This window comes from Hetaerina americana, unplaced genomic scaffold, assembly GCF_022747635.1.
Source record: "Hetaerina americana unplaced genomic scaffold, ioHetAmer1.1.p SCAF_10, whole genome shotgun sequence".
Lineage (NCBI taxonomy): Eukaryota > Metazoa > Arthropoda > Insecta > Odonata > Calopterygidae > Hetaerina > Hetaerina americana.
The window spans coordinates 40,688,187-40,976,544 of record NW_027286070.1 but is presented as its reverse complement, the minus strand read 5'-3'; the positions used below and the strand labels follow the sequence as shown (position 1 = coordinate 40,976,544).

The 288,358-nt window shown below is 36.3% G+C and overlaps 1 long non-coding RNA gene across 1 annotated transcript; it reads right to left on the bottom strand.

Annotated features, from left to right (window-relative positions):
- Positions 1–107,904: 107,904 nt before the first annotated feature.
- Positions 107,905–235,531, bottom strand: LOC139698684 (uncharacterized). The gene is made up of 3 exons (XR_011703006.1): positions 235,177–235,531; positions 214,082–214,139; positions 107,905–107,991 (listed from the first exon to the last, which is right to left on the bottom strand). It is a non-coding gene; the product is annotated as an uncharacterized lncRNA (long non-coding RNA).
- Between the last annotated feature and the right edge of the window lie 52,827 nt (positions 235,532–288,358).

Below are 288,358 nucleotides of genomic sequence, written 5' to 3'. Positions count from 1 at the left end.
CACTCCACCAAATTTTTTTTCCACCCTTTGTGTTTATTTGTTGAAAATGATCATAGGCAGTAAAAACGGTTGAGGGACAAAACTGGATAAAAATGGGAGATGATCGGATTACAAATGTTAAGCCTCTGTGCGGAAACATAAGAATGGAGTCAACAGGAAAATAATATGTATTGAACTGCGTATTTTAGAAAGCATCGTTTTTATGAATGGAACATATGCAAAGTAAAAGTACAAATTCTAATTACTTCATGTGGTGCGATGGGTCACAAATTAGTCTTAACAATGCAATTGAAAATTTTCGGAGATACGACTGAGTTCTTACCAAGAATACTTAACAGTAGAGGGATCGTTCTACTTGACATTCATAGGATAACTAGGTTAAAAACGTACGAGAAATTCAAAATTTTGCTACATCAGCTCTACTGTAAACAAAATTTGAATTATTAAATTACAAGCTAAGAAATTAAGGTGATCTCGAATCTACAGATTTTAATTTTCATTGGAAATTATTAACGCACAATGAAATCAAAACAATTATATATTTCCTTAGATTTAACTCCTAGCTTAAAAAATCTGGTAAATACCTCCTCATAAAGTTGGATTTTTAGGGACATCAGCACTAAAGTTAAGAACCATTAGCCAACTACATAAATGAGGTTACTAAATTTAGTTTCAGTTTAGCCTTCAGTGTACCCTTTGGAATAGTTTATTCCTTTTAATATGAATAATGAATTATACTGTATATTTATAATGAATACATAGTAAACAAATGAGAAGGGCAGTGAATTATAAGTAGGGGAGCATTGAACTTATATATATATACATATATATATATATATATATATATATATATATATGTATGTATGTATATATATATATATATATATATATATATATATATGTATGTATGTATATATATATATATATATATATATATATATATATATAATCAGATCCCAAATACTTTTGTGTTAATTCAGGTGCGCATTCGCTCAACGATGAAGGATTAATGATGAGAGAAAAACAATAAAGCTTTACAGCAGATATCTTTAATAATAGCTAAAACCTAATTTAAACACCATCTTTTACATTAGTTGCACTTGTAAAACATAAAGATAAACAGGATAATACTAGTTGAATTAAATTATACTCGAAAATTATTTAGAAATTTCTTCCATTCATTATTCCTCGCAACTTTTCGGGGATCCAAAGGTATCGATTTAACCTAAGTTCTGAATTGAAATGCTCCATTATAATGGGTTAAAATAAGCCAAATATTTCTGAAGTATATTGGTGAGTCTTGATTTGAGAAAAATAAAATTATAATGGAGATTTTTTGGAATATTGAAGCGAGCTAAATAGTTTCCAGAAAGGTGGGAAGAGTAAACAGACGAACAAATGCTCAAGAGGTCAGGTTGGCTACTATAAAACTGAAAGGGAATGTAAATCGGACGAGAAAACCTTGAGTCAAGGCAAATAAGGTGACTATATAGGAAAAACTCTACGGGGAATGAAGGCAAATTAGGTAGGATAATAAGGTTCACACATCAAGATTATAAATCTGTTTATGAAAAAAGAAGAGAGATATTTTGAATCCGCAAGTAAAACTCATTGGGCATAAATCTGACTAGAAGAATTAATTTGTCAATTTTGATTTCCATACCGTTAGAGCGCAACGTGACATTGTGTGATAAGCACATGGCAAAAACAGTAATTTGAGAGTCACAAATAGAAATACTATATATGTAAAATTCTATCAAATTAACGATGAATTTTTTTTCATAAAGATGATGGGAACATTTGATAACAGCAGTAGTATTTGGAAAAGAAAGGAATATAGAGCACAATCAAGATGTTTCTGTGTGCTTTAGGAGTTTTTAAAGCCATTGTATAGATTACAATTGGCAATGTTTTCGCAATTGTTGAAGAAAATAGTAGAAGACTGGAGGGTTAAGCAACTTGTTATTATGTGAAGCTGGTGGTTTAAGTTCGGGTAACAGAGAAATAATTGAGATGGTTGTGGTAGGCGTGAATGTGAGATTGTTTTGGTCGTATTCACCAGGGCATGTTGACTTATGTGATCTCAGGAATATTGATGAAGGCATGGGGATGCCTTGAATGATCAGTAGAGTGAGTAGCAACGTGGTTAAATCATGTTTGAAAATAATCAAGCAGCAGTCAGATAGCAGTTATTGTTGACTGCTTTGCTGGCGGAATGCAAGAAATGTTACATGAATATGGCCGACGAAATGAAATGCTCAAATGTATGTATATAAATATATATATATATATATATATATATATATATATATATATATATATATATATATGCATACATATAAATAAGGAAAAGGGATAGGAACACACATAAAGGACGAACACAGGATAGGTGAGGAAGGCGGAATCAAGCAGATCAAGAGAGTAAAAATATTTTTACTCTCGTGATCTGCTTGATTCCGCCTTCCCCATCTCTTCTGTGTTCGTCCTTTATGTGTGATCCTATCCCTTTTCCTTATATATGTTTCTATATAAATGAGTATTTGCTCGCCGTTTGGCGGGGTTTCGGGTTTGAATGTACATACTATATATATAAACCATAAACACAGTAATCAACCCGAAGGTCGGTTTAGTAGGTGATGGTGGAGTTCACCCAGTACTAAGCCCTATACGGCGTATGAAAATTCACACATTCAGGTAGGGGGGCCAGTTCCTCTCCCTGTGCCGGTTATGGTTTCCCAGGAAGACCTGGTACCCGAAAAATCACTATATATATAGTAATTACCTTTTATTAGTAGATTATCTATTAGATGATTAATTCTTATAATTGACATTACAATTCAACTCTTTATATTAACCTGGATCAGATATCCAGAATTCGCCGGTTTAGCATTCGAACTGGTTTATTTTGTCATTTCCCTCCTTATTTATACTTCATTTCAATAATAAATTATATTTGAGACTCAGATTTTCCTGCTCACATGTTAATCTGCGGAGCTTGAAATTTCATCCTCATAGATATTTTCACAATATTTTTCAGAAAGATCGTTTTCATCTTTACGTTTCGTATATTCGCATTCGTACTTCCAGCTATTATATTTCAATTCTATTACTACTCTTCTCACTTCTAATTCTCCTTCGAAACTTTCATTTAAAAATCATGTTGCAAGGGAAACACTTGGTTTTTCCACATAAAATATTTATTCACGACCTAGGTTTCGACGCTCAGCGTCATCTTCACGAAAACCTGAAGATGACGCTGAGCGTCGAAACCTAGGTCGTGAATAAATATTTTATGTGGAAAAACCAAGTGTTTCCTTTGCAATATGTATCGTTTCCACAAAGTGACGCCTGAAGCTATCTCCTTTAAAAATCATGGTTTCTGTAACTACTAATATTCCAAACAGTAATGTACATCCATTCATATTTTTTATATGCATGCGCCAGTTCCATTATGTGAATGTCTTTTACTTGGGAGTCCGAAGGGAGGGGCACTACAGAGGTGTATATTTTTATGAATTATATGTTTAGAAGTTTTTTGACGTGACAAGATAGCACCCTAAAGAGTAACTAGCTAACATGTAATAGTATTTTCAAATTATAAAAACTACATTGGCAAATTAATGACTCTTACGCTCGCTCTCTTTACCGTCATTTTCCTTGATGTAAGTCAAGAACATAGTTAATCCTGAGCATCACGTGCTCACATTTAAAAACGAGAAAAGGATTGAAAAAGCATTTGGCGTTTTGATCACGTGAGCTAGTAAAAATTAAATTGAGCTTTAAAGAATAATAACAAATTCTGTCCACGCCCAATTTCTTTTTTCTAGCCAAGCCTTCTTATGTTCCGTGATAAACAATAAGGAAAACAGTCTTCTTCTCCGACATGCAATACGTTATTTGCGGTTCATTTTGATAAAAATGCTGAAATTCATATGAAACCGCTCTTAGGAAAACCACATAATTCTTCTACCACATAATTTAATTTAAGTAATATAATTTAGCCCGATACAAACAGGTTTCCGTAATTTTCTATTGTATTTATCGGTATTATATAATCTCATGATAAGTTGCAAAGATAAAGTTTATGAATACCTCTTTCATAATTACACTTTAGAAATTTAAAAAGTTAATTTAAAAAATTCTCATTAGACGATTGGATAACACTTCTGCGTTTATCCGCCTACAAGAGTGTGCGTGAACCCTTTAAATAAGGTGGTAAAAGTGCATGTAATTATTGATTTTCTGTGAGTCTGCGCTGGATAATTCAGTATTTTAGAGGCATAGAAGTAACGGCGTTAGAAAGAAATTGCCTTAACGAACGGGATATATGTAAAAAATGAGAATCAACGACGCTTGGCTAAGACGCAAAAAATGTAAGCAAAGACATTTTTGAAAGTAACTTTTTTGAAAGTTTTTAAAATGTGATGCCTGGTCTTACGAGGCTAGAAAATGAGCATATAATGGTAACATGCTAAGTTTTTCAGAATAACACGTATGTTTCAGAATTAAAAAAATAATTTTGATATGGAAAAAGACAAAATCTGAGGTTAAATATAACCTGGGTTAAGAGAGGACGCTGAGAGGGGAAGCAGCAAAAAAGATAAAAATCTTGTGAAATTGAAAGATAGGGTAATTTTGATTACTTGAAGCGATAGATAAAGAGTATTTAACAGTAAAGAGAGCCAGAAAAAAATGGCAACGATGATGAGCAAAAATCGTTGAAGCGTTATAAACACAGAGCAGGCGAAACTAAAATTATAAATATTGGAAGTGAAACCTGAATCAAGGAATATGGTCATTTTTTTTAGGTCTATATGCCTCCAAGCCTCCAATCATTGGGAGGAATAATTCCTTAGGGGATGCAATTAATTAGAAGACATAATAGAGGGTGTTCTCGGAAGGAAATATTTAATATTGATGACAGATTGGGAAGTGACGGAAAACGAGAGAAGAGATGGCAATGGGATAGGGAACTACGGTTTGGGAATTAAAAATAAGGAGAAAGCAAGCGAATTCTGTAGGTGAAGGGTTGATGATAAGGAACACTTGGTTTTTATATATCAATAAGCGTAAATATAAATAGATAATGGTCAGATATTTGGTTTAGTTTTTAGATTTTTATGTTTGTATTGGTAGGATAAATGATGTCGTAGAGTAAATTAGAGTGAATTGGGGGAACACGAGAAGACATCCGTAATCTGTACATGCCTCAGACGTCTCTAGTGTGGATGTTGAATGGGGATTCAGAATGGTTTTCATTACCACCCACACTTTTCGATGCTCATTTAGAGGCACTGCTTAAACAAATATGAGAGGATCAAGCGAAGGAAATGAAAATCGGTGAGGGATCCGAAAAGTCAGATAGGGAAATGATCAAGCTTTTGTTTGCCAGTCAGGCAAGGGTTTGCAAACATTTCCAAGCGTATTCGAAAGACAGTGCGATAGGTATGGGATGAAAATATATGCAAACAAAACAAGGGTAATTCGGTTTTCGAGGGACAGGAAGACAAATTTAAATATTAAAATAGGGTCCATGAAGTACAACAGATGGACCAGTTTACCTATCTTGGAAGTGTTTCTAGACCATTCAGTCAATACAGTAGAGACATAAGGAGGAAAGGAATTACAATAGATAAACAAGTCTTCCCGAGGAGGAATTATTGATGACAGGGACTTTGATTAAGCATATAAAGAAAAGGCTCGTCAAAACTCGGATATGGAACGTAGTTATGCACGGCGCGGAAACACGGCCATTGAAGTGGGACAATTGGAGTACATTGGACACTCTTGTAAATTGGGTATGAAGAATGATGTAAAAGGTGAACTGAAAATAAAGGAAAGCAATCGAAGAAGTGATAAACATGATGGGGAAGCAGTAGAGGTGGATACTGATCATTATGATCGGTAGCTGAGTGTTGATGACTGCGATAGAGGGGATAAGGTTAGGAAAACGAGGTTGGGAAAGGAGTATATTGAACGAAAAGAAGGGAGGAAGAAAGCATATGGAATTGATGAGGCTTTTTATAGCGCCTGATTTCAGGTTGTGTTTTGTTAGGAGACGTGAGAAAACTAACAGTTTTACTATTTTATAGCCTAGGTCCATCGATAGCCTACCATAATCACTAAAATACCAGAAATAATAATGAGTGGGATGTTGAGGACCGAGATAGAATGGGAAATGAAGGGTAATTGGAACAGACGAAGGGAAGAATAAGGTTTTAAGAAGGTTTTAAGAAAGCATGAAGGTATGTAGAAGTTTTGACGGAATGAAGGAAACATTATAAAGAACAAAGAATAGAAATACTCGCAATATTTTGAAGTAAATTGTCAAATACATTGAATACATTGTATTAATTAAAAGGAAAGCAGATACTAGGAAAAACTAATGTGTACGCAATTATCATTTAGGATATAGGAAGAGGAAGGAAACTAGTTGAGACATTACCGTGAGAAGGAAGTGAAAAGTAATAAATGTAGAAGATGTGTAATACCATGAAATCTTTATGTGATGGTAGATTTATCTCACGAGAGAACGAGAAGAAAAAGAAGTAATTACAAAGTATGAGCGCGAAAAGCAATTTATGTAATTCATAATTTAAACTAAAGACAAATAAATTTATTTTTGATACTTGATCACACAGGACAAGGGTACAATACTCCTTAGGTAACGTCCAAAGCATACGCTATAACAGGTAGAATACCTTAACGGAATCAAATGTAGTTCACTAGGTTGATTTTATTTGAAAAACATTCACGCCTTTATCGAATTGATAATTTCATTATTATATCAAACCTAAATTATAATTATGCATATTTTGTCACAAATAAGGAGGATGTACCACGTAAATAGCAGCCCTTGGAAAAGTAGTTTAATTCATTTAATCAATTCAGGACATTGATTCTAAAATTCAGGACGCAACTTTTGAGCAAGAGCAGTTGAAGAAAACTGTCGGAGGTATATTTAAATATCGCCTTGGAAAACGATAAAAGAAACCACCACAATGTTTCCACAAAGAACTCGTTCAATGTTACTCCAATTGTAATTTAATTATCTGAAGAAAATTGGTATTCTCGCTGGCAAATTCGTGCGAAAATAAACCGACTCCATTCATATATTTATGCGGAGACTTTTCGAAAAAATGTGTCATCCTAATATGATAGAAAATTAAGGATTAAAATCTGATATATAAAAACGGGTCCTCGGAGCTTGAGAAATACTGGAAGTAGAAATGGGAAAATAAATGAAGAATAATTATCAAAACAAGAACCTCGGAGTAGCTCTTGTGCTACTGGATCTGTAAATGGAAATATATGATGAGGAAATGCTCTAAACAGCGCCTTGCTACAATGAAAGGTTACCTACAGGATGTATAGATATTTTAAAAAGATAAAATAAGAAAATTCTATTCCATTGACAGTTCTACTGTTGCCATTGTTTCGGACATAATTCGGTGAAGAAAATTCGATGATACTATTGTTGACGAAACAAAAATATTACAAAAAAGCTGATATTCGTAATGAAAAAAACAAGAAATTTCCAAAGATTTATTGAATAGCGGTGTAACACAACGTCATATTTTGCATAATAGTGCCAACCATGATTTATAAAGCCAAAGAAGGAAGCGAGAGCCGGTGTGGGAACGCCAGGCTGTTTATTTCATTAGAAAATCTAATATCTCCACAATGTTGGAATTCAATCTTCCGAAAAGGCAAAGGGAAAAAAGCAGCTAAAAATATCAATTGGGAAAAAGAAAAAGAAGCAGGTGAAAGGCTAATGGGATTCAGGAAACGTTTTAAGTAAATAGATGATGCAAATGTTTTGAATACGGTGAGGTATATGCCAAACATTTTGAGGACAGTAAATGTTGACTTGATTAAACTATAGTGGAACAAAAATGTAATAGTCAGTTAGTTGAAGTAATGTCCAACGTCTTAGACTTATTTATGACGAAGTGGATTCCAATCAGAGGAACAATGGAAAAATATTATAAATGTCTCTTTGAAACTTCATTCATATGTACTACAACATCAACGTGAATTAAAAACTTGAATACTCCGATGGCCCTTTTTCTTTGCTAGCAAGAACAAGAGTGACATTGCAGTAGATTCACCTCTGTCACATAGATCGAAGGGAGAAACGAAACGAATGATAATCCACGCAGCTTCTATTCCAGAGTGAGGCTGCTAAAAATTCAGGTGGTATCGCAGGCGGCGTTAAATTCCGTGGGGAATGTGCTTGAAGGGTCAAAACATTATTGGATAAGGCAACAGGAAACTACTTCAATTATCTTCCTCCAGATGTCACAACGGACACAAATAAGATGGTATTAAAAGCTGGAAATTCTCGGACTCAGCCCCTTGGAAAGGGGATCGTGTCCCTTGAGGCATGGGCTTATACCTACACGTCTTCATCCCACTTTTCTCTGGCACCTCCAATTTGAAAAAAAAACGGAAACGTCCAAGAAGAGTATTGAAATTTCTACATTAACAATTTGCAATAACAACACAATGTTGGGAACCCGTAAGTTAGAAAACATCAAGAGAAGAATGAAGAAAAGAACTATAGAAATACGTATACATAATTTAGGTATGCATAAAGATACGTATGAAGAGGAATCAAGGATCATCGTAAGGACAATGAAATGTTAACTTGAATCGGAAACGACAAGATACAGCATGAATTAGCAGTAGTGATATAGTAAAGAAGGTTAAAATGGTAGTAGCCAGGGTCGTCCTGAACAATTGGGAGGCTGGAGGCAGGCCCTGTGCTTCCAGCCTCGTATTCTTCAATTCATTTTTTAAACACTACTGTCAAGAAACTGTAAAAAAAACATTTAATTTAATATTATTCTTTAAGTGATCGTTGTATATTTTTAGTCTTTAATTCATAAAAAGTAACTCATCTCGCGCTTAGAGGAAAAGTTTACAGATCGGAACTTATATGTCCATATCAATAGCCATTTCTTTTAAGAGCTAGTTAAAGCTATTTTCTCGGTATTCAGTCAAATTTTGTTAAACCCTAAAATAATTTTATTGCAGCATTCAAGATTGCATCTTAACCTTTGAGGTTCCCGAGATAGGTATTGTGGCCCACCTGCTCCAGTTTTTACCATCTTTTTTTAACGTTTAAAGTAGTCTTTGCCTTTCTCAAAAACCACCTATTGCACTGATCCTCCAATTCACTCAGCAAATTTTGCAGCATCTTTTCTGAGCGGCCAGCTAAAGGTTAAGCATCAGCAAAACTAAATGATTTTTCTCGAGTAATAAATGTATCATCATATATTATTAAATAGCCTCCTCTAACGATCTTTTAATATTTATATGATTAATCACCTCTATCTTAATGCTGTGCTAAACTCGCGTCCGTCAACTTTTCCTCTTCACTAGCCCGCCAAACTCGTGCACGTTTGATATCAGATAGGTGAAACATATCTTAATATTTTTCAAGAAATTGTAACTATTGTCTCTACAGTCACAAACCCTCCCCTATAATTTTAAGAACGTTTATGTTTTCTGAATTTTTAAATTTTATTAAATTTTCCTATCTTCGCTGAGCTCAAATTCACTGGGCTAAAACAATTCATTTTTCCAATTTCAGTGAATCCCGGACGACAATTTGAAGATTAATGTAATTGGTTAAAAAAATGAAGTTTCCGTACAAAAATGAGCTGCTTTGCAAGTAAATATTTTATATTTCCTGGTTTGGGAACATTTCAACTTCAAAAGTTTGGTCAAAATTGTTAAACTTTTGCATATTTATCAGCAAACTTACTCATTGAAAACCAACCCAAAAATTACCAATGGCAAAGTTGTATATAAAATTTATAATACGACTCAACACCGAAAATGTAGACGAGACATACTTTCTAAAGTCAAGTCAAGCTTATCTAACTCACCATTGGTACTAGTACGGTCAAGAATATTTCAAACGTACCATTCCACTGCTGTGTAACCAGTCAGTACTGCAGTTCATCTCTTCCTTACCTTTTGCGTAGCAGCTTCATACTTTCTAATTTCAGTCTAGATTACAACTTCTCCTTTTTAAAAGCAAATTATGAGTGTAGATATAAAAACACTAAATTCCAGGGTGCTGGTATATATTTCGTATAATCCAATCAATACGAGATGAAATTAAGAAAAAGTTGTGTTTTCATATTAAGGTGTAAAAATTAGATTAAGGACTGTTAAAAGGGAGACCTTGTCTACGAAAAGCGAGAGGTAGAAGAATCTACCAATATATAAATCACTCGCATTTTTCTAACACTATGTAAACAACAACTAAAAGTATATCCGAAAACAGGAGGTAAAAGAAGATCGTGCGATGAGTGTTGTAAAAGGTATTAAAAATATATTCAAGAGCAAAATATTCAAAGCTCATGCGGACTCACTGCCAACAGGCACTGCAGGGACTATAAAATGTTGAGCGAGAAAAATTACGTTATTAAGGGGTCAAGCTTATGTCTCGGACCGGAGAAAAGAAATACAATTCTTCCCTACAAAAACTAATTGACGTTCGACCTGGCGGTTTCCCAGGTCTTTAGAAACAACGGTGACACGGGAACGGTTCACACTTTTTATTTCTTTCCGGTCAACAGTCCCCCCTAAGCGTGAGGTGTTCTGCTCTAAGGCTGCTCATGACATATCGAATAAGTAGGCCATATGAGGTATAATTTGGGGCGTGTATGGACAGAAACACGAAGTGGGAGGATAGAATATGTATTGGAAGTTGGGAGGGAAATCTGTTTTGAAGGAGAAAGAGTCGAATAGTAGCCAAGTCATATCTACAACATCATTTTTAGTATTAGAAAACAGAAAACGTTTGTAAAAGTATGTAATTTCCTCTTGATTACCTATTGGTTAAAAATAGGTGAAGAAAGCATGTCATTAAATCAATACTTCCCAGCAGATGACGAATATTCGGATTTTAAATTAATTTTTGAACGGCAATTTAAAATTCAAAGGACCACGGGGGTGTAGGCCGGTGTTCAATAGAATGCAGTAGGCAAGAGGAAATAAAAACAATACCAACATCAAATAATAACAACGTAACACCCGATACGGGTATCGTAACTTTAGAAGTAGGCTGAGTAGACGTTAGAAAATATATTGCAAACAGGTGAAGAACAGAAGAATGAGAAAATTATTGATCATAGAACAGAAGATTAGATGGATAGAAGAGAGCAAGAATTCTGATTAAGATAACATGGAATAAAAATAATATTTTAAACAGAACTATAAAAATTCATCATCTAATTAATTCCACGGCTTATTCATGCTATTTACCAAACCTATATTCAAAATATTCAATTTCTTCCTCCCTTTAACATTAATCGGGAAACATTAGTAATAGAAAAAAGTAACGGACAGTTGAAAGCGAGGATATGGAGAAATTTTAGTGACATGGAGAAACGAAAGAACTGCAAAAGAACGTAACAATTATTTTCAGGAGTTAATAAAGTAAATTTAAAAAAAACCAAGAGAAGGGAGAGAAATCATTATTGGCAATAAAAAGGAGTCACGGTAGGTAATTTGGTAAAATTCGTAAAAGTGTCCTAAAAAAATTAGCGGTACAGGTGAATAAGCAAAAAAATATATATTTTACTCATGACCAAAAGATATACATGGTGAAGATATTGGCTAACACGTATTGTACGTTGAACAGGAAGGAAAGAAGTATCCAGGTTGGTTCTATGAATACTAAACATTGGGATAGAAAGGCGCCACTTTTGAAGGTGAGGAAGGCTATTGCAGTGTCCCTCTCCCGCATACAGACAACCTACCAATCTCAGAAACATTCTGAGACACACCAACCCTTTGGTGCCCGACATCCCAGAAAATTTCCTCACCACTCCCTCCTCCTTATGAAAGCCTCTTTCTCAAGTGCAATTCTTCTCCTTATGTCCCTATTACTCTTACCATTTTGGTCCAAAAACCTTCAGAGATACGTAAACAGTTCCACCTGCTCTAGCTCTCACCCTTTTTTATTGTTTAACTTTACCCATCTCTTTCTTGAAAACCGTATTACCTTAACTTATTTTATATTGATACTCATCCCCTATCCATTTCACTGAATTTCCAATTCACTCAGCAAAACTTGCAACCCCTTGGCTGACTGACGAAACAGAGCTTGGTCATCAGCATATCTAACTGATTTTACGAATTCCTCTCCGACTTTCATTCCTACCTCCAGTTCTTCCCATGCCTCTTTAATCATTTCCTCTACATACAGGTTAAAAAGCAACGCTGATAATGGGCAACCCTGCCTAACACCTCTTCCTAAAACTGCCCATCCGGTCTCCCCGTTTCCCATTCACACCAGAGCATATATGAGAAATGTACAGATCGCGAGTTAGCCTCTTGCCCCTCCAATCTAGTCTTATTTTCTGCAATATACTCATCAGTTTTTCCCAATTCACTTTATCAAAAGCCTCTCCCTACCTCTACTAGCCCCCGTCCCTAAACTCAAACTGAGCATCCCCTAAGTAATCATTTGCCCTACTCTTTATCCTTTTCTCAATGATCCTAAAAAGTACTTCAGCTGCGTGGGATATGAAACTTATTGTTCTGTAGTCCTTACATGATGTAGCCTTTAGCTTTATCGGAATGGGAACTAACACTTATCTCACAAAGTCTTCCGGCCAGATTCCTTCCTCATAGATACTACGAACCAGTCCATATAGCCTCTTCCTCTCACATTTACCTAAACATTTCAGTAGTTTCGCTGGAATGTTATCCACCCCCACGGCCTTACTTGATTTTATCTCCCTTAATGCCCTTTCTATCTCATCGTCGAATATACGAGGACTTTCTACGATCTTCCTCTACTTCATGTTCCTTTTCTATGTTAAACCTTATTGGCCTAAGTTCTTTGCCATAGAGTGCTTCTATGTATTCCATCATCTTTCTTGGATCTTTTTTGTGTCAACTATTATCTTACCTGCCTTATTTCTAACTGTTAGCATAGATTTTCCCTTCTTACTTTCCGATAGTGATTTAACCTCACAGTATGGCGCACCAATGTCACCCTTCCTCTGAAAACTTTCTATATCATCGCACTGCGTTTTCCAACATGGTTCTTTGACTTTGTTTATTACCCGTATCAATTTATTATTTAACTCTTTGTACTTCAGTTTGCCTAACTCTTTTTTTATATTCTACCATTTTCTTCTTTCAACCATCAGCGCAATTGTCTCACCCGTGATCCACGGTTTCCTTCTCCTTTTCGCGTTAAGGGTTCCAATAGTGCCTTTTGCGGCTTTCGATATACCTTTCTTGATGGATTCCCATTTTTCTTCGATAGTACTCAGGTCTTTACCATCCTCTATTATTTTCTCTACGGCATGCTGGTACTCCTTCCTTGTCAATCCATTAAATGCTTCTACATTCCATTTCCTAAGCCGCCGCCCCTGCCTTATCTTTTTAAAACGGACGCTACATTTCATAACAACTAAATCTTGGTCCGAGTCCGCATCCGCACCCGGAAATCTGTGCGAATTTATCACATTATTTCTAAATCTCTGCCTACCTAGAATGTAATCTGATACCTTTTTGAGTCACCTGGCATTTTCCATGCATACCTACGCCTTTTTTAGTGTCTAAACGAGGTATTGATGACTAACCCCTGTCTCAAGCAGATTTCAACTGCTTTCTCCCTGCGATCATTCCTCGTACCCAAACTGTAGTCCCCCACCTCATCACCATCTCTTCCTTCGTCCACCTTCGAATTCCAATCTGTCATCACCATCAAATATTCGTTGGCTTTCGTTCCGTTCGATATTATTCTATAATTATTACTCCAGTAATCCCCGCTATCCTTACATCCTTTCTGTCGCTTTTCCTTTGCAAGAGTTTCGTGAGACGAAGGATGCGGAAGCCTTGCCTCTCCCGCTGCCGGGCACGACACACGGCCGATTGGGTCGAGTGCCGTAGATGTCAGGACTCATATTGTCTATACTGACAATCATTATATTCTTGGGAATGATAATTGTGGTGGTTTCCCGTTTCTTTCCTCAATAATGTTTTTAACGTGATACCATCACTCAAAGGCCGCCCTACTGGTGTCAGACGCCTTTGCAACCGCCTCACTGAGGAACAGACGCTGCGCGGACTACTTTTGGTCTGGCTCCTAACCTTCGACCTATCTCGCATGAGTTAGTTTGACCTACCACGAGCAATGATCATTGCTCTCGCCAGCGCAGCTCATGGGTCATCGAAATACTCAATCCTTTCCGCTACGTCAAGGTTGTAGTCCATGGGGAATGACGCATTGGAGTTAAAAAGGCCAACTAATTTGGGAAACTCTTTGGAGGATAATGGAAGGCTTTATCGGCCATTCGAAGAAAAACCAAAAAACAAAATTTGAATTTTACAAGGTGATAATAGCCAGGCTAACTAAAGACGCAAAGAAAATACTGGATATTAATATTTAATGTAACGATCTATTGCTCAGAAATTTGGAATTTTAGACAAGAGAAGAAATTGACCTTTGCTAATAATATTTTCTAGGGAAAGTCCATATGCATAACGTTTATTATGCACAGTCAAAAGTCACATTCAATGGATGCATTGTCAAATATGCCAAAATATGAACTTCCAAATAAGCAGTTTTCCATATACGTGGTGTGAGGATCTTTGCATTCTAATGACGCCGGTAGTGCACTGGTGAGAGAATTCATAATCAATCTTCATTACGTGACCCTTGTCGCTGGCTACGATCCATATGAAAGGTTCATATTTAGGTAACTACAAAGAGATCAGACCCCAGCAAGGAGGGTATTCCAGTGATGGTGTCATATTGAAGGCTATAGAGAAAGGACATTTGGAAATCACCTCAATTATTCATTCCACGACCTTAGAATGGATGCAGTTCTTGCCATTAGGGACTCGGGCCGATGGGCCGTTTTTCAAGCCCATCAGCGTAACAAACTGGGCTTCAATGGTTGTCACCTCATAAATTCTTTACATAGTAAAATTGACAAAATCGGCAGAAAAAAAACAATTACGGGGACCTAAACAGTTAAAATAGGGACTCGGAATGTTTGGGCGATGATGATGAAAGGAAAATTAGATAATCTTAAGCGGGAGATGGTGAGAGTGAACACAGATATTTTAGAAATGTAGGAAGGGAGATGGATAGTGAGGGGCGGAAGAAATATAAATAAGAACTCGTGTATAAATTAAATATTAACGATGAACTAGCTTAAATAATTATTTGCATACTATTGCCTGTTTCACAGCAAATGGTTGCATTTAAAACTTTTAAATCAATAAGTTTTAACATATTTATCTCCGTCTATAAGGTCGCCATAGAGTAAATAAAACTAACAACTTCACAAACTGACTGACACGATTAGATATCCTAGAAGAGCCTCTTCTCGCAGTCAAATGATAAATCGAGTTTTGAGTTGGGGTAGAGAGTTGGATTATTTGGGTTTTGGGGGTAGAAGGGCAATATGCTTTATAGTGGGAGAGAGAAATAACGAGCTGGAGGATGTGTCCGTTTTTATTTTATGCTCTGATTTTGTTTTTCACTTTTTATATCCGAAATGTTTAATGTTCAGAGATTAATAGAGTCGTTGTTGATTATTTAGTCTTTGGTAAGGAATATATAACTCTGCTAGAATCTAATTGAAGATTTCCAATTCGTTTCAGCGATATAAAAATTTTGTGGAATAGTATATTAACGCGGTTTAAAATTACATTGAAAGATAATTCAAATGGCTTTAAATACGATCTATTTTGTGACGAGAGACAAATATAGAGGAGTTAACGTCATGAATAATATGCATGAAAAGTGTCGCAGGTGCCAGTGGTAAATTCGCACAAACATCGTAGAGAAGGACTCCTTCAATGACAATTCAATATATAAGACTTGAATACGTATGTGAATGACTCCATCTAAGGACGCAAATCCTTTCGAATACATTGAAATACTAAAAGTAAGTAATATTAAACACGTCTTCTAGAACTCTACCCAAGTTAGAAGAAGTAATGTAACATACCGAAGTACCAACCCAACGCCAAAACAGTCATTTGCGTATATATTCTACGAATATTTGTTAAATAATAATAAAATCAAATAATAGAGAAATATTGTGCAGCTGAATGCATTGAAGCAAATAACTAAAAATAAAGTCAATCCGTCAAAAGTTTAAGTACAACTAGAAGCTTCAATGGGAATAGTAATGAAACTTAGATTGTCCTGAAAGTTCCAAACATAATTGGTCCTATGAATATCATTAACATCAAGGAAGATTTTAATTAAAACTGAATTATGGTACATGCTTCAGTTAAAATTAAATAAAACCATTTTATTTTAGACAAATTTTTCTTAAAAGAAAAACAACGGAACAGAACACAGTACAACAGATAACCATACCATACCATAACAGATACCAAACCTAAAATTTCAGTCAGTTGAAAGTATTAATATTTAATAGCGTATTGGTCTTAATTTTGCTCAAAATTTTATTCTTTAAATGAAACTATGATTTAAAAATTGTTGTTTAGTGTTTTCTTCTGACAGTTGAAGATTAGCCTCTTTTTTATCCCATAAATTAGTCTTTAGTCTCCAAACGTGCTAATGCCGTTAGCACCTATTTTTATGCTTCGTAATCTTCATTCTTCTCCTACTTTCCTCCAAAAAACAATTATTAGTTCACCCAAAATATTAATTGATTTTTTCTTAAATAAACTAAATATTTTTTTCAAAAGAGTAACTATCCAACAATTCTAATCATTTTATCGTATAATTTTAAACAATGTCCATGGCTCATAGCCGTATAATAGTTTGTGTGCATGTTAAATAAATTTTTCGTAGATTTGTAACTCAAACATATTTTTAGAAAAAAAATGAAACATGCATATTCTTTTTAAAAATACTTTATAATTATAACAAAGCTTAGTGAGTCGAGTGATTTTCACTTATTTCACCGCTATTTTCAGAGACATTGTTTCTACATCTTGAGTAATTTTGATTTCCTCACCCTTCATTTAATCCCCTGAAGGGTCGATTTATAGTATACGGGTGGCTTTAATTTGGTTGAGCGAAACGCAGTGCCGCTTGTGGAGTCTGGGGGATGAGCAGAAGGCATTACTTGCGGATCTAATAACAGGGAAACTTAATTAAGAGATCGTACCAACGCCCCTAACGTTTCCTTCTGAAGCGCTATTCTTTCGCTCAGATCCTTGCTTGTTTAAAGAAAAGGCAAAGAAAGAAACTTCCTTATTGGCACTTAAACATCCTTTCAACTCCATAGTTTTCTCAGAGAAGATGCGGCAAGATTGCTAATTAGGAGTGGGAAAAATTCTTTGTCTCATACTGGGATGGTTTTAATTAAAGCCACACTGTCATTAAAGGCGGTCATTAAAATGAGATTGCAGGACAGAAACTGAGGTACAAGATTCCCGAGGAAAGGTAATGTTTTCAAACTGCAGTTTTTCAAATTTTGACTGGAATGTGCCCTAGAAAGAATTGTATTTTCAATTAGGTTCTAAGATAAATAAAATTCTATTCACAGTTAAAAACGCAACCTTACACTTAATGTGCTCAATAAAGTGGGAGAGGTTGTACAAAGCAACTAGAATTCAACACTTCCCCCTATTTGCATGATGCGAAACGCGAAGCTATGAATAGGGAGAGGCTTTTTGTTTCATGAGATCTAAATCTCCCATACATATCACAAGTATATCTTTTAATTTTTGCACCAATATGAGATTCTTTTAATCGTTTCCTAAAAACTTCATTCAAATTTGTAGTTTGTAACGAAGGACATTAAATGAGTTGTAGAGAGACGAACTAGTGTTAAAATAAGAATTTTTAACTTCCTTTTAAAATTGATGAGTCACAGTTAGATATATCAGGTAACATAAGAGTTTACATTTCTGATTTAACCATGAATAAACAAATATCTTTTTTATCTTATTCATTTATATCACCAGTTAACTTCAGAGATTTCCGCAGCCTCTCCCTTTCCAATTTTTTTCTATACTTTTTAACAACTTCCAAATTTCTTTCACAAGTTATTTTGCCATTGACAAAATAATATGAGCAATGACAAAATGTCGCTATGAACATTTAAAGCCTACGGTTCTGATTATCAAAGAAAATACAAACATATCGACGAATACGATCGTCGTGTGTAATAGAATTGTATATTTAAAAATTACTAATTTTAGAAATTTCAATTTTTGCTGGCAGAGGGTGAGTCTATATCTGGTAGAATATCAATTATGCCGGTGGCAGCTGTTAGTCATGCCTCTCAATGAGATAACACGAAACGGCAATGAGCCTCCGGAGGAAACAAAAATATGGTATAAGTAACTTTTGGTAGGCGTCCTTCCCCTCAAGTCTTCAAGTCCGACGATTGGAGAGTAAGACAAGAATTACACAAGTTGTGTAAATAAGGCGATCTAAGTATTTTAGGGTATGAATGTACAAATTATTATTAAGGGTACAAATGTCTGAATACCGTACTCAGAATTAAACTATATATGGCACAGAATTTATTATGTTAATTCCTTGTACCTTGGACTAAGTCAGTCCAAGATGTAAAATATACATTAAACATGGCATATGTGACACTTTTTGACGAAAAAAGAAGACAGTTTTGGCCTACGCTTTCCTGTACTCAAACCTTTATAATCCGTCGCCCTGACATTAGAAGTAGATACAGATTATCATCATAACTCTAGCCTGTTTGCTTAATATATTCTCATAACCAACGTTATACCTCATCCGTCAACGTATCTTCTTCAATGTTATTCCACCTAGTGAATATTTTTTGACATTGTTTTTTTCTAATACTTTTCCTATTTAACTTATTGTACTTCCTTTATATCTTGCATTCTATAAGGTAAGTAAAAGTGAAATTAATCAATCACACCTCGTGGGTAAAGCAACATGGATCATCATGTATATTAACTTTGGTCCCCATAAAATAATACGTTACCCTATACTAATAATAAAAACTTTCCTCTATCTACGGTGACCTAACATTCTACCAAATAGAATCATAGGGACTTGTAAGGAAATGTGTATACTATATAAATACAGACATTAGAAAACAAATGCAATTTAGACTTTTTTGGTTGATTTCAGGGTGTCACTGAATAATAAAACCATACATTCCACACTTTTCATTAACCTTGAACTGTTTTGAGGATTTCATACCATCAATAAGTAAAAAAAACTTGGAATAAAGATAAATATTGAAATCAGGAAAGGAAAATCCTTTTCTGCCAATAAAATTGAATACCCGATTATATGATGTGTGGTCCTCTCATGAGGCTTGTTGAATTCTAAAATTTTTCGTTCAATCTGGTGATCAATTCCATTGCAATCATGCCATTCATACATGCGGTGGAAAAAATCAACTATAGTAGGCCAGCAACTTATAGATTGTTGCAAATTTGATTGATCCTCAAATCTGACGTTTTAAAAATTACGCATTAGTAGCGCATTAAAATAAAATATTTATTCTCAATCTAGCGTGAGTTCTGGTTTAATTAATATAATGTGACGCGTTAAGCTCAAGAATGCAAACAGCGCAGTAAACTCTCAAAATAAAATAAGATAGGGAAACCAGGACTCTTTGATTTAAGTGCTCGTGTTAATGATGCGTCACAAAACCATAAGTCTATTACTCCTACTTTCTCATTTTAAAAGAATATTTTTAAGAAATATAACATAATATTCGAACAAATTCATCACGGTATAATGTAACTATGCATTAAGGTAATGAGTGTTTTTGTAAGTTTACATACGCTTCTATATTTATGTATCATTGAATATTTAAATTCTTCCTGCAAGCTGATCCAATATATTTCCAGGGGACTACGAGTAAAAGAAAGGATCTCGTATTATATATTTATTCGTTATTATGTAGACATAAAAAATATACTTTTAGCTTTCAATTCGTATATTTAGTATTTTTTTAATACATAAAATATTTCACAAAGGTAAATCCCATTAAATTTCATTTCAGGGCAAGTCAGTGAAATAAATGAATAAAGAATTGTTTGCTGACTTTTTATTTATTTTATTTTATTTTTAAATGCGAGGCTTTTAGCTGTGATTCGCCTACATACCTTGTGAGTGTAGTATATCAATATTGATAAAATTGCTGAGCTATTTTTTACTTTATCGGTATTATAATGGTAATTTATATAAGATAATAGGAGGACGATTGCAGCCTGAGGAACTCTTTACTCAATATCAACGTTATGCGGCAAAGGAAAATTCATTAAAGGATAAAATCGGTACGAGGAATGTCCAAAAATTAAAGACAGCGTTGTGAAATCGAACTTGGCGACTTTTAGGAAGGGGCCGTGGCACCGACTTGTTACGGCATCTGAGGCGCCATTCGTTCCACTTTGGTCACAATCCCGCCTCCCCCTCCATTTCACCCACACACTAATTAAATTACAATCGGGGAGATTGTACTTTTTGGAGCAGCACTCAAAGCCCTTAAAGTGCCATTTTTTAAGATTTCGTTTATTTTTTTAGCCCTTCGCGGTCTACCAATACGCGGGAAATTTTGGGACGTCAACGTAGAATCATGCCACACGGCAACCATTTAAATGACACCGGAAAATAAAATACTTGTTTCTTCCAAACGTACTTTATCATGCACGACCTAGGATTTAACTTCAAAAGTCATCATTCTATATATCCAAATGTATGAGGAAGAACGAAGTATTTTCTTTTCCGATTTACATCGCTTCCACTAAGAGACGCCTCAAACCATTCTATTCATTTGAATGATATTCAAAATATTCTTTTCATTGGTAGCAAGCCTTTAATGAGGGCTAGCTTTATGGCTAACTTAACAAATAATATTCGTTTATTTCTTTTATTTAATAACCGTCTTGTATACGCGTAACGGTATAAGTATTCATTATTATCTTAAAAATAAACTACGATACGTATCGTGTCTTTCTCACATTATCACGTTAATTGGTCCACTCATCTAAGTAACTTGAGATAAACTGTCGATAAAACTTTCTGCAGGCATTCTTGAGTCCAAAATCCATGGTGTAAACCATGGTGGAGATGCTATCTGTAGATTTAAACTGTCAAACTGATTTGAACATCCTAAACTTTCTCTACACTATGACGGAATTCAAAAAGCATAGATGAATATGCAAAAAACAAAAATTTGTTATCATGAGATCCATAAATTTTAATTTTAAATTCAAAATCTAAATTTTTAAAGTTATCAGTTTTACACACCTCGAATTTCGGTCCCAATTTTGAACGCAAGCTGGTTCTTGAATCATTCGACCCCAAATATCTGCATTTCATTTGCCTCACCCCTCCCAAGTTCCGAACACCACCTCCACCACCACTCCACTGATCTTTCCCCTTCCCCTCCTCTTTTCATCTCGTCTCTCAGAGAGACTACCCCTCTAAAACCCCGTTACACTCCACATTGGATTCACTATTGAAACCTTCCACACCGTGTCTGTAGTAACGCGTATCAACGCACACACACACGCGTCCACGCACACACTCACACGTAAACAAACAACCAGCCAAACGGATACCTCAGCCACGTTCAATTCGGAGCACGCCCGACCTCGCACATATAGAAGCAGAAAACAAACAAAACAGAAGGAAAAAGAAAAGAGGAGCAAATATAACGCCTGCACGATTGAGCTCACCGGGCTATCGGGAGTGCGTGTCCTCGGTACTAAAACCCTGAGAATCCTCCTCCGCCTCATCTCTTGCTGCTCTTTTCACTACCGTCTCTTACCTCCCCCGTCCCAGGAGCGCTCTTATATTTCCACCTCCTCCACCCTCCATTCCTCTCTTACTCCCCCCCTTTGGGTCTAAAGAGCACCATGAAGAGGAAAGGGGAGCGAACAGAAGAACGGATAGGCGAGAGGGGAGGGGCCGAATGGAGAAAAGTGAAAATGGGTGTGGCATCTGGAAGGGGAAGGAGCCCAAGGAAGCAAACAAACAGACCATTACGGGGCGGATAAGAGCAGATAAGATGGTTCGCTGAAAAGCGTGGCCTCTGTCATCAATAAGTGGGAAAGATATTCAGGTGATATAATAATTATACCTTTGGGTGATTACCGAAATAGTTTTTCCGTTAAATTTAGGCTCATTTTTACATGAATACTCGAAAAGTTATACTGAAATATTTTTTCTGGGTAATAATATGCAGGACCTATGAGGGAACCCCATTTTCCAAGGGATGAAAAACAATGACTTCAGCAAGAAAAAAAAGAAACTTTACTCCCGACGTACGGTTCAGCGTTAGTTGGACTAGGAGCTAAAGTTCATGTTTTCAGAAGAAATAAAACGAAAATAATTTATTACCATCTCTCCACAGATATTTAAGTATTTAGTAAATAAATATATCATCAAAGAAATGTAACATAGAGAAACTAATACTTAATGATGTTACGAAAACAGTCACATTAATAGGAATCCATAATCTCCGTTGAAGTACGGGTTTAGAAATTAAAATTAAGTTTCATTCTCAATAAATTGTTTTCCTCAACGAAGTAAACTATTGGATTTTTTCTCATATGTAACTTCAAATTCCTTTATGAATATTTCTAATATTGAGGCATTGGGTTGTCGTTCATTATACAATCCAGCCATAAAAGCCAGAACCCATGAAAGAAAGAACTGATGACGAATAGAGGTAAAACTGGAAGAGATGGAAAAATGACTGGAGCGATATGAAGCAATGAGATACGACTACAGCCCATACCTCTACCCCGATTTTCAAAGGCTGACTGGCCCTGCCTACAACAGAGTAAACGTCTTTTTTTGCCACTACTGTAAAAGGAGGAAATATGAGAATTAAAGGACGAATCCCAATGAACGCTGCTGTGCCATTTTACCCTGAAGCTGATATAACCCGTGAGCTTATTCTCGAAAGCCGGGCGTCAAATAAAGGAATCATGACAAATTTAAGAACTCGTGCTATTGTGCGAACTCGGTACCGAAAACCGGTATCGTATTACGGATCTGTTATCATGTAATTCCAAAAGGAAATGGGACCAGCTGCAAAGTTATCCCGTTTTATTAACTCGTAATTGGGTTTTGATTTAACCCCACTAGTGAGTGCATAAATAAAAAGCTTAATTAGGTAGAATAAAACATTGTGATGATAACTCTGCGAAACAATTGGAAATAATATCTTGAAAAAAAGGTCAAGTTGACGATTTAGTTTCTGAGTAGTCACATGAGTATGAGCGTTTTCTGCAGTTTTTTGCAGTTACTATGTCACATTTAGAGATGAATAAAAGGTATTGTCATGAATTAAGACCCAGAATGACCGTGTTATCAACGAAAGACTATTTATCAACACTAAATTCAAAATCTAATTATTTAAACTGAAATTCAAAACTAACTTATTATTATATTAATGACAATATAATCATTCTACAAGGTATACGGTACTCGAATTAAGAATCCAAATCCTTAGTGTAGAAGTTGATTATATTTAGCTGCTTTCAATCTATGCAAATTAGATAGCGACCGTTAGTTATAAAGGTAAATGAATGGGATGAAAGATACAGTGTCATCGGTGTGAAGTAGATTACTTGAGACGAGAAAGATGGATTTAAGAGAAACTAATTTGATGTTTTTATCCAACCATCACATGAAGACAAACATCTGTCTTCAAACATATATGTAGTCTCACGGTCGTGAATAATAACGAATATGAAGTTAGCACTAGTGGGCAAAGACAAAAGCACAGAAACACTCACAAGGTTTCGATTTTTCGGTGGTCCTAGCCACCTTTCTCAAGGAAGAGAAGGACAAAACTCAGAGTTCTGTCCTTCCTCTACCCAGAGAGTTATGACCGGGAATCGGACCTCAGCCCTCCAACTATAGTCCAACGCTCTATCCATGAGCTATTACGTGCCCCCAAAAATATGAATTTATAGATATGTATAAACGTATATAGTTACGCAATCTGCGTAGAAAATACACTCCATAACATCATGCATTAGCTAAAATACACCAACCACAAGAGTAAAAACGAATTTTTTTCATTTTTTTCAATAAAATATGTAATCAGAAAACATTGTGTATAAATCACAAGTTTTATCCCAAATCAAATGTTTAAACCTCGTTTTTTCCATGATATAATAGAGTGAGGGAGAGATAATAGAGTGAAGGGAAAAGACTTCATGCCACAGAAGTCACACCATAGCACCACCAGGTATGATAGGTGCTTCAAGCGACCGATGAATACGTTCTGCCCTAAATTCCGTAGATTTTGGATCGACGGCAGCCAAATTGCCGAAAGCCATGGCAGCGAAGTTTTGAACGATTGGCTAGAAGCCGCGCGCACGGTGAATTCTCATTCTCTACATTCCATGCGGCGCGAAGCGTAATGACTCCTTGAAATAAAAATCGGATCAACGTTTGCAAATTGCAAAAATACATTACCTGTTCAAATTGAAGTTGATTCATATAACTTGAATTTCCAAAGGGATTTTTCAACTATTTAGAAGAACGTCATGGCCGAAACTTTACCCAGCGCAATATATATTGAACTTGTACAGCATACTTACATATAATTATATATATATATACATATACGAGGGTCATCCGGAAAGTAGTACCCGTTCGTGCCGCATGAAGTGCTGACGACGCGAGTAGCCGCTGGACGAGGTCAGATAGCTTCAGTGGCTTGTCTGCCTTCTCTGAGCCAAGTTGCGTGACGCTAGCATTGCCTGTGTTGTTTCTGTGATTGTTTACAATGTTTAAAAACATTGAGAACGCCGCCAGTTGTGAAGTGAGGGCAGTGATTAAATTCCTCAATGCAAGAAACGTTCGCCCATGTGGTATTCATCGCCAATTAAAGGAGGTGTATGGAGACAATGTAATGGACGAGTCGTCTGTTCGGCGGTGGTGTCGCAACTTCAACATGGGGAGGGGGAACACACACGACGATGAGCGTTCGGAGAGACCGTCTGTCATTACAGACCAACTGGTGAGCTCAGTTGACGAATTCGTGAGGAACGATCGGCGCGTCACAATTGATGACATCTGTGAGCATTTTCCCAATGTTTCTCGAACAATTGTTCATGAAATTGTTAAACACCATCTGCATTATGCAAAAATTTGTGCAAGATGGGTCCCTCGCGTATCTCAATGAGCTGGCGGCGAAGGACTATGCAGCAGGAATACAGAAACTTGTCACACGTTATGACAAATGCCTTAATTTGCTTGGAGATTATGTTGAGAAGTAGTTTAAAGTATCCTCTTTCAAATAAATTTTTTTATGTTTGTTAATATTTACTTTTGTGTCTTTATTTCACGAACGGGTACTACTTTCCGGATGACCCTCGTACATACATATACATATAATGTTTGTTATATACACATTTTATACAAATATATATATATATATTTATATTTATTTATTTATTTATTAACGAAAACAATATATTATATATTAACATTTTTAGGGGAGGTGACCGGCAGCTAAGGGTGCAATTTGCATCATTAGGGATGGGTGGGAAAGGAAGAGTGTAGAAAAACCTGGTGTCGGAATTAGCCTTCTCTTGTCGAAAGGCATCAAGGGTTCCGCAGTTTAACGTCCCATCCGACGGAAGTCGTACTAACTCAAAGCACTCTCCACAAAGCACCTCAAATAGGGATCGGGATACCACAGAAAAAATATCGGTCACCTTCGGAATTAGAATCCGGGTCCGCACGGTGGGATGCCTCCGCGTTAGCCAGCGCACCACCCCGATTCCCTATATATTAACGGTTTTCAGATATTAATGTGATAAAATGTTATGGTTACCAAAATAAATTTCTTTCTCATATCATCATGACCTCCGGAGGCCCGAAATTTTTATATTAGTTAGGCATTATGAAAATAAGTTGTGTCAAAGCACATTGTTTTGGATAGCTTTTGCCGTTTGAAGAAATTTTATTTCAATGCATCAGGAGTTCAACTCAGTTTGTTGATAGCATTCTTTGAGTTTTCTTTGTTTCACAGAGGTATACATTTTTTCTTTGGATATGAGGTATATTTTATTTAGCTTTTAATTATCACTTTGTTTTATCTTTCCAACTCTTGAAATGGAGTTATCAGTTTGTCATTTTGTTCTCATTTTTTGATATTTTGAGTGTGTCAAACTGAAGATATAATTGGTTGGTCGAGATAAAAAGGTTATTCTCAGCTTTAAAGAGGAAAAAAGGTTTCCGATTTATTACAGTTGGTTAAAATTTGTTTTTACACATGAGCAATGTTATAAATCAAATTCCTACATGTCATATACATATACACACCGTTCAGATGTACAAGTTTTACAGGACGATTCCATTAAAGGCACACAACGTCAAAATTAATTTATGTTTAGGTGTTGGATAGTAATAAAAAGGATGTATACTAACGCAATGAAAACTATTGTAAAAAAGCTTTCACGCAATACGGTCTCTAATTGTAAAATAATTGTCTATAGATACGAGATTGGCTGAATTTAAATAAACAAAAAAATATTCAACCTGAGGAAAAACATTTAACGAGAATAGTTAAAATATTAAAAGGCAGAAGTACAGGTTACATAATTTTACTTCTGATAACGTAATCTCAAAATTGGTGGAAGTGTAACCCTGATAAAATATTCATTTTAAACTCCCTTACCCTTTGAAACACTCTCTCTCTCTCTCTCTCTCTCTCTTTTTTTAACTACAACGACTTTACAAGTTTTGGGATCAGCGAATCAATTTTTAAAACAAAATATTTAAAATATCACATTAATGTCACTCTATATTCCTGATGAATTTTAAACTCATAAAATTGGTATTGGCATCATTGAAACATTGATGTCACTTGCCTCACAGCGATGCAAAATATTTGTCTATAAGTTGATATATCCAAAACCCTCTCCTGATATTACGTGACGCTTCGGAAAAATATAGTAAATGTGCCCATCACTTGGTAAAATTAAAACATTTTGTTGCATTTGGGAGTTCACAAATTACTTAAGATTCTTGATGATACCTTCTAATGTCCTTCGACTAGATTGATCCTACACTTCTTGACCACATTGATGCAAAAAACTTCCAATACGGGTTATCTATAATATATAATTGCTCATATTTAATGTTAAATGACCACCTGAAGTCTGTAGTACTTAGGCGATTTTCGGATAAGTTTAAAACTTTTTCAGGATCTTTTAACGTAAATATAGGCATAATAAAAATAACTAAACCCATAGAAATGGGATTTTGATAACAACAGAAAATTATCCAACATATCCGAAAACCTTAAAGTGTTTTTACTATGAAATACAACTTTTAAACGAAGCTAATTGAAGACAAATCATATATTAAAAGGTTATCATAAACTCTGCGATAAAAGTTTTTATATTTCTTATGCTCAAAAATATTTACATTGTAGAATATTATATTCATAAAATTCAGTATATTAAGGATGTGGTGCGTTCCTCGTGGTTTTCCAAGTTTTCCCACCCATTTAGTCGAGGCCGCTCGGTCTTTATGCAGGTACTTCACCGCCTAGCATCTTGCGAAAACGTGCGGCAAGTAAACGAAAGCGGCTCGATGCGCCTGCTTGCCCCACCAGCTAATAGGTGGAATATCAGGGCAGGTGCGTCTCGCTCAACGTGAAACTCGTTACCATAAAATTCATGTTATCACCAGTCGCCTCCATAAAATATGTCTGCGGACGCGATCAAGTTTCTGATTTACCATGAACTCGAAAAAGATTCGCCGTCACCTACATTTAAAATAGCTACACGTAGAGCTCTCAAGCACAAATGACCACATATTTTTTATAATACTAGTAATTACCACTTTATGGAACTGAGAGGATTTCTTCATCAATAGGAAGAGTGGAATATAGCGTATTGCCGATAGGAATGGCGGTGAAAATAAAACCAAGATCAGAATATGCTTCATGCTTGGAGTAACTGGGTATATATTTTACCTCCAAAGTTAGGAGTATTTCAACATAAGCAATATCAAAGTCACAGAACGCAGAAATACCAATGCCACACATAAATATAAATACCGAGTCAAGAGCCCTGATAAATATAAAAAGAGAGTCAAGAGGGAGAGAGAGAAGAAATTAGAATGAAAAGCTACACAATTAGGTGATTCTCCATAGAGAACCGGAAACAGGCAGGTTGTTTTATTTATTTGGTAATAGAATATTCCTTTTTGTCAGTATTTAATTCGAAACCCTAACTTACATTTTTATTCAATGCTTTTAACAATGGTTTTCATTCATTACTCCCAGCAAATAATTAATTCACCTGAAGTAAGAATCAACTCATCATTTTCAAGCTAAAGAATCTAAAATGAATGTGGCAATTGTAAGTCGTAGTTATATTGTAAGAAAACACCATAAAATAAAAATCATATCCGCAGCAAATCATACCGATCAAATTGATGAATACATGCAATTTTAATTGTTTTTCAAACAAACTATCTCTAATTGAGAGAAACAGGTGTTAGCTTTCAATACCGGATTCCAAGCACTGAATTTGGCACTGATTTTCATAGTTATATTATTTCATTTGTTAATCCCATAAATTATTTTCAATAAAATCTCTAACCTTTTTCTTATTGGAATAGTTTCGGCTTGATACAATGTCTTAATGTCATCAAGCAACATAGAGCAACATTATTATTGTCATTATTTATAAACCACCATGACCGACAAAATTATTCTGAATTTTGATAGAGTTGTATTAATTAATAGAATTATCTCATAATTAAAACGTATTAAATCCTAGATACCACTGCAAGGACTTTCCTGTGATCATTTAAACCACCTTCATTAGCAAAGATTTTTTTGCATAGGGTTTAAAGCCCGGCGCTAACTTATGTATAATCAATAACAATAATACAGATTATCATAAAATTCCAAACATCTCCTACCCTCCTTAAGAACTTTTTGACTTAAACTATGCCATTTACAATTCTTCAATTTCTCAACTCCCAGCCATGCAAAAATCAGACCCAACTTCTTTCATCTTCTTTCCCTCTTATTTGATACCCTTTTTCCCGTACATTTTATCATCAACAAAATAAAATTGTCTTCCATTGAATTTACCTGAAACCTTAAAAATGTATTCTTTCCATTTTTATCAATACCCACTCAAAAAAAGCCAATACCATCGTTATCACACTTCTTTATGATAAGATTAAGGTACCGTTTCACAAGCATTTCCATTACTTTCTTATCATGTTCATTTTTAAAATTTTCGGGTGATTGCTATTACCATCGTTTTTGTGGTTTAAGTGTATATTATAATTTGCGTGTTATAATATTTCACTGATTTATTATGCGTGGCATGATGAAAAGGCCTAAGAAATAAAAAAAATTCAGGTAAAGCAAAAAAATAAACCTTTGTTATTAAAAATCAATTGATCGATTTCGCATGGTTGTTCACCAGAATTTCTTTATTTCTTTCGTAATTATTATTATTTATATTTCCAAAGTTACAGCCACTTGGCACGAGCAGTCGTCATCCGAGTTGCGTTATCACGATGTATAAACACTATCTGGTCTAATATTCTCTCCGAAAGGCCTCTACGGATCTATCTCATCTTCTTTAAAGTGATTTAACAAATTATCTCGCCCATTATAATACATATACAATATTTTATTTGTTTTTGTCCCGACAAAAATTAAGCGAATTTCTAATGATTTCTTTCCTCATTCCTTTTTTTCTCTCCCAAGTTTTCTTATAATTTCAGCGCTCCAACAAATTTTTTCACACCATGCTTGTTTCCCACCTTTTCGTTTTTGACAACCTTTTTAATGTAGAAAAGTGGATTATACGAAATAAAATTCTTTCGTTGAGAGAAATACGGAGATTTGACTTACAGTAACCAGCTCACCGTATTATTTTATTGGATAAATAAATGTAATTAAGTATATAATTATGGCTGAATTAGTTATGCTAATATTTCTTTCCTTTCTCTGGAGAAAGGGCTTGGTTAGTTTGTTCGCTAAGAGAGACTTATTGCCATGACTCATTAAAACAGATTTATTGCCTTGTAAGTCCATCCTTTTACACAAAATTCTTTCAACTCCAACTCCAGCCTGGTCTGGCTTCTTCCCCTGTTTTCTCTACGTCCCCACATGTCCTTCCTTATCATTTATTTTAATCGTGCTTTCTCCTCATCCTTCACCACCATAGTATCCCAAGTAAAAAAAACCTTCTCTTCCTGTGGTTCTGGGCCGTCTATTGATCATTCCTTTAATCGAAACTCTGTCATTATTCCTTTTTTTCCCACATCTTGTGAATAACACGCTAAATCGTCGGCGTAGTTTTCCACTCCGCGCATATTATGCATCACATTGGATTAACTGGTTTCCTTATTTCCGTTCTCACTCCTCAATTCTTTCCTCTTCCATTTCAACATATTATCGTGTTCTTTTTTAAATGGAAATATCCGGTGAGGTTATCAAGTTACTTACTATATATTTAGTTGAGAAAGGCTGAGACAGGAATATCCGATTAACAGGATCTTCTATCTCCAAAAATATTTATTTTGCTATTCTCATAGCTGGGTTGGCAAATGTTTCAAAACGGTAACGTTGTTATGAAATTTCTTGACTCTTGCCTTTAAAAGCTACAAGAAAATTGTTCGTCCTTCCTACCGACAAAATGTTAACCTTCCCAAAAATGAACTCTTCGCTGTGTTCTCAGCTAAACAAGTCCCAGTGTATATTGGAATGATAGTCTTAAGATAAAATTCCGCTCTTCAGTAATAAAATTTACGCCAAGAATAATAATTAGATATTGATTTTTCATTAATGTTTCGATTCTTAGCACTGGGCGTTTCATCTATGCAAGAAAAACTAAAATGAGATATATTTTATACCTGCTGGCATTCTATAATTTAATATCTTCTTTCCAACACAAGACCGAGGTGATTTTTTGATCCAAAATCCACGTGGAGTATTTTTAATGAAATTCAGTTTTTCTTGGAAAGGATCATAAATTGTTGAAGTTGTATCATGAATTTTAATTAATGCCATCACGATTCAATTCCACATCCTATGTCTCAGGATTATCCGCCTCGTCCTAAAAATTACTAAAATATAAAAAATGGCTTATAATCTTTCCTTGAATATCCATTATGATAGTAATTATTTACAGAGATTGTCTTAGGCTTTGAGTAGTTAAATGATTTTGCGTTATCATTATTGTGCGAGCAAGGTAGAATTGCTAATTTATTTCTATTAGTTCTACTTATTTAATCTATCTCCTTTGAGCCAGAAAAGTTTAATACAAGTCTTTAAACCGTCGCATATAGCTAGACAAGCCTTCTTCATTTAGTAACTTTTGTCCCATCGTCAAAGTTAAAAAAATACATCGCTACATCTGTTTTTAAAAAACCTGTACCCGTAATTGAAACTTTGCTACGAGAGACTGATAATTCATTATACATTGTCAATATATGTTAACCGCGAGCGAGTCAAAGCTACTGCTTATGGTAAGGATATGAGGAGAGGGAAGTGGATTAAATAGTTTTACTTTAGGTACTCTAGAATAATAGGCATACATTTAACACCCTGGATGTTTAAACAAATAAAGAAGAAGACAAAAGAGAGAAGTGGGTAGCGATTGAAAAACAAGGGGAGAAAAATTTGGGTGAGCGGGAATGGGACGTGGAGAGGGCGGGAGAAGAGTGGGTCTGGGCGAGGAAAGGGATTTATGCGAACAAAAAGGGGAATATAAAGAACAGCGGAGATGTCTATGTCTGTGGGTAAAAGGAGTGGAGGCGGTGGATTGGAGAGGAAAAGGGGTGCTTCTAGGGTAAGGGGAGAACGGTTTTCACCGTGGAGGTGGTAAAGGGGAGAAGAGAGTAGATGATGGCGAGGAGAGGGATGAGATTGGCGGAGGGCGGTTGAGAGATGTGGCTGAGGCAGTGAGTTAGGAGGCGTGAAACAAATGGATAAAGAGGGGTCGGTTGGCAGGACTCGGGGGGGGGGGGGGGCGATGGGGTTTGGGAGGGGTAGGGGATAAATGAGCGGTGAGATTGGTGGCGGAGTAAGAGAGACTCGGGCGCCGTCCTTGTAGTGTGGGCGGGAGCCGAAAGAGACGTCGCTGCGTGCGGTTTCCTATGATGGCCAACCTTTTCAGAAGTAAATGGTGCGTTGCCTAATTTAAAAGGACGCGCGAAAAATATAGGTGTATTTCCTGAAAATTGTGTGGAGACCGTGTCGATGACTAATTTCCTAGAAGTGTCTTCGGATTCAAACTACATGTCAGACAGGATATTTTGAATCTGTCATTCCTATCCCAAACACCTTCAGTTCTCATTTTTATTCTGCTGTTAAGCTATCGCTTTACACCACCCTAATTTTTCGATGAAGCAGCCAGTAAATAGCGCTGGAATTAAGAAACGAGGGGTGAATTACGTAAGATGAATTGGAAAAACTAAATCTATTTCCCTTAATTGTATTTCTGCTGAAGGGTCATCCAGAAATGTTCACGAGATTCATTTGTGGCCCCATAATACTCAAATAGAGCAGTCCATAACAGTAAGATAAGTGAGATAGATTCCAGAAGAGAGTTTTACAAAAACTCATTCTTTCCTCAGACAATCAGGAATCATTGTAGTAAGAAACCAAAGCCACCATATAAATATCAAAGGCATTTAATTTTCAAGTCAGGACAAGAATAAATGTTGCGTAGACATAATGTATGTGTATGTTAGGTGCATGCGTGTGTTAGTTAGTAGTATATTTATTTGCATTTTTGTGTGTTGTAAATATTTTCGTATTGAAGGAATCGTATTTATACGATTTGTTGTGTGTAGATTGGCATGTATTTGTAGGTTTTGCATGCGGTTTTATTCTTAAATGCGGGCGGTGACCTAATACCCCCCGCCACACGCCCTTGCGGTGGCTTATAGACTGCCATGTAGATGTTGATACAGATGAAATGCGATGCATAAAGAGTAAAGAGAAGCATTTTAATTTTTAAAGGGAGGTTAATATGACATTGGTACATCAAGTGTACTTTGAAATTTGTAACGAAATCTATTGATGTGATACATTTCTGCAACTTTGTTTGCATGGGTGAAATGGCGGTTTTTTTTCTCTAACCCTACTATTCAAAATCTTTTACTGAGCAGCATTTTGAACGTAAGTTTCGTGTGAATCAAAGGCAGTGGACGGGAATGAGCTCCAAAGTTTTGGAATCCTTGAACAAAGCATTTAATTTAAGAATATAGATATACTAAATTTCATGAGTTCATCAGCAGCTCTAAACAAACACCTTAAATGGTTTTAGGAATTATTGAAATATCATGAATATTATCTATGAACTAATTATTTAACTAGCTGTATCTACCCATGAACACAGTTTAAAGACCCAAAGTTGTTAAGAGAGTATGAAGATCATCTGACACTTCAAATGGGGGAGTCTGTGTGCCACCTCTGAGCTTCAACGATATTCTAAAATGCATCCTTACAGAGCCAGCTCTCATGCCAAGGAGACTGTTACTCCAGGTCTTATTTACATAAATTCCCAAAGCTAATGGCAAATTATCATAAAATAATAATGGTTTCCTGTTAGAAGATAAACGACTGGTGCTTTCTCAGTAGATATTTGAACGCAATGAACTTCCAAACAGATATATTTCTGAAACTGTAAATATTTTCGAAGACATCACTCTGTTACTAAAATAATGAATGAAAAATGGTATACTATTGAACTTCGGATTCTCTTATACGCGTTGAGTAATCATTCAGTTTCAGCTAAAAATATCATTTTCAGTAAAACCTAAATTAATGCGTAGCATTGATAGTATCACACGTATTAAATGAGCGTCACGTTTAATTGCAATATTGAGAATATAACCTCACTAAAATTTGGGAATCGATATTTAGCTATTCTTAACTTTAACACTACGACTTGGTTGGTTGATACAATATCGCGTAATCATGCAGTCATAATACATTACAAAATCATTGTATCCTGCATGAAAAGCAGCATTTTTGTTCCTGATGATGGCCTCATTGCGACGAAACTACTCATTGAAAAAAGTATTTCTATAATTACGATAAAAATCTTTGACCAATCTTTGCCTGTCGTCTGATTCCATTCCACTTTTTCATTTCATTTTGCATTTTATTCAGCGCAGGTCTTACATTTTGGGGTACCTTTATCACAACGAGCAAAATAGCGCAAAGGAAGTGATAAGTGCGAACCCTTAAACGTAAGGAATACTTTTTGCATGATTAGCACAAGTATCTAGTCTAAAAAAAAACAATGTCAGATGCATTAAAGTGGACAAAAAATACGGCGCCGTGATAACGGAATTCATGCAAGAGACGCGAAAATCCCGAGAGAAAACCTCGAGCAGTACTAAAAGGTTGGCAGCTTAGGCTTTGGGGTTTTGGTGTCCATGCGTAATATTGGTCGTGAATGGGCATGCCGGAGAGAAAGGTGGGAGAGGAATGGAAAAGTAGGTTTTGCGCGAAAGGATGGAGAGTGAGATAGAGGGAGATCGGAGGGAGTTTTTTGAAAGAGTGGGAGTGAATCAAGGGGAGCAAAAAATAAAGAGATCGAACGTGTTGGCAAGTGAATTATGAAGAGGCAGAAGGGGGATCACGTGATAAAAAACGCGAGGAACGATGGGGAGTAAATTGTGTGGATCAAATGTAAGTCAAAATAAAACTTGATCTATTGCCCTCCGAAAGGAGAATCGGTTGTTCCCTTTGAAATGTTCGTTTCCATAGTCGGGCATTTATATCTTTAAAATATGAACAATTTTAATTTTAAACTTAAAAATAACTTTTCATCCGAACGCTTCACCTCCCGCAGCAGTATGTTTTCAGCAGAAATGAAAAGGTACTCGGATGAAAAGGTTTGAGCGATACGTTTCCCTTTTTTTGGATCCTACCAAAACGTGCGTCTCCCCGTCCTTTCCTCGGAATAAATGGCTCGATAGATTTTGAAACGTCATCTTATTAATGTGCTAAAGCAAGATATGTGGGCGGGTGTGGGAAAATAAATCTGGCCCTGTCCCAATTGGTCTATCGGAATCAATTCGCTGCCTCTGTTTAATCTCACAGGGGAAGAGTTGAAAGGTTAAATATTTCAATCTCTCAGTGATTCTAAGGATTCCAAGGTTTTCAATGCGAGTTTCTGTACATGTCCCTGTTACATCATTGCGTAGCCGCGTGACGGATACTAAACCTTGCAAGACTTTCATAGTAATTGAATCTTAGTTATATACTCCAAATCTGCACAGTTCTATTGTAGTCATTAATGTGTTACAATAACAAATTAAATTTTATGTCACCAATGATACGTGTCTATACATGTGTGTGCATATATATATATATATATATATATATATATATATTATACACACACACACACACACACACACATATATATATATATATATATATATATATATATATATATATATATATATATATATATATATATATGTGTGTGTGTGTGTGTGTGTGTGTGTGTGTGTGTGTGTGTATAATATATATATATATATATATATATATATATATGTATATATTATACACACACATATATATGTATTATATATATCTATATATATATATATATATATATATATATATATAAACATACAAACTGTAATTATTTTCATGGGAATCTTACCACTACTGCGATTATAATCAAGTGAGAAACGTCGCAAAGACATCTAATCTGGTAAAAATAAAACATACCATACTCAATTGTTCCCGGCTCAACTTTGTGGAAGTTCAAGTTCAATAATTGAAGAATACAATTTATTTTTCAAACAATGTATCACTAAAAGGTCAGTGAAAAGATACATTGTATTTTACATTTGATAAACCATACGATTCATACATTTATTTTGGCATATATCCATAACTATGCGGACATTAACGAATTGACAGATATTATCTATTTATAGTTTCATAGGTATTTTCTTAAAATTTCATGGCGTTACTCGTTTATTAATTTTTAAGAAAGAAAAATACAACTATCACCTTAGATAATCCAGTGACTAATATTGAATGATGGTAAAAAGGAGAAATATTGCCTTTTATGAAGATTTTTAGGGTAAAACTAGTCAGTAGTCATTAAAATAACTCCTTCGCCCTTTGATGGCTGCTTGTTTTATAAAGCAAAGAGGAATGGCCTTAAGTTCTTTAAATCGAGATAAATGACCCCGATCGGTCAATTTTTGAGAAAAATGCTTCTGCTTACAGGAGAATAGGCCAAAGCAAGAATCAATCTCCAAATTTAATAATTAAAGGATCATTGAAAAGAATAATTTCGTGGGATAGTCTGTTTAGGTTTTACTTACCACCGGTGTACTCAGCTATGGCTAATTTCATTTCAAGGTGCTGCCAAAAACTCCAAGTGGATGATCAACATTCAATGTCGGAACACCTGCAAAATAGGAAAATAAATATAGTTATTTAAAGTACCACTTTGAAACATATGCCATTCGTCACTAGAAGGTAGCAGTATTGCTCATTCTCACAGTATCGATTAAAATAGATATTCAATCAATCAATAGATAGACAATCTCAATCTCGCCCAATAAAGACGCTAAATATATAAATGAATATCCTCACCAATTTAACTAATTTTCGGGTTCATTACTGTGGAAATTAACCTAGAAGTTAAGATCCTTACTAAGTCAGTTCGATTGCTGAATTAGATATATATAGTGTAGCGAGGAGTAGATACATTTGTAAAACTCTGCTACGATAAATTAAGTAGCATGTGTAGATGATTAGATGAATTAGGTTAACTATAATTCACGGAGCGAAGCTTCAATCCTACCCTTAATTTCTGGCATAAATTCGAAGAACTATTCAGCAATCATGTTGAAAATGCCTCAATTATTAGCCCAAGTGGGACTGTAGGAGATATTTTGAAATTGAAATTTAAGTGATAAATTGTAGAACTAGCGCATGACATTTGAAGAAAGAAATGGGAATGATTTCGAAAGACCACACCAGGGGAAACATAATTGTTTGGATTCTAAGAAACATGTAATATGAAAATTGTTTTTTCTAACACTTATTTGGCTGTTGTTCTTCACTAAAGTATCGTCTTGCATGAGCACAGAAGTATTTTTTACTTAGAAATCTCTGGACATATATTTTTTCGAATATTTTAATTGATTTATTTTGATCTTGCATGCCTGGTGTGGAATCTGCCTTTCAAACACCCTAGTGATGACTTGCATGGTGTCACGTAAATATAGGTGAGTGGCGAGGCGTTTACACATAACTGAGAGCTGACTAGATAAGATTTCATCTGAATTAAATTCTTTCGCGGAGTTTATGACTAATTTATGAGCAATAAATCTTTATTAATGACCATATATTTTTTTATGGATGCGCAAAAGTGTAAAATAATAAAAGTAAGGCTTGAATTTAAGGATACGAGATTACTATTTTCCACCATAATCAACAATCTATATAATAGTATTGCTATCCTTGTCAAATGGTTATAATAATACAAGATAGAGTCGTCAGAGAGATCTGCTCGAGGGTAGTAGTAGTAGTTTTTATGGGAGGCCGACCGACAACCTTAGGTCATTTGCACCATTAGGGATGGATGGGAGACAAAAGGTGGATAGAAACCCAGCGTCGGCATAAACCCACTCTTAACGAAAGGCGCCAAGGGGTCCGCAGGTTAACGTGCATCCGACGGACGTCGCCCCTCCACAATACATCTCAAGTAGGGATCGGGATATCCACAGAAAAATGTCAGTCTCCTCCGGGATTCGAACCTGGGCCCTCACGGTTGGAAGCCAGTCTACCGCACCATTCCGAACCCCCTCTGATCAAGGGAAATGTTCAGATACATAAAGAATAGATAAATTTTACCATCACGAGCAGTAGAGCAAATGCTTTTTCAAGTGGAAATTCTTCATCGCACACATTGTTTCCATTCAAGAATTTTCATTTAAAATCTGAATTAATGAAATTCTAGCTACTGCCGCATTTAAATTATTAACATCACTCATTCACTAAATCAATATGAATTTTGATACAATAAAACACGACTATTTGAAGTGATTGTTTTGGCCGTGTTCAAAGCAAGTTTACACGTGAATTCCTGAATTCTTCTAAGGATTTTGTTTATGTATTTTGCTGGTCAGGAGTTTTGTTGACATCCCAAAACATCCATTCATTTAAAATGTTTTTTCGATAAATTTAGCGATACTTAAAAACCAAATGCATGAATGCATGCGTTCTATTTTTTATCACTAAAATGTGCATTAAGACGATTTTGTCAACCATTATTGGTAAAAAAAATTGCCAGGAAACTTAGCAGTTTTTATTAAACTTGTGAGGAGAAAAACATGTGAAATAAATATTGCCTAAGATATCCTAACTAAATTGGAATTATGACTGCTCAATTTGTTGCTTCAAAATCTAGTTATTTGAAAGCCTGGAAGTATATATTACTTGCTTGGCTTCTATTTAGGCTTACAATTACCAAAATTCTACATTGAATGAATACATGTTTTTTCATCGCCATGAGTTTTTAAACTTTTTCGATTTAACTAAGTTTCTCCACAGAATATGTGCCTCCCTGTTGGTTGAAGAGGTATATTTAAAGATTATAACAGCATGGTTGCAAGTTTACGATATTTACGGTTCATGGTTCACCATGTATATTTCTGAATACACCCATATTGGAAAAAACTCTATGGTGCCTACGCAACATACTTTAGAAGATACCCAAGTAGCAAGGCGTAAGTATCTTCCTATCATAAACGTTAAAAAACATTCAATAAATTATTTTTTTAATATGCTGAAATCGCGACTAAGATCTTATCCCTTATATACCCGTACCGTCTGAGACAGTCAAACACCATTTTAATGATCCATATTATTGAAATTTATTTTAATAAAGATTATTCAGAAGGAAAATAAGTTATACGAAGGCAGTCAAACAAATCATGTAAGTCATTTTAAGAAGGTCATAGAAGAATTTTCTAAAGTAAAAATTTAAAAATGAAATAATTTCTATGAAAAAGCCATTTAAAAGAATAGAGGTATATCCAAATAAATGGTCTTTGGTGCTCAGTTTGTGAAAACTAGATGAGAGCAATAGCATCAAAAAATTAACCCAAGAAAGAGAGAATATTTCGATGGTAGGATTATGATCTCTTCATTTTTGCGCACTAGTAACTTGAGTTACTCACAAATCCCAGAAAACACCCTCACAAGTTAAACTGAGGATATAAGCACCCAAACGCGAAAAAAAAACTTGAGAAAATTCCATGTCCTGCAAGAGACAGGCGGAAGGAAGTATTTCTGTCTTCGCGAAATCCGCATGGCGCCGGAAAGTTTCCTCTCATCCTACTCTTCAAATTGCTTTAAAAATCTACAAAATAGAGACGGCGAAATGAGGGGAAAAACATTTTGTCCACCTTCTGCGACAGTGATGTTAATGAGAATGTCAGCGGCAGATTGTATTACCCAATTCGACATCCATCTATTTTTTTATTTCCCTCTTTATATTCCGAAATGATTCCTTCAAAACTAATCCTTTGCATATCAGCCTACATCTCGTCGACTCCGGTACTCAAATGGGTCACGCTCTATCCGGCTAGCCCAAAGGTCACAAGGGTATCCCACATCGGTTATTGACAAAATATCCCCATGAGATCATTTTCCCTATTACAAAATTAATAAACTTCTTCGGTTGAATTTATTCTTGTTTGCTTGACTTATTAATTGTAAAAAAAACATTTTCCAGAATTCGCTGAGGTGTTATACTAGTTATCCTCTATTAATTATGATCAATAGCATCCTTTGGTAGCCATTATTGGCCATATTGATTATCAATTAAATGTTTATTAGGTTCACCTAAGAACTGGAGAGCAATTACGAATTTAAATCTCAGAGGAAAACTCAAAGAAGTTCCAAAGTGAAACCTAAAGTCAACAGTGAAAAGGATATTTATGTACATAAAACGTATGCAACGGTATTAAAGAATAATCTACGCGAGACAAATATATTGTGCTAATTTATAGTCCCTATGAATACGTTTAAAGCTTTCGAATAAGTATTTATTTTATCAAGAGTCTACCGGTTCAGAATAGGTTTTTGATTGACCCTGGGACTACACATTACATACTATACACCAGAAACCACCGGAGGTACGTGTGGGGAGGGGGATAGGGCACCAGCCATACTTGATTAACTCTAAGTTCATACATGCATTTGAATATACATTAGCCATATAAAAACACTCGTTTACATATAAACATACGAGAAATGTCCGGAAAAAAATCCAGCCATGCAATATTTCAAGAAAAATGGGCAACCTAGATCAATGAGTCCTTAATCTCCTTCAAATTATTCCCCTTGGGAACTCACACACTTATGCCAGCGTCTCATCAACTTTTCAAAACAAGCGGCCAAGTCCTGTACATGAAAATTTCTATCAGCTGCCTCGTTTACCTCGTCAACTTCAAGAATTTCGTGCTGCAGTTGCGGGCGACCTGCTCCAGCTGATGAATATTCCGAAAAAGGACTTTACCGAATGTTTTGAAAAGTAGTCGAGGCGCTGGGATAAGTACGCGAGACCCTGAAGTAATTCGCAGCGGACTAATGCCTCCTTGATCTAGGTAGGCTATTTTTCTCAAAATACTGCATGGGAGAAAGGTTTATGCATATACCTTTTATTCCTGTACAAACTATATTATAATTGAATTAAAAATTTAATTCGATTACAATGTAATTCGATTTAAAATTACAAGAAAACTCGTGTGTTCTGTGCCTTTCTAAAGCTCTTAATTATGAGTTTTCCAGTCGTGAATCAAAAGACTAACCTAATTCTTCCAAAAGACTATGTACCCGGTGCACTCATTTTGTTCTAGCAGCAAATTTTATCAAATCTAACAGATGAACCACTTCCAATTCCTCAATTAAGGTTTCATCACATGGATCCCGGTCCTGCATCACACCCCAACACTCATTTCTAAATCCCTCACAAATATGACACGGAAAATCCTCTAACTCCATTATTCAAATTACATAACTCATTTTTTAGCTCTCCCAGCATTATCACCTCTTTTACACCTTCAGAATCCCATTGCCCCACAATACCTTCCGTAACCCCACGCAGTGGCCTTAAATTTATTCTACCAGCCATCTCTCATCCTCTATAATACCTAGAACTTCGTTAATTTTTACTATATGAATGAGTATTTGATGCACACGTAATAGTTCACTGTAATACAGTAGTATTCGAGAAGTAATGAATAGCAGAAATTTGCTGATTGATAACATGATTAATCTTGGAATTTTTTTAGGGACAATTTAATATATCCTCAATTAGTCAATACAATACAGTTTCTGATTTGTCTTAGTTCCTTTCGGGTTATGTATCTTAATTATCTTCATAACATCAGTGGAACAAAAATTTAAATACAATTTATCTGTGCACGCTGTACCTTATTTCTGTTGGTAGAACGGTCGAATCTGGTTATATTTCGGTCAGGGTTATATTATACCCGTTGTATTACACACGTTGTGTTGCAATCGACTGCTTTAGCGTAGTTCAATATATCCTATAAGTGATAACGCACATAATATTTATCTCTTAATTTATCTACACTTACACGTGAGAGTTAAGCTCACCGAGGAAGAAAAACTGGCATAAACGAAGTCATTTTAGGTAAAACAAAGGCACAAACAAAGGTATTTTGGAGGATTCAACTGCCATCAAGGCTACCATAGAGAGACTGGGCATGCTCAGAAATGAGACTGGGGGAGTTTGAGGGAAAGAACTTAGGGCTTTGAGTTTATCCCAGCATGGTTTTCCAGGATGAGTCAAGGGGTGTAGAAGTGAAGAAACACGATGCACAGAGAGAGCTGCGATGACGTTGTGTGTTTTGCGAGGGCAGGAAGCAGGGCAGTGAGTTGTGAAGCTCATCCCTTCCGATCCTATTTGAGGGATGGAAGGAAGGGATAGCACGGTATAGCAGGGCGCACGATGATTTAGATGAAGATAATGAAAGATGAATGACCAAATTAATTGACGGAGGAGAGAGAATTTAAAATTCAAAGAATCTATAAAGAAAGAAAGGATGGAGGAAAGTGATGATCCGATGCAATAAAACATGGATGAATTAACGTGAAACAATAACCTCATACAGTCAACAAAATTGTTTTATTTTTCATGTCCCATTGCTTAGCGTATTGATGGCTGATTAATCACTTCACTTTATATCTCTCTTTCTATTGTATCAGGCCCTGACCTCACTGCTGATCCACAGTTTGGAGGGCAGAAAATTTATTTAAAGATGTGCCCCAAGATGCGATAATTGAAGTTAATGAAACTTCCTTTAAATCAAATCCATTGTGTCCCGTGAAATATACTCATAGGACTAAAATTCTAAATATAAAAACTCCGAATTCTTCAGAGTAGCAAGACCAGGTGAATGGCTTTCAACCTCAACAAAGACCAATTCAACTAAAGCTAATTCATGATAGAAGTCATTTCATCCAGAAAAATGTTTATATGGATAAGAGTACGATAAAAAAGTCAGATTTTACCTAATGTAATTATTTAAAAAGCACTTAAAGAAGCACCCAGGAGCAGAAAGATTTTATCCCAAGGAAAATATGGGTAACATATACAAAGGTTTCATAATAAAAGAAGAGGTATACGAATTTATGAAAAATTGGCCATTATATTGATGAAGAACCTGGAGCAAAGAATTGAGCTCAGTAAACTCACGATCGTAAACTTAACGTGAAAAATCTAAGCTTAAAGTCAAGGGAGAGGATGTTTAGCAATTATCAACAAAGCATGCAAGCACCATGCTATGCTGAAAACATTGAAATGTCAGCACAGAGGAAAGAAGACCAAAAATAGATGTTTTTTTTATTGCGGTAGAAGATTTATCTGTACAAGACAATTTAATTATAAAGGGAACAATCATAGGACTGTGGTATTAGGAAGACGTGGATGAATCTTGCCAACTTGGAATCAGGATTACAAACGATGGAAGACGAAAGCCATTATGAGGATAGTATAGATCAACATTGCATTAGTTATACAGCTACACAGACCATTGTAATTTTTGCTTAAGATAAGCTAACACTTTATAGATGTGCATAAGTAATGATGTGATAAGGAACTGATATGAACATAAATAGAGTATAAAATATAAGGCAATTTTCTTTCATTATCTTGAATAAAGGGATTTTTGCCACATGTACCCTGAATGAATGATTCCTCCTAATCAAAAATATGAGAGAAGGAATAATATTTATTGGTAATAAAAAGAATAATAAAATACCACTGACTGATTATACTTTGAAACCCGTGCTAAATTGGTAGAAGAAATTTTGTAAAGAAACAATTCAGAGAAAAATGGAACACGGTATGCGTCCAGCAAATTAGAGAGACGAAAAATAAAGTTAAAAAGAGACTGGCATTGAATATAACGGAGTAGGTGGCTGCAATAAAACAATACTTGAAGTGATGCATTCCAAAAATACGCCTTAAATTAGCACAAGTAAATTTTGGGATAATAATGACTGTATTAATTATCTCCTGAGCAAAAGTACACAAAGCAAAATTAATATAGTATGCAACTGATTGAAGATATAGTTATGCATTTCTAAAATACTCATTATACGAGTAAGGAGATATAACAATTATGATTGGGGTTTGACAGCTCAAATATGCCATGTAATGGGACAGCCCTAATAACAACGTTTACCCTATGAGAGGCATGAGACAGGTTTCTAATTAGCAGGCGACGCCTTTGCGCATATAGTAGGTATGACTAATGTTAGGCCTTCCAATGACTTCCGAAAGAGCATTCATCAGGGAGTTCTTGGTCATTTATGGTGATTTACCGACTTCAAAATTACCGGAAAATGACTAGAATTAGGGCTTTGGGGATAGTGGTTAGAGGGATAATTTTAATGAATTCAATCTAGTTTTCCTCTGGGCCCAATTTTCAGCTGGTAGAGCGATGGTAATTAGTTATAGTTATTCAGTCGTTATTTCTTTTTCAGTTGTTGTTTAGAGTTTACTTAGCTCTCATAAAATTATCTGGAATATATTGTAGAAATATGAGAAAGTTACCATATGTATAGTATGTTCGCCCTAAAACAACCCTAGAGCATTGTTAAAAGTGTTAATGAAATCAACAGAACACATAAATATCGTATGTTCTTATTTTACCATGTACGGTTTCCAAAAGTGACGCCATAAGCCATCTTGGTGAATCATCACATTCTCAGATTATAAAAATATCGGCATTTCAGTGTCAAAGTTAAGTCCGATACATTTAGAAAGTAACAATCTCCGAAAGTAAAATAATCAAATTAACTTACTATATTCACGCATGATAGCATTTCCAAGAATGTCGACATATGGTTACACATACCTTTCATTTCCATGTTAACCAGTTCTCAACTTCAACAATCAAACTATAACAAACTCAAACAATTAAATTAAAATAATTTAAATTGAATTAAAAATTTAAAAAATTGTATTATTTAAAATTAACCTTTAATATAATTTTATCGATTTAATTCAGAATAAAATATAACTGAAATAGCTTTTACTCTTCAATCAAGTGCGTTTTACAACTTTTTGCTTTCAATCAGCATGTTTTCCCTATAATTAAGCCTGGAATTTTCTAAATTTAAGGCTTCATGAGATAATATTTTGATATTTAAAAAAGCTCTGAACTAATTCCAAAAAACTTTGAGCTTGAGCTCCATGGAAATGTGACAGCCATTGACATCGTCCGGAGAAACCCTCGTCGGGAATTTTCTGCAAGCGGACCTCGGACGGTTTACCCACGACCCACCCCTTCCCTGTCCGGTTCCTGCTCCGGACTCCCCATTCCACAGGCCGGAACGATAGCGTGGAGTGCAAGCGGGCAATGGAATGCGATGAGGAAAGGGGGCGAAGGGTGAGGGCGAGTGGGAGGGAGTGAGTTTAAGGGTTTACAATGATGATGGTGGTGGGGAGAGGGTGAGGGAGAGATGGCGGAAGGTTCAGGTCGCTATTCCATCGGATGACGTACGGCACCGAGGGCACTGTGGGGCATTTGGAGGTGGGGCAAAGGGCGGGGTGCCACGGGGAGAGGGGAAAGGGTGGAATTAGAACGATGACACACGAGCTTGTACGGACAGATGACCGTCGGTGGCGGACAAGGGTTGTGCAGGTCACGTGGGGAATGACGGAAGGGGGGAGGGGAGAGGCGGAAGAGGGAATCCGAGCAATCTGTGCGAAAATACAGAGCGATATCGCTTGGTGGCGGAGGATGGGATGGACGATATTCGGGTCCCTTGGGGGTGGGGTGGCTGCGGGGAGTCGAGGTGGGGTTGCAGTGATGCGGACGCAGTGATGTCGGAGGAGGACGTGAGAGGGCGTTAGGAGGTGGTGGGAAATGGGATCCTGTGTGGGCGGAGAACTAGGTACACAGCCCCCGAACTGAAGCAAACGACTGCACGAGAAAAAGATCGAGGATTACAATGCCATTGAATTCACGCTGATTCCATGAATTCCCTCCAACAATAATCCTCAGTTGTGGCAATGAAAAACGCCAACGTATTACATAATATTTTGAGAAATTTGGTTTCCCTTGCCTGGTATTTCATGTTCGTACCCCTTGTTTTTTTAGAAAATTAAAGTAGCATTAAAACGACTGCCAAGAATATTCATATGCTCTTCGTCATAGTAACTTTTATACTTTCTTATATTACGGTATTTTTGCTGTTAAATTTTCATTCGGCACCTTGTCTAAAATATCTGCTTTCAAAGTACATACGTAGTATTTTACTAGCATCCGAATGTGAGAATGAGATGGAACATTGTTTGAAAAATGCGCTATTACGCATGGAAAAGGGGTCATTTATCACCAATTAACCGACCAAAATATAATTTTTGATGATAATTTAAGGGGAATTTATAATTTGTTCGCAAAAATAGCTACTCACCCGTAAGTAAAACTAGGGGGGAATAACAGTTGAGGCAATATAGGCAGAAAAATATTCCAATGCATCATAATTAGAATAATTTCTCAAATGTGCTACTTTAAATAAATCATTAGAAGTAATTAGTAAAAAATGTAATAAATTTCAGTACCTCTTTCATCACGAAAATATTTATAAAAAAATAACAAAATTGACGCCGAAAAAACTTATTTTGAGCTATTGTTGATAAACCTCAAATATGACTAATTTTAATCAGCACCCCCCCACACTCACACACACACACACACACACACACACACACATATATATATATATATATATATATATATATATATATATATATATATATATATATATATATATATATATATATATATATAATTACCAAGCCTAATTCTTTTCATACTTTTGAATTTTGGCTAAATTGAAAATGTATGGGTTTCTACGTTTTGCCTCCTACGAGCTGTACCAAAACAACCTCTGGCTCGTCGAAGGAGAGCGTATATCGCAGGAGATAGCTGTTTTTTCTCCTGGCAGCTAATCTCAGTCACAAGGAATGAAACGACACACATGGAGCTCGTTTCATATAACAAGTAACGAGGTCGAGACGTAATGGTGGGCAACATCGTCGTTATTTCCGCCACTGGATCAGGGGTGGTAAACTCAACTCCCTTGAGGGAAACACAGTCCTCGCTAGCAGAGCACCAATTAAATTCTCCTCAAGTCTGCAGAAGATGTTTAACTGTAAGTGTCAGATGCATTGAAAGTTATGCCAAAAGTAGTAGAAAGGTGATTTAATTCTTTTGTAAAAAAAATTGAGATCGTATTTTGTCAACATTTTACAGACTCCCCTACTTAGTTTAAGATATTAGTCATCGTAAGGACAAAGTACTGCGCTACATGAAAAATGAATAATTACCATTTATATATTACACATAAAAACTATAACCGGATTTACCGGAAGGCTTTATGGCACAAATTTCAATATATTCGAGAAAGGTTGATCTTTAGAGGAAGAAAAATAAATTCTCTTCTAATTCTAATCGTCTATTAGTTAACGCCTACGGGATATTTTTCAGCGATTTACAGAAAAATAAGGGCACAATGGTTACGACTCTCTAGTAATTCATACCAGATATCGGATTAAGGTAAAAAATGTGGGTAGGAATTTAATATTAATCAATGTGCAGCAATGAAGTTTTTGAATAAAAGAAAATGTAAGTAAGATGGTAACTTATAAAAGATGTTTTCGAGTTGAGCATTTCAGCACAGCTCAAGTGCTTGGATTTCACACTCGAATGCAATATTCAATAAGAAACACACATCAGAAGGATATGTGGTTCAGTCTTCAAAAAACGCTGTATTCCATTTAGGTTGTTGTAGAAAATTAAATAAAAAAGTATGAAAAGAAGTGTTAATAAGATTCTTTTCGGGATTTGGAAAACGTGAATATTGATGGCATTCATAGTTTAAAACATTATAAAAGGAGAAATTTAGTAGTTTCAGATATGGTGTGGTGGAAATTGAACAAAATAAAGATCGGATAGAACCAATTTTCTAGTAGATAATTATCTAGTGGAAAATTGCTACTATCCGTTCTTAATTATTATTAAAGGACTTGTGAAAGATAATAAGTAAATGTACAGATTTCTTAACCATTGCTACGAGAAGAGAGTGAGCGTGACGGGTATATTGAATGCATTAGAACGTGAGATTTTGATTAACGAAGAAAGCAGGAGTTAGATTTGTGGTAAAGTACAGGACCTTTCCCTAGTTTTCTTATGACATCGAGGGAATTATTATGGAATCAAATTATAAGGGTAAAGTTGACTACTATGATGAAGCAAGAGAGATACGCAAATACTCAAGCAACAAAATCAACCAAAGTGAATAAATAATTAGCTCAAAGAGTAAAGTTTAAACATTAAGCTAGAAATAATAATTCCTGCAAGATCTATATTGGTATGCATGTGTATTTACATGAGTATTTTTTAATATTAGCTAGGATATAATTAAATAAATTTATGAACAAATATTTGCATTATAAAGAACAGATAGTCGAATTCCAGCAGATCACAAGTATCCTACAGTTATACAACCATAAAGCTACTCCATTTAATAATATTTGCGTGCCTGTCTCGCGCTCTGAAATCCCACGCCACACGCCCTCACGGCTGCTTGCGGGGCTTTACGGAGATAAAAATTACGCTGGTCAATCATGAACATGGTATTATATACTTTATATGACCATGTACTATCTTTACAGGCATAAGTACTCAATGAAGTCTTTGTCATCTCTAGGTGTATCAATTTCTCACTTCAACGAAATCTGATGAGCGATGTGAACGAGAGATTTGGTTTACGGTCCATTTCTCGCTTAATATTCTCCAATTTCCCTGTCCTTAACATTGTCCTAACATTCCCTGTTCCTATTCTAACTAATTTGGTCTTCTGCGTCTTCTGTCCTGCAAGTTTTCCCTTGCAAGGGTTTCTTGGGATGACGACCGCGGAAGCCTTGCCTCGCCCGCTGCCGGGTACGACACACGGCCGATTGGGCCGAGCCCCGTAGTTGCCAGGGCTCAAAATCTCGGTAGTGACCATCACATCTATCTTGGGAATGATAATTGAGGTGGTATCCCGTTGCCTTCCTCAATAGTGTTTTTAACGTGACACCATCACTCAATAGCCGCCCCACTGGGGTCAGACGCCTTTGGATCCGCCTCACTGAGGAACAGACGCTGCATATATATATATATATATATATATATATATATATATATATATATATATATATATATATATATATATATATATATATATATATATATATATATATATAACAGTATGTATATATATAAACAGTATGTATATATATATATAACAGTATGTATATATATATATAACAGTATATATATATATATATATAACAGTATATATAACAGTTGTATATATATATATATATACATATATAACAGTGACTCCTCGTACCCATGAAGGTAGCTGAGACCACCAAATTATTGAAATGAGTTATTTTAGTTTTATCTAAAAAAAATAATTTTTCCTTTGATTGCAACTTATTAGAATAAAATTTGTGTGGCAAAGAGAAATTTTTTAGGTTAAAACAATTACACTCACTCCATAACATTACTTCTACGTTTGGTACCTGAATAGAGTAGTCAATATAGGAATACAACTCTTATATTGACTCGTACGACTAAAATAGCATCGTTCTTCTCTCATAGAGTTCCATAGAATAGAGCAATAGGAAAATTAGAACTAAACCAGCGAAACTTGGGACATTTGCTTAATTTTCGTAGATTAAGATCGTCCTAATTCCGACGCAAACAAAAATGTATTCAGGACGCGGATTTGAAGGCCAACCAGACTCCCGGCAAAGCTCGGCTACGAGCGAGGAGCCAATCAAACGCTCTCTCTCTCCCTTCCACCTTGGCGACCCCGTGGTGAGAAAGACACTATTTGATCTGCGTTCGTTTGTAGTGGGATTTTGACCAAGGCGCATGTTGTCGTGAGTTATGCGTTTTTTTGAGGGAATGGTGGCGTGCTCTGATGAGCTGGTCACATGCCGAGGAGCCTGCTGCGCCGTTGTAACGGCGTGGCTATGGCACCCCGCGGGGCGATCGGGTAAAAGGCTAAGGCCAGGCCATATACGAGAATGCCGGTTCAGGGAAACGAGGGGAAGGATTGCGGAAGGAGAGGGAGTGTAAGGTTTAAAAAAGCGGGAAGTGTGATTGACCTCGGGGCCCGTTGAGTCTGAGAAGTTAGATTTTCACAGAGCTGAAGTGCCAATGGAATGTTCTGGGACGAGGAAAATAGAATTGTATTTACCGGAGAAAAGAAATAAAATATAAACCAAACGATAATAGTAAATATTTATTTCTCACGAAGTTGACAACTCATTTTTTCTCCGAATCAATTCTGAGGAAATTTTGTCACATTACTCAATAACCAATATGTTATTATTTTCCTTTTGTATAGTTCTTCAATAAAAAAAATGTAAAATATGGACGTGTGCAATAACCAAGTAACCTCGATTATTGACGCTACATCCTCATAAAGAGAAATTTAATTGTTCGACCCATTTCACTTGAATGGATATATTTTAGGATAAAAACTTATTTTTTTATTTTAACTCGTATTTACCAGTCAATTAATAACGCAATTCCTATGCATAACTTAATTGGCTTAAATAGAATTTATTACATTTTACAAAAATATTTTAATGATTAGGATTGATACTGCTAAAAAATGTATTTTAATAAGACTACGGACAAAATAATGTACGTAAATCGATTGAATTTCCATGAATTAATTTTTTTATAGAATTCATTACCAACATGTCAACCGAATCGCTTGAAAAGTATATAATATTAAATACCAACTAGCGTCTAAAAGTGGTGCCTTGCAATATAACTTGCATAAGCATATGAGGCTGACAATGTCCAGTATTATTCGCCATCTTTTTGAAAATATAACTCTACAACTCCCTGCTTAATATGTCATTTACAAAATGTCTTCCATTTTAAAGTTATTATGGTTTCTATCGTTGTGTCCACCATAGTCGAGAAATTGAATTTCTCGAATCAGTTTAAATGACATCACCTAATAGGTAGGCATTTTAAATGTCAGCATTTCAACTTAACAGATATGGATTACAATTTCTCCCTGAAAACCAAATTTAATCAATAGAATATATCCACCCGTACTTATCTAAGAAGTTGCTTAATTGAAAACAACATAACCTCTATTAAAGTGAAGAGGAAAGAATGTAAATCAAGGGCCTGTACGAAAGAGTGTAGCTTATATTTTTCCAACGATGAAACAGCTCGTACATAAGTATACTTATTCTTAAATTAGGTAATTATTAAAGAATTAGTGCTAATAATGTCTTGGACACACTATTTATACGTGTGGTGAGAATAAATTATGAGTGAAATAGTCGACGAGGAAACAAATTAAGTATAATGGCATTGAACGGCTTAATTCTCCAAGAGTATTTTAAGACTTGATCGTCTCATACAAATGGAACACTTCACCGTTTGTTAAACGTACCAAAACTTTCGTACATACATAGATCGTTATTTTATTATCGCTTTGTGTCTTTGACTAACAATGACACTTTTAATTCATAAGGCCACACGACAAGAGCATTGTTGTATTTTCTATAAAGAAAGATTATTAACAAGATGTACTAATATTTTTATAACTACTCTCTCGTCACCCTAATAAATTTTCCAATTATAACAAATTAGTTTCGCGTACCTCTTTGGAAGCAATAACTTGTTACAAATGAGAAATATTTCTTATCACCTCTGGAAGAGAAACAAATTATTTCCTCAATTTCCTTTAGTGTTTTCTTTTCTTTTAATTCATGCTTTATTCCCTACAAAGAACGCAATGGAAAACACTTTCACTTCTTTGCTCAATATTCACTTATCAAACTTCGATTAAACACATTAAATTCCTTGGCGTTTGACATTGATAATGGATAATAACGGTATTTTCAATCATGTGAATGGTAAAATTAGAGATGGAATTTCATATTTTGAAATGAATCCTTTTGGAAATCCTCGTGGGATTAATCGAAATAAATAGTACCAGAACCGATGCCTGAATTTTTACTAGGGTATGATGCAAGCTACGCTTTGGTTCTGAAAGGAGGAAAGTATTTTCAGTCATCTACTATTTCACCCTCAGGATTGTAGGCTCCAACTAGTCAATATGTAATGATACTACAAAGTTGTTTTGGAAGCTTAATGCTGAATTGAATAAATTAATAATCGAGTACTAAATTTTATGGAATAGTGCACTAAAAATATTGATTGTACAACCATACATATAGTCATAAAATTAAAATAACTAAATTCTCCGTAAATATTTTTATACATTTTTGTGTTTTATGTGCGACACTTCAATACCATTTAGTTGGGCATAGATGCCTTGTAGCTAGTTTTATCCGGATACCGAAAAGGGCAAAATGATACCTAGGTAGCATATCCATAAAAAAATTAGTTTCTTTCAGCAAGTGGGACTATATCATTAAATACTGCGAAGAGAAGAAATTTTTCATTCCTATAAGGGGACGAAAACATATTCAAACATTATTTTTTTTATTTTATTGGATTTCATTATCAAAAGGAAAACTCCGTAGAGAAATTAAGGAGGTAACTAGGCACTGGAAATGGATAGCATTCTAGGAATTAAATTTTTGTTTTTTCAAAGCACTTTTACATATGAGCTTTCAGCTTATCGTTGGCATCTGCATCTGTATATGACGAAATGACAGGATATAATGGCCGTAACAAATCTGTAAATTGTAATAGTGTGATTTTTTAATGGGCAAAAAATATAAAGTCATTCTTCTATTGGCTTCTTATTTTAATATATTAGTGTTATTAAAATATTGGGGTAATTTATGAATGTTGCTTATATTTAACCCTCCTGCTACTGATTCAAGGAGTATTAAGAGGGAAAATATTTCTGGAAGAGAAACGTCCCTGTGATAAATAACGTTAGAAAAAATCCTCTATCGGAATCCTTTCTATAATGAAAGAGAAATGTTTGTCTACATCACCCATGACTAAAGGCTCGCACGTGAAGCAATCTCACATATTAAAATTGAGCTTCGGTTGTCATTCAGAGGAGTAGTAATTTAGTCATAGGGCATACGGATATTGTAATGATGAGATGGGTAACGCACTGACATATCACTCGATGCCTAATATTTCCGAAGTCCCTTTTCTGTAGATACAAATGTCTAATTGGACGTCGCATGAAGTTCATTGAAGTGCTCCAAATCGTCCATTTCATCAAAGTCACTGTTCGTTTCTCATTGGGCTATAAAAGCAATGGGCTTTTAAAAGAGAATGAGGCATCACTGTCAAAATTTTACCCCTTTGAAATAAAATAAATAAAAATAAAATGAACATGTGGTCGTAATTTTGTCAACATCGTCTCCCTTTCCACTCTAAGTGAGTCACCACAAAGATTACTCTGTTGTGGAAAGGGATAGTTAATTAGGAGTCACTGGCAAAATGGAATGCCCCAGAACGGAGTTAGAAAAAGAGAATGCGACGAATGGGGGAAAGGAATTAGGGGTTGAAGGCGAGGGCAGGACGGAGTTCAATTACCGTGAGAAATTCGTGCCCTAATGGGAAACTCCTCACGTTCCTGAGCTCATAAAGTCTTGCTTTGCCGTTTCGCGTCGCCAAACACACTCGCTGTCAGCAATTCCTCCGCAACCCCATGGACCGTCATTTGACGGAAATGATTGCGCCGACAAGCTTCCACCACCCCCTTCCGAAAGCCTCCTCTTCCATCTTTCGACCTTCCTCCACTCCTCCCGTAGTTGTGGATTCCCGGTCTGAGTTTGCCCCGAGGTGAACTCCTCAGGGCAGCTTCTCGGTTCCACTCCGCCCTTGCTCAAAAACCTTTTCTCAGGTTTAATTTGAAATTCATGCGTGTATCCACTACGAAGCTTAAGCGTGCCGTGCGAAATAATGCACGAGTGCGTTTAATTAAAGGCCGAGAGAAAAAATTCTTTGCGTAATTAAGAAGTCGATTCATGAATAACATTCTCAAAAGTCCCAAGCGATATCCACGCATGCTTGTGCGCGTGTTAAGTTCAAGTGTAGCGGAAATGAAATAAGTGATATAATATCATACAAGCATATATTGCCTTACCATCATCTTTTGTAATATAAATATCTCAAGAGAATTTTAAAGGCAACTTCATTAATGTATATTTATTGTGAACTTAGTTTATTCTAATCTATTTGGATTGACATTATCATAGGGCTACGCGAAATTTGGTCATTGGTAATTAGTCGTTGTTCCAAGTGATATGGGTGTTAAAATTACTGATTTTTACACTTACAGAGGAGAACACTTCTTCAATTCTTAAATGAACTTAAGTTATCAACAAGTTTTCCATAATTCACACAAAAATACCCGAAAATTCTCCTTCCAAAATTTGTCATGGGATTTATAGGCAGAAAAAGTGTTTTGTATGATCTCACTATTCGCATATCATGGCCCGTTCCGACTACATATACAAAACAGCAGCTAAATAACAGTTTCTACAGGTAATCCAACATGCTAAATGGTTTTTAATAAAACCACTTTTGTTCTAAAAATGATATTTTATAAAACCGAATGAGGATTTGAGCTATAAGTTTTGTATCAGCCACTGGCTTACGCTCATTTTCACTTTAAAATTATGCATAACAAAGCATAAAACATTTGAAAAAATCCAAAAGGGAAACACTTTTTCCTTTAATGAAATAATGAAACATGTTTATTCAGAGTATTTAAGTTAAATATATGTAAGCGAAGACGAAAATCATTGTTTAATATAATATAATAAACAGAATATTGGGTCCTCAAAGACATCTGAGGAAGATTATCCATATTCTGTAATAGTATTATTTTCCGAGGGGATAAGACATTTGTTCTAATGTTAGTCACTTATGAAGGGACTGAAAGGATAAAGAACTTCTGCATCTGGCGTACTTTATACAAGAACCTACAACAAAATGTGACTTAGGTTTTCATTAACTGGGCTTTTGCCAACGTTCCCTCTTACTATTCTACCAGAAATATAGGCAGTGGATGAAATCATATAATATCATCAATATCTTATGCAATATTATCAATAATCACAATACAATTTCATCAATATCAAACGAAAAAATTCAGCAGATTCCTTTTACAATTTTATAAAGCATAAGGGCAGTAGGACTAACGGTTCTGGATTTTTGACGCAAACAGTCCCAAAATCCTGCACTATGAGTATATGTCCTAGCTATGAATACGTTCTTGATTAGGGGGTTAAAATAAAATGCTATAGCACTAAAATAATCCCGAAACTGTTTCATATTGAAAATTAGCTTAAATTTTTTCGAAGAAATACCTAACTTCTCTTGGGCGAAACACAATATGCTTCTACATTGAGATAAAGTAATGGCCGCGGATGATAAAATTCATTGAATACCAAATGATTTAAAATAAAAATACGTTCGCATCACTGCCAACGACTCTTATTGCTGCAGGAATGGCCTCAGGCACACAGAAGCTGAGCCAACCTTTGCAGCTTCCTGTTACATCAACCTCTAATACACCTTTTATCTGATTGTCTCGCTCTTTGCTTGAAAATGTTAGATGGAAACTTCATACACAAAGGAAAACACCACCACAATCAGATACTTGGTGTAAAAGTGATACGTGGAACGGAATTCTTCAAACGTAGGGTCAGCTGCTGAGTGCTTGGGGTCAAGCTGACAAAAGTAAAAGTCATTTCCACTGATGCGAACGTATTTTCACTTGATCCTGAAGATAAAACTTCACCCAACGTGTTTCAATAAACTAGAAAAGGCAGTAGCTCTGAAAGAGAAAGGTACAGATAAGGTGATAATATATCAATTTTCAATAATATCATCATTTATAACGTAGAACTTCAATCCGGAATTCATGTTTCACATGTGGTTTACCAACAAAGAATATTGGGTGTGTTTTACTTCGAAACTATTTTGTGCTACTCAGACGATTTTTTCAAGTAATTAGCAATACTACTTCGTTGCAACCCAAAGCTAAGATATAAAATAAAATAGGGTATAATGTGCCTATCAATTGATTATTTTACAAGCATGCCTTGAAACTAATAATTTAACCAACTAATTTACAATGTAATCAAGTAAGCATATCAATACTGTTTAAGGATATTTGAAATTTTTGAAAATAGTTAAAATATAACATCCCTAAATAGTCAATCGTGTGGTGATGAATCGCCAAAATGAACTAAGCGCCACAGTTTTACAGCTCTCTATATTTTGTTTTTCATTAAAGATCAAAATTTTAACTACACTAGACTCGTATAGTTCATATTATTAGTTATATTGTCATAGTATTAGTAGTATACATAAAGATCCATATAATACCAGTAAATCTATACACAAAATCAAATAAAATATTCAAGTAATGTATCCAGCAACTACTTGGATCACGAATTAATAAGAGGACTTTTCCTTGTTTAAAATTTTAACTACATTATGATTGAAAGGCAATTTAAATGTCCTTTGACATGGTCATTATCTTTTCTCATATCGTATGCATTGAGAAAACTTACTCCTCTTTTAGTGCAGCCAAAGATGACTCAGCTCTCAGTTCCACAATATATTTATTGATTGTATATTAATATGATTTTTGAGCAAATGAAATTTAAATTTTGTCAACAACTCTTTGCGCATCATTTTTCCTGTTTTCAATCAGAATCATAAAAATGCGTATGTGTACGATTTAGCAGTTTAATCGAGTGGCACTGTACAAAGTTTTAAATGGAGTGGTCTTTCGAACTTTTCTGTCAGAAAAATTTCTAAACTTAAGGCAGTAACAATCTATACTTACCGCGGTTAACGCCCTATGCCCCTTTCGACTGGCGGTTGACCGAGGAAGGTCGAAGGACGGTACACCATGGAAGTGTCTTAATACGTCCCCGGAATCCCTTCCACTCCTCCCCCACCATATTAATTCCCCTACCATTTACAGGGAAACCTTAAACCGCTCATTCCCTCACAACTCCTAACATTCGTCCCCCACCCACAATCCTCTACTCAGACCACCTTTTCCGCCCCGCACCCATCCCTTTCCCTCGTCTCCTGCTCCGTCCGACCGCAGCCATGCGGTTTCGTCAGCTCCTTTGGGTGAGGTGCAGAGAAATTGGGTGCCTGTGTGCGTGTTGGTTCTGTGTGGATGGGTGGACAGCGGGGGAGGGGCGGGATCCCATGTGGGCGGCGGGGTTGGATTTTGAGGGAAAAGAGACCCCTAGGGAGATCTCGCCGGCGTCCACTTCAATCCGCAAGCGTTCTCCTGGGATATAGGGTGGGGAAGGTTGCAGAGAAAGGGTGATAGAGGGGTTCCGTGCAATTTTGGCCGGGGGAGGGGTGAAGTGAAGGGTAAAAGGGATGAGAGAGAGACAACCTACTGCAAATGTGGCGAGAGGAGGAGGTAAAACGGCGATGGACTGTTCGGACGGCATAAAAATTCTACCTTCAGTTATTTGGAAGTGAAGTTTCATGTATTATTATGTATTCGCATATCATGAAAATATGCCATGACAAACTAACGGAAAATGTTGGGTGAGGTGGGAATGAGGGTGTGGTGCAACGTATTTTGGTAGATATTTTAAAGGATTCACATCTTTCCCACCTCCTTTGGATTCCCCGAAATGATCCCCTCTCCTCCCCCTTCATATTTCTTCGTTTGGTTACCCTTTCTGTTGGTTTGGCTAACCGCTCCTCCTTTTGATGTCTTCTTTTATTTGCGTAATCCTGAATTAACTAAAAATGTTAGGGTTATTTTAAAATTCGCCTTCACTTAATGATAACGCTGAATATAGCAGCGTGGCCTCCCTCCTGAAGGTAAACTGTTATTCGCATGCTATTGCAACCTCATTGGTGAATCTTTGTATTAATACATGATTATTAATGATCACTAGCGACTCTCATGTTTTCCTCGCGTTTCATCTGAAATAAATATCATCTTAAACTTCATTGTGTGGTGCATTAAACAGTCATATCAAAACTATCGTTCGCCAATTTAGGCTAGAGAGCAAGCGTCGCATCTAATATTGAAAAAATAATATTTTTAACTTGAAATTCTATCATTTAGAATTCCGTTTCAATAACACCTTTTTTTAACCAGGGTCATCTGGTGACATGAATAGTTTATGTATCATTCTTCGGGAAGCATTGTTATGCATACGTTTATTTAATTTTTAAAATTGAATGACCTCCTCTTTTTTAATATTAATATACACAGTATGCTGTGGCTTCAGAATTTATCAAAATTACGTATTTATAACTCTACTTGTGAAAGGCGCACATTTTGCAATACGTAAAAAAAAGCTGATGAGTGCATTTGAACTGGGAGATAGTATTTATTTCATCAGAGAGGATCAAAAGGGAGAATTTCATTCACATAAAAGTCGCAGACTAAAATTTGCCACAAAAATGTGGATTATTTAGTAAAACAAAAGGTATTTTGTCATTAGTTTTCGGATATGGTAAAGCTCACACTTTCATTAGCAGTCTCGGTGCCAAAGCTGGCGTTGGAAAAGCCATTAGTTTAGAATAACCCCCGTTGATCATTTAATATAATTTAAATGCCTTCACTAGGCACCTGTGGTTTGTTTATATTCTTGGTCGCACACTCAAAAAATACTACCAGTTACATACAGTACTTTCTACACAAGAAAGAAAAAAAAGATTGACTATGAAATGTAAACACCAAATGCTATACATATAGTTACACAGAAAAATAAACTAAATACATTATGGATTAAGTGGACTTCCGCATCTGCTATTTTATTTCTAAGTATGTAAGTAGAACTAAATTTAAGGATGAAGGTATATTATTATACTCATACAATTTAAGTATTTTCTTCGCTCAAGCATTAATTAAACAAAAACTAATTGAAAAACTATCAAATAAAAAATTTACGGCCACCAAGTTTTTATTAATAAACAATATATTTGACACACTATATTCCAATACATCGTACACTTTTCCAAAACGCACTGAGCTTAGTTTTCATTTTAAGTGTAAATTTAATAAATAGGGGTAGTCATTCAAATAACTTTACCGGACTTGATGTCAAGAACAGAGAAAGAGGAAATTTTTTCACGTGATCCTAAAAAAAATAAAATATATACTATTATTGATAGCAATTTTTAAAAATTACTTTTATTTTTTTAATCTTTATTGTACGCCCAGAGAAAGAGAAGTTGAAGGATCGTTTTTTTGGGATATTTCTATATGTATTCATTTATTAAAAACTTCTCCAATTATTACTACTGATATTTTAGTGCAGGTATTAGTGTAAATTATCATTTATACTTGAATTCCTTCACCGAAGTATAGAAAATGATGAAATAATAAAAAGTACATTTTAAAATGCACCCGTGTCACTTTTGATTATCAATGTTGGTAAAATATGACATAATCATTTTACGTTTTTCCGCCTTCCCTGTTGTATTCTTTAGAATCGGAGTTCAACCTTAATTAGTACTAAATTATTTTATGACTCCGCATTCGTTTCCAGGAAAGTGTACGCGTAATCACACTTCCTAAATATGTACCTTTAGTCTAATCGATAACTTTCCCATTCCAAAGCCATTGTTCCTGATTATTAACCCCTGACTTCTGTGAACTCTATTGCTTTCTCCCGCGGTCATTCTTAGTTCTTAAACCGTAGTCTCTGCCTCATACCAACTGTTCTTAAGCTCACCGTCGCGTTTCATTCCACCATCACAATGAAATGCTTCCTTAAAAGAACAGTAGTGATTAGGTTCGCTGACCGATCGCACCCCTGTTGATTTCCTCTCCTCATGATTTCTTGGCGGCATGTTGCCCTATACATTGACCTAGTTTGTTACTTCAGCTTTTACTTATAATATAATATCAGTAGCTTGCTCTATATTACGATAATTCCCACCTTTTCGTGCGAAATCGTTGCCATCCCTTGGCTGATCTCTTCCCCTCCGCTGCATACTGCTCAAAAAATAGCTGGCTCCTGTTATCTCCAATATCCTTCCATATAATTTCTCACAGACTTAACACCTGTATTTCCTCGTTTCAACATTTTTTTGTGCTTTCCAAATTTCCTGCCCCCAAAAACGTCTCAACGTACCAATTTTCTATTTTAAGTTATTCTTTCTTATGCTGTGTCTTGTACGCGGCTTATAGACTTTCGTACCTCCTTTGAATTGAATTTATGCTAACCTTTTTCAATATTAATTTTCGAGAGACCAACGCCGTCATCATTTCATTGTTCTAAGCACTGAGTACAGTAGATATGATCCTCATGAGATTTTCATTGCTTTCCATTCCACAATTTCAGCAACATTAATGAGTACGAGTAGTTTTTGCAGAGTATTCCAGATAAGTTATTATATATATATATATATATATATATATATATATATATATATATATATATATATATATATATATATATATATATATATATATATATACATATATATATATATATATATATATATATATATATATATATATACTTTTTATATATATATAATATATACTATATATATACTTTATTTTTCAATTCAATTTAAAGTATATATATAGTATATTATATATATATATATATATATACTTTATATATATATATATAATATATACTATATATATACTTTATATATATATACATAAGATTATCTAATTTTCTCAGTTGATTGAAGCAACAAACGTTTGTTTAGTTTGAATAATGGGATAAAAATGAGTTTCTTTGCAGTGATAAACACTTATATTTGAAAATCTTACCATCGAAAGAGATCATAGTAGAGTTGGATGAAGATTTTGGATCATCTACTCCTGTGTTTACGAATTTTTTACAATTGGGCAATTTCGTTAAAACGTGGCCGTACCTCCCCCAATCTTGGATCTTGCACGGCACGTCCCCTGGTTGACTTCCTCCGAAATGTTTGAGAAAATTCACGATATGGTTGTCAGTGATCGACCTTTCAAAAATTCGCCGAATATTTTGGGCCACAGGTTTATCATTAAGTTCAGTGTTCTCTATTATGCACGAGTGGGCGGGATGGGCCGCGTTTGCTCTTAGTTTAGAATAAACGCAATCGTGTGGCCAATTTGGCACTTTTTCGTCGCATTCTTGACGAGTTTCTGTATTGATACATAACTTTAAAGGACACATGGATCCACAACTATTATTCAAAGACGAAGGAACAACCATAACAGTGAGTTAATAAAGAAAATCCGGCTTCCAAGAAGGCAAACATGGTGAAATCCGCCGAAAAAGTGACCGCCACAGTTGTTTAAGCTTCACGCGAAATTGTCTACATCGATTAATTGCAAAAAGTGCAAACGATAAATGGGGACTACTAGGCATCTTTAGTACTGCTTAAGCAAAAGATGTTATGAATAGAGTCCTTACCTGGCAAAGAAGACAATTCTCTTCCATTAAAACAGTGTAAAGAGTAAACACATGCTCAGTTTCGATGACAAAAAGAATGGAATTAAATTTCGAATTAATAAAATATCCACCATATTCACCAGATTTGATCCAAAGATATTTTTTCAATTCGGGACCTATCCGAAATTGTTATTTTTCAGATGGATCCAAAACGTTGGAGAAACGCTGAAAAGTGTATTTAATTGAAAGAAGATGAAGTTGAAAACCATAAAACATTCCACCCAAAACAATTTCTTTTTCTAGTTTTTCTAAAGAATCATCGAGTGACCCACGTATTCTATTACATTCTAATAACACCAATTCCTTTTCCGCCTTTTGTTTTCCATGAAAATATTACACTGAAGTTCGTTACCTTTATGTCGCGGTGATCAACTGTTTTTGTGATATATTTTTTCTGTATATTTTGCCAGTAATTTATTATTTGAATATTAATTAGTTAATTTATATGTTAATTAGCGCCCGTGATATATCCAATTTAAAATAACAGTTCAAATTTATGCTATTATTATTTTAGCCTCGCTACTGTAGGAATTTTTAACGGGCTATGTTAAAAATGTAAACGCTGTTATAACCTTAATAGTTTAAAACTGGTCAACTCTACTTAACTGCTATTATCTAAAGCTCAAAATTATGTTTTGAACAATATTGCTAATAAAAAGAAGGTGTGAAATATTTGCTAAGAAAGGTGCCAATCCAATATCCAATCATGAATATTTGAGAAACACTCTATACCAAGTCAACCAGGTGAACATCAATTGGAGTGGGAAATTTCGACAACAGGGAAGAAAACAATAGCGAAGTACTACCTATGGTTAATTCAGTCATTAACTTAACTACAGGCAGTATTTCGTCAGTGTTGTCTTCTCTGTTGTCACAATTTCCAACCCCATTTTAAGGGTACCGGGCCGACCGAAAATTGCGTAATATTAATAAATCCAAAGTATAGCCATAATATAAATTATATTGTCGATAGTTTTGGAAAAGAGAAGAGAGCGCTAGAATACTCAGTTACCTAATAAAAATGAATGGCCAATTGCCTGGGACCAACGGTGAATTGGTCACAGGGAATTGACAATTGTCGTTTATCACTAGAACACGAAGCTGCCATTGCCGTCTTGTCAAAACCAAATTTTGTCTTCTATTTCCACACTCATAAATTACTTAAAATCATTCTAATGTCACCTTACGTCAAGATAGCACAGGTTGTATTTTTTAGGGTTATTTATATTACAAAATAAGGCAAATCATTGGCTTATTGGGAAATAGAAGTCCATTTTCTAAAATAATACCATAGATATCGACCAGAGGGTCGGTTTGATAGGTGAGAGCTTACCAAGTACTAAGCTAAATAGCGTGTGAAACTCACATATTATAGTAAGGTGGGCAGTTCCTTTCTTTTTATTGGTTCCAGGAAGATCTCATACTAGAAATTCACTCAGCTTGGGTGGAGCTATGCATACCCATAGGCGTCCGCGGGAATCTTTCAGACAGTAGTCCGCAGCTCAACCCCCTGGATCTCCTCGTCCCTCATAAACTAGGCATATTTCAAATGAAGCCTAACTATGCGAGGCCTAATGACGTACTGTCACATGTCTGACGCTCTATCCACCGGTCTATCACGCCCCCTCACTTTTCTAAATGAGCATAAAATCCATATGCTCTCAAGACCAATATGTTATATGCATTTGGCATTTTTCCAAAGTACAACGCAATTTATGTAGTTAACTTACGCTACTCATCGCGCAAATAGGTTTGAACTCATGTACGAGGTGAAGGAGGAAGATTGCTGTCTACCTATATTGATAATATTCGTAGTTTCTTCTCCTTTATAAGTGTGGCAAAATTCCCTTTCAACTCGAGCGGAAGTTTTGAGATAAACAGTCGACTAGAGTAGAAGTTTTGTGTGTCAATTATAAGGTTCGGGATGAGATAATGCAAGCGCCAGGAAGCTTTTGATTGATGGGGTCCAAAAGTGTTCCCCACCCCCAAGACCTCACTGGAGCGGATCCGGCAGTTTCGAATTAAATTTACAGCCACGCGAAAAACTTTTGACTCATCCCGCTTTTAGACTTTAAGTTACGGATAATGTAATAAATTTTAACGCGCTGCCAAGTCCTTCGTTTCCACTGTCGTGTAAAGGCATGTGTTAAGCTAAATAAGCAGTGTGATATCGCTCGCCCAGTAACTAATAATATATGTACAAAGTTCCCTTGAATTGAATTATTCTGAATCTATCATAATTTAACGGTTTCTTACATCCATCCTAGGACACGGCCACTTTCATAGACGTAGGACATTAACGTTAGATGTCTCGTAAATTTTAATTAATGGAGTGTAAATAGAAATTTGCGAATCGGAGGCTTACTCTTACTCGAAATACTATATATATAGTACACTGCTGAAAATGACTGGTAAAGTGCTGATTTTTTACAGCAGAATTTTACAGCATTAATATCCTTTCCTGAAAATTGTAAACAATAAGACTAGCAAAATGTTTGCATAAAAATCTAACTTGAAGGTGGTTACTGCTTTCAGAATTATTCATTCCTTTCGTGGTGCGAGCTTTCGCACTCAATGGGTGATTCGATAAGCATGCCACAGGTATATATAGAGACTAAGAGATACGAAAATTGACATTTCATTTTTAATATACTAGGAATTAAATTCACGGAAAAGAACATCATCACGCTCATCCACAGATTCCTTTATAACTCCTTTTCTCGCGAGGCAGGGCGCACAATATTGCCCTCCTGCCTCACCTGCGTTCTCGTGAAAATCTGCAAAGCTATAAGAGACCAAGTGCCGATGGTATTAGGACTGAATGTATAGGATGACAGTATCTAATTTTATTATAGCGGCTAGATATCCTCTCCGCAACAGACGCCGGGCGTAAACAAGTGAGGACTATCCACAGAGATAGCTGAACACCATAAGGCTATCTGAGATATTCAAATGTAAATTATCCAGCTCCGTATACTATTAAAAAGCCATGAATACAGTAATAAACCCGAAGGTCGCCTTGGTTTTTGATGGTAGAGTTCACCCAGTGAGAAACCGACAGAATGAGAAATTTACACATCTTGGAATGGGGGACTGCTTTCTCTGTGCATACTATGGTTTTTCAGGAAGATCTGGTGCCCGAAAACTCTGCGCATCAAGGCAATTTTTGCGAGGCTGGGTTTATTGAAAGATATTTGTAGGGCACGTTGAAATAAGAGCTAATTCTACATTTTAATTTGGCGTTCAACTTTGTAATCATTCTGATCTTGAGGTTTGAGATTGTTCCAAAATCGTTTAAGCCCTTCAAATAATTGTTTATTGATTATTTTTTCTGTCCGTGGTTATATTGTCTCTACAGTATAGATGGAATGAAAATACGTGGATACTTTATAACTTTGCTTATCTGAATAACTGATTGTCAGCATTCAAACCGCGTATCTTTCAGTCTTAGGACGTGTGATTGTTGACTTTAAAAACTCCTTAGGAAAGCCCTCAACCTCAGGAGAACTGGGAAACTTACGAGAGGGAGATAATTACAGGATCTTTGCTCGAGAAAACTATTTCTTCTATCTTACTCCGTTTACGACTGGAGATCATTCTATCATATTTTTCCTAAAACCATTTCCATACAGGTTATTTCATTGTAGCGATTTTTATCCAGCTTTCTATGTTTACACCTTATGGATCTATTTAAATTTTCTATCAAATGTATGCTTTCCCTTAGTGGTTTCACATCTTGACATAAGGACTAGATAAGGGGACTACTAATGAGTAATATCACATTATCTCAGCATTTTTAGTACATTTACCTATTACTAGCCGAAGGAAATCTCTGGAGATCAATTTCAATTGGTCCTATAGCGACAAATGTATGATGAACTGGGTAGGGATATTAATGTGATCACAGACAATAGTGACAAGCCAGCCATTGGTATTAAACAACTCCAATAAAAACACCCTGGAGGTTGAAGTTTGATGGCCCATCTGACGGAGTGTTCTCTGCACTTGAAAAACTCTGACAAAACAAGCAGATACGTTTCCGAATGCTAATGAAACATTCCAGTTGTAAACGCCTTCTCCTGGAACGGAATATCATATGAACAAGCTATCTCAGTAAACATGTGACGCATTTCAGCCTAATGTTTTATGTACCCTTCATATCCAAACCTTATCCCTGTTCTCACCTCCCCTATCTCGTCTCCTATTCCCATACCGCTTGGGGCTGGCTTAATAACGACATCCCAGCAATGCATGCCCTGTAAGCCCTGGTTCGCAAGTCCCCACGAACACCGTGACCCGAAAATAGTAGATATGTCACTAGGACCGCCGTTCGGCAGAATGTTTCCATTTAATTGAAAGCGGACGTCAACTTGGTCACGTCCCAAGGTTGTGCCTCATAGCTGTTGGTAATCACCTGGCGCCAATGATCAAATGTAAGCACCAAAAGCCAATGGCCAGATGCTACAGAAAAAATGAGAATTGCTTGCATCTCTGTGGTGTGTCTCTACTTCACGTATCGTGAAATAACGCTATTTCTTTTGTTGTACACTATTATTCGACGGGAATATAAACTATAAAAAAACATCAAATATTTTTTTTGATTTGACGTTAAGGAAAAACATAACAAAAGAATGTTGTGCTTCGATTTAGTCAAACATTTAACAAAGTAATTAAGTTGATTTCTAAAAATTCTTTTTGCCTATTACAGTTAACCGCGTTTGTTATCCACTTGATGATTTTATTGAGGCCATTCCTTTCACCCACACAATCACCTATGAGTGACTCCCATCTCAAAGATGGAACTCAAAGTTTCATCCATTCATGTTCTTACTTCCCTCATCCATTCCATTCGCTTCTCCTTTTCCATCTCTGTCTTGTCACTGGCTTCCCTAGTGCCCACTCCACTCGTCTTCCAGCCATTCTATCAAATCATTCATTCACCTGAAATTCCATCTCGTCTCTTATAGCATCCAATATTCTTTTCCTTCCGAGCTCAGATCGCGGAAACAAATGGATGTCTTCTTTTCGTCTACGCGTTCACACTTCGAGAAAACCTCTATATATATGTACATATTCCATCCAGCTGAGACTGGGCTGAAAGTGCCTCTCTCAAAATGTCTTCTTTTTTTGTCGTCTGACCTCTGTTATTCTACTACCGATCTCATTTGAGTTCCTGCTACGTTCCTTGCTTTTTCTTTCCTTCCTGCAAATCCCATTTACATAAAACAAGTAAGAAATATGGACTCGTTTTGCTGTTTTTCTCGTCTTATTGACAATATTCAATAGAAACAAGTAAGAAATAAGGACTCATTTTGCTGTTTATCTCCTCTTATTGGCAGTATTCAATAGAAATGCAAGATTCGCTCAGGATTCCGTATACGTGAATAACACAAGGCTTGTTAATGCTTGCAATAAATATGCATTTGCGAGAAATCAAGACTCCCCACCTCATGAACCAACATTTTCATCATGAGAAAAGAATTTAGCCTGTAATGCTGTCAGCCATGCCCATCGAAGTTGCGTATGAGCTAAAGGGTTCTACTTTCCAAGGTGCGGTGCATATAGTCTTTCTTTCTGATAGAGCTGTAAATTGGCATGAAAAAACATCGCTATGGGTATTGCAAACAAGATATAAGTTCTGGTGATCTAATTTCCTAACTGAACGCATTGGACGAGATAATATCATGGTGCAGGAAATGGAAATTGCAGATAAACACAAAAAAACCAAAGAAATACTCTTCACCCACCCAAGATCACCTAAAATATCTTGCGAATGTATCAGGATTTGACAATAACCTATTGAATGGAGTAAAAGCATCAAATATTTAGGAGTGGACACAAATGACAGACTGAACTTCAAAATACATATTAAACAGATACGAGATAAGGCGGCCGCTATTAGGTCGCAATTGGCACCGATTCTTAGACAAAACGCCACCCCTCAAGACATAAAAATACTAATATACTCGACAGTAATAAGACCAGTATTGACCTACGCAGCACCTGCGTGGATGGGACTAGTCAGTAGATCCCTGATGGATAAATTAAATAGTACAGAAAGGAAGACGCTGAGGCTGGCTTTTGGTCTCCCCCCCTGGGAAGAAAACGAGATGGTATACCAAAAAACAAACATAGAAAAACTTTCAGACTTCTTACTGACAAAGTGTAAAATATACTTTGATAAATTAACATAAAACACTAATGGGGCTATGAAATACACCAAACAAAAAATAGGCCCCTATGACAAATATAAGAGACCAAATAATGTTACACTCCTAAAAAATACGAAAAAATAATTAAATAAATAAAAAGAGGGAAATACAACGACGCTGGTGGTGCTCCAGGAAGATATAGGAACTAAATACTGTAACAGAGCAAAAGCCCAACTAGGTGACCTCAGAAAAATAAAGCCGCTTAAAAAACGGCAAGGCATGTCGTCGTCGTCCTAACTCAAACAAATCATCCCACAGTCCGTAGCTATGTAAATTAGCTCAGTTGCAGTAATGTACCTGTCATATCTACGGCTATTAGTATAATGGAAGATTTGGAACCGAGAGGTGCTATTTTTTAGCAAATTTTCAGCCCAATTGACTCATCCCGTTAAAATGACAACCTTTTGTATACATTTTATTTTTACTCACGTTTTGACATTATATTCTGATAAAATGTGAAATACAAAAGACTAAATGGCCTTTTGTAAAACCATGAAAACAGATACATCCGCTGAATTACAAATGAAAAATTTGAAATAGAAATACCATAAAGCCCACTGAATGTTTAATTTAACTTTGAATTGGAAAAAAATCACCTTCACATGTTTTTAAAAGCGGACAAATGAAGGGTGTATCATGTTACCGCAAAAAATATTGAATGGTGGAGTTTTAATAAAAAATTATTGTTAAAGAATTGTTTGTAAAAATTTCTTCAAAAAGATTGTTACTGAAATAATTGAAAGGTTTATACGGTTAAAGACAAAGATTTAAAAAAAATCAGCACTCAGTTTAGATACAGCTGGGTGCTGAAAACATGGTTCTCATATTTAGCGGTGCACAGGTGCGACGCGGCCGAAAGATAAAAGTGTACATTTAGAAGTGTAGACGTCAAAAAAAATCTGAAGCCCTGGAAAAGTCGTTGGCCACCCAGAGCAGCAGATTTCTTCAATGTTTTTGACACATCTTTTCCGCGGACGGAATTTGTAAATAAGCAGAGAGGAACATCCCTTTCCGGGAGCTGAGAAGGTTTTTACAACCACTCCCTCCCCCTCTCTCGCTCTCTCACCCTATCTCTTTCCCTCCCTCTCTTTCTTCCATCCTTTCTTTCTCCATCGTTCTCACGCCCTTAATTTAAGGACGAGAGAGTTAATAGGGCGAAATGAATACACTTCCACGCGGGTTCGTCGCGGACCATATCGTAATTTAGTCTTCTTATATATTTTGCGTTTTGGTTTCTTTCCCACTAAACTAAAAACTGGCATCTCCCTACCTCTTTCCCATATACCCACCCCCTCCTTGCAAAGACTGTGTCGTCCGAGAAATAATGACAGTCCTGCGTGTTGATTGGTCACTCGTGATTGCTTGGAAGTGAGCACGCACAATGTTTGGCACTGACCGAAAAAAATATAAAAGCTACGAGGATTTCCCAGCGGGGTAGAAACGAAGGAGAAGGGGAAGTAGGAAAGGAGCGTTCTCCGATTAACTTGTGTTTCCATTCCGCACTCGAATCCAGCAGTAAGGTTGGAGAGCGCAATTATCAGAAAGAAGAGGAAATGCTTGCCGTTGCGTGGCAACGGGGTGAGACGATGGGATAGGCAGCTGCTCTTCCATGTCGGCCGGGGCTTTGGGTTAATGTGAAAGAAAATGACAGGGAAATTAGAAAATAAATAACTAGGAAAACTCTCTTGAAAGTGTTTTGGCTCTTTTGGTTGCGGTTATTATTTGGATTGCTTATTTCCAATTACTTTCCGTGGCTTAAAAATTATTCCGTGTACTATTGACTTGATATTTGACTTTGTAAAATGGTAAATAAAATGCTAAATACCTTTTAATGCTCTTTTCACCACTGGTATTTCATCTTTGCAAAATTGTTTCACGATGAAATGGAATCATATTTCATTAAAAAAGGAGGCTTTGGGGAATCAACCTCAAAAGGAAAAGAATGCGATACATTTAATGGTGTACATTTAAAGAAATTTTCAGAATTCCACTAACATGACGTCCATTATCTGCGTATTTGGACAGCGCCCAAAAATGTGGAGGGAATATAATTTTCATATAGCCCTCATCTGAAAAATCGAAGATATTATTTAACTTTAATTGAGTTCTATTCTGGCTATATTGAAATAAAATAAATTCATTGTAGCGCACATAAATACATTGAAAACCATGTTTAAAAATATTCGAGCAAATATTGTCGTTTATAATGATCTCACATAACTAAGTTTGTCGTTTTTAACGCCGATGCAGGACAATTTACACATTATTTAAAATACAATTGAATAAAAGAAACAAAAGCGATATGAAGTTACCCTCCTTCTCAATAAATTATCCATAAAATATTTGGTTCCTTGATTACCTACGTTAACGTTCTGTTGCAATACCAGTTTCAATTTACATTCAATTATGCATAAATTCAGTTCAGAGTATCCGTCATCTTCTCGAAGTTCATTTGAATTTAGCAACACTCCCCATTCTGTGAGAGGTTTTCCGGAGTTATCAAAATCATTATTGAGCGCGAATTCAGGGGAGAGGTGTTCTTATACAGACAAAAGTGGAATATACAAACAGCAGCAAGTTGCAAACTACGCAATGATTCAAGAGTTGAAATGCAAGGGGACGCAAATGGTCGGTGGTATCGAATGCCTTTTCCGCGAATTTGAAGCGCTCCTCCAATTTCTCACCACGCCCCCCCCCCTTTTTCCTCCGTGGCCACTACCACCCTATCCTTACCATTCTCTAAAACGCGAATGATATTCAAATTAGCATCGCGGCATTTGTTCGTGGACTTATACTTCTCATGGAACTTCCTTAATTGGGAAAGTTTCTTCCCCGCCGACTACTGTGTGACGGCTTCGACGAAACACTTCAAACTGCCTTCGTTTTCCAAAGCAGCTAATACTACGACTCGCCTCCATCCCTACGTATCCCATTTTCTCGAAGGAGACTGAGCTAGTAAAAGAAAGAATTGAATGAGAGCAGTGCTGCACAGCTTCCTTAGAAGTTTCTAACACACTAAATCGCGTTCCGGCGTGGACAAAAAAGTTTAAATTAAGTACCACAGACAAAATAACCACTCTTGCAACAATAGTTTGAATGGCTTTGATCATTTTCATCATAACATCATTCGGTTTTTAAGGAAAAATACTACACATTTATCATAAACGGTGATCATTGTCAAAAGATGTACTTATTTATACCCCGAACCAAAAATACAATTTTATTTTTTAGTACTAAAGTGATCTTCAAATTTTCAACGAAAATTCACTACAACTTTTAAGATGACTATTATATAAATATTTAATTGACAAAATAATAACCATAATGGTTGAGTAGTATCATTTTCACATTTCAAAAATGGCTAAAATATCAAACCCATTAATGTTATTTAACAGGTTAAAAGGCACTTTATTAATTATTTCTGGAAAAATAGGATTTTTGTCTTCCTAAATCACAAAAATAATTTATTTCTCGATTAATATAAATAGTCAGAAAAATATTTTTTATTAGAAGAATATTTTTAGCATTAGGATGGAAATTTCCATTTCCAATCATTATTTCTCTATCCCCCTGAAAATCGTCCAAGAATGAAAACGTTTTTGGTAAATGAATATTAGGGAAAATATATTAGGGTGATTGAGAATTATAAATTATGAAGGGTGTTAATCATGATGCATTAGGTACATATCCAAAAAATTTCAAACACAAAGTGGGAAATTCCAGAATTTTTATCTTTTAAAGACTGCAAGAGAAAAGTAAAAACCAAATAAAGAAAATATTTCGTAATATGGTTGAGAGAATATTTATAAGGTATTTATTTTGCGTCGTAAATTTACTTACTAGAAAACATTTCAAGACACTACAGATATTTTTACGCTTTGACTAAACCATAAAAATCACCATTATCAGTAACTAAGTGAAAATAAGCAAATGTTGCAACTACTGTTTCTTAAGCAGTACTAATGAGAGCATTGATGAGTAAGTAAATATATTTCTACGTATGTTATGAATAATTTAAAAGTTTGACGAGTGCTCAGAAAATGTGTAATCGAGATTATATTCCGTTTTGGTGATAATGCATGTGCCTGACAAGGATTAATTTCACAATTTTATATCTTTGTAGCAAATACTACAAGAACATAATCGATTTTGTTACCACATCTTCAAAGTTCATTTCATTCCTATATCAGGTTATTAAAGCCTCTCATTTTGTACACAAAATCTATTCAATGAACTTTACTCCATGATTTTCATTCGTTCACTGAGACTTGGATTGACTTTACGCTTTATGCATTCCTATTTTTTCCAATCTCTTGACCATATTCAGAATTGTAAAACTTGATTTTCACATTTGCAGAATAACAAATGGTATATTTTTTCTGCGTTTCCAAAACAGACGGAGAGAGGACAGTTCCTCGCATAAATATTTTTCAGGGGGTATAATATCCGCTTCCATTTCCGGAGCCCACCATATTGCTTCTGAATTATTTTTATTTCTCAATTTCCCACGCCTCGCTGTCTCTCTCTCTCTTTTCCTCATTTACCTCAACCGTGTTACGCTTCACTCTGCCGTTCCATTGCCCACAAAATCCACTCTCCATATTGCTAACTTTTTGAGCATAATTAGGTATAGGAATACTCTCAGCAGGGACGGAGGAGTTATTGCGAAAATTGTACGATGAGTGGCGATTCAAAGTAGGCGTTCTTAGTATTGCTCTTAAAGGACATAGGATGGCCCAAAATTATCAGACTAACTGACAAAATACAGAGGGTCAACTATGCGAAACGTATATTTCTTTATATGATTTTCAAGATAGTTATCACGCCGAATACATACTTCGTTAAATTATAATTTATATGTATTTTCAAATGATAAATAAATAAATAAATAAATAAATATATATATATATATATATATATATATATATATATATATATATATATATATATATATATATATACATGAATACATGAAAACCTGTGTTAATCTAAAACTCTCATGACTTAAACTTAATCTTTAAAAACAGTGAGGTTAATGAACCCTTAATAAACGACTAATGCTCAATTTACACTTCATTTTTTTACTTATCGTTTTTTTTAGTTTCAAGAATAACTCGTTTGGGTACCTTTTACCTTGATATTGTAATATTTACGCCTAAACTATCAAATCTCTCATACTTATGCGGCTAGATATTTTTTTATCAAGCTTGAGGTCCCAAAGAAGTTTTGTTCATTCATTTCAAATCGTTTGTACCTTTGCTTGTAAAGCATGTTAGATTTACTCATGTTTCTCGATTACTCTAATTTACAAGTTTTAAGGAGCTTTTGAGTCATTACCTGCGAGTTTTACAATTTTCAGAATATTTTCAGCGAACAAGTTGAAAGTGGAGTGTATTGCAAAATAACGCAATAAAAAGGAACCGGCAATAGATTTTAAAATAAACATTTTTAATAATAATTAACTTAGGTAATCGACGCAATTTCTATACACCTTTATGAATAAAGGTAAATTATGAGAATATTTGTAAAAAATACGGAACATGTTGAAAATGGAACGAACTAAACTTTAAAAACTTTATTCTATACGGGATTAATGAAGCTACAAGATAAGGTGTTTTTTTTCAAGAAAGTTTGAGGCATGAAAATATTAATGCAATTCTCCCACGACTTTCATTATGATTTTGATAACGCCCATAGAGCTGTTATTTCCTCCAAGACAATACTGCGAGTACTACCTATTGTTATATGTGGTCGTAAGATGTTAATGGGCATGTAAGGGGTCGAGTTATAGCTTAGAAACTGTTTTTATGTACTCTGGATTTTTATTGATATGGGATCCTCATCACCAGATGACATAAGGGAACAAGTAGCATTAGCCGTAACTAAGTTATTGAGACTTTTACGTCAAAATAATGTTCACACATCCATTATAACAAATATTCTACACTTAATTCACAGAGATATGTTATTATTAAATAAAAGCTAATGGCACCAAGACAATTACCACGCATTAATTATTTGCTACCTACGTACCAAAAGGGATCGAGATGGTGCGGGGGCTAACGTACTGGCTTCCCACCAGGAGGGCCCGGGTTCAAATCCCAGCGGAGTTGAATATTTTTCAGAGGTATCTCGATCCTTACCTGGGTTGCTTTGTGGAGGGCACTTTGAGTGAGTACGCCGTCCGTCGAATGGGACGTAAAGCTGCGGACCCTTTGGCGCCTTTCGTAAAGAATAGGCTACTGTCGACGCCGGGTTTCTCTCCACCCTTCATCCTTTCCTATCCATCCCCTATGGTGCAAATGACCTCAGCAGTCGGTCGCCTCCCCGAAATACTACTACTACTTCGAAACAAACCTAATGCTGAACCTTATGATGTTCCGTACTAAATTTGTTAATTTCATTATAAATGGTAACGGAAACCATTTAACGTACTTTCATAATCGAGAATAATATTTAAGCGTTCATTTGGCACCCAATGGCATTTGGAAAAACTAGCGCTCAAACTGTTTACGTTTTATGTTTTGAATACATAAAAAATTTCGGCCTCTATGGTGGAGTCCTATTCTCACCTAAAGAGATATAGGGTTTGATATCTGCCTAGAGTATTCCTAGACCTAGGACTTGGGTATTTAGAATTACTATGCTTTAAAACACAAGAAAATGATCAAATTGAACTTTTTCGGAACCGAAGTTAAGTAAATAAAATATAATTCTTAATGAACGATGCCAAAACTTATTAGCTCCTTTTGTATTTTATAAATGAATATATTAGGCAAAGTCACACAAGTTAAAATTGTCCAACAGTCTAAGATTTTCAACATCTAAGAAGTTACTTGCATTTTAAGAATAAAAGTGAGATATCAAAAGTTTAACTACACAAATGTGTTGCCTTTCGCTTGACAAAATTCATGCTCACCTTCTAATAATGTCGTAAAAATTAAGAGGAGATATGTACGATATGTCTATTTGAACAACTGATTTTTACTCATTTTAACGTATTATAAATATATTGCTATTCATGATGGAGAAGGATTCAATGAGATAACACGTTAAGGATAGTAGAGTAGACGTTGAATGTGGAAAACCTATGGAAAAGCAAGGAGTAAAGATGGCATGATGAATGATGTGATGAAACAATGATGATTATACTAATTGGAGGAGTTAACAAGAATGAAGGAAATAATTAAACAATATATTTATGAAAATTAGAAAAGAGATTAATGCAGGGCGGCAAACATATGGAAGTGGATACCGACTGCGAAGATCAATCAATGAAATATATCCCACAAATATATCCTGAGTGGATCGGCGGAGTGAAAGTGACATTTTCTTGGATCTAAGACAATGAAAACACAACCCTCGTGTGATTCCTGGGCCCTTTTCATGTCGCTGATATTTTAAGTATTTTAATACAGTTTATTTGGCTACTAACATACTGACTCCTCCCGTTCTCTTCTTACCTCAAGGCTTCTTTTTTGTTTTTCAACGCCGTATTAAGCCGTAACATGTTGTGTTTACTTTTAAACGAAATGGAATAGTGCCAGGTTTCGAAGGCTCTCTGGTGACGCTGAGGGGCGCAGATGGCTCTACTGAGGCGAGCAAAGTGGCTTCAAATTACCGTTAGTCAGAAAAGAATGTGAGTGCAATTCCACTTCATTTTCACTTCGCTAAATTGTAGTTTGGACATGACCTTAGAAATAGCGTCTTAAAATGTAGGTTAAAAACGATGAAAACAAATACATTGTATAACTTTCATAATATATTTTAGCAATTATTGTTATGATTTTTATATTAAATAAGCATTCATAATAGTTTGAATAAGTTCACCGCGTGATGAAAGAATGAGAGTTCGAATGACTTCTTATTCCAATTAACGCGGGAAATTCAAACCCTTACCTTGATTTGATTTCCACTCTATCTTCAAATTATGTGGATAAAACCTTTTTTTTACCATATAAATGGCTTTCTGTTAGTTACTAAATCCTCATAGCTAGAGTTTACGGCAAATGATAACCCGAAACTTTAAATAAAGGACGTTTATTGACGGTTTTATTTAAACTTGATGACCATTCGTAGTAATTCTTACCACCATGAACGTATCTGTTTATTTTATTTATTTAGCGTTGATGCGAAAATAGCACTTTTTGGCCTCTACATCGGACTAATAACTATGGTTAATAGGAAATTGTAAAAGTTACATCTATAATAGTAAGAGACTCTCATTATATATTTTACAAAAAATATTTAAATTCAATGACTGCAATTACCATGCGGTGGGTAAAATTCACATTGACTGCCTATTTTTATTCAGCTAATATTATGTGGGAAGCAAATTGGAGAAAGAGTAAATGAATACGGATTCGTTCGTGTATTTAGATTTTCTTCTAAATGATCGGTTTAATAGTGCCATAAACAGGAGTGTCGTAGCATTTCTCCGTCCAAAATGCATTCTGGGGTAGTTAAATCCGTGATAATATAACAGGTGGTAGGTATAATTCCACAGAATCGTAATTCGGCACTCAAAGGGGCAGGAATATTGCGTGCTAAAGCAACGATATGGGTATTTCATTGCGAAGAGGAAAGAAAATACCCCGATGATCACTATCAGAAACATTTTTCGGAAAACAACGTTCACACGTGGGTCTGTTGATTGACTCTTTCGATTTTCATTTGCTAATAATTTCGATATTTATATCCTAAAAAAATCGCTACTCACATTGCAGCTTTCATTTCAACAACGTAAAAGTCGTAAGCGCTCTGTTGATTGACTCTTTTGATTTTCATTTCCAAATAATTTCGATATTTATATCCTAAAAAAATCGCTACTCACATCGCTGCTTTCATTTCAACAACGTAAAAGTCGTAAGCGCTCTGAATCGCCCGAGAATCAGCTTAGCGAAACAAATATGAATGAATGTTGCTAAGCGTATTAAAAACTCAAAGAGTTATTTTGGAAACACATTCTCAGTGTCATATTCATTAAGAAAATATGTCCTGTAAATCCCCAATTATATATCAGTTTACGATTCCGTCCTTACGTGTTAATTGGTAAATTGAAAATAGTCCAGCCAATTTTAAAATAACATGATATCGTTTTTCGATATCAGTTAGATATAAACCTACCATTGTTTTTCACGTTATGGCAAGGACTTGGTTAAACAAATTACATTTGTATTTAGCTTAATTTTTATAAATAATATTGGATATAAATCCAACTCTTACGCAACAGAGGAAAATTATTTAAAAGGACTAGTGAAGAAAATTAATGCGTTTTTGATCTTTTGGTAAAAGAAGATATCAAAAGCATTAGGCATACTTCAAAAGAGAACCCAATTGAATAAAAGAACGTGAAAAGTCTAATCAATGGAAAAATGAGACGACAGCTGACCTAACAATTGAAAATAAATGTAATATTTAAGGAATATAATAGGATTTGAAAAAGTAGCAGAAAGAATTTTCGAGTTAGTAACTCCTTCAAGCTAAGAAATGACGAAGAATAATATGACATCAATTATTTTTAATTTAAAATTTTCAATGCAGGAAATCATGCTAAATAAATTCTGTTGATTAACAACTGTGGATTTTATCACCAGGATCATATCAGTCACTAATATATAGTCTGACTAAGTACTAATAAATCAATTTTAAATAAATATAATTAAACTATACATAAATGTAGTAACTAAATAAAATTCCAAATGAATAAAGTTAAGACGTGACCTCCGGGTCATTCTTCACTCAGGAATACACAATCACCCAAGGACCCGATTGAATCCAATATTTTTAAGTTAGCAACTAATTTTTTCCACCTTGATAAAAGTCTTTACTTTTACAAAAATTGTGGAATATTTATGCTATCGCTACAATCTAATACGATACCATTATGTATGGTATGAATTTTCTTTCTCTCTACCTTTCCTTCGTTTCCGAGTTCCCTTAAGCGAGCTCCCTTTAAGGAGAATTGTGTGTATTTTGGCGAGAAGATCATCCATGTATTGCACTGATTTTTCAGTTAGACCAGGAGAATAGATCAGTTGTGTTATGCTAACATTTTAATTGTTTGGCCTTAGACACGAATTTTGCTAGGTTCTATATGCCGTCGTGAAATTGAACTACTACATGCATTCTTCACTGTGATCGTCTTCAGATAATAATGATAATCATCGCAATGCCAAATTTTGAATTATATCTTCATTTTCCCAAGACACCAAACTAATCATTCGAGAATTATTTGCGTAGGTTCAAGTTCGTCGGCACTAGTGATACTGTGTGGTGTATAGTAATTTCATTTTAAGATGATTTTACTATTTTAGAATGTTCAACAATTTGCCATTTAGGGACAGCCACATTATACCTGTGCATCGATCCGTGCTTCATGCACAAGGTGTAATCAAAAGAAGGCCGGACTGATTTTATTCTGAATTTAACCATTATAGATTGAATTAATGTTAACTTCAGAGCTACTTTAAGCTCAAAAATTACAGTTTCTGTCAAAATTTGCTGTGTATAACGAAATCAAGCTCACAAACATGGGTCACTCTTAGGATTGACATTTTACGATACAGGTAAAGCTCGACATTGCTTGAAAAGGAATTGAATGTGCACCAGAATTACAAAACTCAATGCAATTTCCGGTTAGTAGGCTGATGGTGCGTTGTTTGGAAGGCAATTGTGCATTTAGCCACCAGATTCATTCTTTTCCTGAGAGTGAAAATAATGATTTAGTCATTTACAAGGCCATTTGTTGTGGTTAATTTTAAAAGCAGGGTAACGATATTTTCTTCTTTTGCTCAAAAAATATCAAAAAAATGACTTTCCATCCACAGGGAAAACATATGGGGGCACGCTTATACTGCTGAATTTATTAAAGTGGCCCGAATCTGAATTTTCCATTGCTCGAATCTTCCGCCCTAACAATTCAATCGCATTTTAAATTCTCATCAGTATTTGCTACTCGTGATCCAGCGCACCGGATATCGACGAAGATAAATTTTTCAATTCTTCCATTCAAGATTTCTTCAATAAAAAATGGCACGTGGGGAGTTTAATAAAGTAGGTGTAGACTTATCAATTGCAGCATCAAGACAGATAAAGGAGTCATTGCTTCAATGGAGCGTTTTTGGAAGAGGGTCGTATCCTTGTTTCCATCCCTTCGGCGCCGCTCCCGCATTTTCGAGGTCCCCATATGCAATGGCACTCCCTTCGCTAACCCCTCATCGCTACTTCGACCGCTCCACTCAGCCACTTCTTCCTTCAAACACACCCTCACCTCGTTCCCGCCTTTCTAATGCCGATCAATTTTTCACGATGGGCGAGCCGTGTGCATGCAAGTTCGGGCATGAATAATCTTGGCAGGGGAGAAGCCGTCTTCGGTCGCGTCTACCCAAATTCACCTGATACGTCTCTTACATCGAAGATGCTCTGGCGCGTAGAAAGTGAATCCTGGATATGCTGCAATAGGTAGAATAGAATCCAGGAAAGAGGTCTTCGCCGGGCTAAATCAAGTAAAATAACCCTCAAAATTTTCGCGATTGAAAATTCATAGACTCTTCTGGCATTGTACAACTTTTGTACGAGATATTTTGTCAATAGATATGACTGTTTGCAATACCCAAGGACATTTTAATTAATATTTTTTAAATTTATTTTTTATTTTTATTTTAATAATATTTTTTTTCAAATAAATGGATATGAAAGGTAAAATTGTCGCAAACTTATCATGCGAAGTTGTTGCTCTACGAAATTGATTTTTAATAAATTGAAACATAATTGGTCAACGAGAATAACATAGAATGCAATGGTAAACATGAAACAAGAAACCTGAAGTAGATGTAGTTAAATTTTTGTGTTACAAGCGTTTAATCAAGATTTTGGATTTAATTAATGCAAGACACTATGTAATTATTCTGGTGCATCAATAATCTACCACTGGTTGAAGGGTAATACGGGAAATGAAAAGTACATAGTAATCAGCCATTATCACGGGGTCTATGCCTTTTTGACCATAAAAAATCTCGGATGCCATTATAAAGATTGTCTTGAACAAATGTATAAGAAATATATATATATATATATATATATATATATATATATATATATATATATATATATATATATTTGTGTGTGTGTGTGTGTTAGTGCGTGTAATAATAATATAATTTTATTACTATCACATCGTAGTTATTATTCTTGTTGTAACTTAATGAACTATCGACAAATGTCCAAATGAATAAGTTCCCTAGCCATCTATGGATATAGGAGCCTATAGAGTCCAAGTCCAAGTCGATTGTAGTAATCCTATAACTTCTCCTTCGGAACTGGTTCCACTGGAGGCATGGAGTATAAGGGATAGTGCTAGGAAAAGGGGTTATATTAGGGAAATGTGAGTGTTAGGTATAAAGTGGGTTGTGGTTGTTTTTTTTTTAAATTTTTTATATATTTTTTTTTGAGCCTATAGAGACATTATATCCCTCCGACAACACTCATTATCCACGGAATGGAAAACGCGATCAAGCAGCTCAAACCAACACAAATTGCATTTCATTTATGCAGTTTTCACCAAAATAGAGTAAACATGTGCAAAGGGAAAGTATGCACACCCTTACTGACGTGCGAGGATCGTTATTTCTTTTAAACTAGACATTAAATAGAAATTCCATAGAATAATATATTACCGCGCCATCTGTTGAGTGTATATGCATGAATATAATCCCAGTGAATCAAGATAATCCAATAATCGCTCAGGTGAGCTATATTCCCTCACAAATGTTTGTTGATTTTATCAGCGCGAATGAAGCTTAATTTTTATATCCGTGGGAGATAAGATTTAAAATTTTGAAAGCTATATATATAGTGCATTATTTTTCTCCGGGTGAAGGCGATGGAATTCAATGTAGATCTTTTTAATGCTCTAGTTGTTTAGCCTCCATGTCTTTCCATCTCGACTGTCACACACCTGGTCTAGTTCTTTTCTCCTCGCGAATCCTGTTAAACCCCCTGTCTTTCCTTCTTGCATTTGTTCCTGCATTTTTTTTCAGGACCGTTTTATTCTCCAAACCGCTGATACATGCTTTTGCCCAAAATAAAGATTTTCACCTCCCCCTAAACCCTTCCGCATCGCCCAGATGGAAAATTCCTTACTCCATTCTATAAAAACCCCTTCACTTTGAACTTAGGTATTATTCATGTCACATCCCCCGTACTCATCACCTTCACCTATTTATCCTAGAGGAGGAAGGGAAGAGGATACCAGCTTCTAGCCTTTATCCTCTCTCTTTTTCCGCCCCCTCATCTCAGTCTAACCGCCACCCACAATGGCCTCCCCCGAGAAACTACGTCGTCTGCTTACTGCTGTCCCCCTTAATCTTTCCCTTCTCCTTCACCCTTGCGTCACCTAGCTCGCCCTCTATGGGTGAGTCCATGGCATCGCCCTCCTTACTTTCAGCCCCCCCACTTTCATCATTCTGTCACCTAACCTCACAATCCCACTCCATCCACGCACCATTTTCCTTCCCCTTATCCGTCACATCATCACGCCTACTTATTCAATCTTTCCTTCAGATAGATACTTGTCGCGCTCCATTCATGCTAAAATCTATGATATAAGCATGCGTCGGATGAAGTCCCTGAGGTATATGTAAATAGAATGAACAGTAGACGCTACCTACACAAAACATATTCCTAAGTAATTCACGTAGACTGAAGAGTTTTTATGACTTTTCTGCTTCCGGGGTTAAAATTAATCGCCCTCTGTGATGCACGGTACCCTCGCTAGGATTTTCCAATATATTTCTGAAGTGTATTAAACATGAGCATTGTGGCCTTCGCTTAAAATATTTAACAACTTTTTTATCTTAATAGAAGTCTTATTATCCAATGAAATTTATGCATAGATACATTATTAAAACTTCTCATTTAATGTATTATATTTTGCAGCAAAATTTCATTTTTGCTAAATTTAAATAAATAATACTTTTTACATTCACTTTATAAGGTACGGTACCATTTATATTCACAAACGAAAATTATGAGTAAGAAAATGAATCAGACGCAATGATACTTTGATTGATCTTGAGATATAGCTTATGCTTCTACGTTTCTCTAAAATGGCAATATCCACCTTAAAATAAAAAAAACTTGGTAAAATACTTAACGTTCATAGCTTATCTAATTATTCACCTGCAATTATAAAATTGTCTTTAACATTACTTTTTTTAAGTGAACCCTTGATTTTAATGGATGCAGCTTTATAAACATTATTATTGATGTCTCAAAAATGAACACTAAAAAACAATATCACTTCCTTAAAAAAATTAGCATGAAATCCTAGTGCCTAAGTTAAATAGCATCCGTTAATTTTTGAAAGTGGTTTTGGATTATTCGCAATAGAGAAAGGCAAATTTAATTGCATAATTAAATTATTAGTTTTTTCAGCGTGGTGATTATAACGAGTCTGGCCCTAATTTCTACTGCACCAGTGCTCTGTGACATAGACAGAGAATCTCGTGTAATCTCAGAGTTTATCTGGGAGAAATAAGAGTTCCTGTTATTGCTATGTATAGAGTAGGGTCAAATCGGGAACAAATCAATACAGATTTAATATTGGGGGAACTAACCTAATTCACTCACCTTCACTGATACGAAGAAAAAGGAATGTTGGTAGAAACTGTAACACGATCACCAATTTTTGAATTGACACATGCTCACTATTTGGCTACGAACAGGATTTTTATGAAATGAAATGCCAGAATACGCAGAAGAGGTAGATTGCATGATATTGGTCACACATAGATAAAAATTCACTGTGCACCTTATGATTACTCTGGTAAATCCATCGAAATGATTTAGCCTCTGTGGTTTATCCAGTTTCTCGGTTGATAGGTAACGCAATTAGCTGGAATAGTACGTTCCCAATATTAACCATCTAATAAGGTTTTCATTGTTTACAGATTTACCTAAACCAAGACGTTGACTTGGTGACATTTTGGGTTGAATATTTAAAAAGGGAAGGAAGCCTATTTCATCAGGATGATGGAAGCAACATTTAATCAGAAATTGAATAGGCATGCTTGCTATTATTTGACTAGGGAGGTGAACTTAGTGGCAATAATTAATATACTGATCTTGATTTATGTCTATTTCTATAATAGAATCTCGTCTCAGATTTTCATACCCTTCATTCCTTAATTCTGCAAATTTATTGATGGACGTATCATCCTAAAGGATGTCAGTAATTACTAATATCATCATCTGTTTTACTTTTTTTTCCTCTACATCAGCTAACAAGTATACGTGAGTGGTAAAGAGAGAACATGTTATCAAACAGATGAGCAAATCCTGAAATGTCAGCAGTTGTTCTTTCGGATTGGCAACCGAGCACGTGAAAAATGATTGCGTGACTGTCAATGAATCTGCTCCTGATTTAATAAATATTCTGGTTATGGTTGATTTAAGTCTAAGTGATTTCACTTCATATAACCCAAAATTTGCGTCGCATAAGTTATGGATCTATACCATTTAAGTGTCCGCCATTACGCGTAGATAAAAATGTTTTGAAAGTGTTACTTAAGGCATAAGTTTAAAAGCTAGCTTACGTGTAGTAGTAGATAACTGAATCCATTGATCAAGTATTGTCTTTTTTCGCATGAACTACGTGAGAGCAACAATATGCCAATTAAATTAATTGTTAATATATTGCAGGAATTAAATTCTCTTTAACTTGGAATTATTGATAAATTTATGAAATAATATATATTAATTATACTTAACATCATTAACCCAGTTCTGTCATCAAAGGGTTGAGGAGATACTTTGAGCTCCCTGTAGTTGCTGAAGTGAGGAAAGGGTGGTGTTGGGTACCTTAATGAAATATGATTATTTACATTTTCTGCATATCATTTGTGTGAAGCTATTTGTGAAGTGATATTTTTCATGTTTAAAATTTGGGTTCTATTTCAAATTCATTAAATGCGAAGCCCCAAAGTTCAAAATAACTGAAACTTGCTTCTGAATGACTGCTCTGTTTTGTAAGAAAAAGTCAATCATGGCAATACGAAAATGTCTTCCAAAAATATTAATATTTTTTTGTATCTCACTCTATTCAAATCGAATCCTATGTATTGAACAATAATCTCTTTGACACAGCTCAAAACTTGCTTAGCTTTGACTAATTATGATATACTATTTTTAGGCATTTTTCTCTGTGATTAGAATGAAGATGTGTCTCAATCATTCTAGGTGGGGAGCCAATGTACTATACAGTTCGTCTTACTCATATTTATCAGTTATCTCCGCTTACATATCTAAGTACTTCACCTAGTGCAGAAAGAACTTTGTATAGGTAAACTTCATAATGGACATATAATACCCTAAAATTTAATTCAATGACATAAAAGCATGGACGTCCCAAATGTGGTGCAAAGGATGATGAGGTGATATTAATGAAAGAGCGAAGACAAATATTAATTGTTTAAAGTACTTCTAATCACATTTTGTTAGAAGTCAATAAATAGCATAACCAACGTTAACAAAAACAGACATTTTAGTACAGGGGCAGTCATGTCATCACCATTAAAATACTTCAAATAATGACAAACACTTTAAGATACATAATACTCCGTTTAAATATTGAGGCCATTAATTTACGTCAATTTTATTTATCGTCTTTTGCAAAAAAGGTATGGTGCACGCTTAAATTTCAATTAAATAATTATTTTTTTTCCTTTTCTTTGAGTATCTGTTAAATTAAATTAATATATTAACAATCATAATTATACGTTATATTATTATATGTTATAACCCATGGGGAAATGGACAACAAACAAAACGACTGTTGAGAAAAATGCGAAGAACGAGTTTCACGATACACTGAGCAGGCATGGGATGCCGAAGACGTTAACAGAGAGGAGAATCCTAAGAAAGTGATACTGAGTGGTGAAAATATAAGCATTTTGGAGAAAATTAAGGTCGACACTATACCAAGCTAAATATTGAGTTATTTTTAATTTACATCATGGGATTAAAAGACATTTCTTGTCATGTTGGTTAGGGTATTGGAATTCAGTATCGTGTAATGATAGAAAACATCAAAGTTCTAGCCTAAGCCTGGTCATCAGCTGCTGAAAACATTTTGTTAATAAATACATGTGCAATTTAATTTTGAGTATTGAAAGGAGGCGGACAATAATCGGATAACAAGCTGAACCGACTAATTAATTAATCCTTTCGAAATTTGGTCTTAAATTTTCAAACAACTGGCTTAAATATCATGAATGGGAGTTTTTTTTTAAATAATACGCTGTTCTATTTTCATGATGTTAATTCTCAATTTTGGTCGCAAAAAAAATGGTAAACGTAATTCTCATTTCAATGCATGCATGCTAAACGGTATTGATTTTACTTTCAGATTTTCGTTTAATATGTTCATTAATGTTTTAATTAAAGCCTGCAGTTGGTACGAAATATATTTCAGAGGATGACAAAATGTATATGCTGAATAAGAGTAACCCTGAACCAGAGAAAACAGCACTAATTTTATGGAAATTCATTCTTAAATTGGAAGGCAAATAATTCTTAAAGTCTCGTATAGTTACAGCATTTGTCTACAAATATGATTTTCCTCATATTGATTTATAAAAGCAGTTGATAACTCAAAATTCTCTCATGATTTAAATAAATATTTCCCATACGGAGTGATGATGACAAGACATCATTTGACAAATAATGTTACTACAGTAATCACACTCGCATGTCTAATTGTAGCACAACATCGTGGCCCATGAGTGGCAAAGAGTTTGTCAAGAATCGTTCTGCCAAGTTACCCTGTATTAAAGAAACAGACTCCTATGGTTTTCCCTCTACGAATTTGACATCTACATTTTGAAATTCAATGCGTCTTAGGTTAAAATCCTATAGATTGGAATGATGGTCAGTGGGCTAATGAAACTACCCCACCGAGTTTGCTATGCATATCCCTCAGGGAATTCATATATTACTTTTCCAGAAAGTAACACGCATTAGACGCTAGGGAACACCGACCAGGAATCGTTGCTAGATAGCTTAAAATAATGAGTTTATGTTGAGCACAATTCAAATTCTATTTCCCACAAGTGGTTAGTGGCACAAGCATTAATAATTTTCTTCTTAAAATGTTTAATGCGAATCAATAATAAATCATTTTTTAAATGTACGAAAACGTAAATAAATTGAGGAAATTGATGGAAGTAGAATGGATTTCGGTCCCAATTTTACGCTTCATTACGAGTAATTAAAAGAGGCTCTTGACTGGTTTATTTTTGATGACTCAAAGCCAAAATTAATGGACCTGATGAAACTTCCTTTTCAATTGTATCATTGCTTTTCCTAAAAGTGTGAGTTAAAATCGTTACTTGCGTGTGATGGCTATTAATGAAACACCATCTTTCCCGAAAATAATGAAACCAATCTCGAACACCAATTTCTGAGAGGATTAAGTGATAAAAGAAACCTTTTTCAGAGATGGATGGATGTAGTCAACCAAGATAGTAAAAAAAGGAATGGATCGAACGATACGCTGGCCATTGTGTTAGTCAACAGACCCGGAAATTGGAAGTTAGATTCTCACCAAATGCTGTACATTTTGCACCTTTTGCATCTTTTAGTTGAAATATATTGTCATGTTCCGTCTCGCTGTAATAGTGGGTCCGCCAATCCACTGCATTAACATCAAGTGTAGCCACCAAGTATTTAGCGTTGCTCCGGGGTTGCGTAGGTTATAAATTAATGACTCCCTCACGCAGTAGGAGCAGAAAAACGCGACATCATTGATGCCTTCCGAGTTTCCTCTCTCGTCAGCTCCGTCCTCACTCGCTCTTGTGCTCTTATTACCCGACGGCAACCGTATAAACCCGCCAGGTCTCGTGTCATCCTCCTCCGAAACCCTTTTCCTAAACCCCCCTTCCTTCCCCACATCTCCCCTCTGCACATCTCCCCATGCGCATCCCTCCGAGCTCATCGCCGGGGTAACAGACAGCCTGGATATGCCACACCCCCGACAACATTCCTCCTTCCGTTTTCTCCCCTGCCCATCTCAACTCACTTTCACCTTCCTAGCCTCACGCATCATAATAATGTAAGTGAGCTTGAATAATTCCGGCACTTCGCGACGGCCCGAGCGAAGGAGCGAGCGACGTCTCGGGGGCGAGTGGTAGAAGGGAGGTGAGAGGGCATCCCGACTTCTCCGGTTCTCACCTTGCTCCGATCTCTCCAAATAAACGTCCCGCCTGAGGGGAGATATACCCCTCGAGGTGGACCCCTGCATGCGAAATGTCCAATCTCCAATTTTCCCTCCAGTCAATCGTGGAATTGTAATATTGTTCAATTCCACTCCATCGTCACCATTAAATTTTCCAAGATTTTATTAGATAAGTCTAGTATAGTATTTTGTTGAATGAAAATTAATGGTATTAGTAATTTCTACTCTCTATATGTATCAATAATAGAGACAACTGAAGCAATTTCTGTACTCTCAGATGGTGACCCGTTAAAGCAAATATTGTTTTCAATTACGGGAATTAACTGTTAGTTAATTGCCTGTTTGGACAATATTGTTTGTACTTCCGAACTAGTGTGTTCATGAAAATATTTTTGCTGTATTATTTTATTAACAGTGGATGATATTTTGAATGTTCATTTTGTAATATGATGCCAAAAGTGTATTCATAAATTTGATTTACTTTCAAATCTCTTCTCATATGCAATTTTGTGTATTTTAGTCCTGGCTACAAATTCTGCCGCTGACGATACCATTATTGTTAAAAGGGTATTTAATTAAGTCATCTTGTTTAAAGCGATGAAAAATCAAATATTAGTAGTGAATACTTTATAGTGGAAAATATTACCTATGGCGGAAATAAATCATGTACCTGAGTATTGAGCCCCTGAGCACTTACACTTGGTACCCTCTAAATTATACCGACTTCCTATTTCGAGGTACTGCACATTGAATTCGAAAGACGAACACATACATTTCAACCGTGAAAATTGTCTTTGACAAAACTACTACTGCAAATATATTCCTCCTTACACAGACGCACCATCAGATTAGAAGTAGCAATAAAAATTAGAAGAATTGTGCAAACGTACTCAATAAAAAATTTTGACTTCAAAAATTTGAAGGAAATATTGGGAAAACGGATAAAGTTGACAGAAAAAAATGTTGACAGTAATTATTACTGCTCCTTAGATCATTGGTACATACTATATGACAAAATAGATATTCAGGAACAGATTTGCTCGGCACATCTGAAGGTACAGATAGATTTCACATTATTTTATAAAATTATTTAATAGTAACTTAATTAAAACAGTATTTCTTTTCCGAATCATTATTTCACTTCATTAGAACGCCGTTCAATTAAACAAACGCTGGAGAAAGAGTATACTCCACAATAATCCACTGGGCCACCTTTACAACGAACCACCAGCGAACGCAACCCTTACTTTCAGGCAATTATAATAGCATTGCCCGAATGGCCAGAGGGCAGCTAGCGACAAAAGAGGACACAAAAGGCAGCGTAATGAAATCCATGGTGAGACAAAATGAAATAAAAAAATGACAGTCCAGAACCTCTATATGAACTCGAAAACATCTGCTGCCTCTCCCCCACTCCTTCCTCAGGCAACAACCAATTATTCAGTGGCTAACTCATACCCGTGACGAGAGGGATACCTTTCGCATGATTTTTTTTTCCAAATCTCTCTATGATTCCTAGCTTGATGGTGTTCAGAGAATGTTTAAGCCCGGTTTCCCATCATCTCTCGCTGTTCGTTCCATCACATGGATCATTCCAGGGTTATTATTTCTCAAGCGGTCATCTTTCGCACGCTCATTAATACTGGAGTAAGTCTACTACAGGAAGGTTACTCCTACCAAGAGATTACTCCTTTACTTGGCCGCAGACTTTGTTCTTTCTATTTAAAAATTAATTATGTACAAGAATGGCCGCAGAAGAAATGAAACATATTACCAGTAATTTTTCACCAGGAATGAGGAAAATTGGACGCATGAAGTGACGAATGACGTGGCTATGCAAGATATCGGTAATGAAAGAAGCCATCGAAAAAGTCAGTAAAAATCAGTAAAAAGCACCGAAGGGTAAATAAATTTGATACATTTTGCTGAAAGCGCATTGAAACGACAGTACTGAAAGAAGTTTCAAAATAAGATCACCGACAAGTTCCGTACCCATAACCCTGAATGAAAGACAAACTAATTGAAACCCGAGCTCATAAAGAGGTTTTATAAAAATGATTACTGCATACAAGCAATAAGAGAATTGAAGACTGGCGATGATAATAACATTCACCCTGAGCTTTTCTTCTTTATATATTTTTAACCTTAACAATTTTATGTATCTACGTACTCTGTATATACCCGTTTGCGGAATTTTCATATACACATGTAAGGCATGTCCCGAAAGTAGTATGATTAATATTTTCCCATATAGACGGACGGACGAGTTGTGGTTTCTCTGGCTGGGTTCGAGGGTGGGTAGTCTCAGGAAAGACTGGAGGCCGGTGGCAGTTGGCCACAAATCTTTGGGGAGTGCGAATCGTTTGTTTACAATAACTCTATAACGTGACCTTGTTATGCTTCATCATGAACTGCTTATTGAAACAGCGCTAAGCCATCAAGTTTTGCGTGAAACTGGGCAAAACCGGGGAAGAGACTAATGCTATGCTGAAGGCAGCTTGTGATGATAACTTATTATATCGGGAGTTTCGAGTGGCGCAAATTGTTTCTGGAAAGTAAAGAAAATGCTGAAGATGCCGTACGTTCAAAATGCTCTTCGACCTTTAAAATTGACGAACGTATAATAAGATTGAAGACTTTGTTGGGTAGGGATCGCCGATTATGTGTTCGCATGGTTTTTTATGAACTTGGAATCCCTAAAAGTGATGTGCATTAACTTGTGACTGAGAACATGGGCATGAGAAGGTTGTGTGCATAGTTGGTACTGCGAGTGCTCTCGGACGAACAAAAGGAAACTGGCACGCGGATGTGTCAAGAGCTTCTCTACAATAAAATTGAGGATCAAAATGTGAACCAGACTTGTTCTTCTTCCTCCAACTCAAATCCGTTCTAAAAAGGCGTCACCCTTGGGGACGTCCTTTCAGCACGGATGTTACAACAGGTCGTGACGAAGGAGGTTATCAGCATTCCGCGCGCCACCTTCTAGAAGGCATACGGAAAACCCGCTGGCAGCGGTGTGTAGACGTACAGGGATGCTACTTCTATATATTATTTAAAATTTTGTCATTATCATGAATAAATAAGGCCTTTCTGGATGCAGGTAGGCTCAGATGGTATAAAAATAATTCCAAATCCTGTATTTTATCCGTGAAATGTTTATTGATTGAAGCAATTGCTATTCTGTTAATTCAAACAAAAAGAGATAAAAACTTCTTAATTTTTTGGATGCATTATATATATATATATATATAACTTGTTTTATTTAATAATTTGTCTATTTATTTATTTTAAAGACTTAAAGCTATTCATTTAGGAACATTGTGCAATGCATGGAATGGAACTTATTCACCTTACCTCAGAAGGAAGCATTTTTGCAATCATATGCAGTTATGCCACAGCGGTTTGGAAATGGATCAATAGAGATTGTAAACAAAACCAGAGTTGTCAACCCAGATGGTTAATTTGATAGTTAAAGTTAGAGTTCGCCAAGGACTAACCCAAATGGCGGGTGAAAGTCACTCATCAGGTCACAAGCAAATTAGTCACACAGCAGTAACTATACCTGTGCCACCTATGGTCTTCCAGCATGATCTGAGACCCTAAAAATCACACAGCTTGGGTAAGCCTATGGGTTGCTATAGGTATTATCTTAAATCAAACCCAGGACCGCCAGTAAGTAGGCCAAAGTTGAGGCTGAGCTACCACATAGGCCAGTGATTCTATAAATTTCCAGTTCTACTTGACCTATTTTTGTATGGTGGAGGTCAGTCTCATAAATGCTTGTGGTTCATTTTTATTCTCTTCTTTTTCGTGCAACAAAGACCCATATTCCTGGTTTAAATGTACACTTGTCTTGAATAATGTTTCCCTCCGGTAAGTACATACGAGGATGGTCTTCAGAAATAATACCTTGTATCTTTGTTAGGCTGGAAACTTTTCGGACCGCCCAGGCATATTTGCAAATTGTTTGAGGTTTTTAGTGAATATTTTTACATTTTCCTTTTTTACTCAATATCATCCCTTACCCACCCAACCTTGTGCTTACACTCCCTGCCACACACCCTTCTGGTGGATTACGGGATATTTATGAAGATGTAGAAAAATATAATTTTACGTTCAACTGAAATTTTGATAAAAAAAAGCAAAATTGCAATAGAAAATATTTCATCGCCCCTGATTTCTACCTACGTCATCTATTTCCCTCTCCCAGAGCAAACTCTTGCACGATTGATCGCACATTCAAATCGTCAGGAAAAAAAGGTCCACTCGATGTCTTCGGGATATGTTTTATTGCCTCCTGTGACGCGTCAGCTGGGCACCTGCCCCTTATATATTATATTTCCGCTCTCGAAGAGTTCGACGAGGAAAACAAAAAAGAACCGATGTGCGCGTGGATAAAATGGAGGTGGGGAAGGAAAAATGGAGGTAAACAAGAGCAGCGAAAACAGGGAGAGTGAGGATTCGGGAAAGAGGAGAGCGGCACGAGTTGCAGGGAAACGGGAAATGTTTATTTTGCGACTTTAGAGGAAAGGAGGAATCGGACTGTGACGACCTTCGCGGTGAGAGAGAGCATTAGTTTTTGCGGATTTTTTTTTGCAAACGAAAATCGTTAGCTCATCAAATTGGTAGCGTGGGAGGAATAAATTTGGACGCGTTCCGAAACGAGAATTAAAATTCTTCACCCAATCCAAATCCTCTCCATTCAGCCTCATTCTAGTAATCCAAAGCTTGCAAATATCGCTGATTGTGGCCCGTTTCAAAATCGTGCCAAGTGAAAATGAGCATGGGCAACTTCTCCATGCTGGTTGGAAATCCCCTCCACCGAAAATCCACTGCATCACACATTTTATTAAATTTTGGCGGCACTGTCATCCAAAAGGAATAAAGCGCGCGGCTTAAAATATCATGGATTTCAGGCTGATCTGTTTGGGAAATTCCAAAACGCGGAATGAGGGTGAAAAGTTAAGTGAAATAGCAGGAGAAGAACTAAAGTTTGTAGCAGGAATAGGTGGAAAATGTTCAACCACATCATTTTTGCAAAACTAGTTGAGAAAATACTTTTTTGCACGGATCATTTGATATTTTTTGTTTGTACCAATATGATTTGACAAGGATTCGATGGAGAGAGGTGAAGAGCGCTGATTGGTGTTGATTTGAAATGAAAAAGTGGCACAGTTGTTTCATTTGAATTAATCACCATATCTCCTGTAAATATCACTCAGAGTGATACTCATAAACAAAACTAAATAATTACATATCTCTTTAGGGTGAAAGGCTCTTTCTGGTTCTGCGATAGAAAACCTTTTCCAGCTTAGTTGTCGAAACTCGGTTTACTATTCTCGACAAACTTTAATAACATGGTACTACCCGAACTCTTATACGGATCATTATTATTTCAGTAGCCGGAATATGAGCTAGAAACTCACCTTCAATGTATCAATTAGTTAATACTAAGAGTACATGCTGTGATTACTATAAGATGGTATAAGGCTGACATACGAGTAAGTTATTTAAAGGAAGAGGTAAGGCCAAAATATAAATCCGCATTGGCATAGACTATTACGACTGAAGATACCAAGGGGTAACATAGTTTTACACCTGGTCTGACGGACAGAGTTACGCCCATAAAGTGCTCACTACATGGCATCCAGATTGATATCGGAAATCCAATGATCAAATTCTCCAAATCCGTGGGGATTGGCAAACAGAAACTTGGCTTTGAAAGCCAGTACATATCCACCGCATCAACCCATAAAGAGGATTGAAAGTCGAAATCACAATGGGCCATCCTGATTGATGAGAGACAGGAATAAATGAAACAGAAGACCGAAGTGCCGCATGATGATAGGATCGTCTTGAAACCAACATAGATCCAACCCCTTTTCAATCAGTATCCCTCTTCACGATGCTTTATTCAGATTGTTACCGGATTCCAGAACTCACACTTTAGTTATTTTGTGGCCGCAAAACGGAACTCGACTCGTTCCGCAAAAGTTATTCGAACACGAGACCAAACCTAAATTGTCAGAGATGAATTAAACGCCCACAGAAACACCTCCGCATGCTAGGAGATGGAACGAGTGAGCGAGGAAGACGACCTCTTCGGCTCACTGGGGTGGTGGCTTTCACTCTCCAAAAATCTTGAGTGAGAGAGGGATTCGGAATCCTTTTTTTTTATCTTTTCCGGAGGAGAGAAAGCAGTGAATGAAGGGGCCGGCTTGGGGAAGGGAGCGCGGGGAGAACTTGGAAAACAGAAGAGAGAAACAAAGGACGGACGCTGTGAAGGGTTGATGAGGAGGTGGAGAGGGCGGCGTTTTGTAGGGAATGCCTCCGGGGGCCAAAAGCGTGAGAGGGGAGAGTTTGGAGAGCAGGAGAATGTGGGCGAGGGGTTTGGATGAAACTCTAAGTGGGAGACCGATGTTCAAAAAGGGTGGGAGAAATGGATGGAAACGTTTATGAAAGAAGGCAGAAAAAACATTCTCGCCGAAATTATATCTCGAGTTGAAAAATGACGTCGCTACGCCAACGCGATGAATTACACTTTACGGAGCTGTTTGATATGAATGTCTATTTAGTTTCATGATAGTTTCACGAGGGGCTGCTTCAAAATGCATCTATTAAGCGTTAGAGTGGAATTAAGCTCTAAGATTTTTCAATTGATAAAAGTATATTCATGCCTTAAGCGTGAAATTATTAACTAGGCGGTATATGAGCATTACTTATTAAAGGGAATAAAATTGGCAGCGTTTCTGTAAATCAGTTGCGAGCAGTACAACTTATAGTATTATTCAAAAGACATAGCTCGAGGATGATAGTAGGTAGTTTAAGTAATTAATGCCAAGTAAGACTTAAAAGGCCACGGAGACAACGAATATTATACTGGCTAGACAAAATGAGGAGTATAGGTAAAACTAAATTTCAGTCAAAATACTGACATTCAAAGTATACAATTAGATATTTTCCAAATAAATATATTCCATATATTAGTGTTATAGGAATTGTTGATGTGCTGCAGAAGTATAAACTATCGTCAGACGAACAGCTGGCTCGAAATAGTTTCATTCTGGTTCCTGCGTTGAGTACACTGAGCATTGTGAAGAATGTTCCGATAAAGCGTACTACACACCTGCAACTTCAAATGATATTCGTTCTAATGGAATGGTTTACTGCATACTCTCGGAAGACGTTAACTATGAGAGATATTTAGTGTTTCCAACGGATTTCTTGATTTCATGACAGTTTCTTTTCTCCACCTCTCTTAAAATTATCAACCATTTATCATAAATAAAAAATTGGAGTGAGTGTTTTTTACCTTTTATAATAAGCATAATTTCCCTGGGAACTGCTATGTTCTTACACTCCTAGAATAATTAGTACGGAAACCTAAACAGTAAGCACCAATTAATGCAATAGCACTGTATTTAAATTTTAAAAATATATGCTTAATTATCTTTTATTCCTGTTCAGTGACCTATAGAGATTTTCAAAGTCAAATCACTCCGATTGACACCCATTAATCTTGAAACTTCAAAAGAAACTTTTAGAAAAATGAAGACCACAGCTTCACTCCCCACCATCTTAGGGATCTACTTCCTCCGTGGAATTCGAGGACCGCGAGGTCCACAAACAAGCCAAGTCCGCGATGTAGCCACATGCAGCGAGATTCACACGCTAAGTTTCGTGAGCATACCCGTCCCGTTAGTGCCGACTGGCAGCGTTAAATTCACAAACACTGACACGACCACCTCCCGAGTTTTTCTTTTCTTCTCCTCCCTGCTCGGGATCCCCCAGCCGTGAAAAACGAGCGACTACTGCAAATGAGGTCAAACATCTCGGAAGAAGTGTTGGGGGATCCGTGCGAGGAGCTATTGCGGTGAGGGAGGGAGAGGAAGGAAGCACTGGGATACGGGAGGGGGAGCGTTTTTGTCCCCAACCTCCACACCTCTCTCTCCGCTCGCCGGGGAACTCTTCCTCCATTTGGAGCGGGATGGCTTCCACAACGCCGAGTTTTTCGGCATCTCCTTTTTCCGGAATGTTCCGCCGCGATGTCACCGCACAGAGTCAAATGTCTGTCTCTTCCTTCAACATTACATCTGGCATCTCCTGTCCTTGGAGAAACGAACGTGAGAGCCACAACTTTTACCTTGGAGAGGAGAGGAGTTGACGTATCTGCTGCAAGACAATCCTAGCTAGACTCAATGTGGGACAGGAGAGTAGGAAGAACTCAAAAAAATTTTCATCTTTCCGGGGGTTTATGAGAAAGTGTCATATTTCATTAGCACTGTGAACACCTGGCGAGGCCAAATACCCGGTTTTTCCTAGTGCTCTTTTCACCATTCCCAAAAATAGATATTTCTTATTTCATATTAGTTCCGGTGAAAATTCAACTGACTACAAGACTTTGCTTCAAATATCTGAATAAGTCTGACGACCGCAAATGAAAAATTCATTTTTTTTAAGATAGTTAGGATGTTAATTTGAGTCCATTCTAAATTCCATCATGCATAATGCCATGGTATGATAATTATATAATCGATCCATCATTCTCGCTGGAAGGTGATAAAAATGAAATTAAATTCGCATTCTAACATCGCCTATCTGCGTTTTGAAGCCGTGCAGCTGACCGTATTGATCTTGATACTACTTTACTACTAATTGCAAGTCGCTGAAAAAACTTTCTATTGAAAATAAATAAATATACATTAAAGTAAATTATACGTGGCATGCAATTTTCGGTAATAACGAAATTGCATATGAGTCGTATTTGTGTGCATTAGGTTCCTCGAACCCCACAAACATTGTAAGAGGCATTCTTCATCATCAGAAGTAGCCGAATGCAAACTGAACTTATTTAATTTTTCTGATAACGCAATACTGAAGCAAAACCTGTAACACTAATACCAATTATACTTTCCACATTAGGCTAACAATAAAATCACCACAAGTTTTCAACCCGAAGGCTTGATAGACCGGGTAGAACTAGTACTAAACCCTACAGCATGTGATATCACACATTACGGTAAGAGAGGCAGTCCCTTTTCGTGTGCCACCCATGGTTTCTCAGGAAGATCTGGTGCCCGAAATATTAAACAGCTTGGGTAAAGCTATGGCGCCAAGAGGCGTGTCAGGTTATCTAACCTGTGCCCTCCAGTCAATAGTCTACCCTTTAACATTCTACCCTTGGACTACCATGTCTCTACTAATGATATCGCATTATATTTGGCGTCATAAAGTACGCGAATAAAAAAATCTTATATCCTATCGAGCTACTCTCATTTTATGGTGGGGGGTGGTATTTTTCTGGACACCATCAAACGAACGTAGGCAATAAAAAAACGGCTCCTTTAACCTGACCAAGAGAATTATAAACTCCGCATTAATTTATGTAGAGGTTAGAGCTACCCTACCTATATAAACCTATATATCATCGGTCTGATTGATTCACTTTGAAGAAAGAGAATGTAAAAGGTGGCAATCTCTCACGGAGGTTTTGAAAAATATAATAAAAAAATTAAATGTATTTATTGCCCTCAATTTTTGTTCCAATCTCGTTCTTTATTGCTGTTACATATTTTGAATATTTTAAAAGTTCGAACCTCAAAGTTTCAAGAGACTAATGAGACCCAAGTTTAACGAAACGATGTACGAGGGTAATCCTAGAAGTACCCGACCTAACAAAGAAAAAAACAAAAATTTTGAAAAAAATATATTCTTGAATGTAATCTCCTTTCAGCTCTATACGAGTACACTTTTCCCAGCGATGTTCAATATGTTCGATACCCTTTTTATTATAAGAACTGTCTGGCTCCTCAAAATACCCATTAACTACCAGCATCACTTCTTCGCGATGGGAAAATCTTTGACTACCTATCCATTTTTTCAGGTTTGCGACCAGCAACAAATCCGACGGGGCAAAATGTGGCAAATGGATGCATGAGGTAGCAATTCAAACTTTAATTTATGAATTTTGGCCATTGCAATTACGGATTTGAGAGCTGGTGCATTGTCTTGATAAAACAACTCTTTCTTCTTAGCCAAATGCGACCACTTTTGCTTGATTTCTTCGCTCAAACGTGCAATAAGTTCGCATAATACTCGGAATTGATAGTTTTTCCTCTTAAAAGACAATCAATGAAAATTATCCACGCGCATTTCAAAAAAACCGACGCCATGCCCTTGCCTACAGATGAAACGATCTTCGCCTTTTTCGGAACCTATACTCCTTTTTGAATCCACTGTTTGGATTGTTCTTTTGTCTCGGATGTGAAGTAATGGACCCATGTTTCATTCATGGTTATGAAACGGCGGAAAAATTCTGCTTTGCTGCTGTGAAACTTTGCTAAATACTCAATTGAAACGTCTTCACAACACTGGTTTTGCTTGAGTGTCAGCAAACGGCACCAATACTACACAAAGTTTGATCATGTCCAAATTTACAGTTAATATGCGATGCACCGCACTTTTTGAAATGCCTACTATGACTGCTAGCTTGTGTACCTTCAGTCGACGATCATCCAGTATCACTTTTTTGATTTTCTTCACCGTTTCTGGATTCGTCTACTCTTTTGGTTGACCAATGCAATGCTCGTTTTGTCAGCTCCTACGGCCTCTTTTGAACTTTGCTACCCAATATTTTACTCCTGTAAACAAAGAAGCAGACTCACCCAGAGTAACATCCAGGTCAGCTCTAAATATTGGTTGGGCAGAGGCCTTTCAAGTAAAAATATTGTATCACATAACGATAACCAATTTTCTCCATTTTCACTGAAAACTTTCACTATTGATGGCTGCCAAATAAATACTAAACAACGTAGCGTCTTCAAACTTGAAACATATGCTTTATAGATTACATACTTTCTTATACAGGCCGGGTACTTCTGGGCCTTCCCATGTACATCTAATTGCAAGTATCAGTAGACTCTCATTTTTACCTGTTTGTTTCATTCCTCTTGATTTTTCTCTTCCTCATCTGCTTTCATCTATCCCTTCATTTCCTTATACTTCTTCCACATTATTTCCGCCATTCGATCTTCCCCGCCTTCCCTCTTCACTCCATCCTGGGTGGAGATGAACGCGATCCCCCCCCAAGTTGAGAAGTGACTGGGAAACGGAGGAAATGCGTGCGGAGGGAAAACCCGCAAATAAATAAGGGATCCGGTTATGAATTTCCGGCGAAGGAGGCAAAAAACAACGAAAACTTTGGAAAAAGCTTCGTGAATTTATGTTCTCAGTTTGCATACATGGCTCGGAGATGCGAGTTTAAAAGTATTGGGGCGCACCATGCTGAACCAAAGTTGTAAAATTTGCTTACTTTCATAATTCAAATGGGTGCAAGGAAACTGTAATCAGGATCTGACAGAGGAAGTTACAGCCGCAGGCTATAATTATATTAAGGGGTGGTTTAAAATTATTTATTAGCATCCTCCACGCTTCATAAGCATGTTTTAATTTATAACTTCGAAATAGAAGGAATACTCCAATGGGGATAATGAATATTTATACAGTAATGCTAAATATTACGATATAAAATTGTTAGGGCTTTTCTGTGGCGTTTTTATAGCATTCCCATGCAATAATCTCAACGTACTGGTAATATAGAAGTTATAGTGAACGAGACAGTAAGGAATATTACTTATTAATATTATTTTATGGGTTCACAATGCTAGCCAAAATTGAATGGTTGCGAGAATATATATGATTATAATAGAGGCATACTGATTGGGAAACACTGTGCAATTTGAACCAGGCATGTGAGGCGATAGGGGTGTACAGTAATAACGTGGTAATCCACAGATATACGAAGCTTAGGATGCTAAAATATTACGTGGTGTTTCATTTTGAATTTTTTCGGTTCACCTCATAAATATATATTAATTATTTCCGTTGTTTATAGCGTAAAAAATTCGATTGAAAAATCTTGTTCGAAGTAGTTGAGGACCGGAAAGCACTTCAAGGAGAGATACTGGAATGAGATTGGCCCTGAGCAAAAATAGCTAGATAGTGTCGCAGAAAAATAAAATATACAGCATGAAACCTTAGAATATTCATTCATGAGTAAATCATCTTTTAATCTAATGAACATATGAGCATGAAATAGAAATAATATTGCTAATTGAATCAATGTTTTCCGTGTATTAACACTTAGACTACACTCATGAGAACTCGTGAGCAATAAGTTTATTTTCATTAATTGACAGTTCAATGTCATAACATTAGCTCCTTAAAGTACACCTGACAATGATTTTGATTTCTTATTTACTATATCATATCCAAAATTGTTCACTCTAATCACTGGTATGACATTTCCCGTCGCTGGAATTTTATAGCTTCCTCAGCTGAATAAGACTCGATGAAAAAGACCTTTAAGTGTAGTTGTGAACCATTTAAACAGATCAAATGTTCATTATTACTGAGATCAAACTTCTGAACACTATCCTACTCTATCCTTTAATTTATGGTTTCTATATTTAAAATAATTAGTATTTTTACAATTTTACCTATCAGGTTTTACAAATTAGCAATAATTTGCAATGTTACCACTGAGCATTAATTATACTTCATTTTTCTTGAGTATTTCTAAATATTTAACTAAATCTGCTATCAGATTATTATATCACTCTAATATCTAATGCGAAAAAACACATCACTTCTCTCCTTTGTTTAATTTATTTTTAAATGACAAAAGCGTTTCAATTTTTCCCCACAAAAATTCTCTTTCAATTCCTTTGCAACATGTTAGAGTAATCATATCCTTGCCATTTGATCTTTTGCTTCAATCTATATATAATTATGCATGCTTTTCTATGATGTCTAATAGAGTAATGACCCTATATTTTATTTTTTTTTACTTTCAAATTCCCGTGACAATCATAAATAGCTTTCCATACCCAAAGTTCATTACACTTCCCATTTAAAACTACCTTACCCTCGATCCTTCACATTTTGCGGTGGTTTGGTCGGCCCCAGCCAAATTTAGGCCGTCTCTCTCTTCCTTATATAATGGGAGGCCTGGAATTTTACCCATACGCTCAAGGATCTCACGTTTTCCCGGAGGATTGAATGGAAGAATAGTTCTCGCCCCAACCGTAAGGCTAAGTCTACCTCTCCCTTGAAGGCGATAGCAAAGCTGCGTAAATTTTGGAGAGGCGTAAAAGCAATCCGGTGGAAAAGCTGGACTTTTATCCACATACGCCCCTAACTTATCATTCACCCGCAACCACCTTTTCTTAAAATATTTCCTTCTCCCTCGACTGAAAACCTCAACTTTCTTTCAAGAATATCTATGTAATCACTTAACCTTCTCGTTCCAGCCGATAAATATATAGCATTTGCCCAGCATAGCAAACAACATGCATAACCTATATTTTCTTGTCGCTAAATAAATTCCAATTATGGTTTTGACGTCAAACTGAATCAACAATTCGAAATTCCATTCCATTTTTCGGTTGGTACTCTGGCCGAGAAAAACGCTGCTGCTGATGTTTTACTGAAAACCGTCACAGTAACCAACCACGTTTTACTGGATCTAGCTAAGCACTTCGGTACGTGGTATTCACCTAATTGGGTATTAGTATTTAAAATAATAATTCCTCATAACAATTACAATATTCTACAAAAATCTATTCAAGGAAATAATGCTGCTTATATTTAAGAGAGGAGTATTAAGGCCAACATCTAACGGGCAGGCGTCTGGTTAGCAGTGAAACGATCAACTCATAGACCCTTATGAAAAAATTGCATACACAAAATACCCGGAAACCAACAAAATACATTGCGTCTTAAGTTGTTCCCAACTAACATTTTCAATTTACAGGCAAATATCTTTAATGGTGAGATTTGTACGAATTTTTTATGCCTCTCTATCTTTTAATGTTTCATAAAATTAGAGGGAAATCGAAAACTTAAACACTGTCGGCACAAAAGCTACTCTTTCATCGCAGACGTTGGCAAAATTTTGAAAATATCCTATCAAGTCAGAGATTTATAAATGAACTGTTTTCTCTGGGTCGTAAATGAATTTTAAAATGTGTGAGCCATTGATTCTTTTGGGATATCATGCCGGTTTGTTGGGTAATTTTTGGCGCTATTTTGCAAAATTATTTCATGAATAACCATTCATGAAAGAATAACAAATAATTCTTTCAATATTTAATTCCCATATTTTAATAATTTTTTTGTGGTAATTTACTCGTAGCGTCTATGATCTTTAGACTAACGAATGAGTATCGTTTATGTACACAATTTTTCATCAATTTATTTTTTTTTTATTCTTTTCACGGAGGCTATACAACCATTTGACCGTGTATTTTAAGTATTTGATCGAAATTACTTATGATGAGATAGCGGTCTATAAGTTTCGTACTTTAAACAAGGACCAACTCTCAATCGAACATTTTCAGGTTGCGAGGGTAGGTTGGTGTGTTGGTTTATCACTTAAAGCAGTGACGTGGATGACCTTCTACTTCTACCATGACGCTCTCGACACATTTCTATATGTGGCAGGCAGGATATTACAAGGATCCGAGAATTCAACATTCCTAGGGCTACTAATGCAACTTCATTGCCCCTTGGGTTGGGCATTATGTCAAACTGCCCAGCCTTCAAAGCCAACTTATTCTAAATCACACCTTTTGATAAAAGCATAACGAAAAATTTTTGTTTTTGTTCAAAATTTCAATTAAAGCACAATTCCTCCAGTAAAACTAAAAATAATACATCCAATTAAGGGCAAAGGTTCGAATTTTCCTCATGCTACAATTTTGGATTGAAATTGATGTTAAATTGTATCATTATTTTTTTCCAAAAATATTTTCTCGTAAATAGAAAGTAATCGTTTCCAAAATAATATTAATTTGTCATCATACCTCATTATTATAAGGGAATTGAACATTTAAGAAAAATATATGCACAGTGAATCGAAAATTTAATTGAATTATTTATTTTTGTTTTGATAAAATATTTTCTGAATAAACATTTTTGCAACCATATTTTTCTTGATATGGTAGAGGTAAACAAAAACAAATTAGCAGCTGAAATGAAGAAATGTGGGAAAAAAGAGTGGGATATCACCATTTGAAAATAAGTCAATTTTATACGTTAATAAAACCAGAAGGAAAACATCCACAAGAAGGCTTCAATGTCCATAGTGGTGACGTTTCGAGCAGATAGCCCATAGAATGTGCCAGTTTATTATTAAACCCAAGGACTTGAACAAAACATTTTTAAGAATTTTTCATGTCTAACTCATAAAATCAGGGTAGGGATTTGGTTTTTCCTTTCAAATTTTTTTCCAAATTTCCAATTTCGCTACCATCGTTGAGTATCCTAAATAATTTTCATCTACCACCTATAAGGATAATATTCACATCACTAACTAGTGGGAAATGATTCAATGACTCAGGTGTTTGCCAATATCACTCATTTAAAAGTATTTATAAATGTGATGCTTGAATATCTTTTATTAAAATAATGCTACATCTTTAAAATCAATTTTTGATATATTTAAACAGAACATTCAACATTACAGAAAAAATGGCGTGAGTGAACATTTTCCACTTGTTCGAAAATAAAACGTTTTTATTTATATTCTCGTATTAAGAAATGTTTTTCAAATCGCTGTTGGAAATTGGGCGGATTATGGAAATGAGATATATGTTATTCTTTATCCTACGCCGTTCAAAATTAAGTTCAGTCAACTCTGAATGCTTTTTTATGCCATGAATATTTTTATGTGCCTATTGACTTCATAATTATTTTAAAACTTTCATTTGTTACCTGATTCAAACTCCTAGTTCTTTCGATTCCAATTCTTTTGAGATGCATTTTTTTAAACTGCGTTGTAAATATCTACCAATTAATTCCATGTTGCTATTGCTGTCATAACGGTCGTGTCTTTACCGTCAATCCTCGTGTTTTCTTGCAGATGAGACGAGCTAAACGGAATAGTGAAATATAGATGGATTTACCATTTTCTTTTATCACGGTAGGCGTCTCCTGCATACCCCGAATGATGCACTCGCCCCTTCGAAGGACCGTTCTCAGTTCAACGACAAGACTATGGACCGAAAAATTCAGCGTGCTCCGCTTGCCGAAAATATTTATGCACATCCCCATATCGGAATCCGCATGCATGCCCGGCAACGTGGGTAAATGTTTGAGGAACGGCTCATTGAAATGCCACCAAGGTCAATACCCCCGCCCCCTCCTCTCTCTGCAAATACGGCTCGGTATTTTCGCGACGTAATACAAGTATTCCTGGGGTTTCCTATGGTGGGTTGATGGGATGAGAGTGGGCGTGGGTGGTGAGAGAGCGAAAAAAATGGAGTGGTGTTACAGTTTTGCAGCGCGAAAGGAAACAGAGAATAAAAAAATACGTCAAAAAATATTGCTCCCTGGTATGTGTCGCATAAAATTTTCATTTTCGTCACTCGCGAGCCGCTCCTATCTTGTATATATCCTTTGAAGGCATGCGCCCCGCGGTGTTACAGCGGCACTTGCAATATTGATGCTCATCTTAAGAGAAGAGCGCGCCTTCCGAGAAAATCATCATCTCCTCCACGAGTCATTTCGGGCACGCAAAAAGAAAGAAGATGCTTCGTTTCATGTGAAGCACTCCTTAGAAAGCATTTTCACCAACGGGCTTCATTTAGCCGGATGGGAACGTTATACTAATCGCACATCACGGTATAACGACGCGAATGCCTAGCGCTTAATCTTCCTGTCGTGGAAAAGATATCCGATGACGTCGATGGCCTCAAACGGTTATCCCACCGAGCTAAATCTTCATAAATATTGTAGAGGCAGATTTTTATAACATGAATTCTATGGCGAGAATTATTTGCATTAAAAATGTATATGGATTAAATCAAAACCTCAACAATGTTTTTCATACGGAATCAAAGTTTGACACCATCACAAGTTGATAGTCTGAGAGATGCCATTTAACAATTTACAGTCTTTACATCTGAAATTCAGTAGGAATTAAATGACAGTACTGGCACAGCTAAGATAATTATGCGGGTTCATAAACCTTACCACTTACCACTAACACCATTAATTATATTTTTTATAATGATTCTTTATGCCTTTAAGATGGTTATACATATTTCTTGTAAACTTTTTTCGGTTTTTTTCAAGAATGAGAATCCATGAAACACTTGTATGATAGAAGTTGTGTAATTATTTTACTCGAGAATTAACCCGTGAATATAATCACTGCCTAATTCACAGTTGTGAGAAAGAGCACTAAGGGTGAAAAAAAACCACTAAACCTATTCCTAAATTTAAGTGCGGGAGTTAGAAAAACATTTTATTTTCAGCAGCGAAAATACGAGAAATTTCCGCGAACGAAAAATTAATGCACTTGAATAATCAATTTTGGATGCAGCAGTTTCCCTGTTGACCGCAAACTTGTAATACGGGCTTAAAATCTGATTCAATGTTCCCATTTAGTCCAAAAGTGAATAAGAGTTGTCAAAAATAATACATCCCTTTATAAAATATGGCAAAAACTGATCTTTGATCACATTTTAAAATTTGATTCTCTATATATATCGAGGTTCATTTTTCTAAATCATTGTAAACGAATACTTCCTTTAAGACAAAATTAAGTGACTCTTTCAAGGAATTTAGGTTGCCTTTAAAAAATGAAATATAAGAAAATCAAGCAATAAATCAAATGCGTCTTTACCTGTTGAATCAGTTTACCATCACCAATCTTGTATTTTCTTAAGAGTGCCTTCAAATTGCTTAATAGCAATTTTGCAGAATTTCACTTTGGGCTCGGGGGTACGTCAAAAGCTCTATATAATTTTGGCCATGCTGTGTTAGAATCGATATATATATACAAATGACATCACTTGAGCTAGAACCAACAAACATTTCAACGCCTAAATATCGTTTGACAAAAAGGATATTAAGGTATATAATGCCGCTTAAGGGTCACTGAGACTTCAGTATCATTATAGGGAGGTATAAGAATGGGGAGAGAGGTTTTTAGGGTGAAGTCAAATTACTAATTAGTTTGAAATTCGATTCCCGTGAGTCTATGAAGTGCTGCTTGATAAGTTTCATTCCTGTGAGCCTCGTAAAATTTTAACGAGAGAAAACGTCATCAGCGTATTAAACAGGGAGTCATAGTCGGCGGTAGAATGTAAATGGAACGAAATGAATGGCTGGGTTTGAGAGCGATGGACGTCGGGCGGAAGATAGTACATCATGGAAGTGTGTGTACATGTGCGTATTTGTGTGTGCGCGGGGGTATTTGGTGGAGAGACGGGGCAGGCGTGCCAAGAAAAACGGTTTGGGGAGGAATTGACCGAGGAGAAGGGCGGAGTGTGAACTTGGCTAGAAGACGTTCTATATGGACGTCTGAAGGTGATCTGATCATATTTTCCATTCCCGCTTCGTAAGGCGGCTCACATCTTCTATTACAAGACGCAGAGGGGTCATGCCGAATAGGTCAAACTAGTATTGGTTTTGTTTATTATTGCCGAGGCAACAAGAAGTTCCGCTACAAAATATGAATAGCAAGAAACTCGATGGAGAGACTATCGTTTGGAAACATAAATAAAATTCGGCACCCTCTATTAAGAAGTCGAATCATGCAATTTCAATTGGGATACGACGTCAAAATAACCAAAATTAAACGAAGCGTTAGCAAAAAAATTAATTGATGCTGATAAGAATCGGGAAATCACATGTACTTAATGACATTTTCAACGTTGGTATCTAAAACGTTACCCTGTAAACCAACAATCCTGAAACAGCAACACATTTTGTAATACGAGGGTAGTTTGAAAGGTTCTCGGAATCCCCATCAGATGTCAGCACTAGTGCAACAGGTTTCCCGCGCAGTAATAGGTAATCCTTTATGAGTAAATACATAACGCGTCAATACTCTGGGAAGAGATCTGTGGAGGGGAGCGGAGTGATTGGTGAAGATGGAAAATATTAAGATTTCAGCAGTGATTAAATACTTCGTAAAGAAATCTATGAAGCCAAATGAAATTCGTGTCGGCTTCAAGAACACTCTGGGGTGCTCTGCTCCATATTTACAGGAAACAAGTGGAGAGGCCAGTTTAAACGTGATCGGGGGAGGGTCACAAACGCTTCATAATGGAAATTTCCGAACAATGTTTGACCCGTTTTAAGAGCAACCAACACGTTTTTCCGCACCAGGTTGTGACTAGAGATGAAAATTAGGGCCACTACTATAACCCAGAGACAGAACTGCAGTTATAGCAGCGGAAATATGTTGATTCACCACCACAAAGAAAGCAAAGGCAATACGGTCGGCTGGAAAGGTGATGGCTTCAGTTTTCTGGTATTCTTCTGATAGATTATCTTTTCGTTGGTCATACAATCACTGGACAATAACACGCTAGCCTCTTCTATCAACTACAGCAAAAGGTACACGAAAAAGGCCAGGTTTGGCAAGGAAGAATGCCATCTTCCAGCAAGACAATGCACGCCTACACACAAGTGTCGTAGCCATAGCAAAAATAACTGAACTATGATACGAATCGTTGCCCGTCACCCACCCTATTCACAGAATTTGACTTCATCAGATTTCCATAAGTTAATATAAAAATTAGGTATCGTTTTTAAGGAGGAAGGCTTAATTAAGGCTTAATTTAATTTATTATCAAAGTTAGATGATTTTCCTTCATATAGGCAAATTTGGGACTGCAAATAAAGATAATTAGATCAGTTAAAGATAATTTTCATGCATCACTTCCAAAAATGTATGCATAATCTCCCACGTGCATTAATATATATCAAGTGATAAGAAATTAAAGTTAATTTTTATGCCTCTTTTAAAAATACCACTGTGGTATTGATAATCTCAATTTATTCCCTTCAAAATTATAAATATTCATTAAAACTTTTCAAAAAGTGTGTGATGTTATTTAATAGTTAAATTTAAACGCCTTTGTCACCTTCTAATTCTTTCTAACCAATAGAAGTACACTTTTCAACTTTATGAAACTCGTCCTTAAATGTATTCGTACTATATCCTTATTTTATACTTCTATACCTCTCAATAACTCCTCCTTGTATCTACTTAATTTTAATGTCTTTCATAAACTTTATTTTTCCCTAGAAATTTTGCAAATTTTCTCCGCCATTCATTCAGTATATTTCACTTATTTTTTGTATTCCCATAAATACGAGTGCTAATTCTCAAAAGATTTACATTTATCTATCGTATTTGTCTGAGAAAGCTGGATGTGTTCATAATCTCATGCGTCTTTTCTAAACACCAAAGACATGATATATTGAAAGCCTTTTTGAAAGTCTCTTTAATGTAAATAAATGATAAAAACAGCATAGTATTTTTTAAAGTAAAATGATATTAAATATCAAACTTTAAATATAATTATCTTCATAGTTCAAAGTAAAATTATAAAAAAGTATCCGCATTGTTCATAAAAAGTTCCATTGAGGAAATACTCAGCAAATAATTTATAAAAGAAAATTATCTCACTGATTTGCAGCGTAAGAAAAGAGGTAGAACATGATGCTTTCTCTTATACGAGGGTCATCCGGAAAGTAGTACCCGTTCGTGAAATAAAGACACAAAAGTAAATATTAACAAACATAAAAAATTTTATTTGAAAGAGGATACTTTAAACTACTTCTCAACATAATCTCCAAGCAAATTAAGGCATTTGTCATAACGTGTGACAAGTTTCTGTATTCCTGCTGCATAGTCCTTCGCCGCCAGCTCATTGAGATACGCGAGGGACCCATCTTGCACAAATTTTTGCATAATGCAGATGGTGTTTAACAATTTCATGAACAATTGTTCGAGAAACATTGGGAAAATGCTCACAGATGTCATCAATTGTGACGCGCCGATCGTTCCTTCCGAATTCGTCAACTGAGCTCACCAGTTGGTCTGTAATGACAGACGGTCTCTCCGAACGCTCATCGTCGTGTGTGTTCCCCCTCCCCATGTTGAAGTTGCGACACCACCGCCGAACAGACGACTCGTCCATTACATTTTCTCCATACACCTCCTTTAATTGGCGATGAATATCACATGGGCGAACGTTTCTTGCATTGAGGAATTTAATCACTGCCCTCACTTCACAACTGGCGGCGTTCTCAATTTTTTTAAACATTGTAAACAATCACAGAAACAACACAGGCAATGCTAGCGTCACGCAACTTGGCTCAGAGAAGGCAGACAAGCCACTGAAGCTATCTGACCTCGTCCAGCGGCTACTCGCGTCGTCAGCACTTCATGCGGCACGAACGGGTACTACTTTCCGGATGACCCTCGTATTAACTATTGACTATAGACGCTCCATAATTTGACCATGTCACATGAGATTTACTAGTGCACACTTTTATTATTTTTTTAAATCGATTTGTTTGAAATTGGAACTTTGGTACACTAATTAACTAAAATTTTGACATGAATGTATCTTAAGCCAAAAATTAATCCGCAAAAATGAAAATCAGAAAATATTACATACCTCCAGTGCATAGCCCAGGATAAGTATCAGTGGAGCCCACCACCGTGTCGTGGGGGTTCGGCGGGAATCTTCTAAAACAGCGTACCTTAATGAAAGAAAATGAAATTGGTTTTAGCAAAGCGTATTACGATTAACACGTCATGTATATTTAATAATTCTGTTCAAGAGAAAAACAATTGTTTTTGTGAAAAGTAATTGAATAAAACTAAGAATCTTCAACGATATAATGTCCAATTCAGAGGAGAAAATGTACCAGATAGCTACATTACTTTCGTCGAAGAGGTGAATAGGTATCTTTAGAAAAACGGGCGCCAATACATTTATTTATTATTAGGTAATCTACCGGTTAAGGTAGGTTTTTGGAAGGACAAAATTACTAATTCAACAATTTGTGGCCCCTAGCAAAGCACAACATCCCACCCTACATCAGGTCCCTCTTCAGCTCTGAGTACTTTCTTCCTCCCTTCATCCCGTCCAACATCCCTATCCTGTTCCTTCCCTTTCCTCGTTTGCCTAACATTCTCCCCTCAATCATAGTCTTCAACAACCCACTGCCGGTCAGTACACCCTCCATCCACTTTTCCTGCCTCCATAAAATTTCTCCCAACAAACCCCTCTCTTCGCCCACCATACCAAGGACTTCCTCGTTTTTTTTCTTCTCTGTCCATTTCACCTTCTCCATTCTTCTCCACACCCACATTTCAAAATCCTCCAGTCTGCGTCTATCCTCCTGCTTAAATGACCACGTTTCCGCGCCGTACATAGCTACGCTCCATATCAAAGTATTTACGAGTATTTTCTTAATATCCTTACTCAAAGTCCCTGTCATCAACTCCCTCCTCCTTGTGAAAGCCTCTTTGCCTAGCGCAATTCTTCTCCTTACGTCCCTACTACTTTGACCGTGTTGGTCCAAAACACTACCGAGATGCGTAAACTGTTCTACCTGCTCTAGTTTTTGTCCTCCGATTTTAATGTTAAGCTTAGCCTTTTTCTTTCTACAAAATCGCAATAACTTTGTTTTATTAATATTGATTCTCATCCCATACATGTCGCACTGAATTTCCAATTCAGTAAGCAATGCTTGCAGCCCCTTGGCTGACTGACAAACTAAAGCTTGGTCATGAGCAAACCTAACTGATTTTACGAATTCCCCGGCCACCTTCATTCCTACCTCCAGTTCTTCCCATGCCTCTTTGATCATTTCCTCTGCATACAGGTTGAGCAGCAACGGTGATAATGGGCAACCCTGCCTTACACCTCTTCCTAACACTGCCCAACCGGACTCCCCGTTTCCCACCCGCACCTGAGCAGTCTGAGACATGTACAGGTTGCGGATTAGCCTCTTTTCCCTCCAATATACTCATTAGTTTTTCCCAATTCACCCTATCAAACGCTTTTTCGAAATCTACGAAATAGGCAAATACCTCCTGGTTGTGTTCTATATTCCTCTCGATTAATAATTTCAATACTGCAATGGCATCACGCGTACCTCTCCCCTTCCTAAACCCAAACTGATCACCCCCTAAGTAATCATTTGCCGTACTCTCTATCCTATTGTTTATGTTCCTGAGAACAACTTTAGCTGCGTGGGATATCAAACTTATCGTTCTCTGGTCCTCACATGATGTAGCCTTTACCTTTTTCGGAATAGGAACTAAAACTGATCTCACAAAGTCTTCCGGCTAGATTCCTTCCTCATAAATACTACGAATCAGCCCAAATAGCCTCTTCCTCCCATATTTTCCTAAACATTTCAATAGTTCCGCGGGGATATTATCCACACCCACGGACTTATCAAGTTTCATCTGCCTTAATGCCCTTTCTATCTCATTGTCTAGTATGCGTGGACCTAAGCTGTCTTCCTTTACGTCATATTCTTGTTCAATGTCTAACTTTTCTTGGTCTAAGTTCTTTACTATACAGTTCTTTCCAATATATTTATAGAGAAAAATTGGCATAGCAAAACCCTACGGCTGCGAATACCGCATGATGCGATTGCAATTGAAAATTTATTCTATGATAGATATTTGGATTTAGTAAGGCCATTTAGTGATGCCATCACATGGCGTGGTAGTTTAAGTAAACTATTTCAGATAAAATAGGGAGATACTCATTGAAATTCCAAAATTAATAATTTGGCTTTTCCACCTAGAAAATGTATTTACGACATTGGTTTCGCAATGGTATAAAATGTTTAAAAGTTTAATTGATCAAGGAGATACTCCTTTTATAATTATATTTTACAATGATGTATAATACTCAATATTTCGTCGAATAAATATTTTTCCTCAAAAATTTCAAATAGAATATTCCTCTTAATTTTTTGACCATAATTATTATTAAATAATAATTTTAACGCTAAAGACCTACTACATCAGAGATTTTGTCTGTTTTACAGGATTTGTAAATAATAAGTATTTTGCGTCTCGGCCTCATTTACTTCCTTTGTTTTCATCCCTTAACGCATGTACAAATGAATGCATTTACTCGTTTGAATTTCAATACCAGGATTTCTTTTCACAACGGGATGGTAATATACTCAGCTATGGAAGAGTTTGGCTTAAACATTTGTTGGCAGACCTTTGTCAAATTAATCTCGTCATTTATGGACCCCACAGCAGTAGAACTGTGTCCTAGAAAGGAAAACCATTTGCTCCCGCCCGCTACGGTATAAATTATTTTCTCCACTGGGGTAAATTATTGCATGAGGAGAAAAAGGGGGAATAATAAGTGTTTTTTTACCTCCATCCCATACTGATGGCCGCGGTGGGAAACATTGGAAACATTCCTCCGTCCAAACCCGGGAGCACCCTTTTTTCCTTCTCTCCACATATACGCCCCCGCACATTACCCTTTATCTTTTGAAAACTGCCCCTTTTCCAGTTCTCCCACCCAAACGTGCCGGGGGTCACTGTCCCATTGACCAGGAGGAGGGGAGCCGGGAGGGCATTAGTGACCGATCCCCGCCCACCTGACCGGCCAATTGCGCTTTGATCTGCACTCCATCACAACTCTTTTTTTCCCCTGGCCTCACTCTCCGTCTCTCCCCTTCATCTTCCTCTCTCTCTCTCGCTTTCTCCCGGTCCTTATTATCTCCCCTCCCCTACGGGCCCAACCACAGGAAGGAAAAAAACAGCGGAAATCGGAAAATCTCAAGCATTCCCCATCACTCCGTCTTTCCCTCCCACTAGGCCTCTCCCTCGCACTTGCCCCTCTGTTCACCACGCTCCCCTCTGATGGAAATATCGATCCACAGGTACCACCCTTATCCGCCCTCTATTTTTTATGGGACTCAACTCCTCTCCGGTCACACGCCCTCCGTCTTGTTGCTTTTCCAACAGGTTTTCCAGCATCTCCATTTTTCCGATCCTTTGCCAAGATTTCCGCGGGAGATCGGGATGAGTGTGAGAATGCATGATTGCAAACAATGAACCTCAACCATTTTAACTGATTTAAAAGTGCTTCCACTCAATTATTCTTTTTAGCGGCAGGGCATGCCACCGTAATAGAAATGCGAGTGACTTTTCATTCCTATCTATTCCAGTCAAGTATTTCATATGCAATTTGGTGCAATGTTCATTAAAATCTTCACTCACGGTGTCACTATAATATAGTCTTTACTAAGACTATCGCTTTAACGTGCTACACTAAAATCACAAATTTGTAAGGAATGTTCAAAGCATGAAAATGAGATGGAAAATAATTGGTATTTTTCATCAGCTAGTAAATACTCAATACCCTTTCCCATATTAAAAACTGTATGTATTGGAAAGATAAACACGTCGTCTGAACGTAATTTTTTGATAATGTCCAAGAAATGGTAACAGTCGTTTTCGGGAAGAACTGTTTCGGAGTGAAAAAATCCAAGTTGGTAAATAAATTAGGTCCAACAATTTTAGCTGAAAAAATCATAAATCTTGCTATGAATTTAAAAATTACATCTACATCTACATCTACATAATACCCCGCAAGCCGCCGCAAGGGCGTGTGGCGGGGGGTGTTAGGTCACCAACCGTAAAAAAGAAAAATACCACATGCAAAAAAAAAAACAACACGGAAAATTACCCCCACAGCAGCGCACACACTCATGCAAAAATCCCTTCATCCAATACTCATGCAAACACATATACCGCAAAACAACTAAAAAACTGCACCCCATGATGCAGCACGAAAGACATTCTACAACACGGAAGCCAGGACACAACAAGCAAGAAATTGAAACATCACTACCACATGAAAATGCACCACGAAACACTCTACCCCCAAAGAGTCTCTAATTGGCAGGGAATGCGACCCAACGTTGCAAGTAGCAGGAATTTGCCCCCGCGGAGAGGGACGAGGGATTGAAAGGGAAACTTAAAAACAGATGAACGGAACACGAATGAGGTCATTCGGAAAGAATGGGTTATTATAGCAAAACACATAAGGTTAGTGGAAGAGCATGCATTTAAATACAACTAATTATTTTTTAGACGCTGAGGGTGGCAAGTGGAATTTTTGCTATCTATAACCCTACAGTTGCTATCCCGTATTGTCCGTGGGAAGAAGGAGTCCTTGAGTCGGCTAGTTCTGGCATCTATTTCCCGAATTTTATATGCATGATCCAAGCGACCAATGTATGTAGGAGTACGAATAATTTGCGAGACCTCGGTGCTGAAACATGCGGATCTAAATTTATTTAATAATTTCAATCTTGCATTGAATCGTCTCTCAGCCAATGATTCCCACCCCAAATCCATGAGCATTTCGGTGACGCTTTGCGTTTTATCGTAGGAATTTTTTACAAAACGGGCTGCCCGGCGTTGAACCTTCTCAATTTCCCGAATGAGACCTTTTTCACTCGGATCCCACACGCTGCATGCGTATTCTAAATGAGGCCTTACAAGAGCGTGGTAACAACGTTCCTTGACCTTCGAGTCACTTTTGCCGACTTAAAAAATTAAATTAACAAATTAAAGTTAACCTAATCAAAATCTTTTCTTAAAATGTTAAAAAAACATTCTAATATAAATCAGTATAAGGGCATTTCCAATTCGACATCACTTGAGAGCACTATTTTCAGTTGGTTAGAAAGAGTCATTATACAAGAATATTTTAAACACATCTATTCCGTGTAAGCATAAAAATTTTCAAATGCTCATATTAAAGGCAAAGTACTTTCTCGTTAATTCTTTTAACTAGTAAATTCTCAAAAACCATCGAGGCTTATCTAATATTACAAATTTAACCATACCTACACATTTCACAATAAAAAAAGATATAAATTAACACCGTTCCATATCTAAGTTGAAATTCAGCGACAAACGCAGTAAGCTTAGTTTAATACATGTGCATAATTCCCAAGTTCGTTAAATATGAAATAAATTTAGTTCATTTTTAGGTAAATTTTAATTATTTTTTCCCTTTCAGTAAAATGCGCAAACCATATCAGTAAAACTGGACTATTTTGAAAGCGAATACAAAGAGTAACTTCGTATCCCAATTTGGAAAATTATTTTTATTCATGAACAATGAATTCTATTCCATACATTTTAAGCGAATAATGATTGCCAACGAATCCTATCCCGTATGAACCTCAGTATCAATAAGGTGAATAGCAACTGGATGGGAATTGAGTTACGGCTTTGGATCTCAATACGAATCTATCATAGAAATCACTTAACATCGTTTAAACTTTAGTTCATTTTTATCACATTATTAATACGCAGCAATGATTGGTGAAGTGGTTTTTCATTTCAACCATTTATCGTTTTTCAAATAATTAAGGGCAAAAATATCGACTTTATTTGCTACACAGGCTTAATTGTATTAAAAAATATTTCGCGATGATTTCATACACATACATTACATGCACGTAAATGTATTCATTTTGACTAAAAATGTCCTACGCATCCTTTAAACGCACCTCATCAGCCGATGTAAAAAAACAGGTACCTTTATTACTATTGCTTATTCCCTTTTATGCAAAAGCAAATTTGCCCATATTTATTACCTGTCTAAGTAATTTAGTTTTCTCATTAAGGCCTGTTTGCAAATTTATTAAACGTTTTTATTATTATAGTAAAAATACAGAGTTGATGGTTAAGATGTAAAATTAAGAAATTTCATTGATTATTTTCCTCATTGACACATTTTTTACTAGTTTTTGAGGGAAAATTGACATGATTGATAGCTGTTAGCATGGCGTTTGAATTAATTTCGTTCTCCTACGCCGTGAGATCTATCCGAAGGCGCGCGGTTTCTGAGGACGCCAGGCTGTGGTTATAGCTGCAAGATTGGTAGTGGACTGCGTAACTAGGAAGTGTTGTGGGTGTTTACACCCACCAGCAAAACAACAGACGTGCATGGGGACCGCTCAAGCTTCGATTAAGCCTAATCAAATACCTGTTTTCCTTGTATACGAAACCACCTTACAAGCAGAGATATGCCACCGCGTGGACGTACTTACAAACAATGAATATTTTCTAAATTTAAGAGTAAATTTTTATGAAACTAAATTACCTGAAAGATATATTCATTTCAACAGTAACTTATAAAACAAATGAGAGAATTTTTATCAATATTTTTCACGACTTTTCAATTTCCATGCATCTTTCTAATCGGCTGTTCAAGTGCATATCAGTTATTATAACCATTAAATATAAAGAAATATTGGAATCGAATGAACTTGTTACCTTGTTAGTTGTGTTTTGATTTCTTTATTACAGAGCAAAAAGTTACAAGTATAATCAAAATATTAGTGGGAATGAAGCTGTCTTGCAAATATTATTTCGTAAAATTTTTAATGCATCAAGTTTTCCTCTTATCTTCCTTGTCAACCTATTCCACCACCAGGTTGTCATCTACGACTGTTCCCTTTCAATTATACCTCCAGGGTGGTACTTGACATTTCTTAGCTAAAGCGACGTTATGAAATAAAACGTGTTGCGGAAATAAATAGTGCTATGCGATCCCAATGTTCGTAATTTATACCAAATAGTGGACAGATATGTGGAACTAATTGGGTTGCTCAAGTTGTACAACGGTTGATTTTAGTGCTGGAATATTCTATTTATACTGAAAGGACGGTAGAAAATAGTCAACGAAGACTGAATTAGAAATATGAACGTTAGTGTATACTCTACGCTCTTCACACAATCTTGTCACCTTTGAAAATCTTATCCTGGGTCATGACTACATTGAACGTGTTCGTGGAATTTTCGTTGATTTATATTGTATTATAGCCAACGCATAGTCCAACAAGAGAAGATTAATCACAAAATTGACGTCTGACCCTATTTCACCCACTTAATAATATTCAAATATAATTACAATGAATTGCAGATACTGGAGCATTTTAGGATTATTTTTTAGCAAAAAGTGTCATCTGTAAAATCATAGATCGATAACTCGTCCAAATATCCAGCAAAAACGAGTCACGAAAAAAAGAGCACTTAAAAATAAATGATGAATCTCAGTTGCGATATCAAACTTGGACATTAAACGAAAAACTTTATACTGAAACAAGGGCAATTTACGTTAATAGTTACACCACAAGCTATGTTTTTCGTTAGTTATATTCTGATTATCGCGTATAATTTAAAGTTCCTCCTTCAGGGCAAGAGCAATAGGAAAACTTTAGTATTACCAAGGTGTGTTTTGGAAATGAACGAACGTAAAACTAGCAAGAGAGTACGTCGCCGCCGCGTATTACATTGACGTGGCGACGAGATTTTTACGAGATTCCCGGTTCCGTTGACACCTCGCGGGGATTTAGGGGGTTGAAAACGGTCAAATCAAACGAATAAAATGGAGTTTATGAAAATTACGAGGTATTTTTTTCGCATTCTCATCTCTTGCGAAATACTTGTATCATTTTCAAGGCTGAATAGAGGAAAACATTCAAAATATTTCGGAATTTCTTTCTATATTACAGACCGGCATTGACAATATGGCAAAGAATCACGTGGCAGGTCAATGAATTATAGTTCGGGCCAAAATAAAAAGTGGTTGTTTTGCTTCATTTCTAGACATAGTTTCACCGATAGAAGTTTACAATGTTTATACAAAGTCAAAATATACAAACTCTCATTTTATTGACAGCCAAAATATGAAATCTAAATAATTACGAATGAATATTTGACCACAATTCCAAATGTAACACTAGCAAACCCTTATGTTTTCAAAGTTATTATTCTGCCGTCATATTTAAAACAAGGTATGCAGCGAAATTCACTTAAAGCTTGACTAATCTCTTACATCAACGATCCGGAGACACTCTTACCGAGATAAATGTTATGGCAACATTTTTTAATCCTTTATTCTTATATCTTTATGGGGAGGACAAAAAATATCATAGCTGTCGTCGTCAAAAATAGGCTTAGATTTGGAATCGGACATTTCATTACTGCCCTCTTTCCACCTTCATGCCTTGTCATGTCCTTACTAACCTCTAACTCACAAGGAAGTCACATTTTTTAAGATGCGTCCAAATTCACGCCATATATTTAGATTGGTATTGTCAATACTACAGCTCGCAGAAAACTAAATAAACCAACAGAAATTATGCAAAAACTGATGCTGTTCATTACTCCCTTTTCAATATAACATCTTCATGGTTCAGGTTATTTTCAAGTAAAACATTGGTGATTATTTTCATGGAAACATATTAACTGAATTCACGAAATGCCAAAACCTTCATATAATTTGCTCATATTTGAGCATCACGCTGACTCAAACCTCCGTTTCCCAATTAACGTAGCTCATACACGACCCCTTAAGGCTTGGATATATGATGTAATCATGTATATGAAACCAATCAATTTTATTTCGCATTGCGATATTTTTGACTGCACTTACAAATATTTTACTCCATTTAATTTCGTTATATTATTCAATGACCTTTAATAATAAAGTTATATTATTCAATGACCTTTACAACGGACAGGAACAACTAATAAAATACCTAATATAAAATACATATGTAATATAGATAAATACCTAAAATAACTTAATAGAATAACTTTTACTACGGACATAAATTCGTCTTTACATTGGTGAGGTCATAAAATCGTCATTGCAGATGAAAAACCGTATATACACGACCGTACACGATTTCATTAAAAGGAAAAACATTTTTAAAAACCACCGCAAATATTTTTTTATTTACAAAATCACCAATAAACCTAATTCGACAATGTCAAGCCAATAAATTGACAAATTATACCTCATGCAGCTGACCCTGTTGATATCGACCCATGGTGATAAGAGTGATATCCCTCAGGGGAAAGGATGAGTCAACACGATATCCGTAAGGCATAGCGAACATGTCTGCCACGCCCTCGAACAAGGATCCGAGAATCCTTCGAGGAAAACCATCCTGGGAGCCAAACTACTCTCTACACCAACCCTACATACCTATCTACTTTCCTATACGGAGAACCTGTAACAACACCCTTGGTACCCCTAACTTAGTTTTTTATTCATCTGGTCAAGAATTACGAACTCATTTTCAGCATTTAACCGCCACCTTTTCAAAAGGGTTTCAGCTGAATAATGAAATCTTGTGCAAAGATAATGTGGTGCATATATAAACATATATATATATATATATATATATATATATACTGTATGTATTATGTATATATATTATATATGATTATATATATCAAAGCTCTTCGTCCTAATTTCAATCCCTTACCCCGGATGGTGGTGTTTTAAAACGCAACCTTTCGGTTTAGGGGGTCGCACGATCCTGCAAGCTCCCTGGTCGTTTTTCACTCCTAAGTGCCGTTCTTGCCCCGGGCCGTCGCTCCCTTTCCTTACCTCCCTTATCCATCTTCTTTTCTCCTTTACGTTTCCCGGTGTATCATCCCTTTCCCTTGTGCCGGAAATAAAAAAATCAAATCCCCCGTCCCTTTCCCCAAGACGCATTTCCTTTAACTTTTAACCCCCACCCCATCGCCTTGCCTGTGCTCTCGCACCAACCACCCCGCTCCCAGCCAGCCTCCTGAGTCCCTTAACCCCTCGTCCAACCAGAAGGGGCAGGACCCCATCCATGCCGATGGCAAAGCCCCTTCTCCCAACACCCCTTCCGGTCCCGCAGGGGTTTGCCCCACAACTAAAAGTCTCACCGCCCCACCGTTAAGACTTCGATTTTCTCATCGCTCGCCCTGCATACCTCACCGTTTTTCCTCAAGCACTAGTAATAAGAACTCAACAAGTTCTGATTTTTAGTTGAATTCGCTAATTTTAAATAAAATCCAGTTTTTACATTTTATGAAGCTCTTAAAAATTAAACGCCTTTTCGGGAACGTTGGTTTCAGACTGAAGTGGAATCGTAATAACAAAAATAAACAAACTTTACGGCTATTAATAATAATTAGTGAAAACTTTAGAAAAAATATTGTTTTTAGATCACCGTAAGTTCAAAAGTATTTGATGAGTTTGAAGGTTAACATTTCGGAGTGGCTGATAATAGAAGACAAGGACAATAAACAGTTGGCCATGGTTGAAGATGAAAAACAGAACTGTGACAAAAAGAAAAACTGAAATATTATTAAGGGATAAGAGTTATTTGGCTTTTTTTATAACAAAACCCCAGCATTCCTCCATCAGAGCAACATAATACCTAAATAAAAACCAATTTAATGCATTCATAAAATCCTAATAGAAGAAATGTTTATGCATCACCTCAGTGTAAACCATATGGAACCATATTCAAATAAATCTAAAAGGAATTTTTCTTGAAGGGAGTATGCTTGTTATAAGAACATTGAGTTCAGAGCCCTAGAACTGAGGTCATATCCTCGTTAATTTAAAAAAGTTATCAACATTACTCTCCATACATTTATTTGTTAAGTTCCATTGAGGAAGGTTTTATTGAGTAGATGGGGTGGAATACAATTGGTGCTGAGGCTCTTCAAAGTTTAATATTCACAAATTCTCGAGTGGAGACGGAATTCTTTGCCGCTCGGCGGTATAAACGGAGATCGCCGTCTTACATAGTGCGCAAAGTATCCATATCGAATAATACAGCCGTGTCACTTGACGATATTTTTATGATATGTCATTCCATATTCCTATCGCGTTCCTTTGTCGACAGGGCTATAAAATTTGGGGATATGGATATGAGATGCGACAGTGCCGTCAATAAATATATCTCAATCTCGCAAAGCCTTATTACGCCGACTTCACGGTGTTGTATCAAATAGGTAGTATGTCTGTGAATGCTTTTGAGACTGTTACGACGTGGCCATAAACGTTAAATACATTATATTCAAATGACCTTAAAATCACCAAGTTATGCTGCCGCACCCTGTATGTTGAACCCCTTTTCTGAATTCTTAATGAGAATGAAAGTTCTCGTATTTTCAACGGCCACAATTTCTCCCATCGTCTTGAATGCAAAATTGCTGCAAGCTTTCATTGTTTCCCCACGGCAAAAAACCCTGAAACAAGCTAACGTTTCGGGTACTCGAACGCTCACCTTCTTTTTCCACTATCACACGATTGAAACTTATCTACAGGTACATTTATGGTACCTTTATGTGTAATGCTCTTGACTCATTTGCATATGTGGTGGTCTGAACAAATATACGAAGAAAATAGACAAAATTTGATAAAGAATCATGTTGCCGGTCTCCTCCAAACGGGAAGTGGTGGCCAGATGCATTAAAGTCTGCTTTCCTGGCGAAGGACGAAAATATAATGAAGAGGAATCGCTAAAATTACAGGAGAATCAAGGAGTACATGAGCAAGAGGAAGCTACGTATTGTGGACCTGAGTTTCAATGCAATGGAAGGAATAAAGCGTGGACGAGCTAGTACTTCAAAAAACCATTACCATTGAGAGACCAAAATGAATAATTTGGTAATTTTTCAGTTTATATTGAACACCACAGAAATCATTCCAGGTTCCTTGAAGATCCTTTTGACTCTCATCTAATAATAGTGTAGCGCAGTGTCGCCATATAGAATTGGGATCTATTTATATCTTTATTGAACAAATCTGCCTAAACCCCGTACCTTTCTCTCATGAATTCATCCATCAAACACATTCACGCTACAAACTTCAATTTTTCGATGGAATAATTAAAGAAAAGACATACTTATACCATGCAAGCATATAAGGCTTACAGACACGTGGATTTAAGTGAACTACTTTCTCATCCATCTACTTGGTATGCATTACATACGTCTCGGGACCAGACTATGCTGTGATTTGCACTCGTTCAATACAAACATGGTGGAGTGGCGACTCCGTCACTCTGTTAATGTTTTTCTCAACTGGAAGAATACAAATAACGAGGCTCGTAATTAAGGCATAACGAGTCAAAACAATGAATACTCGTGACCATTAAAACTGCGTCGTAATAAGCAAGCGGAAGTAATTCGGATCTTATTTTACACGATATTCGACTTTGCCCCTTTCCGTTTAATGCCAGACATTATTTTCTGAGACAACGCAGCCTTTTGACGTAAATAGGAGTCAGAGTGGTATTATATTTGCTGTAAAAAGGTGACATGGTGCTACAAAACATTTCTTTTCAGCCACAGATTTTCTTTACAGGTTAAATCACACTACTGCGTGAAAAATAACTCAGGTAGTATAGGAGTGAGCAGTGACATACCATTAGATGCTCATAAGAATGCAATCTACCTAATGCTCAATGTTCAATAAAAATAAAGTCAATATCTCTCAGGAAAAGGTCAGTTTATAATGAATTGGGAAACTACCGACACCTAATCGAATGACCTTTTTAACGTTACTTGCGTTGAAGTACACCTATACAAGAGCCAAATTAGTAGTTACCTATCAATTCGGCATGAATTAAAGTTCGTGACTGCTCTATATGATGATTTAAGCTGCAAAAGGAAAACATCAGAGAGGAAATACCCCCAGGCAATAAGTCGAGTGCTAACAGTTGAAGAGTATATATAGGACCGCTTGGAAATTCAGCTTCCAAATTAGGCACAAATTGATTGAACTTCGGATTAAACGAAATTACGATACGGGCATTCATTGCCAAAATAATGCAAAGAGTAAACCCCCTGGGAATAGCTTGGTCAAAAACCGATTTCTGGGATATTCTTGACTGATTTGTATTTAGTACCGAATCTGTTTCCGTTTTCATGAAAGTTCCATCAATTATTTATCAACGGTTGATGGTAACTAAAGGTTGATATATCTTTAATATGTACCAGGAGTAAATTCCCAAGGATGGAAAACTGCACATTTCTATTTGGAAAACGGAAATTTTCTTCTATCCCCGAAATATCAAGACAAATGATGCCATGCCTTTTTCCAGGCAGTAATTTTAGATAGAATTATTTTAGTTATCCACGACAAATATTTTCAAATAGCAATGTGAATTGTTCAAGCTCATGGGTTCCTGTGAACTTCATGAACATTTAATGCTTGCAGACAATGAGCCCAATGATCCCTCCGAAACGCAGGCATACAAGGAGTCAATTCAAAATACATTTTACGAAAATATCTATATTTTTCAACCCAATTATTAAAATAATTTATTAAGGCCATTAATATAAATCCCTTGATCATAATTAATCAATAGATAAGTATATTTTCTATCGGCAACAACGCTCTACATACGATTTTCATTTGATTTCCATCTTAATTGCAGTGAACTCTTCCGGATTCCCGAGTTAGACATCGAGCGTACCGAGCTTTGAACATACATATACGTACATATGATGAATAGAATATCTGCATATGATAACATAATCCGGAATATTCAATTTAACTGACACAGGTTAATTAATGATGCAATGAAGTAATAGCATAGCCACATCATATTCACCATGAATCAGCTAAATATGAATTGATAACAAGAGATTGAATAACAAATATAGCTCCCAATGATAAAAAAAGCGAAACCGCTGGCATTAATTCAACCTTTGATAGGTTACCTTGGCATGGCGAAGACATGATGATCCACGCTAGAGTAGAAATAAGCAGGAAGTAGAGCAGAATATGTTTGGGTCTAGAGCTGATACGGAAACACCAATTATTACGGCACCTGACCCCAGGATGTGTTTACAGAGAAAGTATAAACTGACAAAATTCAAGGTAAGGGTATTAGGGCTGTCCTTGTAAATAATTAATACTGTTTGATGTGGAAAAGGGGTACATGAATGAGGTTAATAAGATATAATTGTGATGGTTTGTGCATCTCTGTAAATACACTTGACATATTTATTAAAGAAAATTTATTTTAAGAAAGACCTTAGGTGAATAATGACCAGCAGAAATAGAACTAGGCGTGATAATAGCTGAGGTGGGTGACGTGAAAAATACTAACCATCGGATAGCAGAAAAATTTAACGTCTGATTTCGCATCGAGTTTATTTCTACTTCACATACATAATACCCCGCAAGCCGCCGAAAGGACGTGTGGCGGTGGGTGTTAGGTCACCATCCGTAAAAGGGAGCATAACCATATACAAAATCAACACATAAAATATTAGGCACAGTGGCATAAAAACTCATGCAAAAACCTTTTCATTCTACACGCATGCAAATACACATGCTATTATCTATCAAATTATGGTAACTTAGGATGCAGTGAGAAATTTATCGAATAACGTGCAATTAGAAAAATAGGAGGGCGAAATTCAACTACCACATGGAAATACAACATAAAACGGTCTCTTCCCCAAGGACACAGATGGAGAATGTGACCCAACGCTGCAGGTAGCAAAAGGGTTCCCCCACGGAGAGAAACGAGGGATAGAGTGAAAATCTTAAAAAAATATAAAAGCCAGAACAAACAATACTATTCAAAGGACTACATTATTTAAAGGCATTCTAATTGGGTCCAGCGTAAGGGTTTTGACAACTAAGTACACATGGTTACAGAAAGTGCAGCGATTGAGTAGACCTAATTTTTCCCTGGACACTGAGGGTGGCAAGTGGAATTTTTGCTATATAAAACCCTGCAGTTTGCTATCCCGTTTTGTCCGTGGGAATAAGGAGTCCCTGAGTCTGTAATTTCTTGTATTTATTTCCCGAATTTAGTTTACATGATCCAAGCGGTCAATGTATATTGGAGTGCGATTAATTTGCGAGACTCCGGTGCTGAAACATGCGGATCTAAATTTATTTAGTAAGTTAAACCTAGCATTGTCGCACCTAGCATCGTATTTCTTTTAATGATTCCCACCCAAATATTAATACTTCATAACGAGAGTGTTATCGTAATATAAATAAAAACTAATCAAGCAGCAATATAGGATGAATCATTCTCAATTTCAATAATAAAAATGGGAGAAATATAAAATTACCGACCTAAAATTTTTATTAAATAAACACCATTAAATGAAAATTTATGGTGTTTGGCTTTAATGTATTTCACACATTTTGCTACTAATTTCTTTACAATGTTATTTTACATGAAACTATCAATTTGCTAAAAAATGTAACCAATTATATATACTAGTATATATATACTAGTATATATATATATATATATATATATTAAACAAAAAATATTAAAAATACACACACATATATATATATTAACCAAAAAATATTATATATACACATATGGGTCGCGGTAGTCCAGTGGGTAGAGAGTTGGACTGCTGACCGGAGGGTCCCGGGTTCGATTCCCGGGCAGGGCACTCTGGGCACCTGCAGCTCCACCCAAGCTAAAGTGATTTTTCGGGTACCAGGTCTTCCTGGGGAACCATAACCGGCACAGGGAAAGGAACTGGCCCCCCTACCCTGATGTGTGAATTTTCACCCGCCGTATAGGGCTTAGTCCTTAGGGTTCAGAATGGGTCAGAGCGGAGAGGACATGTGCGGGGGAGAGGTGGGGGAAGGAGAGGTAAGGGACCAATAGGAAATGAACAAGGGGGTGGGGGAGGGATATGTAGGCAGCCATATGATGCATTCAGTGGGCTTGTTTCAGCCCGGGTGGTTTAAATGATTGGGCCACCCAGATATGCGCCATCTCGCGGGTTCTCACCTCTATTATACTAGCAGATTTGGGAAGTTGATGAAGGGTGTATTGACCGGCAGTGGGATGTTGAAGACTGTAATTGAGTGGAGAATGTTAGGCAAACGAGGAAAGGGAAGGAACAGGAGGGGGATGTTGGACGGGATGAAGTAAGGAAGAAAGTACTCACAGATGAAGAGGGACTTGATGTACTTGGACTTGAGTAGAACACTGGATTTGTATTTTGTTAGGAACCACAAAATATTTATTTAGTAGCTGTTTCCATACAAAAACCTACCTTAACCGGTAGATTACCTAATAATATATATATATATATATATATATATATATATATATATATATATATATATACACACACACATATTTTTTTATATACACACACAAAATATATCTTAAAAAATATCTTAAAATCTCTATGCATAAATCTAAAAAAATCCATATTTATTCTTTAGATACTCCTAAATAGACGAAAATTGCAGTAGCAGTATTTACATATAAATACTTTTAATTTTATAACCATGATGATCTGAAATACATTTGTTTAATCCAAACTGTTATTCTAAAATCTGATAACTGTTTCTCTAGATTGAGCCAAATTCTTAGTTTTAACATCATAGATTGCTGTGGAAATTGTATTAAAACAATCTTAAACTTCATTTACTTTTTTACTGGAACGTATTTTTGATGTGAAATGTTTACAATGCAAAGAGTAAAGGAGTAAATAGATATATGATTGTATTATTTTGTGAGTTAACAGATAACTATTTTATTATTTAATATATTTCTCGTTTGATACTATCTACATTCCAACAAAATAACCTTGTATAATTTCTCTCACTTCCTCAGCTATAACTGATTATTCTCCTTTAGTTCATATTCATTTAAAAATTTCAGTCTCATGTTTACCTTTATTTACGGTGCCCCCAATTGCGTGGTGGCAAGCCAGACAATGTAGATATTCTAGTAGGACTATTGAAAGATCTTCTCAAAAATTCCGTGCCCATTTTTACATTTTGATTGGAATCCACTACCAAGCCGTAGATATGCTCGTCCTACAATTGTTTACCTATGATCAGAGCGTTTTCATTTCCAGATCGTATTGAGTAATTTCATAAATTAGTAAGAAAAAATTGAGAAAGCTACTTTGTTTAACCAAAATCATGAATGAAGATTATAAATGATGTTCCAAAGAAAAGAAGTACGGGAATAGAAATGAATGACGATAATCCTAAGTTTACTAAAGAAAACTTAGAAGATGTCCTAAGGTTTTGTGCACATCTATAATTATTTAAGTCCGTTAATATCTGTGAAATATATTGTCAAGACCTTATGCCTCTCCTTATTCGATAATGGAGACAGCCTCGGATGTGCGATTTTAACGAGAGTTTCCGAATTTTGTGGGAATTTACATTTTTTTTCTCTACATTTCGACAAAGATACCTGTATAAACAGCAGGAAAAATTATTTTTGAATTTACAGTGCGTTGAAAGCGTTAAAAATGTGATAATTCGTCAATGTAAACGTTGGAACGGTTTTTTTACTGTTTTGATGTTTTATTGGAAATATTGCTTTTCGCCCTTCGTGAGAAAAATTAGCATTTCAAATTGTGGGCAATTATTTGAAATAAAGATGAAAAATATGAGGGTAAATCAATAAATCATCGAGGGCACAGACACTATTTCTTTCTTTAAACAGTTAATTCTTTACATCCGGTGTGAATTTAAAACGCTGATTGATAGTGTTGATAATATTCTTAACTAGAAAATTTCTACACTCAATTGGGAACTGCTGGCCTCCTAGCGGCTTTAGCTTCGAGCAGAAATATTCATTTTATCTTATTTTTGATTAATTTTTGCATTTATGTCGTTACACGGTTAATAATTTGTTCTCCTGAAATTTTGTAAATTAATATTGGCTGTATTATATTTTGTTGAGTTTTCTTAAATATTCAATGATATTTACAATCTGAAATTGTTCCTTATGGACTCTCGAAAATGACGATGAGCATTGTTTTCACCTTTAATTTGCTCATTCTTGCCTTTTTGGTTTTTGGGGACTGGTCGGTGTGCCACTCATAGCTTCGGCGTTTTGTTACTGGGTCGTATTGAAAAACTCAGGTTTCATCGCCAGTGATTACGTTGTCCAAATAATCAGGTTTATTTTAAATACGTTGCAAAAGTTTACTCGAAATTTCCACTCAGTTGTTCTGTCGTGACACGGTCACTTTTTACTTCGATTACAGAAAAGAATGACGTTTAAACTAATTTTAAAGATTCGTTCCAAAAAATAACATGGTAATTATCTATATTATAATATCTGCATTAATTGATCAGTATCCGTTTGCACCTATTTTCAATTGTCAATGTGAAAAATATTGATAGAGAGATAAGTTAAAAATAACAAAAGGATGTCATTTGGATATGAATCTTATATAAGGGAAATTAATATTCGGTAAACCTGACGTATAATAGTGAGCATATTCCCATTTGCGGTACGCGAGTATACATATGAAGATGTACACGTCACTGTGCACGGTGACTGGTATTCGTAGTCTATGCGCAAAAGCTTTTCTGTTAGTGCGTTGTTGTGTGTACACCGACAAAACACTCCACATACTTCTTAAACTGGTTCTTAAATCGCACGATGTCCTTTAAATATTACTTACATCATCCTGCAGTGTATGCGATATGCTATAATGTTATGAAATGTAAAATGCCTAACCTACAGGATGAACACAAATAACGAGGTAAATTGGAAATTCTACCACGGTCGTTTTACGTTGTTAAACAGTAAAATATACGCAGCATTTGTCTTGAAATAAAGTTCTATCAGAAAAATATCTCAATCGTATCTCCTTTATGAAAATCGCTTAGATAGAAAAAACTGTCCTGGAAATACTTCCCTTTAACTGAAAAGCTTATCTGCAGACGGTAAAGTCATATACTGTAGCATGAAACATTCACGTGGCACGAAAGTACACACTCCCGCCGGAAACCTGAATTCCTTGGTTAACAAGCCAAGATGCTACCAAGAATTACTGAGAAGGAAAACCTCACGAAGGGGGTCTTCCACGAGTCTTTTAAAGGCCGTAATTCTGCCGTCATCGCCAACGTCTCATCTTCTTGGGAAGGGCCGCATTTTGCGGTTTTACGTAGGGGATAAACTGTTCTGTTTCACATTTCCCGGGGGAATCCTCTGTACACTCAACTTGACACAAGAGCAACGCAGAGCAGGGAACTTCGCTACGCCAATCAGGAGAAAGTAACCACTTCCTCTGTCCTCGGGTAGGAGGGAGAGGAGTGGGAGGGGGGTAAACAGTGGTATCCAGGTCGTATAACTTTTCGAGGCCGGCTGTGCTAAGGATGTGACTAGCGGTCGATGGCTCCCTGTGGTACATTCTCCATCATGGAAACATTTAAAAATTACTTGGCTAGCCACCAAGTCGGTAGAAGGTAAAAGATTTCATTATGTTATCAAACGTGAAGTAAGGGAAATAAAAATATCATGATAACTGTAGGCTGACAAAAGAATAAATGAAAATAATTCAACTGAAATGTATGGCAATTTTGAGACCTCATTCATTTATCCTCACGTCAATTAAATAATAGGTTCTGCATGATAATTTTCCTAAATGTTAGAAACTAAATGAGGTCCAAATGCAATCACTATTCTGAAAGACTATCAATTGTACACTGAATTTTATTGACTTTACAATGTATTAAACGACTTTTGTTCATATATTTTCTTTTATTTTTATGAATATATGTACATTTAATTAAATAAACCTTTTTTACTCTTCAGTAATTTTTTCTACTTAAAGTGATTTGCCCAAGATTATTCTATCACTTATTTTTAGGCGTTTCTGTGTTTTCGACAACATGCAAATTTTGCATATTATGTTAATATTAAATTTGTTGCAGGCATTCGAAATTCAACTGTTTTTTTCAAATTGTTGATTCAAGTTTCATCCTGCTCTCCGTTCATTCACACTTCTATAATGCCCTCATCTATGCTAAAACATATTTGTCAAAATATATAGTATTCTCTAAACCACAAATTTCTATATAGCATATCATTCAATTTCCCAAGTTCTACTCGCTACAAAAAATTCATAACACATTCCATGACACTAATTTTTGTAGTTACTTCCCTCATCATCTTATTTCTCATTTTAGCTTTTTAAGTTTTACCTCACCTGTATTTACTGTGTGTGGCGTAAAATTAATGTGTTCTTCAAATGCTCGTTTTTAAAATAGGAATGCTTCCACAGGATCACGATGTTCTAGGTAGTTAACTAAAATAGGCATTTACTTCATGTTTCATGCGATTCACTCTAGCTAATATCTGTAGAATAAATATGGTTGAAAATACTATAGAGGAATTTTCCAAAATATTGCAGTAGTCGGTTCAATTTTACTGGAAAAGTGCATATTTATAAGGCCGGCCCCGGTGGCGACGGGGAAATGTCCTCGCCGACCAACCCTGAGGTCGCGGGTTCGATTCGCGCCTAGGTGGATTTTCCTCCATCTAGGGCTCGGTTGTATGTGATTGTCTTCAATGTAATGTCTGTAATGTAAGGGTTAGGTGGAAGAAAGGACTATTAGTCTCAACCTCGCCCAAATAAGTCGATAAATATCTATAGCATACTGAATGCATTAAGATGATTAAATCTTGGCCAAATTTGAAAGAGCAAACATAAATCAGCTCGTATAAGCTTAAGTTAGAGTGAAATGACAGACATTTAGTCAAACTCATCTTCAACTAATAATATAAAAACTCTAAGAATAGTTCCATGTCCTTTATTTCTGTATGTACTATATGTTGTTGTTTATAGATAGTTTTATTTAAAACAACTGACTTTCTTTGATTCACTTACAAACTTGCTGCATTTAAGAGTTCATTTATCATTTAGGTAAACATTTTAAAATAAATAAAAATAAAATATCAGGAAAGTGAAGTTTTAAAAGCTGTGTTTAAATGTTTATCCACTTAAGTACGTCATCATGAAGCTCATCTTAATCAAACTTACGCATGCATTTCAATGAGCTATTTCTTATCCAAGAAACAATTCTTGTTTTTCTTAATTTAGCTATGAGTTGCTTATACTTCGTAAAAATACCCTTCATTGAAATGAGGCCAACTACAAACCACTATGCTATTTTTGAGTTATTTCGTCCATGTGCATGAACTTGCGAGTAAATTTAATCATGATATCAATTTGCCCAACAATTTAATTTTAAGTTTATAGAGAAGCCTATTAAATATTTGTGATCGAAGAGGAAGGTAGAAAAATCAGAGAGTAAAATAAAAACGGAGACTTGTTCACTAAGGATATATTTCGTCTCACTCAACAAGAAATGAAGAAGTCACCCGTGTCTCTCCGACTTGCAGTTACACCTGCCAGTCAAGGAGTCATAAATGTGAGGGAGGCAGTAGAAGACAAAAAAGCAACAAGACCGCCAGCTACATTAGCAAAAAAGGAGCACAAAAGAAACAGGAAAACGTCCTGGTTAGCTCTCGTGAGACAATACGGGCTATAAAGGAAGAAAAGATAAAGCAGCAAGAATGTAAACGTCATTCACTAAAAGGGAATGTATAAAAAACGCCATGTTCTTTGTGGAAATATAGGTTATTTAATATTGTGTTTTTACCCTAAAGTTCAAACCACGCAGAGTAGTAAAACTAGGGAATACTGTTTCTAATATTCAGCGCGTGGTCTATATAGGACTTCAAGTTACGGGATTACGAAACAATGGGGTAAGTTATGCAAATACTTGGACAGATTGATAGAGTAATCCAATGAGTTAATATGGGTTTGTATGCTCCCATGTTTTTAATACAAACGTTCCCTATAAACAATGAATAGAGCACATTTAATAAAATTGATTTTTGTGAGCAAACGTATTTATAAGGTGCCTTCACACAAACTCTATGTATAGAAAGAATAATAAATCACTTATCATACGGCAATTCGACGGTAAGAATAATCCCAAGTGACTGATAACGAATTATACTCTTTATTCTACAAATCAGATTACTTTAAACGCTATTTTTGTAGTATTTAATGCAAATTTATATGATATTTCTAAATCATAATACTTTCCGCTTCATTTCCCTGAACCTTGAAGGATTTGATTACTGCAATGCACAGCCTATTTTCATCTTGGTTAGTACACTGGAATTTCTGGGTAATAATTCAATTCTAATGCTATGAGCAAAACACTTACAGCACACTATACTGTGAGCAACTTGGACGCCACATTATTAACATTTCATGTTAATGATGTGGCACCCGAGGTACTAAGAGGATATTTCCGAAGAAATGTGAGTTCTTCCACGGATATCTGGAACGGCACCTACCCTGGCCCTAAATGAGAGGGATTGAAAAAGTGCGATAAAATATTTGATCCAATACTCAACTTTCGAAGTCTGCTACAGGTATTTGTACGGTCAGCATTTGTGCGAATCGAAATTTACTTCTGGATTTGGTGAGTAGCTGAACCAGTTATATGTCACAAAAATTAACTCGGATGGGTATGATAAAAACCACGTCAGTATAAAAAGGGAAATATAATCACGTGAATCTTTCTTACAATGTAATATCACATAAGACATGACCAGAAAGAAGGGATTACTTGACGCCTTTTGAGGTAATAAAAATTACCAATAAATGCATGTAATTTTTTTCCTAAAACTGATGAATTAATTTTAATAACTCTTTTAAATACTTTGTAATTCGCGTAATAAAGTATGATAAATGTTTAATAAATACGTTAGTTTACCAGGGTAAGTTTAAGTAAATAAGTCCCTATGGCTACAAAGCGCAACCAATCATAATTTAACAATGCTCAACAAAGCTCAAGCGTACGTTGTTGCTTTCTGCATGACACTCATACTAACCTGTGCATTAGATATCATAGGAGTTGTACTTGAACCCTCGACAAGAATGATTTTATAAACTGCAGGAAAATATACGTTTCAAACTCTTTTAAATACTTTTTGCAGTTTCCCAGTTTCACTGTTTCAGTTTCAGATTCACTATGCCAAAGAAATTATTGAAGGATAACTGATGCATGATGAAAGCGAGAAGATTATCAGAGCTAATAAAAGTTTTTGCAATTTTATTTCTAAATCGCGTATAATGTGTGATTTGGCCGTAAGAAATATTGTCGTTCAATCACCCTCTTCAATTTTGATATATATGTTATTTTGGTTAACAGGTTACCACTTAATCAACAGTTTACATATCTCTGTAGGCTTTATTTCATATTAATTGTCGCAGTATCTCTATTCTTGAGATTCAACAATTTAGCGTCGTAAATTAAAACGGGCCATTTAATGGCCAATTCAAGAAATCATTTGTTAAAAATTAACCGAGCTTATTTTAATTACTATGGTACCCCGAAAGAATTATTCAAGGTGATTCAAACATAAAATTCCATCCTTAAGTATATCTTAAACAAGATATACTTAAGATAGTCTAGAAGATATACTCAAGATATTTTAATGGTTCTTATAATCGTAGTTCAGAAAAAATTGTTTGATTTTTATATTATCATTTTTAGGCAAAAAATTAAATACGTTTGATTGAATCAAGTAAAAGTTAAGTTGAACAAATATAGTCATCTGAAAAAATAGTGGTCGATGTCATAAGCGCGTGTAATTGTTCATGATTATGAATTATCTGACTCTTTATGAATGTTTCCGCGGCAATGACGAAGAAAAGTAGAAAGTGAATGAAAGATTCCCCTTGATAATTGAACGATAAGTATGGCATCGGTACTATTATTGTGGCATTGTAGAAAATAGTTCTTGAATGGTTTTGATTTTTTAATGCGTTGTAAAGGGTAAATATTTCTCAATAACTAGTAATAATTTCTGCCTAAAGCTCGTTTGTACAAAGGTATGCTTAAACATTTTCAAAACACTATCCTGTCCACATAATGCTTGTGATTATTACAAATGAGTTTATGCCTGGAAAGAGTTTCATTCCAAAAATAAAAGAATGCGATGAAAAAATTGAAAGGAGGAAGGAAGAAGAGCCCAAAAAAAGAGAGAAGTTACTGGTATCCAATGTGACTGGTCCGTATAAAAACGTTTAAAAATTTTTTCTAGCACTAGGGTTGGAATCTACCACGTATAAAGTTAAAAAGTTCTATCTTAACGTAGGAAAACATTGTCCCTAACCTTGGAAGAGTAGTTTAGGGAAACTAGGGAAGGTAAGTGGGAGAAAAGTGGGGAGGGTTGGCAAGAGAAAGATATGGGGCGAGGGGGGATGGTCGCACTCTGTGAGATATGCAAGCGCAAATGCGTTAAAGGCCAGCGGGAGCAGCGCTGACTGTGGGGCCGTTTGAAAGGAATAAAAACAATGAAGGCAAGCATGAGCCTCGAGATCTTCACCATGCACTACTCTTTGTGCACACGCACAAGTATTTATTCAATAAAAAATATATTCCTTCTATTTTAATAAGCTTGTTACGTCAAGAAAGTATTATGCATTTCAAAAGCACGTTAAGAAATATTTCGAGAAATGGTGGCAATGCGGAATTTTATGATTTACAATTATGAAAATTTTACAACTACTAGCTTAACTGCATGTATAAATATTTAAATTTCATACATTGTGGAAAATTTAAGATAGTTATTTTTAGAGGAAAAAGTCAATAATGAAATATAAGTACTAATTTTACTGCCTACAGTAACTTTGTGTCAATCAAAGTCTTTCTAAGGAACTGAAGATTTTATATTTGTAGGTGGACGAACGTTTGCCCATCTTTAAACCTAAAGGTGAACGTGTCTTCAGCTACTAACGAGGGGTTATAATTAATCTTAACTTTCAAAGTCTTTGAAAACATCAGTCGGGTGAGCTAATCCCTAATTTGGAATTAATTAGCTGGATAAAATTTGTTTCAGTCACTTTTCTTTTCAAAATGCCAGTATTTTTAACCCCCTAAGGTTCATCTCATCTCCATGACCTTAGAGCCTTTTTGTTTCCCACTGACATCGCAGAGACATATTACGGCGACATGCTGAATTAAGCAATTCACTCAAGACATCCTTCCAATGAATAATCCCTAGGAAACTGGCGTTCCTTTGAGGAGGCAGAAATAAATAAAGTGAGATTTAGGAGTACCCACGTCCGAAAACATCGAATGAAGGTAAATTGCATAATCGAACTAGTGAGTTTATTGGAAGGATGGAGGAAGTGTCATCATTGTACAGTAACCAGGATAAAAAAGTCATTAATAAATGATGAATAGGATAGGAGGATACGAAAATACATACAACCATTAAATAAATTTTATCCCCAGACCAACGCATGGAAACCACAGTGAACAGGCACATACACATTGGTACACATCCATACCAGACCGCAAAACCGAGATATTAAAATCAAAGGAATTATTGATGTTTCAAGCACTATCGTCACGTTGGCCTTTGAAGTAACATATATTATTAAAATTGTGAAATTCCAGACGACGTAATTCAATGATAGTTACTTCTCTACTACTTTTAAACTCCACGACCGTTTCTACTTTAAAAATATCCCTTAGGTATGCGCGCAGTCCATAAAAACACTGAATAATTCTGAAGAGGAAGAGTTAGAGACATGGGAGGGAGAATGGCTAGAAAGAAAAAAAATTTGATGGGTGCCAACCGTTGACCAAATCATAACAGCCAGAAACATGAAGATAATATCCATTTTTTTTTAATGTTTGAAAAAAGTGACGCAAATTACGTCGCAAAACTTTCGTTTGAGCAGGAAAAATGGGTCCTCGTAATAAAACACATGATCCTAATTTATTTATAAAATTATCCGTTTCATGTACCAACCAATATTTTACAGCCAAATACCAGTTTCAACAAGAAATTAATCGGCTTTCTATAGAAAAATTATAAAAAAGCTAGGATAACATTTTTATATTTTAAGATAAATCCGATCATCAATAAAAAGATACAACAGTTATCGCCTGGGTCATGGAAAGAGATATTTGTAATAGGCTGAGAGGATTTAAGGATATTTTCTTTCATTCCTTAGTTCTAACGTCATGGGCGCGCATGAATCGACTATTATTTTCATGAAGGTCAAAATTTTCTTGGGAATTTGATTATTATTCAAAAAGAAAACCTTTTATAGCATATGATTTAGTTTTCTCCAAAAAGATTCAAGTTTTATGAGTTGAAACTCCCCAGCGAACTATTTGAGTTCCTACCAATGACAGATATTCATTAAAGGACAATGTAGCCCCATCAAACAATTTTAGGGATGTCTTTTTTATAGTGCTTGGTACTTATTACAATATTGCATTTAACCCGGAGGGTTGCTTATTTCTTTATATGTTTTTTCCAACTGCATTAAAACCTTTTAAAGGAAAATTGAAACAATATTTAAATACGCTTTCAAATACTCTTGAAATTTGACAGTTAACTTATGCGTAAAATTTGAAATTAAATGGTATCTGAACGTGACAAAAAACAATTAAACGAGTGTTTGTGCTACCAATCCCTACCATGCTCTCCGTGGCATACAGTATACTACTACGCGTATAAGACTGTTTGTTAATTGTTTAACGTGGCATTGCTTACCCTGCTTAAATAGTAAATTACGATAAACGAATCTACTCTACACCCCTCCTAAGGCATGGAAAATTAATTTCTCGTAGTTCCTCTAGCCGGATCAGAGATACATGAAGCCTAATGATATGAAATGGCTCAATAGAGTCGAGAAACAACCGGTGACGAGAGTGCAAGAGAGTTTTCAGTGAAAAGATAACAATTTAAAATCTCCCTTGGGAAACGAGACGGGCAAAAGAAAAGAAGGAACGGAAATGCGTTGCAGCACAAGGAAGACGAAAGGGATTCGAGGGCGGATGAGTGCTCAAAACTTTGCGATTTTGAGAGTGGAGTTAAGGGCTACGAGATGCGCGCCCGCACAAACTCACACTGCCATATAAATTTGGAGCGAGAGGACGGGTGGAGGGGGAAGGTAAGCGCAGAAAGAAGATCCCTTTTCAGGGCGACTTAAAACTTAAGGTGAAGTCGGCTTTACGGGGAGAGAAGCGCGTCCTCCTTGAAGGGGAAGAAGAAGAAGTAAGATGGCGGAGGTGTCTAAAGACGTCGTTTCTTTAAGGCCGCTGGCGGACGAGGAAGGGGGAAGTGAGGAGGACACGCATTTTAAGGATACAAGAGGCATTCCTTCCCGCCAGCTCTTCTGCGTCCATTCCTCCCACACCCATTTCCCTCCTTCGACTCAACATTATCGCATATCACTCACTCTTACTCGTTTATTTCACCCACTTTAAAAAAAAGGAGCACCTAAAAAATATTCTTTCTCTTGCTCAAGACAACTCAAAAACGGGAGATGTTCCATGAAAAATATAGAGGAACTAAAAGAATTTATATGTGACTAATTCACGCATATCTTCCAACTAGATTTTTATTGTTGCTATTATAAACAGTTGCACATCAACCATGTGCTCGAATTTCAACACATCACAGATTTAAAAAAGGTTTTGCATTATTAAAATTGAAAGCATTTGAAATTGTTGTCTGAGAAGAATAATCATATAACACTTACCAAGCATGATATAATGGAATTATTGAAATAGTGTGGGGTATAATTTACTGGCTTAATACCTCGTGGTTCCGGGCTAAAATCCCTAAGGTAGAAATATTTTAATTGGTATCCTCATTCTTATTTAGGTACCATATGGGCAGCACTTCAAGTGGATTACGCCATCCGTAAGATGGAATTCCAAACTGTGGAGCTTTTGCCGCCTATGGTTAAGAATAGGCTTATTTCGATGTCGGGTTACCTTAGTCTTTCTTCATTCCCTGTATATCATTTTCCCTATCAAATTAACAACTTATCTCTAATGGCTCATCCTCGGCCTGGCGATCTATCGGATGCCTTCCCTAATAACTGCTCCTACTACATGACGAAATTGAGATTCCGACTTGAAGAAATTATACATTAATTAAAAATGAATTTATGAATAAAAACTTAATTCAACATTCATGTTTAAAATAGTGGACTGGGAGTAGAATAAATAAAAGATCTCACTCACAATTATTTAAGTCAAGATAATACTCTCATTTTTCATTTTTTTTATCTGGCAGCCAATAATTTTGTAATGTACCAACCATATTCCACCAAACGTGCTTTATAATCAAACATAACTTCGCCTCAATGTATCCGGTTAATGAGCTCACTTTCAAGTAAATACTTTCATGTTTAGTTTTAGATTTTTCATTTAATATTTAATTTTAATTGATCCATAATTTATGACGAAATTTATTACAACATACTTCCTTATGAACCTTAGTTAACTGAGAAAATGAGATTCTTACAAATTAATCCTCCAAGTTTGACCTCGGCTAATAATCGTAAGTAAAATAACTTTGGCGCAGGTGAATTAATCATTTGGAATTTCGCAATAAATAAGGTAAACTTAAAAGATGAAGTATAAATCTCCGTGAACGTTAAACAACTTCATGATAACTAATCGATATTTGAAGCAATCGAAACACAACCATATACTTCAACGTTCATGTAAAAGTATTTCAGTTAATAAATTTCTCTTCACATATAATATATATCCATAAATCTCTAAATCTCGACATTTAAGAGCATTGTTCAAGAGACTGCGATCCTTTTCGTTGAAAAAAAAATTTGGGCAATATTTAACATCATATGTCGTAGAAGTAGAAGTTCCACAGAGTATGAAAACAAGCAATAAGATAAAAAGGTATTCGATTCGTCAACATCAAGAAAAAACCTCATTAATTCCAATTATGAAGTGTGATATAGATGCATTAGATAAGTAAACTTACTTAAGTACTCTGTTTATTGGGATAATATATAGTAGGTTTTCGTGTATGAATGTGTGCATAAACGTTTTAATCCAAGTTTATATATATATATATATATATATATATATATATATATATATATATATATATATATATATATACACACACACACGAGTTCTGTTCAAAAAGTAATTATTTATATATTAATATATATCTATTTTGTCTCCTTCAAAGCAATCCTAGAAGAACTTCAAAAAAAAATATTTTTTGTGTTCTTGTTCAGCTCCTCCTTCGATGCAGTCCCTAACTCGTCAATCGTAGCGTAGCGTCGTCGTTCTTTCACGGGCTTCTTCAGTTTCGGAAGCGAAAGAAAGTCACTTGGGGCCAGATGTGAGGAGCACGGCGGCTGCAGCATCACTGGTGTGTTGTTTTTTGCCAAACATTAGCGCACAAGCAACGATGTGCGAGCATGGGCGTTGTCATGGTGCAAAAGCCAATTTTTGTCCTTCCACAATTCCGGGCGTTTATGGCGGATTGCTTCGCGCAAATTGTGCATAAATACCAGGTAATATTCCTTATTAACCATTCTAACCTGTGGCAAGAACTCATGATGCGCCACGCCACTGCAATTAAAGAAAACATTTCAGCAAAACGTTCACATTAGACCGTTCTTGGCAAGAGCATGTCACGAGCCAATTGCTACGTTTAAGTCCTCAGCAACTTCTCTAACGGTGATTCGACGATTGGCCAATACTATTTTCTTCACTTCGTCAATGTTTTCGTCTGTTGTTGACGTGCTCGGGCGTCTGACACGCTCTTCGTCTTTCACATCTCCTCAACCCTCTGAAAAGGTTTTGTATCACCGATAAACCTTGCTTCGGTCCAAGGAAGCTTCTCCATATGCCACAGTCAGCATTCGGAATGCGCTCGCGCACTAATTTCGTTGTTCACATAAACTTTGATACAGATTCATTGATCCCTTTTTTGGAACAGGCAAGTATCGAAGACAAGGCAAAACACGTCCAAGAAAAACAGCTGTCAACAATTAACGGTACATTCAAAATGGCCGAACGTTTCGGCATAAGGAGACACACAAGTACCGTGCATAACGCCACCAAAAAAATCAAAATTAAAATATACAGAACCCGCGGGAATTCAAATATATATATATATATATATATATATATATATATATATATATATATATATATATATATATATATATATATATATATATATATATATATACATATGCATATATATATACATATACATATATACATATATATATATATATATATAAATATATAAATATATATATATATACATATATATATATATATATACATACCGTATTTTTCCATCGCTAATGCCCGCGTTATCTACACAGAAGTGTTCAGATAATCGAAAAACATGACGATGCGAGTTATGTAATAAAAATTGAAAAAATCCAAACAGACGTATTTTTACACACACACATCCGAATACCAAAGGAAAATAGAATAATTACCAAATGTAGTCACTGTCAATCTCACATATAGATCCCCTTTTCAGTATGATTTGGGGTCGTTTAAGCTTAGTTAAAATTTATGGACTTCATAGTTTAAGCTTCATAGGTAACCTAAAGTCCGTACTTCTATATTTTTTCATTTGCAGAAGAGCTGCGTTACAACATGAACGACAATTCGACCTGCCTATGAAAAAATTCCATCAGAGAAATCGAGTACTTCTTCTTTCAAATTTCAAATTACTTTCACTTTATATTGAATATAAATACGTTATTGAATTGAATATAATTCCTTCATTTTTTTAGATCCTTCCCGCTAACAGTTATACCATAGAAATTTACGGAAGTCATTTTATCATTTAATTACTTACGAGTAACCTTGTAAGACAAAAGGCACAAGCCTTTGAAGCTTGAAACGAAGTCACGCAGAAACACTCTGGATGTAAATATATGCCGAAAGAAACCGGATACAATAACAAGATATTAGGGTCTAGTTCCCTGATCCCCTCTATGATTTAAATACTCCAAAAATACATAATCCCGTTATCTCTCTTTTTTCTATCTCTCATACCAACATCTCATAGGTACTTGTGGCAATACCCTCATGGGAGATTGAATGTGGACTTTTACCCTTTGCAAAAGATATTTATTTTTTAATTTAGGCATTCACCTCCATCCGCATCAAAGAAAATATTTTTTGTAAATAAAAGATAGAGGCGTATAACTTTGAAAATAGACATCAATTCGAGTCCCTGGCTATGTTTAAGGAAAATTGATTAGAAAGACTTGAATAAAAATTGTTCGACGTAATAAAGCTATTTAATACTCAGATGTTTGTTTACCAACTACAAACACAAAAATATACTACAATTTTAATTATATTATGCGAATCAAAACAGTATCAATCCAATATTTAGTTAAATTTTGAAAAAATACTACTTGAAAATCCTACTAATTTTCATTTAAAACGACCGGTTCCGTTTCTATTTCGATGTTTCCGTTTTCTCACCATTGATCATAAAGTAACCATTCATATTAAAGCCAAATTGAGCCGAGTATCAAAGGATTTCAATTTCATACATTTTACTATCTAACTGCATAAACTAAGATTAAATAAAAACTATACATTAATGTTCTCCACCATATTCACGAGTGGCCCTTCATCTATAGATAACTTCACGTAGATGTTTACTCAATTCATCCATTACCTTTAATTCAAACTTATCTTTATGTCTTTATATTTCATCCTTCTCATGTCTGCCAAATTTTTCATACATCTATTATAGTAAATCAACTGACCTTTCTCGTCATACCTAAAAGTTTTTCAAACGCACATATCCATTCCTCTTATCAGTGTTTTAAAAACACGTTACTCCTCATTTCATTATTTGATGATTAACTTCAATATTTTCTCTCGATTTCTTTTCTTCGTCATTGTCTGCTGAAAATTGTTTTAACTAATGACCTTTTGAGAACGAGGCTTCCATTTTTGTATTAAGTTCGTTATCTCCAAATACATCTAGGATAAAACTGTTCGACTACGAGTCTCTCCAAATAAGATTTCTTTTGACATGCCTTCTAACTATCCATATCTGATCTATATTTCATCCATTCTGGAATGATTTGCTGATAAGTGACACATCTTGTGATAGAAGTCATTGTTCTATGTTACTGACTATTTTCTAGTTCTAAGCATTCCAACCACTTACGTAGTTATAAATGCATAGTGTAGATCCATGCTCATACTTTATGAGTTTCATAAATATTGATACAGGAAAAATGTTTTAAAGCTATTTTTGTTTGTGATTATAACCAAATTTCTTTCAAAACTGAAAGAATTTAACCGCAAAAAGTTGTTAGAAACTGATTTTCAATGATGAATCAATGTAATAAATTTTCTGTACCGAGATGAAACGGATCAGTTGTCATCTACTAAAGATTCTACAACTACAAATTCTATGTATATCTAAATGCAATCAAGCCGAGCTTCTCTGGTAACACTCATCACGGTTTCACTAAACCGAGGCATTTGATGAACTAGCTACAAAAGCAGCACATATGGCAAAACACTCGAAATTTTGGGGATCTGTCTTTGACAGGATGTTATTCCTCAGTTGAACGAAGAACTAAAAGGGTCTTATGGATAGAGATATCTATAGTGATAGCAAGTGAGCTCAAATGTGCTTTGATATGCATATTGAGTTAGAAAAGTCCAATCAATCATATATGGTCCCATAAATTATTCAAAAACATTTGTCCTCGTAAATGTGATGCATGCAACAGGTTTTTAATGGCATCATCTATATTTCAATGAGACATTATATAGGCAATGAGACAATCATTATATCAGTTATGAAAAGAATATTTGTGCACAATGGTTCAAAGTTATCCGACAAATTACGGAAATTCTCACGTGGTAAAAGGTGGCTGTGTATTATTCCAGCAGTGCATTATTCTCAATAAGTAACGGAATTCGTCGATATGGAATCAGTCATTCGATGAATGTAACCGGCACGACGTCACGATGCAGCCGAAAGTTGATAAATTACCATTAGCCAAAAATAATGAATGAGCTTTGCATAAAGTACCTTCCAAATTTTCATAGCTATTTGATAAGGTTTTCACATATGTTTGTGAACTTCTGCGAGTTAAAACACTGCAAACTTCAAATCAGTACCCTGTGAATAAAATAACTGTAGATATTATTTATCGTTTTGATGTATGGAAAAAGGTGAACACCCAGTTTTTCCTCCAAAATAAGAAGAGAAAGGGCTTTAAAGTTTTGTGAACAATGATAATATGTTGTATGATATGAACAATGATAATATGAAAAATTTCAGGGGTTTAAACAGGATATCAAAAGGATTATATACTTGTGAAATTAAGATTTATGAAGCATATAAATTACTGCACATGCCTTCCTTGGTAGATATTGATAGGCAACAGAATTTAGTAGCAATGCAATGAAGTATCGTGTCTAATTTAAGACGCTAATGAAGAAAATAAACAATCAATTGTCATTACAAATATATTAAAAAGATAAAAGTAATACCTTTCAACGGAAATTGGAAATAGAAAAATTGACAACATGGGATCGACCAAAGAATGTTGACAAGAATTGAAGAATGACTTTATACGAGCCAGGAAGAATATTTTAGGTCGACGAAAACCATGAACAACTGAAAAATTAGTTCATCTAATAGAAAGACAGAAAGAAAAAAAACTCAAGATATGAAGAAGAACAAAAAGATTTTACTCAGGATGCTGAAAAATGCAATCAGACGAAAAGTGAGAAAAGTCAGTGAAAACTGGATGAAGGCCTAGTGCGGTGAAATGCAGCGTAACGTTCTCCAGTGAAAAGTTGAAACACCTAACTGGACTATATATACTGTATACAAGATAGACTATGTATACTGAAAGAGTATTTAAACAAACGCAGAGCAAAAATCAATGCATATCAGGATAGTATTGGTAAAGTTTACAGTGATGATAAATTGCAAGTAAAGAGCTGGAAAGAGCGTACACAGACTCTTTATGATCAAATGAAATGCATTTTAGAATAATTGAAGGAATTGACACCATTGACGATAATGCAAAAATACCTATTTCCCTTTTTTTAACTAGGCGCTGCAATAAGGACTTATGGGAAAGCAAGGCACCAAGGCTAAATGATACTTTGGAAACCATTCAATGTTTCAGCAAAGGGGTATATAAAACAGCTCTACAACATAATATGTGATAGGCGTGTGAGAAAAATATACCAATGGACTTAAAAAGAATTTAATTTCCCCGATATCAAAAAAGAAAGAGCAAAAAAATGCGAAAACTTACGGACAATCAGTATGACAACTCACGTATCGCAGACTATGTCAATAATCAATAATCTATGTGAAAAGAGAAGGATAAAACGGAAAATATCGCAACAATATATCAATGAGAATTAGGATTAGGATGGAACAGAGGAACTGCCGATGCTTTTCGAAGAGAGAGAGAGAGAGATGTATCGAATGCCTTGTCACGGAGAAACCTTTAGACAAAGCGGACTGCAATAATGCGCTAGATATATCAAAAGGAATTAGGGCAAACCATATTAGTAGAAAAATTATATTCATAAGCTCTTTATCTGCTCTTTGTCGTCATTTATATACGTATTTAATTTATGCATACATGAATTCAAGGTTAAACGATAATTGTTCTGTGCTTTGCCGACATCATAGCTTGACATGTAGAACAGGAAGATAAAAGTACTCATAAGGATTCTAGTCAACATGGAGAAGGAAATGAAATAAGTGAACGAGATAATGGTCTGCAGTAAAAGTGGAGAAGGAAATCTCTATTTCATGGGAATGACGCTCAGACAAGTGTTTGTGTAGGGTTTTGCTATTTTGGTTGCATGATCACTTGCAATGAAAGAAGCAAAATGCAAGCAAGTTGAAAAGAAATGACACTTAAGTCTTTCTATCACAAAAACAACTACCAATTTCAAATGGCGCTTGCAATCTAGTGTTATACTTATGTGTCCACCATCTTTCTGCCGATGGAGAATCATTAAAAAATTTCAACCTATGGCAATGAAAAATTGAAGAAGCAGCCCAACCAGGTGTGATCAATGCGTAACGAGTTCCATAGGCGATGAATCAAAGAAAGGAAAATAAAGACATCCATTCAGCAATAGATGACTATATTCTTCAAATGACCACGATACTTTCCAATATTTACAATAACTAATTAAGATCTGGTGCTTTCCCGGCGTATTTGATTCGTGAAGGATTCTCGGGTCTTCCACCGGGTCAAGGGTTCCATATTGGCCGACGTTTCCAATGAGACAAGATTAAAAGAACATAAAAGAAACCTTCGCCTGGAACAATTGGAAAAATCAGCCATCGCCGAACACAGCATCGCGATGGATCATTCCATCAATTTCAATGAGACGAAGGTACTTGCCCGCGCCGGTGGTTACTGGGACCGAATAGTCAAAGAATCAATTGAAATTAAAATGGCAGGACATAATTTCAATAGGGATTCCGGCTATTCCCTCAGCAATGCATGGAAACCGGTGCTAAACCAAGTAAAGAAAGGAAGGAACAGACCACAACTGCCCGGCGACCAATCAGCAGGTCCCCCCTCCTCGGGCCAATCACAGGTCACCTGAGGCGGGAGCTCAGGTATATAAGACGGCCAAATACGGAATGGCAGCCATCAACCCTGAAGACGATGCACGAGTCGGGCATCGAAACGTCGGCCAATATGGAACCCTTGACCCGGTGGAAGACCCGAGAATCCTTCACGAATAACTAATTACATAATCATTGAATAATACAGCGAAAGATTTGAAAAAAAATTCTATATATACATAAATATATATGTATACATATATATAATATATATATATACGTAAATCTTGATAACGGATACTTATATTAAGGTAGGGACGTTGGACGAAACAAATCGAGGAAGGAAATATACGGAGATGAAGAGGGGCTCATTGTAAAGTGGGATGTTGTGTTTTGTTTTTTTAGGTGAGACGAGAAATGTAATTGGTAGATACGTCCATCCAAAACCTTCTTAATCTTAATCTTTAGATTACTAATAATAATAATATATGATAAATAAAAATATACATAGAACTGTATTCTTTCTCGCATCATATAAATATGAAAAAATGCTATAAGTATACAAATAAATGTACGACAAATAAATTTAATCGTTGGTCGATTGAGTAGTTGAAAATTAATGACTCTAGACTCCAAAATGAATATATGTCACTCATTATTGTATTCATATTTTGGATTCAAAATTTTATATGAATAGCACCAAACCTGAATTTATTTTTTCTTCCTAAATTAAGAAGAAGAAATTACTTCATAAAGAAGGAATTTTTACATTTATATAACACTTGTGGAAAATGTAATCATACGAATAGTCTAAAATAAATTCAGATAAAAATCCATACCGACGGTACCTTAGAAAGAAGACGGTAATTTCGTTTACATAAAGAATCCTCCTTTGAAGTTGAAAGAAAATTCAATTTAATCTCATAGCAGGAAATTGGGCGGCCAAATTTGATATCTCAATAAACGCTATTTGCATGGGAATACTCTGTGCTCGTAGTTTATAAAATGCTCAAGCAAAATAGAAATGTCATTAGGAGTCGTGGAAGATCGAGCCAGCAAGGGCCCACGGGAAAAACTCAAAGGAAAGTGAAATGGAGGCAACTGGTCCCAAAGAATTGAGAGGGCATTCTTTCCTGGAATGGAAGAGAACAAAATAGCATTTCATTGATAAAAAATAAGACGTTTGACTAGAGATAATATGAGTCCAAAGATTTTACACCTTATCAGGACGTGTGCAAATTAAGACTCTTGGTTTGGACTAAAGTTAATACGTGAATGACAAGATGTTTCTTTTATTCAAATCGGTGAATCCCAAGAATTAGAATACAATATGATGAAGTTCAACGAATAAATTAGTATATTTTAAAATTGTTCTACTCTTCTATGTTATATTCTGTTCACTATTGGATGACTCTAAATATTTTAAATGTTTACAAATTATGCTTTTGTTGTTGCTGGTGCTGCTGCAGGTGCTGGAATACTCTTCCCTTTTTTTGTTACATTATAGTATAAAAATAATAGGAAAATCAATAACAATTAGACTTTTTATCAAAAAATATCGCCCCTATTTTTATTTCAAATTAATATCCTAAATATCTGTATAAATTGCATACAATCATTTGCCCTAAAATTTCTAAAGTATACGGTGCATAAATGGTAAAGTTATATTTAGATTTATATAATCATATTTAAGATATATACAAAGCGAACGGTAACTACGGCCGCATGAATATAATGAGTACGGCTGGGGTTGACTCTTATATTAAGATATATAATCAATAATTTAATTTTTAAAAGAGTAATTTCATTAAAACAGGACAAAATGGATCTCCGTTTTTATAATAATGGTGTTTTGACAGGCTTTGCAACCTCGTTTTTCCTATTTCATCCCTAACGTAATCCCAGCAACAAGTTTTTTTACACTGGCTATTAATTGCAGTAATTTACCAAGTGCTATGGCTGTTTTCGTCTCATTAATCCACAAAACATATAACCTGTTTTTGTCATGAAACCTTTTCCTTTAATCTCCTTAGAATTTGAAACTTATCACTCCCTCAGTTATCCTCACTTAAGAGTATTGCTCAGTACTATAGCATACCTTAAATTCATTTGGTTTAAAGATTTTGATTACATATAGCCATGCCTTTAAATATTTTCATACATTAAAGGTTTCAACTGTTATCAGTGAAATCCCCTAGCCCAGTTGAGATTAACGTGATGCCTTTTGAAGCTTATTCTTTCGTACGTTATTATCCCTACTTCTTCAAAGGTTTTTAGTGGGAAAACAACCTCTAAAAGAAATTAATTTTTCAATTCAATCAATGTACTATTGTCATATACTGTTCAAGTTCGAGTCAAAAGAGGTTTTTACCGTAATTCATTGTTTCCTTTGGCATGGAAGTTAGACAAGGCACAATTAACCAACAACGTTATAGCCTTCGATTACTGAAAACTACATTTCCTTATGAATATTCTATAAAATTAAAGGGTTTCCTTTCCTATCTTGTGTGCGTCATTTTAATCCTTCCGTTGCAAGTAATTTACTGAGTCATCAGCAGAGTTATGCATGCAATTGTGCCGCAAAGCTGCGAACAAGTCAAGAGGATGCCGAAAGAGGGAGAGAGAAAGATGCTGCCTACTAACATTCCCGACTCAGATCTTGCAAAGAAACTGGATATGAGCTTTGCTTGCATTTGTAATAGAATGCTGAAATCATTCTCGTCTTCATTCTTGTCATGGATTACCTATCGGTATGTGTTTTATTCTTCAGAAGTACGCTATCAAGCTATCAAACGCTATCAAGAACAAATTTAGGGAATAACGTAGAAATTTAACTTTAAAATAATTTTATTTTCATTTTTTAGCACTTGGTAACGGGAAACGTATTGATCATTTATAATTACTTTTTTTGGTCAAAAAGAAATCCAGCTATTTTAATTTAACAAATTTAAAATATTAGTCAACGAATTATTATGTCTCATGTTCATATTTTCATAATAAGTTCTACATGATTACACGTTTTTTGCCAATATTTTCTTTTGCCTGAAAATATACCTAATATGAGAAGGATAATTAAAAATATTTTTAATATTACAATTTCATAGAGTTACTTTTATCGTTCATTATATTTTATTAGCAAATTATTAATATTTACTGTAGTGTTAAAAGAATTATTTTTAATTTAAACTAAAGATGAAAACTTAAGATAAATAAAAAAATCATTTTCTAACAAATGAAAGTATTGATAGAAATGAATTTGAAAGGAGTATAGGAGTATGCTGGTCTCTTTTAGCTAGCCTCGACTCCTTGTTACCGCGACAAGGGAGCATAGGTCTTTAGAATAACTCTACAATTTTTCAGTATCATGAATGCCCAAAACATTCCATCTCCTATAAATTTATTCATTGAATAATGCATGGGAATTCATCAAAGACAAATTTATGTCTCCATAGTATATGTGTCAATATTGATCCATAGTTCGCTCTCACAGGCAACTAACTGTTTCCCATCTGGATTGAAAACAACATTGAAAAAAAAATAATTTAAGTAACAGTCTTCATTATGTAGATCCACGTCAACAAAGGTCATTATTAATTCAAGGGATGGGCAAATAAACTAAATAAAGGCAACAGAGGAAAGGAAGAAAATGTGAATAAAGTTGCTTTTAAGAAATTTTACATATATTTATCAACGTGTCTGATTTTTAACGCAAAATTCGAAACAAGTGTTATTGATCCTGAAGTTAGGCTATAATTACTTCGATGTTTACTGTTAATTCAATTAATCTTCTGAAATGCAGTCCACATCTACCTTGACGGATGCCCGAGTAGTATGAAATCACCTAACCGACCCATTTAACTTCTAAGTATTATTATTGAAGTAAGTAATCTGCTTCCCAATCATCACTCCAACCAATAATTATAGATCTATGACTAACAAAGCAACTCCCAAGGAAGCTTTCCCTTCAACCAAATCCATTCTTCTTTATCATTATAGTTCCGCTCATAAGGGTTCTGCCTAAAATCAATCATGAGCTAAGCCTTTCCATTGAGCTTAAATAATCTAATTCCGATAGAGTAGGCTCCATGAGTAGCCTGAAAAATCTTCAACATACATACGTGAATTTAATATCCACTTTCACCACGAAGCCCTTTGAGAATCAATTTTTTAATAGTCTCTCTCATCCATAAATTTTGGCTAATTTTTGGACGGACGGGGGTAATTTACTTTCACGCCCTCTGGAACTAGAGTGCCATTTTTATACGCAAACCAAGCAGCGGAAGGGATGCTGCAACCCTCGCTATTTCCGGCAGACATTTTTTTTCTACTGCCACCCTATCCCAGTTACCTTCACATCCTATTTCGTTTTAATTTCCGCTTCTCTTAGTTTCCGTAGCCGGTCACGCCTCGCACCTCTGCTTCATCCCATCCGTTAACCTTTTAACTCCTTTTGCGGCTAGGTTTAAATTATCTTCAACCTCCTGTCCCTCCTTCCACCTTTCTCCCCCTACGCCTTTTTAATACTTCCAAATTAAACATTGGTACGCCCTATCAGCCTTAGCTTCACGTAAAAATAACGCTGATCGACGCTGAATGCTATTCCTGTTACTGATTAAAATTAACATGCCAGAGTAAAATGTTCATTTTTAAGTTTTTTTTGTGCTTTATCTACAAATTAAGACTCTGGAATAAGTCCGCAGACCTTTTCTTCGAAAATCAGATAGATTTTTCTATGACCATGTGTTTTTAGTCATCTAACAAAGGGGAATGGGTAAAATAAAATTTCCCATAGTGGGAAAGAAAAATCATCCAGTATTTTACCTAATTTTTCAGTGATAGCAAAGTCCATGAGCGAAGTGGTGATAAATTTTCCATTTTGCAATCTTTAATGCACTCACTCACAATTTTTACTTCTAGAATAACATTGGTGTATTAAATTAATCAACTCCATTATCTTTTCAACAGGTTTACCGGCAGTATTTCTCTTTCTTTACGCGAAATAATGACTTAGGTCGCCGATATATTTTACCATCAAATTAGAGATGAAGAGAAATGCGTTTCTTAGAAAACTACAAAATTCATGTATATAAAATGCGGTAAACGCTGTCCCACACGCATTAGAGAGAGCTACTCATTGTCTAAAAGTATATTATTAATATTCAAAGGAAATAAACACATTGATATGAAACATCATGGAAATACCTACTTTTTGTTGGACCATGTAATGCATGGAATACTGTGCGGTGGATGGCCACGTTGTGATTGTTAATAAAATGATTTAGAGTAATTATTTTTCATGCATGAGTATTAGCTGGTAAATACTATAATTTTGTTGTAACAGACGCTAAACATACATACGTATACAACCAAGTCTTGATAAGCACAAGAGTATTATCCAAAGCCTCGAAAACACTTCCTTTCGTGAAATTCATATTTTAAGCATAACAAATTTATTGAATTTATGGAATTTTTATTTTTTTTCTACACATTCAATTTAATTTTACATCATTTCAGCATCCTACCGAGAAATCATCTTGATAGTCTGAAACAAGGCAAGACAGAAAACTGCCAATTTTGTCATTTCCTAGGTCACCATACTTAACCCCATTGGAATATTTCCAACAAGGTTATGAAGAACCTCGCCCACCAGGTCAAGATTAAAGATAAAACTTGAAAGCTGCCATTAAAGATCCGTGGACACAGTAACTTACAACATGTTTAAAAACAGATTAAAAGCACTAGTTTCGATTATTTTCTGGGTATTTGCCATGGCAGCACGGTTGCTCATGGTCGATCCCTGATGTGGAATACGCCAGTGGGAAAAACAAATAACTCTTTAAGATTAATATACACCCAAGGATCATAAAATAGACAACTTTTAAGGGATATATTTTCAACCTGACTGGGCTGAGTTGATGAGGTTGAATTTACTCAAGGCACGATATAACCTCTGAGACTAGTAACATGAAATTATTATTATTTTTTCCGAGTATTCAATCCTGCCTATCCTGGGGACATTTTCTGTCGTTATATTTCCTTGAATTTATTAACTTTACTTTGGATCAATTGTAAATATTCTCATAATCAAAATATAGAGCACATAATCATTTGGCATTGGTTGAGGTAGAATTTCGAATGTTTTCTTCCATTACCTCGGATAAAGTGAAAAACATAATTGATTCTAACCATTGGAGGTAACACTAGGCTCTATTACGCGCAATTTTAAGATATATTAGTATGAACTCGAAAAATTTTAACCGGATTAATGTGACGGGAGTTTCTGCCTTCCCACGCAAATAGTTCTATTTTGATTCCTTATGGGTTACCAGTTTCTCTAAAAAGACAATGAATTCATTCTTTGTGTGCCGTGATCATTCCGTTATAAGAAACTAAGCACAATTTGCTCCTAAGACGCCTTAAATTGAGCATAAAAATCATTCGTAAGCTCTGCTGCTTGCTCCTTTTGCTTCTAGTACAAAGTGACTTTTAGAATTATACTAAAGCCTTCGGGAACCAGCGATAATAAAAACAATGATTTTTAAATAACTTTTAAAAGAGCGAAAGAAACGAGTCAGGAACCTATATCCCTAAAGGAGTGTTATTTCAAAGTGATCAAACCTCACTCTGATAATATCTCAAGAATATGATGTTCCAAGTTGGTCTAATTTCTGAATTTAATAAGATATAGAGGAAAGCTAGGATATTTCATGGCAATCATAATGAACAATAAAAAAGCGTTGAGCTATGATTTAAATACTGATCTATAAACCACATACAATACAGACATAACTTAGAAGACTGAAACTACTACATATCTTTAACCACGGCAAAGAAGGTATCATTCTATGTTGGTAGACAAGATTGCAAAGAGTAGTAATGGTTTTATCGATAGATAAATAGAGATTCATTAAATCTTGCCTCCCTCACATAAATCGTAACCACAATTCTACAAATAGCCACATACCATTGGTAATAGTTTTAGTTTAAACCGTCCGGAAATAAATTAGCATCTAATAATCACATACTACACCAATGACCGGGGACCCAATGCCTCCTGCCACAGCTCTCGTAGCGGATTGCAGGATGAAATTCAAATACATAAGTATTTATCGATTTTACAACATTAAAATACAATTATTAATGAGCAGCTGGTTATTGATAGCCTCAGTGACCAACAATAGCAGAACTATTGCTCAATTCGAAACCTGCTGAGAAGTACGTTGGTGGAAAAACCAGTGGTTACAAAATGCTTCTTTATCAATCTTCCTCACTTTAAGGAACTATTTCCCCACAATAGTACGTAGAATCAAAAAAAACATTCTCAAAGGCCGACTCGCATGTTGAATAACTCGAGAGCCAGGGTGATGATTCAATGCATTTTTTAATCAAAAATTCCTATCAAATACACATACAATCTAAGACTAAAGTGAAAGGTCAACAATTTCAAAACCCCCAAGTGAACCGAACTTCAATAAAAAATATACCTCGTGGGATTGAAAGAGCATGAATCCTTTGAATATACAACTCGAATTCTTTCTATTTTTATTGATATGAGGGAAATCTTTCAAAGCCAATGCATGTTTGTATTCATGAAACTCTGGAAACCCTATCGACAATGGCTGATTTATCAAGGCCAGAGTGGAAGGAATGGATCAATGGGAGACGTAAAAAAAACTATCATCGAAAACAAAAAATGCCAGAAACCGATGGCTTATGAAAGAAATTTCGCGCACCCCTACCTGCTCTGAGGGAATATTTTACCTGTGTATATCGAAGCTCGTACAGATTACAAACGGGCACATCTCTCTGAAAATATTTGATCACAGATCAGGATGATTTTCGACTGTGGCTTAAATTTGATTTCCATTGTAATTCATTGATCTTACGTAAAGGTTTGGAAAGTGCATACTTCTCAAATTCTAGAATCGCCCTTAGCGATCGCTGAAAGTTCCTTTGAGGTACACATTCTCATTGCATGCGACATGGGTCTATGGGCCAAAGTCAATACACACGCTTGTAAAAATGACCAAAAACAGTATTTAATAAATTTGACTTCAAACCCAAAATCCCAAATTGCCTTAAATAGTCAGTATAAATGTCTACTGGAAATTGACACTCCATTTGAAATACAAGCTGAATAATTTTTAATTCAGTAACTATTTGGGTTGATCACAATCAACTCGATAAGCAATGGCAACCTGGATAATAAATTTGAAGGCAGAATCGAAGTACTAATGAACTGAAATATGATTATAGGTTTCTTAAACTCGTAAAAATGTACCCAAAAGAGCTGAATTTTCTAAAATAATTTTGCACTGATATACTGTTTAACTAATGTGAGTGTAAAATACATAGGCGAAAAAAATGTTTTTCAAACCCAAGTTACTTTACTGGAAAGATTATTATCATTACCTGTAGACAAAACCTATAGTAGTTAAAGAAATTCTTGAAAAACAAACTCTACTCGTGAATGGTTTCAATTAGTAAATTCTTTCTGGAACAAGATGCAATTGCATCAAATTAACCTGCTTTGGCATCAAAATGAATATGCTGTTTACCTGACTTAAAAAAACTCGACCTAAACCATTCATAAATCGCTCTAAATGAGAACCTTTTCAGACACGTTTGTGTGTGTGTGTGTGTGTGTGCATACATGTGATATTGATATATATGCTGAGAGAGATAGAGCTTAAGGAAATTCATCGGTCAAACCATTAGCATTGAGATTAACATTCTAAATTAAACTAACTGTATAAAACACCAAACAAATACAGAATAAATTGCCTAGTTTTAGGCATGTTATGGTGGAATTTGAGTATAATAATGAGCGTTATTTTAACACTTTCCCGCCAGGTATTTATTAATCCCACGATCGGTTTCTAAGTATTACCTGAAGATGAGATAGTGTATGGAAACCAGCCTTGTAATTAATCAATGTGGAAAAGTGTCATCATTTGTTCATTAATAGAATACAGGAAAGAAAAAACTAATACATTTGTTACATGCACCATTTCAAGTAGGGATTAATTTTAATACTTGTCTTTTCAAGCATTGCTATTCGACGACGTAAATTTAGAGTTTCTCTAAAAAACCCATCATATAGCTGGCGTTTATTCGGCAAACCTTCAAGTGAGCATTCAATTTTCATGACCCGCAAAAGCCACTCGGGCTGGTGATGGTACAATACAGTTCGCGGCACTCCAAGAGCAAAGCCGACCCCAGATTCCTGTTCGCCCGGAAAGGAGAGAGTTGACGATAGAGATGGCGATGCAGAGTTGTGCTCGGCCAGGGGTTGGAGGGAGGGACTCGCGCACCTTAAAGGGTCGAGTGGAAAGTTTCTGAGAGCATAAATATTGAAGTTTAACACGGGTCTTTTCTTGGATGGCTCTAGCACCTTCCTTAAGAGGGTCGCAAGGCAGATTAATATTTCCGCGAGGTCACCGACAACTAACGCAAAGCAAATCAACATCCCCTTCTCGCCTCACCGCGCTCAGTCCCAATCTTCGCCACTCTTGCTCCGCTCACTCCCACCATGAACGTCGGCTGCTTAAGCCGTCACAACTCCCATGCCTCCTCCTTTCCCTCACGGGGTACTCTCCACTAATCCGCCTTCTCTCTTTCCCGTGTACTTTCACTTCGTTTAATCCTCCTCCATTTCTCATTTCAACCCAATCTCTCCAACCTGCATCTTATGCTCAACCGCGGACCACAAGGTGTTTTTTTATTCCTTTCTCCTCTCTGAAGGTCTAAGAAATAGGTGCTTCCCCAATTAAATATTTTCTAATGAAAGGTTCAACACGTTGAATTTGGTTGCGATGAAAACACCAAATCTCCAGAGTGGGGAAATATAGGACACAAATCTTTTAAAGAAACGACCAATATTTGCGCACAAAAATTCTATTTGCAGCAAAAGCACGCCCTAATGCCTATGGCATTAAGTGCAATTTTTTTTATCAAAAGCACCTACTTCAAGTGCATACCCTTAAACGTATTATATTGTCGAACTATTTTAATTTAGGGTGGCTTAAAAACCCCTGCCTCACGTTCTCGTAAAAAATTTCAGGATCAAATGTAATGGTAATTGTGGGGTTAATCGTACTTGTAAATCCTTAAATATATTGTTTTACTAGGGGACAACCAGATTTTGGCCTTCTACTTCGGGTTATATATTGATGAAATAACAGCAATGGAAACTACAAACATCGAAGTTCTAGGTAAGGGAAAACCCACCTTGGCGAGATTGAAACCGTGGCCTCTGAATAGACAGGCGAGGACGTTACCTTCCGCCACGGAGGTCGGCAAATCGAATATTGATTGAGATTTTGTAACTCTCTGAGGCTGATCATCTCTGACTGCTTATTATTTGTTTTTTGCTCGTTATTTGTTTTTTAAGGTCAGTTTTGTTTGCTGCTCGTTATTTGTTTTTTAAGGTCAGTTTTGGATGACACAATCTGAATCTAACTGCTTATACTAAACTAATTATTTGAGGAATGGAAAAAAGACAAAATGGCGGGCATTCTTCTATTAATTGTGCTATTTAACTTCCTTGCTTATCAACTAGCTTAAATACGCCAAACATATTTATCTGTATAAATTATTCAACCGTTACGTCGCCATAAACTGGGCAGGATAAAAGGCAATTATCTAAACAGTTATTGATTCTTAGTGCAATGAGTCTTTCCCGTACTCTCTGGATCAGAAAAAAATCGTCCTTCATGTTTCTACAAAACTTGAAAACATTAGTTAACCTTTGGTACTCTATACTTGGCGGGCTGTTATTAAGTCTTAACCCAAGCAATCACCTAGATGTGGGGTTAAATTGTCTTCCCGATGTACTAAGGCACTCTCTCTAATGTTCTGCAAATAAAATAAATATGGTAGCTGAAGAAGTGAAAGAAAAAGAATCCAAATAAAGAAACTTGGTCCACGAGATGACTGCGAAACTTCGACATATAGTATCTTCTGATTAAATCTTCTCGGCGTAAAATTTTGGCATTTCATGATAAACGTAAGGGTAGCGAAATGAAAATGAAAGTTGAGATAATTTTTTTTAGGCGTGCTCTATATTTATAAACGTAGGTAAGTTACTCAATGTGGAACAGAGAAACAGATAAAGAGAGACGCGGAGGATGAGAGACACTAACTACAAAAACCACCGCTTCCATTTCCTCTAAAAAAAACGTGCGCTCGAGGAGTACGCCTTAAATTCCCGGCTAATACCCGCATCAAAGGGCTGATCCTCCCTGCACACCCATAGGATGGGTGCATAAATCCCTTACATTACCCCTTCAACGGTGATTTTCCTTTTCTTCCTTTGCGCTGCAAAACCCCTCCCCTCCACCGCAGCGTTAGTGTCTTCGCGGCCTTTCATACTTGCTCCTCACAGCAGCCCGTTTCAAACCCTCCGGTCCCTCCCCTAATTCACCTTCATCATCATCCTCCATTTTAGTCACCCCCCCCTCACCTCGGCTTCTCCATCATTCCAATCCGCCCTCGCATAAATCTTTAATTCGGTCGCCTCTAAATCATAAATCCCTCGGCTTCCCCTTCTCCATTCGTCCATCCGTCGCCGGTGGCTCCTTCCAAACCCCCCCCTTTCCCCGGGTAGAGGGACCAAAGCAGGCGGCGCTGCCGACCACGCCCCCTTTTTAACGCGTACACATCGCGGGGCGAGAGCACAGAGGCGGGAAGGTGAACAACTCACGCGGTGAGAAAGAGACACAGGAGGGGGTATTATCACTTCGACGGCGTGCGCATCGTGAGGTTAAATTCTCGCCCATGGTTGCAAAAAAAAAACATGATTTCTCTAATTCGAAGGATTGTGCAAGAGTGAGTGGAGAGATGAAATTGGTGAGCCAAAATCGGAGAGATATTCTGATTGGTGCGATCATTCGTCATTGTCGGGAGAGAGGTAATTTGCCGTAACTCTTGCGTCTTCAGTGACTTTAGAAATCCGCAGCCGCATTGCCTCGATCGTTAAGAAAAATTAGAAGAAAAAAGGAATCGGTGCTCGATTACCTCGATCTAGTCGTGGAAAACACTTTAAGCGAGTCATATGTTAGGTCTCAGGAAAACGACCTAGTTATCAGGTTCCGATTCATAATTTATAGAGAATTTGTAGTAACTTAGGAGTGGTATTGATCAAATATGTGTCCACTTGCGACTGTTATGGAAATTCCTGAAGTATGTTCATGATGAAGGTAGTTAACTAAAAAACTACACTAAATTGATACTTAAATCGTCAATATAAGCACAATTTTGTTTGATCACTAAACTATGTATGCGGATCACATAGTCAAGGCGTAACCCACCACCTTTATATCAGAACGCATTCAGTGTTTATAGAAAGACAATTTAGTTTGAAAATTTTCAAGAGAAGGTTTTATTTATTCCTGCATTACCAATTTCTTTGAGTGATGCTTTTAGAACCCCCGAAAGAAAGCCCCTGCGGTCCCTTTGAGTGGTAACATGTAGATCGATGTAGATGAGAGAGTGTTGCACGAAATTACTCGGCTGCGGTAAATGAAAAGGAAGGTTTATCCGGAGGGAGGCTGGAGCGAGGTGCGGTGTAGAGAGAGGGGCTTTTCAAAGGCGGACAGTTGAGCGGGGAATGGAGGAAGAAAGGAAGGGAGGTTTCGAAGTGAGAAGGTGTGGGGTCGGAGGGGAAGGCTGTGGGATTAGAAAGATTACGACGGCGCCGTAATAGGAGGCGCTTCTCACCTCATCCTTGGGAGGTCGAAAACGTTCACGGGAAAGCCTGTTTGGGGAGAATTAACTCAGGATACCACGTTAATGGATAGGGCAGGAGAGAGTATATATTTGGTACAGTAGCTGAATATTCTATAGATAGCAGCTATAAAATCTAAAAATAACTATTTGCTAGTAATTTGCTTACGATCAAATATATCTCATTATGGAGCCGCACATATTGACAAATTGAGTTATCTTACTTATGAATATAACCGTTCATCATTTCATCAAATTAAACATGCCCTACGCATGCCCTGATTCTTTCGTCAATGCTGGTAATGAGATACAGATAAAACTGAACTTTTGTTTACTTAAAAAGAGCACCCATGTAGCTAGAGCATTGGAGTTAATTGTAGATGTGAGTTTTGCCAAAGATAAATAACTTTGTAACATACGTTTTTTATAAAGATTCTCTTTCGGCCAAAGTCAATATTTCAAAAGAGATTTAAAAACAAACCTTTGCGCTGGTTACACTCTTGATGTGACCTACTTTTATAGTTTCCATCAATTTTTCGCGATATTCCGGATCAGGAGTGAAAATATTTCCATGATTTGTTCATATTAATACATTTTAATGAATCATTATTTTGACTATTATCAATTCGGTAACGTAGGGATTTGAAGATGGGTATTTTAATAAACTTTTGAATTCGAATGAAGACTTATTCAGGAATAAATACAATAAAGATATAAAATATCTAATCCCCATAAATGTATATTTATTATGGCAGAACTGTAAAAAATATGTTAACTAAATGCAATCGACATGATGGATAAAAAAATTTTGAAGAGGAAATACTACTTACGCCCATTTGCTATGACTTTTTTGGATGCACTAACGTTTATTTCACTTTAAAAGTTGAATTTGAAATAAAAACCTAAAATTTAAGGCTAATTACTGTATTAAAGATTATCAGTGATTTAAAATAGAACGATATGTTTTTAAAGGTAGCTCAAAAAATATTACTCATACTCATTTTAGGATCTTATGCATGGCTTTTTTTGGCTACTTTGCACAAAAAATAATCACTTGAAATTCCGATGATTACATATTCTACTTTGAAATAGTTTAACATGCTAGTGGATAGTCAAGTTTACGTTTTGTCATTCCGTGAATCAAACTAATTTAATAATGCAATAAATATAAAAAATATCTAGGATATTTGGATAATTATTACGAATAAAAATCGCAAACAAATAGGAAAGAATTTAACACTAAAAAAATTTACGGCAAACTACTTGATAATATGGCTTAACCTTATTTATTTTGCCAATATAATTTTCAATATCCCGGTCAAGGCGAATTATTTTTACACTCTGAAATTGCTGTATTGAAATGCATATTAGCGAATGGCTCAGTCTAAAGTTATTCTTGCGATATCTTCCGCAGTTTCTTGTAATCTTTAATAGTTGATAATCATCCAGTAATAACAATTGTTATTAAATTATATAATATTAACTGAAATAATTACATATAAATAGTATACAATTGATGTAGATGAAGGAAGAAAATCAATATTTGAGGACCGCTTTCAATTCAGACGATATGAGGTCGACAATACATTTGGAAATGAGGAATGGATTAATTGAATCTCAGTCCGTCCATCCAAATGGCAGTCCTGCAGCATCAAGATTGCTTACAGAGGTCACACCGAAGAGTAAAGGGATCAACGCCTTTCCTCATAAATCAATATCGTCAGAAGAGATTAGAAACACGGTGGATTCTTCGGAGGGAAAAATTTTCGTGGTCCCATGAACACTCCGAGTCGCTATCTAACGAATGATAACTATAATTAAACTTTACTTTGAAGAAAAAAATTTATCTCTTTAGTGTTTCAAATCCTTGACGCATGGGCTCACTTTATCTCTTGCTTTTCCGGGTTCCAAACGACTTTAAATTTCGAAAATTGGATTCTCAAAATCATGTTAGCCAATCTTTGATCCCCCAAAACTACGAGGTCTGTTCAAAATGTAAGGCGAATTTTGAATTATCGCAGGTAAGGTGTATTTCATTTTAGATTTTTTGTAGCGTTATGTTGGTAATTATGTCTCTTACTTATGCCGAAAGGTTTGGCCATTTTGAATGTTCACTTAATTGTTGACAGCTGTTTTTCTTGGACTTGTTTTAGCTTGTCTTCGATTTTTGCCTGTTCCAAAAACTGGATCAAAGAATCTGTATCAAATTTTGTGTGAAAAACGAAATTAAGTGCGCGGACGCATTCCAAATGTTGACTGTGGCATATGGAGAAGCCACCTTGGACCGAGTCAACGTTTATCGGTGGTACAAACTGTTCTCAGAGGGCCGAGAAGATGTGAACGACGAAGAGCGTGCCGGACGCCCGAGCACATCAACAACAGACGATAACGTTGATGAAGTGAAGAGAATAGTATTGGGAAATCGTCGGATTCCCATTAGAGACGTTGCTCAGGGCCTAAACATATCGATTGGCACGTGCCATACTAATGATTTGGGAATGACACGGGTCGCCGCGAAATTTAAACCAAAATTGCTCAATTTCGAACAAAAACAGCAACGCATTAACATTGCTAATCCAGTGTTGGAATCTGTCCGCGACGACCAAAATTTACTCCAGAGGGTCATAACTGGGGACGAATCATGAATTTATGGTTATGACGTGGAAAATTAAAGCTCAATCATTCCAATGGAAGCTGCAGCACGAGCTAAGACCGAAAAAGGAGCGCCAAGTTCGGTCCAATGTGAAAGTTTTGCTTACAGTTTTCTTCAATTGCAGGGGCATGGTGCATCATGAGTTCTTGTCACAGTTTAGAAGGTGAATAAGGAATGTTACCTGATAGTTATGCGCAATCCGCGCGAAGCTATCCGCCACAAACGCCCGGATTTGTGGAAGAACAAATATTGGCTTTTGCACCATGACAACGCCCCCGCTCACACATCGTTGCTTGTGCGCGAATGTTTGGCCAAAAAACAATACACCAATGATGCCTCAGCCACTGTATTCCCCAGAATTAGCCCCCAGCGACTTTTTCTTGTTTCCGAAACTGAAGAGGCGCATGAAAGGACGTTACGCTGCGATTGATGAGATAAAACCTGTATCGAAGGAGGAGCTGAACAAGATCACAAAACATGATTTTTTGAAGTGCTTCGAGGATTGGAAAAAACGTTGGCACAAGTGTATAATATCTAATGGGGATTACTTTGAAGGGTGCAAAATAGATATTCATGAATAAATAAATAATTTTTTAAAATACATAAAAGTTGTGATACTTTTTTAACAGACCTCGAATGCATATATCTGAGCGGCACGAGGAAAAAACGCGCAACTAAAACTTATCTTTTGCTCTAAAGAAATTACTGTCGAATACGTGAATAAACTACAGCTAAGCCTATTATTTATTCGTTGCTCCATAAAGATATTAAATTAAAGGGGGGAACCAGATGGTGCGGGTGCTAACGTACTGGCTTCCCACCTAGAGGGCCCGAGTTCAAATCCCGGCGGTGTTGAATATTTTTCAGAGGTATCTCGATCCCTAGTTGAGGTGCTTCGTGGAGGGCACTTTGAGTGAGTACGCCATCCGTCGGATGGGACGTTAAGCTGCGGGCCCCTTGGCGCCTTTCGTTAAGAGTAGGCTAATGCCGACGCCGGGTTTCTCTCCACCGTTTATCCTTTCCTGTCCATCCCCTATGGCGCAAATGACCTCAGCTGTCGGTAGCCTCCCCTAAATACTACTACTAGAGATTACAGTACCCTAAACCCTACATTAGTTTTTCCCAATACAGAGTCACAGTGTTGCACCATCACCTTAATTTCAAAATTTACTCCTTCAAAAAGGGTATCGTCGGTGGATAGAATTGGAAAAAATGGGGTCAAGAATTGCATATTTGACTTTAGGTTGAGAAAATTGTTTTTTCATTATCATAATTTGATTAGAGAGCAATAATTTTGCACCCTATTCCATGAACGTATGGGTATTCATAGCATTCAGCCAATCAATTTCCACAAATTCTCCAAAATTACCTAAAAAGAAAGAAGATATCGCAAAACTAATAAATCAAGTTCGAATCCAAATTTTGAATTTTGGGCCAAAGTTTAAATAGGAAAATTGAAAGAATGCTAGAAATATTCAATTAAAGGTCAGAGCTCTGATCCAGGAAAAATATGAAAGAAGATTCAAAAGGAATTTCATTTTTGAAAAATCTTTTTCGTTTTATTATAAATCATTAGTAATGCGTCCAATATTTGGGCGTTGTTTCCTAAAATGATTCCATCAGATAAAATTCCCAAAAATTCTTTTTGACTGATATTGAATTATTTACGGAATATGAGTATACGTTTCAAAATTGTTGATAATTTACCGCCATGATTGTTCAAATTTATTTTTTCGGGATAAAATGAGATAACCGAGATTTGAATGGCTCACTGTTCTAGTAAATCTACCCCAAATGGAAATTCGTTATTTCATTAGTTCTTCTGGAAATATTCAAGCGTATTAAAGGTTTATTTCACCAACAAAGAGAAATTCATATTTTTGCGTGTAAATGGAGCCTTATTATTTCTGATTTCCATTCTTTCATAAAGACAAAAATGTAAATTATGTATAAATATTTATGATTTTTCACTATCCGTTGTCAGCCAAACGCCAGATTTTTAACATTGATCAAAATTAATTGGTGCATAGAACTCTATTGTAAGAAGAGCTTTTATAAATGTATTCGTGATTCTAACTAATGTACTTATTACAAATAATGTAAAGAAAATAATACAAAATCAATAAAGTTGAAATTAAACCTGAACATTCAAAATTATTTAAAAAGTTTCCTTTGCTTCCCATTTGCTTGGTTCAAACGCGTAGGTAAATAATCATCGCGGAGTTCTGATTTTGACAGTTGCGGAGCGGAGATGGTAGCATACTTGGTATATTCTGTACTGCGTGTAACCACGATTTTTCTACTACCCTTATGATTCATTGAGATAGCTAAAATGTTCATTTCTGAGGATTTGTCGACACGATGACATAGATCAATGTGAAGCATAAACGTGTATAGAGATAACGGTGACTCCTCCGCTTGTTTTAGCGAATAGCGATAGAATCTGATATCAGTCAGTCAGAGACGTCTTTCGTTCGATCGGTTTGTGGCATAAATCTTGGTGATTTGGGGGCAATTACTGCGCTTGAGGTCAACTACAGAAACAAACTCAGTTTTTCCGAGCGAAATGGTCGACGGGTAAACGCTCTCGGCTACAAGCACTACGATTTGAAAATTAATTTCTCCAGAGTTTGAATGGACTCTGAATAACTTCAAAATTCATTACATTTTGGAGCAATTTTTCATCAACTCTGGCTAACTTAAAAATTCATAACATTCAAGAGCAATTTTTCATTAACTTACTTATTATTGCTCCCGTTACCTTCGGTGGCAGCGGGTTAACGTCCTTATATGCAAAACCAGAAGTCGCCATTTCCATTCCCGCCTAGGTCGGTTTTCATCTACCTGGGGCATGGGTATTTGTAATTGTCCATAATGCAACAGGTGTATTAAAAAAATCATGAAAATATGCGATTGAAGGCTTTATTTGATTAGTAACTGATTAATCATGATTATCGTCTTCAAAATTCCATGGCTGACAATACAACGCTCCCAAATTTTTTGCCAGCATTCGAATGCCACCAGGAACACTTCTCCCGGGATACCCATTAAGTTAGCGGTACAATTTTGTTGGACGTCTTCTATAATTTCAAATTGGCTTCCTTTTAAGTTGAACTTCAACATGGGAAATAAGAAAAATTCCGCTGGAGCAAGATCTGGAAAAACGATGGCTGGTGGATCGCCGGTGTGCTGTTTTTGGCCAAAATCTCGATGACAATCTATTATGTGTTCGCTGGTCTGTTGTGATGAAAGCACCGAGACTTTTCTTTCCACATTTGTGGTCTCCTTCGTATCTAACGTTCTCATAGCCTCTATATAGTGCTACATATTCACTCTTTGACCTTTTGGGACAAATAATTAATAATCCCCTTCCAATCGAAGAAAACGATTATGGAGACATCCGAGCTTTTTTGGGTCATGGGTAAGATCGCCTCTTCCACTGTGACGATTGGAGTTCGGTTTTTATTCTACAACCATAAAGCCAGGTTTCATTGCCCGTTCCGACTATTTTTAAGAGTTTCGGTCGCCGTTTGAACGATCGAGCGGTTCCTGGCCTCTATTTATCCGTTAACACTCGCGGCACAAATAGTGACGCGCTGCATGCTTAAAAGGTGAGTCAAAATGGTATACCAAGGTCCAGCACTTATTTCAACTGAATTGGTAATCTTCGTGACACTTATCCCACGGTTTATACGCACTAAAATTATTCACATTGTTGACGTGGGCGTCGTGTGTGGGCTTCGATACTCACACACTTCTTGGTTCTCCATCATTCGAGGTGCATCCAGACTGAAAGTGGTTGTAACAACGAAAACACTGTGCCTGACTCATAGGTTTACAGCCAAATACTTTCTGAATCATTGTATCAGTTTCAGTTGCAGTTTTTTGGAGGTTGAATGAAAATCCGATGAACACGCGCTGCTTCTCTAACACCTTCATTCTCAAAACAATTTGTACAGCAAACGTGTGAAAACTCTGACAAGAATTGCTGTTATGAGGAGACAAGTCGAGATAGGGCCACCAGCAAGGCGGTGTTTCACTTTTAAGAGACGCCGATAATTTAAGCAATCAATTTCCGATTTCAACGGAGAATGAATTTTATGCTCACAGAAGTTGAGTTTGAATATTTAACTGATTCGAAGCATGGGGAGACACGCGTTATGACAAGGCGAATTCTTCAAATATTTTCTGTTCAAATAAGAAAATTCCTTTCTCTCTTTCAAAGAAGACAATATTGCAGCTTTACAGAATATTCCTCAAGTCTCTCTACATACATTTAAAAATAGAAGCTTAAGGCTTCTTGTTATCAGGTTAAGAAAATCGATAAGTGTAGAGTAGGAAGATGTAGGATTCCGAAAAAATAGGTGGGGAAGCTCAGCGATTCTCTATTATTTTCAACAAATAAAGATTCAAAAATCTGATTGTATATATATTTAGTTATTCTCAAAGGGGAAAATATAGATAAGAAATTAAAAATTATATGAGCTCAAGTTTTGATTTTTCCCACCTTTTCTTAGCCAGAAAACATATGAATTCTCATATTTGGTGGATTACACGTATAGTATGGTGGTTGGATATTTAACCATCTTGTTCACAAGTCGTGGGCTCCACGTGCGACTGACTGCCAAGTTACTTTAATAGTCGTATCTTATATTCCGACAGAAGTTTAAGATTTATTTCCTTCCATTCCAATCATATTTTACCTAACAACATTCATTTGTTTAAACAGCATTGAGTTTCGATTTGGAAACATAAGTTATACTGATCTCGGAATGAACGTGATAAATTATCTCACCATGTGCTTTCCCAATTTTTCCGGTAACATTGGCATCAATCATGTTTCACACTTTTCCACTTGATTCAACAACCTTTACAATGTTTTATCCATTCATGGTTTCAAATACATGTATCTCTAAGAATTCTCCAAATTCCAAAATTGCGACAAAACATGCGCATACAGCATTTTTTTTAATATTATAACATAATAATAATAAAGTAAGAAGTCAATGTACAAACAACCACTTAAGTATAAAAGTGTTCCCTTTGGTGGCAAGAATCGTTAAATTAAATTCTTCGTCGAATGTTTTTTCCTAAGGGAGTCGAACAGTAAAGGGGCAAAGGAAAGTTTTTTTTGGGTGCAATGAGGTGGCATGAGGAATTCCTTATTGCTCCTTCCTTCACGTGAGTATGAACACTTTGGAATGCTTTGCAAGAATTCCACGCCCAAAGTACATCTTTCCATGTCGTACGTGGAACGAAATTCAAATTCTGAACGCTCCCCCCTCTTTTACGTCTTTCCTCTCCCTCCCTCTCCGAGGTGGATCCCCTCCATCTACCGATCTGTGAGTCGTTATTCAGTCTAAGTGAGAGCTAGGACCCAAGTCACGTGTCACGGAGAGCGTGTTAAAGCAGATTTCTACTACTTTTACACTGTAAAGACCGCCCCGATGCTCAAGCTCTAGTCTTCTTTTAACTCTTTCCTCTCCCTATCCAACCTTTTTTCACGGTGAAAAAATAAAGTTGAAGCTTCCCCTTTTAGGAGACGTTTTGGCACGGAATCACCTCTGGACCGACCGATCCCTCGCCCCCGTTGCCTTTGCCACCAAAAATGCAATTTCCCAGAGTTTTTCCGCAACGAATTAAGGCATTACCGCAATGGAACGAGATTAAGTGACCCCCCTAGAGATAAGTAGCTGCAAAGTTCACTTCCGAGGAGTTTTTCATTAAGAACAGGTTGGAGCGATAGAAACACTGCATGAAGAAATTGTTCAGACAGAAAGTGAAGCCATTCATCGTCAGCAAAATCAAGAAAAGAAAAGGTAAACTATCTATCTAAGTGAACTTCCAAGCCACCACTTCATGCATTGCAAGCAAATATTCATAGCAACAAAGCAGAATTTTTTCGGCTTTCCATAACCACGGATGAAATATGGGTCCGTTACTTCAAACCCTAGACAAAATAACAATAAAAAGAATGGATTCAAAGGGAGAACCGGCTCCAAACAAGACGAAGACCGCTTCATCTGCAAGCAATATCATGGCGTCGCTTTTTGGGATAATTTTCATTGACTGTCTTGAAAAAGGAAAAACTATAAACCCCGAGTATTATGCGAACTTATTGCAACATTTGAGCGATGAAATCAAGCAAAAGCGACCACATTTGCATAAGAGGAAAATGTTCTTTCCTCAAGACAATGCGCCGGCTCAAATCCGTTACGGCCAAAATTCATGTATTAAAGTTTAAATTGCTATCTCACGCGCTCTATTGGCTATTTAGCCCCTTTGGATTATTTTTTGTTCGCAAACTTAAAGAAATGGCTCAGTGGTCAAATATTATCCAATCGTGAGGAAAAAATGCCGGCAGTTGATGGCTATTTTGAGGAGCAAGACATTTTTTATTATAAACAGGGTATCGAACTTATTAAACATCGTTCGAAAAAGTGTATAGGGCTGAGAAGAGAATATGCTGAAAAATTAATACATTTTTATCCAAACTTTTGTTTTATTTTTTGGGGCGGGTACTTTTGGGATTGCCTCATAAAATTCAATCCTAAGGATTGAAGAAAAAATTAATTTCAAATATTTCTACTGGGACTGTAAGGGGTTTGGTCTTCTTAATATGTAGCTGAAGGTCTCCGCAAGCAAACACTCGACTCCGCTTTTGGTCGAGCGTCAAGACCTTCGGGACGGGTTAAGCGCATATCTTTCGACCGCCAAATTTTCAATGATAATGGTGTGCACTGTCATCTGATGTATTCCAATACGATTTGCAATTGTACGAGAACATAGCTAACGGTCAAAATCCTGACGGTCAGCACCGTCGGTCAGCACTTAACGCAAACGTTGCACTTTACCTTCGGTTCTTGACATCGATGGTCATCCAGCACTGGGCTCGCTCACCACACTACCTTCGTCATATTTGAAGAGCTTGTTCCACTTAAAAACTGCAGTTTGTGATATGCTTTCATCCTTGAATACTTGGTTAATCATACTCAACGTCTTCGAAGCCGATTTCCCCAGCCTAACAGAAAATTTGATGGCGTACGCCTGGCGTTCAATTTCTCGCTGCATTTTGCGCCTGCACCGATTCACTCGACAGGAGACCAAGTCTATACGAATTCTCGCAGAAAATGGAAGAATGTAAACACAGAATTAGGATAAATGAAGTACAAATAGTTAAATAATAAATTGAGACGGCAGCGAATAAAGCAAAAGAAGCATGGTGGAAGACGCAGTGCGAGGATGTGGAAATTTTGCAGCGGAGGGGTGAAATTGGTGCGCTATACAGCAAGGTTAAATCTTTAGCGGGGAGTAAAAAGGGAAGATCTGTGCTAACAGAGAAAAGGTGGGTAAGATAATATATGGCACAGGAAAGATCCAAGAAAGTTGTAAGGAATATATAGAAGAACTTTATAGTAAAGAGCATAGACCAACAAAGTTAGACATAGAAAAGGAACATGACGTAGAGAAAGATAGCTTAAGTCCAGGTATACTCGACGATGAGATAGAAAGGGCATTAAGGGAGATGAAAATAATAAACGCCGTGGGGGTGGATAACATTCCTGCGGAACTACTGAAACGTTTAGCAATATGTAGGAGGAAGAGGCTATATGGGCTGCTTCGTAGTATCTATGAGGAAAGAATCTGGCCGGAAGACTTCGTGAGATCAGTTTTAGTTCCTATTTCGAAAAAGGTAAAGGCTACATCTTGTGAGGGGCCGGGGTGGACCAGTGGTAGCGTGTTCGACTCTCATTCCGAGGGTCGCCGGTTCGAGACCACTGTACGGAGAATATTTTTCTGGATATTCTGCGGGAGAATATTTTTCAGCGGTCGACGACTTTTACACGCAGCACAAAATGACCCCACTACTGAGAGGAAGCAGCTCTCAGTAAAAGGCAATGATGGCGCAGATCAAGGAGATCGGCCCGGCATCAACTGCCACAGCTTCGGGCGAGAGTGAAGTTCACGGAATCGGCCGAAGTACTGCGATGCGGAAGGCAACGGAAAACCCGCATTAAACTCCCGAGGAGATGCAGCACCAATTCTAGGATTGTAATACTAAAAAAAAACTTCTTGTGAGGACTACAGGACGATAAATTTGATATCCCACGCAGCTAAAGTTGTTCTCAGGATCATCAACAAAAGGATACAGAGTAGGGCGAATGATTACTTAGGGGATGATCAGTTTGGATTTAGGAAGGGGAGAGGTACACGTAAAGTCATTGCAGTAATGAGATCACTAATCGAAAGGAATATGGAATTCAATCAGGAGGTATTTGCCTGTTCCGTAGATTTTAAAAAAGCGTTTGATAAAGTGAATTGGGAAAAACTAATGATTATATTGCAGAAAATAGGAATATATTGGAGGGACAGGAGGCTAATCCGCAACCTTTACATGTCTTAGGCTGCTCAGGTGCGAGTGGGGAACGAGGAGTCCGGTTGGGCAGTGTTAGGAAGAAGTGGAGGAAGGAATGAAAGTGGGCGGGGAATTCGTAAAATCAGTTAGGTTCGCTGATTACCAAGCTTTAGTTTGTCATTAAGCCAAGGAGTTGCAAGCATTGTTGAGTGAATTGGAAATTCAGTGCGACTGGTATGGGATGAGAATCAATATTAATAAAACAAAGGTTATGCGATTTTCTAGAAAGAAAAAGGTCAAGCTTAACATTAAAATAGGAGGGCAATAACTAGATCAGGTAGAATAGTTCACGTTTCTCGGAAGTGCTTTGCACCAACACGGTCAAAGTAGTAGAGCCGTAAGAAGAAGAATTGCGCTAGGCAAGGAGACTTTCACAAGGAGAAGGGAATTGATGACAGGGACGTTGAGTAAGGATACTAAGAAAAGTCTCGTAAAAACTTTGATATGGAGCGTAGCTATATATGGTGCAGAAACGTGGTCATTGAAGCAGGAGAACAGACGTAGACTGGAGGCTTTTGAAATGTGGGTGTGGAAAATAATGGGGAAGGTAAAATGGACCGAGAGGAAAACAAATTAAGAAGTACTTGGTATTTTGGGCGAAGAGAAGGGTTCGTTGGGAGAAATCCTATTGAGGCAGAAAAAATGGATAAAGGCGTGTTGATCGATAGTGGGATGTTTTTGGACTGTAATAGAGGGGAAAATTCCGGCAAAGGGTGGAAGGGAGGAAAGAAGTACTCAGAGCTGAAGAGGGACCTGATTTGGACTAGTTTGCTGGATTGTGTTTTGCTAGGAGTCACAAAATATAGTATTTATTTGGTATCTGTCTATCCAAAAACCTACCTTAACCGACTGATTAGCTAATAATTATTTTATTAATATATATGTATGTATATATATATATATATATGTATATATGCACACATATATACAATATATATAATATATATATTATACACATATATATATATACAATGTATGTATATATATATATATATATTTATACACACACATAAGCATGTATAGTGTGTTCAAGGGGTTAGACCATCAAGTTAGGCAAGTCGAAAGATCCGTGGTTCAAGTCCTGGCCAAGGAAATATTTTTACACTTGTGCTATGCTCGATTTAGTCTTCCTAACCTGTCCTGTGTTCGTCCTTTACATGTGTTCCTAACCATTTTCATTGTTTTTATTGCCCAGAATGTATATTTGTCTACCTTATGGCTGGTTTTCGTGCTTGAATGTGTGTGTATACATAAATATATATACACACACATATAACGGTATATATATACATTCATGTATGCCGGTGACTACATTTTAATTAGTAATCACCTGTTACTATCCGCAATTAAAAAACTGACCTAAAGTTAAATCAAACAAGGGGATTCCACAATATAGGTCACTATGGAATACTTACGGACGTAATCATAGCAACCTAATATGATGAATAGTGCTTTTTAATATCTGCATTTACAAAAACAGAGGTCAACTTAAATTCTAATTATCCGTTGGCTTAGCAAAATCGTTATTATTTCCGAATAACGGGGAAAATACATGCCTTCATTTTTTTGTTTACTCATTTAAGGGTGACAGACTAATAAAAATTGAGAAAAAAAGATTTAAAAATTCTAGGTGATACCATATGAGTCCGCAGTTTATAATCCTCCTGATTATAAAAAAAAACTTAACAGACATGACATGGGCTATACTCAATTACTGAAGCTGTCATAAGCAATAAACGGAAAAAATATATTTTTGAAAAAATAACGTCTTCCTCAAAAATGCCTGTCATAGTAGTGAATGAAAAATATCAAAAGATTCCAAAGAAATATGCAATTATTTTTTGCTGATACAAAAACGTTCCTGCAAAAATAAGAATGTATTTCAAAGAATAAATAGATTAAAAAAGTGCTACGCGTTATTCCATGACCATTGGTAGTCATAATATTCAGTTTTTCCGTTCTAAATATTTTACACCCATTGTGCTTCATAAACAATAAGATTATAGATTTAGAGGTGAGTCATCTTATAGGTTTACATAAAGACTGCAAGGTTTGGATGAAAAACGATAGGATAAGTATTTTGAATACATTTTACATATATATATATATATATATATATATATATATATATATATATATATATATATATATATATATATATATATATATGTATAATAGATCGTTTCATTCAAAGTATATCTGCATATTTATGAATGATAGTGTGACTGTTGAGTTAAGAATCGGATTTAATGGTGAACATTAGAGCATGAAACTAGTTCGTTTATATAGATTCCTTCAAAATTCCTACACCTTTGACAGCCAAAAAAAGCCTCTCCATCGACTTAATATTATTTTACAAATACAAATAATTCATTAAAAGAGGTTGAATTACTACTCTTACGGAGGTTACCATAAATAAACCAATAATCATTCCAAGTACTTCAAATGATAATTTTTTTCCCCATTATTTGGAAAAAGTTGCCTTATCGATCTAAAAAATTAAGTAACAGAATATTTCATCAGGTTTAAGATGGATCACGGTTTGTATGCACTGAAGTTCCTATCTGATGAATTTTAGTAATTTATTCAAAACGTCAACCCTCCTTTTCGTTGTGAATGCATGCACGCAATACTGGTTTTCTTCCGCTGCATACATTCATACAATAGCAAAAAAAAAGAAAAAGCGTTCTATTTTCTGCCACATAGCTTTTAATGAAATATGCATTGGCACCTTTACAATCAGCTTTCTGTTGAATCATGGATACGTCCGGCATAACACAACATGAAAAATAAAGGTGCCTGTATATATACATCTATAACCATAGAGGAGTATTATTTAATCAAATTTAATTACTCGTTCCTGTATTATGTTTTTTATTTCTTCATCATTCAAGTATACTAGATCATTTTTGTTCTTCACAGCAACATTTGAATATTTAAACGACCTTCATTACGTAGGCATGCATGCGGAAGAATATAAATGGGATATATCTATTGTAGTCTTGACATACGTATTACGCTACCCTCAAAGTGATCCAGAATTTTAATAAGCTGCTGTACAATTATGGTAAGTGAAATATTGTTAGATAATGGTTTTGTAGGCTTGAAAATTGTTACAAAATAGGCTGAATATTTTTTTATTATCATACCAACTGACTATAGTAGGAACCGAACCATTTGGTATTTAAACGGAAAATATTTCCATTTCTAAAATGTCAATCATGGCCACTGGTGGTATTTATAGAGCGATTGGAATCAATTTTTAAACTTAATTATTCGAAATATCAAATAAATTTTTATAAATAGCATAATAGTAAAAGAGGTTACTATATAGCAAACCAACACAAATATCTGGTCAGCAATCGTCCTTGTCTAGAGGAAAAAGGATGTATTGGTGGTGCATGGTGTTTACCGTTCCTGTGTACTCGGATAAAACTTATCAAGAACCACTTAGCCATTAGGAAAAGGTGCCCAATATCTACCGGTGAATAGTTACCTGGGGTTTTTGATAATGATCATCTAAATCAATAGCGAGCCACCAATAAGGTGTGTGGTAGGGGGGCAGCACCAGGAGGAAAGGGTAAGGGGTGAGGAGGTTTGGGTTTTTCAAATAGGTGGGAGGAACCTACAAAAAAAAAAAATATATATATATATACTATATATATCCTTTATATATACTAAATATTTTTCCTATATATATATATTAATATATCTGAAAAGTGTCCGACCTAACAAAGATACAAGACATTTTTTCTGAAATTTTCTGAAATTTTCTGAGCCGGAAACTTTTCATACCAACCATCTATACCTATGTATATATAACCACGCGCAGTCCCGTCCTATTAGGTTAATACTTATCGTGTAGTACTGACTCCTGGGGTATTTCGACTACTAGCCTTCTGGTCTCTTCTTGTTCTTGGAATAAAATGACATTTTAAATGTCAGTCTTGCAGTCTTTCTCTCTAATCTTATATTCGTGATCCCTCCGCCCGCAATACGTTGGGGTTCGTATTCTGTTCTTGATGTTATCGGAAAAGGACCCATCTTTAAATTTTGTCAATAGATATTTAAAATTCCGCTAAGTAAGGGAATTCCAGCCTAATTTTTCTTGCAAAGCAGTTACGCTACTGCGTTGGTCATAACAATGTTTGACAAATCCAGCCCCCCTCCGCTGCACTCGATCTAATTTCGAAATCAAATTTATCTCATATAAAATTAATCATCTTTTTCCCCGCATATTACTCGTATTTGCTTTCCCCAGGACAGATCGTGAGTAATTGTTACACACAAGTTTTTAAAGGAATCTACCCTTGGAATGTCTATGACTCAACCATTAGCAAAAGATGATATTGCAGTAATTTTCTCATCCAACCAAATCCGTTCCCAAAATTTTATAAAGGAATCAATTCAAAAACTTTACGAAAGTTGAAGTGATTTGGAGAAAATGAATATGGTTTAATCAACATCATCATTAATATTTCAATTCAATGACTGGTTTACAACAACCTTTCATACTTCTCTATTCAGAATCAATTTTCTTTCACCACTGATAGCTCCTATTTCTCGTACTTTTACTTTATACTATACACTTGTCTCAAGGTATACTTCGCAAGATCTCCCCTTCAACTTTCTCTCATTTAGTTTCTAACAAAATCGTTGTTCCACAGTGTTTGTCCAATCCATCACGTATTCCTTGTCGTAGAGTTCTTCTTACGTTGATTTCCCCTTCTGCTCTTCTACTTATCGTTTTTCACTAATTCTGTCCATGCAATCTTCAGCACTAATTTTCCAAGGCTTCTAATCTCCACTGGTCCACTTTTACGATGTCCCGCGCCTCTGATCCATAGATATCCATGATCCATGGTATATACAAACGTTTTGAGAAACCGCTACATTGTTTGCAACCCTAAGTTCTTTGAACTTAATAGTAGCCTCTTCTTCACGAACGCCTTCTTAGCTTGAGCTATTCTTCGCTTGAATCATCATCTCCACAAATATCAAAATACTACTTTAACGTACTTACCCAATATGAAAGAAACACTCAGGGTTCATCACACTTCTTTCTGTTGTTATCTTTATTATATATTTGAATCAAATCAATTTTATGCCTGAGATAAGAATCTTGCGTCAAACGAATACCTACTGGGATGTGGATCAGTTCAACAATTTTATGTGCGTGCGCGGCTCGGAACGATAACATATTTCAGGTTTTTTCTCCGCCGTCCGACCTAAACGAGAAAAAAAGAACATACGAAAGCCAAGCTCTGGCGAGGGACCGGGGAAAGATTTAACCCTCTCGGAGAAGGATTGTATGCAAAAGAAAAGGAGCTGGCGGGAATGCCTCCCTTGCTCGAGAGTCGAGAGAGAGTTTTTTGTGCGTGGGCGGTTTAGTTTCCGAATGGGAGAGGCGGGCTAGGATTTCGGGTTGAGGAGAGAAAAAGAGGAAGGAAGAGAGAGAGAGAGAGCGAGGGTGGTAGTTTTACGACGCCCGTTATGTGAGCTCCTAGGATTCCCATAAACTTCTGTCTCTGTTTCTCGCACGAAAATATTTCTCCGTAAATTATAAACTCCTGGATACTCTCCAGCGCCTTATTTTTCCTCTTCTTGTCCGTTTCACCCCACTCCCAATCCTCCACCGTCTTCCTGTCCCTCACCGCCTAGTCGGATGAGATGGGGGACGAAAACTCGTCCACCTCCTCTCCCTTCCCCCTGCCCCCCTTACAAGCCCTCCCCGATGATTGCGCCGGGAAGAGCATTAGTTAACCTCGAAACTTATCCCAGACACCGCACTTTTAACTTTTAATTCACCCTGGCGATCATTTTCTCCGGCTTGCATTACGGCTCCGCCTCTCTGCGCGATGAGTTCGGGCTTAAGTTTACGCCGTGAAAAAAACGTGCGCTGAATAAACTCCATAAAAGATTTATAGGCTTATTTTATGCGCCAAAGTGCTCGGGAATCTTCACTGTGGCAAACACGTGACTCAATTTCGGTGCTCAATCAGGGAGAGATTGAGTTATCAAAATTTAAAACTAGAGGCATGAATAATGTCAACATCGATAAGCAATGAGGATATGGAACGATAGTGCACAAAATATCGCAACATTCAGCTGTGCGAAATATAACCAGGGAGTTTGCAAATAACTTATATCTTATTCAATTTGATTAATTCTCAATAAAATCGATTATTTATAATTCCATAATAGTCTTTCATATTCATATCATATCAATTTTATCATTCACTTAATTTATACAGTTCGATTCAAATAAACGTGCCTTTTTATAATAGCTGTATAGCTTAGCATTTTACCCCACGTATTCGTCGTAAGTATTGCCCTGGAAAATATTTTCAACGACTTTCCTGAGTCAATCAAAATCAAGGTGCGCGTCGTCGCTGCGGTCGTGGACTGGTATCCGAGGGAATGTATGTAGCATTGTTGAGGTTATGTGATAATACGTGTATTTTCACGTTGCATTGCGAGATGGATATGAAGACCCAGTTGCATCATCTGACAACCCAAAATCGGCCAAGGAAATAAAATGAATGTAAATAAATATCTTCCATAGTTTTAGTTAAAAATACACCATAGTTGTACTTCGGAGGTAGGACAGAAACTTAGATACCATGAAAGCTAAAGAAAATACATTATGTTGGAAACACATGTCCTCCTCCATGACGTATTTTTTTATGAATGAATTTCTTAGAACACTGGCAGAAAGTGTTCTATTAAAGACGGAGTTAATAGGAATGCTAAGCGGTGAAAATACCAAATTCATAAAAGATATCGGCATAAGAAAATTAATAATGTTGAAACTGAAATAGACTAATTTATAATGAGGAAAATGTAAGTAGCTTATAAATAAATTACCATTAAATGATGAATAAACTAGCTTCGAATTCATTTCTAGTTACATGTTTCGTTGTAACTACATCCTCACTAAAAATATAATTAATATGACTTTATTTTTTTGAATATCATTATTGTAGAGAAAAATATTGAAAATTTACCAATATGTAATGGAAACTACCCATTAATGCAATCATGGTATGGAAAAGAGCAGCTTATGAGCTCGGTTAGCGTCACTCAAAAGTGGGAAATTGCTATTGATGATCGCGTGTATCCAAGCTAGCCAAGAGTTAGGACAATATTTTGGTCCATTATTTTTATCACGGATAGATTTTAAAGAAATATATATATATAAATATATATAATTAAAAGTATATATATATAACCATATATATATATATATATTATATACACATAAATATATATATTATACATATACTAGTATATAATACGTATTATATTCTCACTTATTTTCGTTGCTATTTGGATATAGAAGTTATATACATGGCACCTAAACTTCCATAGGTAAATGAGATACCATATGGAAAAGCAAATATTTCACCCAAGACAATTGCTGCGACATTTGTATTGGATAGCGAATAGATGCACTTAACACCGTGTAATTATTTGGGCCGTATTTAACGCATAATCAGCTACAAAATAAAAAATAAACAATCCGGCCTCATTTGATAGCACACCTGATATTAGCGAAATATCGAGTTAAGATTTTCATGGGTTATGAAAAATGTATGTGGTATCAACTAGTTATAGACTACAGAAGTAGAAGAATTAATTCATAATTCCAGTCAATGCCAAAAAAAGGATGACGGTCAACATGACAGTTTGAACACCTAATATGTGCTTTTTTGACCTAATTTAAATTCTTCATGAACATTTTCCAAATTAATGTGAAATACCGCCTGCTTGTTAAGTCATTCCATGACCATCTTCATTCTACAGCACCACTACCGAAACAGCGTGATTGATATCGTAACCAAGGCACTTGATGGTGGGTGACGGTATGAGTAGGATGGGGCGAATTTTTTGCAGAAGATTTTTATCAATAAGGTGCTGCACGTATGGGTGAGCTCATGACCAAAATCACTTTCTGAAATTGCATCCAGTTTTATATCCGTAAAATGTCTTCTTCCTGCAAAAAAATAAAGTGTTGCTTGAGAGAATTTTGCGACGTGGATTCATGTCAAATTTCACGGTCTTGCAGGCACTTCAATTGGCACCAGAACTCGGGCTCCTCACTACTTCATGTGTGGTGGGTCGCTGGAGACTTCCCACCGCTACGCTCCCCCGGCGCGATGCGGATGGAGAACCGAATCCCAGCTCGAAACGTTGAGAGACGGGAATAAAACGATCCCGCTCAAAAGAGACACGGAGACGCGCCTCAAGGGCCCTTAATTTATTAAGACGTGTTACTTAGCGAATGAGATCCGCGGCTTAGAGCGGCTCCCGGCCGCGGCTCGCTAGTCGCTTGGATATTTTAAGATGCTGTTGTGAGGGGAAACTAGGTCCTCGGACGTGTTCGCTTTCACGTGATGCAAAATTCATTCAGACGTCGCGGAGGCAGGCCTCGGAGAATTTATGCGCGTGACCTCGTCATCTGACGCCAGGCCAGGAATCCTCGTCATGCCAAAAGGAGAGGCGGAGATGGTCGTGCATTTCAAAGGAGACGAACCGGAAGGCCAAATTCCGTTATTGCAATAGTTCCTAATACCATATTTTCCCTCAAAACAAAAATAATTTAATTAATTCCACTGTTAAAAATGTGCATCATTGCTTAAAGAAAAACATCTCAGAATACAAGCACTCAACATCCTCTCTGCTATTGTATCACTACTTATGAACTCTGAACGTTATTTTGGTGTGAATTTCGATTGTATAAATCCGTCTTCATCTTATCAATTTTTCCGATACCTATTCTTCCGAAGACGGTCTTTGTTTAAAAATGTATCTCATTAGCTCAGTTACATTATATCATTTTGCTTCATCGCTGTTTTTTTTTCATTTGCATCCAATAATACTTATTTTAGTTTCTTATAAACTTTTTTCCTTTCCAATTACACTCCATTCACTTTTATTCTACCTGGTTTTACTTGTTCTGTTTTTTCCAATCTCTCAGACATCTCAACTGAAGTATCCTCGATGCAAAATTATTAATTTAATTTTTCGTAGATTCAATCCTCGTACGATTTCGAATGAATGATTACCCTTTTTTTGAGTCTTGTTTTAAAAGGTAATAAGTACTTTTTGCCTTAAGTTTCATGAACTATTGTCCTTGATAGCACAACCCAAATTAGCAGCATATATTTATTTGTTCATTTAGGATTTTTTTGTTTCCTGTGAATCTGGCAATGCATATTCAAAGTTTGTACAATTTTCATTGACTCTTATCTTAGATCTCTCTATTTCTAAATTTATTTGAGATACACAATACACTGTTTGTTTTTTAGAACCCACCATAAATAATAAAAAAGCACAAATTTGTCCACCGCAGATTTCTATGAAATTAATCGTCATATAATACAACATTTTCTTCAAACCCTCTCACCCTTTCTCAATAAACATTTTAGCACAAATTACAAAATGACACTATTCCCTCCTTTATTTGAGATCAGATGTTTTTCACAATATTTTAGATTAACTCTTGTGCTCTGGTTCTTTAACATCTAAAATTCCCATCTTCTATTTTTTCCTGTTAACGCTAATTTGTTAATTGAGTTAAAACGTTTTGGCTAGTTCACTTAAAAATATTTTTAATACACCAGTAAATGACACTTAAAGTAAAGCCACAAGATTATTTAAGAGTTTTGCATATTCATGACATTTTAATTCATGAAATGTTTCAAAGTTTTTAATGTTCCCTTATCTCACGTAATTATTTTTGGCATGCATAAATCAGTATATCCGTAAAAAATTCCAATGCATTTGCCGTTGTCTCAATGTAGAATTCTTTTGAAAGTAACAGTAAAAACAACTCCAAAATAATTAGCATATCAGAAATATATATTTCGTATCACAGGTTTTCTAAATATACTTATACGGTTTCATACGGGCTTCCAGCATTTAATTTTATGAAGAATGACATTTGCATTTCTCAAGCTTATCATCCCAAAGTAATTTTTCTACGAAGTTGAAGTCGAGATGATATGGGCGTCATTAACATGAGATGGTTGTCTTTATTCACCAAAGATGTTGGACAATTTCTGTTCTTTCAGAGACGGAGCTTGGAGACATTTGTCATGAAAAACCCGAAAACTTCGTCACTAATTCATAGTCTTACTCTCTCAGAGAATACTTCGTAAAAAAAGTTTTGATCTCCACGTTGTGTAGAAGTATCTTCAAAGTATTTCAAATGGTTTTAATTTATTTATATTCCTGATGTTATTCTACGCTATTTCCGCAAATTTTCCTATCTCTCTTCTCCATCCTAGGACGAAGGATTTTTCTATCTCTCTTCTCCATCCTTCGTCCTAGGATGGAGAAGAACAATTTTCAAATCAGGGTATGAGTTCCAAATATGCCCATGAATTGGTGCGCGGAAGATTTCGCGACAAATTTTACTAATGGCTGCACCAAATCTAGTGCTTCCGTCGTGAAGTTATTTCGCCCTAGCCAATGCGAGACCCAAAAAATGCTGAATTTGGTTGAAGCCTTGCTCTTTCCACTTCCCTCATTTAATCTCGTCCAATTTCTTCGGACTCCTCTTCAATAAAGTCCCTCGCGACCCAACGTGAGCGAAGGTAGACGAAGGGAGTAGGAGAGCTGAGCGGGGATTCGTGTTGTACGAGCAAGGGAACGGACTGTGGAGTCACCGGCGACCCGTGTGTGTGCGGTCGGTTGTTCAGAATTCGGGCCGAGCGCTTCAGATTTGAAATTCCTTCCTCAAATATGGCGCACACCCGTCGTCTTCTTGAGGATTCGGTGCAATTAAAACGCAGATTAGGCAAGCTATGTTGGCATATGCTGAATTCATCATATAGAGAAACTTTAATACCCAGCACGTAGTTTAGACCACCAAAACATACAGCCTGAGGGTTCGAAAGCGTAGGGCTCGATGGAAATCCCAGAAAATGGGCCCCTAAGGACGGGCAGGGCAGCATTACATCTCACGTCATGAATATGGCGCTGGAATGAGAATGTTAGAGCATGCTTTGAATGGCAGTAGTACTCTACATTCAAAGTCACGTTTCTTTCACTTGACTTAAATGACTTCTGATGAACATTTTCCATTTTCTAAGCAAGACATTCTAATTCCAATTATTTTCTTAGAATATTTCACGCTATCAAGTTTAATAACTATTCAGTCAACTAGGAATACATGGACATCTTTTCTTCTTTAACATTACTCTCTAAGCATCATGCAGTTAGTCGTTATTATGATATTCAGTTTAGAATATTATATCTTATTAAATGTCTCAAGTTATTAGGTTTCTCTTTCGAGTTTTCAAATTTCACAATATTTACATCTATTCATTCCCATAAAGTTTTAATAGATTTCGGACAATTTTGACCCATTCAAACGGAGAACACTAAAAATTAAAAATTTCATATTTGGATTTTGGAAATTTTCGTCATTCTATTGAAATGCTTTGACCGTAAATCAATGATTTCATATTTCTTCGAGGTCTTAACTGTATTTCAAGGCTATGCGTTCTGAGATGAACGTAATAGAATGGTGTTTTATGATGTATCATTATAATTAAAGTTATCATCTCACTGCATTTGGAATTCTTTTTTAACTGCCGGTGCAAAGGTTATAAGCAGCTATTTAATACTTTAAAGATACCTGACTTGAGCACCCTGAGCATCCAGTGAAATAAAGATATAATACTCATTTTCCAGTTTAGAATGCCATTCCACTCACATCAAAAACCGTATGTATATGTATATTAATATTATATATATATATATATATATATATATATATATATATATATATATATATATATATATATATACATATATTTACATATATATACATATATATATACACATATATATATATACACATATATATACATATATATACATATATATATATACATATATATATATACATATATATATATATATATATATTGATTTAGTTTCTTCTCTCCCTCGAGAAAGGTGGTTTGACCCCCAAAAATTCGGAATACCTATGAGTTTCATTTATCTGTGTTTTTGTTCGCCAGCGTTATCTTGGTTTACAATATTATTTACATCCGAGGGACTTTTGTTCAAGTTTTGTATACGTACACAAACTGTCTATATTTATATATATATATATATATATATATATATATATATATATACATACACACATATATACACAGAATCCCATACTATACTGATTTACATTTTACGGTTATGGCTGAATTATGGAGATAGAGAATGTAGTAAAAGCACAAAAATAAGTAAAAGGACGAGTGACTTTGTTACATTTGTCGAAACTCGGTCAAATAATAGCATGCAGCCACTTTCTTCGCTCATAAATTAAGACAGAGGCTTGCCTGCCCTGTTTATGGTAAGTTAACATGCTTGCTTGCTAATACTGAGGTCGCAGGGTCGACCCCCGACTAGGGGCTTGTGATTACCCTTGTTACATTCGAATATTAAAATCAAATATAAAAGGTTGATACTGTTTGCTTAGGATTGCATACTAAATAAATAATTGAAACATTTATTACCATGCGCAAACAGCGGTTTCTCAGAAATTCATGCTTGAGTCGGGAGTTGTTGCAGACACCATTTCGCAGCAAAATCGGCAATTGTGATGTCATAAAACTAGTTTACCAAGGGAATTGAAGAAGGCTGAACTTGTTGCGCCATTATTGATGTTTTGGCTGCATCGGAGTTTAGAAACGTGCACCCTCCAAATCAGTCAATTGTGTCAAACTTTCAAAACGTCACTAATGTTTCTCCCAAAAGCCTAAGCAAGGGTACAGTGGAAGAAAACGATAATCAAAAATAATTCTCCTTTCATTGAAATAGAAAAATTAACGAGAATATTTGATTGTGCTAGAAGTGTGGAAAATCCTACCTCATATTAAGCCCAAAGGTAGAACGAGAGCAAAATTACCACTCTCTATTTAGCGAGCTATTCCTTTGATTGCATCACGCATGGTTATGGCGATCAAATAACTATACCACCAGACCAAAGGTGTCGCCAGATTTGAAACGGGCACACTTGGGTTATCTTTTTCCTTACACCATTAATAGCGCGCATTAAATACAGAGAACAGTTTCATATACTGTATACCACAGTAAGTACATTAAATTACATTTGAAAGTGAAAAATTGCTATTCACTATTGTTGGTACGCTTGCAGTGATTACTTTTGCTATGCAGTGATGCTTATTATTTAAAGGGAGTATTCATCCGAGTTGCAGATAATTGAGAGCCAGCAATTCAAAATGCCTAGCGCGAACGATTCAAACTCCGGCAACGCTTCCACTTGCCGAGGAGGTTCTTCGCCCGTGAGAAGAGCGGATTGCCCAAATACTCTTGGAGTACCCTTCCTGTTATGCGAAGTAAAATCGAGACGGCGGCAACCCAATTTTTGACTGAGCAATGCATGATCGCTTTTTTTTTTGTACAACCACTTTCCCGTCATTCAAGGCCACCACAGCAAGCGCGTCAGCTCTTGCCAATTATTACGTTTCGGTGCATAAGCCATCTCATTACGGGGTGAGTCTATTCATTCGACACTCGACGAAGTGAAAACCATTCGTGCCAGGTCGAAGAAAAAAAGCTCACTCGAAGAAAATATTTTTTTTCATTCAACCAGCACCGAGAATGTAGTAAAGATATCGAAATCATATCACCAAAAATCTGCCTTGGTTATCTGTTAGCCTTCACCTCAACTCATTCTAGTGAAATAAATAGTAGCAGAACAATTCAAGTGTAATTTTTCAACGGATATCTCGTACCTGGATGAACATGAAAGTATAAGCGGGAAGATAAGTTTAAAGAAGTGTTTTCAAAATGGCTATCCATCTAATTTTATCTTATCATATATTTATAGCCTATCTTTGACCAATCATTGGATAAAATTTAATCCAATCAAAAACTGTCAATAACAACAAAAATTGTATTTATTAACTACTCTGTCACTTTAACAAATACTGTTCGTTATATTTTAGCTCAAACTCTGATGACAGTAAAAAAAAACCATTCGTGAGCTCAAATAAATGAATTTTCCCAAACTCGTTAACTTTATAGAGCTTATGTTCTTTTACGTCACCATCTTTCCCTCATTTTGAAACGTGCATATTTTAATGAGATTCCGTTACGAGGCCTAGTTTAAACAACCAAAACACAATTATAAGCGCCTCATATGGTAATTAAAAGGTATCACCTCTTGTTATACTAATTTTCAGGGTAATTTCGTTAATTTTAAGCGACATTCTACCAATAAGTTGGTGTTAACGTCGTAAGGTAAATAGTGAAAGTCAGTAGCACCTTGAAAACTTAGATATCATTAAATGCTTGTTCCTGGGGGCTCCAAAAAGTTACTTCGAGAGGAAAGTAAATAAAAACAAGTGGAACGTTCAAGTATTACAAAATATTAAATATAACAAAACCAATCTGGAAGCGGTAGACATCTAGTTGGTGATAATCGGCATTTTTGAAAAATTTTATCAATTCTCTCCACAGCAATCCTCCAAAACAAAAAAGCGGCTTTTTATATTGTCACATGGTACTGAGAATATTTCATAGCAAACTTTATCAAGTTATTTGAGTCAATACTTTATTTCTTTTATTTCCTCTGACAACAACAATTACTCGTATTCCAAATATTCTCCCTTCTATCAAAACCGACCAAGTAAAATACTTAGTTGTTAATATAATCTCGGCATTAACATGCGGAACATAAGTTTTGAAATACGTATATTGCACTCCTTGATAATTGGAAGGAGCTGTTAGTCAAATTTATAGACACGAAATATTTTGAAAAAAATATGTTTTGTACTATTCGGTATTAGTTAAACATCATTTTAATAAAAACTCGAAAATTTTTAATCTTACGCAGAAAGATATCATTGATTCATTGACCAAAACCTAAAGAGAGCTATCCGTTGAGTTAAAAACTACCGTCACTACCAAAAGAATCAACCCAAATGTTGGTTTGATAGATGAGGGTTCGGCTCACATAATAATACTAAGTCCAATAGTGTCTTAAGTTCATATATCAGAGCATGGGGGACAGTTCATGTCCCTTTGCAATCTAGAGTTTCTCAGGAAGATTTGGTACCTGAGAAATCCCACAGTTCGGGTAAAGCTCGCAAGCATCAACCGGAAATGAACCCAGGCTTTGGTCAGTAGCTCAGCGCTCTGTCAACAAGAGTAGCAAGTCTACATCACCACCTCATTTCAATCTAAGAATTGCCTTGAGCGAGAAAAAGTCGTCAATATTTTAAAACTTTATTATTTTTTCCTTCCATAGCACAGAATATTAAAGACTATGTTTTAGATCTGCTAAGTATTTTTTATCAAAGTAAATTATGCAACATAATCGCTGCCACAGAGAAAAAAATGTAGCCCATTATTCCAGAATTGGGTGGGTTGAGAGCACACTACCAGAATAAAATAAAATAATTTCCTAATACCATTCGGCATCAGCGCCAGATTGAAGTTTTGGATCTTTCAATGATCAAGATCATTGTAAATTCTCAAATTAAAATTTTCATATTCACTAACTTCTTCACTTACTTGAAGCCATCGTGTTTTGCTTGATTCCTCTACTTCAAATTGCAGTCTTAGTTCTTCTTCCAATTATTGAATTGCGATTCTGAATTCTTTTCGGTAGTGGCAGAAAAGACCAATGAGTCTTAGTGCTGTAGCATTAATTCTCGTTGGAATTGGCCAACACACGAGGTCAAATGCGACAGTGACGGTTTTCAAGTACATTGAAAGTTAGCGGCATAAACATTACGGAAGAAGTGCGAAGATAATGTCCTGGAAAGAGTTAAGAAGCGCGACTTTTCTTGAGTATGGTTTAATTTTTGCTCCGATCGTGTGAGGATTGCACCCGAAGTGCTCTCCATGCGGAATCCACGAAGGAGTCAGAGCATGTAAAAAACACCACAGCTTATCAAATAGTACATTGGCTGGCCTCTTCAAGCTCTCCAAGCCATTTTACCACCTGTCCATCTGTTAATTTCTTCATATTTCCATCCGCTGTAATCTTACACCATCTACTTTTTGGATTTAATCTTAATTTTCCGGAGTACATGTGGTTCTTCTCCAATCTTTCCCTAAATAACGGATTGCAATAAACCCTCGTTCCTCAGGATGTGCCCAATTTCCCTCTTTTCCTTGTAACCGTACGCTCTTCAGTTCACCTTCGGAGAGCTTTTTTTCATTATGGATCCCCATTTAATTATCATTATGTTTAAAAAACAAGACTGTTCTATTGTTACAAATTTTTTTCCTCTACCTTCCCCAATGCCCTAATGTGCCAGTCTCACAAACTCATAAATAAGAACTCCGTACATACGTTTATATAAGCCTCATGCTTACGTCTATAGTGGCACTAATTGCCATTAGTGGTTGTTTCTTCAATAAATAAATATATAAATATATATATATATATATATATATATATATATATATATATATATATATATATATATAAAGTGTGTGTATGTCATAAGATAATTGGTCGCATCCGACATTTGGACAAGGTACCTCGACGTGGTACGCATTGTTACGGAACCTATTAATGCACTAAAACAATCACTAACAAATATGGTTCTCTCTCTTTCCCTCCCTTAGGGAGGATTTGGCTAAAACACTTGTGCAGAGGAATCATTCGCAAACACCAGCTGGCAGGGGGTAGCAAACGTTTTGAAAGGCCTAGTAGAAATGAATTTGGTATAAGGCGGGATCCTGAGTGAGGGGTAGAGGTCGAGAGAGTGACGGTGGAGCCGAGAAAGGTGCGATGCATATTCCCTCCGACCCTTCCCTCGGAAAACCCTCGACCCAATCCTTTGCTTGTGCGCACATACGCATGCTTCGAACCACGCAACCCCTACTGCTCTCCATCCATCGTATGCGCCTCCTCGGGTTCAGGAGCGGGCGATGGGAAAGTAGGCTAATGGCGTTACAAGTCTCGGTCGACCTCTAATTTTCATAATCCACTTAGCGCCCTGTGGAGCATCACGACGACGGCCGTGGTGCTCCCTACCCTCCCGAGGAAAGAGCTTGGCATTGCGGGGAGCGGCAAGCGCGATAGAGGGGGCCGCTGGAGTGCTGACCGAGGAGGAGGGCGAGCCAGAAGAGGAGAAGGGGTGGATCGCGGTGGCTAGGCGATGAGCGAGGTATAGAGCGTGCATCTGAATCGAAAATTTTAATAGGAGGGTAAGGGATAGGGAGAGAGAGAGGATAAGGGAAGGTAGGAAGGAGCTCACCCAAGCGTCGACCTCGTGTAGACGTGAATTACGACTCGGGAACGTGAGAGACGGACGGTTGAGGAGGTGCGGAATGGCGTCGGGGGGGAAGTATGGAGGGCTTTGCGGGTGGAAGTGGGGCTGCCCTTGCGTGAAATGAATTCTACCAGAATAAATAAAGTCATTTTCCGTTTTACGGCGATCCTCGTTATAAGACATCCGGTAAATTTTAGTAAAACGTCTCTCCTCACCTCGCATAATATCAAATAGGACGAAGAAAAACAAGCAATGGATTCTTCCCTTACTCGTCTGGTATCCCGTGGTTAGGTGATCATATTCAAGATAAATATTTGTCCCTATCAAATCATTTGCCATATATTTTGGTCAGGAAAAGCATGTGTAAACCCGAGTGAGATGCTCTGTGGTATGAACTAGCATTAATTGGTAGCTTTTTTTAAAAAGTAAAATAAGATATAAATTTCATAATCAGGAGATAGATGCATCCCGATAATACATACCGTGTATATATTAAGTTATATGTCTTTCATTACACCAAATTTAAAACTTTTAAAATGGGTTATCTTTTTATTATTTCCAATGGAAGGCCTTATGTTTCAAAGACATTTATCAGTGCTTTACCGAAAAAACTTCACATTCATATTTATTGTTTCAAAAAGTTATTGAAGCCCTATTAGGCTATATTTTAAAAATATTTTTTTGGGAATGACTCATTAAATATATATTCTTGTAGAATATTCTCGACTAAACATAGTTTTGAAGGATCATTACAGGGAAAATATTGTTTAAACTCTGCTGCATAAGAAAGGGAAATTTATAAATCAATTTTTAAAAAAAATTACGGAATTATATCTTGCAAATGATATACTCACATAACAAGAGGATAAGATATTTAATTGTGCTTACTGTCTTCATATGAAGACTAAATCTCTAAGAGTTAGGGATATTGGCAATCATTCCTTCACCCCAAAGTCAGCGATTAATCATGAGCTACTGAATCACTTAGAGTACCTTCCGGAATCAGACGTTCAACGCCCTGCAATGCACAACTCAAGCCTGAAATGCGAACACATCTGCTGGCCTCCAGGTTCAGAAGTAAATTATTTAAAAACAGGGTAACGCAGGCCAACCAGCGCTAATAATTCATTGGAAGTTTACGGAAAAAGTTCATTAGAGTTCATCGTTCCCATCTAAGTTGGGTACTATATGTTATTTTACAGGATATTATATGCTATTCTTCCTTCTTATTAAACATTTAAAGGCAGCTTAAATTTTTCACATTTAAACAAAATCTTTAGTAAAATGGAAATAAATTTTAACATATTCATCAACTTTTTCCATTCGCACTATTTCAATATTTTCCAGCAAATTCCTGCTGTCTTAAAGTAAAATATCAATAGACAGCCTTTCCATGAAGTTTGCTCGCTATATCATATTATTAACTTTCACATGTGTACACAAGAACTATTGCATTCATTTAAAGTAATGGAATATGAAGCTTCACTCTCCAGTTCCTACGAACATGACCTGACAACATTTTTCAACATTCGCATATTATCAATCCATTTTTACTTGCAATTGTGATTACCATTTATTTACCTCGGTAACTCAAAATTACCTCATAGGCGTGCAACTTTACATTTGATATTAATGTTATTATCAAATGAAGGGATTAGATTTTTCATAATATCTTTATTTTTAGCATTTTCCTTTCTTTTTTATTTGGATCAAGTTCCGGTTTTAGGATTTTTCAGACTCGCACTTTAAAATGGCTTTGGAATAACAAACTTTAGAATAATATAAATAATATTTTTATGATGTATGTTCAATGCTTCTTTAAAATTTTCTATTAAAAGCTATTTTTCAAAAATGTAATTAAAGCGTCAACGTTGGAATTTCATTTGACAATATTGCAACAAAATAATAAGCTAATGTTAACTGTTAATTTGTGCGTAAAATTATTTGGTAGAGGCAAAAATCAGGAAAAAAATGTATGATAAGTCGCATCAAATTATTTTACTGCATCGCGTTTCCTGTTTCAGTGATTTATTAAGTATTCATAATTAAACGATTCGAGGACAGAATATTGCCAAAATTACCCACTACGCTAGATTGTTATAATTTTCCCACCAAGCAATTTATTTTTATGATCCCGTCGGCAATCAATGTTAATTATTTGATCTCACAATAAAATGAAACAGCAATAAGAGTTTTGTTAATAAGTCGGTAGATTTAAGTCAATCAATTCAACATTTTATATGATGAAATTGTGAGTTGAACCACAAAATTCTAAATAATTTATTGAAGTTATGAATGCATCTTTATTAGCCGTCAAACATGGCTAACGATTTATAATTGATTCTTTGTGTCTGATTTAAACTGCTATCATGATTCAATTCAAAATTAACTTTTTTCTTCTTGCATGGAATCATTTTGACGAGCAAAGGCTAGCAGTTCATGAACATCTATGATATAATGTTGGTTTAAAGTTGTGAAAAACATGAATGCGAGATGACATTTTTTTTTAGCCGAAGTAATATTGCTGAAATATATTAATCATAAACTTGCTTTTGCTCATGGATCACTGCTGATAACTTAAACGTGGTTTTTTAACTGCACTTTAGAATACTCTTCCTGATTACCACATATATCAAATTAATTTAGCCATCACTATTCAACAAGGCTTCCGTTTCTTGGGGAAAGGTCAAAATGCGTCATTAATCATGGCTAAGGAGGAAATTACGAGGGTAACATGTGTTTCTTACTTCGCGAAATGTGAAGAGCACCGTGATGGATCGTCAAGTTGTGAATCGCTTGGATTATATTAAAACACGTATGCCTTTAAAGTAAAATAGATGCGCTGCTCTAAATTTCATTGAAGCATATTCTGAATGAAAATGGTTATACTATCTCAATTGGACTGCACAAAGCAATATATTCAAGAGGAAGAAAAGCTCAAGAATAAAAAAGTATGAGGATTTAGCGGAGCAAATTCCTAATATGTGAACAATAGTTTTGCAAGTACAGAAACGATGATTGATGATGAAACTCTATGGTTTATATATGCATAATCGGTCAACAAAGTGGGAGAGTGTATTTTTAAAAAAAGGGGGTAACGTAAGCTCATAGCGTTTTCGTCATTGTACGGTTTGAGTTATCGGTGCACGCGAGGGCAGGCAAGCAGGATTAACTGAGACTATTCAGGAAGCGGAAGATAGGAAGAGCTGAAAATAAAAAGAAACCGAGGAGAACGGTAGACATTAGGAAAATTACGGAGAATCTGGATAAGAGAGGGTTACGGGAAGATTAAAGAGATTGGCGAAGAGAAAGAAGACACGAAGAATTGGAGCGACTTATCTCCTGGAGAAAGATTACTCCACGATGACTCATTTGATGCGAGCTTCGTCTTTCGAAAAACTCGTCCGGAGTAATCCTAACGAGTTAGCCATGGCCAACTCCAAGTTTTTCGTACAAAGCAATCGATATAAGTATGCACAGTCATACTGAGAGTTACATTACATCTTAAAAATTATTAGCTAGACATGTAAACCTAACTTTGGGGAAATTGCGTTTTTAATTTGAGAAAAAACAACAAAATGCACCGGTGATTAGATTTAAGTTAGCCACGGCTTCGTTTCCAGTGGTTGAATTATCAGTCTTACGATCTGTCTAAATATTTTTTTAATCCATGAAAACGCAGTTAAATTTCCATAGAAATATACCTGGTGGCGTATCTTTTTACAAATATGAATATCAGTCTTACTCTCTTTGAACTTGTAATGAGAACACGATAGGAAATTTTATATTTTGTGGAAGAAAGTAATTTATCTCCTTCAGCGTTTCATTTGTTCTACTGAGGTTACCAATAGCCCAATTTTTTATGGCTACTGATTTGTATACCAACCAAAATTATTAAATACACCTAAATTATCACCATGCACTTTATTGGCATGGTTGAGATAAGAGGTAATATGCATATATACAGAGATTAAGCAAAAAATTAAAACATTTCTACAGACCTTCATTGATTGATAGGTACAGTCGTTCAATTTTCCGTCTTCCTAGGAATATCCATTAAAGCTTCTGCCAACAACGCGGCCCAAGGAATTTCTCCTTGCTGTTTCTATTTATTTTTCCCCTGCTAATCCCTAAAAAAGATGATTTTAAATATTTTCTACGAAACCGGACTAAGAGTGGGATTTTTTAATGCATCAGTTTAATTATCCAATCCTTTCATTCCTTTAAATTAACCCAGCAGTAAAAATTTGCGCACACCTTCCAGCGATGCGTATTTTCCATCACCCCTTTGATCTCTTTATGATGAAACTTCAAATTTAGTCTCCTGAATTTTGCATCTTCTTATATGAGAATTTATGATGATAGATCATGCTCGATTGCTTGGTTGAGTGAATCAAAACAAGGCACAATGCATACAACTAATGATCTGAGGTAAATAATTGAAGTCGCGTCACATCTTTTCTATTTGCGACCAAATGCTTCAGGATTTTCAATAATTTTTAATACGAGAACTAAATTTTTAAGTTAGATTCTTATTTGATAGAACCTCTAAATTCGCAACTGTATTTTTTAAAAGTTTCCAATATCAAAAGATAAAATATAACTCATATGACTCATGAATAAAACTATGAAACCAACCGTTATAAATTAATATATAAATATAAAATTGACTATATATATAAATATATATATAAGGTATTGATAATAATTTTGGTTGAATTATATAACGAATGCATAAATAATCTCGGTAATGTGTAATACTATAATTATAAAAAACGCCACCTGTTTAGATATGATTTCTAACAAACCCTGATAAGACGAGAGAATAAAATTAGCCTGCACGCTAAGCTATTTTTCCGGATGTCATATTTGTCAAGTAGTCAAAGATTCAATTGCCATACTGTTATAAATGCTCAATATTGAATGTAATTAATTATGAATCTATCGAGAATGTTTACATTCATAATAGGTATATTAATTAAATCGGAGACGCTCGATATCAATTAGGTATAGTGTAAATTATTATTAGTTTAATATTCTCAAAATTGTGTTAGCCATAGGAAACTTTTGGTTATAACCATCAGCTAAGAACATTTCATTTTGGCATGATTATAAACATTAATTATTTTCATAGATAGAGTGGCATTGATGGAATGGGAGTAGAAGAGAAGACTTCTTTATTTGGAGAAGATATTGGAAACGTATGATTTTAAGATAAACAAAAAATTAAAATAATTATCTTTGAAAGGAAAATGAAAGGCGGCACTAGAAAAGAGTTAGTGGCCGAAGACTCAACATCAAAAGAAGTTTAGTCCTTGGAGAATGAGGACCATTGGCAATGTAAAAATCAAGAATTTAATTAGCAGAATGTCATGAGCCAAAAAGGTTTTCACAGTGAAAAATTCTCTCGCAAAATAATGATTTAGCCGCGAAATTATAAGTCTTCATTAAAGAAAATATATGACTTCATGACAGATTTAAGGCATGAAATGACGCAGCAGAGGAAAATATATCATTGAAATAGATGGAAATGTGGTACTAAGGGAAAATAATGACGGCCAATTGAACAGGTCAAGTGATTAGCGAAGAATTTTTACGAAAAGTGGCAGAAGGAAGATACCTATTTAACGCTCTGCAAAACAGGGGGGGAAATAATTGAAATTATTGAAGATAACGGTAGAAGGCCTAGGGAATTGGAAGAAATACTGAGGAAAAACTTCTAGTGATACTTTGAATAAGTAATGTAGGAATATTAGGCGAAAAAATAAGAGTGCTTGAGGAAGTGCTAAGGAAGACGTAGTCGGGCAGGCGGCTATAACAGTCATTCAAAATATTCATGCTAAATATTTAGAGATTGTTTTACCCAATCCTAGAACCCATTATTAATACCAGTATTGGGGTATCTTTGAATATAATCCAGGAAATAATCTAGAACTATAAGATTTTTATTATTACCTTTTGTAAAACTTAACTATTGATTGGGAGAAAAATGCACCATAAGCGCTTTCAAATATCAAGACACTGGCATCAATTCCTTCCAAATTGGATTAAATACACCAAAATACTGAGAAAAATAATTTGCACCACTAAAACAGAAGTTCATTTTTGTGGAATAGAAAATATTACAAAATTATTTTTACATTCGCTGCCATAAACAGCGTCTTTCTACGAAATGGATCAGATGTCTCATAACGATGATGTTCATGATGTGGACGAAGTTGGTAAAATACCCTTTTGGCCATCATGAAGCAGATGCACAAATTACTTAACTTTTGGTTAATACACCAAGTTCCGGGGCTAACTGAATATTAACTTGACTCCCGAGCATCCTAAACGGGGCATCGTCATCATTCTAGTGGAGCCCTGCAAGCAAAGAGTTTATGAGGGGAAATTAGGGTGGGAGTGGCAAGGGAAGGTAAGGAGCAAGGGAAGTAAGGAGTAGAAAAGACTCGCATGATCTTGCAAATCCACTACACAATTCATGAAGAGGAAGGGTGGGAGTACACGTATCATCGGAGAGTTTCCACGGAGACGCAGGATAGAGCGTCCATTCTCTCCTTCGCCCACTTCCCTCCCCCTCCAAGTGGGGTCACGGCGGCCAGCTCATTCTAAATATGACATGAGAGAGGATGGAATGGCTCGAAAAACGCACTCGCCATGACTAAAACGCATTTATGCATCCTTACTAAGTCATGCGATGCCTCTCACTCCCCTTGTCAAAGTGCGACTCGTATTTGTGAAACCGCCCCTGCCTTCCCGTAGAAACGGATCCTTCTTCCTATCTCGACGTCTCCTGACAATTCTTTTCTCTTTATGAGTTCCTTCCTCTAGCAAGAGCAAGAGGACCGGAAAACGTGAAAAAGAAATCCAGTAGTTCACCGGTGACTTAAGGCTCCCGATCCAAGCTTGTCTCTCACCAATTTCCAGACCTGCATTTTCTAATGCTAAAATCAAAAATTGTATCTACAAGAATCAATCGCTTTTAAATCGCTAACGTAATCAAAATAAGGAGGGCGGCAACCAATTTTATCTCGACGTCACATCTAATATTTTCTGCCATGAGAATCAAGTTTCTGGGGAGAAGTTGGCTTTTGCAGCGATTTGGTATTCCTACGGTGACTTCCAAGTGTAGTTGCTTATTGATTTCAGGATATCCACAAGTATAGATTGATAACATTCAATATAAAACAACATATTTCTGTAACATCATCAAGTGGATGCTGGATATATACGAAGCAACTGCGGAATATTCCATTACTTTCTTTTGGATTCGTATATCGGAGATGGAAATACAAAGCCTTTCAACTTGCTCTGGGCTCCTGCGCTAGCACAGCTAAAAGCTACGATGAAAATAACGCCAGGCGTTTGCAATTGCATTAAAGGTCAGCAAATAATTGCAGTGCAATGCGACTTCCAGGTAACTTTTATTGATATACCTTGGTTACGCCAGTGTGTGGAGCCTGGGTTCTTTGGAAACCTACCAAATCTTGGAATCTACTGTTTGGTTACCGATAAAATGGAAATATATCGCGTAAATTCTTATAGAAATATATTTATCCGGGCAGTCTTCGTTTTTAATAAGAGTACTCTTCCTTTATATAACGCTATTGCGTGCATTTTGAATTAATCCCTCGTTACATGACCGTCTTCCTTGGGTGAGATTAAGAATATGTGGCGCCGTCTGAAAACTTTCCTTCTAATATGAACCAACATATGGCAGCGTAGGTTTTCGCGGCGGTGGTTTGAAGGATTCTGCATTATTGGGTTTCACCGCGTCGTTGTTTGATGCGGACGATAGTTTCGCCGAAGTTGCATTCGGCGTCTTCAGGTCGAAGATGAGGGATCGGATTTTTGCCACCCATGTATAGGTGGTCCCGTCTAGTGGCTGCTCGCTGATTGGTCCGTTTCCGGAGAACTCTTTTCCACGCGTTGTGGAGATGGTAGCGTTCATCTCTGTTGATGTTCTCCGGGTTTTTGGCGATCTCATTAGAGAAGCAATTGAGATCGCCAAAAACCTCCTTGTGAGTACCTCTCTCGTTCTTAAATCCAAACTGATCATACCCCAAGTGATTATTTGCCTTGCTCTCCATTCGTTTGTTGATGATCCTGGGGATTACTTTACCAGCGAGTAAAATCAGACATATTGTTATGTAGTCCTTACATGATGTAGCCTTTATCTTTTTCGGAATAGGAACTAGCGTTTGACTCCTGACCGGAGGGCCCGGGTCCGATTCCCGGGGAAGCCTCTCTGGGTACCTGCAGCTCCACCTTGGCTATGGGATTTTTCGTGCACCAGATCTTCCTGGCAAACCATACCCGGCACAGGAAAAGGAACTGGCCTCCCACCCAGTACTAAGCCCGACGGCGTGTGAAATTCACACGCCGCTGGGCTTAATATATATATATATATATATATATATATATATATATATATATATATATATATATACATACATACATATATATATTTTATGATGATCCTTAAAGGGATATTTCTTCTCAAATACCTCCACTTGTTAGGGCATTTAAAATAAATCTGTCTTTAAGGAGACTACTAGTGTAAAAATTTTAGCATCAGTATTTGAAGAGAATGTGTCTTCTTCTTAAGCATAATATATGATATTTTACTGTGGCAGGAGGACAGCAAAATTCCACACAAATTAATATCTGATACATAATTCTCAAGTGAGCGTAAAAATATTTAATCAATCCAAACGTTTTCTTGGAATGATTCTTTCCATACAGATACTGAAATCAATTAACGGGCTTAATTATGCTGAAATCATTAAATAATATAGCATAAAATTATCTATGCATCTTAAAATGCACCTTTTGAGAGACATGATTGCCTCGTGAGTTGATAACTATTTGTCAAACACAGTGTCCTGCTAGGGGCGTTATCACTAACCTACTAAGCTCTTCCACTGTGAACTATGGCCCCTGTTCCTCCCTTAACCACTAAAAAATCGAAGTAGCACTTATTGCACGAGGCACTAAATAGCTCGAGTCGTTTTCCCCATTAAGGATAGGAGGGTAAATAGGCCATACAATGTATAAAGAAGAGAAAGCAGAGTACTAAGCTCCGAAATACGGCGCCATAATGTGAGCATTTAAAATTATGTTAAGATACTCAAACGTTAATGAACAGCATAAATTCCGTAAAAAGTGGTTTGTTATCGGTAGTCAAAAATAGTGAAAATTTAAAGGGGATCACAAATGGAAACATTATTTTTAACAATTCAGTACATATATCATAACCAAAATATTAGATCACAAACATATTAATTTGTGTAACATGTGATTGACGAATAGCGTTAAACCACCGACAATTATTTATAAAACCTTCTCATCTCAATTCAACCTGAAATGAAAAATAACTTTAGCTTTTTTTTCATTACAGTTTCTAATATGTTCCGCATGATCTTAAATGGTTATAAAATCAAACTGGACATACCAAACGAAAGAAAGTTAGGGGGTGGCAGTACAATAAAATCGTCTAGCATTGCCTACTTTATAATGGCAATAAAACAAACACGCTAATGAAGAAAATTTAGAATTTAAGTATTACAAAAATCATGAAATTTCACGGTTCCTAAACCTATTCAAGAACTGAAAGAGTTGAATTATTATTCTATGTACATATGGTTAATAATATCTATGTATGTGTTCAATCTAAATGTTGTATTAGGAAAAATTAACTTGGAATTATTTTATTGATCATGACTCTTTTCGTAAAATGTGAATGAATTGCTGGTTTATCACGTGCAGATCAAAGTTATAGCATTGATTATATCAATATTTGAACCTGAATTTACATGTACATATTTTGTTATTCAATTGCATGTAGTGTTTATGGCAATTTGTGCAAATCAGGATAAAGTTGAATTAATCTCCGATATCCATCCGGCCTAAACAGATGGAAAATCACTGATTCTGTTAAACAGAATTACAGTATTTATTCCACCAATGGAACTACCCTGCTAAGCTGATAAAATAAAATTTATAGATCAGTTGTAAACAAAATCCAAATCATGCAAAAGATCGCATTCGCAGCTCGAATTAGTGAATAAAATCTAATTTTAATCGTTGTGCAGTTTTTTTCTCATTCATTTACAAGCATCCTGACAGTTAAAATGTATAAAATAAAATTATTGGCACGAGTGACTCTATATTGGGCAAGATGCTGACTTGAGTGAATTTATTCAGACATGTAATAGTATATTTTAAATAAATAGGCTAAAAACACTCGCCATAGCACTGTATTAAACGTCACACTTATTTGCAAATGATCAATGATATTCGCACGTTCCCGATTGTCTTTTCAATGATGAAACGTTTGAAATACCAAACGGACGGTACTCAATCCATCAGTCATGGATTTCCCTGGTGCCGGTCACCATGTTCAAAATTAATTCGATGAAGGTCACAATCTACCGACTAAATTGCTCCCATTTATAATCATGGCGTGTTTTCGGTGAACTCCTCGGCAATAGTAGTTAATTGAATTCATCACTGTTCATGCTCCTCAGGATGAATATAACCAGTACCATCGGGGAAATTAATATTTTTCCATTTCTTGATTACGGCCCGGTGAATTCCGTGCCCATTCAAACTTCTGCGGAATATTTCCTACGGTGCAGGTGAGACGGTCATATTAAATGCGAGCTTGATGGATGGACCTTCTCCAGTGCCTTTGCACGCAAAAACAGTTCATGGGGATTTCGCCAAAATAGAATGAAAAATCCGACTTGAAGCGCATGATAGGAAAAGAAAGGAGAGAGAATAATGAATAGTGAAATGCTTGTTGAAGTGGATAACGCGGAACAATAAATCTTCAGAAAGTCTAAAAGCGACCTCCATTATCTCCCCGCACTAAATCACCCCGCCAGTGTGATAAGTGATTACTCTGATCGCACGATAAACAAATTAATATTTTTTGTGAATTAATCGCAGAGTTTACCGTAAAAAGTGCTATTTTTAGAGATAAATACTCTATTCGATTCCTTTTACGAGAGTTATTTTTTTTTAAAAGTTGTCGATCGACAAAATAATAGCCTTCGTCAAATGAAATAAAAAAGTTTAAAATTGTTCTACTCCAACGAGAATAGATAGTATGCCTAGCAAGTTTCAGCCGGATTACATTGAAATTTAAATTGGCTCAGTGGGTTTGGAGTAATCGATAGTAAGTTTAGGAGCCGCGATTCGAATCCCGCTCGCACTGGATTTGGGCGATTTGGCCCTCAACTTCGAGACCACATAGGCAGGCATTTTTCCGTGTTCCAGTCGCCTTCGTGAAATTTTTCAGAACCTCTTTTCCATACCCGTCACCATTTATCCCTCACCTCAATTTATGTCATTAATCAACGTGAAATATTTTATATCCCCAGCTGCGCCAACCTTCCCGTACACGATAGGTATATATTAGGAATTCATTTGTATGCACCGCAACTGAAAATATTTCACTTTAAAATATTAGTGCAGTGTTATTCCAAGCATTTATTTGAAAAAAAGAATATTTTAGACTTTTGTCATCTAAATAGGGATTGCTTTCAACACTAGTTGATTTATTTGCTTGAAATATATCTTTTAGGTTATTTTTGTTGTCACATTTTTGTGACTCGGCGTTCAACCACCACTTGATTATTTCACATGCTTGAATATATGACTGTACGGTTTCCAATTGTTTCAACTTAATCTACATGATTTTCTACTTTTACTTCTCATAATTTCGCTAAGTTTTTCTTCAGTGGGCTTAAAACAGGCACGTAGAACAGTAAATACTACCACACTGCAAATAGCAACACTCAATTAACGCAACCTCGCTCAGGAGTATTAAACTGATCTTGTGGTCTTCTGTCGTAACCATAAATTGAAGTTTACCATCGTGCGTAAGCCAAAACATTTAGGCTTGGGAATTCACATGCAGTTTTCGTACACCGTACATCGGGCACTCTCCTAAGTATTTGTTCATATTAGTTAACCTTTTCATGAAATAAAATGAAAAATGCTTTGAAAGCATCCACAATAGGGAATTTTCTGACCCTGCACAGTCTATAGTTTCCAGTATGTAAGTATATTTGTTAAAAATTTGACTTCCAAATTACAAAATTCAAAAATAAATTCTATTAGACAAGAACGAATGTTTAATTTGAAATACTACCTTGATCAAAAAGTTCCCGGAATAACCACCGTGTGGCGCTCCCATCGTTCCAATTTGAGTTCTGTTTTTTTTGTTAAATTGGTACATCTGTTGTTGATATTCCCTTTAAATCTTAGTGTCATAACTTGACATTTGCAAAAGTTACGGTCGGTTTTCGGTATGTCCATCAGTGCTTCCTGCGATTTTTCCATTACTTCCTCTCGGCTGCTAAAACGCGTTCCCCGTAATGGTTTTTTAACTCGATTGAACAGAAAGAAGTCACAGGGAGCCAAATCAGGTGAATTCGGTGGCTGTTGGATGGTATTTGTTGCATTTTTCGTCAAAAAATTACGAATAATGATAGCACTGTGCGACGGTGCGTTATCATGGTGCAAAATCCACGAGTTTTCTGCCCACATTTCTGGTCTCTTTCGGCGAATTGCTTCACGCAAACGTCTCATAACGCCCAAATAATACTCTTTGTTTAAATTCATGATGCACTACACCGTTGTAATCCATGAAAACCGTCAGCATTGCCTTCTTTTTTGACTGAAAACGACGTGGTTTTTTTGGTCTCGGCTCATTTGGTGAACGCCATTCACTTGCCTGATGTCTGGATTGCGTGTCGTACTCATAAACCCACGTCTCGTCTCCAGTAATGATCCTTTTGATGAATGTGGGATCGGATTCAGCCTCGCAAATCATGTCTTTTGCGACGTCAACACGGTCTCTTTTTTGCATGAAATTGAGGTCTTTTGGCACCAACTTTGCTGCTACACGACGGAAACCCAAATCATTAACCACAATGTCTTGGGCGGATCCATAGGCAATGTTCAAGTCCTCCGCTATTTCTCTGATGGTTAATTTGCGGTTATTGACCAACATTTCTTTTACTTTATCAATTTTTTCACCGACTTTCGATGTCGATGGTCTGCCACTGCGTTCATCATCTTCGATTGACTCACGACCACTTCTGAACCGCTCGTGCCACTGGTAAACGACCGTTTTTTTTAGAGAATCGTTGCCGAAACACTTTTCCAACATTTCCAACGTCCGTGCGCCACTAAATCCGTTTTTTACGCAAAATTTAATACAAGTTCGTTGTTGCAAATTTAAATCCATTTCTGAAATTGTAAAAAATCGCCAACACACACAGAGATAGATGTACTCTTGGCTACGTAACTTTTGCAAATGTCAAGTTATGACACTAAGATTTAAAGGGAATATCAACAACAGATGTACCAATTTAACAAAAAAAAAACAGAACTCAAATCGGAACGATGGGAGCGCCACACGGTGGTTATTCCGGGAACTTTTTGATCAAGGTAGTATTGTATTACTGGGACCATCAGGAAAATAAATTAATGTAACAGTTGCTAACCCTATTTTGATTGAATCATAATAACAGCGGTTTATGAATGATTTTTATATGAAAGCCAAGTAGAAAATGAGAATCATTATAGATAAAACAAAATTAAAAGACCGGTAAACGTGGAAATTAGACAACTTTCCCATAGTATTTATACCTAAGATTAATATGAAGTTCTCATCTTCTGTGACATTCTGTCACAAATATAATTGGTGAAGATAAGAAAGAAAATTACCTGCCTAATAGGGTATGGACTTAGCATGAGTTTAGTTGAGGTTGAGGCAAGAAATAAATCCCCATTACAGTAAAAGACCAAAAATAAAAGTAAAACAATAAACATCAAACCATAGTCAGCAAAATAATTTGGTATTTCATCGCTTGAAAAAAGACGGCATTAATGGCAGGCTAACGAAGAAATCCGACGGTAATTCATCAAAGTTTAAAGGCCTGTCCTGTGATAGAAGACTAAATAATGCTAATAGTACTTACAGGAAGTAATAGGAGACTCATGATAGGTTTATCATCCCTCGAGGGAATCGACTCTTGGTACGAAGAGTCGTATTAGATTTTTCTAATGATAGAGCTCACAAAATGGCTGAAGGGTTTTTTGAAGCCTCCTTGATCCACGCACCTCTATAGACATGCGGTTTCAGTTGACGATCGTACCCTACCCTAGATGTCAAATCCAACCACGTTTATCGAGAATTTTCCCCGAGATTCATTTCTTCTTTTGGCGGACTCGCACTTCATCATTAGGTCCGTCCACGAGTCCCCCCGATATAAACCAATCGGTTTGTGCAGTCGAGTAAACCAATTCTTCTTGCTTTGGTGAGCACGCACGGAATAGATAAAAGAGAAGAGAATCGCTGCGTTTGCGCAGTCTATCAAATCGACCAGCTATGATCCTTTCCCTCACCAGTTCACTCGATGGATTTGCATGGCTATAAGGCTCTTTTATTATTTTGCTCAGGAATATATCAGCTCAATAACGTATTTGATGAAAGAAACTCACGACGAACGATTGTATTATTAGGCCTTTTCATCTGTAAGTGTAAGTCAGGAAATATTAAGGACTTCTGCAACAGTATTAAGCATTCGTTTGATGAGGAATACAAGAAAAAAATTGCATCGACATTTTCCCCCATCCATTTCCTTGGATTGACAACGTGAGATGGAGAGGAAGTGAGATCAAACTAAAGAGGTCCAGGATAGTTGACAACGTTGGACACAAACCGGATATGATGTCATCGTACAGTTACAGAGAACAGAGACTGTATTGAAACCGATTTAGGTCAATTTCAAGCTGAAAAACGTTCAACAAAGAAAACCAATGCTCAAGAAAACGTATTCCATGTAAAAAGCTTGAAAACTCAAAAACAAAGAAAACCTTTCAAACTATAAGAAGCTGTTCGAGATTTCGATGACCCCAGGCAAATAAATGGCGAGCTCTATTTTTCAAAAAATATCAGAAGTCATTTAAGAAATTACACCCAATAACTTCACTCATCACGCATATTACACTTAAATAAATACACAATGTATGAGTGTATATGTGCAAAAATCTTTTAGTAATCTACCTATTAAGGTAGGTTTTGGCAGGACAACCCTACCAATTAAATATTTTTTTAACTAAACACGCAACCAAACATCCTACTCTCTACCACAAGTTGCTCTTCATTCCTGTAAATTTCCTTCCTCCCTTCATCCCGTCCAACATTCCTATCCCATTCCTGCCCTTTCCACGTTTGCCTAACATTCTCCCCTCTATTATAATTTTCAACATCCCACTGCCGAATCAATACGCCCTTCATCAATTTTCCTGCCTCCTTAGGATTTCTCCCTAAAAAACCCATCTCCTCGCTCACCATACCTAGTACTTCTTTGTTTTCCTTTCGGTTCATTTCACCTTCTTCATTCTTCTCCAAGCCCACATTTCAAAATCCTCTAATTTACTTCTATTATTCTGCTTCAGTAACCACCTCTCTGCACCGCACATAGCTACGCACCATATCAAAGTTTTTACGAGTCTTTTCTTAACATCCTTACTCGACGTCCCTGTCATCAATACTCTCTTTTGGAAGACTATTAGCGTAACTCTTCTCCTTGAGTCCTTACTACTTTGACCATGTTGGTCCAAAACACTTCCTAAATACGTAAACGGTTCCACCTGCTCTAGTTTTGCCCTCCTATTTCAATGCTTACCTTATCCTTTTCCTTTCCGGAAAACGGCATAACGTTTGATTTATTTGTATTGATTCTCATAATCATTTCTCATTTTTTACATTTTACAACGCACTAAATTTCCAATTCACTCAGCAATGCTTGCAACCCCTTTGCTGTCTGAAAACTAGAGCTTATTCATCGGCAAACCTAAATGATTTTACGGATTCCCCGCCAACTTTCATTGCTACCTCCAGCTTTTCCCATGCCTCTTATAACTTCCACATATACATTGAACAGCACCAGGGAAAATGGACAACCCTGCCTTAAATCTCTTCCTAACACTGCGCATCCGGACTCTCCATTCCCCACTCGCACCTGAGCAGTCTGAGACGTGTACAGGTTGCAAATTAGCCTCCTGCCTCCAGAATCGATTCCTATTTTCTGCAGTACACTCATTAGTTTTTTTCCAATTCACTCTATCAAAGGCCTTTTTGAAATCTACGAAACAGGAAAATACGTCCTTATTGTATTCTATATACCTCTCGATTAATGATATCATTACTGTTATAACATCGCGGATGATCCCCTTTCCTAAACCCAACCTTATAATCCCCTAAGTAATCATTTTCCCTACTTTCTATCCTTCTGCCTTGTCTTTTAACTTTTTGCCTTGCTCTCCATCCTTTTTTTCATGCTCCTGAGAACCACTTGAGCTGCATGTGAAATCAAACGTATTGTTCCATAGTGCTCACATGATATAGCCTTTTTCTAATATAATCTTTTTCGGAATACAACACTGATCTCACAAATTCTTTCGGCCAGATTCCTTCCTCATTGATGCTACAAATCAGCCCATGTAGGCTCTTTCTCCCGCATACTCCTAAACCATTTCCTAGTCCCGCAGGGATAAAGTTTACCCCCACAGTCTTACTTGACTTTACCCCCCTTAATGCTCGTTCTGTCTCATCGACGAGTATGTCTGGAGCTATCTTCAACTACGCCATATTCTCTTTCTATATCTAAGTTTGTTGGCCTATGTTTATTAGCATACAGTTCCTCTATTTACCCCATCCATCTCTCTTGTATCTTTTCTGGGTCAACTAACATCGTATACGACTAAACTCTTAACTATTGGCACATATCTTTCCTTCTTACTTCTCGTAAGTGATTTAACCTTGCTGTATTGCTTGTATAGCGCATAAACTTCACCCTTCTTTTACAAACTTTCCATATCCTCGCACTGCGTCTTTCACCATTCTTCTTCTTCTTCTTTGTTTGTTGGCCGTTTCAATTTGTTATTTACCTCTTTGTATTTCCTTCTGCCTAACTCTACTTTTATATTTTCTTTTATCGTCTATCCTTCTAATCATCTCATCCGTGATCCATGGTTTCCCTGTCCTTTTTCCATTCACGGCTCCTATAGATACGTTTGCGGCTTTCAAAATCCCTTTTTTGATGTATTCCCATTTTTCCTCGATATTACTAAGCTATTTAGACCCATCCCTGATTTTCTTAATAGCCTGCTGATGCTCCTTCCTTGTATATCCATTTAATACTTCTACATACCATTTCCTAACACGTAACCTCAGCCTTATCTTTTTAAATTGAACGCTAAAAAAACAACTAATTTGCGATCAGATTCCGCATTCACACCTTGGTAATTTGTGCGAATTTACCACACCGTTCGTAAACCTGTGCCTAATCATAATATAATCCAACTGGTATCTTTTTGAGGCACCTGGCATCCTCCATGTATACCTACGCCTTTTTTGGTGCCTAAACAAAGTGTTAGTGGTGACGTACCCCTGTCTCATGCCCGTCTTCACCTAATGCATATTCAGTTCTGCTGACGCCGGTTTTGCTTGGCAAGGTTTTCGTGAGATGACGACCGCGGATGACTTACTTTTCCCGGTTCCCGGTACGATAAACGGCCGATTGGGCCGAGTCCCGCAGTTGCCTAGAATCATATTCTCTGTACTGTCTATCATAATATTCTTGGGCATCATAATTGGGGGTGGGTTCCCGTTGCCTTCCTCAATAGTGTATTTAATGTGACACCATCACCCATTGCCCCCCCCCCACTGGGTTCACACGCCTTTGCAGCTTTCTCACTTAGGAACAGACGCTGCGTGGACTACCTTTCGTCTTGCTCCTTACCTTCGACCTATCTGGCATGGATGAACCTACCAGGAACAATTATCATTGCTCCCGCCAGCACTGCTCTAGCGGTCATCGGAACGCACAAGCCCATCCATCACCTCAAGGTTGTAGTCCACGGGAGGGACTATCCATTATTCATTCACATGGCATACATATAAGAAAAAGGGATAGGAACACAAATAAAAGATGAACACCGTAGAGGTGAGGAAGGCGGAACTAAGCAGATGACAAGCGCAAAAATATGATTGTATGATTGATTATATATATATATATATATATATATATATATATATATATATATATATATATAATATTATTGATGTTATCTATACATTATATATACATATATATGTATATATATATTTAATATTATTGATTATATATATTATATTATTGATTTTAATATATACATGTATATATATATATATATATATTTATAAAAATATATAAATATATATATGTACTCGTATAATATAAAAATATATATATTTATAAAAATATATATACTATATATATGTGTGTGTCTGTGTGTGTAAAACATAAATTCCACTGACAATATAATTTTGCATAAAATAATCACGAAGTAGCAAATGACAGGTCACGCGCCTGATTGCTATAAGCCCAATATTTTTCAACATCAATAATTCTACTTTACTATGACCACCTACACATTATACAATGTTGGGCCAAAAAGGCCATGTGCGACAAGGTCTGATTTTAATCCGGAAGGGAAAAAATGGTATTTCCCTTAACAGTCTACAATTATCCAAAACTGATATTCCACAGCACCTCAGGATTGCGTGACGTCATACAATTTGGAGATCGGGGACAATCTTGTTGATTTATTCGTCAAAGAATAGAAAATCGCAACATCTAAAGGCTGCCCAAGATCGTATCTCTTAAGAAAAAGCAGATTGATAACGACAAAAACTGTCAGGAGCCTCTTATGTTGAGCATCTAGTAGTCATGAAGTACTTTTATCACGACTGCGAATGAGCATCAAATGAGAAACTCGCACTCTCTCCACGTCCAAAAGGTGAACTTTGTCGGTGATATCTTCTCTCCACCGAATACTTCAGTATTTTTTTCTCTCCCTCTCTTTTTCCCTTGCAATACTCAAGTTCAAGACCTGGAGCCCTGCATTAAAAGTCGTACGTCAGCGGACAGCAAAATTTTCATCGCACACAGACGGAAAAAGAGATGAGTTAGGAGGCGAAGGGATGAGCTATGAGTGGATACTGCCTCAAAAGGAATTTACATAGAAAGATACGGTTTCAGAATGTGTCATCATAAGAAGTTTTGAATTAAGCAATGTTTTAAATGAAGTTCATTACATTTGCTGTGGATTTTATTGTAATGTTTTTTCGTCGTGCTTTAGGAAAAAATTAATATTAATGCTTGCCATTTCTCATATCCCTGGCAAGAAATCAGTTAATTACCCTCAATCTCGTTGAAGTAAAGAAAAATTATTTTGATTATTTAACAGTCTCCCACGAGCAACAATTTTCATTTCTTCTTTGCATCTACTCGTGTCTTTTGTTACAGATTTTATGCTTTTTTTCAACGATTTTTTTGCCACGAGGGATATTTTCTTCACTAATATTTCCTATGCAACATTTTTCTCCATATTTTCAAAATCTCCATCATATCCCACCAATCATTTGATGGAGTATTGCAGGGGATGTTAAAAAATAGCCATTTTTTAAATTTTGTGATACATGTATGACCTACTGTATCATTTTAATTTGCGATTCTGTGTGTTCTTTAATTCGCATTGTCTTCTGTGTTGATTTATAGTGTTACAGTTGCATGTTGTCAGAGAGGAGATAAAGAAACTTAAATCGATCTCTAAGGCAGTCAATTTCCCTTAACTACTTATGACCTCGCCTACCAATATTAATTATTAGTTAAGCGTTGTTGGGGAAAGAATTTTTCCTTCAATATCAATCAGCATTTAACTTAAATTTGATTTAAGACTCCAGAACCAGAATTTCCTAAAATAGTCACAAGATTTAAATTCGTTTAGAGCATTTTTTAGGAAACGGGCGGATTTCCCTCGAACTCGTTGAATTCAAGACATATGCGCAGGGTTTTAAATGCTCTAACCTTATTCAAGGTGATGTATGACCAACTCAAAATAGTACCTGTCCTTAACTTTTTCATTACAGCACTTCCACACTATCGTTTTATGAAACTAGTGTTTTCAACGCAGCTCCGCAGATGTTCTTAATGTATATTCTCCATGTAAGGTCCTACGTTAGTGTGTGGCTATGCCCCTCGCCCTTCATAAATCATTACAAGGAATGACTCCTAAAATGTTTGGAAGAAAATTTGGGAAAGTTTTCTTTCGAATGGGTACTGCGGTTGATACTTTTATTCTTCTATTACCAACACCCAAAACCACGAAATCAGTCAACCAAAGGTTCGTTTGATAGGTGAGATTAGATTTCGCCACGTACGAGTCCACGTGTAAGGGAAAATTAACAGCATAGGTTCGAGGGAACTGTTATTTTCATGTGAATTCTGTTGTTTCTTTGAAAGATGTGACATTTAAATGGTAATATACCAAACGTGAACCTCGGAACGCTCAAAGACTACACCTGGATTCAAATCGGTGATCCTTCGATAAGTAGTTAAGGGTTTCACCCACTAGTAAACTTGTTTTTAGGAGTCACTTTGCGGTAATTTATGCATTATACATCTTTAAAAGACCGTGCAACCTTTTTATTTTCCGCCAAGGTTTCAACTTATACAAAAACCATTTCCTAGGTGATTATGGTTAGGACTGCGGAGCCAATAGAGAAGACCAGGGTTAAAGAGTGACGTCGGAGTGAGTAGAAAAAGCTTCTACCCCAGAGAAGAGGGTAATTTGGACTCGTGTTGCTCAAAATAATAAGCAGGTTTATGAAATTTAAGCAGCTTTATGTAACTGCTTATGAATTAACTTGAGTGCATGTTTCGGGGATAACGATAGTTAATGCCGGTGTATTTTTTCAAAGTGTGACATATCTAATATCCCAAGGTTATTGATATTCAAGAGTTACATGATATTCCAAAAGAACCTCATAACACAAAGCTTTAGATTTATACGTCTCATAAAAATTCCACCTTTTTAGAATATTTAAATTGGTTCTTCAGAAAAATTTCACACTTGGAAAGGGGTACCAAAGTAGAAATTTATCAAAGACATGCCTCATTGTAGTCACAAGGCTTTTGAAGATATTTTCATCGTAGAGGGCTCCATTCAAGGTCTGTAGTAGCAGGTTTCCCTTCGAGTCATCTTTAACATAATCCCATAATTTATTCACAAATAATAAAAATATTAGCAGCACAAGGTTCTCTAAATGTTAATGGAGTGGAGGACTCATAGTTTCAAGTTGGTAGAGGGGTAATGGCATACAAAATATTGGTTTTACGACTGAAATATAGCAAAGGCTTCCCAGTCTTATGGACGAAGCGCGATTGGTACCAATGCCATTAACTCTCAGACACGGCACTTCAACCCAGATAAGCAATTTTAACCAGATATGAGAACCTTTTGAGAAATAAAAAGCGAACAAATGAGGCGTTAAAACGAGAAAGGGTACCTGAGATGCAGGGTTCATAAAAAGAGGGTAGGGGCGTTTTTGAAGTGGAGGGGGGGAGAGAGGAATGGAGCAAGAGACGTGACGATGAGAAGCCTTCCGTGGGAAACGTCGAAAAGTCAAAAGTAAGTTAGAAAACGAGAAGAGACCAAGGAGGGAAATGGTAAGGATCTGTGAAAGAGGATGCCGGGTTTATATCCTCTTCTCTTTCGCTCTTTTCCTCTTCTTTTCGCTCGGGATGTTTAAAGAGAAGTCACTTCGAAAATTTTCAGGGTGGCAAGAGAAAATAAATGATAGCGGCGACATTTAAGAGGGTGAAGGCGTAAATTTAACGTAATATGCCACAGTGAATGTAGAAAACCAAGAGTAATACCACCATACTTGAAAAATGCATCCATATGTAGGCTGAAGTTTTTGAGTGACGGAAGCAAACGTGTTTTGAAATAGTAATTTTCCACAGCGATTGACACAGAAAAAGTGTAATTTTCTATATCAATTAATTGCACACAACGCGATTCATAATTGTTCCATCTTCGGGGATGCGATACAGGTTTTTAATTCCGGAATAGAGCTTCTAAAAATAGTGGCAACACATATGTGGGAGAGTAGGCACGTTGTATGTGATAAATCGCCGAGGAAATTTTCATTTTTTACTATTTCACTGTATGTGCAATAGCTATATATTATTAACTCTCTTTACTGCCAGGAATGGCATAGTAGTCAAAACAAAAAATCCAGCATTGATATATAAGAGCAGTGCTAACTCCGAATTCTCTCTGCCACTGCCACGCATGGACTCCTCGTATTCAGGGTATGGAGATCCACTTACATTCCCTGTACGGCCCATCGGATTTCCACGGAATCCTTTTGGCGAGAAAATCGTATCCATTGGATTTTAGGTAAGGCTCTACAGGGGCGTAATTTGGATTTAGAACCCGCGACCTTCCGACCAGCAGCCGACCGTTCGTATTTACTAGGCTACCGAGCCGCAAGTCTTTCTGGGTCGATGCATAAAACATCGACATCTACTGGAAGGTTTCTCTGATTGGTGAGACCAGGGCACAACCTGTACTGTGCCCAACGGTCTGTGAAATTCACACAATCAGTTTAGGAGAGGTCAATTCCTATCACGGAACCCAATGCGGTTTCGCATAAAGTTTTGGTACCCAGCAAAACAGACAACCTATAGGTTCATAAGGTTTCCAACGTCAGGATTTAAACTCAGGAGTTTGCAGTCTAGAAACTATCCCGAGCTGATGTTTATGTTCTCATATTTTTAACCCATTCGTCTCCATATTGTTTTCGCCCATCACAATCGTCATCTTAATCTAAAGATATAGTCTTTGACTAACTTGTAACTTGTGATAAGTACTTTTTTGATGACCCCCGGAAAATAATACGCAATGCTGAAGACTTTTAGAGCCATCAATCATGAAACATTTCACATGAATGCTTTTTTTAGTGCGTTAGTATTATGATAATCCTTCATGCATTCCAAAACTCTTCGTAGCCATTCAAGGTCAACTAATAGGTCAACCCTTCTGAGGTATTTCGTGTTACACTACCTCCCGAAGTCCACCTTATCACAGACATCTGTTCACGAAAGGTATCATTTCAATATTTTTCTTAAAAAAATTTGTGCAATGTGTCACCTAGAATTTCTGCCAACTTATATTTCAATTTAGATACTCATTTCCAGTTTTTCCGGTCACAGCATATAATAGTCTATTTAGTACGATCACATACTAGAACCGTATTTTTCAGCAAAAAAATTAAAATACAAATGTGAATATAGCGATGGTAAACTTGAATATAAATTATCTATGAAGATATTAAAAATTTTGTAACAGGCTAATGTCAAGATAGTTAATTAAAATCGGTAGGACAGGAACTTGCGCTTTATGCACGAAAGTTCCCGCAGCTCTCTATTAAAATATTTTACTTCGTCTTTTTGTGATCAGTTTTTGAGCTTCAGTAAGATGACGAATTGTAGTTTTAGTTAAAGGTAGGATTGTATCACGCATTCATATGCTACGTTGTCACTCAATCTTATGAGCTTTTCTTTAATATAAACTGAAGAAATATCCATGTACCTAATGAAGTTATCACATTAATAGGTATATGAAGTATAACTGCAACATGCAGTGGATATGGTATATGAAGTATATCTGCAGCAAAAGGACGAGATGCATCCCCTTTATAATCTTTTCGTTAGCCTGTTAAATGAAGGCATCCAGGGAACATTCCTGCACAGTTGTATTTACGATACTCCTCCTATATATGAATTCCTATGCTTTCGTCGCCATAAGCACATGTGGGGCATCCCTCACAAAGTAAGCTACCTTCTCTGGTATACTCATCAATCAAGATTTTAATTATATTCGCGGTAATGGTCATCTACGAAAGCCCATTTAACTAGGCAATTTCATTGCTACACAAACGATGGTGATTCCTATACACCGTATTTGGAACCTCTGAATATTATGTCATTGTCTACCTGTATTTGCACATCCGGTGGTATAACTTTGTAAAATATGTTCATCCTAATAAAATAACACTTAATCCTCCACTATTTATAGGTTATGACCACGGTTTTAAGAACTTCATGTCAGAGAGGTCTTACTTTGAACTATGGCATGAAGTTGTTGACCCCACTGTCGGGACCAATACATATTTTGTATTTACTCAGTGTGATTTTATTATAGAGTGCAGTGCCTAAGCAGTATTAAAAATGGCTGAGCTAAAATAAATGCATTTAAAATACACAAATTCATCTCAAAATAGGAGAAATATTATACAAAATCCTTGAAAAAAATTATAATATTTCTAATAAATGCTAAGATTTCGTTTCTGAAATTAGATGAGTTCGATAGTCAGACTGATATTGAAAATAAGCGGCTAAGTTCAAACATTCTAACTTTAACACTATAAAAATTCCCGGCAATTCGACATACCACACGCAAGCAGTACGCATGTGCTGAAGTAAAAATAATTCGTAACTAATGGTGCTGCATGTTCTTAGCTTCATCCTCCTCAATTCCAACTTACTTAATTATTCACAAGTAGTCTACTGTAGGTATCATTTTGGTTCTATGCAAGCTCTTGGGAAAGCCAAGAATTGTTTCATTTCCCCGAGTTCATTCATGCTAAATCCACTATTTCCAATTATCACTTAAACTTCACAGCTACAATTATTTATTTGCTAATTAATAATGTCGCTGTATAATTTTTAATATTATTAATTCCTTTTATTGAACAATTACATATTTTCAATGTCTAAGATTTTTTTTTATCTTTTTATCTTTTAAGATACCAAAATAAGGTTGCCAAATAGACAAAGGAAAAGTCTAAAGATGTGCAAAAGAGGGAACAGCAGCAGTATAGAGTGAAAGAGAAGTCTAAGGGAAGCAAAGTAATGTGGAGGCTTTTAAGGCGAAGGATCGTTGTTTGTGAGGCGCGGTTCAATGACGTGAGCTCTGAAAGCAGGCAAGGAGCAGAGGTGTAAAAGGAGAGAGAGAGAGAGAAGTTGTGAGGTGTAGTGCAATGCGGCAAGGTGTAATGGATCACAGGATTACGCAACGCAGTCCAAATGAGCACGTAGACATAATGCGGAACTGTTAGAGACTCACCCCGGACTCGTCGTGTATGTTGTGGTGCACACCTCCCAATTTTACGAACTGCTCATTCCTGAAATTAATTTAGAGCCGTATGCTTCCGTTCGAGGATTATTTTCGGAGGGAATACATGCTAAGTGGCTGCTCGCAAAAATGAGCAAATGCAATATTTATTAAATTTGCGAACAAACCATCCCATGTCATATTTAGTGTAAGCCGAATGCGCATTTGCTGTTTTGCATTTTCACTGCAAGAACATGGTAAGCCTTTTCCTAAAATGCTTTGATTGTTATTACTTTCCTACTAATGGCATTAAAATGCATTTAGTTTAGTCATTTCATTTCGGGTAATTATTTTGTGCTTGATTACATTTATGAAAAACAATTGATTAAACTCTTTGAAAACTGAAAGATGTTATTTTAAAAATGAAGCGTACTCAAAAATATATGCCGTGCATATTTAATAAATAATATTAAAATTTCCGCTTTTTAGGCAGACTAAAACAAATAATCCGCTACCGATTAATTATTGTTTCGAGCTAATTTATTTTTTTAAACTGAGCATGCCATTTTTTTCAAGAGAAAGCGCCTCGTTAGATGCTAGAGGTTACGGAAAATTTCAGGCATTAATTTCCAAAATTTCGACAAACAGATGATGAGAGAAGTGAATTGCATCTTGACCTACCCTATAAATGCATGACGGAACTAAGCACGTAAAGAGGTGTTCGGGATTTTGAAAGTGAACCCAATGCCGGAAAACTCTTGAATTCCATGAAAACATAAAAATAAATATATTATTGCGGTGGACTACTGTTAATAATAAAAATGTTTTTATGATTAACAGTATTCCACCGACGTAGAGTAGGCTATGGACCTACATACTATTGCATTAGTCCGCCTTAAACTAACCTGATGCAAAAAATCCTTATATCCCAGGCATTACTTTACAATAACTCATTTTCTAGTTCAGTATATCTTCTATTATACCTTAATTCCATCAAAAATGTCTAATTCTTCCCCCTTCCACCTCGCTTTACCAGAATTCTCCTCCCAGTTTTCCCTTTTAGAACCCCATTGTCTCTCAGTATCTCCTCCATTTATCTGTCCTGGCTTCTCCTTAGTTCTCCCAACAACAATATCTCTTCATCTACGCCGCCAAGAGCTTCCGCAATGGTTTTCCTTTCCATTCATTTTATTGATAAAAATTAAAGATTAAGGAAGGATCAGTGAGAAATAGCAAACAAAATAAGTGGTAGCCAATTTAGATCTATTGTTACTGGAGTAAGATTCACATGAAGAATACCGCGTAATACTGGCGATTTCACCAAAAGACGGAAGAATTATATTTGGTTGGTAACAAAGTACAAAAAAATTCCTACGGAGATTTTTTGAAATTTTAACCTTTAAAATTTTCTAAACATTAAATAACGGAACATACATTGCGGACACTGATTGCGGAGCTGACACTAATGACACAAATTGCCCAGAATTCAGCGATTCCCATAATGCATTCGAATAAAAAATTATAGAATAGATGAATATTTCAACGGAAAACCCAAGTGTAAGCCAAAAATTTCTTATATTAAAAGTATTTAGAGCGCGGTGAAACAACAGTGAGACTATCACGGGAGGCCAATGAAAGCAAATAAAGAATATAATATCCGAAGTAGCAGGTGAACAACCCGTGAGTAAGGCGACGAAATCTAAGCGACCTAGGACAATAGCATGAATGAGGGATCTCATAGAGGAAAGAAGAAAATATTATAATCTTGGAAATTAAACCAACTGAAACGAGAGTAGACCAAGAAGAATAAATAGACACCTGCTATGAGGAAATTTATTACACCATTAAGAAGGGAAATATAAAAACCGCATTAAAAACATGCAAAGAGACAATTCGGAGAAAGGAAAACGAAATCCCACAACGTCCGAGATACTAATTGAAACAAACATAATAGAAGTTGAAACCATTTGAATTGAATGGAAGGTACACAATGAAGAACTCTATGAAGAACCCAGACCACTCGAAGGTGATTTAATTCATGAGGATATCTTAACAGGAAAAGATGAATTGGGTCCGGAAACACTGAGAAGCAAAATTCGAAAGAATTTTGAAAGATAAAAACAACAACAAGCATCAGGAGTTGACAAAATATACGGAGAAATAATCAAGGCAAACGGGGTCAAGCTGAATAAGACTCAAGCTATGCTAGGTCCGTTTTAAACTACCAGGGTACTTCGAGATCTGGGTGATGATTGCAATACTGAAGAGACCAAGAATAGATAAATGGGAAGAATATAGAGCATTGAGCCTGAACGCATCGAAAACATTTCCTCAAATTATGTGGTGATAAACTAGAAGTAAATGTAGGCAAAAACCACACATAAAACCAATTGTGGTTCAGGGAAAATCAAGGGACAAGAGAGGCTTAACTGAGCTTGAGGATACTGGCCGAAAAAATGACATACAAACTGACAAATTATCATACGTAGCATTTGTAAACTTGGAGGAAGCCTTCGACAACTCTTGAAAGAATAAGATGCTCATGATTCTAGAAACACTTTGAATAGACTTTAACGTCGCAATCAGGTTATCATATAGTATTTCAAATAAGAAACGGACGGAAAATATAAGCTAAAATGGAAAAAAATATTTGACTAGGATACTAAGAAACTCTAATCAAGGAATAGCTAGAGGAGGCAAAAAATAAGTATTATAATAAAAAAACCATCATAATAAAATAAGAATTATAATAAAATAAACCTTCAACATTAAAGAAGTCAACGTGAATGAAGGTAAAGTGCTCTGGTTAGCAGACGACATCACAGTAGTGCAACAATAGCTCAAGATAAGAAGGCGTCAATGAAGAAGATGAAACTACCACGTTCAACGAAGAATCAATGAAGAAGTTTACCAATAAGTTAGTAAACACTATACGGACCAGAGGCATGAAACATTGGAAAGTGGACTAGTAAAGAAAAGAAAGCTTTAAAAGCGTGGTGCTGGAGATCATATGAACGGACAAAGTGTGGAAAGACGAAGTATATAGAAAAGTAAAAGAGGAAAATAGGATATGAAGAACTATAGTATACAGTGAAGAAGAACTTGATGAATGGGACACACCTCTTGGTGCAATAGATTATTAATAAACATAACAGGAGTGAAATTTGAATGAAATATCTAGCAAGATAAACCATCAGACAAACAGGACAAATTAAGAATAAATATTAAAGGAAAAACTATAACGTAGTTATGAAATTATCAATGAATACAGGAAAGTGGAGGAAAACTAATTTCAATCTTAAGATTGAGATCCTGATGACGATGAAATCAAAAACTGACAACTTATTTTTCCACGGATTTGTTTATTTTTACTTTGAGTTTAAAAGTAATTAATGAAATTAGTGAAGCAGTTCATGTCACAGTCTCCTATGGTGAAATATATTTTCATTTCAGACGGTTCTGGTGATTTTTGAGTGCTTGAGCCCGGTTATCATACTCACCAAAGTAAAATTGCAACAATTCACAAAAGGCATATCTTGGATGACATTCAAAACTGCGGAATTTTGAACGGTAATATTCTTAACCCGCTTAATACAACTAACATCAACAGATTTTTATTTTTCTAATTTATTCCTAACCATTTTTTTCTTTAAATAATTGTTTTCCATAGCTTTTCCATTTCTCTTGAAAGTATAACCTAAAATACGATTACCAATAAATACGATGTCGTCCTCTATGGTGATACAAACATTAGAAAACGCATGAGGTTTTATCAATATTTCGTGCATAAAGTACATATAAATTGGTATTCACTCGGCAATATATTATTAACGGAAATGAGTTGGAAAGCTAAATGATACATAACAGTCACTGCTTTTTTACTATTCTCAAGATATTAATATGAAAGTAATATCGTTCGTAGTATTTCTAGTAGTTTTGGTTTTAAAATAGTTTTCCGTGAGACTGCGAGTAGAAAAATTAAGGATTTCAGCAAAGCTGACTGGAACGTGCTCATGCCAACTTTAATTGAGCGAAAAATATCACCATAGTGTGTCAAGCAAAGGTGTAAAACGAACATTCCCAATTTTCGTCTCCGAGTCCCAAAATTTAGACTTAAGCGTGAAATCCAGCCACGCGTGCCTCATTGAGAATCGCAGCAATCTCATGATTTAACGCAATTATTTATATCAAGCTCTCATTTTGCGCTAAAATTCTTTTCTCGCTGGCTTTACGCTGCTTCGTGTGTTCCACACCCTTTCCACGCTTCGTTCTCCAGAGCGAAGAGTCTCAACAGGTGTGTCTGGAAGCGAAGAGCTTTTGCGCTTGGAAAGATTGAACAGACAACGGCTGGGCCTTTTCTTATTGTATAATAATTCATGATAAATCGCCATTCAGTTACATTTTACTCTGCACTTAATTTTTTTTATTATTAAGTGCTCAAATTTAGCTTTCACAAATACGATCACACATGCTATTGTGAATTTTTCAAGTAATACGCAATGAATTCAATCTATTTAACAATTCATATTCTAGTATTATTTTTAATGATTATGGTAATAAAAATTCACAAAACATAAATTAATTTTTTTACGTTAAGATAGAAAATAGTTTATGTCAAGCTTTTGATCAAGCACCAGTAATCTCAACAGAGGAAGCACAATGCATGCAAGAAACGTTACTCACGATTCCGATGGAAGTCATTTGGCCATCTACAGCATTTTCAGGAATTTTTTCGTCGACACTGGAATCAGAAATTGGAACCATTAAGGTGAGATGGATTCAACTCCCCAGGCATTTCATAAGCAACACTCAGGGACAACATTTGCTGTTTTTTATCGAAAGTTACGACGTAAACTATTCTGAGTTTCCATATTAGGACTTTCCATGGAAAAGAAAAAATTCGAAACAATTCAATTTTCAGATCTACTATCAAATTTTCACAATGTTTAATTTATTCCGAGCTCATATTTTTCGTACTTAAAATATCACCTCGTTTCTATCTATTGTGTTGAAGTTTAAGAAAAAATTTACAGATTGTATCTGTTTGAATTATTTCATAATAGAGGTAAAAGGAAAATTAATGACAAAATTTCCCGAACATATAACCTTCAACGTAATAAATGTATACATGTTTTACTTGCAAAAATACATAAAATCACGTCTCCATAGGCATTGGAAAAACGCATCAATTTGTCGGCTTTGCGGACGATAATATTATATCACTTCGGACCCTGTATCTCTAAGCTAAATCAAAAAGCCACACTCAAAAGAAATAAATTCGTATTTTTTTATAAATACACACGCGAGTGTACAGAATTCCCATAATTGAGAGCAAGCTTCGGTCCAAGATGTAATTCAACAGATGACATGGAAACTAACATGTGTTTGAATAGATCAGGGGAACCTATCCACCTAATCAGTTTAACCCTAGAAGTATAATCTGCCTGGAATTCATATGTTTCTCTCTAGGTGTATATACACGTGAGTCTATAAATACTTCATCACATCTTTTAAATTATATGGAGCCTCTACGACTTTAATACTCTCAATTATTAATTACTGTACACTTGGATTTAAATGGTATTTTTCCTGTAGGTAGCATTTTGTATCCGCATATACAAAACACAACAAATCATAAGCGCAAAATATGGATGTTCTTGTGACAAGATTTTGCTCCAACTTCACCAATTTTCTTGAGACCCTTTCTACTGAAAAGTTAATGACATAAAAATTTGATTAATTACGAGGCATGGCCTATTGCACTCATTCATATTTTATAGAACCAATAATCATCTTATAAACTACGAAAAATAAAATTAAAAAGGGTTACCTACATTTTTTAAGGAAAGGAGAGGGATGAAGTTGACGGGTGGTGATCTAACACCCACCACCACACGTCTTTGTGGTGGTTTGCGGGGCATTATGTAGATGTATAAAGTTTTTGAAGTAAATAGTTTTGCAAAATTTCAACAGAAAAAACAGCTTAGATATTAATCAGAATGCAAATGGTCCTAATAAATGGACAATAACGGTCAATAAACATTATTATTAATTATTAGTTAGTCTATCGTTAGTTTCACTTCATAATATAACTTTTCACCCGATCATTCTCTGCATTGCTAAATTCTTCATTTTTACTGTGTGACATCTTAGACCAAAACTTATGCTCGTTCTATTTCTCCTGTTTTATTTTTTTCCCAAAATTTGATCAAAACATCTCATTATCTCGCGAGCCAATAGAGTGCATTTTGACGAAACTTTTGCGTTTCCTGGGAAAACGGACAAGACACCGTTAATGTGATATTGCTACAGGTACACGTAAAATCTTAGAATATAAGAAATGATTTCGTAGCAATCTCGCTAGTGATTACCGCACAAATTGACCTCCTGATAGATTAGTTTCTCAAAATTATATGGCATCAATTTCATTTTTCAAAAAAAATTAATTAAGCACGGTAAATATGTAGATATACAAAAATATTTCATGATGAAGGCCTTTAAAATATTTAAAAGTATATATGTATTTTCCGGGATTAATAGGCGTACAAACCTGAATTGGGTATTTGATTTTCAATATCATTACATGCGGTTATGTGATCGTAGTTGCATATAATGAAGCATAGAAAAGGAATTGAAAATTGGATTCATTCCTTTTATAGGAAAAAATAAATCTTAAGTCCTGTTTGAAGTCTTACGCCAATGCGTTTTTACTGTTCTTGTGAAAAACGTGCAGTATAATTATGTGCAGTTTGAATGCACGTTCAAAATGTCATGTCTCATTCTAATTTACTTTGTTCCACGGAGCTCTGTACGTGTATAAAGTTAAAAATAAACTTTAAACAGTCGCTTTTAATCTTGCTCATCTCAGTAGAGAGGCTGGCCAAGGCGCTAGAGAATTTTCGACGAGAAATCTGACATAAACCATACCGTTATCGATCAAGTGACCCCAGTTTATCCCTCCCGACAGGCGCATTGGCAGATTAGAGATTCCAGCCATAGCCATCCCTCCTCCGGCTCCAAATTGTTATTTAGAACATCCTCTGTATTTCATGGTTATTGCAAATGCGATATACACTGACACTAGAGTTATTGTCGAATTTACAAATTTATGGAAAATAACTTTTTACAGAACCAGATTATATTGAAATGATATTCTGGTTTGACAATATACCGTACCATTTAATTTACTGTTGATTTTTTTTATGGCAGCAATTTTCAAAAAATAGACTTAAAACAACTGTACAAAATAATTTTAATTGAAAATCCCTTGCGCATTTATATCTACTTCTTGCCGATAGATAATTCCTATTCCTCAGGTCATAGCGGCTGAAGTGCCAAATGAAAAAAATAAAATAATCATTTACATAATTTTGACAACCTACTCGTATGGATACACCAAAGATACATGCGCTTTCTGATCATCTTCCTCTAGTTTACAAATCTGATTCGATTTGGAATTTAAAAGATAATGGAATTCATAATATTTTACATATCTTCAACAAATAGCACAATAGGCTCTTTTCTCTGGCATTCTTCGATGTCATAGAAAAGGATTTTCCGAAGCCAAAATTCTCTCATTGCAAAAAAAATGCCTCTTTTCAAACACAGGGCTAGCAACCTAAAAAAAATTATACATATCCCATCTAAGGCTTAAAATATAAATATGAACCATGCATAGTTATTTCTATGTGGATAGTATTATTTCAGTACTTATTTAATATTTTCACTTCCTTTAAATATAACTAGGTCATGCCTCCCTGATTCAAAGGCAGTGAAAATATTACTGAAAAATCAAAAACGTTATTTCAACAACTTTAAAATGATGCATGAGGTAATATGTTATTTTAATTCGAATATGGCGAAAGGGCATTACGCCATAGCGTTTTTATACAAAAAAAGAGGGGCAGAAACTGAGAAACTGTTACGCTGAAAAAGCCTTTTCTCGATTACAATACAGGTGGCTGAACTTCAATTCTGCACAAAAGTATCGGATGAGGGCTGTTTCAACTTAGACGACAATGTATTGCTATGGTTTAAGGGAGGGCATCTGCAAAATTTATTTGAGCGTTCCCCACTCTACTTCGCGGTGGCAAAAAAATCTGCACCGTTTGGTCAAAGCGAGGTTTATAACGACGCTAGAATGTATTTTATAACGTTGATTTATGAACGGATGCGTGAAGGCAGTTGGCAAACAGGGATTGTTGGGAAAGCCTACCTGCATCATGTCCACAATAGGCATAAATGAGAATCGCTCACGCTGAAACTAATCCGTCTGGTGTCACATTGCCCTCTTACACGAGACAACTTCAGCTGGCCTTAATGCCTTGAGAGAAGATCCCTCTGTTTTCATTGTACGTTATGTTTTGTAATACCACCAAAGTTATTCCGCTATAAATTCTCTAAACAGCTACACTAAATTCGGCGCCCGGTATCAAAAAATGATATTTTCTCAAGTGTTGAACTTAAAAAAAGTGACACAAGGTCTGATTTAAGCATCTTGAGTGTTTATCCGGACGAAATATTTAAACGGGTAACCGTGATGATATTTATTAAGTGCAGCGTTATATGCGAATTACATCACGCACAGATTGTAAGGAAGTGAGAATCTTTATTTTGATGTTAATGATAGAGGTGTTGAAGGAAAATTAAAAAAATGGATGGATGCATAGAATTTAAAATGCAAACACATTGAAAATGGTTCAGAATATAAATGTAAATATGCTTTTTTAAAAAACGGAGAAACATTTTTTAAAATCAAACACATAGGAAGTCTAAAAAATTAAAGCTTCAAATGAAGATAAACCGATGAATGGCGACGGAATTTCTTCGTCAACTAATCTCACCGAGGAATAAAGGTAGGGAACATTGAGGTTAAGGAGTAGTCTATATATAACGCCACATGAACTAGAAGGTTAACCAAAACTTTGTCATGATGTCTGAAACTATATTGCTATTAATAATAAGACGGCATATTAATGACGAGGAAAAACACTTCATGTTTTTAGAGCCATATGAAAAATTGCTATTGAGGGCTATAAAGAGTTTTATTAAAACATAAATAAAGGAGAATTTGTGAATTTTTCAAAATAGTCGAGCTTTAGTCGCTCTTGAATCTCCATTTAGGTTATCAAAGACTCCCACCAAGAGAGAAAAGAGAAACAAAACGATGAAATTTGTCCGCTATTGGAAATAATGAACATTTTGCAGTCGAGTTTACAGCCACAGAAGGTACTGAAAATAGCGATCCGAGGCATTTGCTATGTTGTTGGCATATCCGGTCCCACGTAGCCACAAATTCGAGCCGACGTTGCTAGTTAATTGCTACTAATGCCCCCATGCAGTACATCAACGGCAGATTGCCCCCGGCGCCTCGCTGTGGACAACCCTATTATTAAAATGGCTCACTCCTAAAGTCCCCTGGGGTCAGAGGTGCGATCCTTTAATGGCCTTAATGAACGGAGCCTTCCCAACTGTAGCCATCTGAACCACACTTCAGAACGTATTACACACGGGGAAAGAATTCACGTCCTTTCATCCTGAAACAAAGTAATGCCATACATTCCAATTAATATGATTTTCCCTTAAAGTGAAATATGTTACCAAAATCACGACATGAATAATGAATAAAGCAATAAATGATAAACTTAAGAACAAAATAGAGTTACCCACTTATAATCGACACTGACTTTGTACTGAGATTGCATTACTTCATCAACCATAGTCATCAAGTTCAATGAGCACAGTACGCATTAGGCAATAAGCAGTAGCGAAAGGGGAAATTTGGAGCTTATGCGGACATTTGGCTCCCACAAGTTTGGTTCACATATCGACTCCCGAAGTTTTGTTATTAACTTAAGCGTGTCCAAACTACTGAAATAAACATATTCATGCTGATGCGTAATATTTACTTTTGAAACATACTAAAATAAATTTTTATTCTTCCGTACTTATATTTCCACTCATTATATTCCTTGTTAAATTTAACACGTAATAAAATGAATTAAGTGAATTTTTTTCCCTTCTTTAATAAAATAGTAAAAGATAATACCTTGGAATTGATTATCAGTCACTTCAATCTGAATCTCTCACATATATTTAATATTTTCACGCATCAGCATGTGACTGTGCTACAATTGTTTCCGCATCGTTCTACAAACTTTTATTTCCATTGATCTCATTCGTAAAGGCCCAAGGGGCCAAATATCCTTAGGAAAACCACCTCAAAAGTTCTGGTGGTCGAAATTTTGAGCAATCTTAAAACAATACCTAATGATAGTGCAGGGGGTCGGAGAGTAAGTGAAAAACAACACAGGGTCACCAGTGCGTCCGTATTGCGAAAAAAAAGGGCAAGCAGAAGGGAATGGTGTAAACACAAAGAGTCAAGGGGAAAAACTGCATTTAAAATTATATTTATAAGGCTGGTGAAGGCGAGTGATCATGAATTTCTAAGGTGAGGTGGGACGAGGAGGGTAGGGAGGAAAGGAGGTGGGTTCTGGGGGCTCCCACCTTTGGCGAAGAAATCCGGGGCAGAGCCCATGCATAATGCAGTCTGGAGAATGCTCCCGCAAATGCCCTCGCAGCCGACGTTCCAAATATGCGCTTCAAAAATATTTATTAATAAGATAAACAAGAAAGAAAAGTTGGCCGGCAAAGAGAGAGAGAGACAGAGAGAGCTAGGAGGTCGGAAAGTTCACGTTGGGTGGTGAAATATTGGAATTTGAAGAGATTGACGCTTGATATTGAACACCGTCTAACCAGTGAAGAAAAAACAAGTTACCACCTTTGGCTCACTAGCTATGCGTTTGGCTTTTGAATTGTAATCAAATTGAGTCTTCCTCCGGTCATGAGCAACATGCCCAATCCGTTAACTCATCGAGCAAAATCAATCCCCATGCACTTATGCGGTTCGCATTTCTGGATCCCAAGTGCATCCTTTAAAATATATAGTATCCATGAAACATAGCTAAAAGGTGCTGCGTATTCCATAAATCTTTCTATCATCTTTACGTAGAGTGGAATTGACATATTTAGGACACCTCAAGGAACTTTTTATACTGAAAAGAAATATTTCTTCACTGATCGTCCAAAAGAAATCTTTGAAATACAGGTCACAGGATTCCCTACAAGTATATGCGGATACTACCTTTCTGATACGGAAATACGAGGAAAACGCAGTATCTGCGAAGACCTACGTATGTAAAGCGAATCTCATGTCACTCAGAAAGTATATTATTTACTTTTATTCAAAATGATAAATTGGACAAAACCGATTAAGCACGTAAAAATATATAAGCGTAAAAGCCTAGTTAAGAAAACATAGCTCAAAATTAGAGCTTATATGATGATCATGTATTCATGTATACCTACATAGCTGCATTAATGAACTTCTGAAATGATTTCTTTGAAGAAGTTGAAAGATTTCCAATTATTCGAATCTCATTCCAAAGACGCTTAAAGAACTCAAGACGAAAGCAGATATTCATTTGGTCATTTAAGAAAAACTAAGAGAGGCGCCTTATACGTTAAATGTTGATGAGTAAGATGAGAAAGTGTCACACAATTAGTGGAGGGTAAAGAAAAAGAGTCGCATAATGCAATATTAAACACAAGAGTGGAAAATAAGGAATTGTAGGGGGACAGAACTAACGTCAAAGAATAATTTCAATTCTGCTTCAGCTGCCAGACCGAAAGATACAATGAACCAAACTTCCAGCGAGCAATTCTCCAAAACAACGATTGAAGACATTATATGACTATTAAATGCAATGGCATCCCTAATTCGAACTCCCGAATTCCATTCCTCCCTATGGATGGATATTTCTTCTATTTTTATTTCCCAACATATTACAATCAATGGTAACTCAAGGATAGGATATGAGAAATTAATTAAAATATAATTTTGATCCGCGTCTTTCTACTCTAAAGTCGTACCAAAATAAAAGAAAGTCTAATTATTACACTTCGCCAGGCATCAATCTGGGTCAGTCAAATACGCAGAACAGCGACTGATATGAAATCTTAAAATCTTTTAACTTAAAGACAGAAGCATACCGAGCGAGCTGTTCTTACCAACGTTTAAACATATGCAATTCTCCATTTCAACAAGCTTTTCGACTCGAGTCCGTCCGGTGGAGAACATTATAGAATGAGAATTCTGACGATGACATTGAGGTGTTGAAAACTGCTGGAAATAAAAATGTAGAGGAAAAATTGCAAATTTTTAATATTTTTACATTTTAACACGGTATTTTCTAGAAATTCCGCGAATTTTTCCGGCAATATTTTCTTGCGGGAAAAGTTTTATGGATGGAGCCCAAGTTTGATACCTGGAGATGGAGGCCCTTGCCAATATAACGATCTCTAGCTGGTTGTCACGCGAAGAGAATTAAGTGAGAGCTCATAAAAAAACTCAACAATACAATCGGCGTAATTCTGTGATTTTCTAAAGCAGATCTGTATCATCATCATTACAGAACACAGGGAAAACCTATGGACCCTAAATACGAAACCACTCAGCATACACGCACATTAAATTGGTGAATAAATTTAGATATATATTTTACATTAACCAGATGTTTATTCTTGCATATACTAATTATCTTTTTCATTCATTTATTTATTCATTCAGAGAAAATCAAAATATCTGTGAGCATTCATTAGGCCCCCGATCAACTGCGCAACGTGCTACCGAGCATTATGCCGATGTTAGAATTGGCTAAAAATACTAGAATGGAATACTATAATACTAGAAATTAATAAAACAATAAATATTTTAAAAAGTAAGATAATTCTAGAAAGCCATACAACCAAGCGTGTTGGGGAATGTGATAAAAATGTTAAACATAAAGGTTGTCTTTCGCTCGTTAGGTCAAATTTAGAATTCGCCCCTAGTACGAGGACTGTTCAAAAAGTATCGCTAATTTTGAATTTTCGTGGGTTACGTGTATTTGATCTTCGATTTTTTATGACGGCATGCTGATAATAGTATCTCTCACTTATGCCGAAACGTTCGACGATTTTGAATGTTGAGTTAATTGTTGACAACTGTTTTGCTTGGACGTGTTTTGGCTTGTCTTCAATTTTTGCCTGTTCCAAAAAATGGATCAAAGAATCTGTATCGAATTTTGTGTAAAAAACGAAATTAAGGGCGCAGGCGCATTCCAAATGTTGACTGTGGCATATGAAGAAGCTACCTTGGACCGAAGCAACGTTTAACGCCCATTCTTACACATCGTTACTTGTGCACGAATATTTGGTCAAAAATAACACACCAATGATGCTGCAGCCACCGTATTCCCCAGACCTGACCTCCAGTGACTTTTTCTTGTTCCCGGAACTGCAGAGGCCTATGAAGAGACGACGCTACGCTACAATTGACGAGATAAAGACTGCATCGAAGGAGGAGCTGAATAAGATCACCAAAAATGATTTATTGACGTGCTTCGCGGATTGGAAAATACGTTGGCACAAGTGTATAATATCTAATTGGGATAACTTTGATGGGGACAGAGTAGAATTCATGAACAAATAAATAATTTCTGAAAAAAACACGAAAGTCGCAATAGTTTTTTAACAGACCTCGTATATAGGATTCTCATGAATTTGGTTCCATTGACGAATTAGATCGCACGCAAAATAGAGCAGCTAGATTTGTTTTACGTTTTTATGACAAACTGAGTACCGTATTAAAATTATTAGAGAACCAAGGTTGGGAAACACTCGTGGAGCGAAGGTTAAATTGCAGATAAAATCTCGTGCATAAATCGGAAGGATGTCTCTTTAGCAGTGATGCTAAAAATTTATTACCAGCCCCAAATACTACGGTAGGAGAGATCATGTCAATAAAGTTTGAAAGATTAAGTGTAGAACATAGAGATTTAAGATGCCGTTTTTCTCACGAACGATAAGGGATCAAAGCAACATTGTCCGACCGCATTAAGATCATATTCGGGTCAAAGTTAGTCTGGTGTCTATTCACCCCCTGCTACACACCCCAGCAGTGGCTTGATTGATACTAAAATATCCTTCTAAATTTTTTGTCCATTGAGTTTTATTTCAAATGAACCGAATTTAATAATAACGTTTGTCCGACCGCAGTAGGAGGGAAGGGTGTTTTGGGTCAAGGGTAGTCTTGTGAGTAATCACCCCTTGCCACGCACCCTATCGGTGGCTCGCAGGGAACTAAATAAAAGTAAAACTAGAATTATCTTCGTCATTCTCGTCGCGGAAATTTCACCTGATACCAAACCACTGGCCTATTTCTAGTGGTGAAAGTGGTTGCATCTATTCATGTTGAAACAGACATTTAGTCATATTAGACGTATTAGCACCACATTTACCGAAAGAAATTAGTCAGTGATGCCAAGAGAAATAACTATAAATATTGAAATATTCTTTTCGAATTTAGTAGTTCGCTATGTTTCGCAACAGAAACGATGGCTGAATAAGTAAAAAAAAACCATAAAAACTCATCTCCGAAAACACTTCAGAGAATCATTTCAGCATTGGAATTTTTCCTTAAACTCATTGGGCAACATGGTCAATATCCGAAACAGGTAAATGCTATCCTGCAAATGAAATGTCATGATATTTAATGTTTTGGAAACTGTTTTAAACGCATCTTAGCGGCAAAATTTGCCGTGATGGTGACGGGCAGACACGTATGGAAAGAGTTTCGGAAACGGGAAAACGGGATGTGAAGCTTTGATCCTGGATAAATTCAAAACACCTGGAATACGGAGGCAATATAATGCAGAGTTTTACATGATATTTTATTCCAACACACAAGTCTTCGGGGTTCATTCGGTTTCGGATATGCGTTCTGCTATCGAATTAAACGCTCCGGAGATGTGTTTCAGTTTAGGGGAAGAACGCTTTCACGCAGAACATTCATAAGTCCAGAAGATGTGTTTCCGTTCCGGAACAAAACGCGCTACGCGGTTCAGTTTCGTTTTGCATCTCATAGTGAAATGCTCAGTACTTATCCCACAGTTTTATTAACACACAATTCGAACGTTTTCAACTTAATAAGGCATCAGCTGGCAACTTTGGGAAGCTTGCATTCAATACGTGGGGATGAGAGGAATAGAGCGGAAGGGGTTTCATGAAGGGGTATAGAGATGGGGAGGATTCAGGGTGGTGTTCTCGGAGGAAGGGGGGGGGGGTTGCGCCAAGGAATAAATGGCCTACCTTTGCGCAATCCCCCACCACTGTTTCCCCTCATAAAACTTCTTCCACCCCAATTCTCGCCTCCCCATATTCCTATCGAACGTGGGGTTCGAAAACTTGCCAGATGATGCCTTATTAAGGTGAAACCGGTTGATGTGCGTGTAAATATAACTTTGGAAAGTACTAAGAGTTCTACTTCAATGGATGCTACACTTGTGCACAAAATAATGCCTAAAAACTTCTTAGTACATTCGTTTTAATTCTATGATGGTAGGAGAAGCGGGAAAGATTTTATTTTCAATGTAACTTAGTTTCAGGTGTCCTGACGGATCAACCAAGAGGCAAAGAATAGCAATGGCATAAAATACCCGTGCAGAGTGTTGAAATTGATTTCAAGCAATGAAAAAGAACCTTAGAAAAACTAGTAACCTGCAAAGAAATCATATGTTTTGTAGAAGAACTGGTGTGGTCGTCTTTACCTTGTTGTAAAGAGTCATTACTTTTTTGTCGAAATACTAGTAGGTGAACATCAAGCTTAACGCAATTGTTTCAGTTGGTGATAAATGAAAAAAAGTAGGCATATGGAATGACCACGAGAAAAAAGTTGAAGGAATATCTGATTTCCTGTCGCAATATAGTAAATATCTTCAGAATAGCAACATGTCTGTGTTTCTGGACAATCGATTAGAACTTAATTAGGTTGATTTAAACATAAATTAATTATTATCAAATATAAAATAGATCCAGGAATTATTTTTGGAGACCATTTTAAATAATCAATGTTAGGAAAACATACTATGGTAACTTTTGGCAAGAGAGGAATATTAAATGGTTTTACCGTCTAGATATTTACGATTGAGAGCTTTTGTTTTTCGAGTATATTTTGAGTAAATTCTACACAATTCTCGAAGTGAATCGCCCCAAATTTAATTTACTGTAAGAGTATGGCTTTGCTAATTGTTAATTGCATAACACTATGTGTCAAGGCTTTGACGCCTTTCTCCGAAAATTATGGAAGCGCTTGGATGACGGGATAAGGAGTTACAAGGAGTAACGCCATTTCGTGGCAGTTATATCAATTGATTCGTTACGCTGCAAATTGTTTGTCGTTTGATATTATTCTGATTTTTTTCCATTAATCTCGTTTTATAATACAGAACACATTATCTAGCAAAACGATTTATCAGAGAAATGAGGATTCTCTGATTATGTAGTCTCGTCCATGAGTGACGGCAGACGTTCCGTACGTATGATGAATTTTTAAACGTTATCTCAGATCCTTTATTAAATGACTAAACCAGAAGTTTGTAATGGTCCTGTTCGAGTTGCAAGAACGTATTTGAGTCACTGCCCAAAAAAAAAAGTTAATACCCGAAGCCATTTGAACCGGAAAGTTTCGTGCTGCATAAGGAAAGAGTAAACATTCTGGCTAACTGCCAGAAATGAGAAGTTGGGGAAGATTAGGGGACCTAGCGAAGCGGAATTTTTGATAAGAATATTTGTGAGTGAAAATTTTAACTCGCATTAAAATGCGCATCAAATTTATAGTCTTTAAATGGCTCGGCGATTAAAATCCTTGACAATGTGAGCATAATACCAAATAGATTTTTTAAATTGTTCCGTTAAGAGTTTTTCCCTAAAGTTTGCGAAGATGAAAAAGTAGAATGAAAAACCCTCTGTAAGTATATAAAAATTGCTGTAACACTAGCATGTTAACATTTCGAGTACCTAAAAAGGTTAATAGCAAAAAACGCCAATTGTATTCAAGGATATTTTTTTCTGATGATTATTTTGCAACGTTTCCTAAGGCACTCTTTTGGCATTTTCATAGGTGTTTTCTAGCATTCTATTCTCTCTTTGTTAAAATTAATAATGCGAAGATATTCGCAGCGGCTTATGTTGGCTCAGTCATTATACGTAAAATTAAAAAAACCATTTTCTCGAAGTGAAAATTAGCTGAATGACGATTCAAAATTTTACTTTTTAATATTCTCAATGGCCTATAATTTCGCATTATATCACAGCACGCTAAAAAGGTCCAAGTAATCGTAGCCGACATCCATAGAAGATATTTTCATTTGACCTTCCCTCCTCAATTGAGTTTTTTTTTGCTGATTGCGCACTCGAAATTTAGATAACTTTGAAATAAACACAGTTGAAATCATGAAAATGGTAGAGTATCAGATTGAGTCCGTAGCTGCTACCATTCTACACTGAGGGTTTAAAATTTTCATGCCCAAAAGGTTCAATGCGGTAGCTCATGAAGCATATTTTGGAAGTCACAATAATTATATACAGAATATTATGACGCATTTAAAATGCTGACTCTAATTATTTTCTCATGAATAGGTTAAGAAATAAGTCTAAGCCCTCTAACAAGACCAATAGGTACTGTATTACTCTCAATGTTAGCACAGCAAATACAACTGAAGCGTCGTTTTCAAAATAGATAATTGTGCCCGAAATGAGAATCATCAATCTAGTAAATGAAATGTATTAAATTCTCTTCGATGAAGCAAAACTTCATAAAAATTTGGGTAAAATAACAAAAATATTGTTTCCGTTATGATTTCTCTTGCTGGACTCGATTTATATGCTTACAGAACGTTGCCATGTTTCTCATAAGGCCCCATTAAATTGCGCGCCTGGAATCATGAACGCCGAACCCGGCGGAAACAGGTTTCCTCCAAACGAGGATTTCATTTATGGAGATGCGTCAAACAAAAGAGGCAACGTAATTTTTAAATATCTTTTCATAAATTGTGCTTTCGGATCTGTGTTTTATGTAATTTAAATGAGAATATTGAACGCCAGGTGAAGATTACTTCAAAGAAGAGATGGATTCACTTTGAATGCCTCAAGGCAGGTTGACACGGATTTGCTTTTTCAGCCATCTTAAAAAACACATATATTATGTGTATATATATATATATATATATATATATATATATATATATATATATATGAAAAACAGAAATATCCTTGATAACATTTTTTTACAACATGACTCACTTAAGATGGAATCTGGGGGCACTCTCGCTAGGGGGCGAAGGGGTACAGTTTTTACGCCGCCCGCCGTATCCACCCCTCCACTTCACCGCCGCTTCGTCCCCTCACCCGCCAGAATAACTAACTTTCCTCCAAACCATTCCACAGAAGTTTCCAAGTCCCTTCGCCCGGTCTCGGTGTCCAAGGAACGGCTGGGGTGAGCCGAGTGCTTTAGGGTCAGAAGTTGTTTACGTTTTGTTTCAGCACCAACGTCCTTCTCCATTCGATAACTCATTCCCGATCCTTGCGGTAACCATGGGGTAACTTAAAGGGGGATGTGACGAGGTTGCCTTCGACCCTTAATCCCTAATCACATTCCGTATCTGACTCCAGGGTCAAAATTGGCCTCAAAGGTGCTCTGATTCATCGATATACTATATGTATTGGTCGATACGTCGGCGTCATTACTGTCCATAACTCACTGGAAATTGGCTCAATTTGGTTAAGTTTGATGCCCCAACCTAACGCATCGCCTCTGACTGGTGTGAACATTGAAACTAAAATGAAGACTTTATGGGCACATAGCGGCGGAATCGTCGCTATTACAAACTTGACTAAGGATGGCAAAATATCACAAGTTAAAACGAGTAACTCTGAAGTGATTAAGTAATATTCCGTCCGTACATTGAGACATTTAACCCTAAATGACCTCTTGTGATCGTTGCGTTGATATGGGTCCACCGGTGCAACGTCAATACGATAACTTTTTGCATGAAGGTATAGAGTGGCAGAGTCGCGCGACAAGTCAAAAGACGGACCTCAAATAAAATGTAGTCTCGAACCGTCAAAATAAACTTCAGTCGATCAGAGGCCGTGTATTTTCAAGAAGGAAATCCCCGTAAACGGATTATCTATTATGTCTTGTACTTCTCATTCCGAAGACTCCATAATTCAGCAGTGGCCGACTTAAGCGGCATTCTGATCAGCATTGGGATCCCCCGTATCACAGTGTAGTACGATACACCTGTCGTAGAGGCTACTGATCTGTGGATCCCATTGTGTCTATTTTTGTGAGAAGGGCTACGAAAGATTTATCTACAAGTTATCTACAGAATAGAACGAAGAAATTTATGATGCTGATTAATATCCTACAACGCACCTTGAGGGGCGCTGAAGCAATTTCCCATTGAGTTGAGGATTAAAGAGGAGACTATATTGTGCGTTGAAAGTTGCCAGGAACCTGTCAGCCGCTTTCTCCGGCTCGCCTTTCGAAAATCTGTAATACCTATTTGCAATTGGATAATTTGGTAAAAATGTGTACGATATGCATCACAATTTTCAGCCGTAAAATCAAATCATAAGTATGTATAGTCATCTCCTTCCCTTCACTAAAAAATGAGGGTCGAGACACCAAAAATCCTTTTTCTTCTGTGAGTTACCCTTTTGAGTTCCAAGGCTACGACATTCAAAATATAAACAAATATGTCAAACCAACAGTTATCAATACGAAAGTTTGATGATTGACACATTAGGATATGGGGACATTTTCTTTTCACAGTGCCACCTATTTTTTTCTCACGAGGTTCTGGTACCCGAAAAGTCGCATATCTCGGGTGAAGCTTAGGGTGCCCAGAGGCATTCACGGGAATCGACCCGGGCCCTCCTGTCCGTCAGATTCAACCTGTCAATGTTTACCTATCATACTAACACATCCTATATATAATTGTGTGGGTGAGGGATGGGGTGGATAATCTTGATTCCACCTTCCCCACCATTCCTGTGTTGGTCTTTTACGTGTTCTTATCCCTCTACCTTATATTTGTATCCATGTTAATGATACATAAAATGTATATAGGATAGCGCACTGTATATAGCGCTTGTGATCTACTCAACTCAGCTTTCCCCACCTCTCCTGGGTTCCTCGTTCATACTCACATGTGCTCCAATCCCTTTTCCTTACATCTATCTCCATGTGAATGAATATTAAATGTGTATATATGAATATAAATGTGTGTCTTTGAATGTGTGTGTATCTGTACATATATATATATATATATATATATATATATATATATATATACACATACTCATTTGCAAAGAAATAGATGTAAGGAAAAGGGATAGGAACACACACATAAAGGACGAACACAAATATATATACATACATATATAAACATATATAATATATATATGTTACATGTACATACATATATAATATATGTACACGTATACATACACACACAAACATATAACCGCTAATTCCACGGAGCAAGCAATGTTATCGAAAGAACACGCTTCAATTTCGGAACTGGTGGAAAATCAGCTCACCTCCCGATTGCAATGGGAAAGGCTGCTTTCAAGAGCACTCAACGGCAAAAATAAAAAACCCTATTTTTCAATTCGATCCCCAAAGCGCTGACCTTTGGATGAATACATTGATGCTAGAACATGCTAGTGATATAATAACCTTAATCAGTTTTATTCCATATATTTGCCCCAGAATTCCAAAATTTCCACCTCAATATTTATGCACTTAGTCATTTCTGTGAGCTCATTTAAGTATGATAATGATCCACTTGAGTGATTCATTAGCAGATCTTGATGGAATACAGCGGCACTTCATGACCAACGCTGTCTGCCACGCCGATTTTTATTGATTGGAATTCTGTCACCCGATCATTTCTCCATACCGCCAGCCATCGATCTTCAAATCGGTTCACTTTCATGGATTGAATTTTTTTAAATCCATTAAAAAAGAAAATGATTTTGTCTTCTGCCCTTTTAATTTGAGATCGAAGGTTTAAAGTGGCAATAACTGAACGTGAAAGTTACCAATCTTGGTTAATTATACCTGTAATTGTGATTTAGGAAAACAAAATTACTAACATTTTTGACTTTGGGGGGATTGAAAAAAAATCTATGTGTGTGTGTGTATATTTAAATTATATATATATATATATATATATATATATATATATATATATATATATATATATATATATATAACCATAAACACAGTAATCAACCCGAAGGTCGGTTTAGTAGGTGCTGGTAGAGATCACCCAGTACTAAGCCCTATGCGGCGTGTGAAAATTCACACATCAGGGTAGGGGGGCCAGTTCCTTTCCCTGTGCCGGTTATGGTTCCCCAGGAAGACCTGGTACCCAAAAAATCACTTTAGCTTGGGTGGAGCTGCAGGTGCCCAGAGTGCCTTGCCCGGGAATCGATATATATATATATATATATATATATATATATATATATATATACTATATATATATATACTATATATATATATATATACACATATGCATGTACGTTTCTAAAAAAACTATAAACACAGCACCCAACCCGATGGTCGGATTGGTAGGTGATGGTAGAATTCACCCTGTACTCGTTCGCCCGACGCCATGTAAAATTCACACATAAGGGTAGGGGGGCAGGGGCTTTCCCTGTGCCGGTTATGGTTTCCCAGGAAGATCTGGTACGCGAAAAATCACATAGCTTGGGTGGAGCTGCAGCTGGCCAGGGTGGCTTGCCCGGAAATCGAACCCAAGGCCCTCCGGTCAGTGGTCCAACGCTCTACGCCTGGACTACCGCGATCCACATGAATATATATATATATATATATATATATATATATATATATATATATACATATATATACATATATATATATACAAGTGGGTCGCGGTAGTCCAGGTATATATATATTTATATTTATATATATATATATATATGTATATGTCAATTAATATATACATATATGTATATAAATATACATATACATGAGATTTTATTTTTTCCATTAAATATTTCGTGTTCATAAAAAGTTCGTTTTCAAGTCAATAACTAGCTACATTTTAAATCGTGGGTGTAAAAATTCGCATCAATCATCGTTTCATCAAACTATCGCCGAAAGACGAGTATAAATTTATATCACTGATACCAATCATGAATGACCAAACTGAGCTTTGATTATTCCATCTTTTAGTATGCATGATCTAGCGGAGAGAGCTATGAAAAAAGCACAAAGCACAGTAACAATATTTAATTTATTTGAGACCCATGAAAACTAAATGTAGTGAAACCCTTTCTCGCCTCCCTGCTGCAGCAAGGGATTTATTTTCATGTTCACGGAAAGATGCACAGTCACTATTACACGACACCACTAGAAACACGATCCACGAAGTAATAGTTGTCACTGTGATAAATGAAGATCAAGTATTTAATTCAAATAGATGATTAGAGGAAATTGAAATTCCTCATATGTCCTCAAATGGTGTTTCTCAAAGAGTCAAAAAACCGTTCTAACTCTTTGCCTTAGTTCGATAAATTAAGATTTAGAATTTCTTTAAATGCATTTGACAATATTTTCAAAAGACTTTTCGCTTGGAAACCCTGAGCCGATATTACGTCTTGTTACGTCAAAATCATGACTTGGTTAACCTAGATGATGACTGCTCGGCTCTCGGTACATTTCTGGTGGAAAATTGCTTCAATAAAATTTAAGATCGATAATGATTACATTCATTAATGTTCTCTTGAAAAACATCATTTTATGGTTTAGAAAAAGTACCTTTCTTATCATTTATTTCATACGAATACCTCTTCAATATTTATCCAAGTCATGCATGAAGTTGTCATATTTGAAAAATCTTCTTCTTAAGCACTTTTTAATATTCAGGTTCTTTGAAACAGTTACAAAGCATTGAAGTTCAAAATGTCACATGAGAAGGAAATATTCAAATTTATTTCGTTGCATGCGGCAAAAAATGAAAGCTGATTATTTTATAATGCGTGTAAAATAGATTGGGTGCAAAACTAACAAGCAGTTACGGCAATGAATATTTTTTTCTTCATCAAAATCATGTTGTTTACGGCAATTATTTAATTAACCAATGACATATCAGTAAAAAGCAAAAATTAACTATCATGACAATACTCGTAAATTTAACTTTTATTTATGTGTCGCCTAAATCATATTATTAGATCTGGGACTTCAAAATGGCGGTATCAAGAATGACAGCCTGTGACAAACTAACGGTCACTACGCAGGCGCATTGGAAAATTTGTAAGCGTGTGCGTTATAAGAAGTTGAATGTATCTCCCAGAATTACAGAACAACGCGCTATGCCGACAGGTACATATTTTCTCTGTTTTTCAGACCTTTCCAAAGCTGTTGAAGTTTATTTAAATCATTAACTGAGGAGCAAATATACACACAGTTTCCATGTAACCCAAAAAAAGCTAAATCTATTGTTCAAAATGTCAAATGACATTTAGCGTCTAATATTCATTGTGATTTATTAATGATTAATCAATTGCTAACCATTATTTTTGTTTCAAGCACTGAACGAACATGTAGAAATAATAAAAAATGGCAAATACATTTGTTGTTAAGAGAAATATATTTGAAATTTTAAAACTACTCCTCTTCTCGATAGTGAAGGTCGTCTTCAAAGGCATTTCAGAAAGAAACGAAAGAATCATCCTTTCCATAAGTTTTGAGAAAGGAAAGTCTGAACTCAGACGCATGATGATTGCATTTGTTTTCCAGGAGGGCGCCAATTAATCGAAAGGAACAGGATGGTTCAAATTTTCAAATTGCTAAAATTTGAATAAATACGATAGGGGCATATTTGGACAAGACCAAGAGATAGAGCTGTGACTCAACTAATTCCATTACTAACTAAAAGTATTATTAATTAGCGTTAGACGATAAATAAAACAATGACCTTTTCCACAAAATACAGTGGTTTAAGGATTCAAGATGATCTAGATGGAAAGGCAATGGAAACTATTTCACTCCATTAACACATCCTTTTTCGTGAAAAATGTTAAAAAAACTACGCTATTTTCACACATTGTACCATATGAAAATGTATTCCAACCTTATAAACTTATAATTTTTTCAGAGTTAACTGATGCGTTTGAAATGTCTCTTACAATTGAACAGGGACGTTCTTATAACAATCCGGAGAAAGTCGAAAAAAGCACGTTTATAAATAAAGATGCGTAGTCCGACCAAAATTAGATATAGGAAATAATGCTAATTCGAGAGTGTGAGAAATGCAGATTACAAGAACCACAAATTCTAAGTGACAAACTAGAAACAGAGAGACAGAAGTATTAGCATAATCAGGAAAAGCTTACCTATGCGACATTAAACTCATTACATGGCCCAGCATGACCTGGTGATTTTCACTAATTAGTCTTCATAAAGTTAATTGAGCGATATTGACGAGGGCTAATGGTAAAGGTCGCTGGAGAATAAAGGTGTGTAAAGCTTGCGAGATTATTAAAAAAATCATATCAGCTCACTTTTCATTCAGGCGTTCTAAAGGAATCTCTTTCGCCAAATCAGGTCAGCAAATATTTCAAAAATCTGCCCTCGGAGGAAGTGACTAAATCCAACCACCATGAATGGGATTCCTGAAGACCAGTTCTACTAGGCATTTATACGGAGTGGATGAATAAGACGCGGAAAAAATTAGTGAGTGACCTAGGCGGTGAAGTTTATAAAAATTCAAGGCAATAGTAACTCCGTACGAAGCCAGCAAAATAACGAGATGAAATGCCGTTACTAGATGTGGCTTAAATTTTGGTAGCGGATCATTATTTTTGATATCGTTTCAATCCCCTCGTAGAACTTAGTAAAACAATATAGCGAGTTCCACAGAGAGTAGTACATTCTGTCCAATATTTTATCTATTTGCTTAGGCGAGTCAAAATTCAGTCCCCAAATACGTGCACTTTTGACTTTCGCCAAGATCAAAAGATTGCAAGTCTTAATGAGTTTTTCCTCCAAACGCCTTTGCTGTTAACTGCGCTCTCCAGAGTTTTCGCAAAAGCAACAAAAAATAGGGAAATTGGAAAAAATTATAAAATTATACGCTGATAAAATATTCTCTCGCCATAAAATCCACTGCGATATTATTATTCCTAAGGGAAACTAGAGGTAATTATCAAGTGATGCGTAATAAATCACAATTGACAGCCCAATTAAAAATGTATGTCATGCGGAAAGCGATTGATGACTTATGCGTGACACCATAAACTGTCAATTACATTCAATTCACGTTGGTTTTTATTTATTGAAATATCCCGACTCAATAATGGCATATATTCGGTCTTGGCTCGCCATGATTTTTTTAAATATTATATCAAGGAAACGCACATTGAAGTCTGGCTTTTCTCAAAAAAAAATCAAAATCTAACAGGGTGGAAAATTGGGGTGGAATTGAGACATTCCATCAGTACATCAAACGCAGATTTGATAACTTTTTTCAATTTTATTCTCAAGAGGCTATCCCCCACTCTTTCTCGCTCGGCCCGAATGATTGAATTTTTTAAGTGCACCAAACTTTAAAAATACGCTCCAATGAAAAAAATCTCTTCAATTGCGTATTTCACTTTCGTTTTTTAAAATATACATAAGTTACATTTGCATTCGCTGTTCACATAACCTTTGAACACTCTCAGAACAACCAATTAACTTTAAAAACAGCACTTATATCTATATCGCTTTGGCGCGATTTTTCAGTACAATTGCAAAACTCGTAATTGTTGGCCTGACGACAATAAAACTACTAGTTTCTAAATACTTTAAGGTTAATTACCTGATAATAAATTCTTCCTTGTTCAAAATATTCGGCGTTCAAAAGATATCCTCTTCCTGGAGGCCCGGAAATTTCATTTGATCGATTGTCATTGTCAAAGAAAACCTTCGATATCGACAAAGTTCCTGGGTTCAAAGTCAAAGAGGATCGAAAGAAACGGTTACCGTCCACGATTATCACCGCTCTTGGAAAAGAATGAAATAATACGAAGTCACTTCGGGACCGGCACTTGAGTCACACACACTACGTCGAAAGTTTTCGTCAAAGCTCGGCGGAGGAATAGTATATTTTTCCAAACTCATTCACAGGTAGGTAGATACTTATAGTTCCTGTCAGATTAATTGAAACCGGCACTCCATCGTTCCAAGACGGGAACGAGCTCACTTTCCGTGCGCCCAATTTGGAAGCGAGCGGTGGAGTTGGTCGCGCGGCGTGTTGAAAGCGGCAATCCCGGCTGGTGCCGCTTGGGCTGGGGAGTCGGACGGGGGAGAAGTGCGAGCGGGCGGTCGGTGTTGGGCCCACGCCGCCGTCGGGAGAGTCGGGTCCGAAGTCGTCCAACGAAAGCGTGCGAGAGCGCAGGCCACGTCCGACTATTAACCCTGACGCCGGCGAGACCGGAGTGCGACTGAGTGTAAACAAGCAGGCATCCCGCCGAGTCCCTCCTTCGGCGCTGGGGGCAAGTGAGAGAGGAAGGGGAGGGAGTACGACCTGGCGGGGCATCATGGTGAAGTGCGTTGGGAGGGCGGGTGGGGACGAGAGGATTAGGAGAGGGGAAGAGGAGAAACTGGGGCTCGGGCGCCACCTCCCGACGCTGTTCAAAGCGTTGCGCACGCGCCTGGCCGCGTGTTTCTTCCGTTCAACCCCTGTTGTTACCGCCGATCTTTTCCTTTTTCTCTCGTGAGAGTCGAATTAGGGGGAGGGTCTGCTCTCGAGTTCAATTTTGTATCAAAATTCATAAAGTGTAAACATTTTAATTTTATCAATAATTAATTAAAAGAATATTAATATTTTTCACCTTTTTCGCCCCTCAAATATGTATGTGGCTATCAAGCAAAAATTTCGTCACGGGAGGATTTTACATGCAGAACATTACATGAATTACTGAAGGTTTCCACAGGTAAACCCTAGATATTTATTTTTCAACGACGGGTTTTCGAAATGAGTTATATTTGATGAGTACTTTCTATTAGTGACTACATGAGTGAGAACATAAACAACTAGTGTTTTTAGCTTTATTTTTTAACTGTATTTGCGGAGTATTATGCCAAAAAAATGCGGTCTTTATTCCCTTTATTTCATAAAATTAGGGGAAGTAATTCCTAAAATGCCACTTTGTAAAATGTTGCCAAAATTTTTCTAAGATTAATGAAGGATTTAAAAAAATTAAACTTTGGGCAATATTTCATCAATACGTTTGACGTCTTTAAAACGATCTCTATCTGAATTTCCAAGCGAGAGTTATTATTGGCAGTATTATTTATTTATCGACTTAATTGGATGTGATTGAGACCAATAGTCCCTTCTACCACCTTACCTGACATTGAAGACGACTACACTACAGGGTTAGAGTTGGTTTTCAATGGACTCGGGCAATGTGTACTGGTCACTTCCGCGTCCTTCCCGTTATGGTAATGAATGAAACAACTATCGCCTAACAATCGCTTAAAAAATAATTATTTTCTATTAAGTATATTATATAAAATACTCTTTAAATTTAATACAGTATATTACAGCAACTTATGATTTTGCTCTGCTTACTTTCTAATTCCCCCAAAACTATGTAAAATGTCCATTATTTTGCTCCCTCTGACTCGCTTAGAGGCAGTCAAATTAAAACCGAACACCCGCCGTAACACAGTGCCCTGCAAGCTAGAAGCTAGATTTTTTCATACCGATACTGCCCTCGCTGTGGTAGGAGAACTACATAGAGACAAATCAAAGGCGCACGGAGTTATTGGGTTTTGTCCTTGTTGGTACGTGGGCTGGTTGTTGTAGTGGGTGTTAGGTTTTCATTTCGCTGTCCCTCATAGCATGCTCTTCTCTATACTCTTCACAACGCCTTTCAGTGTTTCCAGCTCCATCCACTTGTCCTACCTCATTTGAATCTCTCCAAACAAACATCTCTCTTCCCCTACCATTGGTAACATTTCTTTATTTGTTTTTTAACGTTCATTTCATATCTTCCATTCTTCTCCACACCCACATCTCAAAATCCATAAATCTACGCTTTTGCTTTTGCCACAACGATCAAGTTTTGGGCTCATATTTAAGTGTGTTCCTTTATTAAGGTTTCACTAATATTTTGCTTACATTTTTACTAAGGGCCCCGTGATCATCCTGACTCAGCGATAAACGGCATTATTCCAATCGACTTATCTAAATCCCTTTCGTACAGTACTCTGACGGATTTCCGTACAAATATTTACTAACGGATAGTCAATTTATCTACCAGGAACTCCTTCGACGATCTACAGGGATAATTGCCAAGGTAAATATTGGGGATGTGAAGCCGATTAAAAACTTGCGTAAAAATTAAAACAAACTAGTCACCACACAATTGAAAATGATCGCCCGCTCAGAGCAATTCGACTGATGATCAAAATCGAAACCAAAATGCAAATCGACCGAACAGTTATGTCGAAACCCGTTTTAAAATTCCCAAATTTCCCGAATACATGTTTGCGTTTATATAGAAACTTTTATACAGAAAAATTTTCTCTCAATCCGGATACCCGTGTTACAGTGCACCAAGGTTCCCCAGCCCCCTGACTCACCCAACAGATACTCAAAACCGGTCGCATATGGAAACCCATCGATTGAGAATCCCAATCCAGGCTTTTTGTCCCTGGACTGCCTTAAACTCAACATTTATTACTACAGGAGCACTAAAAAGTTTACTTTACGTACTTAAGAATTGTTATTAAAAAAGGATATTTTCAAAAAAACAAAATCTATAGGAACATCGATAAGCATTACATCCACGATAACCGTTTCGATGAATCAATTAGTAGTACTACAGATAATAATTAAAAGTTGAAAATTTCAAAGGAAAACATATCTCCGTCGTGATCACAGTTCACAACCCAAAGTTAAGTTATGACGGAGAGGAGAGACCTCAAACTCAACTATGAAGCGTATGAAACTCTCGAATTCACGGTAAGGAGTCCAGTTAACTTTTCTGCACCCAAGTTTGGTTTCTTACGAAGTTCTAGTAACCCAGAATATGACCTCGGGACCAAGAAACTAACGCTCCACTCCCTCAATTACCATGGAACCATATCCTCATCTAAGTGATCATAATGCCAACTAATAAGTGCTATTCTCTTAATTATTTTTTTAGGTAAATTGCGGATGTTATAAAATGGTATCTCAATACATGTCGTTATGCTTATATTTCACGCAATGGTTTCCGGCTTTTTTCCCCATAACAAAACACCATTGCACATGGTTAGCAAAACATTCTGGTAAATTCAAATACCCATAATTATAACTTTATTAAAAGATTCTCACATTTGTTGCTTTCATAAAATATTATACACCAGAATTTTTATGCATGGCGCTTTTGAACGTAATTTTTTCATACCACAAGTGTCAACTGAATCAGCCAACAGAGGATATATGGAGAAGAATAAATTTCTATAACCATATCTTTTATGAATAAACATAACAGTTTCAGGTTTAACTTTGTGGAATTCCTACACTATGAGGGGGAAAAAGAAACTTTACATTTCCACAATAAAGTTTTAATATTTCACGACCATGGTTTCGATGCTGCGCATCATCATCAGGTAACATACATAAACATGTTTTCTACTTATTTAGTTTGGTTCCAATAGTGGTGTAAGGGAGAGGAGAGGGGGTAAGGTAGAGGGAGTACGAGAGAGGGGGAGTATGCTACCTGATTATGATCGCTACTCGATCATCATCAGGTAACATACTCCAGCATCCAGGCCATGGTCGTGAAATCTTAAATCTTAATTTTGGAAGTGTCAAGTTTCTTTTTTGCCCTCTTTTATTAATAATTACACATTATTGGAGATGATGTCACAAAAAAACACTGAGTCAGACAACAGAAAACCACCTGAATAATTTATTCCACGGCAATTTAATGGACACAAACATTGATGGGAGTCTAGACAGCTATGGAATCCTGCCCACTGGACCGTGCGTCGTGCCCGGTAGCAGGAGTGACAAAGCCTCAGCGGAATCCTTGCAACGATGAACCGACAGGTGCAGCAGAGAAAAAGAGCCAGAAGATCTCCGCACCAGTTATAATTTGGACTTCAAATGTTAGGATCCTGTAGGAAATCGGGAAATCTGAAATTTTAAAGCGGGAGGTGGCAATAGGAAATATAGGTATTTTATTTGCACGAGTTGAAATGGAAGGATGGCGGAAATTATTGGAGCGATAATTATGGGATCATATATAAGGAAGGGTCTTCCCCAAGGATGAAGGGTGGCCGTAGTATTGAACAAAATGTAGGAGCAAGCGAACTAAAATAAGTGCAGATAAGTGATATTATACTTTTTATTCTACTATTCTCATTATTCTATAAAAAACTCAGCGTTAAGGTTTAGATGTATCAGTTACATGTCATCATAGTTAGACGAAGATTTACAGAGAAAGGAACGTTTTCAAATAGCACTCCTTCTCTGAAGGGGGAATGGATTTAGATGATAATTTAGCAGTAATGAAATACAAAGTCATATTCAAGAAGATAAAAGAAAGAATACTATATAATTGAAAAAATGGAATGTACAAGCATAAAACGGGAAAAAAAGAAAAGAATGCCAGGAGGCTATGAGAAAATAATGATTATTACGGATACAGTAGATTGAAATTGGGCAATTATCAAGAAAGGGATATCTCAAACCGCAAACAAAAAGATGTAAATAGGTAACAGAAAAATGACACGGAAATTATAGCCTAATGGTGAGATACCTATTTAAGAAGACAGACGAGAAAACGAAATAGAAGAATGCAAACGGTTTTTGGCAAGAAAGTGTACACGGGGGTACTAAATAAACTGGCGTGGGAAATTAATAAGACAAAAGAAGCTAAGTGGAAGACAATCGAGTATATGAATAATCTGGAAGGAAAAGGTGAAATGGATGTACATACAGGAGGAAGCTCTATCAGGAAGTAAGAAGGGAAAATCCGTGCACACTATTAAGCATACAGCCGGGAAATTACTGGCTTGATCAGCAAAGATTCAAGAGAGACGGAAGGAATATCGTGCATGGAGGATCTGTTTGGCAAATATATTAGAACAGCAAGTTTAGGCATAGTGAGTGAATATTTCGTATAATAGGATACCTTAGCAACACACATATTTGAATACGAGACAGAAAGAGCATTAAGGAAATTGAAATCAAATAAGACCGTTGGGACAGATAACATTTCCGCGGAGCAATTTAAAGGTTTAGGAAGAATAAGTGGACTTTTATGGGAAATTCATATTAATAATGATGAAGGAATTCGACCGAAATATTTCATTCACTTTCATCCCAAAAAAGCGAAAGGGGGCCGTATGTGATAATTATTTATGATAAGTCTAATTTCACAAGCGGCTAATAAGGTACTTGGAATCGTCAATAAGAGGATGATTACTTAGGGGAGGATCGCTATGGGTTCAGGTAGGGGAGAGGCACAAGTGATATAATTGCAGTAAATGGGTCACCATTAAAAGGAATGCAGAATACAAAGAGGATATATTGTTTTTTTCGTATATTTCGACATGGTATTTGATAGAGTAAATTGAATAGAATTCATGAGTGTATTGCGAAAAATAGGGTCAACTTTGAGGAATAAGCGACTTATCCGCAATATGTACGAGTGCATGTCTCACACTGCTCAAGTGCGAGTTGCGGATTTAGAGCTAAAATGCAGAGTGTTGGGAAGTGGAGTATCACAGAGAGTCCATTATCACCCGTGATCTTCAGTGTACGCGGGGAGGAAATTAAAAAAAAGGTATGGGAAGAATTGGAGAGAGGAATGAAATCCGGCGGAGAATTCATAAAATCAGTTACCTTTGCTGATGATCAATCTAGCCAGTTAGTCAAAGATAGCAATCATTGCTTAATGCATTAGAACAATCAATTTTATAGGCATGGGATGAAAATAACTGTAAATAAATCAAACGTGATGAGGTTTTTGAGAAAGACGAAGGCTAAAGTTAACGCTAAAAAAGGAGGGCAAAAAGAAGCTGTTGGAACATTTTACACATTTTGAAAGTGTCTTGGGTCAAGATGATAAAAGTGGTGGTAATATAAGAAGAAGAGCTGAATTATTCGAGAAGCTGTCACTAAAAAAATTAATTAAACGAAGGAAAGTTAATAACAGAGGTTAAGAAAATAATATAGAAGAATTTGGTATGGAGCGTGGTATTGTACGGCTCGGAGACATGGCCGTTAAAGCAAGATGATAGGCATAGATTGGAGGCTTTTGACCCATGTAGGTTAGGAGAGGGACGGGTATGACAATATGGACAGATAGGACTACAAAACGAAATAATTAGCATTTTAGAGAAGAAGTGAGAGGTATTGGGATAAATCCAAAACAAAACAAGAAATATGTATGCAGATCGTCACGATTGGCGACATAATGCTTAAGGCCGTAATAGTGGGGAGGACGTTATACATGCAAGGTAGAAGTTAGAAAAGGTTAGTGAAATTGCCCTTAATAAAGAGACGGGATGAGGACCAAATTGAAGAAAATGTTTAGTGGTGTTGGGTACGAGGGAGAATTTAAGTAAGAGGATTTATATTTTCAGCCTTATATTGAAAAGACAATAGTTTATAGTTGAAAATGGCTTTATTGTTTTTCGAAGTATTCTCAATGATAATCAACACACTTTTGCATGCACTCGAACCAATTATCGTAACATTTCTTCCACTTTGATTGAGGTACGAGTGAGTCTTGGTGTTAGTATGAGGGTTAGCCTTGCTAGATGAGGCAAAGAAATGTAGAAGTGTACAGTGGGTGCCCATCTGAAGTCTACGTCATACAATAGATTACCTCTTATTACTATACATACGAGCTCGTATATTACCCTCAAATAATAATGTGCTAAGGGATAAAGGTAAAAAAATTAGTGGTAAAAATGGAAATGGTATATGATGGAAAATGTTGAAATTTTAGCGCTTACCAAACCACCACAGAATATTTTTCAGACACGCCGGAGATAAACAAATGGGACTTCATCAGTTGGTTTTTGAAATATCGTCAGGGCTTTCTAAAAGGTATTTCGGCAAAAAGAAAAAACAAGTAGGAGCATGAAAGGACTTATGGTGTAATTATAGGTTTATGTTAATATGCATATTCACAATCCTACAGCCGGTGTTTATTTAAAGACCGTAAACCAAATCTGAAAGGATAAAATATTTATATATAAAACCCTATCAGTGACATGCCATTGGCATATTAATTATTTGGTAAAAACTTGCAAAACTTATGGACCTCACCATTATTACTGCAACTGTTTTGAAAATGATCGTACCGAAATAATAAAGCTAAAGATAAGCTATAATTAGTTATCAATACCTAGAATTTGAAAGCAGAACATAACGGAAGCCATTTTTATTCATCTGTCGAATACAAACGATTACCCTGTGTTTTCAGGCATTGAAAGGACCTCGTAAGTATTGTATAATCCAAGTGTCATGGCTCAACGCACACATACAAGTGTCTCTTTAGGATGAATCGGAACCTACTCGCTTTACCTGTAAATCCCATGCCGAATTTCAGTCAACTCTTTTCTCTTTAGCTGAACTTTGACAGTCTTTCATTTGAGTGTCCCTAGCATAAGCATCCATTGCGTATTATGAATATTTAATATCTGCCCTAAAAATAAAACCCTCGACCTATTTGCCCCAATCGCGCTCCAAAGATATAATTATAACGTAGGTATCCTTCTCTGAGAAGCACAAAACGTCGACCCCGGCAATGGTAAGCTCAGCCTTTGATTCGACATCCGTTTCTCTTCTTTGAGGTATTTTTTTATTTTTTCTCGGCATTCTCTTTCCAAACTCTCGGAGAATTCAAAATTCAAACGGGATTATGCTCCGTCGTACACCTTTTATCCCCGCACGAGTATCTACGGCCGGTACTTGCATGAGGAATTAGGGTGATTAATAGACGGAAGGTCGCGTTGCATGTCCCAGCTTCCTCCTTATGCCCAAACGACATCGATTCCAATTCCACTCCCAAATGCGCACCCTCCCTCTTCTCCGGCACCCCCGCGAATTGCAGTCAAAGCCGGAAAATAAAAAAAAATCACCGGAGAATATTGGCAACTCGGCTGCTTTAATTGGAAAGAAAGTTCGAGTGAATTCAGATTCGGATAAGTGCATCACACAGCTAACGAAGGATCGTTTACACGTTCCTTTAAAGTTTCAATGAGGCTCTAATGGGGATACCTGGGGATAAATTAAGTCGATATGATTTTTCAGCCATAATGTCTCACCGACTCTTAATATTTACCTTATCGAAGCACTTCCAAATGGAAATATTACTCTGGAGAGTCACCCTGCGGTCGTTTGGTGGGAATATTTGGATGACGGTGAATGAAGAAATTGATTTCAATCATACCAAAGGTACTTGTTTCGAATTCTTTCTGCCGATTGAAGTTATTCGTTTGGGGAATAGTAGTCATTACATCGGTTAATGGCGGTTTTTACCTTGTAAATATAATTTTAGATTTGATTCTTATTTTAAAAGTCGAATGCCAATTGGAGTGAGTCATCCTTTGATCCCAAGATGATTTATTCGCCATAGATTTGTAAATTCTTACAATTCAACGTTAAAATCATATGATATTTAATGTTTTCGGAATTCTTGCACGGGAAGGAAAGAGAATGATTGATATCTACCAACTCTTGGGCAATTCCGATTACCAATTATTTTTTAAAAAATTACTGCACGAGGAAATTACCAATGGAGGGGGGTGGCTGTTCTTTGATTGGCCCTATGACGACTTTTTTGTCAGTAAATTCTTTAATTATTGTGAAAATATGTCATTATGAACTAGATGCAAATAATCACAATTCAAGTGTGATTCTGAAATACATATGTGCACGTATATTCCTGTCAACAATTTCAGAAATCATATGACTTCACATTCTGTCGATATAATTTCAAATTTTAGTAGCCTATATGATATAGGTAGTTCGTGTGGTTAATCAATAGAGAAATACAAAACCTATGGACCAATCGCTGGCCCATACTCAATGTTAATATAATGGGGTTCAACTAAGCAGTGTTATGGGACTGTAAATAAAATATATATTCTTCATCCAGAGTGGCTATTGGCAATATGAGAGGGCAGAGCTTCACCGATAAGAGACTATGTATACATCGCAGTGTGCGAAATGCACGGTGGGTAATACAAGAGAGGGTTGATTTTGACAAAATGAGTTTTCCAGCCGGTCGGGATTACCGAAACTGTGTATAAAGCTATAAGAATGCATATATAAACGTAAAAATGGACGAGAGAAAATGTAGATAGGGGCCGGTGATGGAAACTAACACGTGAAACTCTCTACGTTTAAATTACTCTTTCGCCAAGTGATAAGTAATATTTGTGAAATTTGTTTTTCTTGAAAGGTCTACAAATAATTTTTATTTGATAATTTAAGATTACATGGTCTTAAACTTTGACGTTTCCTATATCAATTGAAAATTTACTTGACATTAGGATACCGTTTCTTGCTCTAGTTCATAGCCAGTAAACACATTTTCATTGGAACTACCACCGCAGCGGGTCACAACATACTGTATAATGCAACTCGATCCCCCTCATCAATTATATTGTCAAACTAGTATTTCTGTGCTAATCGAAATGTTTAATGTATCCCTATTTAAATCTGAAGTACCAACTTTAGGCTTGCGTGTGTACTTATGTTTATCAGGACTAAATTTATAGTACAGATAATTTTTACACGTAAATCTATATACGAAAGGGCGGTAAAGAGGCGGTACCTCAAGGCATACTGAAGAGGACTGTAAAACTCATTCTTTTGAATTCTGTGGCCTGCTATGAAGAAATGCTCCTTGAGAAAGATATTTCAGGAGTACGGTTGTATTTCGTCCACATATTCGAGATGCCTACCAAAAGCCAAAAGACATCAGTCTAATATGTGGAGTCGGAAAAAAATCTCGGTTTCTAGTTACAAATATTCTTGAAATATATTTTTCTATCAAGGATATAAAAAGTCCGAAATATTACATGGTGATAACCAGACTAATTTTTTTTAATATTAGTGTTAGCATAGTTGGAATGGCGTATTTTGTGCATCAATGTGTTAAAATAAATGTCTAGGACATGGGAACAAATGGCTGGTGGCCCTAAAATTACTGCCTCCGTTAAGTCTGCAGAAAATGAGATCTCTTTTATGTCCTTTTTCCTTAGGAAGAAGTACAGTGGCGGGTCGAATGGAAGTACTGGTACACCAAACGGATCAGGGTTGCTGACAGTAAAGAAAGGATCCTGTGATTTATTACGCAGTTCATCGATCACTGAAATCCTTCTCCAGTCAAACTAATCTTAGTTTTAATAGATAGCCACCAGTCACATCCCAGTGCTCAACTGATCGCCTGGTCCCGAGAAATCGGTTTTGTTATGCCGTCATTCCCATTATATTTCTCTCAAAGGCTTGACCTCATGACCCTGGGACCGAATCCTGTTAAGTCTACAGACTGAACCACTAAGTATAAAAAACTCTACTGACATATGCTACCTTCATGAACTTTCAGCTGTAGGTCGATCGAGTTTCGGGAGCCTTTTTGTCTTCTTCAATATTTTACTTATTCCATCAACGAACTGAGATTGACACCATAAAGCGGAAGGATTTCCCCGCTGTAATTCATCGGCCCACTGGGTTTCCATATGAATAATGTGCCACGAAATATAAAAGACTGTCCGAAAGGACATTCGGCGGTCTCATATGTAACTAATTTTTGGTTTTCACGTTACCAAACTGACCGTGTCATCACCAATCTTGATGAACGCAAATGCATTTTTTTCGTGCAGTCCATTTTCTGAAGTTATTTTTAGCGTTTTCCTGTCATTTTCCTCTTGGATCAAGGATTCAATACCTTTTAACTTTGGAGTATTATCCCAGTAAGGTGTGCCTTAAAGGGAAACATTTCTTTTCTTAAACCCTATTTTTAAAACTTAACTAAGTAAAAAGGGCTATTTTCGACGGCGAAACCTTTTGGTTCTTTATACTGCGGTTTTTCTGATTTATATGAATGGGCGAGGGGCGTATGTCCTTCATTTATAATAAGATACAATGGGAGTCTCATCAATAGACAGAAAATGAGCCAGTGAAAATTTTATATGAAAGGATCAAAGGATGGCCCAAATGAAGAATTTCAGAAAATAAATGTCATTGTAAAAAAGTGGCCTATCAAGAAGTTGTAAAGGATGAGTTCATACTGCAATGGATACGATAAAACAACTCTCTTATTTTAATGCCTATCCAATTTTCTTTGGGTTGGAACCTTAAGCGAGTTAAGGAGTCCCTCGAAAATATTCATCCTTAGCTCCGTCTCTAGTGAAATGACGGCCTTGTTTCAAATAAAGCCCCGAAATTCCGACAATCACAATTAAATGCCCAAAGAAATTTGGTAAATAAGTACTCCAAATATTGAATTCCATTGTAGATAACTGTAGTCCCAACAACCTTCGTTAACAGAGAATGACCTACAAAAAACAACTTTCCGAGGGCATTTTATCTCACTTCTCTTACCCGGCCATTTTATGGGATAAACTCCTCCCACGCTGACATTATACTGATAGGCTTCTGAATTAAAATAATCTAAATGGATAAATCTGTCCAGAAAAGTATATAAAGTCCCGAAAGAGAATTCTAAAGATTTCAGAACAAAATAAAATCATGAATTAATCATAAAAATTAATTGTTATGGAAAATATTGATAAAAGCAGGTGTTTAAATACGAAAGTACTAGAACTTCCTGATCTTTTGACATTAATTCAGGGAAAATGTAATTTTAATTCAAGACAAACATAGGAAATTTTCAAAATGCGTCCCAAAACGCATATGAAAACAGCACAAGTCCAGGAAAAACCGTAATTCTGGTAAATCTAATATTCACGAATCTCGTGCTAAGAACTGATAATAGATTATAATGATGATTGCAATGAGTATTTCCATACCAGAAAAGCAATTATATACGATGCTATAAAAAACTCAAAGTCCATTTTTTTGCGTTTGATACTATTGCGAATCGAACTCAAAAGAAAGAGGGCCACGTATGTGCACAAGCATGTTTGGAGACGAAAGAAAATGAAAAAAGAAGAGAGAGAAGGGAGGAGAGCAAATATTGATTCCATCTCGGCCCTTTTCATCCATGAATCCTTACTAACTTCTTTTACTCGACCTCTCAAAAGTGCTCCTTACGACAATGTGCGTACCCACGGATCCAATCAAAACCTACACGGTCCAGCATGCATCCTTCGCATATATACTGAACATAAAGGAATTCATACCTCTACCTAAGAAGGCAGAGGTAAGGATTTATTTCAACCAAGTAGCCTCGGTATCATTTTCTCTAATTTGAAATGTTTTCGGCTTCATTATTCCAGAATTTCCAGCAATACTTTCGGGAAATATCGGCCATTTACATAACTTTTGACTTAAGGTAAATATGGAAAGAGTTTAATATTCTTAGAAACTGACCTGCAGGCAGGCGGCCCCTTAAAAGGAAAAGGTTAAGAGCAGTGCTCTCTCATTCTAGCTTCCAAGGAGCAAACACGTTTTATTGACTCAAATGAAAAGAAAATTGCTCCAAAGCTAATATTCTTTCCAAATATTCATTAATATTGAGCGAAGAAAATCCATGCAAAATAGCCGAAAGGGCAAACATAAGGTACGAAATCGGAGCACACTACAAAACAATCGTAGAGAGGTTTTTAATGGAAAGAATTTGTTGAAGATTTTATTTTACAAATATATGTCCTTTTTCAAAAAGCTTAACTTGGGCAGGTGCGTTAATATCTCAGGAGTGTAATCAAATTGCATGATTGCAATGGATTATATTCCATTTAATCTGTTCATCGCGATCCAATGCTTGTTTGGAATGTTTTATTGGTGATCAAGCACTCGAGAGTGTTTCTTTTGTTGATAATAAAGACCTTTATTTAAAATTTGATAATGCGCCATTGATTTTGAACCCAAAAACATCATCAATCAGGCAAAAATTCTACATATTAGACTACTATCATACTCGTAGGTCCAAGAGCAGTCAAGATTTATCATGAAAGCTATTCATTGTGATATTTTTACATGGTAACCTCCAAGGCACCACTGCGGTGTGTGGCAGGGGGAGATTACACACCAGACTACCGTTGATTCAAAAACATTTTATTTCCTAGCGCGGTCAGACAAAGTTATTCTCATTCCTTTTCGTTCGTAGGAAAAATGACATTCTAAATCTATCTATTTTACACTTATTCTCTCTAATTTTATTGACATTATCTCTCCCAACGTAATCAGGTCTAGAATTTCAAGAAATACTTTCGAGAAAGATCAGCCAGTTATAACATTTCTACCTCAAGGAAAACACGAAAGAGGCAATATTCTTAGAAATTGACTGGGAGGCAGGCGGCACCTTATAAGTAAAAGGTAAAAAACAGGGTTTTCTCTTTTAAACAAAATTAACGCTCGCACGATGGAGCTAATAATATATGTTCAACATCATCTCTACAGACATCCTTCCAACTTATGCAAAATATTTAACCTGTAATTTAGCCTTCGCTCCGCGAGTAATTCCCAGCCTAGCTCCTCTAATAATTTTGATACTCTAATCAGTTTGTCATAACAACATTTTACAAATCGAACTCCTCTGTGTTGCACACGATCTAATTCGGCAATCAATCCAATTTCATGATAATCAGTGTGATTCAGTTTTTCAAGGGAGTAACTAAGGATATAAAGCGTACGGTTATCGACCAGTAGTCTCATTTTTTTTATCTGGACGATGGTTTTAGGTATTCTTAGCTATACTGGAGCTGTATAATTTACTTTGTGAATCTGAGTACTAAAACGTTTGGAGCACCGTGCAAATGGATAGCAATAGGTATGGTCATCAGTAACGTATGATTTGCTTGGAAATATGAGTACTAACAGCTGAAAAACTTGATGCACGAAAGGGATCAAAGCAGCCCTATTGTCGGAAAATAATATTTTTAAGTTGATTCGACAAAAAAACGCGGCAAATCTACAGTTACTCTCTCCTACTGGGAGCAAGTAGGAAATCAAAAACTCAATACTTAAAAATCAAGGTTTCCAGCAAGAATATCAGCTACCACGATTGGTATATAACGGACCATTTCTTTACCACACACTACTCAGGATATGTCATGAAAGCCATTGTAATAAACGGTATACAAGATCAAGTATTGGAAATGAAAATAGTAAATTTGTGAAACCATCAATTATATCAAGATAAATACGTCGTGGACACATCTGTGGTGTAAAGACCAATGTTACTTTCTTCACAGTAATGCTCCCGATTTCTCAAAATACTTACTACCCATACAACAATAGATATGGCATCTGAACGAAGTTTGAGGTATGCGAGGGTTTCATCTGGATTGTTATTTGACCCAAAATATTTTGTAAATGCGTGTGAAAAAAATTTGAATTGATAATTCTATGCTGCTTGAAGAATAATTTGAGAAGTCAAAGACCTGTAAATAAGGAGGTTGGTTAAAACTGGACTATTAGTAAGAAGCGGCATTCAATTTTCATTTTTCTCCCAGTATTATGCAACTGCAAACAAAATTAGAAACCGCAATTCAAAATGGGCCTAAAAAACTGGTTCGAAAAGATATTTAAATATTTCTCAAACAAACGACTTTCCGAGCAAAATATATCAAGGAATTATTTTCTGGAGCGAAATATAATTTTTTTATAATTTACCAAGGAGATGTATTTTGTGGAACAATATTGGCTGAGCATCAAGAGAAATTATTGTGCTCTTCGCAAAAAAAATTTTAGGAATCGGCGTTTTGTGAAGGCTTGGGTTCAAATCCTGGAGGTGACAGAAATTTTTTAATGGTATACCGACCCTTACTTGAGGCTCTTTATGAAGGGCACTTTGAGTGAGTACGCTGTCCGTCGGATCGGAGGTCAAATCAAGAACCCCTTGGCGCCTCTCGTTAAAAAGTAGGCAATTGCCAACGCCGGGATCTCTCCACCCTTCCTTTCCCATCCATCTCCAATGGAGAAAAATACCTTAGTTGTCGGTCGCCTCCCATAACAACTACTACCACTACGAAAATAGTGGCTAAGCCTAGGGCCAAGGTGACCAATCACCCTAGAGTAAGATAGCATATTGATAGCGAGAAATAAGACCAATACGCTACGCTCCGTTTCTGCGACCAAATCCCTATACAGTATGAAGATTTCAACGGAAAATGAGTGTTACGGGTACTGAGAAATGATTCATGTTCGCATATATGTCACTCTAAGCTGCGAGACAAAAATAGGTGAATATGCATTCGGTTTCCACCCCAGGAGCGAGAGCTAACACGAAAGGTTTCATTTCACGCTTAAGTGAAACTGACACAAAATCTTGGATCACGGCACCGTTAATAACTCGGCATGAAGCCTCGCTGTCTCCGCCGTAATGCTCCCGAGCGCAGTAGTCAATAGCCCGTCCTCGGTGAGCTGATGAGCGGCCCACCCACGCCGCTACGGCGGCCGTGAGAGAGAGGACGGGGGGGGGGACTGGACCTAACTTTCACGCGCCTCACCCACGCGACCGTAAACACGCCCACTTGCACCATCGAGGACGCATGTGCGAGGGCATGGACGTTCGCGAACCTTGTATCGTGCCGTGATCGTGCGACCGCCACTAATGCGGAAGCTTGCATGCGCCCCTAATAGAATGGAATGTCGGTGGGAGATGGGTGGAGGGCATTGTTCCGCTTCGAGCAGCAGAGAGCACGCAACGCACACGCTTACGGACACGGTCACCTAGCCTTGCTCACAGTATCCCCCCCCCTACGCGCACATACATATAGGCACTCCATTCCTTCCCATGATTCAGTGTGCGGGGGAGCAGAAAATGTGGTGTGGGTCGGGAGAGGTTCTCGACTTGCGCCTCTTGATCTCGACGCTGCAGTCTACCGGACACAGGGAGAGTTCCCCCCCGCCAAGTCGACAAACAGGCCGGCTGGCTCTAAATCCTCGTTTGCCTATGCCACTGGATAGAAGGGGGTACAACGGGAAGGATAATGGCGCAGTTGTATGACCCGACGCTCCCGTCATATGAGAGGATTAAGGTCCCTGTTGCGTTTTCTCGCGGGGACGAAGTTTCAAAGGGTCGACGTGTTCGAAACGTGACGCCTTCCGGCGTAATTATGTTACGCAACGACAAGGTATATACACGCGCGTGAAATTTCTTTCAAAAAAGCGGCGGAGGAAAAAAATTACACACATGGGAATGCACTCGGCGGTTTAACACTTCCCCGATAGCAGATGCACACAAACAGCATAGTCAAATATACATCCGTCAATCGTCGTCATATTGGAGGCCATAGGAATCTGTTAAAAATGTTTTTCTGTTGACTTGGCACGTGAAATTTAACTTTAAAAGTTGCAAATTTATAATACCAGTTTGTATACATATGTCGTCTACAAATAGTGATTCTATACAACCTTTATCAAGGTTAAATTTAGTTGAAGATTCATTTTCCATTACTTCACAGATAAGAACAGCATTACTCTCAAAACGAATAAAATAACTATTTCATTGCATTTTAATTATGTTTTTCAGTAAGGTAGTTATAACTTTGGCGTAGTGATAGCATCAATATTTTATATACAATATTATCATAATGTATGATACATATTAGGTATATGTAGATATTAGTGTTCCATATTCATGATTGGGCAAGCACGTACCTCAATAATATTGTGTATCAAAGCACTTCTGGTCAATAATATTTTGAATCAGCACTTATCTGGGATAAAAAATTTGTCTTACCTTAAAATTATTACTTTTTTAATGGTGGGGTACGTAAACCATTAGATCGTAAATAATTCAAAAAATTTGTCGGAGAACAAAGGAATATGGATGTCAATATGGCTAGTACTTGGGGCAAATTTCAAAATTTTCACAGGTACATTAACGAGATGCCCTCGAGTTCTAGGATAAACCATTTTTTTTCTCTGTGCTCAGGGTTATCATTACATTAATATGGGATTGAGCCAAAGGTACGCAAGCTCCTTTAATAAATATATAACATGGATTGCTTCACAGTACAGTCAACGGCTCATATTAGATTGAGTATTTAGGAATACCCGTCATTAATATGATGCAAATACATCAAGGATGGATGAATGGTTAGATTTTCTAAATGGTACGGGTGGTGGTCAGTAAAATTCCAGTTGCATACATGAGAAGGGCTTAAGGAAAAACCAAACGGTAACAAAAACAGAGCTGCATACCAAAATCCAAGAATAACTTCAAAACTCGGGGCCATCCGCCAAAACTCATGGCCAAGTACAAAATATAAGGGCCAGTGGCTACAATTTAGATCCAGTTTCCAGAGCACAGGACCGTTTTCCCCAAAATAAGGACCACCTGCTTACATTATTGCTGGATGAGGTAACTTGGGGCCGGCTGCAATATACATAATAATATGTTTCCAAATTATAGAGTCATTTTGGCAAAATGGCTACCGTAGATAGGGGTGAATGGAATGTGCGAGGTATATTATAAATTGCGATGGAAAATTAAATAAATAAACTTGCAGATAATTGTGGGCATTCAAATTTTAGAAAAACTAAACTGTGGTTATGATAATAAATATTAAAAGAGGTTTTTTTAATAAACAAGAAATAGCGATGTCATATATGATTTTGAACTTCATAAAAACATTCAAGATTCGGATAATAGAAATAATATAAAAAATTTCCATTTCTCAATAAAATAATCATCGACAAATTCAAAGAAACTGCGGGGGTTGGCGCAACGGTAACTTTTAACGGAGTCATACACTAACGCAAGCAAAGAATTACAAAAGTTAATGATTTTTACACTTTGGAATTGCTCCACTGAAAATTATCATTGATTGGAATAGCCTACCAGCAGAACTGTTTTACCCATTCCCATACACCGTAAATATATTGAAGTATATTGAAAAACATTTTCATGAAAATGTCATGCATATGTACGAGTATGAAGTTTTGTGCTTGAATATATGTTACCAACAGGAAAACTGCGAAATTGTAACAATTTCCTCATCAGTAATAATAACAAATTTGATTACAATATAACACGCTGGCACTCTCAAATTTGAAGTAAAAATACTTTGAATGGCGAGCAGGAAAATCAAAATAAAAATTTTAAATGTTTAAGCAGAAAGAAGGTTTTTGGCCAAAATGCGAAAAAGTCTGAACGAAAATTGCATATGACAGTTAATAGGGTGTTTAAAGTTTTCCTGAGGGGAGGATGCTCGGTAAGTAGAAAGAGTGTGTAAAATAACTGACGTTTTGGACATTCTGGGAATAGAAAGAATGAAGAACTTAAGTAGGAATAACGACGAGAAAATAAGAGTTCAGGCAGAGAGGGAAAGGCCGTAATAGTCCATACCTGCCTAATATTTCCCCCGGGACCATCTAAAATCTAACGCTTATCTACGGCATTATTTACTTAAAATTTATTGAATTTCATTTGGATTTTTTTATTTCGACATGAATATATGAACAAAAAAAGCATACTATTAAATAATGAAAGAAGAGTAATATATTGTTTAGTTTAAAAATATATTATTAGATCAAAGTGAAGACATTCATTTAAAATGCTTCGTTGGATTCCAATACATCCATGAAAATATCCAAGTTACTAATTATTAGCCGAAAAAACTTACATTGCAACAAAATTGAACAAAGAACTGGTTTTTTCCACTTTGGCATATTTATCCGAATGGATAATTGACTCTATACTGCGCACAGATGAGTTACGGATAGCCATTTGATGGCACGAATAACTAGAAATCAATATGAAACTCGTGAATAATGTTTACCAAACGTCACAGTGATCGCAGATGCCGATGGAGGAATTCGATATCTCCTTCATTGCAAATGCATGAACCCACGGAATTAGCTCGCTCATCACAAATTAGTTAATTGAGGTCCAATTGGATTAGATTAATTCAAGGTTAATCCTACCCTGGAAACCTATGGAACCTACAAGGTTAATCCTATGGAAAACAATTTTCGTATCAAAAATTAATAAAAAATTCATCAAAAACCTCCATTTTTAAACTAAAAATTATATTTCTTCGAGGTAAAATTGAGAAAAAATACTTTAGTGGAAATAAACAGTTAATTAGACAAAAAATGGAACCTCAGGTTCTTAATAATATTATTTTTTCGGAAAATAATTTTCGCTTGTGTCTTTCAAAAAACTCAATCCGAAATCAAAGGTGAAACCAGTCAGGTGTGATCCGGTATCGAATAACAATAGATTACTATAAATCTAAAATGAAATATGAGCCCCAAAAATATACTCATTACTTCGAGTTATTTGGCAGCAACAATCATTTACGTCTTTGTTAATGTTCTTATGCTTGTTAGGTTGACTGCCCTTAATGAGGTAAGAAAACACTTTTTTCAAAATATGTTTCAAAATAAAGTATTATAACATCCAGGTGTCTAAAAAGTTGGAGGGGCTAAAAATACCGAATCTTTTTATATATATTTTTGGAAAATTATCTATATTTCAGTATACATGTAAATTGGCCCTTCCAGATAGAACTTATTTAAACAGAGTGTTACAATATTACAGTGACGTATTCCAACCACAACGTAACTATGATAAGTTCTCAAATGTACCTGAACGAGCAAGAAGCATCTACGATTCTTACTGCAAATATAATTATAGGAAAGTAAATACATGCACGAGGACCTTAGCCATTGAATAGCCTAAGAAATCAAATACACTCCGTTCTAAGAGCTATTTTTGGCAGGCAATCAACTAGTGAAGTTGGCTTCCATTTGCAGAGGAAAAATTAGGAAACCTGAGCCCAAAAAAAATTCTAAAATAAAAACCAAACGAATAAAAAGTTGGAATTGTCATTAACATGTTTGGCCAGTTCACTCATTAAGAGATGAATGTGAAGAGTACGCAGAGCAGGACTGAAGGCTATTACAAAAGTTATGTTTTTAGCTACGAGCTGTTCCACTTACAGTGAGTAAATTATAATGAATAGAACGTGAATGCATCACGAATGCGGCGACGGAAAGCATTTACGTTAAGACAATGACACTTGACTTCCGGTTCCCCTAGATCACTGATCTTAAATGAATGAAGTGTAGGAACGAAAACCACGAAAACTAATGAAGATGAATTGATTTTTCTTGGTTTAATCAACATGAAAATAATTTCAAATCCTTCTCTAGTCAAGAGGAAGTTTTCATTATTTCATGAAGCCAAATCAGTACGCATGGATTAAATTCCGGGAGTCAAAACGGATGTTTTCCCTTCAGTTATCGGGAAAAAAACTAATATCCGGTCTCGTTATCGTTCCATGGCAATATTCATTAATCCATTGGTTATGAATATAGCTTTGGCGTAATGTTTTTAGAATTTGTTTTTAATGAAACATTTCATCTAACTAGGGTAAGTACGACATGTACGATATAAAAATTAATATTTGTCATCAGTTAAAACTACCTCTATACAGCTCAGTATACCAGCGTAGCGATATGAGTCACATAGTATTGATACAAAAGACTTTATCCAGAGCTTGTTAAAGCAGTGCGTAGCTTATGAAAATATTGTATCAATAAGCTATTGAAGGAATAAATCACACGAATAGCACGAAGGAATTTAGGAATGAATTGGAAGATGAAACCAAATTTAATATGATATAATGTACTCTACAGCAACGAAAATTCTCGTTTCTTCTTTTTTTCATTTTCAGAAGTGTTGTTGCCACTAAGTGTAAGTTGTGAAATGGAAAATATAGTATCTCCATTAACTTCAGATTCTATTGCTGGCTTCCCTTCAACTACCTGCTGTAGAATCGAATACTTATCCAAAGAGGGGCTAGAATAATTTTTCCATCACAATGGAGGCAAACATTTGGCAATCATCCAGGAGATATTGAGCCATAAGGTTCCAATTCTAGGTGTTCTGATAATGGTTGGAAGCTTATCGAATTTTTACGGCAATATTTTATGAAATGGACATATTTTCTCACTAGATAGATTCATATTTTCTCTCTGCCTGAAGCTAAAAGCTGGTAATGACAAATAATTTGAATAGAACCTGACAGAAATATAAAATATAAAACGAGCATATTTCATACTTCTGTTGTAACAATTGAAACATAAATTATCGTGATATTATTTCAATTTCCTGATTTTCAGTCTTTTGTCCTCGTATATATGTATTCCTCAGCCAATATTTTGAGTTTCCGTTTTTTTTTAATTTGGGTTTCCGTTTCAGTTCTATCTTGAATCGAGGAGAGCGTTTGTTAATAAATTTTGTATATTTTGGAGTGTGAACTGGTGATACACCATGTAAACTTATTTTATTTTTTATAATAACACTGGCAAACGTAATCCGGATACTTAATTGTTTTTTTCTAAAATGAACGCCCAAGAGTTTCAACATTGTCATGGAAATTTAACCGAAAATCAATGCTTATACCACGGCGAAAAAATTTATAAATCAAAGTCATTTTACTTTTTCCTGATATTATCAAATAAGTGATTGATTTTCCGTAATTAGAAGTGGAATACTGTGCATCGTTGATTACGTGAGGTTCTACCTATTTTGTTGTTAACTAAGTGTAAACATAATTTTAGTTTTCTCACACATTGAGATAAAAGTTAAACAATAACTCTATCGGTGAAATGTATTCCGTGGAAAACATAGAAAACTGTTCGTTCGTCCAAAACAGGAGCATCCGCAACAAAGTCTTTGAAGACCTGCGGTGAGTTTGGTGAAACAGATATACGGGAAGTACCGCAATACCCCCATGCCGTTACATCACATCGCCCGCATTGTACACTGTATGTTGCATTCAGTCTCATGCACCATTGCCTCACAGGACAGTAAACAAAAATACCACGATCAAATGAAATAAATGTTCAAAACAGCTCTTAAATTGAATAAATGGCGAAGAATAAAAATTATGTCTTCATTTTTCACACCGAAGACTGCAACTGCTAGCAAAGCATGGACAAACCACATTAATTGTTCATAGTTTAAATTCTGCTCGAGCTCTTCCGGTTCTCACAAAATCATTAATTTGTATAATTTGTAAAGTACACTTAAAAATAATTCAATAGTTGACATATGTTGGTGGACGAATACTATTTTAATCAGAAGAGAAAAGATGGAAGCTTGATTAATGAGAAAGTTTTTCTACATTTCATTGTTGGCCGAAAAGAATTAACACTAGGAAATGACTTTTCAAATTCAGTCAGTATCTATATTTCACGAGTTCTATCCAGTATCATTTCATTGTCAATTTCCAATAGCTATCAAACAAATATAGGAATTCGATATTATTCGAGATAGGAAATGAATTCAAGATTCCATGAAAGGTATAGTAGCTTTTAAAAACGGTTGGTACTGGTACCCATGGATATAACTTAAAACCTGGCCTATTCATTTACTTTTTCACTTAGTTAGAAGTCAATAAAAATATGATACAATAAAGAGCCCAAGGAAGTGATAAATGAAAGAACCATAGGAGTTCCTTGAGGAAAAGTACATGGCAATCATTTTTTGGTCGAAATATGGTGGCTTCTTATTCCAAGGAAATCAATAGCCTCAGTAATGAACCCGTTGATTGGTTTACATAGGCGACGATAGAATTTATTTATAAATAAGCTTTAGTTCATATGGTCATCACGAATTCAAGGTATGTAGCTTTCCATGTACCGCCTAGGATATACCACGAAATATTGACTTCCAAGAAATTACCCTACTTCGTTTCGAGGTAGAATTCTTCAAAGATATAACAGGACAAACTGCAGTGGATTAGGATTCAGAAAACTAACTCAAGTAGCCGAAAGCTAGTGACACAAGTATGTAATGCTGCTCATGAATACGTATTAAGAATGAATGATGTACGTATGATAATACAAATGTCCAAGAAACCTTAAGCCTCTTGATCGGATGTATTCATTATTGTTTATTTCCAAAACAGAGTCATCACGAATTTAAATTTGAAAGCATTTAATAAATAGATGATAAATAGCAAACACAAAAGACACGGTGACACTGGAGCCATAAAAATAATACTCAACTATAAAAATAATGACAAAAAACAATTTTCCAAAAAAAATAATGTAGTACTACCTATTAAATGTCGATATTACAACATTATTTTCAGATTAAAATTTCGTCATTGAATTTGCCCAAATTCGTTCATATAGTTCTTGAATATCCACAATCTCTACAAAATTGCTAGATGCATAAATATAAGAAAATCGTTTGACTTTCGATTCAAGAGATCAAACTTCTTGGCTGGTATACATAGTTTTCTATAAAAATAAGTCTGCCCACTGAAAATAAATTGCGAAGCCGTTATGAGAAATATTTACGTTTATAAATTACTTTAATAATCTTTATCTTATTCCTCGCAAATAGACAAATAGATGATGCATTCATTGTGGACTCCCGTGTTTTTCCGATTGGTAAATAAGTGAATAAAAAAACACCAAATTGGAAATCTCATTAAATTTCTACAGAGATTAAATAAGCACGTTAAAAAATAAAGAAGTATAATACCGGGATATTCATCAGTGCGAAGAAAAATACCGTATGAAGTTAGAAAGGGCATAAATTAGTGTTCGCAAGTTATGTGTAAGCAATATAAACCGAATTTTCCAGAGAGTGAGTCAATAGGACTATAGAGGTCTCAGCAAGGAAAGGAATAACTCCATACTTCTGTTCACTTTGAAAAGTGTAAATTGAAATGGCAGTTCGTATCACACGCATACAAGGAGATGAAAACTATCCGCGTACGAGAAATAAACGGAAACACATGGCGTCTAATGAAATATCACTCCTCTGTAAAAAAAAAGGACCCGTATTTAATGAGGAACCGTAAAAAATTATAAGACACTTTCTCATAGGCAGGAGGTATCATTAAAACTATTTTCATTCATACGTGGATTATCGCTCTTCATACTCTCCGTTGGTTTAATATTTTTCCTGTTATCACCTATCTTTCAATCCATCGTTTAATAAAATGTACCGGCGACAACAAGGTGGGCGAAATATCATTACACCTACGGAAAAAATCAAAGTCACAATTTTTCTACCTTCTCGCTTATTACATTTTCCTCATTCGAGTTCACGCAAATCCGATCGGTGGTTCTTGACGCGTAACTTGCACTGACAGGCGGTCGGACCGGAGCTGACAGGCGCCGTCGAAGTTTTGCAAGTGGGCAGATATAAATGAAAGTGCGGAGAGGGAAAGAGAAAAAAATTGCATCCATTTTTCCGACATAGCAACTCAGTTCAATTCCATCCCCACAATTCCAAACCTAAGCAATGTGAAAGCGTGAGAGGAAGAACTAAAACAAATTGATAATTAGCTAAACTAAATAAAAAGTCCAGTTTCGAAAAGTAAATTGCCTCGAAGTAATACTGGAGCCGAAGTAATCCAAAAATGTCACAAATTAGCAACTAAAATTATCATGACCGTCCAGGAAAAAATAATATGATTCCTCGATAAATATTATCAGAAATTTCTTGTACAAATTATCACTTAATCTATGTAATAGACAAAAAAATCCGAAGACGCCAGAAAATATACATTCTGAAAAGTACACCACAATTGCTTCAATATTCCTACAAATTAGCTATCACCAAAATATTTCCAGTTCCTACTCAAATTTTGAAACATAATTTGTAAAAACATTGCTCGTCTGATCCACCTGTATTTAGTTATATAAGCAATACTGATGTTAATTAAATCAGAGCAAAAGGCAATGGCTCAATTTAACAAGCTTCGAATATACTATACTAGAAAACCACAATTGATTACAAGTCTTAATTTACTATGTACTTACTTGGAGAAAGCCTTCAATAATGTCGAATGGAACAACATTTTAAAGATACTTGAAACACTTTGAATGGATACAACGACAGAAGATTAATCCATCGCCTCTACAAGAATCAAGCAACAACGATTCAAATGAAAAACAGAGGGAAAATAGAAGCTGAATCTACTAGGAACTGAGTTAGACTAGGGTACCTCTCACCAGCACTATTCAACACATATCTAGAAGAGGAAATAAAAGAAACTCAAGAAATAGGCGTTACAGGAGACAAAGTGAATGAAGGAGAAATTAACATGCCCCGATACGCAGATGATATCGCAGTAATAGTAGAAACACAATAACACCAGCAAGCAACTCTGAATGCTATGGATCAAGTACTTAGGGAGCATAAGAGTTGCATCAAAAAAGAAGTATACTAAAATCCTTGTGTGTGAAATAGAGAGGTGGAAGACAAATATTAAATTCGATAAGTGAAACCTTCAGCTGGAGAGCCCAAGTTATAAATTGGGATGGAAGAGGTTCGACCAAGACCAAGCGAAAAACAGCTCAAGTTAAGATGGCGTTCATGAAGAAGAAGCAACTGCATTGTTAAAGAACCTCAGGTAGCAAGAAAGAGAGCAGTTGGTTAAAGCTTTATAGTATAAGGCATTGCACTCTACAAACCAGACACTAAGATCATTGGAAAATTGGACCAGCAAAGAATGAAGCCTTTGATAAATGGAGCTAAAAGAGAATGATTAAGACAGACCAAGCGGGCAACGAGGAAGTACGAGGGTCATCCGGAAAGTAGTACCCGTTCGTGCCGCATGAAGTGCTGACGACGCGAGTAGCCGCTGGACGAGGTCAGATAGCTTCAGTGGCTTGTCTGCCTTCTCTGAGCCAAGTTGCGTGACGCTAGCATTGCCTGTGTTGTTTCTGTGATTGTTTACAATGTTTAAAAAAATTGAGAACGCCGCCAGTTGTGAAGTGAGGGCAGTGATTAAATTCCTCAATGCAAGAAACGTTCGCCCATGTGATATTCATCGCCAATTAAAGGAGGTGTATGGAGACAATGTAATGGACGAGTCGTCTGTTCGGCGGTGGTGTCGCAACTTCAACATGGGGAGGGGGAACACACACGACGATGAGCGTTCGGAGAGACCGTCTGTCATTACAGACCAACTGGTGAGCTCAGTTGACGAATTCGTGAGGAACGATCGGCGCGTCACAATTGATGACATCTGTGAGCATTTTCCCAATGTTTCTCGAACAATTGTTCATGAAATTGTTAAACACTATCTGCATTATGCAAAAATTTGTGCAAGATGGGTCCCTCGCGTATCTCAATGAGCTGGCGGCGAAGGACTATGCAGCAGGAATACAGAAACTTGTCACACGTTATGACAAATGCCTTAATTTGCTTGGAGATTATGTTGAGAAGTAGTTTAAAGTATCCTCTTTCAAATAAAATTTTTTATGTTTGTTAATATTTACTTTTGTGTCTTTAATTCACGAACGGGTACTACTTTCCGGATGACCCTCGTATATATAGGAGAGAAAATGAGGGAATAAACCATTTGGAGAATTCTACGACAAGGAAGAACTAGATGGATTGGACACACCTTGAGACATAATGGATTGGTTTAACACATAATAGATGGGAAAATTAAAGGAAATATCTCGCAAGGAAGACCAAGAGACAATTATATAAATCCACAATTAACAATAATGTAAAACATAGAAAAAATAAGCTGGTGCGGTAATTAGCAGGGGATAAATAAAAAATGGCGGTCTGCAGTAAGCCTTGTGATTAAATACTATTCAACGGAATAGTGTTCAATCGACAGAACTTTCAGGAGAACTTGCCAAACGAGAAAATTGAGAAATTATGATCCAATTTTTGTATTACCTCCCTATAAAGAGGCATTAACTGACAAACATTGAAAGTCCAAGCAATTGATGTCCTCTAGTAGTGACCAAAATTGACAAATCCCGAACAGAAGCACATGTCTTTCTTTTTACCGCGGCATAAAAAACTTATCTGCAAAATATAAAACCTAGTAAATTAGATACACTCCTGTTGAGTACTAAAAAAACACAATTGCTAAAGGCTAATTGGTAACTTCGAAGCAGTTTCCTTGAGTTTGTGTCTCAAGCTTAGTTATTAACTGTCAATTATACATGTATTTATGTTGCTTTTATTTCTTCTCAACTTTTTATCACCACACGACCCTTGTCCTTCCCCTAAATTGGAACTTTTAAAGACCTGATAGCAAACTTAAAATCCAAGAGAATAGGAGTACATCTACCATGAGTGTTGGAAGGAGGGATTTTTGCATGAGTGTGTGCGCTGCTGTGGGTGTAATTTTCCGTGTTGTTTTTTTGCATGTGGTATTTTTCCTTTTTACGGTTGGTGACCTAACACCCCCCTCCACACGCCCTTGCGGCGGCTTGCGGGGTATTATGTAGATGTACCAGATATTCCTCATTTTCAAAACCTTCTTTTGAGAGAAATTTAACCCGACACGTAAAATAACATATTCTCCTCCAGAGGCACCGTATTTCGTTGCTTTCTTCCCTTGAGTATCCGTGGTGGATCAACTAATCAACTTAGTTGATCAAATATGTGCCAAGGTATCGTCTTTCAACGAGGGAACGATAATGGTAAAGGTCAAAAGGATCATCTTCTCCTTCACATCATATCTCTCGTTAAATACTCCGCAAATCTCCTTTACCTACCCCGCCTTCAACTCCCCTCGATTTCAAAAACGCTAATGGATGGGCGCTTTATGATAAATATACACATATAATATCTTTTTTAACACCTCAAAGAAAATACTCCATCACATTGTCCGATAACAGGTATCTTTTAAATACTATGCATAGTTAAATATCTAACTTGAATATCAAATGGTATTCATAATGACCAAAATTGACTGCGCATGTACTGAATCTCAATGCCTACGTACCTGCATACATCGATAATTTTGAATCCGTTCCAAATTATTGACTCATAGAAGATATACAGATAAAGCAATGCCAGATTTGAGGTTATTTTTTGATCAATTTTCAGGTTTTTCAATGAATACGAATTACTCTCTTTCTTGCTTGTTACACTCTGACTCTAAGAATTACTATGCTGTACCATTTTTTTTATAAATTATCACCCTTTCTTTCAACTATTAGCACTACACTGGGATAGATGCTATGTTTGGTGGTCTCATTTGTTTCGGAAAATACAGGAGGAAAGCTTTCATATATATTTTAATTGAAATGTTTTATACTCACAATCTTTATCCCTCGATGAGATAGAAATGAGTGTGACTCATTCCATAGTGAGGGAGGATTGGGTGGCTTCACATCCGTTCAGTACTAAGTTCTCAAACATGCGGAAAGATAATTAGGACATACACTTTCACACCTTCGACACCTTAAACAGAGATTGAAATCAACTTCCGTATCACGTCCCGTATTTTACCCGCACCTATATCTCCACACCAGAAGGGTGCATCCTTGCCACCCTGCTGCCCCGTCACATGAATTAGTCACTCATATCTACAAATGTCACTCTGTCAGGCATTCCGTGAGATGGTTAGCAGGATTGGCTAAGACTCATCATTTAAGCTATAGATAAAATGGAAAACAGCTATAATCAAAACAGCTATAAAATAATGAGTACCGATTCTAAGAGAAGGTTTTAATTTTATAATATTCAATACTTTAGGGGAGATTATTGACGGATTATAGGTACTATTTATTTCTTCATTCTACTAATTGTCGTGAATTTTGTATGAAGATAATTATTGTTCGTTAGATAGTCACTTCCTCTTCCACTGCTGTATTTAAGTTTAAATAAGAGCTAGTACATAGCTAAGTATGAGGTTTGGTTCACATTGTCTCGGTATTAAGTACGTCAAATAAGTATATTTTTTACGTTCGCTCTCATGATACAGAGAATAGCTACCCTCCAAACCATATTCCATCAAAAACATCGATGATGGGGCAGCAGCACACCTTCCTACGAGTATATTAATAGAGCCCAGTTTTAATTATAACAGCATTATTCCATTAAAAACATAGTAAAAATATGTTAGCGACTGTGGAACTGATTTAGAAGAAAAATTGACAATACCTTTTCCACAACGAGATGTAGAAGCTAAGACTTTTAACTTGCGTTCACATGGTATTATTCCCATATGGTGGAATACTCCCGAGTGAAATAATCTACGGATTAATTATTTCCTCCAATCCAATTTCCATAACGGAGCTACTGATGGGGATCCTTAAATGGAATTCCAGATGACTTTTAAGACACGAACAGCAATAAAATCTTACAGCAGCAACCCGAATAAGGAGATTATTTAATAAAATACCCAAAAGGAAGCTTTGAGAGTAACAGCCTTAGGATAAATCGCAAAAGATGTACGAGTTAAGACGAAGTTTTGATGATTATGCTTAAGAAGAGGGGTGGAATAAGAGTGAAGAGCTTTCTGCAATACAAGAATTAGGTACAACTTCTCTAGCGATAGAATATGAAATAAAACTGATACTATTGGGTGCATCTGCAGCGTACTAGATGTTGAGAGAAATACGAAAATATCTACGGAAGAATAAATAATGTGATATTAATGTGGAGGGGCATAATAAATTAATCATATAGTAACAAAATTCTGTTTTCGCGCAGCACAAGTTATGAGAATCAGAATGAAACAGGAACTGGGGAACGGATATGAAAGGGAAGATTAAATTCTAACACTCTGCACTCAGTATCGCCTATTTGCATAAAACAATTTATCTGGAAAACATCGTCGCAGAAGTTATAGAGGTATAGCATAACGAAAGCAGAAGATTTCAAATTTACCATTTATATATATTTATCTACGGTATGGTATTATTATAAGGTGATCTGCCGCTTATGGTAGGTCTTTGAATGGACACAACTACAAAATAAATATTTTGTGACTCTTAACAGAGCACAAAATCCAGCAACCTACTCTATATCACGTCTCTCTTCATCTCTGAGTACTTTCTTCCTCCCTTCATCCCGTCCAACATCCCTATCTTGTTCCTTCCCTTTCCTCGTTTGCCTAACATTCTCCCCTCTACTACAGTCTTCAACATCCCACTGCCGGTCAATACCCCCTTCATCCATTTTTCCTTTCTCCATAGGATTTCTTCCAACAAACCCCTCTCTTCGCCAACCATACCAAGTACTTCCTCATTTGTTTTCCTCTTGGTCCATTTTACCTTCTCCATTATTTTCCACAACCGCATTTCAAAAGCCTCCAATCTACGTCTATCCTCCTGCTTCAATGACCACCTTCCCGCGCCATACATAGCTACGTTCCATATCAAAGTTTTAACCAGTATTTTCTAAATGTAAAGGAGAAACACAGTAGAAGTGGGCAGATCACAAGTGAAAAATATTTCCTAGACCGGGACTTGAACTCCAGATCTTTCAACTTGCCGGGTAGATGCTCTAACCACTTGAGCTATCCAGAATATATATATATATATATATATATATATATATATATATATATATATATATATTTATTTATTTATTTATTTATTTATTTATTTATTTATTTATTTATTTATTTATTTATTTATTTATTTATTTATTTATTTATTTATTTATTTATTTATTTATATAGAACACTTGACTGTACAATAGAACACAAAAATATAGATAGAAAACACGTAAAAGAACACTCAAATTTAATAAAGTTTAAGCTTACGGCCTTCTCTTGGGTCATCTTCAGATAAGACTCTTGTCTATACATGAGATTAGGCTGAAAAGTAATGCACAAATGCTTGTGTCGAATATAACCCCAGCTTAGGAATGATAAGGTGTTAGCTTAAATTAAAATAACTGTTGAGAGGAATGATACCTAGCATAAGAACAAGTTCAAGGAAAAAGGGACCACGCTGGTCTTTGAAAGAACGCTGGATAAGCTTCAACAAATGGAAATGGCAAGGGATCAATCGAAGGCAGATGACTGAGCACAAAAAACGGAATGATAAAAACAGCGAGAGAAAAATTTGGAAGAAGAGAAGCAGTCAGTGTGAACCCATGGGCCCAAGAGGAAATATTGGATCGTAAGCGAGCGAGTAGAAACGTTGAAAATAAAAACGCAGGAATTCGAGTAGGACTGAAGTAATTCAAAGTGATCGTAAATACAATCAGCTTAAGTCTATATAGAATGGAAAGCCAAGGATGAAGCCCTATGTTAGAAATGCATCTATGCAAATAGTAAATTTTGAATTAGCCTATAGCAATGAATTCCGGTCATATTAAAATCAAAGCCATTAGGAGTGAGGAGGGCGCTATTTTCAGATGCAATTTGAGCAATATGTGGCGAATGATGTAAATGAATTTAAAGAAAAATTTACAATTGGAAATATTTTGGCAAATAATATTGAAAGGTAGATTTGACGGAGGATTGATAAAAGGACCTTTTATCGAGATCAGAATTTCATCTGAATAGAAGGAAGATAAGGTCTCAAAAATTGATGAAATTCCTTGTTAACCAAAGTCGCTTATACGGAAATATACAGGTATATCAAATTGATTGTGAAGCATAAGAAATTGTGAAAATATGACTCAATACCAGACGAACTTCATCATTTAATCCGAAGGAAGGAGATGGAAAGCAGATAAAAACGTTTACAGTAATTATTGCGCATTGCTGATATTATCAAAATATATATTTAAAGAAGTTTCTTTGGGATTTGTCAAAGGTAGTAGAATTACTCAATGAATACTAATTTGACTTGAGGGAAATCAGAGAAAGGATTGAAGCCATAGAGTCTGAGTTTCATAGTGAAGAACATTAAGAAAATATAGTCCAATTTTTTTACAGACATTGTAGGATGAGGGAGAGTTATTGAAATCTATTACAGAATAGGAGCGATAAAATACGTATTTTAAGTGTAAACTGGCGTAGTTTATGCATCTCAAATAAAAAAACTCAAATTTAAAAATTCGAAAAACTTGTTTTATTTGATTTTTATAAAACTTTTTAACGCATTATGAGCTAGTGGCCTTCAAAGACGGAAGAGCAACTTTTGGGTTGAATGAGGAAGATACAACAAAATATTGCTGTACCGAGTAACTAAAGAGGACTTCATATGATGACAAGAATGTCATTACAAAGGCGAAGTGATAGTAATTTCCTCAGTACACAACTTTAATGGCAGAGAGTACAAAAGAGACAGGATTCAACATTCACTTAATAAACTATATACTCATCTTAAAGATAATTACAAAGAAAACTCGAGAAATTCGAATACGAAGGCGAAAATACATCATAGGGCGAAATATTCTATGGTTTCCAGATATCCCGGGGCGCGAAAAACTGGAAAATGGAATTATTTCGTCAAATGGAAACTTAAAGTACCAGAAAATGTAAGAAAGATACTGAAATGACGTAATAACATGATGAAGGCTAAATTACCGCATAGCAGTAGCCCTAGAAGAAATAGAAGAAAAAAAGAGAGCTTCCAAGATTACGCACATTGGAAACATTAATTCCACTAACCCAATATCCTTACTCAAATACTAAAACGTCAAGTGAAAAGCACAAAATCTTTTTCAAAATATTTCAATCGCACCCATTATTATGAAATCATGCTCTGAACGTGATGATCACTTCCAAAATATGACACCGATTTTTAATCATTTTTTTAAGAAAAGATTTATGTGATTCATATGATTCATAAGTGGCAAAAGCCACGAAATTCGCAATAAAATCCTCCTAGGATATTTCTCAGGCAGGCAGACGACGAGAGTGAGAGATGGGAGAAAAACCACAGGCCTAACATCCCAGCTAACCGAGATCCTAAACAAAATACGAGTAGAATGATTCCACCTGTTAAGTATGTCTGTCTCCTTCCTGCCCTTCTTCCACTTTCTAGGTTATCAAGGTATCACGCACGCACATCGACACACATACGAGATATATCCGGGGAAGCGGCCGACCCCCGTGGAGCGAGTGCAGAACCTCTGGCCTTGCTCCAACGTCACTGTGCGCTGGCGCTACTTCCACTTCCTCGCCTATGCCTCAAACCTCCCCCACAAATTTCAGACTCCAAGTCCGAACCCTCTCGTAGCTTCGCAAGGCTTCGTGCCAGAGAATTGAAACTGGAGATGATGATGCGGAAACTGAAGAAGGGAAGCCCATCTCGTGGCAGCGGATGATTGAACAGAGGGAAGCAGCGGCAGTATTAGATCACTTGACCCAAGATGAAGGCAGAGCGCCGACCGAGGACGTCGGGGATTTACGAAAAAAAAAGGAGACGGGAATAAAATAAAAGATAAAAATATGGTTCGTGGTGTAGAAAAGGCGTTTTTAATCATAAAATAATGAAATATTTCCCGAAATGAGCCAAGGAAATACGCCCAATCTTTGGGAATTTGATGGAAGAATCACAATTATATATTTTTTTGGCTTCGTATGTAAATGTCTAGCGATATTGGCAGCTCACCAATTTATATATAAGAGGTTATCATTGAAGTAATAACCTAGTGTTCTTGCCCTATTAAAATTGTGATTATGTTTCACAATTTTTATGCACGCATTCAACATTTCTGTCACTTGTATTTGAATTTTCAGCCATAGAAATTTTCTAGGAAATGAATATTATTAGGATATCTATTATTGCAAATGCATTCACAAACTAAGTAACGCGAAGCAGAAGCTTTAAATACTCACTTTTACGATGACCGCTTCCACTAATGAAGTGTGATATTGGAAAAACTAGACACAATTCAGAAATTTTTAACTGAATATGATGAAAGTGAACGAACTCTCGTGAAGGTTTAGCGTTACTCAAGTGCTAAAACACGCATTTTTATTCTATCTTCTCCTTCTTTAAGAGTTCATTCTGAAAACGCATATTCTCGTATAAATGTGTCTTTACTTCATACGCATGTACATACATATATATTTCACACAAACAAATATACGGTATTGTTCCAAATAATCAGTCCACAGGAATAACCTACTTCAAAGAAACTGCGGGGGATGCTGGTACAGTAATTTTAATCGCAGTCATTCGCTAATATGCATTACAATTCAACAATTTCAAAATGTAAAAAAACATTTCCGTTCAATCCTGGTCAAGGTGAATGATTTTTACTCTTTAAAATGAGGTTACTCCATTAATTTCATGCAGAAAAGCTTCGACTGAGTCTTTATCATTACACTTAAAATGCTTGTAATCCTAGCATCGGATGAATTCTGCGTTGAATCGCATAAAATTAATCAGCTCACCATTCGGACTCGCGATGAATCATATCTACTGAGTAATGTTCCTTGATATATAAGGCATCCTACTCTAAATATGGAAACCAAACCTAAATCTTTACTTTCCGAACGAGGGAAGGAAAATGTAGACAGGGAAAAGTTAAATTTCCCTTTGTTTCAATGCGGGTGAGAGCAAACGAGAAGTTAATCGAACTGAACCAGTCAGACTAATATTCACAAATTCCCTGGAAATGATTCAACGAGCGTAAAAAAATTTAAACTGCGATCCTCTTCCTGAATTCAAGAGTAACTATTTGAAATTCCTTGAGCCGAGAAGACCTAGTGACAAAGCATTGGTTTCCATTTCAGATAAGAAGAGGCATCCAAGTTGCTCTGCGGAATAATATCTATTGTAGGACCCCACACCAGTGCTTTCATGCCTCCCGTTCACCTACCGGGCCACTTCTCCAATCTGAGACAAAAGGGACCGGGAACAAATCCGGATTAAACTCCATCAGGCCAAGATCTCTCTCACTGTTCCTTGTTGTCATGGAGTTCTGTGGTTCCGGGAGCAGTCACTTTGCATTTACGTTGGATCGAGTTGAAAGGTAGGGTGACTTTTTTCTTTCGAATTTCAAGCAAAACCAACGAACATCTCCCAATCGTGTTCTGTGTCTCTCCCCCCTCCACCTCAAATCCACGCCGAGTAATGCCTGCTAGCCTCTGAAGTTCGGGAGATTCGACCGAGGAAAGGGAAAGGCGGAAGGCGATTAGGGAGCGCCGCTTCTTCTGTTATCTCATTATCATTGATGGTTCATTTGCCGTCGTCTGTGCACATATCTCCCACCGCCCCTCTTTCCGGGAGAAACATTTCAAGTTCCATCCAAATTAAGGTAGATGAGCTCTGATATGTTCGGGCATGGAGAAATCTGCTGAAGCATACATTTTTCTCTTTCTTCTTGTTTCTCTTCACCTGAGATTATAGTTTACTGCGTGAAGCTCAATGGATATTTATTACGATGTTGAATAGTAAATTATACAAAATTTTGATCTCATCACTTTTTGAGTACGTTTAGAATCTACTAACAAATGCCTAAACGCTACGCGGGACAAATATTACCGTAGTCGGTGGTGAAACGTATTTTTCGCCACTCTGACCAAAAGTGAAGCAGTTGAAAAACCACCAAGATTTACGAAGTCATTCTAAAAAGTCATTAAATCTCGATTAGAGTGAGGAAATCCTTTGAATCAAACGAATCAACCGGCAGCAGATTTCAAGCACACTACCCGATTGGTCGCCCCCAAAAAAATCAATATATGCCTAAGCGAGGAAACTCAATGAAATTTTAAAGAGACCGTATAAAACCAGCATCCAGAAAGACGGAAAATATTAATCGGCAAGTATTTCCCGACTGAATATCTTCCAAATGGATTGTGAAAGAAGGTAAAATACCATAAACGTTAAAAATTATTGAGATGAGCTACTACAGCTTACAACTGCCTGATTGCGAGGTTTAATTTATCAAACTCTAACCCATGTAGTAAGCGAATCCGATTTCGATTACCGACTATCTGAGCAAAACGTATCTTAAATAAAAGCGACAGCTCAATTAAGATAACACAATACGAATATAAAAAAACGAAGGAATTTTTATCGAATAATTTTGATAGAGACTAAGGGTTCATGTCTGGTGAAGCAATTTTTTTACCTTTTACTTTACCTTACCCTTGTAAAATTGGGTCAGTCGTATTATTTTAAGCAGCACCGTGTTTTCCACCCGCCATCCACAATTACAATCCTCGTTTATTTCGTACGCCCTCACAACATATGATCCCCTTTGTTCCACCACGATTCTCTTCAGTTTGAAATATATTTTCCGACAGTATAAAATTAAAAGGTTTCGCCGTCTAATATAAGGATTTAAAAATGAAAGAGATTGTTTTCCGATCTCCCGCATGACATTCTACTAAACTTTCAAGAAATATTTGGAAACTTGAAGTATTGTCTCAATGTTTTAAATTTCCAATCCCTTTATTTATAGTCCACTATGCCATGGTTACTTCACTGTCGATGAATGTTTAAAGAAATAAGTACTCCATTGGCCGAAATGCTACAGTAAAGAAGATACATAATGAAAGTTATATTTTCCCACAAAATGATAGAAACGTGAGCATCGTCATGTTTATGGATACAAAAAGTAAACATGTATATACGTAACTTGAGAAAGGGCATCATAAGCTAGAGTTAATATTTATTTATCGCTTCAAATTGCATCGATTCCTTCTATACTATACGGAATTATAAGCCCAAAAGAATGGGATCCGTTAGTAGTTTTACTCTCTAAAAATATAATTCATCTCTTTGAAGATAAAATTTTGATATCATTAATTGTTTTTTATCTATACGTATTATGGATTATATCTCTTGAGGCTATTCATTCTACAATATGTAGAGACCACTTGGAGACTTTCGTTGAAAGGAAACCGTCATCAGGAATCAAGATTCCTCCATCTTATCTACTGCATACGTATTACCCACTTTTATGACCCAAATTAACTTGAAATATTGATTATCTCTCCCTAAAACTGCTACTCCACTTTTAAACCTCTTAGTTAACTTTTATTTAAAATAAATCAGGATTAAAACTGCTCAAAATTACCGTTTCCATTATAAAATGGTGGTTTTTTCTGCATATAAAAACCAGTTATGACTGGTAAAAGTGATACATTTTCATGAAATATTGCGAATCACGTAACACTTGGTATTTTGGATTAAAATATCGTGCGAAGTTTAGTGTTCAGCCAAACTTTGATCGATTTGGACAAACCATCGGTTGCAGTACCGTTAAAACTATGTTAGTAACCTGAGCTAAATCTGTCGCTTTAGCCTCGAAGGGGCAACAAAATTTTGCATTTCGTTAAGGCCCTAGATCGGACCATTTGCGGCTCGATTGCGCATGAAATATTAATCCCACCTTTACATGCGAACCCCGTGGATGGCTGCAATCCCGGAGAATATGGTGACAGCCCTGCCACCCGAATATAATAACTGTAATCACGAGCTTTCACGCCCTTCGCTTGTTATGTTTCCTTGTATGCATCCACTTATACGCGCCTACCTCTTCGGACGAAACACGCCGGGATCCATTGTCTGGCGCACCTCTCTTTTGGATACCGCCCTCATCACGACACCTCCCGGTTGCCATGGCTACGGGAGGATGAGGGAAGGATCGTCGGAGGGTGGGGACGAGAGTGTGGGGCAGGTGGAGGCTGGGGTGTGGAGGGGTGGGTTTGGGGTTTTGGAACTCATCACGCGATTCCTACGCTTTCATATTCCCCCACTCGTTCCGCCGCGACCCCCTGCGCCCACCCCACCGCCGCCCTCTCTTATTCCAAAGCGGGATCATCAACAGCAAAGGTGAAGAAGATAGGTGCGGGGGAGGGAGGGATGGAGGGAGGAATGGGGTGGCCGAGGGGGGTGGCGAAGTTCGGGTTATCCCTTCACCTCATCAAAAACACAGCACCACTCCTGCCACCCAGGTCCCAAGGGGCGAGGGAGTAAAGGAGAAACCCTATCGCAGTGCCGATAACATTTCCAACCTTCACTTCCCTGTTTCCAACACCGCCTTCCCCTTCCCCTGCGCTCCTTCCCCACATCCCCCTTCGCCTTCCCTGCATCCACCTCCCAACCTGCTCCTCCAAGAGAAACCCATATAATCCCATGGACACATTTCTCCGGTATTCTCTTTCTCTCTGCTCGACAATCCGAATCACGTGATCTGCGTCACCACTTCCCTCGTCACAATGGAAAACCGCAGGACCTCCCTTTTTTTTACTTCCATCCCCCCACTCCCCCTCTCCAACTTTATTTGTCTTTTTGATGGGTCATTCCGGCTTTGTGGATACTTGGCATGTTTCTCCCTCCATCCCTTCCCTACCCTCACTCCCTCGGCGGCTTTGATTCTTTCGCGGGATTCCTTCTTTTCATTACGCCGCGCGCGGCGCGTCGAATTATCCACCGCGCCTTAATTTTTCGACACGTAAACCTCTTCTCGAGGATACGAACGTGCGAACGACTTGGTTTTCTTCCATGTCGATCTCGCGTCCGTGTTTAAACCTTTTTCTCGATTCTTGCCATGCCCTCACGAACGGCGTGAAAACTAACACATTCTCTGAGCACGCCGTCAAACGATAAGAAAAACAAAGCGTTTTAAACGGATTTTCCACGTTTTGCATGTCATGAAAATACGTCTCAAGTTTCGCAAAAAAAGAGGGAATTATTCGGTGACCTAAAGAGAATGTATCCAATTTAAGGCGCAGGAAGAAATATCCATTATCGTGTGGGGAGAAAATATCAGAACTTTATTATATTTATTTTGACCATCAAATCGAAAAAATATATTGCATTAAGGTTATTTAATGAAAATAAATAATTTTAGTAAAAATAGGTCATATGGCTGTAAAATAGAGAAGCTAACCAAGTCATGCGGGTGGGCCATCGCCGATTATTCGCCCGTGACATTTCTCCTATACACGAAATATTGTACCATGACCTCGAAGCTGGAATTTAAAATTCCTGCGCATATCCAATACTCTTTTTCTTTTATTTCTGGAAGGTAATATGAGCTGTTGATCTGCCTCCTTGGAAACCGCTAAGTCCCTGCACACAGTAATGACCCTTAAACGTAGCGGTTTCTGATAAACCGTAAAGTAATGGAACCAGCGACCATTTACGTAGATAGAGTTGCACACTGATTACAAGAAACTGCGGGAGATGCCGCGACGGTGACTTTTTGGCGGAGTCATCCGTTTATGTGCATTATTATGCAGAAATTGTAGAGTGTAAAAATCATTCACCTTGAGTGGGATCCGGGTTCGAATCCCGGTTAAGGCGAATGATTTTTATACTCTGCAATTGTTGCACACCAGGAAAAAACTGAAGTATTTTACACTTTGCTTTTGAAATAAAAATACTATCGCATAACTTCAAGGTAATAGATATCAGAGTGAAAAATGAAGAATATTGGCTGGTTATAAATTGATAAAAATGTGCATGAAGAGAATATAAAATTAAGTCTAGGTGGCCCAAAAATGAATGCTTCAGAAATTATAAGTGGCTTGAGCGACCTTCAACTGAGGGCTGGACCGTCTTTTTAATTGAATGTTAAGCTGTATCTCTCATATATCTTTCCTCCAACATTTTGTGGGGTCTATGTCTCAATGTCTGACCCAATACATAAGAAAGCCCAATCAGAAGACCTAATCACATAAGAAAAACCTTAAGGCCTCCTCCATCTAGATCTCCCATATATTCTATTAGTTTGTTTAGTACATACACATACGAGAATCAAATATCTCCTTTTGAGTAGACCTCACAGATCCTTTGACAAAATCTGAGTTCTTATTCTTGTATGAGAATATGTATGTATGAGTTCTTATCCTGGTAAATCAATGAGAAATGTTGTTTACCGATTTTCAGTCTTTTACATTGACATTTCATTGACGGTTTCAATGACAACTATGAAAAAAGTAATTCCTACCACGAAGTTTAATGCAATTTCTTCATTTTAATTTCTTCGACAGGTGGTCCCTTAACAACTAATTCAAAATTGTTGGTGAAGTAGCAAACGGACGAGTTCCTCAGACAGATGGAGTCACGATGAATGGAATTAGGTAGCTCTTGATCGAAAGGTTTAGAGAATAATGGTTATCTCACTACATAAATTCCTCTATCGGCAAGATCACCTTAGAACCAAGTCAGGATAGCGAAAAGGACAACCTAGAAAAAGTTACATAAATGGATCTTACTTTGCCACCTGGAATCGAAGAGGAATAACAAAGGAAGAGAATGGGGAACGGTGGAGGGCGAAGTATTAATATATAGAACAAAAAGCACGTAAGCATTGATTAAGTAATATTGGTTTCCAGCATTTTTCTTCTTTCTTTGAGAGATTTTCCTTTGGGGAACGACGTGACCCCCATTCTTAAGGGAGAAGACTCCTTGTAATCCAGCAAGGACTTGTGATGGAAGATCGCGGGATTAGGCGTGCGGCAGCTTAGCAAAAAGTGATGGAAAGGGTTATCTCCGTCTTGAGCAGCGGTTGAGTCGGAGGAGGTACTTCTGCGGTGAATTCGCGAGATCTAGAGGCTTGTGTGAAGTACGAGAGGGCGGGAATAAAACGAACGCGGGAGAGGGAATACCTATAGTAAATAAGAGAGACAGAAAGAATAGGAGGTCAGGAGTTGGAAGTGTTCGTGTCTCAGCTATTTTAAGCCCGCGTCCTTTAAATGATTTCCTCCCCGGATTTACGATGGAAATGAACATTGCAGCTGTTATCCAGTGAAGGCATTTCATCATGACTTGGTTTTAGCAATAACGTGTTGCCTAAGACAGAATTCTATTTGAAAGGGGATCAGTAGTTGCTCAGTTTTTCAATTGATATCTTTGATTGGTATATTTCAAGAGAGGAATCCACGCCTTCTCCATGTTGATAAATACGGCCTAATTTATTGTGCGACCACAAGTGTGCGTAATCATTTAAACTATTCCGTGGCGAATAATTATTACTCTTCGAAACTAGAATCACATCGGTAGCTAATTATTACTAAAACAATTGATTTTTCACCGACTTGACTTCATTTATTGCAGAATATTTGCATCGATTCAAAACTGTGTTTTTAATACGAAGTTGATTGAAATCCATTTTTCATTAATTAAATATATAATGCTTTGCTTACATAATCATCAAAGTATCGAATCGGATGATTTATGCATTAAGTGGAAATTACTATGTATTTTTTCAATGCAATAAATATTAGAAGCGTATAAATGGCCCAATGCTTAATTAAAATATGCAATTAAAAACGCATTATTAATATGAGTAGAAAAATAACTGTTCTAATTGAATGAAGCGTTGGGAGAAATCGGTTCTCTGACAACAGGTTTTTTTGCTGACTCAACATGCATTATCGCAATGCAGATGCACTTCTGCGCATTAAGTGCAAGAGATAATTTGGTCTTAAGAGATGAACTTGGCTCCCTCGGAACCTTTCACTCACAGTTATCTAATTGTGTTACTAGATTCCTCTCCATCCTTCCTCAGTTGATTTATGTCTAGTTATCACCATCCATCAATCCTAAATTGTAAAAGTAGACTTCATATTTCATCCAATGCTTCGGCAATATTTCGGTACCCTGAACATATTATTTGGCAATAATTTTTTAGAAAATTAATAATATTCAAAATTAGTTAGCAACAGCAGTTATGCCATTTATAGCCCTCTTCAATATCCTATTTTTACGGAATTGGGTCATAAAACTAAATTGATGATGGAAATATTTTGCCAAAAAAAAGTATTAATGGGTTGAAAATCTTTTTTATGCGTATTTAAATATTTTTTGGGCGCTGATACCCAGCGAGCGAAGTTATTACCGTGGCAGAAGTGCACTCATTAAAATTCACGTCATTTAATCTTTAACCAGCTAGTGAGACCACCAACATCTATCTTCAACCCTCTCACTGACATGGGAAGGACACCAAAGACAAGAAAGCACTCCGACATCACCAAATTCGGACTATTTTTTTAGCTCTTAAACAGCGCAAAACGAATCAACGAACTACGCCCACTGTTTCGAGTGGCGCATCAAATGCTGCTTTCAGGGAAAGAAACCATTCTCCCCGTAATGGAGTCCAAAAGAAAAACAAAACGGGAGAGCAAAAACAATTGGAGTGACGTGCCCTTCGACTGGAAAGGTGAGGAGGGAGCAGAGTCGTCACCGAGAGGGAAGTGGCGAGAAGAGGGAGGGAAGGGTTTTGATGCCGGGGAAAATTGCAATCTCGCATTCCAGCCCCTTTCCACCCTATCTCCCCGTTCCCGTGTAGAAAAGCACACCCCAGGGGGGAAACTGAGGGGGAATCCTGTGGAGGGCGAGGAAGTGAAGGGATTGAATGGTTCTTGGGGAAGCTTTCGAGAAAATAGTTCGGCGAATGCATGTGAGCGAAATGGAGTTCCTATGCGACGTCCCCGTGCGCCAATGTCGCATTACGATTAAACGATATATATTCTCAGAAATTTCGTTTGACTTTGGAGGTTACGGATAGGTTTTTCTGTGTAATGAATACGAACGGCATGACTAAAAAGTTGAAGGTTTATAAAAAAAATTATAAATCTGTGGTTATTCAGAGCTAATGGTTAAACTAATCATTAAATTCTGCATTCATATTTTAAATATCAGGAGAGTAACCAACAATTCCAAGAAGTAATATTTGCGATTGTTAAACAATTAACATACTTTTCATACCACCGGAGGAAAGTTTAATGTACAGTTTAATAATATGTATTTTATTGTATATACCTGTATATACAACAATACACAGAACCATTTTCCTTCTGATGAGCTTAGGTAAACTCAGTGGTTTAAAATCCAAATTTTTATCGAAATTATATATCCTTTTGAATAAAATAAAACTTAAAATGCTAATTTTACTATCATGAAAATCCGTGTAGGCATAATTTCTTTTTTTTGATACCTTAATGAAGAGAAAATAATATTTCTACTAACAACGATTTCTTAAATTCCAAAGGAACTGCGGGAGATTCCGCAACAGTAACTTTTAACGGAGTCATCCGCAAATGTGCAATTCAATCCAACAACTTCAGAGTGTAAAAATCCTTCGGCGAATGATTTTTACACTCTGAAATTGTTGCATTGAGATTTCTTAAAGCAATAATTTTCTATTGGTAGCATAAAGAATTCGATAAGATAATTTCACACGAGTGGCCCTAATTATACTTAGTTAAAATATTATAAATTCTTCTTACAATATCTTTGCTTCCATATTCTTTTATAACTAGAATAAAAACAAATACTCCTCCTTTGATGGATAGATATGAAAATGCACTAAAATCCCTGACCTTCAGATATAAAGAAATTACGCTAAGCCGCCGCCGTCTCTGTAATCGGCGTATACTTGTCCGGTTCAGGGCTTTGGTATTTGAGGAAGGAATATGAGTGAAGTTTGAAGACTCTTTAGTAGTGGGAATGTTGAAGATAAAAACAATCTGGTCCATGAGGAAGGCAAATAAGTACTGTAGAAAATGGAAAGAGACGGGATATCATTTGGGTAATACTCGAAAAAGCCATAAAACGTTGATGGAAAAGAATTTGAGATGCAAAGGAATGTTATTGTCTGTTTTAGAAGAGAAAAGGCCATGACTCGGAGAAGAAGGAGAAAGAGGTTGGATTGAACAATAGAGGCTGAGACTACGAAAGTCCTCGTATAAGGAGCTCAAGAGGAATTTAGCCTTAAGGCAATAGGTGTTAACGAATATTGCGTAAATTGTTTACAAGTTAACCATAATATGCAAAAGTTTTCAGAACCCCTATACCAAAGTTTACATGGCACCCTATATACTGTAATTGGTGTTTCTCTCCTCGGTCTGGTTTTTCTATTCACAATAAAAGTGGCCAATTTATCCCGGAATAAGGATCCTTGCAGACAACTCACAGAAGCATTTTTGTATTAGTAAAGGTCGGTAAAACTTTTATCCCACTGAAAAGTCCTAGACGAACAGCAACGATTCTTATAGTGAAGTACCAGAGAAGTTATCGTGAAAGTTTCGGTTGGAGAAGGCTTGTCTGAAACTGGATAAACACTGTCGTTGGAGTTCTTTCGTGAAAAGCTGCTATGGTCGGATCACATTAGTTGCCCCGGGAAATGGATAAACCAGGCCCAGAATCGATATGGATACTATGATATTGGTTACTAAGTCAATTTTTTTGATTTCCCTTTCGCGCCATTTAGCAGATGATTAATCAAAACGTATTGTATTACCATTCAAAAATATATCATAATAGAGGTAAATATTAGGCAGTCAGTTTCTATCACGAATGAGGTCTTTACAGCAATCGAATCTGGTTACTTTTTTTTTGTATGCTTTATATTCTCCTGTTCAGAGGTTACTATGTCTTATATATATATATATATATATATATATATATATATATATATATATATATATATTAGTCTACGTTACTCTTACTATATCTACGTCATTAGCTGTTTGTTCTAATATGTATATTTAACGCCTATTATGGTGAGTGTCGCTTACATCCAATAAAAAAATCTTTAACACATGCCAAGGAACATTTTTAAGATAGACACATCATAGCTACTTAAGATAGGGTACGATGTTGCTCGAAATAGATTCATGCCAGGGGAATGGAAACGCGTGACGACTACATTCAATAGAATGAAGAGATTAGTTCAATAGTTTCAGCCTCAACTTTGTGGAAGTTCATTTTAATAAATGAAAAAGAAACACTTTGTTCCAATCCACCACTTTATTACAGGTACGACTAGTTTCGACGCTACGGCGTCATCCTCAGGTACTGAGGATGACGTCGTCGTTACCTGAGGATGACGCCTTAGCGTCGAAACTAGTCGTACCTGTAATAAAGTGATGGATTGGAACAAAGTGTTTCTTTTTCATTTATTAGAATGAAGAGATATTTAAATTATTCTATTTCTTCAATTATAAACATGCTTTTAAAAGAAATCATACATTAATTGATATTAAATCTATGTATTTTCGGTGGGAAATGAAGCATGACACAGGGGACCATTGTGCCGATTTTCGACAAAATTATTTTCTACGGTTCTAAGAACCAAAAGGTTAATATGAATGCACAAGCAAAGTTCCATCAAAATGGACTTTGCTTTTTAAATTCTTTGAATTTGAGCACTTCGTAAAATTTGACGATAGACAAAAGAGTTTCTGTGAACTTCCGTTTGAAAATGTTAACTTGTTTCTTGATAAAAAAACTATATAATAATGGTTATCGTAGCTACTCATTAAGAATATCTCATTAAGGCATGTCCTTATGCATAAGCACATTTTGGTCCTGAAAGTGTCACAATATTTAGCACTACTGCATCTCCTCACTTACAACGCCGATGTAACAAAAATATTACTAAAATTGTGGTCATGGGATACTTTTTCAAAAGTTTTTTCACGACAGAATAATACCTTTCAAAGGAATTCCGCTCTGACAAATTTTGCATCATTGAGATGAATTTTTATCTGAAGACTACAGAGGAGTAAACCGTACCGCTTTCCGGAACTAGTTTAGGTGCGTTTATTTTAAATAGTCGTTCTGGCGGGTATGACTTTGGTTGTAAAACAGAAGGTTCGTATCAACTGGGACCAGGAGTAATAATTTTCTTGCATAAACTTCGTCAATAACAAATTTTGGCATTATACATTTTCTCTTAAATCTTGAGTTTTACTTCCAATACTAAAAGTGAAGAATTTTCAACCATTTTTATAGAATTTTTTTTAATTCTCTAAATATTTAAAAAGTAAATACCTCTTGTAGGTAATTTGCAACATCAATTTCTTCAATAACATCGCCCTGAAATGAGGGGACTATACGGCGAAAGCATATGATCAAAAAAACCTTAAAGTGGTCGAATCATAAACAGAAAGATCCCGCAAGATAAAGTAAGTTAATACTAAAATAATGCCGAATAATTGGAAGGAAGGTGTATTGGAAGGTGAAGGTGAAGAATATCGTCAAATTTATATAAAAAAAGAGCAATTTCGAAGCGGCGCAACAAAATACTGAAGACCGGTTCCTCATTAGTTTAGGAAAATTACTTTTTAAGCACAGAAGCTTTAATATTGATGTAAAGAAAAGACGCTACCTGTGTATATTATAATTTTACCAAGCGTACATATTGATGTTCAAGACCATGGAAAGATTTTCATCACAATGTGATAACTGTATCACCAAGCACGCGGCGATTTAATATTGAACTAGTTTGAAGCTAATCAAAATTCTAAATATCGTATGTTGGTGATGAAGTAATCATCTTCAAGGAATCCTGATTATAATAAATGTTGCCATGAACGCGGGGATAGATTTTGCTGTTTTTGAAGTAAAAGAATGATTGAAAAGTATCACGAGTTTTAATGGGAAGGTAAATTTTCAGGGGTGTTGCAGTAACTGAAACGGTTAACATATACAATTAATCTCAAACTGACATGAAGTTATGACTGGAAAGGTGGTTCAGAAAGAAAAGACTTTCCAAAACGACTTTCATCCAGCAAAAGACGGTGGAAAGCCTCTAGCTGTCCTCTCAACTCCTCGATTCTTCCTCCGTTAATTACGAGACAACTCCATACGTCATTTCCTCGCCGCTGCCAATGTCTTCTCCACGGCATCCTTTCCGCCCTTGCCTTCAATTCTCTCCCCATCTCCTTCCCTAGGCTGTCCCCAAGAGCATGCGCAAGGAGCTCGAGAATGCACCCACGCCCCCCTCCATCACCTTCCATTTTCTCTTTCGCTCCGCACAATGCATTTGGGTTCCTCGAATCACGTCTTTACATTACTCTCTCTCTCTCTCTCCCTCTCTCGCCCGCGTTCCTCTCCCTTCTTTCTGCGTCCACCCAGCCCTCCCCAACCCATATAAGGTCTCCCTCGCCCTCTCCCAGGTAGGAAAAATCTGCAAACCCAATCCTCATTCACGCCATGCTGCCTCACGTTTTCTTTAATATAGATTTTTTTGTTGAAGTCACCCGTCCTTGTCCTCCACTTTATCCCCCGTGCCAGCCTGGTGCCTTGGTCTCGCTGCGTTCTTTTTTTTTGTTTTCAAAATTTAGTCTCGTTTTCTACCCCACTTTATTATTATTTCCGCGGCGACGGCTCCCAACTACTCCCTTCCTCCCTCTCGTAGTCTCGTCCGGGAGCGTTATCAACTGCTCGAGTGCAGGCAGTGCGCCGCCGCTTTTCCTGCCAACGGTATAAAGGTGTCTCTTGGAATCGTTCCAAATAATGATGATGACGGGGACGGGAGGACGCATATTTATGTATACAAAACTAATGCATGGGTGAGCCTGTGTTTGTGTTTTGCACCAACCCGCCACCTTCGGCGTCCCCGCAATCGGAGGCAGTGGTGACGTCAGACAACGGGAACCAAAGGTCGGTCTCCCGATCTCACTGTCTCCATGAGAGTAATACGTGTAATTATGCTTCCACTGAGCTTGTGACACAAAGAGCTACCGCATTTCCAACAGACCGGTTTAACATTAACATTAAGGCGATTAATTTAGAAATATAAAGAAAACAAAGCATTTAATTAACCTGTACCATTTCATTCTTTACTTTACTCTAGCATTCATGATTTCAATATTCAATACAAACGTATGCACCATCTACATCACCTGATAACCATCATGAAAGCGCATAGCATATCGTTTTAGAATATTCTACTTCAAATGTTAAGTTATTAGTAAAAATGAAGACCAATAACCATTTTTAAACCATGAAGACGTAACCAGTATTAGAATTTTCAAACTGAGACCAGATTTAAAAAAATGTAATTGCTACAGTGTTTAACCATGACGTCGCCACGTTTTCAAGGCAATTAAAGTATTGAAAATTGAAATAAAACTGAGCTGACATCTTATTTCTGTTGGTCATTATCAATCTGTCTGGCAACATAGTTTGAAGCCCTAAGGATTCCATAGGCATGAAATGAGATGAACTAATCATACCGATTTATGGTTTGGTTGTTTTCGACTGTTATTGACGAATCTTAATTAAGGATTCAGTAGAATTCTCCTTCCTTTCTAATAATAACTTCAGTGTCAAGAGTCATCAGAAGTAAAAGGACCTCCCTTTAACTTTTTCAAAAGTCTTTGGCTCGTATTAATAGTTAAGTAAGGGACTCCGAGCTTCTGGAGTCCCTTAGAAATCTCTTGCGTCAAAAATATCACACATTATTTTTCGACACGTGGAATTCCTAAGAGATTTCCACAGCTAAGAGACAACTACCAGCACACGGGTTAATCTCGCTTGCTCTCTTCGAGACAGGAGTGGCTCACAACCTAGTTTCCCTCCACGTGTACCTTCATCTCGTAACAATTTTTCAAACACCTAGAGCACCTATTCCCATTGCACTTAATCTAATTCCTAAATTAGCACTTTCTCAGATGGGCTCAAAATACTTTCCGTATACTCCAAATGTGAATAAGCACATTTTCTCTCCTTAAATTTTTCAGTAAACTTCCTTGCAACTCTTCTGAAGAGAATACATTTCTTGGGACGACATACACGTGTTCTTTCAACATTCTTCCCATGCACGCTTGGCGGTGAGCGTGATTCCCATTTTCTATGCTCGTTCTGAGTTACCTAAATCCATTATGTGAATTATTTGAATGCAAATCATACATGAATCCTAAAGATTAGTTAACAGAAGTATGTATGTATACAAACATATTATATATATATATATATATATATATATATATATATATATATATATATATATAATAATGGGACGACACAATAGAACACAAATAGAATAGCAACATTTAAAAGGACACTCACACGGTAAATTGTTCGAGCTTTCGGCCTTCTCAGAGGCCTTCTTCAAGTAATGCTGAAAAGAGAAGAAAAGGCCGAAAGCTCGAACAATTTACCGTGTGAGTGTCCTTTTAAATGTTGCTATTCTATTTGTGTTTTATTGTGTCGTCCCATTATTGTGCTGCTCGTGTGTTTCCGTATAATCGATATATATATATATATATATATATATATATATATATATATATATATATATATATATATATATATATACATATATATATTCATATATACATACATTAATAAGTATGTAAACATGGTCTCAGTTTTAAATAGTTCATAGGTACATGATCCAATTCCAAATTTCATGTTCACTGAATAAGTGAAAAAAAAACTATTTGATTAATTTATATATTAAGTATAGTCACATCTTCATGCTCCATATGTTACTTTAAACTGTGTAAATGTGAGCAGTGTATAAATTGATACAGCTTTATTGATACGCTCACATATAATTTTTTCTTTTGAGTGAAGATATTTCTAATGAAAAATGAATGAATTTGTTTGACCAAAATGATCTCCATTCTTTTACCTAAGAGTGACAATGAAATGAAAACACAATTACTGCCTCAATGACTAAGGACACCTGGTAAAAATAAAACTTGTGCATATGCAATGCGTCTCAGATCTCTCAACTGCAAGGGGACACCCGGCTCACAAACACCGCGCCCGAAAACAAACATCAGTTAACGAGAGTGAATACAAAAACGTAATTGCGGAGAGGCTGCTTTGATACTATGCTGAGGTGGAGAGAGCGGTTCGCGACTCCCTGGTGGAGAACGAATACACATGCGGGAGTCGTTCGGACCTCATTAAGGTGGGTTCGAAGAGGAGTTAAAAAAAATATTGCCACGGGTACGAAAACCGCGGGGAGGAAAACACACCGGGGAACAGAAAAAAATATTGAAGGGAGTTCGGCGATACGGTCGGCGTGAGTTACCACGGTTAGCTTCGGGGAGGTCTCTCTCAACTCAAGGTTAACCCGATTGGCATTTGTTTATGTTGACTGCCTTTGCTACCCGTCATCCTTTGGCGGAAATGTCTCGTGTTGATATTCCCGTCGCCTCCCTTGGATAAAAAAAAGAACATGAATTTGACCATGACTCACATCCGACGCGATTTATTCTTTTTTTTTGGCGCCCATTTCCAATGGGATATGTGAGAGAGGAAGACGGTGGTGTGGTATTTTAAAAAAGTCATATTAAACATTTTTTTTGGAGGTGTCCGGGGTTTTTTTTCCGCACACTCTCCAGCAAATCCCAAAATCTAGGTTATGAGCGAAAGAGTATACATACAGTGTCCTATTTCTTTACCTGTGAGGATTCGCCTTCAAGCTACTTGAACCACTCACCCGCACATACGAGGGTCATCCGGAAAGTAGTACCCGTTCGTGCCGCATGAAGTGCTGACGACGCGAGTAGCCGCTGGACGAGGTCAGATAGCTTCAGTGGCTTGTCTGCCTTCTCTGAGCCAAGTTGCGTGACGCTAGCATTGCCTGTGTTGTTTCTGTGATTGTTTACAATGTTTAAAAAAATTGAGAACGCCGCCAGTTGTGAAGTGAGGGCAGTGATTAAATTCCTCAATGCAAGAAACGTTCGCCCATGTGATATTCATCGCCAATTAAAGGAGGTGTATGGAGACAATGTAATGGACGAGTCGTCTGTTCGGCGGTGGTGTCGCAACTTCAACATGGGGAGGGGGAACACACACGACGATGAGCGTTCGGAGAGACCGTCTGTCATTACAGACCAACTGGTGAGCTCAGTTGACGAATTCGTGAGGAACGATCGGCGCGTCACAATTGATGACATCTGTGAGCATTTTCCCAATGTTTCTCGAACAATTGTTCATGAAATTGTTAAACACCATCTGCATTATGCAAAAATTTGTGCAAGATGGGTCCCTCGCGTATCTCAATGAGCTGGCGGCGAAGGACTATGCAGCAGGAATACAGAAACTTGTCACACGTTATGACAAATGCCTTAATTTGCTTGGAGATTATGTTGAGAAGTAGTTTAAAGTATCCTCTTTCAAATAAAAATTTTTATGTTTGTTAATATTTACTTTTGTGTCTTTATTTCACGAACGGGTACTACTTTCCGGATGACCCTCGTACATAGGATTAGACGGAATGCATTATGTAATAAATGCTGTACCAGTCACCAAACCAGCGCATGCTAAATTAAAATGAATGTACTGAATTTATTATCACCAAGTACTCATCATTTCGAGATGAGAACTCAGCTTTAATTCAGCAGTGACAAATGACATTCCACAAAACTATTCATTAAAGGAATTTCTCTCACTTCCAGTGCCTCAATGAACTGCCTAAGAATTATCTGAGAATTAATATCGAATATTTGGGAAATGATAAAAATTAAAGGAGATATCTTCAAATTTCAAATAAATGTTCTTCAAAGTCAATGTCAAGTTTCCAGAATATCGAAGAAAATTCAGGCGAACCATTGAGACGGAAATTAATGATTACTCCCGCAGATATCTGTCAAACAAGAGTCTACTAAGGCGTGTTAAAGTTGTATGATGTATGTGATACACAAACGCTAAAAATAATGCCGAATAAAAATAGAAAGAAATTGAAGCCAGGATTATAAGATCGAAGCCAAAAATAAAATTCTACCGAATGATTAAACAGTAGGTCAATGAATTAAGGTGTACAGGGTCTCAAATTTATTCTGAGGCGAGGCTTATTCTGGGACATTCTAAGTCAAGTAAATATCCTCAAAGTAATTTAGTTTCATAATGATGTTCCATGCGAATCATGTTATAGTTCACTATCATGGCAATATTTATAGAGCACTACATTGATTATTTCTTTGTAGAGACGAATTGATATTCTGGAAGGCATTATTTGCTTTGAGATAATAGCAAAAATTATCATTAAACACTATTGCAGTGTAAAATATATCGTTCTCAAGGAATTGTTATACATCCTTATCGTGCTAGTTACTCTGAATGGAAACCATTTCATTCCATTGAATTCAAGTGTTCTGCAATCTAAAAACGAGGTTTGACGCGACTAGTTTTAAGATGCTAATGAGGAATAATAACGGGCATAAGTGTCCAGCCTTCACATAAAAAATAAGCTCATATTTCACATATATTTATTTAAAAACAAGATATGCAAAATCAAAATATAAAATATCCAGTTCTGCTCAATTTTCCCTAACTAATATTAGTCACCGAATGAATTGGCTCTAATGACCCGTAAAAATCAGGCTTAACGCTCAGGTAACAATAGCTCATCATGCCTAACATTGATAATTGTCCATTCAATGTAATTTTAGAACATCAAAAAATTTATAAACATACGCTTGATTTAATGCGAATTAGATTTCATAGCTATACAGTACGATCAGGCTGCACAGAAGTTAAACTTAAAGTATCATTAAAGACTATTTTATGCATGCAATCACTTTTCACATTTTCACATATTTTATCAAGGCACAATTCCACAAGTTACACCAGACGCGATAAATTATTCATTGTATTAAAAAAAAACAAGCAAAAGACGCCGAACCATGGGAATAATAACCTACGAATATCGACGCTAACGAATAACAACAAGACAACAGGGGCATTAACAGGGGCTCATTTCTCAAAGCTACTAATCGGTTAAAAGGTCCTCATGATTTTCACAGACGGAATGTGTTCGTAGCAATTAATATTGCTGTACCTTTTACTTGACAACAATGCACATTATGCTAATATTAGAGTTTTATGTTACATTTAAGGCTGTATACTTCAATATATTTTAATCAATTTTTAGCTCTGAGGAAAAGGCTCCTGAAGTGCCTATGCCCTATGGAATAATGTATGTGCCAGATGTGGTAGCTACGTTTTCAAGTACTATTGTAAATTTGAATTTTTATCTTGTATTTCTACAGAACCGTTTCAGAAGTAGTAGTAGTTTTAGGGGTTTGTAGGGTGCGTCGACAGCTATGGTCATTTTGCACCACTGTCATTACGTAAAACTTATGTTCCTTTTAAACAAGGAATAAGTAAACAGATAAATACGAATAAATATATAAATAAATAAAATAAAAAAAAAAAAAAAAAGGAAAATGCTAAAATCAAAAGCATTAAAATTATGCGCTCCGAAGCTAAAGCTGCCCCATTAAACCGGTTGCCCTTAAAAAAGTTAAGACTCGATTTATAGACCCAGAGTCATCCCCTAAAATATTTTTTAAGTCTCCCCTTATCTTCAACATGTCTCTGGCCCTTTGGTATGTTGTACATTCCGTCAGGATATGTTTTATCGTCAGGGGTTGGAAACACTCATTGCAGCGGGGCTGTTCTTTTACCTCCGCAAAGAGGTACGAATGAGTGAGGGCAGAGTGTCCTATTCTCAGGCGCGTAATCATGACCTCTTCCCTCCGAATGTTCCGGATGGAAGAGGACCATGGTGAAACGACCGGTTTTATTGCCCTGAGTT